General features: G+C 38.4%; 1 protein-coding gene and 2 long non-coding RNA genes across 7 annotated transcripts; 2 read left to right on the top strand and 1 right to left on the bottom strand.

Annotated features, from left to right (window-relative positions):
- Positions 1–35,601: 35,601 nt before the first annotated feature.
- KCNK2 (potassium two pore domain channel subfamily K member 2) lies at positions 35,602–165,376 on the top strand. Of its 5 annotated transcripts, none has more exons than XM_054063728.1 (8): positions 35,602–35,874; positions 58,868–59,061; positions 88,392–88,702; positions 101,454–101,571; positions 132,057–132,217; positions 135,183–135,369; positions 144,396–144,535; positions 159,730–165,376. In XM_054063728.1, exons 2-8 carry the CDS (start codon positions 59,028–59,030, stop codon positions 160,045–160,047), a joined length of 1,269 nt encoding a protein of 422 aa, XP_053919703.1. In that variant the 5' UTR covers positions 35,602–35,874; positions 58,868–59,027; the 3' UTR covers positions 160,048–165,376. The 5 variants fall into 5 exon arrangements, with proteins under 5 accessions (XP_053919703.1, XP_053919707.1, XP_053919704.1 ...); XM_054063729.1 differs by lacking the exon at positions 35,602–35,874 and adding an exon at positions 39,433–39,630; XM_054063731.1 differs by lacking the exons at positions 35,602–35,874; positions 58,868–59,061 and adding exons at positions 85,879–85,990; positions 86,456–86,513.
- On the bottom strand, positions 51,081–86,736 carry LOC128851838 (uncharacterized). Its single transcript, XR_008449342.1, has 3 exons — positions 86,642–86,736; positions 66,530–66,685; positions 51,081–51,223 (listed from the first exon to the last, which is right to left on the bottom strand). It is a non-coding gene; the product is annotated as an uncharacterized LOC128851838 (long non-coding RNA).
- Positions 165,377–210,555: 45,179 nt separating the features above from the next.
- Positions 210,556–220,951, top strand: LOC128851830 (uncharacterized). The gene is made up of 5 exons (XR_008449325.1): positions 210,556–210,686; positions 212,173–212,256; positions 212,960–213,002; positions 218,665–218,745; positions 220,293–220,951. It is a non-coding gene; the product is annotated as an uncharacterized LOC128851830 (long non-coding RNA).
- Positions 220,952–221,410: the final 459 nt, after the last annotated feature.

Here is a 221,410-nt window from a genome sequence, read left to right as displayed (position 1 = left end):
ATGAGACATCCCTCATTTTCTGATCTTGTGTCCTAGTTGAGGTGTTGATGAACTGGCTCTTCTTTATGGTTAAAACCTTAACTGGGAATAATTAATTGGAGGAGGTGTGGTGAAGGTTTCACCTATAGAAGCATATCTTGATTCAGTGTGCCACTAGGGTTTTCTTACAGGACATGACTATTTTTATTTCTGCAACAGCCAATATCTCTTGACTTCTTTTTTGCTGCTTCCTAGGGAACAGAACCATATGATAGAGCCAGTACGACAGTCATATAGGCAAATGTATTCAACAACCTTTCTGTTAAGCTAATTTATTTGCTAACTTACCATCCTTCTTGCTGTGGCAGGCATTAATTAATCAGTGCTATTGTACAATTTCACTGGTACTTGTACTGGTATCTGGTACTTGCCAATGCGACAAAAGTAGAAAAAAAAAAAGATATTTAGCTGAAAACTGGTCATTTTAAAAGCACAGGAAGATTCAGATACTGTAGCTCCCACTCTGTTTTCCTGGCAATCCTTGTTGCTTTCTAGTTAATACAAATTGTGTCTCTCCTTTGTGCTGTGTGAAAGGCCTACGTTCAAAATGAGTGGACACAAAATTACTTGAATTAGTAGAAACAGTTTAGCTGATAAAACCGAACCAATTTTTCTTTTTGTCTTTTTACATCTAGTGCCTTTCAGTTCTACTTATCTTTATCTTAACTAGTAAGAAGTGCTGGCAAACACCTTAGACTGATTCCACAGCTGCCTCCTAATACAGAAGGTTATTTTCAGTCTAAGACAGAATATTATGGCCAAGTATGAACATGGATATAAAACCGGAACAGGCTTTCCCTAAGCTGTTTACCACATGTTACAAAACTCAGTGATTATAGTTATACCTTGGCCTTCACTTTTGGCTCACAGTGGGAATTCTGATTTAATTCCTACCAAGTGTTTTAAAAGAGTTGGCTGAGTATAACTCCTGATGAGTTTTGAAAAAACAAGGAAGTTTTCAAAGGACTATGGGGAAAAAAGAAGGGCAAAAGCGATGAATGATCTTCAGGCTGGACAGGCGTATATCAGTACTAAGCATAATAACTGAATGGCTGCTACAAGACTCAGTTAAAGTAAAAAGTACAAGCAACACCAATCAAAAAGGTTAAAAAAAAATCACTGTGCTAACTTGAAGGAGATACTGATTGTGATTGAATGAGTTAAAGGTGTTGGTTTAAAAAACTTCTCTCAGCTCCCTGGCTTTGTTCTGCATAACATTTTAACTAATAAATTAGAATGCTACAAAATTAAATGTATTCACAGAATGGCTAACTGGCAGATTTGAAAATGTAATTAGAAGTGAGGAGGTGTTTCTAATGCAAGGATATTTGATATTATATTATTAAATCCTTTCTTTCAGTTATATTAATGAGTAGGGGAACTCATGGTGTGGTTTACTGTGACAAACTGCAACACTCAGTGTGTTCAATGTAGGCAAGCAAGTGTAGGCAAGCACTATACTTTTCAGCATGGATAACAGAACATCTCTGTCCAGAAAAGGTAGGCTTTTACTTAAAGGAGGTAAGTCTTATCTGGGAATCAGTGTCACTGAAAAAAATTCCTACCTTCTCCTGCACAAACAGCTGCCTGTAATTTCCCACAGGAACAGTGTAGCCAAAACTAGTGTATATTGCCTATTAAGAGTGGAAATCTCATCTGTGAGTACAGCGAGCCTTCACTGCAGCTTCCTTTGATGGGTGGATGGCTGCTACTGGAATTGCATATCCTACCCTAAAACTTTACTGCTTTAAGAAGCATTTATAAATTGGGAAGCATGCAGAGAATAAGAATGATAAAGGCTGGAAAACACTCTTCCTGGTGACTGATTTAAGGGCCTGAATGTGTTTAGTTCTTCAAAAGGATGGTTAAGAAGTAACTTTATTTCAGCTTATAAACCCCTATAGAGAGAACAGAAATTAAACAATACAATTGTCAAGCAAAGATTTACCAAAACTGGACAAATTAATCTTAAAATAAAGTCATATGTTCCTCATAGCAAGGTAAGTTAGCCTTTGGAACAGTTTAATGAGAAGTGGGATGCAAATGAATAAGGTTTGGGCACACTTTTAAACCCTTTCCACCATCTCTGTAAAACAGCGATGAATATAGAGAAAACTTAGGGAAAAAGTAGGCTTTATAACCACAAGCGTTTATGCTTGTTGTGTTTATGAAACTCTGCAGTATGTGCCAGTCATCATGGAACACCTATCAACTTTTCTGAAATTTATTTTTTCTCAATTTATGCTGCTTTTTTAAATTGATGTAATCTCAGATTTTGGGTCAATGCAATATAAAGGGATACAAAGACAGTTACTTGAGGTGTTCACATCTATGGGCCAAATGCTGCAGTCTGCACTGGTAATAGTTTGTCTGGTGTAGAAACTGCTTATCTTAGCACTTCAGACCAAGCAAGACCATTCCTTCAGCAGAATCCAGTGGTAAGTGAGGCTCAGTTGCTTAGATTTTATTTCAGATGTTCTTTGCCATGCTACTTATCATGATGAAAAGCCTATTTTGGCACATTAATTGACAGTCCACAGGTGTTTTTTTAAGCTTTTAATTTTTTGTTCTTCATTACATATGTTAACCAATATTTAAATGCTGAAGTATTACCAAGTGAGTGATTAACAATGATTTTAGAAGTCTCTGAAATACCAGATATACTCAGGAAACATTGCTAAGCGACACTGCCTGTTGTTGTTTGCCATGTTTTTTCCTAATCCCATGCCAAATTCTGCACATTTTGCTAAAGTGAGTGCTCGTGATGACAGTAACAGGAATTTCCCCAGGAGGAAGACAAGAGGGGCTTGGCTCTCCGTAGCAAACTACCAAATCCAGCAATTCTGAACTGCTTGAAATCTTTGGCTGTAAACCAGGACTGCTGCGACTCTTTCTGCATTATTAACAAATTCATGGACAACAATGGAGCTGACAGCACTCGTGACACAATTCCTTCATAGAACGCATCAAAATGAAGAAGGAACACACTCTGTTCTCTTGTTTGAGCAAAGACAAGATCTAGTGTTTGTTTTATTTATGTAGGAAAAGTAGTATATTTCTCATAATATTTTGGTAAGTATAAATGAAATATATTCAAAAGGCAGGGTTCACAGCTCTGGAACTACCACCTGCTCTTAACTACTAACTATTCACAATTTCCTGCACAAAAAAAATAAAAGCAAACTCAGGCACTTAGAGTATCTCCTATTCTTGCAGCCTGTTTCTCACGTAAAGCATGTTTCAGCACATTTCTGATACAAAAGCCAAGGTCTCCCTCCCTGCCTTATGTCAGTATAGATTTACAATGGTAATTTACACTGTGAAATGCTGGTCCAACAGAAGGATACATCCAGCATAACTGCTTTTGATTTTTTAAGATTCTGATATCTTAAATTATTAAAAATTGGTAAAACTTCTTTAGGCAAGCTACAGATTTTCATCTCTTACCTGAAGCCAACAGGCAGCAGGTGGAGGGGTGCTCATTTGTCAACTCTGTTTTATGTCAAAGAGTGATCAGGATCTTCTCCTAGAAATTCTATTACTTTGGAAAACAAAATTTCTTATAGCTAAGTCACTCATACTTGAACTTATTCTGTATTTTATGGTGAAAAGAAGTTGTTGGTAAGGCCAGAAGTGGAAGTCATAACATTTGTCTGCAGATCACTGACAGGAACCTGCAAGCCTCTAGAGGGATAAGAGCACTTTTTAATAATGATGTTGTATGGAGGTATTCAAGGAGGAAAGGAATTCTAGGAGTACAAGAGGAATGTTAAGGTGCTTTATCCCTGTTTAAAGTACTGGCTGGTTGCTCCCATATGCTGCTTTCTCCTTTGGGAGGAGAGTAGGGATGCAAAGTTAAAACAGTGTGCAACAATTATGACAGACTCCTGCTCTCTGCATCCTCCAGCAGCTCCCACTACCTGCTTCCTTCCATCATACAAATACTCCTTTTAACAGTGCTGATTCTGAAATTGATGGGAAGGATGGTTTTGTGATTAAAGTGCTGCAGTAGGACTCAGAAAATTATCATTACATTCCAAGCTTTACAACAGGCTCCAATGTGATAACAGATATGTTAATTTGTCTCTGATGTCTTAATTTCTTCCCTGTAAAAAGGAATGATAGTACACATTTACTCTGTTCTAGCTAGCACATCGCTTTTGGCACATATTCCCAGAAGATGATCTTTAAACTGCGCATTGGCTACTGTAAAAGGAACTCAGATCTCAAATGGAGCTGCTAGAATAACATAGGATTTGAAGTGTGAGAAGAACAATTTATGAACCAGAATAGTTGTTTAATCGTTGATAGTTGAATGACGCAGTGTAGTCATACATTTGATGTTCCTTTCATTGCAGGTCCCTTGTAATGGTAATGTACACATTTATTTTTTACAGACTGCAAAATTTGTTATTAAAAAACATCTCACTAACACTCCATAAACTTGCAATGATAGAAAATTGACGTTTGCATATATAAACACATTAATTTCCACTGATTGCTAAATGATCCATTCAATTGCCCGAGGTTAGTGACAACAAAGATTCTACATCTGTAAGGATAAAATTATGTTTATATAATTGACTGTATAGGTTATTCGCACAAATTGAAGATAAAATGCTGCAATTTTGTATGTCTTTTAACTGTCTGGAGAAACAACTTGATCCTTTTCACAGGTGTTACTGTTTTGAAAGTCACAACGCAACTTTGTTTTACACTGGGTAAAATCCAAATGAAAATTATTATTTTGACTAATGTCTGTCTCATGCAGGGAATTAGAAAGAGAAAAACACAGGTTATAAAAAGAACAGTGTGCCATATCTAAGCACTCGTAAGTACTCTGCTGGTACACATTAAAAATAAAATTCCTCTTAAAGAAAGTTGCTATTCCTTTTTCCAATTACTAAAGCATGTGTGTTTCTGCACACATTTGTATGTATGTTTGGCTTTCATATTTATAAAAATGAGTCACAGAATGCAGAGCAATTACATGATCAACACTCCATAAAAGATGAATGGGAAACAGTTACATGGCTTCATGTAATTACATATAAAGTTATTTGTAATTCCTTTCTGGTAAATGTATATGCTGTACTCTTAAAAGCGCAAGCAAATTGGGCAAAACATACAATATGGTCTGAATAGCTCATCTTGCCATTGTAAGTAGTTAATGTTGGCTTTGTAATCAAATTGTAGCTCAACAAAGAGGAATAGCTTTGTCTTAACTCCAAGATCATGGCAATCTAAAGGTGCGCCCAGAGAGCCAGATTTACTTTTAGTCTTCCTTCAGGAGATTCCTAACTTGGGTAGAGTGAGACTGGAGCACTTGACCACTTCCTACCACAGCTCCACCATGCTGTTGTGCTTATTTTACTGCTACCCAATGCTCCACTAATGAAAGCAGAGCAGATACTGCAAAACAATGAGAAAAACAATACATCAGAGCAGCCTTGGTGGAGTCATTCTCATTTCCGGAATGGGAGAGTAGGAAAAGAATCAGGGCAGGGTGCCCTGGACCACCATGCTTCCCTGGAGTGGTGGGCTAAGTCTGTGAAGGTGCAAAAGAGCTGAGCTTTAGTAAGGGACTTTCAGAACTGCAGGACAAACTTATGATTTGGGTGGCTTATTTCCCTGTGTGAAGTGTGGGTTACCTTTGTGGATTGCCCTGTTTAGGACTGGTTTTGATTAATCTTTCATGAGAGTCAAGTTTTTCCTAGTTTCCTGCCAGCTCATTTGGGACATTTTCCTATGCACGTCGGCCAAGGTTTCTGCTCCTCTTACGGAGCAGATCAACCTCAGGAGGTCTGACTCAAACTTGGTCTCTGCGAATCTGGAGCAGAGCACCATAGTATCATGGAAATACTGGTTGGAAGAGACTTCTAGAGCTGGCCGTGGGAACACTGTCTTATGCCTCCAAAGTCCAAGAGTATAGTTCAGCTGCTTATTATTAATCTCTAATAACTGAGAAAACTGGAGGATTTCTGTGTGCCATTGGTAAGCTTAAGTCTCAGGCTCAATGCTATATAAAGAAATAAGGTATCTGATTTTAAACAAAATTAATTCAAATTTGCTCCTTTGTTGAAATAGAAACAATGCCTTATAATGGATTTGTTTTTTCCAGAATTCTCCCATTTCCATTGCAAAATAAATTATTTTTGATTGCTAAGACACTCTTATGAAACCTTGTCACTGACATGTTCAGTAGCACACAAATGTTCTTTCTGCATGCATTAGATGATCTTTCTAGCAAATGTGTCTTCCAACAAAAGTAAGAATATAAACATTCTCCTAGTCAGACATTTTCCACACTGGGATGGCCATGGAATCACTGTTTTCATGGTGGTTTCATAAGTCATGCTGCTCTCAAGGCTTTTAAAGCATCTCTGCTTAATTTTATCTCCACAAGAACACTTACAATGATGAACAGTATCTCCAGTATTCCTTATCTCTGATGCATCTCCAGCAAATATATCTAGTCTTAAGGCAGGAGATAAATAAATGTTTCCACCCTTTGATGAGAGCTGAATAATGGACTGTGATTCTTATCATGAGAACACTAGAGGTGCAGTCTTACCGCTACAACAAAGATAACTCCACATTGGAGAGAAAAGACTGCTCAGGAAGCTTCTTGTAAGTTAACATTTGTCATAAGTTTGAACAATTTCAATAGCATTTTTAATGTTACTCTGACAGTAAAGAGACACAATTTGTATTTCACCCTCACTTACCAAGAGGGCGGTCAAACACTGGAACAGGCTTCCTTGAGAGGTGGTCAATGCCCCAAACTTGCCAGTGTTAAAAAGGTATTTGGACAATGCCCTTAATAACAAGCTTTAACTTTTGATCAGTCTGAATTGGTTAGACAGTTGGACCAGGTGATCGTTGTAGGTCCCTTCCAACTGAAATGTTCTGTTCCGTTCGGTTCCATTCCGTTCTGTTCTGTGCTATGCTATGCTATGCTATGCTATGCTGTGCTGTGCTATTCACAGAAACTGATCAAAGCTGGCACTTGCAATGTTTTATATTTAAAGGTTATTGGAAGAAGTTTTTGTATGAATGAAACTCAGCTAATTCAATGACATGCTTACTGACTGCAACATTCGTAACATCATGAAATCTGAAACGGCAAAATGCCCAGCGAAGCACATTTAAAACAGCGCCCTTCCAAACTCTAGAATTGAAAGCCCAAGATAAACCTGCCAACTTTCAAGAGAAAGTCCAATACGTTGCATGTCTCTCACTTTGTCTATACAGGTCTTAATCTGAAGTGCAATGGTACAGACAGCTTGTGAAAGGGTGCATTTTCAGATTATCAAAAGAGCTAATTATTTACAGCGTATTTATTGTCAAAATGAAACAAAGCATTGCACATTGTATTTCCTTCTGTCTTTTCAGAACTAATCTTTGTAGCTGTTTGAGGTTTCACTGTATTTTAATAGGCTTGCAAATGCCTGCATCCCTACCGAGGGACCTGAATTTTCTTCTTGCAGCCTGCCATTGAAACACATGCTATCCAACAGAGATAACACCTGTGGGAAACAAGGTTATACCTGAGTGTATGGATCGAGATCAGGTAAGAAATTATCCTGCATCCGAATGTGTATCTGTTAAAGTTCTGACGAATTTCAAGGTTATAAAAACACACCACACTTAGCAACTACTAATAGCAATAGTGGGAGATTGTTGTGGGAAAAAAAATTACATGAAAAGAAGAAAACGCTGTAATCTTGTACTAAGCAGAAAATTAGATTTGTCCTCCTATTATTCTAGTAGGCTGGCAAAACAGCCTTCATTTATTTTCTGTCTTTGAATATGCAAATGATAAATGGAAGCCTATTTTTGTAGGCATAAAGTCATTTTATGCTGCTCAAATGATTTGTACATCAACTTCATTAGCAGCAACTGTTCTTCCATTGTGCTACTGCCCTACTTGACATTTCAGGAAACATAAGTTCTAATGCACCTTTTCATTGTGACTTCTAAATTTTGAGTTTACCCTACAAGGCACAAAACCTCTTTTGTCAAGACAGAGGTGTCTGGAGCTAACCTGTCAGAAGAAGGTCTTAGTGGATACATAGTATCTTTTAGTGAAGTTAAATATTAAACAACAAAGGTGATTTGCATTTCCTCAGTGGTCTACTGACAAAAATTATACTGGGTCCTCAGTTTCCCTGACTTAGAATCTCATATTGTACTCATGCAGGTTTTTAAAATAACAGAGATGCCATGCAACAGTACCATTCTACTTAGCTATGCAAGAAGAATACCTTCTTAAGAAAGCATTGTAAGAAGCACAAATAGTGTTACCCTCTGATATATCTTCTAGGACAACTTACTACTGTAGCTAATGCAGGTAGCTGAACAAATTCTATGTCCTCTTGTTTTTCTCAAGCAGGTGAGATTCTACTCCTCAGGCACTTCTGTGTTTGGATCATCTCTCTGTCAAGACAACATTCTCAGAAAACTTTCTGTGGCAATTTTTTTCTATTACTGCAGAACGGTTTTCATAAAGTGAGTGATCAAAAATACTAATTTTAAAAATACTATATAAATGACAGCACTGAAAACACAAAATCTTACTCTTGAGCATGAGGAATTAAAAAGCAAAGAGAAGAGAATTTTGATTATGATACGTTATGATCTTGAACTTATTCTCTTGCTCTTCTGTACTGAAGATGTCATGTGATACATTTTTTCTGAATCCTTATGGGCAAGAGTTAGATTTACCTTGTTGGCTTGTGTGTATCTTGCTCAAACAACAGCATCTCACAATTGCCTTTGAGCTATCTTTACATCCAAGTACAATTATACACTACATTGCTCAGAGCAAAAGCTTATTGGAGTACTCAGATACATGGTTCCCAATGTGCATGCACCATGGAAAAATACAGGCTTTCGTTTTTCCAGCTTTTAAAACTTCATTTTAAAATGGTGTGCGTCTGTCTGTGCTGTACGTAACTCCCAAACAAAGAAGCAGCCCAAACCTCACAGCCTGGTGGAGGAAGAAAAGTAAACACACTCTGAAGTGAATGTTCTGTTTCCAGGGCAAAGGTTCGTGTATTGCTCTTCATCGATCTTCCTTTCAACACAGGAAGGGCAGGAGGAACTTTGCCTACACATTGAGTACTGCGGGCTTCAGCCAAGAGGTGGCGTTAAGATGCAGTGCTATGTTCCCTTACTGAAACCCATTCATTTCTCACAACCTGTTTTAACTGTAGTGTGCCTGATTCCCAGAGATATCACAAAGAAGTTAAGGAAATGAAAAATACAGTAGCAAATAATTCAAAGGGCCAGTGGTCTGAGTTTAGACTGGAAAACTAAAGCAAATTATGCCTCCAACAACCATATTGTAAAGTACTCATATCAGAGTCTCACAACCTGCAAGTTACCATGTATCTGTACAAACAGGAGCCAAGAGCTAGATACAGCTTTTAAGTTAGATACTGGATTAGATATTAGGTACTAGATAGTATTATCTTAACGACAATGGTGTGTATTTTTGGCATGTATATGACTCTTCAGAACACTTTTAACATAAAAAAAGACAAGTATTTCTAAATCAAGCAAATGAAGCCAGAACTATTTTGAAGAAAAAAACCAATCAAAACCCAAAAAACCCAGACCACAAAAAAAAACCTACTCACATTTAACACTGTATTGCAAACTTTTCGGTACAGATCAAGCACCAGCCGCTGTATTAACATAAAGAAAGTTCAGTCTAATAAAACATTAACATAACGAATAATCATACAGAAAGGGATAGAGATGGAACTGATCATCCTGACGTGCTGAATTTGCCGTGGGAATGTGGTACCAGCCTGCATAATATTAGCATTATTAATAATGCAGATCTACAAACCACCAAATCCTACCGTTTCCCTAGTGATGTGTACTATTTTCTTTCTGTTTCCTGCTATTATCTTTGCCAACAGTCAGCTCTCAAAACCTAGCAAACTAACTGCCATTACACTAACTGAGAATTTGACTCCTTGTCTTTATCTGGGTAAAGGCATAAGGTAAGTGCTTTGGCCGCGCTGTTGTTGGTTCGGTATCAAACCTGGGTTTGAATTTTGTGGCTTTTGCCCATCTTTGCTTAGATACAGAAATGAGAACCAGTACAGATATATTCACTATGTTGCATATATGTTATGCATATATGCAACTATGTTGCATATGTTTACAACTTCAGAAAAGCTGTACTAACTTTGTATTGGTATATACTGCTATGCAGAAAGTTTACATTTCAAGGATGAGGAGTACTACTGCTATTAGCCAAGGGAAACTGCCAAGAGATGCTCTGAGAGTGAAAGTTGAGTTGTCCCTAGGCTCAAGGTCATCAGTTCTTTCATTGTCTTTCTAGCAGTAGGAGTTATTTGATTATATAATTACATAGGTAGTTTTGTACACAGCATTTTTTGTTATTCACTTGTTTGGTTTTCATTATAAAAGTTTAAATGAAGCAAGCTTCAAAGAATCAAGCCCTGTAACTCTAGTGCTGCGCACTCTTCATTAAGTTATGTGTCCATACAGGAGATAGTATGGATGTTAATGGAGCTGTATGTCTGATTGCATGTGCCTGGATGTAACTGAGATATATGAGGAAATGCTATTTTTGACTGTGGAGGGAAAAGCAATCACCTAGGAGAAGTTCAGTATTCCAGTTTCATTTGAAGGACACCGACTCCCTTTCTATCCAAGAGACTTTCCTGATTACTGCCAAATGTCACAGCAAATTGGAGTCTGTACATGTACTCCAAACAAAGTTTCAGACATGCAGGGCTAGCTACTGTCTGGAAAGAGGCCAAATAGGTTGTATTTAGAAAAGCAGCTATATTTAAAAGAAGACTGGAGAATATTTAGAAGGATACTGGAGAAGGTCTTTAGAAAACCTGGACCAGATTTTACAGAGGCATAAAATTTTATCATCTCCTCTAAGGATGTACAGAAGAGAACCTTGATATCCTTGCAATACTGCAATTTTCAGTATGTATACAAAAGTTTACCTCTACAAGGAAAACCTGTAAGAATGATGAAGCACTACTATAACTAAACTAGGTGGTTTAATATTGAAGGTTCTTGGTCTAGTATGTTCCACAGACTTTTGAGAATTATAACTTCAGATGGTGAAATACCTAAGAATTAGGAATTTTAGCCACTGGAAATTTTGATTAGCATGTATTGTGAAAAGTTCTTCCTATCTTGACTGGATTCTGCTATAGACAAGTAAGGCTGACATTTGAAGAAAAGAAAATTGAAATCTACTTGAGAACAAAGCACTTGGGTCCTTTCATGCCAAGAATATCTTCTGTGTATTTTCTTCTGAGCTTTAGGAATATAATAAGCAAAAAGACAGCAAAACATCTTTGTTTTCTTCCTTTTATTTTTTTAACTTTGCTCACTCATTTAGGCTTCACCAGTTGAGAATATAAAAAATTTCAATTATATATGGCAGTCTTTGCTGCTTTTAATTAATCCTGATGCTTCGGTCCATTTGTGAGCAATGCACTAGGATCTGAATTTTACAGTTCTTAGAGATCACTGTTTCTGTAGCATTAGCCATAGAAAAACAAAAATCACTTAAGTACAAAAGTATACGGCAGCAATCCCGCCTCCAGCTCCCAATATAAGTGGGATGGTAATGAACCATAGCACAGTGGAGGCAATGAAACTTTTGAATCGTGGTTCAGATACCACAATAGAAAGATGCACTAGATTTGAGTTAGGTAGTTTCAGATGAAGCACTTAGCACTGCAAATTGATGACAGGACTGATTTCCTGGAAAAAAAATACAGCAGCATTCTCATCTATTGTTCAACAGCTATGTGTTATAATAAAGCTCACTGCATGTTATCAGCAAATTGTTCAGTCAGAAATCCTTGGGAGCCCAAGGACTGGGAGTCTTGCAGTAACCTAACTACGAGTAAGACTATTCAACTCCAGATGTTTTCATGTGCATCTGAAACACCAGGTAATTTACGCAGCTCCAGCCTACTGATGGAGGACATTTTTTAACTCCAAATTATTTTTGTAGTGGTTTGCAGTTGTTTACAGGAGGGAGAGCGTTTGAAGAGCCATCCCAGACACGACTGTGTGCTAATGCTACTTACCTCTAAGTTATTTAGGACTGATATTGTAGCTTTCTAAACTTCAAAAGCTGTAACCTCACTGTTACTCTTCAGTGGTTTCTCCTGATTAAACAAATACCTGTCCTAGTTCCCATTTTACCTTTCCTTTTAATCATATACATCTAAACAGAAAACATTATTAAAATAACATGGTGGAACTCAGTAATATTTCCCTTCCTATCATGAGCTTGTTATTTTGTTGAACGGTTTGACTTTGTAGACTTTACACCTCTCAACAGTTAGGATTCCTTCTCCCAAGATGAGGTTACAGTTCCAAATGAGTGTTCTACATATGTCCCTTCTTAGGGCACACCATGTTGTACTCTACACCATGTTATTCCTCTAGACTATTGAGTTAGTGTCAGGGAGAGGGGAGAAAGAAAGGGGAAGAAATACAGCAGCCACCCAAAACTAAGGGCAACCAACTAACCTTGACTAACATTTCATCTTTCAGCTGCATAGATATTGTTGTCATTAAAGACTGTATATGCCTTTGGCAGACATAATTTTTTGTAATGAACAGCCATGTGATCTTGAATGATGTACTGGTTGGAGAGCTTGCAAGGCAGTCCACAAGAAAAAGCTGCAAGAGGGAAAAACCTTAGTTCATTCAACAGAGCAAGAAATGTCTTGGGCAATAACAGCTCTGAAAACATTTTAATATTTATCGTCTTCTGCTTGCAATAAAAATCAAGTCAATATTCATGCATTTATTTTAAAAAGTAAGGGTAACTCTAAATGTAACATGAAAAAGTGGTAAAGTGTTCTCATTTTGCATATTTTTGAATACCTAAGAATTATCACTTACAGTAAGTAATATATGAGCCTTGAATATTATAGAACTCTGGAGAATAATAGAGGATCTCACTGTTTAACATCTGATATAATAAAAAAAGTTTACATTTTGAAGGATTTAATACGAGAGACTAGGACTAAATACTGTAAAAATCTACATATGAATATCTTGTCCCTTGGTAACACCAGGCCTCACTTTACCACTCTGCAGTGAGGAAAATGGACTGGATACACACAAGGAGAGAAGCAGGGCCAGAAAAAAAGTCAGGATGTAGAACAGAAATGTGTTACACACAGGCTGACTATGACAGTCCTCTGACTCTCTGACCCTAATAGTTACCATGTTAGGAAGAACTTATCTCTGTATCTGACATAAGTTCCCTAGCACAGGAAAAAAAGACAAGACATGAATAAGCATTTACTCATGCTAAATTTTAACCGGGTAGGGCAGGTGAGGTAGATCACTGAGTTTCAACCTGTTTCTGAGCAAAAATATTATTTCCGGATTCCCTCTGAAATCATCAGACAGTTTTCGTAGATGGAATGCTAGCAAGTAGTTAAAAAACAAATGCAATACTGGAGATCAGAAATCTAATGTGCCTTTTGTCTTCCATCCACGAACACAGAATAGCCCTTACACTGAGATAATCAGCCCATCCAACCTGTTCGGATTTGGCTTTCTGACACAATGAAGTAAATGATTGTTTCATTGTTCATGTTCCTGCTGCACAATTTCAGTTAATAATTTAGTTTCAAAGCTTTTAGTGCATTTTGAAAGAATATAACACTTCCGATTGAGAGTCTGGAAATCAATTCTTCTAACCTCAGCGTGGCTGCTCTCTTGCTGTGTTGCTTTTCCGTGTGTAAATATCTGCCTACCAAGTGAGACAGTGCTACAAACTGTTTTTCACTGCCAAGGAGTTTGACTACATTCAATTCGTTGTGTTTCCTTTTGGACAAGCACTGTAAGAAAGAATGGGACAAAGCACCTAAAGCCATGTTTGTTGCTTCGTTTAGTATTATGTACTAATGTGCTCCTGCAAGTGACTAAAGGCCTGCCAGAAGGAAACTGATATGAAGATTGTTTTGAACAGCCTGTCCAGAAGCAGCATCACATCCCAACACAACCAGCCACAGCAAGGTGGTGTTACTTCAGCTCCAGGACCATTCATTCTGATTGCTCACTGACCATGTAGACAGAGCAATAATTCTTACACCACGACACAAAGAAGTACAGAGACAACAAAAGAAACAATGACTCTATGCTTGCTATAAAGCAACGGAGAACTTGGTGCCAAATTATGACCAAACTGCATTTAGCTCTTGTCTCAATGAAATTTAGCATGAGTAATACAGGTACCATAATGGAATCTGATACTTGAAGCAGACAAATATAAAGCTCATAAAATTTTTAATAATGACCATTTACCCTGTGTCCAATTTCAGCTAGGGAAACCACCCATGGGGGTCAGTACTATACTAATGAAATCAAAGACTAAAATCAATACTGTTTTGTTTCAAGGCTCTTGTGCTTGAGATCAGTAGTCACCCACTTCCAAAACTTAAAAAACCTAGTCTTTTTTCATGAATTTTGCCAGTTGTGCTCTAACCTCTTGCTGGCTAAAGTAGCCAAAACAAGCTCTTCAGTAATATTCAGCATGATCCCTATCTGCTGTAAAGTGGGGCAGTTCTATTGAGTTCAAGGAACAGCAGTGTCCTAAATCACAGCAGCTAGAGGCTCTTGTCACTAAGGAAAATAGTGTTTCAAGAAATGCCCCAATTTTTTCCCTGATTGGCAATGACAGCCTAATTTCAATATATGCAGTAACAAAGACAGCATGGCATAAGAACAATGTGATAATCCAAGCAATATCTGAGTGTTACAAAGGGATGTAAAATCCATTTATAAGAACATTCTTCTCAAAATGAATTACCACCCCGAATTTGAAATGCTGAAGACATACAAGAACTAGGAATTTAATCTAATTTTTTGTCTTTCATAAAATCTAACTCTATCCTGTATCCAGAAAATTACTAACATTGTGCAATAAACAGCATCGTGGTTATTCCTGTGTAAGGAAAGAAAAAGCAAATTATTTTCTTTGCCAGAGACTTTCTGTTGAACTTTGGCAAGTAATTTTGTCTCTCTGTGACTCACTCTCTGAAAAGAGAACATGAAAAAACACATCCATTTCTCCAAGATATTTTAAAAACAAAACCAATTAGATGAGGAGATTCAGTGGGTGCCTGTGTAAATATTTCCCACACCTAGATAAGGTGATCTTATTTGAGATCAGTGGAAAGCTCACACTTCTTTAACAGTTTTTTTTGGGGTTTTTTACATCTTTGAATAACTTCAAATCAAGGGAAATGTTAAATATAAATCCTCCAAGAATTTTAAGTAGCTCTTTTATGAGGGTCTGTTGATGGGGCATACACATCACAGGTCAAATTGAAATAGCCCTTTTTAGTGCTGTAAAGACAGACAGCGTTCTCAAGCCCATGTCTGAACAGTATAAAACTTCTGCATTTTCTGCTATCTTACATAGATCTCATTTGCTTGCAAAATTTCACAAATTGCTTTATCCAATTTCTCAACATTTCAGGGTTATAGCATTTTCTACATGTCAGCACAGACCTACCTACAGGAAGTCGCCTGCTTTCAAAAATCTTTCTAACCTCCGAATACTGTTGTACTTTCAAGACATTTATAGCTTTCTTCCCTATACAAGGAAAGATGTCCAGGAAACACAGATCCAAGAACAAGCAATAAAGAACCGTGACAACTCCCTCAACACTGAGACTTTTTATTTCCTATTTTGTAATTACTTTCCCAGTAATTTATTGTAATCCTGAACATGTATTTGTACCATGACTAATTTACCTAGTTTCCACTGATTGAATTGCAAGAGATTACTTCTGCAAATCATGGCTGGAGAATATATCCTGTCCAGAGCTATAATGTCATGTCATAAATCCAGTCATAGTAGTATTAAAGTTTGACTGATACACAATGACAGTGATAAAACGTGTCTTTTCCATGTAGCTGAAAAACAAAAATGCGCTTTTGAAAAACACAAGAGGTGACTTTACTCCTCACCAGACTGCTAATTCACACTGCCACTAGTTTTTGCATCTTATAGGAGCACAAAAAAGCATATTCTCAAGAATGCATCAATTATTTTACTGCAGTGCTGCTGTACTGCAGGTAGTTCATGCCATTGCTAACTGCTAATTCCTGCAAGCGGAAATTTCACAATGTGAGGACAGAGCCTTGTAATCGACAAATAAAAACTTTTCAGTGATACTTAACCCTTTTAACTGTCAAATACTTAACTACCCTTCACACCAGTTGCAAGTGGGAGCCATCTCTGCAACATCCTTGGCTTCGCCTTTTGGATGCTGATGAAAGTATCTATCTAGCACTACAAGGAAAGAACTATCTTGAACCATAAGCTGTAGTTCACAGGTAAGGTCCTGCATCTATACCTGTCTATTTCCTCATACTATATTTAAGCCTAGATCTGGAGTGGAGAGAAAGCATCTCTTCACTGTGTTTGTCTCAGAGAGCATCTCGGAGAGTTCAGCATTTGTGCAGAGAAATGCATCGGACTGCAGTTTGAGCTTAGCTAAAGGAGGGACAAAGGGCAGAAAGGACAATATGGCAGGTGGAGGTGGTAGTAGTGATGGTGTGTTTGCAAGCACCAAATTAAAGACTGAAACTATACGGACCTGGAGAACAGCTTTTCCTAGAAGGGAAGCATCAGGCAGAACAGGTTTCTAGCAATTCTACAGGTGCTTGGCAAAGATCCTGACCAGGAAAACTGCTCGCTGAATTCGGAAGGTGAGATTTTTGTAACAGAAGATATTGAAAGTACTTAGATATTGTAAAATATGTATTTTTAATAATCTCATAATATTCAAGCTGTTAACCCAAAATTGGAGCACATAGGCACCTCTTAAGTAATGATTTGAATACTTACGGCTACATTTTGTACCAACTGGTAGGAAAGGTAAATACACTGATCACCTACAACAGAAGCATTAAGAAACATTATTATCTTTCTGCACGTCCTATGGAGATTACAAAAGAATTATCTCCTGGCCAGAATGGCCAGGTGACCCAGCTGACCCAGGTATAAAAAGGCTGGCACTTTCGAGCTTACTTTCCCCATCAGAGTACTTCTGTTTCTTTAATCCCTACCAATTATTATGACACTTTTGACCAGTTATGAGAGAAAATTCCTTGTTAAAGCAGCCATCTACAGGGCTGTTCTCTGCATGCCGCAAAAACAAACCATGACATTGTGCAAATGTCACATGTTTTGCAATCTGAAAGATCGCCTCTGCTAAACATAAATCTTCAAGGCACAAGGAGGAGCCACTCTGTATGCTACTGTACTGCTTGTGCCCAAACAACATAGTAGGGAAAAAAAACACATTAAATATTTTCTAAAGATAGTCTACAAAATAGTGCAGGCTCACATCACAGAAACCAGACCTAGAAAAACTAAGCCCAAGACAGCAAATTAAGCAAACAATCTCCTTCTCATTTCAAATTAAGGGCAAACTGCAAGAACACACATTGCAAATACACAGAATTTTGCCTGTGTTATGAAGATAACTTCTGAAAGCTGAATTAATCTCAGATGAGCTACAGGGTAAGTTTTACTGAATGCCTGAACAGGCAAAGGGGTGAAGACATAGAACCATAGAATCATAGAAAGGTTTGGTTTGGAAGGGACCTTAAAGATCATCGAGTTCCAACCCCCCCTGTCATAGGCAGGGACACATCCCACTAGATCGGACTGCTCAAGGCTCATCCAATCTGGCCTTGAACATTTCCAAGGAGGGGGCATCCACAGCTTCTCTAGGCAACCTGCTCCAGGGCCTCACCACTCTCGTGGTGAGGAATTTCTTCCTAATGCCTAATTTAAATATACCCCCTTCCAATTTAAAGCCATTCCCCCACATCCTATGACTAGATGCCCTGATAAAAAGTCCCTCCCCAGATTTTCTGTAGTCCCCTGCAGGTACTGGAAGGCCACAATAAGGTCTCCCTGGAGCCTTCTCTTCTCCAGGCCGAACAACCCCAACTCGCTCAGCCTGTCCTCATAGCAGAGGTGCTCCAGCCCTCTGATCATTTTCATGGCCCTCCTCTGGCCCTCCTCTGAAGAATTCCATAACATTCTTATGCTGGGGATTCCAGAACTGGACACAATACTCCAGGTAGGGCCTCGCAAGAGAGGAATAGAGGGGGCGAATCACCTTCCTCAACCTGCTGGACACGCTTCTTTTTTTTGCAGCCCAGGATACAGTTGGCCTTAGAGGCTATGAGCACATGTTGCTGGCTCACGTCAAGCTTCTCATCAATCAGCATGCCCAAGTACTTCTCTTTAGGGCTGGTCTCAATCATGTCATTCTCCATTCAGTATTGAAACCGCAAATTGTCCCAACCCAGGTGTAGGACCTTGCACTTGGCCTCATTGTACCTCATGAGGTTAACACAGACCCACTTCTCCAGCTTGTCCAGTCCCTCTGGAAGACATTCTGTCCTTCTGGTGTGACAACTGCACCACTCAGCTTGGTATCATCTGCAAACTTGCTGAGGGTGCACTTGATCTTGCTGTCTACATCATCAACGAAAATATTCAACAGTACTGGTCCCAGTACAGACCCCTGAGGGACACCACTTGTCATGGATATCCATCTGCATATTGAACTATTGACCACTATGTCTAAATGTCAAAAGTAACTTAGGTCTGCAGGAGTTAAATAGATACAGATCCATAGGAAATCGAGGAGATTCCAGTCCTCACCTGTCCAGTGGTAAGTTTTTCAACACAATCATGTTTCTAACTAATGCTAAATTGAGGAGAAGCGGGTACCCTAATTTGCAAGTCTGGTCATGGAGGCTCAAGTTCAGTCCTCATTTTTAATTTAACTCTAAACTTAGTTAAGAGATCTGTCTTTATGCAAAAGTTCAAGCAATAATTTGAATTATAATTTAAATAAACTTTTTCCAGTTTAAAAATTTCTTTTAGTTCAGCTTAATCCTATTCCCCATTAACTTGAAGCAAGCCAGTAACTAGTGCAAAGTCCGTACATAATCTTCTCCACCAGGTAAATCTTATCACTTTAAACCCACATTAGAAGTCCATACCTCTTAAGCAGATAAACCAACTGGCGCATAGGAGACTAAAGCTCAGTAGCTTCATACTCCAAAGGGCTGTAAACCCAAAGTGCCTTAACTGTGAACATACATTTGCCTGATTAGATTTGTGAGTTGCAAAGGAAACATCTCCTTAGAGATGATCCTGAATGTCAAAGGACATGCCAAGTGCCATCAAAACTAGAAAAATCAATGCAATTCTTTCTTTGGTTCCAAGGCAACATTGTAATTTGGGGGAGGAACCAGGAGTGCCTGATGCTTAAAGGATGAAGCCCTTACTTTTGTTCTCACACACAGTTCAGGATAATTTTTTCCTTTAAAGGCATTGCCACAACTTTGCAAACTTTGTGTCTATACATCTGTAACCAAAACCTAAGGGACTTCATAGAAAGTGATTACAGGCTTTGAATTTGGTGACACTTGACAAAAAGCCCACTTTTTCAGAAAGTGCATTCTCAGCCTGTTCTGAAATTCAAGCATCACCACTGGTAATTTAGTTTTTGGCAAAATCACCTGTCTGGGACGGCTTTCCTAAAGATAAAAGGATGAAGGCATCAGAGAGTTCTCAGATAACAAAAACTGGAAAGTTTATGAGTAGTCCTTTTTTGGATCAATTTCTGCCACCTTGCACCAGAGGCCTAAAATAAAACCACCATGAAATAAATGGGACCTGAGTAAGCGTTATTGCTTTTCCTCTGTGCTCATATTTGTAATTGTCATGAGTTCCTAACTTAATAAAATCATCAAAAGGTCAGTGGGGTTTTTTTTGTCTTCTGAAGGCAAACTTGTATAGTCACAACAGGATACAGACAAAGGAGCTTTCCAATCTCAAATCCAAGCTAACACATCAAATATCTGATTATTTTTTTAAAATTATATTTATTTAGATATATTCCTTAGGCATTTTTATTTGTTTTTTTGAAAACTAGTGCAACTTAATCATAGCTTCATGTATACTGGCTAAAGTCTTAAGAGCAAATTAGTTTCACTTCATCACACTGTATATTACTAATAAAAATTCTGATTGTTTTGAAATACAAAGTATCTCTGGGTAAATCCTCGCTTATTTTGTGTTTTTCTTTTTTATGTCAAATATTTGTGAAACGGTACTACAGAAGGTTATTATACTGCAAAGAGCTCTTAATCATGTGTAACTTTAGAACAGAGTATTTTTTTATCTTCTTGTGGTCCAATCCTGCCATTTTAGCTCAACAATTACTACATTATAATTTCAAGTGGAAAAACGTTAGGCAGAAACTGCTCAAAGTGAGGACAGATGAAAATGGAAAACACATATCAAAAATTTTAATTGTTTGACAAAAATACATTTGATTTAATACATGCATGCTATGTAAAACATATGACACAGGTACTAAACAGTTGTTATGACTGAACACACGTCACAATAATGGCAGATCTTTGTGTAACTAGTCCTTTATGTGTGCACTGACACCGGTTAACTCATGAACTGATGTTGTTGCTGTGGCCTGAACTCTGGTGACTTCCTGAAGTCTCAGTCAGATCTCTGTCCCAGCCTCTGTGCAGTCAGTCATTAGCGTACCCAAAGAGTTTACAATTGAAGTTTGCAAACCAGATAAATAGCATGTGGGGGGAAAAAGCATTGTCTTAATTTCAGAGGCTGAAAAAGTTTAAAAAAAAAAAGTTCATTGTAACAAGATCAAGACAGTTAGTGGCAGAGAAATGAAACTTGATTTCCTGAGCATGAGACCAGTGCCTAAACCTCAGGACATCTATTTTCATCTTTATCTAAATATCTAACATGTAGAATTTTCTTTCTCATGAGAAAAAATGCTACATTTTTTCCATAGCTGCAACCATTCTTGACCTACAGAGCCCTAAAATTTTCTAGGAACAGTAGGTTTGCCCAAAGAACATCATATTAAAAGGAAATTATTTTGGCAAGGGCACTTTGAAAACCAATGAGAAGATAGTATAAAATCTATTGTGTTCAAGTTATGATAATTCATTGTGGTGGTCCAATACCACACATGAAACCAGCGCATATGTAGGGTAATGCCACTAGCAATACACTCTGGTTAATTTCAAGATCATGCCTTTAATGATGAGCATCCTTTTCCAAAGCAAAGTGTCTAGAGTGAAACAAGGGAACTATTTGATGGAGTTTCTGATTCCAAAGGGTACTATCTCTTAAACCCAGTGATTTGGCAATGCTCTGTATCACAAGCTTAAGTCCTGTTGGCTCTGCAGACTTCGTAAAATCATACTTTAGTACTGTTACTAAAATAATTCAGCAGCTATGCAGATGCTATTACTTTTGTCTTTTCTTGGAATGAAGAGAAGTAGTATATAGCCTTTGAAAGAATGGTGTTAATTTTTGTGAAGCTTTTCGTTTGAGCCATAGCAAACTGAGAGAGAGCAGAGCTCTGCCTCCTCTCTGCCTGAACTCATGTATAGTAACAGAAGCTGCTGTGTTTTGGAATAACTTCAGAAAGGAGGACTTTCCTAAATATGTCATAATTTGTGATCGCCTCCATTAAAACTGTATACAACACAGTAAGGAATCTATACCACAATAGTTACTTATCCAACTATAAATTGAGCCCTGATCTTTGCAGTCACTAAATAAGTGAACAAGTCCCATATCTAGCAAAGGCTCAATTCCTATTTAATGATGTGTTTTGTTGTCAACACAGTCTCTACAGTTCCTTTGTATTTTCTGCATTTCTATAATACCTGAATCTATCTCCCTACATAAACGCTGCAGTATTTACTCTAATTTGTGCCAAACTGCTTTAATTTCACTGGATTATAACAAAACACTTTAATCGGTAAGTGTTATACTTTGCTATTTTACATCAATGCATAGTTCTTTTAATAGGAGACCCAGGGGCTAAGTTATATGGAAATCAAATCTTTCTGATGGCAGACAGATAGACACTAACATGCTTCACAGCGATTTGTTTCTATTGAATGTAAAACCTAAAAAAGCACACCTAAAAAAGGTAAAAGTGCTGAATGGAAGTTAGAGAAGAGAGATTCTTTTTTACACTTTAGCTAATAATAATAATGCACAGATAAAACATGGCATTGCTAGTGGCATTCACAGAAGACACAAGACAAACTAAATATTTTGAAGGAAGTACAATGAAATAGAGCATACAGCTAAGCAGTCACTGCTGTGAGATGATCACTCTAAAATAAACAAGGGGTTTGGTTCTGAAGCTTTCTACTTGCCTCCAGTGAGCTGCTGAGCAGCATCAGCTCCCACATTAGCAGGGCTTTGTGTTTTGCAACAATTGACTTGCAGCACAGAAGTTAGTGATAAGTGTAGGTTTTCAGAAGGCTTCAGCACCATCTTCACCCCCTGTACTATTAACCACTAGTGATTAGATATCTTGTTTCACATATTCATACTTAAGGATTTATCACTGCATACTATCATGAGTTAAAAATTAGCCACCTCTTAGGCTGTTCCCACTGATGGGAATGAGGAAAGTTTAGCACAGTTCTGACACAGAAACAGATCTGATCATACATATTAGGCACTGGAATTTATGCTTGAAAATGTTCTCAGGGTTTTCTATTGATAAAGTAAGTTTTGGTAGAAAGGAGCAGACTTTCATCCACAAGAATAGAGAACTACAGCATCTGAGAGATGTGTGTGGCATTCAGCATTCAGAACTATTAGATATGCATCCTTTGTCAGCATCCTAAAATCCACATGAATTTTCCTGTGGACTGAAATCGCTCGTGGTCCATACTTGAATACCTGGAGAAGTCCACATCCCTTGTCAGGTATCAGATATGGAAGCAGCACTCACAAACTTAATCCACAATGTTAAACCCAACTCGACTATGGTTTGTGCAGAACTTTAAATGTGTTTGAAAAATCTCCAGAAAAACAGGACTTTTGCAGGATTTGTTTGTCAGTTTGTCAAAACACAAATATTTCTCAAGTAAAAAACAGTGTTTCACTGAACTTCAGAAGAAAGGCCACCTCGCCTGTCTGGTTGAGGGAGAGCACAGGCTCCCAGGACCCACAGCCCCAAAGCAGTCCCACTGTATGGCCTCCTGACTGTTGACCATTCCACCTTGCCGTTTCCAGGCACCTCAGCTTTGTGAAATTAGCAGGGTTGTCCTCTCTTGTTTGAGAACCAAAAAGCTGCAATGTAGCATTTGGACTTCCAATTCAGCAGCAGGAAACCTGGCAACTTTGAGAACTCAGCTCATGGCCAAGCTGTGAGTCTTGAAGCCCTAGGAGATCCTCCTCTGGGCTTCTCAAGACTCACTTTGCTACAAATAGCTAAAACTGTGGAAGCCCTGGGATCTGGGAAACTACAAGATGGAACTTCCAGATTCAATGAGTTTTTAAAAATGGATTTAGAGACACTCTAATAAGACATAATTTACTTCCCTTAATTTTGGACCTTCCTGTGGAACAGGTGTTCTGCCACTTGACTGCCTCTACTGAAATCTGCCATACTTGTATCGGATGAACATGATGTTTGTATTTTGTAGTATTTAATTATCTGATATCTTAAACTGCATGATTAATTGTTAAGAGCTGGAGGCAAATTAAGCAACAGTTACAGTTATATAAGCGATACCCTAGAGAGTCCCTATGAAGATATGTATGAACCCATATGCAGGCCATCCTCCCGCTGATCAGCAGGATCCAATTTTAGCAGTGTGCTTGTCAGCTGCAAGGCCCCTCAGCAGAGCAAAGACACTCCTTTTCAAATGCCTTTGCTGTCACTGGGTGGTATCCACTTGTAGCTACAAAGAAAACATGGAGAAGTAAGGAGAGACAGATGAAAGGAAGAAAGATCAGGGCAGTCCTTCATCAAATCCCTTTGAAGTAAGAGGGAGTTGTTATAGTTTGGGTATATGTACAGGCAGAAAAATAAGAACAGAAGACAAATAATAAGAAAATAATGAAAGCATGTGGAAAAATTACAACTCGGCTCTTTATTCTCTATATCTTTTCGTTAACAGAACAGAATGTGGTTTAAAAAGCAATATATTTTAGAAGGTTGTCCTTTTTATAAGAGCTCAGACGTTTGCACTCCCTTCTTCATGTCATTTCTACATAGCTGCATACAGATCAGCTATTTCTTCTTATCTAGGACATATTCATAATTTCCAAGTAACACTTTCAAGATTCTTAAATAAATAGAAAGAGCACCATAATTATATCAGCCCTTTTATCCCAATTAAATAGCTCAGGGTTTCTCAAGTACTGATTAGTCTATACTCTTGCCTTGCAGGATAAAGAATCACTCTTACTGGGCTTTTCATGGACCAGAACTCATCTGCAAATTGTTGTCCTTAACACAGTATCCAAATGAGAGAGCTTCTTAACAGCAGGAAGTCTATTCACTAATATATAAACTCTAGTTGATGAAGAGCAAATTACTTGATTGCCTGAGAAAGCAACTGAGCTAACACTCAAGTATGCAGCCATGCTGTGGTGGCTCATGAATTTCAGAGGGCAACACAGTCAAGTAGCTATTTCAATAAAGGCAGGAACCCTTTTCCAACTTTCTAAAATAAGCACATTGTAAGTGAAGCAATTCAGTCTGCATTTATCAACAACAAATGGCCCCATCCTGGGCAGGTAAAAGCAAGATATAAGTAAATTTATGCTGTCTCTGCTGATGGATATGAACCTGCTGCTGGCACATTACTTCATTTATTATAGACTCCTTTGAAAATTCAAGCCCTAAAATCACTTGTGCTTCTATGTCTCTTCCAAGACCCTATTTTTTTCTTTTCAGCAGGAAGAAGGCTGACTTTAGCAGAATAGGTGCAATATGACCTTCTCCTGGTGCCCAAGAATCACCTCAGACACATTTATGGCTTTGAAGTATCCCTTTCCCTACTCACTGGAAGGTTCGTGGCAGCATCCATCCAAGGATGGCCAGCCTACTCCTCCAGCATACTCCACTCTCCCTCAGAGAAAGCAAACGCTTTCTCTCTGCATGCTGTGAAGAAGGTTGAATGCTGTGGCAGCGGAAACTTCCTTGAGCTTCAAATCGCTATGTAGGGTTCTGTTGCTTTGGCTCTGCAGCAACGTTCTGTCTACCAGACTGAAAATGACTTTAGGGATATATTTAAAATTAGTGCATAACTTAGAGCATCAAAGATCATGATGTGTACCTTTTCCCCTTCCAATTTATCTTGTCTAGATAAAACATAGTTTTAAGGTTTCTCAGGGCAATAGTTGTCCTTCACTCTGTGCAGACTCAAAATCAGTCATACTTAAACACTAACACAGAACAATCGGCAAATCAGAACTCATCTAAGTACAAAAAAACACTGAAACATGAGATGAGTGCTGTTAAAAAACTCTGAGGTTTATGTGTCCACCACTATGGTTAGCAAAAGATTGAAGGCCATTTTTCTCCAAAGGGTTGAGAAAGGAAAAAAGGGAGGGGAGAGAGTATTAGAGGAAAGTGTTGTATTCTTGCCCTGGTTTTATACTTTTCCAGGCAGCTACTTATGGCCAATATTGGAGACATATTTGACCAGATGAACTTCTGCTTAGATGCAGGGCAGCAATGGTAAAGTGTTTCGCCATTTTACAGCCTCATTTACTTGTAAATTATAAATCATATTGTACATTTTACATATTGTATAATATGTTATTTTAAGTTATACAACTAGAAAAAAACTTTTCAGATTCAGTTTCTTCTGTCAGTATAGCTTAGCTGATAACTCCTCTCTGTTGTTTTGGGCAAGACAAAGCCATAGGCTCCGTCAGGTCCACTGACCTACACCCAGAAGAAACCCAGTCTCTACCAGTCTTGTATGTTTTATTTACTGTTTGGACTCCTCTTGCCCCCAGAGACTGAAACTGAAACCGGGTGATCAGGCCCAGTCAACATGGGTTTACAAAAGGCAGATCTTGCCAAACTAACCTGATAGCCTTCTGTGACAAAATGACTCGACTACTGGATGGGGGAAAGGCTGTGGATGTAGTCTTCTTGGACTTCAGTAAAGCCTTTGACACAGTTTCTCACAGCATTCTGCTGCAGAAACTGTCAGCCTCTGGCCTGGACAGGCGTACACTCTCCTGGGTTGAAAACTGGTTGGATGGCCGGGCCCAGAGAGTGGTGGTCAATGGAGTTAACTCCAGCTGGAGGCCAGTCACAAGTGGGGTTCCTCAGGGCTCGATACTGGGTCCAGCCCTGTTCAATGTCTTTATCAATGACCTGGATGAAGGCATTGAGTGCACCCTCAGCAAGTTTGCGGATGACACTAAGCTGGGTGGAAGTGTGAATCTGCTGGAGGGTAGGGAGGTTCTCCAAAGGGATCTGAACAGGCTGGACCACTGAGCTGAGGCCAATAGCATGAGGTTCAACAAGGCCAAATGCCGGGTCCTGCACTTGGGGCACAACAACCCTATGCAGCGCTACAGACTGGGGGAAGAGTGGCTGGAGAGCTGCACGGAGGAGAGGGACCTGGGGGTGATGGTTGACAGCTGACTGAACATGAGCCAGCAGTGTGCCCAGGTGGCCAAGAAGGCCAATGGCATCTTGGCTTGTATCAGAAACGGTGTGACCAACAGGTCAAGGGTGGTTATTCTCCCTCTGTACTCGGCACTGGTGAGACCGCACCTTGAGTACTGTGTTCAGTTCTGGGCCCCTCACCACAAGAAGAATGTTGAGGCTCTGGAGTGTGTCCAGAGAAGAGCAACGAAGCTGGTGAAGGGGCTGGAGAACAAGTCTTACGAGGAGTGGCTGAGAGATCTGGGGTTGTTTAGCCTGGAGAAGAGGAGGCTGAGGGGAGACCTTATTACTCTCTACAACTACCTGAAAGGAGGTTGTGGAGAGGAGGGAGCTGGCCTCTTCTCCCAAGTGACAGAGGACAGGACAAGGGGGAATAGCCTGAAGCTCCACCAGGGGAGGTTCAGGTTGGATATCAGAAAAAAATTCTTCACAGAAAGAGTCATTGGGCACTGGAACAGACTGCCCAGGGAGGTGATCGAGTCATCTTCCCAGGAGATGTTCAAGGAACGGGTGGATGAAGTGCTTAGGGACATGGTTTAAGGGAGTGATAGGAACGGTTGGACTTGATGATCCAGTGGGTCCTTTCCAACCTAGTGATTCTATGATTCTATGATTCTAATGCCTAATGGAAAAGAAAAGAAAAAACGATTGAGCAAATGGACTCCGGACTAACAGGCCTTCATAAGACATATTCTGTTAATTTTATCCTAATGCCTATATGCCAAAGAATGGCAGGACAGCTGTGAGCTATATTGATTTACAAATAACAAGGTACCTTAAAAAAGAAATTACACCAAAAGGATGAAGAAGAGAACAGAAAAGAATATGTAATCAGAGCAGCTGGCAATTGCTGCCTCTTCCCCCTTGATTTTTCGATATTTTTCCCTCTACTTGACTGGATTTCCTCTGCTCATGCACATGCTTTGACTTTTTCTACACAACATGACATTGATGTGTTACAGCCTGACAAAGCAACAAATTCTGAAGCCAGCTTCGGTTCTATACAGTGAAGAATTACTGAATTTTATCTCTTTTTTGTCAAGTATAATGCATTGTCTAATATAAAGACTGTTTAGTACAGTTGTTGGACCTATAATATTATATGAATGAATTACATGAATAAGTATAATTTATATTGACAAGAAAATAAATTCATTCCATTGAATTATCATACTTTTATTATCATTCTATTATTTCTATTTTCCATTTTTCTAGCACACTGGACCATTAATCATTGCTGATGTGCCATGTGGTAGGTCAAAGGTGACCATCTTGAGCACAAGATCTTCACAACGAACTGCAGTTCACATTTGAAACCTGCTGGCTCACAGCAGTTAGCTACAAGTTTCAGCAGTTCATAGAGGTAATACAGCCTCTTTTCAGCAGCTGCAGCAGATGGAAATAACAGACTGATGGCTGGAAGAGGAGGAAAACAATTTGCGAACTTTTTCTTTTCTTTATGTCACTTCAGGGGCATGCTGTGCACTTGATGGGGCTGCCAGGAAGTTTACTACAGTACCTTTGGCACTAGTGTGGAATAATCAGTGCCAGGTGTCACAAAGCAAAGCCAAGATCAGCCACAACTGTGGCCACATCAGTGACAAGGGATGGTGAAGCGCTGGATGCTAGCAAACTGGAAACTTCTCCAGAGTAGGCAAAAAAACTCCCGGTAGCCAAAAGTCAATAAAACAGCTCAGTTCTATCTAGTCGTAAAGCCTCCAGCATAAGGACAGCAGGGACAGTAATGTGTGTGTTCCTACATGCTAAAATAAACCCCATAGGGGGATGTATAAAGCCCAGTTCAGAGAATAACTACTGAGCCAGGATACAAACAGTGTCAGATAAAGAAGATGAGCTTTCGCAACTCTTAAGTGAAATATGTCAATAAAATGATTTGGTTTTTTTTGTTAGAAATGCAGTCCATCTAGTTCAACATGCTTCCACAGGTATCCAGCCTTTCAAGTACCTGAAAAAAACTTCAGCAAGTACATACAGAAAAACTAATCTCTTTTTGTCCTCATACCACTTCTTCTAACACCCAAAGTTAGCTTCTGAAAGAAGGAAGAGATTTAGTATTTTTCTTCCTAATAAATGTATTAGAATTCATTATGGAGTAGTCATTACATCAATTTGTGCCATCTCTAAATACAATTAAAAGGATGACAAACAAGATCTTTGTATTTACCAATACTTTGTAGTATTAGCAATAACTCCAGCAGCTACCTTGAAAGCATTTCAGTTCCTCTTAATTGCTAAGTAATATTAATTCAACATGTGCAAATTTTCCAGATACTCCTCCTTTTAACTATATACTGTGACACTGACTAATGAGGCCAAATTAACAACTTCCAAATTTTAAATTATATGATTAAAGACAGTCACTGATATCTACATCTGCTGAGATAAAATTAAACCCATGATTTACAGCCAAACTCTCTCAAGTTATACTGTCACAAAGTTAATATGAAGGACAGGGAAAAATATGATATCAGATACTAATGATAAACTCAGCCACTGCTGAGACCAATAGGCTTTTGGGAGAATTTTAAGTTGTAAAGTTAGCATGACATGTTTGTGTGGTTTTGGCTTGACTAATCAGACATTACAGGATTAAAATGATATTATAATTCTTCTTTCCTGAGTGACAGGCATAAAGGCATTCAGGAAGAATTCATTTCACATAGAGAATCGGGCCAACCATTTGTAAATAATTAAAAGAGCTGAGACTTTCTCATTATCTTAATGGATCAGGCCACCAGCACTAGCCAGATCTTTAAGTCTTTATTTACCTACCTGTACTTTTATATTCCTTGGTGCTTCTTAGAAAAGATCCTAGGTCATCACACATTTGGGCAAAAGACAGCTCTTCTTACATGAATGAACATGTTTATATAACCTCAGCTATGCAACAGTTCCATTTATTTAGATGGGAATTTTTTGATTTTGCTGCAATTCCTTGATATTTTCATATTCTGCTAGTCAAGAAATCATCAAGACAGGTATTTTTGAGTATTTTTTTTCTCTGTAATTCCTTTAAAACAAAAATTGTAGGGGAAAAAAACCCATAAAATCTTTTTTACATGTTTATCCTTTACAAAATTGGCCCAGTAAAATACTTTACAAATAGTGACTCTAATAGGCAAGTACATTTTACTTTTGATTTTCAGCCATGATTGTAAATTTGCTTGCAGATTGATCCCCCACTGAAGTCCATAATAATGTTGATACTGACATCAACAAGGTCACATTTTGATCCTCTAGAAGTTCATCAGTGTTTTCAAGCAGAAGGTATGAAGACATATGGGCAGCTATGTGTGTGTTTGTGAGAGCAATAGAGAGACCATACCTCTGTCTTGTATTCTAAACCTGAATACTCAAATAGTTTCTTCAAACACCATCAAGGCTAGGCTGAAAAAGACTTTGTTGCAGCTACAGACATCATAAAATGAACCGTCCAAAATGTGTAGCAAAACTGGACTACTGCAATTAAATTTTCCATTTTCTGTAAAAAAGCTATTTTCTGCTAGCAGTTCAACAACAAAAAATGTACCTAATTACAATGAATCTTGTGAAGTGGGACTGAGAATCTTCAGATGTATGAGCACTTTTAATAGACTACTGACTATGCTGCAGCAGCAAAATGCTGTCTGTCTTCATCATGGAGACCCGACTCTTCTTTTCAGTAAAAAAAAACAACCGATATTGAAGTGGGACAGTGTTATGCTTTTTGTTTATTTGCTTTTTCTTAACTTCTCAAATGACATAAGACACAGGTTAGATCAGAATGCAAGCAAAGCATCCAGCAGGACAAACTTACATTGTTTAAAACTACAGTACCATTAAATTATCAGGTTTTACAGCCACATGATCTTTTTTTTTATATTGTGCAAGGAAGAGCATTCCTGTTACAAGGGGAAATTAGTGAACAGAGTGAGATCACACAGCATTGTAGGGAAGCCCTGCTGTGACTTGCTGAAAGAATGTTGGAACTGAAAGGAGGAGACATTAAATGTAATTCCCTGCTGCTCGCTCTCTTAAGGCACAGGCAGCTCTCTACTGGAGGCTTTCTAGCTGCTATCAAAGTCTGTGCTAAGGGACCTTCTCCACTATAAAGCTACAACCAGCAGCAGCAGACTACAAAGCTCTTGTTAAATTTAAGCACAATCCTGGAAGTCTTTAGTGAAGGATGATCCTCAGCTCTGAAATTTCTGAGTGAGGCTCTACAGGATTCCACAGAATCAGAATGGTTGAGGTGGGAAGGGACCTCTGGAGGTCAGCTGGTCCAACTCCTCTGCTTAAGCAGGGCCGCCCAGGGGTGGTTGCCCAGGGCCATGTCCAGACAGCGTTTCAATATGTCCATGGATGGACAAGGATGGACACTCCACTGGGCAACCTGTGCCAGCACTCTATCACTCTCATAGGAAAAATGGATTCCTGATGTTCGTAGAATCATAGAACCATAGAATCACTAGATTGGAAAAGACCACTGAGATCATTGAGTCCAGCCATACCTATCTGCCACTAAACCATATCCTTAGGCACCTCATCTACCTGCCTTTTAAACACATTCATGGATGGTGCCTCAACCACCTCCCTGGGCAGCCTGTTCCAGTGCCTGATGACCCTTTTGGTGAAAATTTTTTTGGAATGTCCAATCTCAACCTCCCCTGGTGTAGCTTGAGGCCATTCCCCTTTGTCCTATCACCTGTCACTTGGGAGAAGAGACCAGCACACACCTCTCTACACTCTCCTTTCAGGTAGTTGTAGGCAGTGACAAGGTCTCCCCTCAGCCTCCTCTTCTCCAGGCTAAACAACCCCAGTTCCCTCAGCCACTCCTCATAAGACTTGTTCTCCAGCCTCTTCACTAGCTTTGTTGCTCTTCTCTGGACACGCTCCAGAACCTCAACATCCTTCTTGTGGTGAGGGGCCCAGAACTGAACACAGTATTCAAGATGAGGCCTCACTAGTGCAGAGTACAAGAGTACAATTACCTCCCTCGTCCTGCTGGCCACGCTGTTTCTGATATAGCCCAAGATGCCATTTGCCTTCTTGGCCACCTGGGCACATTTCTGGCTCATGTTCAGTCAGCTATCAACCCACACCCCCAGGTCCTTCTGGTCCTTCTCCTCCAGGCAGCTCTTGAGCTACTCTTCCCCAAACCTGTAGCATTGCACAGGGTTGTTGTGTCCCAAGTGCAGGACCTGGCACTTGACCTTGTTAAGCCTCATCCCAATGGTCTTAGCCCAGTGGTCCAGCTTGTCCAGATCCCTTTGGAGAGCCTCCCTATCTTCAAGCAGACCAACACTTCCTCCCAGCTTAGTGTCGTCTGCAAACTTGCCAAAGGTACCTTCAATGCCTTCATCCAGATCATTGATAAAGGTATGGAACAGAACTGGACCCAGCACTGAGCCCTGGGGACACCACTTGTGACCAGCCTGTAGCTAGATTTAGTTCCATTTACCACAACTCTTTGGGCTGGATATCCAATCAGTTTTCCACCCAGCAGAGGGTGCACCTATCCAGGCCAGGGGCAGCCAGTTTCTTGAGCAGAATACTGTGAGAAACTGTGTCAAAGGCTTCACTGAAGTCCAAGTAGACTATGTGCACAGCCTTTCCCTCATCCAATAAGTGGGGAACCTCCTGTATTTCAGCTTGTGCCCAGGGCCTCTGGTCACCAGGCACACTGAGAAGAGCCAGGCTCCTGGCACCTGCAATGCCCACTGCCCTCCCCACGACCCTGGGGAGCCCGTCCAGCCACTCATGGTCCCCGTGCACCCCGGGGGCATCCACGGGTGCCAGGTTATCTTGCAGGCAGAGGGAAAGCAGGGGGAAGGGAGCCCGCTGAAGTCCTGTGGGGACAGCATAGCAGTGGGGATCCACCTGGCAACCACAGCTGCCCAGGCAGGGCAGGGGGGCAGAGCCCAGCTCTGTGCCCGCTGCCATCCCCACTTCCCCTCCCTTTGGGTGTCTCCAGAAAACATTGTCCCCATTGGCAGGGCGTTTTGAAAGCACCTTAAGCAACTCTGATGTACAGCACTGCCACCTCAATTTTAGAGCAAAGGCTGGGTCTCGGCAGCAAAGGCTGGCGAAGTGTGCGAGAGGTGAGTCTTTAGAGCCAGTGCATCATAAAATCATAGAATGGTTTGGGCTGGAAGGGACCATGAAGGTCACCTAGTCCACACCCCACACACCCCTTGCAGTGAGCAGGGACATCTTCAACCATATCAAGTTGCTCAAAGCCCCATCCAGCCTGACTTTGGATGCTTCCAGAGATGGGGCACTCACCACCTCTCTGAGCAACCTGTTCCAGTGTTTCACCACCTTCAATGTAAAAATTTTCTGCCTAGTATCTAGTCTAAATCTCTCTTATTTGAGTTTAAAACCATTACCCCTTGCCTTGTTGCTACTAGCTCTGCTAAAAAGTTTTTCCCCATCTTTCTTATAAGCCCCCTTCAAGTATTGAAGGGCCACAATAAGGTCTCCTCGGTGTCGTCTCTTCTTTGAGCTGAACAACCTCAACTCTCTCTGTTTCTCTTCATAGGGCAGATGTTCCAGGCCTTTGACAATTTTTGTGGCCAGCAGGACCAGGTAAGTGATTCTCACCTTGTACCCTGCGCTGGTAATGCTGCACCTTAAGTGCTGTGTTCAGTTTTGGGTCCCTCGCTATGAGAAAGATATTGAGGTTCTAGAGCGTGTCCAGAGAAGAGCAACAAAGCTGGTGAAGGGGCTGGAGAACAAGTCTTACAAGGAGCGACTGAGGGAACTGGGGTTGTTTAGCTTGGAGAAGAGCAGGCTGAGGGAGACCTTATTACTGTCTACAACTACCTGAAAGAAGGTTGCAGAGAGATGGGTGTTGGTCTCTTCTCTCAAGCGATAGGTGATAGGACAAGAAGGAATGGTGTCAAGCTGCAACAGGGGAACTTTAGGTTAGACATTAGGAAAAATTTCTTCACAGAAAGGGTTATCAAGCACTGTAACAGGCTGCCCAGGGAGGTGGTTGAGTCACCATCCCTGCAGGAGTTTAAAAGGCGAGTAGCTGAGGTGATTTGGGACAGGGTTTAGTAGTGGACAGGTATGGTTGGAGCTGATGATCTCTAAGGTCTTTTCCAACCTAATACCTCTATGATTCTATGATTCCTTGGACTCGCTCCAACAGGTCCATGTCCCAAGTGTTTTCAGAAAAACAGATGGCAAAGGGTGACCGATAAATTATGTCAGCTCATCAGATTAAATATTTAGAGCTTCAGGGCAGGGTTGGGGCTGCTTGCAAGGACTGTGTGCCCACCACAGACAGGCCCTTCTGCCACAGCTCTGTGGGTGAAGAAGGACTGATGCAATCAGAAGGGCGATACTGACCTCAGCACAACCTTCGAGGAGCATGTCTTTGAGCTCTTCTCAATGGCGTGTGGTTGTTGGAAGGTGCTAGGAAAAATAAGCTCTCAGAAGCAGTAATGCTCCCCACACATTTAATGTTAAGAGTGATATAGAATGCATTAAGAGCTGGCAGAAAAACATATTTCAGCGCTGTCAATAACATGCTATTGACTGAGATGAACAATCGATGCATATGTATCAGTCATAAAAGTGCTCAGTTATCAATACCCAACCTTCATCATTATCTTAGAAACAGAAACAGGCATTATTGTATGAGTTTATTAGTTTTTTTGAGAACATGCATTCACCCTGAAGGGTATGCCGTCCCTTTCCTTGATATGTTAAACTCACATTAAACTTAAAGGCAGCTGCGTGCACATATTGAACCAGTGTACAGTCCAGGGCATGCACATACTATCACAGGCCTCTATTATCTGCATTAAGTGACCAGAGTAAAAATCAGATTTTATGTGAGCTCTACCCTGATATTTTCTGCAGTTCTTTAAAAATTTGTTTATCCAGACCTCTGTGTGCCCTGTCTTTCAGATTATGTAGAGCTAAAAGAAGCTATTAAGAAGCTGTGTCACAGAGCAAAACTGGAACCAAAGAACCTGCAGTGGAAGAATTACAGGACACAGTATCAGGCAAAAAGGTTATACCATAGGCAAAATGACTGCATAGGCTCATGTAATATTGAAACAAATCCATCACAGGATTACTAGTAGGGATTAAATCTAGCATTTTCAGAGCCCAGAGAGTGTGTTAACACTTCACCTGAAGGATTATTTTAACTAACTGCTAGTAATTCCATATTCTGAAACTTTGTGCCATAGCCACTACTGAGGAACATCTTTGTTTTAGCTAGTGACTTCCACCTGCTGTAGAACAAGAGATAAGGAAAAGCATTCTGAGTAGAACATGCTGATCAGTTGTATGTGTGTAGTTAAAGAGATTTGAACACCAATACCATGGTCCAGAAAATAGTACAAGTTGCAGATCACAAGTTGAAGCAGTGTCTTGCCATAAGTTTTAAGTAGAGACTGACACTGCTGTTCCAGAGTCATCCAAGTGGCACCCCCTCTCAAATGTCCGTCTTGATCCTAAGTGGCATACAGGGAAAGAACATGTCTAGAATAAAACAACATTTATACAGGAGGGAGATTAAACTTTCAGCTTTAGAAAATTGTGTTCAATGTTTCCAGACACTTCAAAACAAAATATGCCCAGGTGCCAAGTGGAAGACAGACTTTCTTCCCTAGAAGTCTTTAGGTTAAATCAGGCAACTAAACATTTTAATCTTCTAGCTTCATGTCTTCTAGCAGATCACTATATGTGACAAATATTCTGAAGGGCATTTCACCTAGGCAGTTAATTTGCATAGAAATAGCTAACTAGTTCTTTAATTATCCCATAGTTCAGTTGGTGGTAGACAATAGGATAGCTCACACTCCCTCAATTATGTTGATGTAGCAAGAATAACAAGTAACTAAAAAAAAAGTATTTTTGTTACTGAAGTCAGCACATGCATCTCCGAATTCACACAGGGAACAGATGTAATAAGTAAGAAGATACCATTTATACACAGTCATTGTTTGGGGTTGAACTGTGCTTGAGAGAAAGTTGTCTAGATCATAAGACTGCAATCAAGAAAAGTTGCTTTTAATATGCTGACTCTTTCAGAGTCAAGACAAGGCTTTTACATCCTTTAAGCAACCATTTTTTTCATTATTATTGAAGAAAAGGAAAAATAAAACAAACACCTTATGCAGAAGATATAGACCTACTTTGAAGAGCTTCCTTTACAAATGCTCCTCTTGAGACCCAATCTCTCACATAGAGTGAATTTCTTGTCTGAAACATCCTTCTCTGTGAACTGGTAAGTTCTGATGGTTTTATCACCTTTTAATCCAACAGTCAGGTTTCTAGTTTGTATTTAGTTAACATATCTTATTCTGGCACACTGAAAAGGAAAACAAAAGGTTTATTGAAAGCAAACTCTTAAAGAAATTCAGAACGTTGAGGAATAAGCAAGAGATAAAGGAGGTCACACAGAAAATTTCTGGTTATCTCATACAGACAGGAAAAGCTGTCTGCTGTTCTTTCTTCCTTTGCTTTCATTAGACTTAGCAGCTTCTTTTCATGCTGGCCATGATATAGTTTTGCTTATAGCCCTACTGTTGTTTAGCTCAACTGCAAGATTTTTTGAAAACCCTGTTCTGTGGTTATAAGGCAGCCTTAGTGTATATATAGCTTCTGATTTGATACATTTCTGAGCAATGTTAGTCTCATATCTGAATAGAGAAATACAACTCTATCAATGTATGTTGATCAGAGTTATACTAAGTGTTTGTGTTTGCAAATGTCATCCAAGGTTAAGCAACTTTTTTGTTTCAATCCTCAGATGGGTAAAAAAAATATTTGAACTTTAAATTTGATTATTGTGATATTCCAGTTATGTTGTTATTTTTACTTTTTCTGTTACAACTTGGTCAGGAGACAACATATGAAGAAGTAGCAATAAAATTCTAATCTTTTCTTGAGTAGTAGTACTGAGGTTGGGGAACTGGTGCTGCTACATGGACCACGGTGGTGGGAAGTTATTTATTTCTTAAAGATTTAATTAGTAAAATACAAGGACATAGTGCAAAAATTCAGTGTTGTTGGACTTTTCAAGAGGCACAGCAACTAAACAAACAGTTGAATGATCTAGCAGCAGCAGGAGACCTGCTAATGCAAATACTTAGTGGAGTGACTCATAAAAACAAGCAGAAAGAAAAACATTAACGAGCTTGCCCTTTCTTCCTCTCTCTCTTTCTCCCTTCCCCCACCCTTCTACTTCCCTCTCCTCTGTCCTCTGTCTTAAGTAGCATAAGCAGATCAACACCAGGGAATTTTTCCCTACCTGCTTATGGTAAGGGAGAATTGGTGAGGGAGGCAGAAGAGAGATATTCCATTTTAAAACCTAAACCTATCTATGACAGTGTCCCTCTTGCTGAATCATTGAACGAGATATTCTCTAGCTGTTTTACTACACTCTTTAGTCATTGTCCTGATGGAAGTGCTAGTCCAACCATGGCGGACAACGCTGGAGCTAAAACAAACATCAAAACTAAGACTTCAAATGCAGTTGTGCTGCAAAAACTCATTAGAAGGTTTAGAGCTTAATTTTCAGAAGTATAAATATCAGAAATAACTGAATACTCCCAACCTTTAGCAATCTTAATCTGTCTGTGGGTTTTTCCATACAAATTTGTGTTATCTTTCAGTCTTCTGCTTTCTCTCCCTCTATGTGTCTTTCAGTGGATATCGTTGGAAGCTAGGTGTACCGTTATGTGTTTGTCATTTTCTCTGCAGGTTTCTGTGGCGTTACTATTATAAATTTTCTTTCCAGGAGGCAGAAGTCACATGAATTTAACCAATATTCATCTTACATTGTGAAGTGGTCGCTTTAGCAAAGAATCACATTTAAATCAATATGAGATTTAAACTATTAAGTGGAGGCTACTATAGTACAGGAATTGAAAAGTATTATTGTCTGTCATTGCCACATACAACTACCACTTAAGGAGGATTCAGTTCTCTTAAGGGACTCTCTAAGGCAGAAGTTTATCTTCTTTAGGAAACATACCAATTACCAATGCTTATACTACCCTGTGAACTTTAGTGGAGATTGTGCATCTTGCAAATTCGAGCACACCATAAAAGCTGCAGAATGAAGCTGCTGTGAGATTGTTTCCTTCATCTTCTTCTTTGGGTGTGATGTACAAAATCTGCATTCTCAGTCAAAACGGATGTGTAGTTATAAATGTATAAATCTGTTTATTTATCTCAAGAGTACTTGAGTACACTTCCAAACTACTCTTCTTGTTGCTGAAATTTTAGAAGTAAAATCTATCCTCTGTGTTTTTCATCTAATATATAAATAACCTGATTTGATTCTTGGAAACCTGTAATTTCTGGCTGCAATAAACTAGTGGAGGAACATGTTTCTAAAGTACATGTTTCCAGCCACTGGAAGGAAGTCTAGCTTACTAATATTTTCGTCATTAATTTGCAGTAATGATCCAGAAACTCTAACCAGCAGGAAGGATAAAAATATAGAGACAAGCCTTAAATAACTTGTTGACAGAGAAGCTCCAGAAATAAATTTAACCTCAATCTCAGCTACAGTGACCACTTGCCACTCTCTTTTTATATAGCATTGTATTCTTTGGTATTACTGGTTTGTCATGCATCTGTAGAGCAGACACTGTCCCTTGGTGTTTCATAGGAAACTATATGACTGCATGCAACTCCATAAGAGAAGGCAGGATTTGGGAGTTGGTGCAAGATATTTGCTCTCTAAGCCCTGTTTGGGGTACACCATCAATATTTTTACTCATGCTATGGACTTTGTAAGTGGGGCTGGTGGATTCTAGAATTCCTGAAGTCATGAAGCTAATTAGGAGTTACAATTGTAAAGTACCTCACACTGGATGAACCCATCCACCAGCCATACGGAGCACTGCAGTATTTTAGTCTCTGCAGTGGCACTTCAGATAGAATTTTGAAGTTTGATAAAGGAGACTGTCTTTAGGCCCTGTGTCAAGTTGGGCTCAGAGTGGAGGAGTTAACATCTTCACCTGAGACTCTGATGAGTATTGCTTTTCTGTGTCATTGCAGAAGACACATTTGTGCAGCTAAAGGAAGGATTAACATAGTTTCAGTCCTTTTCCAGAAAATGGCAAGATCGTCTATGGGTTTGCAGACTGAGCTTCACCTTTCCAAAATGAAACCCATGACCTAGGGATTCCAAGTCCTTCACATTCAAAGGAAAAATGACTAGCATAGATGCTTGTGGAAATCTCTGAGATTTAAATCATGGTACTGAAAGCATTTCAAATTGTAATTGTCATTGCTAGTAATGTAATCATTTCATTTAAAAGTTCAAAAATAATTAGGAGAATCTATTTTATAATATTTTCAACAAATCTTAACCCGGATGCAGAGGGATGATCCCTGTTGAACTGAAGTGCAGGAGCATCCATTGAAGTATTTGTGTTTCAAGGGCACATTCCATGGCATTGGCATGTCGTGTGTTACCTCGGCTGTATCATTATGTTGCCTAAATCACTGTGAAAGCCCTGTTCACTGCATTGTGCAAGAGGCCCGGTGATTGCTTCCCAGCAGGGATGAGAATGACTTATGAACCTCTCTGTCTCTTCCTAAAATAACAGGGAATTAATTTCATGTGGGCTAACACTTGACTCATTTTTCTTGGAACTGATAGCTTACCACACAGGACTTGGAGGCTGCTCAGTGAACCAGTCCATGGTTCACAGGAAGAAGAAGCCTCCAGAGGAGCTCAGGCAGTCAAAGAATAACATTCGTAGCCAAAAATAACCCTGAGCACTGAAAACAAATTGAAAAAAAAAATGTTAGTTTACTTGTAAATCTGTTGCAGCAACATGCACCTCCAGATATATCTGAGAGATGAATGGTACATCCATCTTTATCTTTTCAGTCTTCTGTTTCCAAGTAGAGCTTCCTCCTAATCTAGCCAGTGCTATAGATGATATACATGGCTTATGATCATGAGTCACATGAGCTATGTTAGATGCTGCTGGTGAAGATCCTGGTGCAAGATGTGAAGGTAAGAATGGCTGCCCTATGGCAATGGCAATGATACGATGATATCTGCAGAGAAACTGAGAAAAGCTGGGGATTAGAAAAGCCAGAACTATAACAATGGCAATGTGAGAGAGGGACAGTCCCACATGTGATGTTGTACAGGGAGGATGGGTAGGCATCCTTCGTGGCATGTCCCAAATGAATGTGCAAAGACTCAAAGCTGCATGTTATATCGTGGGTTTCAGTACTGGTTTGCATGTAGGCGAGTGAACATGGGGGTGTGGGTGAGATGCATTCAGGATAGTAAAAGTGATATGTCTCTCCTACCTGCTTACACAGGTGAACTGGAAATCATCTTTTCTCCCATACCCTCCACAGATGCTGTGTGTTTTTTCCTAAGTTCTCTAGCTGACTGTGGGAAAAGGCATGGCCAAGTGTGTACCATGGTTTTGAATCTATGTGTTTTGTCTTGAGTGATAGACCTTCTGCAGTCTCTTTGGCGCAAAGTAGAAAATGGCTCACTGACAGCAGAAGGAATATGTCCTTCTTGGAGATGTGAATCCTTCCTTGGATGAAGGAGCTGCTGTGTACTGCCAGCTAGCATTCTTGCTGATTACTAAATTTCCAAATTAAAAAATGATTTAACTCTACATGAGGCAATATGTGCTATGGGATGCTGCTTTGGCATGAATCTTTATGGACTATTGCATAGAGAGGGAACCAAAAACCAAACCCAAGCACACACCTTTTTCTTTCCTTCATGGTCGGTTCTCTGCCTCCTGTGCAAACCCTTCTCCCTGGTAGCCAGAAAAGTCTTTCTTTCCTCACAATTTTAAAGAGGGAGTTAAAAAGAGTGATCAGCCAGCCAAGAGCAAGGCAAAAGGTCTGGAACTGCTGGGTGGGAGTGGGAAGTAAAGGAGAGGAACTGATCACTCCCCAAAGACACTCCTTTGTCTCTCAAAATACGTAATTCTAGAACTGTTAGATGCTTATGGAAATCAGTGTGATTTAAATCATGGTATTGAAAGCAATTAAAACTGTTATCGCCATTGCTAGTAATGCAATTATTTCATTAAAAAGTTTAAATAAAGAACAATTTTTCCAATCCATGGGAAAATTTCTGAAATGCATTCTCCAAGAAGTACATTTAGCATCCTCATTTGTATGCCAACAAATCAGCCTTCATTCCAGAGATGGCATAGGACTCCAAGGAAAAAAATAATTTCCTTACCAGAGTATTAGTGGCCTGAGAATGAAGTCTGTAAACTGCCTACAACTGAGGCTTCTCTGCACTGGGAAATGACATTTGTGTTGGAACGGGAATGCAGGAAATTAATGTGGTAACAAACACAGTGCTAAACACAACTGTCTATATTTGGAGCTGGGCTCTCATTTATGCTAAACCCTGCTTACCTACACAGGAAGCTACAAAGGAGTCTTGAAGTGGATAAACTAAGTAGAATTAGAGGCTTTTAAGACATGGAACACTCCAATCCAAAAGACACATTTTAGTGGAATTTACTGGTGTAAACAGAGTGAGAAACAATATAAAGGACGCCATTGTCATTATCCTAATTGGTCATGGTAGCTTCATGCTGAAGTTTTTACTTAATAAAAGAGATAACCAAAATGAGAAACCCTATGAAGCATCTTCATAAAATAAATGATCACGTTTTTATATTAGCCTGCTAAAAGGAAAAAAAACTAGGAAACTGCTAACACAATATATGCCTTCTTGCAGATGTTCAGGAGGGATCACTTTAAAATGGCAGATCCAGATTGACACGAAAATCTCATTTGCTGAATGTCTTTAAGGAGCACACTGCCTCTGTTCTATCCATCTGCTGGTTTTGCTACGACCTGTGCATCACTAGGAATGCTTTCTGTTATAATATGTTATCTTTCAACTAAAATGAGTTGCATTTTCCTTCTCTGAGAATTGGAACATATAAGTATCTGTAATGGGTTTGAACAAATCATAATAAGATTGGAAATATAAGACAGCAGCTGCCTAATACTGCAGTTATTTTATTAATTTTTCTTTATTATTAAGGTAGTAAAAGTAATTGAAATGCTAATCTAGGATATTTGCTAAGGCATTATGGCTACTTTATATCCAATTCATGTTTCACTGCTGTGGGTTAAAGATGGATTCACTGTTAGAAAAACATGAAATTCTTGGATCTCAGCAGTTTTGATTTAAGGGATTGAGTTGTGTTAATTGTATTTGTCTGCCTGCAGGGTGTAAAGAGATGATCTAAAGGTTGGCAAGCCTTATACAAATTTTATATTGTTGCATGTTAGCAACAATAGATCTGCAAAAGCAGGAGTTTCTCCAGAAGTTAGCCTATAGGGTAACTATTTTAGCTGGAGGTATAGCACAGGTGTAATAAAACTAGTGAGGTTGTGACCTTGAGGAGTGCTATATTTGTTACTTTATGATTGCTCATTAAGCTTGGATAGAGTTACATGAAATGTATTTTAAGTGAAGGGTTTATACAAGTACAAGGTGGAAGTTTCTGATGTTATTTTAATTCTGTTTTCATGCAGTGTAGAAAGTGAGATAACGGTTTGGATATTGTCCTGAGAATAGGAGCCAGGAGGTTCTCTTTTAAAATCCTAATACTGGCATTTACACACAGCCAAAAAGAATGAGGCAGCTCCTGAGGCACAGTTATCCCACTTTTGCTAGGGGATTGCTAAATCACCCCTATTTGCCCTGTTTTCAAAATATAGTAACAACGCTTACACTATAAAGGTTAACAAGATAATGTCTGACAAATTGCTTTGAAGATTTAGCATCGAAGAAATTTCATACTTTTAAATAGGGCTCAGTATTTAATAACTTATCAGATTCCCGGCTCCTGCTCCCTCACTGCCTTGCAACAATCATTGCAATTTGTTTTAATGATGGTAGGATGACCTCCAGAGTTTCTACAATTTTCATCTATATTTTATTTGAAGACTGCAATGCCTGGTCTATATGTCTTTTTTTGTTGTCTCCAGACCCAATTCCATGTAACATTCAGAAAATTCCTAACCTAATTCAGGAGACAAAAAAGCTCTTTGGGCCCTAAGATCCTTTGGCATGATATTTTATCATGTATCTAAATTCCAGCATTGTGCTGGATGCACATTTTCTCTACTTTCATCACCCTTCATCCACTACTTAAAAGAAGAGCAGTTGTTCTGTCGGCTGAACAGTTCAGTATGCAGATGTGATCAAAGAAAAATCATGACAAATAAATGGCATAGGACCCATTTAATTGTACAGTTGTGCACAGTTTAGGAGAATAAAACATGAGCTTGCTTACTGTATTTGGACAGGAGAGAACTATTGTTTTGTAAGAATAATTTCCCAGCTACGGGAAAATAAATTTAAAATTCCTGGCATATCTCTTCATCTGAAAATTCAGGGGAATACAACAGGGTAAAACAGTGAGAAATCATCCATTTAAAATGAGGTAACTGCATTGTGGTAGATGTGTGAGGGTCTGCCAAAAGAGATGATTTTTGCTTACCCTAATCTTGTACTCTGCTCCACGTACATATGTGTGTCCATTCTCAAAGATAGTTACTGAGCTGGCTGGACCTTTAGTCTGGGCAAATGTGGAAGTTTTGGGGAGCTGCCCCCTTTCTCCTCTGCGTATAGGAATTGGCAATGCGATATGCCATTCTTTCACATCCTTGATCTGATAGCTACACATCCAGGAGTACTGGACAGTGATGGCAGTGATTCAACAGTGACCCCAGGCACTTGTTGCCTTTGCTGATGCTGAATCCCTGGCCTTCTGCTTCTGGCACTCTGGGGGAGTTGTAGTTGTCACTTTTGTCTAGACCTCAGCTTATTCCAGATTGCATAGTTGTGCTCTGTTTTTTCACTCTTGCACAAGAGCTTCTTTCACACTTCAGGTGTTGAGAAAATGGAGTATACGGGCCAGCTTTCTTCATGTGTCAGTGCCACATAAAACAGGTAGGCAGGACATTATGTGACCACACTCTTGCTGATCAACACAGGGCTCTGTAGGACGCTTCTGTTTTCCCTAGTGCAGACATGCAGATGCATTCCAGTGGGAATCCCTCACTGTTGCTGCAGAAGCATCTAGGGCTACAGGAGCTTATAGTTCAGGGATGCTCCGACCACTGGAACAGAATTTGGTATGTACCAAGTAAATTGTATTGAATTTAGAATCAGTTGTTGACTTTCATTTAAATCAACAAACAGGAAGGACAAACAATTAAATATATTGCTTTCTAAGTACACACAAGATGTATGTGTCCTATTACATTTCATTCTGTTATTTTTGTCCTTTGGTTAATAAATATAATAAACATGCCCAACCTAAATTCATTACTGCAGGATGCTAATATACTGAGGATATTGAATATAATAGTTGTCCTGGAGAAATGGTCCAACAGAACAAATAAAAAAATACATAAATAAGTTGATATGATTTGATGTAATTATTCTGTCTTACATTTCTAGGGACAAAAATTATCACTCTAATTTCTTTCTCAGAAGTCCTAAACAGCAAGAAAAAGGAAGAAAGGTTGATCATCAGACTCACAGACCAGTGACTGGCTTAGATCACCTTTAGTCAATTTTGCTTTACTGTCTTTTAAAAGATTTCTTCTTTAGAATATGGATACTTAAGAGATTCTTTCCTAAGAGAAGTGACAACAGTCAGGAGTAACATATTTGTGCTTCATAGGGGTATATATTCATGAACATAATTTGCCTGACCTTGATCAGGCTTTGATTGTCTGCGATTTGTTTAGCAGACTTCTCTCATTTTATGAAAAATGTATTTTAGGAGAAATAGGGTATTTAACTCTAAGCAAGCCTGCTATACTTACCTTTCAGTAAAACAAAATAACCCAATAAATTCAGTGAGCTTTCCAGAACACAAAAATATTGAAACAAACACTCAGCATTATTTTGTGGTTTTTGATAAAGATTTTAACACTGCAATTTAAAGCAGCAAGGTACCTGTTCAATGTGATTTTCATGGAGATTCCAACAGAGCCCTGATCTGTAGACACATATACTTCTAACAGGTTATTATTTTTGTAGTACAAGTGCTGAATGGTTGAATGAAAAAGTAAAATCAAGGTGTATGTGAAGATCTATTTTTAGTTTTGCATTTTGCATGGCCAGGTTGGTAACAAATATGGTGTGTGATCTCTAGAGTAAGAGTGGAAAAGCAGACCATAACCATGTATTTCTTTAAATAGCACACAGTTGAATAGATACTGCTGCCTTTATTTCTGCATGAACAATGCTCTGTGGATTTCTTCAGTAAATAAAATCTGGGATATTGATGATGCTTTGAGCCTTCAGAGTCTTCACACATCCTTGCAAGAGCAGCTCAACTAATCCTCTTGTTGTCTGTCATTTTTCTGTTATCAATCATATCATTTATGCCAAAGGAGTCTAATCAGGGGCTCTTATGCATATACATACAGCAGATAACTCTGTAATTAGTTGCCTTAAAATGCAAAGTTGTTCTTTGTTGGGAACAGCTCTGGTCTTGTTTGTATTGATGCTATACCCATCTGAATAGCATTTATAGTATTTCCTTAGTTTTCCTGTGGTTTTCCTTAAACTTGACAGGCTTAGTTGGATTTGGGAGTTTAGGTTGTCATTGTGTTCCATTTCCAAAATATGATTGAAAGACGTCTGTGCTCTAACCTCCATGTGATTGCTGGATTTTTATGTTCCAAACACCCACAATTGTAACAGCAATACATCTAAATAATGATCTATAGCTTTCTGCAAATTTATGCAGAAGTTCACAAATATTAGTCATGCTGAGAGATGATACTCATTTTAATGCAAACAACACTTACGCGTCAAGTAGCTTTGTGTCTCCTTACCTATACACTTGTATTGGTAAAAATTATTTGTATTGCACAGAACTGGAAAGCAGGGTATAAGAGTACTTGTATGAAGCCTCATGTCACTTTAATTTTACTGCTTGAAGGCTGTGCATCAAAGCATTTTGTGCATCATTAGCTTGTTCCTTGCCAGACAACGTAGTACCCACACAACTATTACCATCTGGTAACTTCTGCTTAAAGCAGCTGTTGTCAGAGTTTTCCAGAATTTTAATCAATATCTAGATTTCTATACGCCAAAGCCAAAATACCTTTGATCTCATTGCAAATAGAAGAGCTTCTTAGATTACAGGACTGCATTACAGCATGCTGATCTCCTACCTGAGCTGTATCCATGCACAAAAGGGCCACATTCCAGATATAAGTTCCCAGATGATAATTTACTTGCTTTAGGATGACTTTCTGTGGGAACATCTGCAAGGTAAGTACGCTTTCCAAGTTTGACTTAAATCGTATGGAGGGAAACAAGGAGTGGAGAGTGCAAGAGAAACAAGAGTTGCCCACTAAGTTGTGACGATCTGGAAGTTGATTGGTATCTTGAGTTTTAAGGCAAGATGCAACTGAAAGCATGGTAACTGTTGGGGTGTGATGCTTCTTAACAGCCCTGCATTGATAAAAGCACTTACTTTTAGGTTTTGGAATAACTGGGTTAGATCACAACTAGACACTGAAAAAACTTGGGCTAAAAAAATGAATCCTGTATACAATTTTACAAATAGTAAAATCTAAATGGACACTATGCAATGCTAATGTTTGGGGTTTTTTTAATGGGGGATTTATTTATCATTTCAAAATGGGATGGTGGTGGAAAGATATTGATCAAAAAAATGGCAGGAAAGGGTCTTCCATTGCTGACATCTATCAGATGTTTATCCTCCATTTCATTGAGTCACCACAGAGTTTAAATCTTAAACCACAGGAATGATTTAGCAGGAATTTCTTTGATACAGTAGCAAAGAGTAGTATTGTTTTAGCTACAGACTAGGGACTTGATTATTTCTTTACCAACACAAATGTGAATTTTTCTCTAGGAGACTCAGTGTCAGTACCTTGTTTTCCAGTCATTGGACTTTTGCCATCGATGCAGCACGTAATTAGTCATGAACCATAAGTTGTAACTACAGAAAAGAACTATGTGTTGCTGAAAATTACAGTTCCTTCCAGGAATTATTGGAGGAGAGAGAACTGGGGAAATTGTTGCTATAGCAGTGGGTAAAATGTAGCCCAGTACAGATGAATAACAGCGGCATGGGTTTTCTATGAAACCTATCAGAATGCATGCAAGAAATCAGAAACATTGAAAATTTAGCATAAAAGAGTTCAAACATCAATTCCTCATCATCTGATTTCTCTCATTGCCAAAACAAACAAACAGAAGCCCACTCTCCCCTCTTTCAAAATTCTATAACATTTTATTTCCTGAAACCTTAAGAACTTGTTCTTCTCTGCTGTTGTTTTTCATATCTCCTTCTCATAATGGGGAAAGTTTGTAGTTATATTTGCCATGTAGCCCTTAAAAACCACCAGTTGTGAATACTGGGGTGAGCTGCAGATGCTCATGCTGTTTCTAAGGAATGCTTTTAGGGAGTGTTTTGAAGTGTGGGCACTGATGTATACAGATATTGCAAAAAGAGAGGAGTTTTACTGCCATTCTTGTGATCTGCATATTCTCACGGCTCTCTTTCCCTGCTGAATTTGTATGATTTTTTTTTTCCACATTTGTAATGGCTTAAGTTTTGTGGGATTGACACCTGGTTGTCCCATGGAGTCCAGGAAATAGATGGGGTACTTACCTCTGCAAAGACTTTGGATTTGCAGAGGGAGCGTATGTCATTGTTGGTGTCTTCTGTCATTGGGACTACATGTTTTCTGCTACTTGTAGTAATCTCTTTGCTCACTTCTGGATCTCAGTCCTAAATTTTCACACAGCTATTGTCACTAATTTGATTCAGATCAGAACACAAGTGAATAGTGAGCCACATTCGCCCTGTGTTAAATAGCTCCAAAGAAATAGCACAAGGGATTAAGTTGGATGAATATGCTGAAACATAGTATATATATGATGGCATATACTGTCTTAGTTTTGTTTAATGTATACTATTTATTTTTCATGCTTATCAGTCCAGGCAAGAGAGTGGGTTTCTGTGAAGCAATTTGTTTTCCCTTTTCTCTGACTTCACTGAAGGCAGAGACATGCTTGAGGCACCCACGCTCTTTTGTGCGTATCTACTGCTGTTCATCAATCAGAGAGCCACAGTCAGCTCATCAAGGCACTTTGCAACCTTTGTAATGTCGGTTGCTGGTGATTTTTTTCCCCTTCCAGCATATAATTGCTCAGTTGCTACTTTATCATAGATTTAATACAGTATTTTTCTCAAGCATCCAAGTGCTCTTGCTAAAGTGCAATTATAGCGATTATATTAAGAAAGGTTATGAGCTGAAAAAATGTACAAAGACTTATTTTTAAATGAGTTAATATTAGCAACACAAATCACCTGAAGCTTGGACCTTGACCAAGATAAAACAGCTTAAAGAAGACCAATTTTTTGAAGACCAGGATATCTTTTGAAAATCATAAAGTATTGAAGGAACTGGGAGTATCACAACAGTGCTGATTTGAAGCAGACATAGGAATCAGGAATTGTTCTCACATTTGAGTAAATCAAGAGTGATTCCATTCAAGCAAATATAATTCTGCTAACAGAAAAACAAATGTAAATAGGAGAATCACACTAGAGAAACTTATCCTTTGTAAAGCTCTGTGCATAAGTCTGACATTTTCTATTTTCTGTGTTGAAAAATGCAAAACAAATATGCCTCCATTTGGTTTATTCTGTGCCCCCAACAACACAGGAAAGCATATGATATGCCAAATGTCATTTCAGTATGAATTACATATATGCATACACTCTGCTGGTACAGAAATCTTGGTGCTTTGCAGGGTATTCTGCTGCATCTTACTCCTCCAGTTTGATGGACTAGACTTCAGAAGAAATAGTCATCAGAATAAAAGTAAGCCTGCAAAGCCCTGACAATTCATCAGCACATAGCTTCTCTTAGTGAAACTCTTGATAGGCAGAACATAAACAACAAGCTGTATCTTTCAAGAACCATTTGATATGATTGAATTTATGCTTGGTGCACCAGCAGCAGTCTGCCTTGAGCATTAGAAATAGACCATGAAAGCAGCTTGATTTTATCAGGTCTACTTGTACAACATTTATATTTCTGTGGGATTTAGATGAGACAGGGACACATGACTTTCTGAATCACATTAGAGTATTGACTGATGAAGTCAAGATATCTTGGTTCTTGCAATGGTCATGATCTAATAATTCAACAGTTGCAAATAGCCACTATTGGGATGTGGCCACCTTAAAGACAGAAAGTAAGTTCTGCCTGCTCCCATCACAACTTTAATAATGTAAATAAACTATGCATATTCATTGACTGTTAGTTAACATTATCTTAAAAACATAGCTTTAAATATTGCCTAATTTTTTACACCTGTATTATTACAAAAAAAATTAAATACAATTTTATAGAAAACTCTCTTTTTGTTAAGCAAAGAGGTATCTATTGTCTTCAAACTGCAGGTTAGAAAAATGTAAGTCCTCTTCCTTCCCTCCCTTTCACAAACTAGATAATGAGATATTAACCAAGCATATCTCAAAAATGAGAGAAGAGGAAATTGCAGTCTGCTCTGCAAACACTACTGATGGAACCGTTGCTGGTACTAAATTTTATTCAGTTGTAAATCTGTGTTGGCTTGAGCCCTCAGCCACCAGCTATGGATTTAATCAAGGTTTGGAGCTGGATGAATAATTCAATTTGATCTATTCTCTTTAAGCTTGTGAAATCCATCTTCAGGTTTCAGCTCCCTCATGCATTTATCCACATACTACCTGAATCTGTTCACAGCTGTGCTTGTCTCCCTTCAGGATGATGGTTCCAATAACATGAGCAGGCTCTCTCTGTGAGGAGTTCTGCTTAAACAGAAACAAATAAAAAAGGCTATGCAAAGGCAAATGTGCAAAATTCAGCCCCAAAGTTTCAGTCTCTGGGTTAAATGGATATGTCGGTGACATTCTAAAAAAGGTGATGTGAATGGAACAGTTGGCATGGACTTGGAAAAGAGCATGGTTTCAGATTTTATCCCAATTCCTGAATGTGAAATTGTAGAATTCAGACTTGCAAATGCAGTTTTGAAATGTGTTTTCCATGTTCAGCACTACAACACGTCTCTTGTCAGTTTAAAAACAAGAGATGACTGATGTTCTTGCATTCTACATATCTGTATGAATGCTTAGTCAAACTCTTTTATATTTTTATGTAAAAATTTCAGGCAGGTCTAGTTGAAGAACAGCTTCCTACATAAAAGAGGTCAGATTAAATTTTCTGTTTTGGATGACCTCAAATGAAATGATGACAGATGTTTCACTCCACTTTCCAAGAAAGATGACTTGACTGCTTAGGTGCAATAGAAACTGGGTGGAAAATGCTGTGATTTAGTGGTGAGGATGGTCATTTGTTTGCAAGTTTGGAAAGTCTTTGCTAGAGCAGCTGTTCTGTAGCAGTGCTATCTCTGGACTAAATGAGCATCCTGCATTTGATGGTCTTTGTGTTTTGTGCTTACTTTTTCTGATTCTGTTAGACCTTCATTGCTATATGGGTTCAAGTTAATGTGCCTCTTGTCTTTTTTTCCCCATTAGACATCAGTAAAAGCCAAGGAGCAATATTCAAAGCAACCTATTTCTAAAAGCTGAGTAATGTTTCCTTTTTTTCTCCCTCTGTTTCTATGTACCTTCCATCCAGATCCCTTTCTTTTCAGTGAGCAAATTTAGCCACTGACATCAAGAAAATAAAAGTATACTTTTAAAAAACAGTCAAGGTGTGACAGTAAATGGCATTACAATGAAATAGGCATAATGTGGCTGTGATGTGAGTGGCAGATTGATGTTCTTAATTATTCATTTTCATGCTTTTAGGTGCTTGGATTTTTAATGTAATGTAATAGGTACCATTTTATCATATTGTTGCATTTAGTGCCTTCAAGTGGATTTAGGAAAATGTGTGAAGATTTTCTATTTTGTTTTGGTAATGTGGCAACATTTGGATGAAATGCAGAAAAAACATGTAAAATAACAGGCTGGTGAGAAGGAAGGCCAGATAGATGCAATTTCCACACCAGGGGGAAGGTACAGGCTAAAAGAAGTTGAAGATCATTTTTTTTTCTTGTGCCTTGTGTTGTGACAGAGCTGCTGCAAAACTCTCCAGCAACATGGAAAATAATTTTTATTTCTGTTGCAAAAGTTAGTCATTGAGGCTAAGGCTGGAATCAGGTTAACTGTTCCTTACCATAGATGGTGGCAAGAATATTTGAGTTGAATTTGTTTACATACATATACATATACATATACATATACATATACATATACATATACATATACATAATCTCAACATAGTCCCCAGCCTACCATGAGATAATCACAACTGCCTTAGCTTATAAAGGCTCTGTGTTAGACAAAAGACAGGAAAGCTTCAGCAGTTTTCCTGCCCTGCCTTCAGCTTGCTTTTCCAAGTTCCTGCGTTCCATGCAGTAGAGATGGAGTCCTCTCTTGTATTCATCTTCGTCTGTATTGTTGGTAGCCTTGAATTCTATGTTTATGTGGCACAGGAGTAGGACACCTCCATATCCTCATAAGACCTTTTCTTGACTATGTAACAAACAAACAAGACAGGATGAAGCAGGAACAAGATTTATTTTTGGCACCACTCTTCCCTTACCTGGTCAATTGGAGAAGAATAAATTCTCTCTTTCCTTCCGCAAGCATACCAGTCAGCAGCACCTTGGGGTCTTATCATAGAAAGAAATCCATGCTTTCAACAATTTATTTGTTGAAACTATGTCTATCACAGCCCAGTTGTCTGTAAACCCATGGGAATTTGAAGTACCTATCCTTTCAAGCAGTCTGGGTAGAGATTTAAGCAGATTCACCATTAAGCTGTGATTCTCTATAGTTTGTATAGAAATGACTGGAAATATTTCTCTTTACTCCTTTTCCTTCTGGGCAAAGGTTACACTACATTTTGGATTATGATCTGAAGATCTCTAATGCCCTCTGTTTAAGTGCAATGGAGAACATTTTGTTATTGATGGATACTGAATGGTAGTATGGATATAGCAGCTCAGTTCTTATTTATCTGTCAGGCCATTAAATCTGACACGTACTCCATGGGAAACAGAAATAATTTTGTTCCTCATAGTTATGAAATCATTAGAAAGACTGAGGTAAATCTGTAATGGCTGTCCATTAATATAGTAGTTATATCTTAACAATAGGCAATTTGCAGGCTTGGATTTTCTAAATGCTGTTGCTGAGAGAGCCACTAGTGTTGGTCTTTCTAAAGGACTCTGAAGCTTTTGCCTTCCTTCAGTTGAAGGCAGCTGGAGATGTTCACAGCACTCACACCATCCAGAATGTACTGCCCAGCAGCAATGAAACTGAAATGTAACTATTAGACTAGCTCCTGTTTCAACTAATTCATGTGTTGTTTATGTCTTGGTTAAGATTTCTTATCTCTCTATGATACCGAAGTAGATTTGAGCCTTATGGCATAAATACTGAGTGGGTGGTGGGGAGATGAACAACTTATGAAGCTGTTGTTGCTCCAGAGATGCTACCCGGATGGCAGTCAGAGTCATCAAAAAGGCTCATTATAATTTCCTAATGCCACATTCCCATTGTTAAGCAAACCAGCTTAATCTAATGCAAACAACAAGTGCAAGATGTTTGAGTGTCTGGTGTCACCTATTTGATATATAAATATTTAAATATTAACTTATGGGATATTGTTTTTCTAACATGCAGCCCTGTTTTTTTTTTCTCTGACACAGCAGCTATCCATCTGCCTCAAGTATACAAAATCACTCATATTTTCTAACACTTGTGTGCTGTTGCATAATTGAAAAAAGTTGTAGTAATTTTCTGAAAAGTGACAGTAAATAACTCCATTTTCATGCTAGGGATATTGAGTTATTCTGTCTCTTTCCAATGAGATTTTCTCACAGTCTTCAAATTATTCCTGTCTCTACAGACCTGTTGGGCACAGTGAGTTACTGCAGATCTAGCTGCAGACAGCATTCATCTTGTTCTGCTCATCCAGGAGGAACAGAACCTAGCTCTTATAATCCGTCTTTGGTTGGGCTGAAGTTGGCAGTTTGCAAGCATGTATGAAGGGATGAGCTGCTTAAGGAAAGGCTCTTTCTGTGTTCTTTGGAGGAGGAGGATCTTACAAGAAAAAATGAATGCAGTAAACAGCTAAGAGCTGTTGCACCAGACCAAAACAGGACAAAATGGGATTGTTGGTTTCCCAAGTTTCTCCCACTTAATGCTCTATTCTCTCCTCCAAATTGGCAGCTGTTTTCATCAACACTCATTCCTTCGCCTAAATGTTGGCTAAGAAGCCATTTATTTCTAAGACGGATGCAATATCATTCGAGATGAGAGTGCTTTTCTTACATGCACAAATTGTTGTCATACTCCTATCCTTTCCTTAAAACCCAAATACATCTGTATGCCACACTACTCTCTGTAAAATAGCCACAGTTGTTCATTTTTCCTTCTGAGACATTTTCATGGCTATAGCATAAAAGTTATTTTAACACCAACTTTATGACTGCCAATATAGTTACCTCACAGCTATGTAGATTTTCCACACAGAAAAAGGGCATCTTCTTCTCGGGGGGAAATCCAGCTTAGCAAGGTAAGACTGTGTTAAAACTGAAACTATATTAATTGTGTTATCTACTTTATTACCTTGGACCTCAACCTTCTCTAAGTCATTTGTTGTTTGCTCTTCCCTCATGAAGTAATCTATCTGTACTTTCCTTTGTTTTTCACTTAAAGTATTAATAGAACTTTTCCTGGTTACTTTTTTTTTTTTAAATCAAAGATTGCTTTTAAAACTCTATTTTCCTTTCTAGACTTTCTGACTCTTTTATTGCATTCTTGTGCTATTTATTCGTATTCATCCTTAGTCCTGTGGCTTTTTCACACTTTTTGTATTAGTCCTCATCTCAGATATTAGCAAAGAGAAATTTTATTAAGAATTGCTACAAATTATTTAATTCCTTTTGTAACTTTTATAACAAGCACATAATTCTTTTACATAAAAAATAGTCACATATATGTTTAATTGACTTTGATCTTGTACATTCTTGTCACACTGAGTGAAAAGGATTTTCTCTTCAGTTTTGCATTCGTCTTTTACTATCATTGCAATTACGGTTGAGTATCACTGCAGTATGATGTTCCTGTTGTCTAACAACATTTTCAAGCCAACACATATGTATACTTCTATGTACCTTCAAAAATATTTTTAAAAAATGTCATCAGCTCAAACACTTTAATTATACATTAAATCAATGGTGCCACTAGTACAGTTAAGCACGGGATGCTGTTGAAGGTACATATATTGAAACTCTTACCCTCCAACAGTATCAGCAGATCAGCATTTTGTAGTCCTTGCATGACTTTTCTGTAATTAATGTGTAATTCAGGGACTGAAGTATAGAACAGGAGCAGGTTTATCCCTAATTCTTCCAGTTCTGGCAGAATTAAGGTACCTTATTTTGCCCAGGTATTTGTATATGTGGAATACAAGAGAGTCAATACTACCTCAGTAAAATGGTATAATATTGAATAGAGAGGCATTATGGAACCTGTAAAGAATATAGAGGATTGGTTAGATAGGATTCTTATATCTTTGAAAATAGATGAATTTTTATTTAGAAAGATAGTTTCTATTTCTGTCTCTGAAGAGCTGTATGGGAATTTTCCAAAGTGCTGTTTTGCCTTAGATTTCAAAAGGAATGGAATTAATCTGATAAGATTTTATAAGAAAAAATACTTACTTTATATATTTTGCTAATAACATAATGATGTCACTCTTTCAATTGTGCGCTTTTTCCTTATACCTATAAATGGCACATGTGCTATGAAAATATAAAACATCACTTTTTTTATGTTTAGCAAAGTTACAACTTCACAGGACAAGGGAGTTGATGTCTTTAAATAAGGAAAATATTCAGTATTTAAATAAAGACAGCTACAGATTCAAAGAGTGCACCACCACTTTATTTACCCAAGTTCATTTAGGGTTTGCATGCTAAAATGCTAAATTTGCCTATACGTTTCATGGATTAGCAGGTTCACAGCCAATCTATAGAGCTACTTTCAGGAATTATCTCTGGCATGAGAACTTACAGCTAGAAGATAAGAGGTAGGAAACAATAGATTACTTAATGCTGATTCACTCTAAAGCAGCATGGAAGCAGTCCTCCTGCTGTTTCAGGACAGACAGACAGTTTAGTTAAAATCAATTCCAGCAATGCTTGAAGCTCATCTGCTTGATTTTGTGTTGAAGCAGAAAAAGGACATACCTTCTGGTGCAAGTGGGAGAGGCTTTAGGAAGATGTTTGAGCATTGATTTTTTTTTTTTCCCTCTGAAATGGATTGAGTGCTCATGAGGTGAAACTTTGAGTGAGCAACTTCACGTGCTCATGGGTGCTGAGCTTGAAGCCTGCAAGGGCAACCACCCCTGCCCTTGGGGCATCTTTGTCCCCGTGCACTGGCTTTGAACCTGGGCCATATTTGGAGCTGGCTCATTTTCTAATACTGGGAATTGAGGTCAGTTACTCCAGATAAGGAAGTAAAGGGATGTCTTTAGCCTGGCATTTATAGTAACTGGCTGTTGCTAACTGTCTCGCGATGTCAAAAAGGACAAGTGTTTCCTGCTTCTCTTTTTTAGTAGCTTTCCATGCCTTGGGTGTGAGACAAGCATCTGAACTTTGTTGAACTTTGTAAACAGGAAAATCTTTTATGACTTCAGAGAATGGCAATTTGAGTAATTTGTCTTATTTGCTACAAAATGTCAACAGGTTTATGTCTGACGGTACAAGACCGAAAAGGCATTTGAATATTTGACTGTTTTCTTGTGTTGTCTTCTTTCAGCTGGTATAACACAGTGAAATATTCTCTGACACATCAGGGAAAATGCTTCTGGGGTCTATTCCAAGGTTAGGCCTATATTGCTGCATATATTACTACTACGCTCAAAAGCATAGATTATTATGCATACGCATTGCATGAGAGTGAGAGATGATGTGTTTTTTGTCTTCAAAACTGACTATACCTTCTTAGTCTAAAATTCCACCAAAAAGAGAAACATTGATTAATGATGGAAAAGGGGAATAAGGTAGAATCATTTTGAGTGTTTGACAGTATTCTTGAACAAGGTCGAAAGGTACAATTCGAGATTTTTTTGGAATATGTTCACAACTGCAAACTGAAATCAACTCAGGAAAAAAACTTACAAATAAATAAAATGTGGAATTAAGCAAAAAAAAGTACAAACCATCTCATAAAGCAGATAAACACGGAACTTATTATTACTGTTCTTTTCTAATCTAAAATTGCCCTATTTGACACTAAGAACTTCTGGGCCATCTAATGTAAGTGTGTTCTACAGCAGAGACCAAAGAGGTCCTGAAAAAAACATTTTTTGCAGACAAGGTTGAAGAGAAGATGATAGGGAAAAGAAAGGAGCAAAATAAGCACTGAGGACAAAATGGCAATAATTGAAGATCTACTAGATGTAACGTTTTTTCAGTCTCTAGAAAATTCAAGTGACTATACATTGAAGATTGTGAGAGACATGATTTCAGAGTGATGGCTGCATAATATTGGACTACAAATGAGCTTGCATTACTTTATCAAAGAAAAGATAACTCGATCAGCCCTAATTCTCAGAAGACAACCCAGCAGAGTTCCCATTCCTCTAGGAATTCCATAAAAACCTGTTAATTAGTCTCTGATTCATACAGTCTGACTCTTTCCCTACTCTGGATTTGCACTTGAAGATCTTCATTAACTGAATCATATTAAGCAAATTCATTTCATACATTCCTACTTATTGTCAGTATCCAAGTGCAGACACACCAGATTTACAGAGAATTGTGGCAACTGCTCACAGAAAAAACTTACAAAACTTAAAGAAATGGGAAATGAGAACAAGCAACTTGTATGCTTGTGCAATAACCAAATAATCAAAAATGACCTAAATAAAGATAATTGATCATCTGAAAGTGTTTCCGTAGACATGCATAGCAGGACAGTGGTTTTGCCTGTAGAAAAAAATCCAAGCAATCCAATCAGAAGCAGAGCCAAAACACATGGTATGTAGAAAATCTTTATTGATAATTTATTCTTTCAGCTCACAGTGTTTGGCTAGCTTTGATAGTCTTTGCTTCCTATAGTTCTAAGAACCTCTTACTAATTTTTATCCCAAATTCCTGAGGCTTGGTTTTCTGTGTGACTGATTTTTGTTAGTTCTTAGGTGGCAGCATTCAAGCAGGGTTTGGTTGTTGGTTATTTTTTTTTTTTCACAGCGACACAGAAATCTAGATCAAAAGAAACTGTCAAGAAATTAAATGGGAGCAGAGCCGCATTATCTGTTGGAATTGTTACTGTAAGCAGTTGCTTAAAGAGTAGCTGGGATCCTGTACATAAAATGAATAAAAATAGCAAACATTCTCTAATTTAAGTAATTCTTTACACTAGTGATTTTTTAACAAATAATGCATAGTTAAGTCTTGCTGCAAGGCAGATTTTTCTTGAACTCACATCTACGTCTTCATCATAGCTGTCCAACAGCTTTGCTGTTAGGGTCATGATAAGTATAAAGTTTTAAAGTGAATAAAAATATTACTATGGTCTTATTTTATTTGGTCTTTGTCAACTACAACTCATATTTCCAGCTCCTCACTGAAAATGAAAGATCAAGAAATCAAATAAAAAATGTGATGTTCTAAAATATTTGCCTGACTTTAGATATCAGGGCTTTAAGGAAAATATTAGCCATTTTAGACCTCCTAGTATAAAGTTCTGAAAGTTAGGTAAATTATACTATTGAAGTATCTGTCAGAGGGACTCACATTCAGCACATCTCCATATTTAGAGGTTCTACAAAAATCTTAAGCAATGACACCATACGACTGGCCACAAGCACTATAATTACTTCAATGCTACCACACATGGGTCTGTTTCCAGAGTCTGGGCCCACATTATCTGTGAAATTCCTAAAAGTTTCTTTTCACTTAAACAAGAATAGGAATGAGTTCTCAGTAACACAGCCCTCAAAACCAGTTTTTTTCTTTTTGTCTACAGAGTTCTTCTATTGGCCATGAAAGAACTGGGATTATAAGTAGTGAGTTGGAAATTGAGCATAGCTACAATTTAAAGTCCCAAGGATCAAGCCAGACTGAAGATAACGTTCCTTTGATTGAGGATGGATATATTTAAAAGTGGATTACCGAATGGTTAAGAGAGATAGTTATATTCATTCTCTTAACTCCTCCCCATATTTTCAAATATTTAAATTGAAATATCAGAAATTTAAAAATAAGGTTATAAGTCTACCATGTCACAACATTACTTAAAATAATTTTGTTTACTGTGCTAAGTGACTACAGTGACTGCATTTTCACAGATATTAGAACTAATAGGCCACGTTTTCTGTGTAAGATTCCTATGTGATATGATTTTCTAGGATATAGAATAACTTTTTTTAAGGAATTCAGAAAAAATATAAACAGCATGGCTCAAATCATTGACATCTGAACTTGGCAAATCTGGGAAACTGAAGGTAGGGAACTAAACAACTCAGGCTCCTTTTTCAAAATTTATAATTGCATAATCATAGTGCTGTGGCCCAAAGAGAGGAAGAGTGTATACAGGAGACATGAAGAATTAAATTTAAAACAAAAATACAGAAAAAAATCACACCCTGTAAAGATTATATTATTCCCTTCTCACTTGTGCTTATCAATAATTATTGATACAGTTGAGAAAAGATTCTTGTTTGTGACTGCTATGTTGGAAACTCATAAATTAAAAAAGAAATCGGAGCAATGCAAATCTTCCTCCTTTAAATAATGGAGCAAATTGTATACTTTAAGGCACACCTGACTCTTTAAAGCATACTGGAAATCTTTCAGCAGCAATTACATTGCATGCTGCATATGCATGTTTCACATGAATAATGCTTAAGAAAGGAAGAATTAATAGGAACACTTATTTTTTTTCTATTCATCTATAGTAAAGAAGCTGTGGCCTCTTAAAACCTGGAACATTTGAGATACAATTATTGAATCATTTAAGGGACTCTGGGTAATTTTTGTTCAGGTTTCTAAAGTGTTCAACACTTTGTAAAGTACTATGAAGCCATAAAAAAAATGATATAAATGTCATGTATCAGAATTTGTAACTAACTAGTTTACTTTACATGTGTACATTGAGTATTTGGGACAGGAAATACAGAAAGTGGACATACGCATACTTCGGAAGAGAATCTGTAATGACGAAATGACTTGTTCAGAAGACTCCCTGAAGAGAGCCATAAAGGAAATGCTTTATCTTAGAACAAAAGCATGGTGACTTCTGAATATTACATCACCAAATGAGGAACCCACAAGCAAGACATAATTTTTACTGTAAGTACCACTACTATAGACAAATATTTAACTTAATGAAACTATAGAGTTTTAATCAGTTTCCATAACTTGAGATGGTGGACTAGAATGTAGAATTGGATTAATTGTTTAGCAGTTAGACAAGAAAAAATGCCTCAATGACATATCTGTCTGTTCTAAACAACAATGTCTTATTTTAGTTAATGACCTTTCTTTTGAAACTATGTTTTTGTAGTAAGGTCTGTTTAAACACAACGCTTGTATGTATTGAAGATTTGCTGTATCTGAATAATATAATTTAGAAAAATTGCATCAGTTATCCAGTATGCTAATACTGAGAATGCTTATTTGAGAAGTTGAAGATGTCATCAACTTTGATCTGATTGCAAATACCACTTAAATATTGTGAATATTTATTTACATATAACAATGTGATGATTAATTTGAAGCTTAGAGATTAAGAAACTATTGAATAAATGAATCTTTATTTTTTTAAAAATAACCAAAACCACCAACAAAACAAATGCTTAAAACATGGTTTCACTTAAACACATTTCTGCGAGTAGTCCCTACTGCAATCAGATACTGGAGGCCCTTATGGATTTATTTGGAAATCATCAGTAGGTATGTAAGTTTTGACTGGAAAGTTTTCTTAGGGCCTGAGGAAAATCCTGGCCAAAATCTGAGAGAAAGAAAATTACTGCTCTGGTGCTTAGACCGCATGAAAGAGGAAATGCAAATCTCTGTCAGAATAGGGATTTGCAATGTAGGTTTCTGAACTAGAGATGCATCTTTTGAGCCACCACAGAAGGAGCTGCTCTGAGTTTAGAGTGTTTCTTTTGGGTTTTGCGCATTTTTTATTATTTTTTTTTCTCCCTGCTCTCTCTGAAAAAAAAAAACCTTTAGAAAATATCTGCTTCCTTTCAGTGTGATATATGAGTGGTTTTTGTTTGTTGGCAGGAATTTTCTCCTTTTATTTGGTTGTCTGTAGTCCTCATATAAGGACTATGAGCATATGGGTAAACATAATCTTGAGTAATTGTGTCGCATTGGAGATAAACAACTTATCACCTTCATAATGTAACCTTTAGTGCCACGTAATGGAACCTTATTCTTTGATGCAATTCTGTTGTTTGCAGAGCTATGCGTCTCCTTTGGATGACTGTCTACTGTTCAACATTTCTGAAAATGAATTAGAATTTATCATTATTTTGAATACTTAAACATAACAAAATGATGCCTTCTAAAATACTTAACGCTTTTTATTGAAGAACTACTTTCCCTTTAATTAATTGAACCCTTTATCTTAGATTCCTTTTACTGCTTTAAGGTGTTTACCATGGATGTGAATCTTCAGGCTGGAGCTGCAGATTTAAAAGCCCTGTCTACAGTTTTACTTTCTTTCCTCTGGTGTCTCACAGTATCAGTGGTTACATACTTTTTCTCTAAAAGTAATGTAACAATGCTTTCTGATGCAATGTCAGAGGCTTTAGATAACCCATCAACCATTAGCATTACAGCTAAAGAATGAGTACTTTTGAATCTGTAGGAAGCTGATGAACATTTATTTTTAAATACTGAAAATAAACACCACCTCCACCATCACCAAATTATTTTCTATCTTTTTTTTTTTTAATCCCATGATTCTAAAAAGTGAGGAAAACAGATGAGTTAAGTTATACTGAGGTACCAAGACTACTACAGCATCCAAGTCCAACTGTTCTGTAGCCTGCAGCACCACTACAAACTCATGACAAATAAAGAATACATTTGCAAAGTCTAGAGGAGACCTCAGGCAGGCAGAATGTAATTACCTACCTAGAATTTAGGTAAGGCCCCAGGACGCCCTGGGAAGGAAGGAAGGTATTGCTTGCTATTCAGCTGCCAGACAGGAAATGTTCTTAGATTATTTACTACATAAAGTAGCCTATAATGATTTAAAATAATAGAATACTAAAGAGAAAAATGTGAAGTGTCAGTAATTTTCAACCAAGTAATGAAGCCATTACAGAACAGAGCCATCATGCTATATTAAGCAATCTGCACTTTATAAAATGTGTGAATGTAACTTCAGTTATTTGCTGTCTATTGGTTGAAATTGCACCAACTTGATATTTAAAAACAAAAAGTACTTCTTACAAGAAAAAAGGAAGGAATTATCCCTTGTAGCATGGAAGTTTCACATTGGAGCTTGGATCATAATCCTTTTCTGTATCTATATGTGTCATTAAATCTGAAGGGTACATTAAAATACATCTCAAAAGAAAGCTCGTGTGCACCATATATAAGAGGGATGTAGAGGTAAATACTAACCATGGGCTTTAGCACAAAACCCTTTTCATATGAAAACCAAAACACAATGCTTATGACCCAGCAAGATTAGACATGATTTTCTTTGAACGTTGTGTCTAATAGACATTTAATCTGTATATCTTTAGCGATATTGATGCTGTTTCAATATTTGCAAGACAGGTGATGCCAGAAAAGTCATAATCTAAACTGAGAGAGGTGAGCTAAGAGCAGAAATAATGAAAAATCATAAACAGCCACAAACAACACCTCGACTTCTTTCTCTGAGGATACTGAAGAAGCTGAGGTGAAAGTCTGTTAAGAAAAAAAGAGAAAATATTTCTGGTACTTCTAAACGTCTTAGAATAAGGTACTGTGTTTGAAAGCAAAGGAGAAAAAGCAGAAGGCTGTCCCAGAACTGGCACTCATTGTTTGACTAACATTTCACCTTGCAAATATTTTTTGTACATCCTAGAGCATGCTTCAGCCACATGGATGGCGTTTTACACTGGTAGCCTCTGTTCCATTACTCCATTGGTCTTCAAGCTTTCTAATTTTCTAGATTAGATACAGAGCTGCATCAATAAATACAACTAGGCATTTGTCATCCCACTACTGCTGTAAGGACTTGGTTAACAAAGATTATTTGAAATTATGTAGTTTTAGTATGTATACTTTGTGTTTCTGCTGTCCCTTAGTGAGAATTCTACAAGATTTTAAACTTGTAAGTATACCAAGTGCAGGAACATGGAAAAGTTGAAAATTGTGAGAAGATAATGAGACAGGGTTTGAAATAGAGAAAAATATAGCTGGAAATTAATTCTTAATAACTGTAAAGTATGAAGTAAAAAAGATGAGCAATTCTTTCAAAGTATGTTTGAGAAGTTGAGAGGCATCATGTTGAGATTAAGTAGATTTCTTGTACTTTAATGCAATTGACTGACATAGGTGAAATATATGGTAGTTTAATTTTCTCGTATGTATAGTCACTTCCTATTTTAACTAATCTGTAATGAAAAGAGGGGATTTACTTCCTGCATCTACTTCTGGGAGAGAAAGGAACCACGCTATGCTGGTAGGCAAATTTATAAAACATTCAACAAGGTATAATGCTGACATTATGTTGTGTTAAACCACAAAATAATACGAAGACAAATACCTTTTTTGGCCTCCTTCCACTGTTTTATTTATTACATACTTCTTTATTTTTGACTGGTGGAGGGGGGAAAAAACCTCATGAATTAAAGTAGTCATGACCACTTGTTAGCAATTTTGTGTTTTGAAACAATAGTTACTACATGAAGCATTACAGTAGATGTATAGAATTGTCCATGCATGATTTTTGAGTAAGAGAGCACATCTTTCTAAAGGGAGGTCAGACTGCACTGGGAGAGGGATTATTTTATTCATGCAGTGTTTCCTGTAGAGATAAAATGTAAGTTAGCGGTGAAATGTAATATACTATATTCTAGGATTCCATGGCAATCTAGCACAAGTTTGCTGGGTTTTTCTTCTATCATCTGTTTAACATCCCCAGTAGTTTAGGCTAAGATCTAAAAATTCCTTTCCTAACTGTTCTGTCTGCACACTTTGACTAATCAAACCCTTGAAGTTTGGGCAGGTTCTGGTCCCTGTTGATACAAGCAATCCAAAATGTTTGGGGAAAAGAGTTCAGTGTGATTTTTCTTAATACACACTGAGTAAAAATAGCCATGACTTTTCAATTTTGGCCTCCTGAAGCCTTATTGCAGTAGAACTCTTCTAAATCAAAATCTGTGGCAACAGAACACCAGCCTATCTTCCATGTTCACCTTTTGTTCCAAGTGTTTTGGAAAAAGTTGAAGATCAGCTTTCTTTGGCCACTATTTATTCTTTGAATTAGTATGACTAACACTTAGAAGATTAACTAGATGCTACGTTCTTTGTTAATTACTGAAACTGTGATAGACAAAATGCTGCTCTGCAGCTGTGCAAGGATATGATGTCAAAGTCAGGAGTTCTGGTGGTGGGACCAAGGGAGGGTTGAGTGGCCAAGAGCCAGCAGTGACGAGGCTGTGACATTCAGTGCTTAACCGCATGGACCAGGGAAGGATAGAGAAGAACCAAGTACGAACCCAGGCAAGAGAGGCCCTATTGTCAGAAAGAGGGCTTTCTGACATATAGAGCTTTTTAATTTTCACCTCTGTCAAACTAGATACAAATGACCTCAGTAGAACTCTGCAGCTTCTCATCACTGTATGCTTCAAAGAACTGAAGTCTTTTCTGTGCTTAGACTAAAGCAAGCCCTCTTCAGAAAAGAAAAGAGACAAATTGAGTTCTGGCTTCTTACTTTAATCCTTTTGCGGAAAAGCTGATAATTTACAGAGCAACAAAGTTTTTTTCTTTAGTAAAATCAGCCCCCCAAAAATAATAGCATGTCTTTTAGTTCCTGAAATAAATACATCACATTTCAGGGATGCTTAACTAAGTAATCAACACTTTTTATTTCATTTTTTTTAAAAATACTCATATTCTATATTATGAAAAAATGAGAAAAGGTTTTTAAAATTGCTGTCTAAAATATGCTTTACACACATTCTGCAAGGATCTGCACTCTCAGATCTATAAAGACATGCTGTTCTCAGATGTAAAAGCAAAATTACTTTGCCAGTCCATAATTTTAAGGAGAAAGCTATTTTAACTGCTACATTTATTTCAGAAAAATATAAAATTAAAACCAATGCTTGCTAGGCATCAACCCACATGAAACGGCAAAAACATTAAATTGCCAAGTAGTGAGCCTGAAACATCAAATTTTGTAAATTTCTCATTTAAAAAATAGAAGGTGAATCAGGACTGTTTAAAAAGAAAAAGTACATTATTTATTTGCTCCATAATATCTAAAATGCTTTAAATAATGCCTAAGGTAAAAGGAAGGCATTTTCTCCCCAATCTAGTGTGCATAATACATATAGAGCTAGATGGAGTACCTCATTTTTCTTAAATAGAAGCTGAAACTGCAGAGCTTCATTCTTTTCCTGGATGAACAGTCATCTTTTATCATGTAACTTTCCCACAAAGTAGCACTTCTAGGCAACTTTCTAGTTTTAACTTTGGAGCCACATCTTTGATTCTGTCTTACCAAGTGGATTCACTAACAAGCAAAAACTGCAAAAGTCTGCCTTGAAAGTATGCTTCCAGCAGGCAAGAAACTACATTCTAGAAATGTGTTGTCTATGTAGGGGTTTGTAGAATTGTGAGGCCACAGGGCTGGTAAGGACTGAACACAAGAGGCACCTGCATGTGATGTTTGTCCATGTGCTCTGCCTGTTTGGGGTAAAAGATACTGTTTTGATTTTTAAAAATTGATTTAATGCATTTGTAGGTCCACAAACATCACTTTTTATCTAAATGAAAAAAATATCCTAAATGTGTTAAAAATTAACTATCATGAAGAATGAAATGTTGTTTTCATTACTATAAGGTATTTGGGTTTGGAATTAATAGTCAAAAGAATAGTGATTCCTGGAACTATGGCAGTAAAGTGATAATCACTAAAATCTCCAAGTTTGACTTTTGGATCAAATTAAAGGCTACTACCACCATGTGGAGTGTCTTAAGGAGATTATCAGGGAGATCAGTACTTCCCACATTAGTTATTTAAATATCAGTCTGACCTGAAGATCTTAGATGGGCAATGTCTGTTGTTGGTTACATGTAATAAAAAAACTCACCATTTCTTTTTATTTTTGAATTTGCATATAAAACAATTTAACAACTCAAAGTGTATCCTAATAGCTCCTTGGATCTTGATTATTTTTTTTGTCTTAGTCTTGGACTCTTTACAAGATGAAACAGTCACTTATTTAAAAGATTGATGGTGAAATCAAGTGATTCAAAATACATAACTTAATTAGGAAACTATTTTATTTACTTTGGGGTCAGGATTAAGTTTATAATATAATGCTTTAAACTGATGATATGTGGTGGGAAGAGAAGCCTAGAGAACAACAACATTTTTTCCACAAAATGATTCAGTAGTTTTACAAGTTGTTGTACTGGAACAATACATTGGACATGGATACATCAGCTGGAAAGCAACTCAAGGGAGTTTATAACCTCACTTTTTCCTGCTACTTGATAAGTATGTAAGTCTCCATATATAAAATCAGTGGGATTCTATACAGGCATAGCAATGCATTCAGAATTTATTGACAAATAGAGAAACATCTGCAACCTTACGTTCTAACCCAAAATATGTTGCTTATTTCTGCATTTAAAATGGACCAAGCCTTGCAAAAACGATGAAAAAAATTTTCATGTAATATGTTTTATGTTTGTATAATACTGAACTGTTATGTGCAGATTACTTAGGGGAAAAATTATTTTAACTCATTCTTGCCCCCAAAGATCTGGAGTAATATATACTGTAGCATATTATAAACTGTGTCTGTTAATACAAGAAAAAAAATCTTTGTTGACAGTCACTTGAATGATGGAGTGGTGGTTACTGAACTGTTCATTTGAAAACTCATCAAGCTGCACAGTAATCACAGCATCTCTAGTTTTATTATTCTTTATGCCACTGAGAAATGCCTGCTGTTTTGTTGTTCCGTTTTCATTTTCAGCATGTTCCAAACCAGAAATATATCATGGTCTAAAAATGTATTGGTAGGTAATACAGAAAAGCAAGTGAAAGGTCAAATCTCTTGCAAACTGGTAAACCACATAACTTAAATTTAAATAGAAACCACATTATATGAGCAAAGATAAACAGCTTATGGGTCGTAGTAAAACTTATAAAATAAAGAACATTATCATTAAGGGAGCCTGATAGTGTAGCACTGATACGTAAGTCAAAATTCCCATTGATTTGTCTTTAGATATGTTCTGGGTTCTTGTTCAGTTGAGGCAATGGCATTTGTTTGGATTTTCTCTGCTGCATCTAATACCTCTTCTTTTTCATCTATATCTTCACAAAAACACAGGTATAAAACAAAAGCTCCTCAGTGGGAGACATGCCTACATAATGATTTTATCTTGCTAATATTGCCTGATTCTCTCAAACAGATCTTTCAATTTTCCCACCTACCATTTGCTTTATATTTGCTTAAAAAACAACTTAGTGTATTGTGTGCATTTATATACACACAAAAAAGTTAGTAGAATGCAAAAGAAAGTGCTGACACTGTGCTCTGTTTTCTTTGACCTGTAACTTTACCTCCAAAGGACTCTTAAGGGGCTGCTGCAGGATCCCTTCAAAGTCTCATTCTTCTCCAATTCCTTGGTTGATGAGGATAGCTTCAGACTTGTCACCACCACACCAGAAGTAGCAGGAGGGATGCAGAAACTGTTCCAGAGACTGTGAAGGTGACCTCTGCAACAGGGAAGACAGGAGCTTAGATCACATCCCCACTTATAAAGGCATGGCCTTAGACTGTGTGGTCTAAATAACTCTGTGATTTGAATCTTTACACCCTTTTTGTACTCCTCTCATAGTCTAAGTCAATGAGGCCATGACAGGTGTTGGCTGTACATGCTGAACCAAATGTATATCAGAAGAGATGTACATTCAACCCCACTGTTCCCTTGGCATGGAGAAAGCAGAGCCTTGAACACCTGGTTACACATTGGAATAAGAAACCGTATTTGCCTATTTCAGTGCCAGCACTGCCTGAACTCCTGCTCTTTAATTCTCCTGTAGAAAGACAGGCAGACCAGCAGAGGCCATTTGTAGTGTGTACATGTTGCAGGCTGACCCTGGTGTACATAGTCTGGTCTCTCACATGAATAAGCATTTGCTTCCAAAGAAGTCCAGGCAGGTAGAAATCAAACATTGGATTTGAGAACAACATTTTGCAAATCACAATGAACTTGTATTATATAATTTTTTTAAAGTTGTGCTACCTCCAGTATAACTTTGGCTATTGCAAAGAACCAAATCAAATACTGAAATGATATCCACTACCAATTCATATAGGAAAAGGTTTCTAAAGTTTTCTGAGGCCCTTTAGAGTGTTATGATGCATCAGATGAGAGATCAACTATTTTCAAATGTTATTGTAATTATTGTAATGAATTTTGAAAGCTCTCAGTCAAGAAGATATAGGAAAGACAGTTGCAAAAATAACGTGGTCTGGGACTGGAAATATGTATAGCCCCTGTTGCTGAAGTACACGCAGAAAGAACATGACAAAAAAAGATATGCATCATCATGAAAGCTACATGAAAGCTGGGGAGGGACTGTTTACAAAGGCTTGTAGTGACAGGAGTAGGGGCAATGGGTATAAATTGGAGAGGGGCAGATTTAGACTAGACATAAGGAGGAATTTCTTCACTATGGGAGTGGTGAGGCACTGGCACAGGTTGCCCAGAGAAATTGTGGTTGCCCCATCCCTGGAAGTGTTCAAGGCCAGGTTGGATGAGGCCTTGGGCAGCCTGGTCTAGTGGAACATGCCTTGCCCATGGCAGGGGAGTTGGAACTAGATGATCCTTAAGGTCCCTTGCAACCCAAACTATTCTATGATTCTATGATTCCATGATTCTATGATTCTATGATCATACTTCTGCTTTAATTTGGAAAACTGACATAAAGAGTAAACTATAGCACACTGGAAGTAAAATCCTGGTAAAGTATGAGTCACTGCTGCTTTGATTTGATGACCTCTGGAATGAATTTTTGATGAACAGAACAGCTACATGAAAATGGCAGAGAAGGGCCTCAATGAAGAGCTCTGCTGATGTACCTCAGCCCCAATGTTTTCAGTATTTCAGAACATAAGCTATACTTTGCCGTCTTCTGGGCCATGATCATCTCTCTTCATACTACTAGCAAACAGAGAGGCAAGACACAGAGGAGATGCTGGATCCTACAGCTTTCCTTGTGAGTGCTGCTTGTAGTTGAGTCCTTTTTGAGACTACGGCAATTAATCACCTATTGTGACAGCAATGGCTTTATGGTGGTTCTATGATTTACTGAGAACTGACCATCTCTCTGCCTGTGGAACAAAGGCCAATGAACCAACATAGAACATAACAGTACTTGTCCTCTTCAAGGTGGGACACAATTCTTGCCTTTACCAAAGTATAAGATATAAAGAAAGATTAAAACTCCATTGACATCAATACTGAAACTCATTGAAACCAATGTTTCACTGCAATTACTTAACAAAACAGTTTTTCTTCATCATTGCTGGGGTGCTGCAAGTGAACTGATAGCAAGTGTTCAGGGAGGTTTTTTTTAGCTACTTAAAGCTGCTGCAACAGTCTTGTTTCTCTTGCTACATAAATGCAACGTGATATTAAAAAAAATCCCAAAGAAGCTGATATATAACTTGTGCTTTTTTACCAAGACTAAGAAAAGTTTAATTTAATGAACTAGAAATTGTTAGCAATGGTATATTTCTGATAGTCTTAAAAAATATACAATATATATAAAAATTGCATCCGAAAAGCCTATCCTTTATGAATATAAGGAAAAAAAATGTTTTAGCATAAGTAAAATCCCCAGAGAGAAAAAAAAAAAATGTTACTGACCTTGCAAAACACACATTTTTGGTCATTTATAAGCTCAATTCCATTAATCTTGCCTTCATATAGACTGTAAGGAGGCTGAGATAATTTTATTCAAGAATTTACTTCAGATTTCTATTCAACTGAGATAAGCATCCAGCAGAAGGAGTATCACCATAAAGAGCTCATCCAGACTGCTATTGTGTGGTAAAAAGAAGGGTTGCAGATGAAGAATGAAATTCTGCTTAGAAGTTTTCTGAAAGTTACAAATCCTATTGCTTCCACAGAGAGCTGAACACTTGTGCAAGGAAGAGAACATCTTTACAATGCAAACATGTTTAGCACAAATCCAAAGTCATGGAGTAGGGAGGCTTAGAAGATCAAATTGAAAATTGGTGGATATAAAATGTCTCTCAACAAAGATGTTACAGCAGGAAAGAAAAATGCAGCTATGCCCAGGAAACACATTTATCAAGAAGCTTTGCAAAAGTATTTGGGATTTCTGGTAAACTATAACAAACACTGCAGAAATCCTGTTGGTACATATAAATACAGAACAGCTTCTTCACAAAAAAAAGATTCAAGTGTATTTAAAGCTATGAGGAGAAAGGACTGTAACAGGACAGTGATGGCAGAACTGTGGATGCCTCCAGCTGCATTACTTCAGAGTGTGTTGTAAGGCAGCCTGTATGACAGAACTCTAGACAGAAAATCAACACCTTTTATGCAAAGGTTTGTTTCTGGCACAAGTTGGCAGTCCTCAGACTTAAGAATGTCAGGGAAGCCTATGGTCTTCTTTACTAACTCCCAACCATCCTTTTGAAATTCTCCAACTAGTTAGGCATTTGTCAGGGAACCTCTTTGTTGGCTTCTCCAAAATTTATACAGTGACCCGTTGGGTACTGTGCTCTTTTCACTTTAAACTAATGTTAAAGTGTGCATCAGAGCTCCGTTTCTCATAATCTGTAGGAAAAAATGATGGGGTGGGAACTCTTACTGTGTTTATTCAATACTGCATAGTGACTTAACCATGCACAGCTTTTGTGCTTGGATGTAATTATATCATGTATTCTAGCTATGCACATGTATTGGAATTATTCCAGAGTTAGCATACAGTAATAGGCATGTACGACACTTATGAAAGGCTAATCCCTTCATCCAGGCTGGTGGCAAGACAGAACTAGGCAGCAGGTATGCACATCTGCTGTAGCGGGGACAAGACTGTGCTGCTATTCTTTGCTACCATGAATTGGAAATTGTGAGAAATTTTTTGAGGTGTAGTAAAATGTCTCTGATGACAGAAATCAGTGCTTCAAGAAAAAAAAACTTTGCTCACAGGAAAGCACTGATCTAACTGAAATTTCCCATGGCAACCTGCATTTCAGGTCCACATGGACGTAATAGTGCAACTACTCGATACTGCTAGGCTAGTTAAGGTTACTGGATCAAGCAGATTAGTACTATGTCTTGACTCTTCCAGTCTTGGTGAGGGGTCTGACCTAGACTAGCTGCTTTTGCAGGATGTGGAAGGGTCTTTTACTTAGTTCTTAACAACCGCAACAAAAAAATTTTTTAAAGTTTTCATTCTCACAGTATACGGAAGAAGGCATCCACAACTGTGGGAAGATCCAGCTTCTGACTACCTGTGCAGCCACTGCACACGCTGCCTTCTTAGTTTAGCTTCAGCAACTGCTTCACTTCTTAGATTCTGCTCAGCAGCAAATAAGTCATACCGGCCTCTGACACCCTTTAGCTGAAACAAGAAAAGGTTTTTATTTACCCAAAGTAAGAAGAGTAACCCTTAACAGCAGAGAAAACAGAGATGGAAAAATCCTGAAAAGAAAGCATTTAGATAACCAAACAACCCACAGTCAGTCCATTCTTCTGATTCACTTTCCCAGCTCTATCCACAAACATATATGTTGTTCCTTGTGACTGCCTCAGAAAGGGTTGTACTCCTATCCACTATGACATTTTTTCTATTTCATACTGGGACAAGCACAGCCTTTTCTGTAATTTTCAAACATATATTATAAACAGAAATATATTGTAGGGGAAAATTACCTTGCTAACCTATGCAAATATCAGAGAAGAGCATGGGGATTATGTTAGAAAGGGTGAAAAAGGGTTAGTAATATGAAGAAGAAGGAAAGCAGAAAAAGGGTGTTCGCACTGCTTTTTAAATCTGCCCTTAAATCATTTACTTGGCACTTTGACAGCTCATAGTTTAGTTTTTTCATTCATCTTAATATTTAATCACAAATTTTAATTATATTAGTAACTTGAGGCTACATCTTGACTCAGCAATACCTTCTTCTTCTATTAATAAATAGCACATTTCCTTGGCTTTGACACTTACTTGCTGTGAGTGTTTTGGCTTCAGTAGAACACACAGTCCAGAACACCATTATTGCCTCTTAAATCTGAAATCATCAGTACAGTATTGATGATAATGGTAACTTAGCATAAAAGTGTTCAATTTCCACTGTGGTCTTAGTGCTACTATTACTAGAAATGCAGAAGATCAGAGAAAAAGTTCTTTAAAAAAATATATTCTAAAAGCTGTTCTTACAGATGATTTTTGTTCTCCTTAGCTTGGAGAAGGAACAGCCTGGTACCTCAGAGCTGTGGGCTGGAAGAATGTTACATCCTAGTGTGTGTGACTGAAAGGGTTTGGGATGAAGGTCTTGGGTTTCTTGAGCTGCACACTAAATGAATTCCCATGCTGGGGTTACAATGTTCATATGGCTGTGGGCTGCATTGGTTTGGAGGCTGTTGGGGTACATGAGCCAATGGGCATGACTTTGTCCGGCATGTAGAGGCCATCCAGCCCAAATCCATAAGGGAACAATAAAAATTCTAGGACTTGCTGAGCTATTCTCTCTCCCCACAGCTCTCTGAAGTCTATGTGGCTCTGTGAAAACGGGAGAATGTGGCTTATGGGGTCAGGAAGATTGACCATCTCTCTGCCGAGTCTCTGAGACCAATCTCCTGTTTTTGCAGGCAGCATGTCAGATAAAACTTTTTTATAAACTGAGGAGCCTCAATTTTACAACGTTAGGTTTTTGTTCCCATCCTTCCTATTGAAAGTTTGTTCTAGAAGCTGGCTTTTCTGAAGGTTTTTTGTGATTTCCAGCCAAAATTTATTCACAGAATGGTTTTGGGTTTGTGCCAACATGGTCCATTAGCTCAAAAAAGTCTTTTTGATTGATCTACACACAGCAATCAGATGTCTTCTCAGCCTTCATTTTTACAGAATATGTGAGCTGAGCTCTTCCAGTTTCCTTTGAAAGAAATCCATGTACAAGTCTTTTCTGCTCCTCTTTGCATTATTTTTTGTGGACCACCAATGACTGGAACTAAGTACACTTTTCCTGCTGATGTTTTGCTGGGGCCCATAGGCTGTCACGCAGCACTGATAGCAACGTGCTGGCCAAACTTCACTTCCTGCATATGTTGATACTAGCAAAAATAATCAGTATAAACAAGATGGTGGATTTAACAGGACTTGTAATAAATTTGTTTAAAACAAAGGGCCCAGCTTATTATGTGGCATTTCTTGTATTTATACAGTGATAACACCAGGTTCAGGAGTCAGAATGTACTGGCCCACATGGGTAGCACTGTTTGCAGGCAGATCTGAAAGAACCAGTACCCCAAACGTGTGATATTTGGAGTTTCTGCTCAGGAGCCGGACACTTCGGGTTCCTTCCAGAAAGTGCTAACTCTCTCCATTCTCTTATAGACCTACTGCTTATAAGAATATCCTTCCTATGGCCACAAACCTTATTTTAGACTCAGGCTGAAGCAATAGTTTATGGATAATTGGACCTTGAATAGTCCTAGGCAGAAGTGCAACTTTCCCTGTAAAATGTATTGCTCTGGACCAGAAGAGATCAACAGCAAGAGGAAGAAGAAAATCATTAGCTTCCCTCCGTCCCTCCCAAGCTTCAGTGTTACATATACCTGATACATATTTTGTCAATTTACCCATTACAATTAGATTCACCACAGTTACATGATCTAACCTGGACACTTGCATTAATTATGACTAAAAGCGCTCTATGGTATCTGAATAAGAGACAGAAAAGAAACATGCATTCAAAGGCAGAAAAGTAGAAGAAAATACAGGCATGAAGGCCTGAAATAGCAGCTAAGGACTGCAGCTATTGTATCTGTGGTTCTCAAGAAAAGTGACAGGCAGAGGGATTAAAGGAGAATTTTGTCTCTTCAAAAAGAAAAGTTTCTGAGGAGAAAGATGGGCAAAAGTTAGCTACTCCTTTTTCCAGTAACCTCAGGCCAGAGGCAGTGGATATTATTTAATAACCTACAATTAAAGAGCAGTCTAATTACCAGTTTGCTCTTAAAAAAAACAGTCAAGGGAGTCACACTGTTTGAAAGAATGGAATTCACAGAATGACCTGAGTTAGAAGGGGCCCACAAGGATCATCGACTCCAACTCCTGTCCCTGCATAGGACAACCACAAAATTTACACCATGTGTCTGAGTGCATTTTCCAAATGCACTTAAACATTGCTAGGCTTGGCACCACGACTGTTTCCCTGGGGAGCCTGTTCCAATCACTCTTTGAGTGAAGAATCTTTTTCTAACATCCAACCTAAACCTGCCCGGGCACCTCGTCCTGCCATTCTCTCAGGTTCTATCATTGATCACCAGAGAAAAGAGATCAACATCTGCTCCTTCTCCTCCCCTTGTAAGGAAGCAGTAAAATGCTATGAGGTCACCTCTCAGTCTCGTCTTCTCCAGGCTGAACAGACCAAGTCACTTCAGCCCCTCCTTTTATGACTTCCCCTCTAGACCCTTCACCAGTTTTGTGGCCCTCCTCCAGACACTCTCCACTAGCTTCATTCTGAGAAGATTTATTGCAGGTGAAACATCCAGAAGATAAATTTATTTAATATCTGTAAAAAAAAAACCATGTGCTTTTTGCTGTTTATGGGATTCTAATTTTGAGATCAGATTGTAGAAGAGACCAAAGCTGAGAGAGAAACGTATGAGATTCTGACTTTAGAAGCAGCTGTGTTAGTTTGCCACAGCTGCAGAACACTCTTGGATGAGAATGCAAATTTTAGAAACAAAAGAGGTGATGGCACGGTAGATTGGGCTGACAAACTAGTCTTATTAAAAAAAAATGGACAGACAAAGTGGATAGAAACTCCACACGTGGAGTGACTTTCCAAGAAGTAATGTGAAAGTTTACACTTGAAGATAAAGCTGTTGGGGAACTAAACAATGCCAGACCTTTGGTAGAGCTTCTATTTTGGCAGGAAACAAAACCATCTGTGGGAAGCTGTACCTAAAAGGAAATTAAGTATAAGTATTCTGCACAGTGAAGAAGACTGTCCTGTGGAAATTGCTCAGATAGAGAGCTATTTCAGATGACTGAAATGCCCCCTTGAACATGAATGGAATTGTTGTTGCTGATAAACTGGATATCGATATCCAGGTCAATATGAAATCTTAAGTCAATTTGAGTACAAACGGAAAAGCCCAGGTTGCATCATGACAAACTCAGTTCCATAATAGCTGTATACAAACTAAATGTAGCTGCAAAGCAGTCTCTTGAAAACATAGAATTTTACTTATTATTCAAGGAGACAGAAGCTGGAAATGCTCATGGTACTTCAACTCACAGGGAAAATGTATAAGCTAAAAGGCCAGAAACACTTGGAGGTAGAAAGAAAAACAGACTAAAACTAGAAAAAAACCCAAACTAAATCAGTTCGGACTGCAAAGAAAAAATTATAAGGCAAATTTCACAAAGAAAAAAGAAAATTGAAATAGTCATTATAGTTGTAAGACAACACTAAGGAAAATGTTGAACAAAGATCAAAAGTGATTAAACACACATGCATGATTAAATAAATTTTCTCTCCGTGGTCATGATATCCATTATATGTTTTGGAGACTTTAGAAACAGATATCCACTACAATAGAGAAAAACGGACCACTTCTCTCAGTGCACTTTTACAATCGAGCACACAAAAAGCTAAACCACAACCTGTTAAAAATTTCTCGTGCACGAGGAACTCTATATGTAATGTCATCAAGTCACTATTTTCTAGGTACCTTCGACAATAATGGAATAAGCGCATAACAGCACTTTTCCACCTCAAAGAATTAATGACATAAAGAGAACATCACAAAGTTTAACACATATATGCTATTGTAATGAGGCCAATACACACCTTACCTGGCCAGACTGAACACTCTGTACTAGAGAGAAAAAAATATGGTAAGGACTAAAGGAATAAGTGACTTTGAATAACTGTCATGCCCTCCATTCTAAATTAACAGGTCACTGTGTTTTGGCTTGGTTCATACACTGATTTTGAATATGATAGGTAAGTGGGTTTCTATCATAATTCCACTTTATACAAAACCAAGCTCTGTACACTTTTTTTCAGGTACACTTTTTGTAGTGTTTGCCTTTTGTATTTTCCTGCAGTTAATATGTTCTGAGAGCTGTGCCCCGGTGAATGCCCATGCAAACTTTTCAAGCAGGTAGGCTACTTCTGTCTCATGTATGTGGGAGTCCTTCCCATTTCCCTGGGCTCCAAAGAACTTACAGGCTGAATGGTACTGCTGTAATGGGGCAAGACTCAAGCACATACCACCCCCTTGTCCCGGCACCTCTCAGACACAGTTCCCATGCCAAGGACAGCTCAAGCCCAAAGCCACCATATGAGCCTTGGCATGTTGTAACTGGGCGTTGGTCTGAACAGTCTGTGGAGCAGGACGCTGGGACATGCCAAGGCATGCATGGGAACATGCACACAGCCATAGGTAATGTGAGAACTGAATGCCTGTAAGTTTTTAGGCTTCCTTTGAAGTTGATGGGAATTTGCCTGAATGAGGTACATGTAAAAATGGAATAAAAGTGTTCAGTTTTGGCCTGTTAGGACATGGATGCCAATAGTAAATCCTCTTTTGCCGAAATCATAAGCAGCTGAATATTTGGGGATTAAGAATACTCTAACTAATGGCTTGCTGGTTAAAGGACGTAGAAGATTTGACCCCAATCTACTCTCCTGTCTCCTGCGTAGATGCTTCAGCTACTGAGTTGCACTGAGTGGTGCCTTTTAGCTCTTTGTTCTCTCCCTTTCCTCCCTACCTTCCCACATGTTACTTGGTCCTTGTCCACACTGGAAGCTGAAGTGTGCACAGATCCTCTCTTGAGAGATTTAAATCCCAGAGCCTGACAGGGTTTGGTACAATTCTTTATTTTCTGTAGTATCGCTCAGTGGCTAGTTGATAGCAGTTCCTGGAAGACCGTTGTGAGTTCCTCTCTTGGGTGACTGACTTTCCCCATGTGTTATGCAGGGACCTCAGGCTCTAGCTTTGGTCTGCATCTGCTGTAATTAACTAAAGATAGGTGCATCACTGCAGAGCATGGTGACTTTTAAATCATTGTGTTGACCAAGCCCAAAGTCCAATGAAAGTGAGATGAAATCACAAGAAATAATGACAAAAACTTGGCTGACTTCATTTACAGTGGTGTAATCTAAGTCAGTGAGTTCCCGTCAACACACAGTAACTGAAAAGATTTGAATCTGGACTGGAAGGAAGACTGGGTGATCCACTCTTGTCCTCCTTTATTGCGGGTAGCTAGACCACATAATGCCTTTCATAAACTGGTGAGTTTCCAGCCTCAGGCCTGATGTTATACATTCTTCAGTTTTAAATGAATATGAGTCTAAGGAACATAAAGTTACAGGCTTTACTACTTCAGCATCTTATAGGTCAGTATGTCTGTACTGAGGGGCCTTAGAGAACACTTATGGTAAGATAGAGAGTCCCATGCTGCAGGTCAGAAAGTCACACGTTTCAATGTCAGTAGTCTGTTCAGCGAAGTGATAGCTTTATCTTCGTTGCATTATAGGAATGTATAAACAAGTTCATTAAATTACTGATGTTTATTTCATTATTATAAGATGCTTACAATGCACTAATTTTAAAATATTGTAGTAATAATTAGAGCTTATAGCTACTGTATAAATGCAGTATGTGTACACAATACTGATGTATACCTATCTAAAACATTCAAGTGATACATTGAAAGATGCATTGCTGTTAGTTCATCAGTAATTTTTATATATAGCTTTAATGTTATTTACTACAAAAGAAATATAGCTGGGTGTAATGCTTTAAATATAAATGGTGTTTTTCTGTATATAGCTTACTGTTAAATATTCTACACAGCAGCTATTGTGCATATGTTCTCTATGTGGTCATTTTGAATGGCTAATAGTTCAGCAGTTACTGACAAGTTGCTTTCTTGTCTAAAAACAGAGGAATGTGTGGATCCTTGTACACAGTGGGTATTCAAGTAATAATGAAAGTGATTGATGATAAAAAGCTTTCTTTCCACTGTTCTGCCATCAACAACCTATTGGGATCAAGAGAATGCTGGGATAGAAATTAATCTTCCCTGAATTATTCCAAGCAGTCAATTGATGGGAGATTTCTTTGATCTCATTCAGTTGAAATTGATTAATTCTGTTAATTACTCTGTTTGAACTGAGTTAGCAGGAATTTTTTGTGTGTTGCAGCATCCTTGATGGTTTGTCATTTTGCATGCCAAACAAGTAAACTTGGTAAAGAATTTGAAGGGAGGTGATGTCAGTGTAGTATTTACTGACTAAGACTGATAATGACTATCAATGATAAATATCTGTAGAAGTGGTCAGATGCATTTGTTTCCACACTTGGATATTTAATTGAAACTGTCATTGGTTAGAATGCATAAACAGTCCTTGGAGCAGAAACTCATGTCTCCCTCGGCCAAGAGCATACATAACCACTAAGTTAGGAATGTTTTCGCTCTTTCTTCCTCTGTCCTTTTCCCATCTCATAAATCCTGAATTCTACATGAACAACTGGGATTGCATTAGGAGACACTTGGGATGTTTGGGACTGTAAGAATAGGTTGACATGTACTGAAGGATTTGCCCCATACTAAGGAGATGACTGCTTAACGTTTGTCAACCATCCTGAAATCCATCTTGACTCTGACTAGCTTTTAGTCAAAAATAAAATTAATTATACTAAAATGTTAAGATCAAAAAAACCCTAACCAAAACCAGAACAATGACTATTTATGGAGAGAGGTATGAGAAAGGAAACAATAAAACATGCTGTCGCTGCATCTCACTTTAGTTAGACATCAAGGTGATCTGTCTTTGCCATGTAGCTAGTAGGCACTTAAGCCAAAATAATTTCCAAAATATTTGTCAAAGCCCTCTGGTGCTGAGATCCAGCTCTCTTGTGCCATGCCTGCCATGGGTTAGTCCTTGCTCTACAAAGATGCCTTTGGAACGCTCCTCTGTGACAGTGTAGACTCAGCTGGAAGTCAGCAGCCAAATGACTCTGAAGTAAACCTTTTGTGCAGTAGGAAACCAAAACATAATGACAAGCTCAGTACTTGGTCTGAGGGTAAACAGGTCATTTACCTCTTTTCAGTAAAATTATTTCTGCTGATGGCAAGGGAGATCAGACTTCTTAAGCACTCATGTAAGTATATTAGTATTTATAACACTGAAGTGTAAACTTTATTTTGCACAAACATGCAAGTGAGAAAAAATATAGCTCAGTAATATTTCCTAGAGACCAGACACAATCACAGGACAGCACACTTGAGTCCAGTAATGTATTAGGATAGGTGATCTCTAAGCATGACTTGCTGGAACTGGGAGAGTCCCAGTGATAGACTCTCTCCAGGGAAGTGAAAGATATAGATTTAAATTCCTTTATGCAGAATTAAAATTTGAGTCCTTTACCCCTTATGCTGAGAGAGTCCTCCAATCATTGTACTATTGCATAAAATCTGGTGGAGACATTTCTTTTATTTATGTTTTAAAATAAAGTGGTAACCATCCCTACATTTCACATAAAGTTTGTTCTGTCAGTCTTCCAGAAAAGCCTACCAAATAAACTCCCCTGAGGAGATAAGTAAGGAAGGCTTATTTTCTGGATCAATTGGGCATAAGAATGCCATTAGTGTTGAGCAGCATGGTGGGAAGTGTGTTTGTGTCCAGAAACAAAAAGTTTGCTAAAGAAAACCAGTGGTGAAAACTGAGCCTCACAGAAATTAAAAGAAATAGGGGTTTTGGAATCATGATATTGCATATAGGCACCTCTGTCCACATCAGATGCCATGTCTGTTCCCTGCACAATGATATAGAAAAAACCAAAATAGCTGACATAGAAGTAACTCCAGAACTGGAGACAGCACATACATGGCATGGAAGTACTGCAACTGAGCCAGTTCGCCATGCTGGGAGGTCAGAGTTACTAAGTTTGAATGTGCTGCTGTGAAGACCATCCCTGCCCTATCTTCAGGAGCCGGCAATATTTTTGTAATATGCTCCACAATCTTATGCATGGAGCAGGTGGCTCTGAATTCTGCCATGGCTCCTTGTGCAGGGTTGTGCTGCTATGTACATGTATATATAAAATCCTCGACATCTGGATTACATGTTATTTCTGTAGATTTGCTAGCAGGATGCAGAACCTACTACTGCAGGACCCTGTGACCCTGCAAATTAGGAATAAGGGATATTTTTTCCAGAAGTCCACTTTACTAGTTACAATATTAGCTGACTTTCCAGAATATTCTAGGTGATTTTTATAAGAAAAATCATCAGATCCTCCGTCTAAAACAAAGAAAGAAATTACCAATGAGTCCCTGAGAATCTAGTACAAATCTTCAGCCTGAGGCTTTCTTTCTGACTGCTTTTGTCTTACTTCTTCCATTGAGATATTCTCACTGGATAAAGCCTTAAGTAATTTTTTTTTAGTATTAATCCCCTTAATATCTGAGGTTGTTATGAGAGAGAGAGCATGAAAATTTAGGAAAGCAATAATTTCAGGAACTGCTTTCTTTAGGGCTTTTCTATTAACTTTTTTTAGCAACTGTGCTTCTTAAATTGCTAAACTCCCATCTTTAACAAAAAAAAAAAAAATCACACAAAGTTACAGGAATTGTTACAATGGGTCACCTATGTTATTCTGTTGCCAATATATTATTTAGAAAACATAATATTTAGAAAAATAATTAAGAAAATTAATAGTTTTTATTGAAGATTACCTTTTAGAGTAATGTAATGAATTTTTTACAATCTCACTTTTCCCATTATACAATAGGGAGAGTTAACTTTTGGGCAAGTGATTATAAAAATATTAAGATGTTGAGGATTTTAGAAATAGAACGTCCTTCATGTCAAGGCTGCTAAGATGTCATGGAAATTTAATCATTTTAATTTTAGCTGTTTTATGTAAAGGGGTTATCATAAAGTAACTTTCTCACCAGTCATAGTCCTAAGTGCATCTGGTTATATTTGGAGCATTTATATCTGGAGTATATTTATATTTATTATGCAAAGAGGAAAACGGTGATCCAATCTTCCCCTACATTTTGTATCTACATTTTCCTTGGAGATGGAAACCAGCCTTAATACTCCCTGTAACAACGGAAAATAAAGCAGGAAACTCTACAAAATAGTGGATCAATTTCCTTGCATGCTTAACATTAGTGGTACAACACAAATTAAAGACCTTACTTCTAGAAAAAATGTAAAGGTAGATTAGTGGATACTTTAAAGCTGAAAAGATGAGTATGAACCTGTAGTCTGTTCTCCTGCCAGCAGTCCATAGCTGCCAGCTCAAGATTAAACCCCCAAGCCTAGAATTTCAAGGTCTACACTTGAAAGAAAATAGAGGGAAGAGTGTTCAAAGATGGAAGTGCTGAGCAATGCTAATGCACCGCGCGTCAGAATGGCAGCAATTTAATGCTTCTTGCTGTCCAAGCACCTCATGTAAACTGGGCTCTGTTCACCCAGCTTTCTACCCGCATGGTGCTAGTGGCATCTTTTTCACAGCAGAAAGATGTGATCATTGGAAGGGGTAGGTGACACTTTGCAGATAAAGCTATGAAGTTGTGACGCATTGATTTTCGAAGTCAGACTTTCAATGTGATATGAAATTACCTCTTCACCTCTGTTTAGGCACTTAACAGTGAAACTGGGAGATACTTCTTTTGCTTAGAGTTTTAAAAGGTGAAGCTCCATGCTCCTTTAAATTAACTAACCATTACAACTGCCATATTTTGAAAGGGGCATTAGTGTACAGCTTAGTTTCACACTGTGATTTGTGAGCTCTGTGCCTGGCATGGGGGCAGGAGAAAATGACAAAATAATTGAGAAGAGATAAAATTAGCTGTCTATCCTTAGAACAAGCTATCGAATTAAAAAAAAAAAACCCCACAAACTACCAAATACTGTCTTCCTATAAAAAATCTGTATCATCATTTCCAGATATATCTCCATGTAGCTGAATACAGAGAAATTGCCAGAAAATGTAGTCTTTTGTGCACATTTGAAAATAACTCTCTTCATTTTCTCTTATGGCTACTGCCACGTAGAAGTCTGCTGGTTTTAAAACACAGTTATACTTAATGTTCTCCTTTTTTATCTCCTCATTTGTATTATTTATTTCTGCAGGCAAGTTCTTTAATTATCCCTGCATGATACTTATTTAGTATTGCTTGGGCTATTTTCTCTTTTCTTTTTCTAGTTTGTTCTGTTTCTTCCAAATTTTATTTGTGGATCACTCTACAAGAAAAGCACTAATGCTATTTTAGGTGATTTCCAGTGTCCTCTGCTTTTTATTTTATTTACAGATTGTTGTGCCATAGCTCTCTGTCACTATTTCCAGAGTTCCCTGAAATGTGGACGTAGTACTTTAGAAATATAAAACTCAAATCTTCAGCTCCTCAAGATACAGTTTAAAAGCAAGCACCTGCTTACTTACTCATGGAAAACTATCTTTAGAGACAGCATGAACTTGGGCCATTCTCTTGTCAGGCCTGGTGCATGCAGTCTTATGCGCATGTTCTTTTTCTTTCAAAATACTCCATGCTCTTTTCCGCACTGCAAAGACAATACAGAGTTTAGGTTTCCATCTCATAAGTCATCCAGTAGCACCACGAAAATCCATGAGGACAGTTTCATGACTGGTACTAACGAGTGTGGACAGCCAGATACAAAATCTTGATATTCCCATTGTCAGCCTCCTATTTTGAAGAGACCACAACTAGCAAAAGTGAAGAACAAATCATAAGCCAGCTATTTTGTAGAACATTTTGGTGATTACAGAAAAACATTTTGTAATAATCCCAAAGCACCACAAGCTTTCCCTTGAGGAGATCAGTAATTCAAGGCAGTAGCAAGTTTTTCCTGTGCCTAAATAATCCATAATAGAAGTGACATATTGCAATTAACATTTAGTGTTAATGAGAATGGCATTGAAAAGTTAGTTATAATTGTTGCTTCTGAAGCTCTCCAAGCATACAAGATTTGTGAAAGCAAATATGAAAAAACAGTGGCAGAACACATGACAAATAAATCCCATTAGGGGTGGTAACATGACACAGGCAGGGAGGAAACCCAGTGGGATATTTGCAAGCCAGAAAAGAAAAATACACATTCACGATATTAATTACAACGCTGAATACTTTATGGTTTCTAATACAACTTATCACTTGCTCCACGTGGATAAATAGGTAAGAATTAGTAGTGATGGAAAGAATTAGATCCTAATTAAAACTGACAACTGAGCTGTATGAAAATAGATGGGCACATGCAAACATTTTTTCTAGTAATTGATGAGGTGAGAAACAATGGCTTTTCTGCTGAACAAATAATTCGTCACCCTGAGACAGGCACTCATGGTAGATGTAATAGCTTGCCAGTGAGGTAAAACTCATTAATACATATTCTAGTTCTACTGCATATGCTTAACTCATTTACAAATGTTAATTAAAAGTAATGACATATTTTTAAATGAGACTGCTTTAAGGCTTTGTGGTTTTCAGAGGCAGATGAGGGTTGAATATCACTTAGCTACCTGCAAGTGTCTCCTGCCTACTGCCTTCTCTTTGCCCTCCTAGCACTGGTGGTGGGCTGGGAAGGTGCAGTGCCAGCATGGTCACCAGAAGCAGCCCTGTGTCCTCATGTCTTGACTGCCTGCAAAGCACTGGCTCTGTCTGCTCCTTTGCTTGAAGGAGAAGCAGGCTGTATTCCATTAGTTTCTTCTTTAGTGTAAATTCCCATAGAAGGATATGACTAATGGTTTAATGGCAGAATACAGTAACACGGCATGGCCTTAATGTCATAATTATCCATAAAGAACTGTCAGAGATCTTTTAATGTCTCCAAAGAAGTCAAGAGACAAGTAATTTGTAAGTCCCACTGCATAAGTAAAATAAGCCCTTAAATTTGCTTACTAAATAAGTATTTCTGCTGAGCACTGCTATGATAAAACTCAATGGTAGCAAAGGTTTATCCTTGACTTTAACTTGGTATATGGTTTGACCCATTCTGAAGACTGGCTGAAGTTTCCTGCTCTCATGCCACGAGGAAGTGTAATTTCCTTTAGAGGGGAAGATGCTGTGTCCACAGTAAGGCCTGAACCCCATAGCAATACACGGTTTGATCAAAGGTGCGGGTCCCCTGCAGTGAATTAAATAGGTGACCATATGAACAGTGTGTTGAAGTCAGTGAGGGACGCGCCTTCACTGGAAGCCTGGCTATAAAAGTCCCTTGAGAATGTAGAAATCCATGTCAAATAAAAAAGAGTGAAGGCTGGAATCTGAGGTGAGGCACCTCCTCTAACACAGCTGGTTTGAGAAGGGCATTTGCTGCACCCAGAGGTGGAGGGCTGGCAAAAGCCCCTTGTTCCAGGTACAAAGCAAATGCTCTTCATGGCCTTTCAGGGAGGGAATGCCTCCTGCAACTGGACAGTGGAAAAGAAAGTGTTACTGACAGATATGGGTGCTTTTTATGTACGCTTTTAAAATTGGTCTTTCTGGGGTAATATTTTTCTGGAATAACTATTTCCTTACACGTGTTCTTCTGTCCTATCAAAACTATGTTTAGATTATCTACAGCTGCTATTTGTATGAATGTGCTATCGCTATGTTTATCATGAAACTTCGGCTTCCTCTGCATGGTGCATGCCTGTCTCTCTCAGCTGAGCTCACTTTCAACACTTCAAAGAGTAAAGCATCTTCCAGCAGCCACTGTCTGTGAGTAATGTAGTTACCCCAAACTAATGCCAATACATTTTTAGACAGCATTTGTGAGTCTTTCTCATGTTAATAGGAAATAGACAAACCTGCATGTAGTTAATGTTACAAGCTTTTTATTTTAGTTTGTTCAGATAAATCTGTTACAGCAGCAAGCCTATTTGTTTGCAAGGTTGGACCTCTGTGTTGTAGTTGCTTTTATTACCTAATCTTGTCAGTGTTGGTTGGTGGTATGTTTTGCCAGTGATACACTGCATTTGAATATGTTTGTTTAGTAAAGCTCAGGCCTGGCACGTCAAACTGGTCAAACTGATAGTTTCAAATTTGAGGGCAAAATGGTTACACACAATATTCAAACAATGTGTGGTATACATTACAATAAAAATCTTGGAGGGCAAGACTTCTCAGATTAAATACTGGTGCTATATAAAGCCTCCAGAAAATAGGAGTTGCTATACACAATAATTTTGGTTGTACACTACAAAAAGAATTACTGTTTTTCTTGCTGGATTTGAAGATGTCTGCCACTAAAGGTCCCTGCCATATGTGGAGTGTTTACATACCTGGTAAAAGTGAGAAAATGCAGCCTAAGTCCACTTTAAGTGTCCACTTTAAGTATGTGGTAAACTCTAGCTGAGGATAGCATCTGGGATCTCAGTAGGTGGAAAATATCAGTAAAACCAGACATTGGAGATATTTACTAGGTAATTAATGGAAATAATTACTTTCACAGAGACAGCTCTTCAGCTATTTAAGTTAAAGCACTAATACAGTCATTCTCGGAGTTGATCTCAAAATGGTTTCTCCGTTTTGGGTGGAATGCCTGTATTTAAGGCTTTGTGAAACCCTCCTGAAGCTATTGATAGGCTCCCCACTGAGTTCATTGTATGCAGTAAGTCTGACCCTTTTTCAGCTTTCAATAATTATTCCTCCACTCATGGAAAAACAAAATCTTATTCCAAATAATCAGATTGCTAAAGAAAGGCATATAGCACTATTTTCCACAAGACTTCAGACAGACACAGGACAGCATGGAGGAAGATGTTCATGCCTGTTTTCCCATAGGATGTCAGAAGAAAACCTCTGAACGGATTCTTTTCCATGAGATAGGAACGGAGATTGTTTATATAGGCTGCAGCCACAGGCTGCAGCTCAAACTGAACTGCAGGTCCGTATGCTGCACCTTGCGAAGACATGTGAACGCACTAGGGAAGACGGGCGTGATTGATGTTGCTGAAATCAGAGTCCTAAGGAACTCAATATTACTCTCATTTGTATTATGTCACATTGATACAGAGAAGCATTAGAATAAGTGACTTCTAAAGTGTTTGCTGATGGCGCTGCTGATTTGAGCAGGATTATAGCCCATTAAACACCCGATGTATGACTGACTTTGGCCATTTCACAGATACAGCCTCTGGCTTTAAATGCTGGTGACCTACACCGATTTGTTACATGGAGTAATTTTCTAACGTGTTTGCAGAGACTTTTAGAGAGTGGTTGTGAGAGCAGTTTTTGGATTCTCTTGGTAAATCCTGCTCTGTCTTTTAGGCGAGTTCATCACATCAGCGCGAACAGCTGACCCATGGATATTGTCACAGGTGACACATGACTGGGAAATTAGGGGAGTTAGCAAACATAATAAAAATAATTTCGGGCTCCTTAGAACCAGAAATCACAGTTGAGGCAGTATTTCTGATATAACTATCAGACTAAAATGGAAGGAGGCAGCGCGCTGTGGCAGTGCGTGTGATAGGAGAGCGGCTACTATCCCTGACTCCCAGATCCCACCTAGTTAACTCCTTGCAGCAAAACACCGGTCTGCAAAGCACACGGGTTAAAAATCAAGGCCGATCTCCGCAGCCCCGCTCCTCTCCTTGGCGAGGACCGAGGTCCCCCCGGCTTGTCCCCCTGCGGTGACATTTCCCCTAGTTCAAAAGTTCACGGGGAGGCTTTGGCGAGGCGGTGGCGTGTGGGCTGGAGGGGGACCGCCGGCAGGTCCTGCCTCTCCTCCCTCCTGCCTCTCTCTTCGCTGTTTTCCAGGAGAGATCTTGGTCTCCGCAGGTACCGCTCTGTCTCGCCCCCCTCCCTTTTTTCCCCCCCTCCCTGCGCCCCTGCAGCATCGGAGGGAAGCGGGTGCGGAGCAGCGGGTGGGGACACGCACACACACAGACACACACACGCCGCCCCACAAAAGGCATCGCCGGGCTCGGGCTGCTCCGCACGCCGCGGGGCACGCACGGACACACACACACGGCCACGCACGGACACTCACACACACACACACACGCACACACACAGACGCCGCGATGTGCGATGCGCGATGCGCGACGTGAGGCACCTCGCACGCCCCGGGGCCGGGGGGATCCGCGCTGCCAGCCCGCCCGCCCCTACCGCTCCTTCTCCTCCAGACCCATTCATCAGAGCCTCTTCCTCTCGGTCTCCTCCTTCCTTCCTTTCTTTTTTTTTTTCCCCTATTTTTTTTTTGTTTTTAATATTTTTAATGTGCTCTGACTGTATCTACCCAAGCCCAGAAAAAATGCCTGCCCGTGGAGCGAGGAGAGGGCACCGGGTCGGTAAATAAGAAGTGAGTACGAGCACAATGGCGTGCCTCCCCGCTCCCAGCCCTGTGGATGCTGCATGCGCCCCTGCTTCCCCCGCAGCCGAGGACCCCGGGATGCTCCCCGCGCCGCGGCGGCCCGAGCCCCTTTGTACCTTGCCTGGCTGTTATCCCTGCCTTCCCTTGCCTTCCCGGCCCCGTCGCTGGCCGCCTCGCCCCCCGCGCCGCTCGCCGAGACACGGAGCATCCCCGCCGGCGGAGGCTCGGGGCTCGCCCGCCGCGGCTCGCCGCGCTGGGGCTGCACCCGCTCGGGGCCGGTGGGCATCCCCCCGCTGATTGCACCCACTCGGGGCCGGTGGGCATTCCCCCGCTGATTGCACCGGGGCTGCACCCACTCGGGACCGGCGGGCAACCCCCCGCTCATTGTACCCACTAAGGACCGGCTGGCACCCCCCGGCTCATCGCACCCAGTCGGGGCCCCCAGACATCCCCCAGCTCATTGCATCGACTCGGGGCCCCCAGGCACCTCCCGGCTCATGGCACCCACGCGGGACCAGTGAGCACCCCCCAGCGCATTGCATTCACTCGGGGTCCCCAGGCACATCCCAGTTCATCGCACCGGCCGCGGGGAGGTGGCGGCGGTGCCTGGTACCCGCTTCTTTGTTCGCCGCCAGCAGCCGCGGCGGAGCGGCGCTGCCCCAGGCAGGCGGGCAGGGGGGCTGCCCGACCCCTTGCACCGTCCTTGGGGGCTCGGAGGGTCGCGGGGAGGGGGTTCCCCCGCCAAGGAGTGGGGCGCATGGGGTGGGGAGAGCCGTGCCCGTCCCCGAGTGCCCGCAGGGTGGGAGGCGTGACCGCGGCAGCCACCCCCGGGGAAGCCCCGTGTGCCACCCCGAGGGATGCTATCCCGAGGGATGCCCAGGGTCCCCGCTCGACCCGGGACCGGGCTGGCTCACTCCCCTCCTGCCCTCTTCTCCCTACTGGGGACGTGTCCCACCTCCGTCGTCCGGAGGGAGACTTTCCTCTAGGTTTAGATCTGGGTTTTTCCCACTGGCAGCTGGAAGCGGTGTCGTGCCCGTTAGAAATGTAGATGTAATTCAAAACAATTTAAATATAGCTTGTGCGGTCAACTGCTGTGGCCATCTTCCCGCAAGAGACCTTTACCTGCACTAGATGTGGTAGATTTTTTTTTAGTGCCTGGGTAGTTGCTGGTAGTCACATGAGTTATCAAGATACTCGATAACATCACCCAGCTGCTCTTTTCCTAACCCAGTGGGGGGTAGCTGTAAATAAAAATACACGCCTTAACAAATGGGTGACTTTTCCAGTGAGTACACGTATCTTTTACTGGTATTTTCTGAAAGGTGTAATCGATACTCAATTAACACTTTAAGACCGGTGTGATGAGCAATATATTGTTTTTATGGATGTGTGTGTGGAATTCGCAAGTGATCATACAACTGTTGTCAGAGAGCGTTTGTCGGAGCACAGGGCAAAATAGGTGAGCGAAAGGAGGATTTGTATTTTTCTGTTACCTCTATAATGCTGAGGTAGAACATAAACAAAAGGCTGCTTCACAGTGCTTAAGAAAGCAGTGGGTGCAAAGAATCTCTGCAACAAAATACCATTTTATACTAATTTAAATACAAGAGCATAGGGGAAATCTGCGCTCATTAAATGATCAAATAGGAGAAGGAGGCAGATGCATATAGAAACAGTTCAGATGTGTAAAGTGGATAATACTACTCAGAGCAGCAGCTTCATTGTAAAGTGGCATGAGGTTTATGTGAAAGATTCAACAGTTGAAGAATTTCAGTTGGAATCAACAGAATTTAGCTAATCTTGGCAAGAAGTTCACGAAATCTGAACAGCACTGTAAAAATTAACTTTCTTTTTCTGTTTTGCCAGTGGCGGCACCTGACTTGCTGGATCCCAAATCAGCCACTCAGAACTCCAAACCAAGATTATCATTTTCCACCAAGCCTACCGTGCTCGCTTCACGGGAGGAAAGTGATTCAGCTATTAATGTTATGAAATGGAAGACAGTCTCAACAATTTTTCTGGTGGTAGTTGTATATTTAATAATTGGAGCAACAGTATTTAAAGCCCTGGAGCAGCCTCATGAGACCTCCCAGAGAACCACCATTGTGATTCAGAAGCAGACGTTTGTATCTCAGCATTCCTGTGTGAATGCAACAGAGCTTGATGAACTGATTCAGGTAATCCAAACCCTTGTCACCATGCCTTAGAACAACAAATTATATATGGCAGCATTGCTGTGACAAATATCTTTGTTAGCAAAGCTCTATATTGGCTGAGTGCTGTAACAAGTGTTAAGACCACAAGCTGAGCAATAGCATTTTCATGCAAAGCCTCATGGTTGGAAAGCTATTGCTATTTTTAGGTCCAGTGTGCTTGGTAGACAGCCTTTGTATTGGAGGCCCCCTCTGCAGTAATTAAATGATTGTTCATCAGTGATATATACAATTAATAGTTCACAAAGGAATTGATACATTGATTGTGTCTTACCAGGTCTGTCAATATTTGAATTCCCTAATTCTGAAGAAGAAAATACACTGTCCATTGCCTTAAAGGACTTATAATTTACTGTGATTGTATCAAACTAGCTTTCCTCCCAGCTGTATGTTTCTTTTTATTGATTTTGCTTTAAGTACAGGAAAGTACCACGGAATTGCTATTTTGATCTTAAATCTCAATTTTCTCTGCTTTGTAAAGGCACATCCACAACTGATGTACATCGTTATGTTCCTGCTAACATGACTTCACCCTTGCAGGTTATCTGCCTCAGAATCATAGAAAATATTTATTTGCAGCAGCACAGAACTAGATCCAGAGCCTTATGAGGCCCTCTCCAACTTAAATCCCATGTTTCCGCATTCTTATGAATATCCAGTAGCACTGCAGGAAACAGCAAGGGGCTGCCAAATAATGTCAGTTCTGAGGATGAGACAGAGGTCACTCCATGGGGCCATCTGGGTCTGCAGAGCCTGAGATGGTACAGTGGAGGGTGGTGGGCATCCAGACCCTGGCTAGCATGAGCTCTGGAGTAGGCCAGTTGCATGGGCAGTAAAGCTTTCTGGAGGAATAGCCAACCTGGCTGTGTGTTTGGAAGTTGATTTTGCCTCTCTTGCCCAATCTGCTTTGAGTGTTAGCATGGACACCTGTTTTTTTCAGTTTTAAATGCAGAGCTCAGATGTACCAAGTTATTTTTATGGCACGCTACTTCTGAATTTTAAAGGCAAACTGGGAAAATGTCTTGCATTTTGTGATTTCTTCCCTGCCTTGTTGCTAAAATGTGTTCCAAAACTGCCACACTTTAAATGACTGTCAGACAGTTCGGGTCTCCATGTGCTGACTGGGCATGCCTGAGGAGGTGCTGTCTGTGTGAATTTCGACGCTGTGTAATAACCATGTTTCAGTGGTTTTACCAGCAGAATGTGAGATAATCTTCCGGAGAAATAAATACACACATTGATTGTTTCAATGTTTTGATTGAAACAATCTCTTGCAGGTAGTATAAATATCCCCATATGAAATTGTTAGGTCAGACATTGTACTTGTGAAGATAAAAATAGAAATTTTGAAGCAATGTTATCTTACATCATCAATGCGATCATCCTTAAGGCAAAAACTCTTGAAACTTGCTCTGGAGTACTTAGATATTTTCTGATTCCCTACCCAGAAGCACAGATTGCTAATTAAAAAACACTTCATCAGCATTCAATGCCCATTTGATGTTCTGTGTAAAACAGACAACGGTTTCAGTACAATTATCTGAGCGCAGATACCAATATCAGCATTATCTCCCATCTTTGCTAGCAATCTTGGCATGACCAGAAAGACACAGGCTTTTGAAGCGTGAGGGGGTGACACAGCCTCCCACAGCACATGGATGAAAGATAGTTGTGGGAAGAGTATGTTCTGCTTGTTGTTGAGATAAGTGGAAAACTTAACTTCTTCTTGTTCCTTTCTGATTCTCTGTGAAGAAGAACACCATGATGTGGAGGTACAAGCATTCTGTTAACAACCCTTTTATAGGAGGAGAGCTGAGGTATAGGGAGCCTGGTCCTAGAAGTGCATTTGGGCTCCTTTCTTTACACAGATAACAAGTTATATCAAGTTATTTAATGGTCAGGAATTAAGTGACTTGCTCAAAGTAAAGTAGGAAATCAGTGGTAAAGTAGAGTTTCAAATCCATTTTACCAAGTCTGGACTGCTGCCCTAAGTATGGGGTCATATTTCTTCTTTACCTACCACTTTGCCACAGAAGCTAAATTAAATGGAATACATTTTGTCTCTTTGGGTTTATGTCTGACTGCTGTTACACTATAATGCAGTGTTTCTTCAGCTGGGTGTCTATATGAATGAAAATAAATAGTGCATGGGAGGAAAAAGTAAATTGTATTTAAGAATTCACTGAAAGCTATAAAATTGAAAATTAATATGTACGAGTGCAGGAAGCTGGAATAATTAGTGTGTGTGAAGAAAATTACTGAGCTTACAGCCTGTAATGTCTTCTTTAATCAAGTATTTACCTTAAGCCAAACTATAATGAAATTCATTATAAACTTTTCCTTTTGAACTTAGTGTTCTGGGATTCCAGACAACGGTTTGGCTCTGGTTGATGGTAGTCATTGCTCAAGGTGCTTATCATGCCAGGCTTTTTCAGTCTTTACAACTTCTGATCTGCCACTTAATCCTTACTCTGAAGCAGGCTTGCCTATTCCGAGACTGCTAACTGGCAGTACAGTGTGCATTGGCTTAGTCAGGTGAGCAAATTGGGGAGACTAGTTGGAGAGCACCAATGCAGCTAAAAAAAATTGTACAAGTGGAATGAAAGTCCAGTTTGCTAGCACCCAGGGGACATCTAGTTTCCATCACCTTTGCTAAAATCTTCCCTTTGCCTTAGAGCTGATTACAACACAGAGTTATGTGCTTCTATATATGCACACAGGATAGGGAATTTTCCCTTCCTGTCTTCTCCATCCTTATTTTATCTCACCAGTTACCAAAAACCTGCCTGGCACAGCAATACATACTGTTGCCAACTTTTCAGTGCACACAGCTTTATTCCCTGGGTTTCAGATTCATGAAAGTACATATTTTCACAATGATTGTGTGGCTCCTCTAAATGTACTTAGTGAGAATTATACTTATATAGATTTCATATACTTTATATATGTGAAACATGGGTCAATGGAGAGCTGCTGTGCAGCACAGAAAAGGTGCGAAGCTGATGAAATGGAGTGCTCTGATGATTACAGCCAAATAGCCTCAGCTGCCTCAGAAGAATGACCTGGATTTCCCTCATAACTTTTCAGCCCTGTCCAGCAGCATTCTTCACATGTTGATAAAGAGGTGGTCTGCATGACCTCTGTCTCTGACTTCCATAGTCCAGTGTTACAAACCTCTTTTGGTCTAGACCACTTCACTTATTGCCTCACTATAATAAAATATACCTGCAATGAGCAACAGCAATGTATGACCCTGAGACCCGCTTCCAAATACATTTTTTTTTTGATATTTTGTGAGCCCTTCTGTTTAGTACCATACTTCAAATATGCAAAAGTCATGCAGAGCATATCTGTACACTCAAGAGGCCATTTTTTCTAGGCAGTTTCAATTCTGTTTGCTGTAGCCTCAAGCCAGTATTAACAATATTAAGTGCTGTACACAACGGCGCTGATGTGGGCAGGGCATAATAATCAGTGACGGTACATTTAGAACTACAACTAAAGAAATATCCCAGTGAACATATAAGCCCTACTTTGGTGAGTCTAACCAGGATTAAATAGACCAGCAAGCTGTGCATGGTCTCACGATAGACCTCGGTTTTCAAAGTTTCACTTGGAAGGTCTCGAAAGAATTTCATTTATTAACAAATAAGAAAGCACTGTTTTGTTGAAGGTTGTATATAATATCTAATACATGGTAAAGGTGTAGAAAGGGATGCGGCCAGACACTTTGCTACTGTTCGTTCTTCTGGAAGAAGAAGGACTCTTGACAATTCATCATGGATGGTGTTTTGATTTCTCCATCCATGCCTGCTCTCAACTTGGCCCTGACACACAATGCAAAGTAACTGCTGGGTGACAGGATAAAAGAGTAAATGTAGTTCAGGCTGTATGGATTTTATGTATATGTGACAAACTATTTAGACCTGATCTGCATTTGCACTAGTGATTTTTTACATCTGGCGTGGAACAGGTTTTCTCCCCACCACTGAGCGTTTTGTGGGTAGAAGCTGATAGAAACCTGTGTCTAATCCAGCTATATGCACACAAATAACAATGAACATGAAAGAATTAAAACAATTCTCTACTTTGAGAACTTATATCTCTACTTACTTCAGTCTAATTCTAGTTCTCTTCCAGTGTGTTAACAAGTCCCTATAGTAAGCTTGCTACTAAATATTTGAAAATGTTGGAGACAGTTTCCAAACTCAGATGCAAAAAGTGTATTGCCAAGTACCTAGAAAAATCTCCTGCTGCGCTTGTGTACCTTGCATAGTAGCAAATGGAAAGAAACCTTAGGTTACATTTCTGGTGTTCAGGTTGCACGCATGTCCTTCTGCAGTGCTGCACAGCCATAAAGTACATTAATACACCTTCATCACATCCCTTGAGGTTAAGAGTTTGTCTCTGTGGACAGGTGAGCCTGGCTGAATATGATATCAAACAACTTTGCAAAATTGTCACTATTATGGTTTCATACACCTCATTCCTCTATAGAATGGTTTGAGTTGGAAGTGATCTTAAAGATCATCTAATTATAAGGGGGAAACAAATTTGCTTTCTGTCCCCCAGAACTAATATTGTTCCTGGGAGGTAAGCTTGTGATTAGAGTGCATATTGTGGAATATCTTGGCAATGAGAGAAAAATATTTGTACCCTGCAAAAGAGAAAGCTGATTAAAAAAAACAGAAGACCTTTTTAATGTAAATGTCACCTAATTATGTATTATTGCTCAGCAGATAGTTGTTTTAGTGTTGACCTTTATAAACCAAAATGGGAAACCCTCTCCTTTTAATCTCCAAGGATCAAGTCGCTTAATGTATTGTTTTTGCATACAAAACCTGGAAATAAGAGAAATTTCAGTTATATTATTTTCAATGTCTAGAGTGTCCCAGCAAGCTGGTGTGAACTCTGTTCATTGTCTTAGTGAACTAATTCTGAAACCTAATAAAGAGTTTTCAAGTAAAGGTGCACTGAAATTTAATAACAGAACATACCTTATTTCTGTTTCCTTTAACATAAACATCCTTCCAACCCATCTATTCTGAAAACCCGAACAAGTGGAAAATAGAGTATCACACTGAACAGTACAATCTTTTAATATGCTCCAAATGGTAATTTTTGTCTCATAATGCCTTCATTTCAAAATCAGAACAAGTTTTCAGGGTGCTTCACCAAGCTGTCTCAGCAATAAAGGCCTCGGCAGTAAAAGACTTTTAAGTTCAGCCCCTTTCAGGTTATATGCATTCTTCTGCAAACTGACCGTCCACAAAAATGTGCTTGCGTTTAAAACAAAAAATGGAGTTAATGAACCACCAGGATTAGCTGAATTGACCTTGTTCCCACAAGTTGATCTTGGGTTCTGCATGGGCTTGTAGTTAACATGAGGAGAACAGCTCTCCATGCTGGGGTCCACAGTCATGTCCCATGCCTGTTTCCATCTTACATTGGCATCAGCAGCATTCTCCCTTTTCTTTCCATTCATCTGTTAGACTGTGAATGAGATCAAAATGTGTTTTCTTTTTGTCTCTCTTGAGGGAAGAATTTTTTTTTTTCTTAATCTCTCTGGAGGAAAGCCTGACACAGTTATGAATGACATAGGAGCAACATTTCTTTCATCAAACTGGCATCACCAGAGTGTCCTCGTTGCTGCTTATATGATTAATTCTTGTAAAAAATATTTTACTTTCAAATATGCATTTTCTGTAGCTTCATTTTTGTATTTCAGGGTAGCTAGCTTCCTTAAGTTGCACATCCACCAATAGCTGATTTTGTTTCTTTTTCACAGGGTATTTTAAAACTTGCATTGTAGCTCCGAGAAATTAATTTTGCTGCATCCTCATGAATATGTTGTTTTATTTCAGCTGAATAAGCTCCCTGAGTTCTCTGATTTTGTAGAAAACTGTTAAAATAAAGAAGTGTAAATATTTCTTTCTCTCCCAGAGAATAGAAGGCATTTGAGCTAGTTGTATTATTTTTTTAGATAATAAATCACAGAGATGCAAAGATCTTGTTTTCAGACAAATCTGAAATATATTTAGACAAATTTAAAATTTATTAGCTAAGCCTATTAAGCTTGAGACATATTTTGCTAATTCTTTGAATCACAACATTTATAGACATTCTCAGTCCTGTGAGTTGTAGGTTATGGGTCCTCTAAGCAGGAACTTTTTGAGAGACTTTGAATGTACCAATTTAAACCCTGAATATTCTCAGTCTTTCCTTTTCACAATTCCTTCCAGCTTCTCCAAAAGGGAACCATCCCATGTCTGGATCCTGACCTGGACGCAGCAGGTGGTTTTGCTTTGTAAACATTAAAGCCTTGACAAATTGATGCTGCAGCCTATTTTATTTATATATCTGGGGATCCAGAATACTGTTGCATCATTTTTTTTAGTGTACTGTCTGCATGTCAGACGTGAAGCTTGTGACAAATGGGACATACTAATAGCAGAGCTGCCTGTTGTTTTCAAAACAACATGAAATGAATGACTTCTAAAGTGGTTAAAACGTGAATGGTGGGAGCTGTAGTTTGTTGGTTGTTACCGTCAGCATATGGCAGTCCTCAGTAAGGTGTCTGGCCCTCAGAGCACTTGAGCTTATGCGTTCTTAAAGTATACAGGTAGTCCTAGCAGAAACAGTAAGGTTCTGTTTCTCTTTTATCTCACTGAGTCTGTAAGTCTAGTTTTCATCCCAGTATTTGCTTTCTGCTTCACTCGTCAGAAATAAATGTAAAGATGTTATTGTTTCCTTCCCCATTAAAGCCCCCCAAACTCTACCTGTATCCTCAGATCAAAGGAATGCTTATTAAATAAAAGATCTCTGTGAAAGACTTTTGATCATAACCTTACCCAGACCTGTCCTCCTCAGAGATACCCTCCTGCTATGGTTAAGTCCGGATGGGCTGCAGGAGCCCCAGGGTTGTGTGCATTCCTTGCTTAGGATTGCTCGGTTTCCTGCTGTCCTCTTGCAGACAGATCCCTTCTTCTGGCTCTGCACTTAGCACCTGTAAGGAGGGAAACCTTTGCCAAACTGTTTCCTGGCAATGTATACCCTTCAGTGACAGGACAACTCTTTTCTGTAGTTACTTTTTATATGGCAGTTAAATCAAACGGATTTTTTTTTTTTTTTAAGCACACAGTCTTTATCCTTCATGTTAGCAGTACAGTATCACTTCTTTGTTCAAACAGTTTGGTTTCTAACTCTTTTTGCTACTTCTGGTGTTGAGGCTCTTAAAGTATGCATTTACTTCAGATGAACACTTTTACAGACCGAGAACCTGGCTAGCTTGAATACATCTGAATGACAGCTTTTGTCTTAGGAAGGGTGGCAGATATGACTCATTAGTAAGTCAGCTTTGCTGAGCAGCTTTCTGCATAATTCTTCCAGTCTTTAATCTCAAGAAGGAAAGAAAAACCCTCTTCCCTGAATGTGTATGTATACAGACATATATATATGTATGCACACACACAAAGTTTATGTACGTTGTCTGTTTGTAATGCATATTTAAAAACATAAATGTATTTCAATATGTTTCTGCACAGTTTTAGTTCAAGTAGATTGTGAACATCGGGTAAAAAGAGTTCTACAATTCTTCAGCATGTTGGCTACTGGTCTCCAGTGAGAATTGCAATCATATGTTATACAAACGAGAACAAAAAAGCATTAGAATGCAAACATCATTGCAAACTCTTTCAACATCTAGGATCAAAAGCATGTGCTTTTGGAGGCTGGAGCATTGTTTGCTAAGTCTTAAGAGCATACGACTGCACCTCTGAACAAAGAACTAGGATTTCCATTCTTTGTAAACCAAAGCTGAAATAAAAACACAGGGCTCCTACAGTAGCTGAGCTGTATGAAATTCATCATTATTCTGGGGGGAGAGAGAGTGCTCTTGTCAAATGACAGCAGGACAGTGAAGGAAGAAATCCAGGCTGAGAAATGAGTTTCCAGAAACTTTGAGGCGTATATGACTTTTTGACATTGCTTGTTAAATGACTGCCAGGAAGCAGAAGCGAACTGCTGACAAGCTGGGTAACGAAAGGCTTCATGCTCTGTATTTTGTCAGAAGCACAATTTAAGGTACTTCTATTTTAATCTTTGGATAGAAAAGTGGAGAGTAATGAAGAGTTCTGTTGCATCATTTCATAAAAATGAAGTGACTGGAAGATGGTACAAAAGCATGTATTTAGAGCCTCATGTGGAGCAAGGAGATGAACATTAGGGTGGCTCTTTTGACACAGACTTATTTCTGCCTGATCTCTGTGTAAGACAGCAGTTGACTACCAGAGGCTGCCTCAGTTTATAGCCTTGTTCTATTTTCCCTCTGCCTCTGCAGACCCATGCTTAGTGGATATAGTTCTATAACCAACAGGCCGGCTTTTGTCAGTAACTTCCATTGACTCCGTACAGGGTCAGAGGACCAGAGGTTTAAATCCCTGACCTACTAGAGTTGTCTTCTGTTTTCACAAAACGACTGTGTTGTTTGAAAGGCTAGTTTCTCTCTCTTTTTGACAGAAAAATGTCACAAAAATCTGTGTCTTAATCTGCAAGGGTTCATACAGACATATTTCTGCGTGAATGCAGAGGTGTGATAATACAAACTGTGTAATGTTTTTAAAAACAGAGAGATTACATACAGAGTTTTTACGATTCAAAACATTAGAAGATTCAAAATATGTGGAGATACTACTGCTATTGTGTAAGTTGGGATAAGCTGAAGAGCTCAGGTGGCAGAAAGAAATTTTGAGGGTGACACACCAAATTTGTGAACTTGTGACAAATGAAGTGGTTGTGTTTGCTATAGTAGTAAGTCATCAGTCAAGAGAAAAGGCTGAAGACCAGAAATAAAGTGGCAGAACAGCACTGACAGTGAATACCATGCTACTTGAACACTGAGGGAGAAATCTTGTCCCTTAGTGAAGTTAGTGGAAATCAGCTGCATAAGCCCATGTTTTTATTCCAGGCTAAGGAAATTTTACTATCCAATATTCCAAGTAAGTTTGTGCAGTGGATGTAGTCAGAGAGAAGATGCTACTCTGAAATCCATGCCCTGAAATGTACGTATGTTAGGAGTCACGTTATATATTATTTGCTTTTAAGATTATGCTTGGGAATAGTCTTAGATGAGGATCTGCTTATAGGCACTGACCAAACTAAAAAGAAAAGAAGTCCTCTGATCCAAAGAACTGAAAATGCAGTTACCCCTCTTGAAAAATCTGCAGGCAACATATAAAGACTTTATGAGATCTCAGTAAACCAAGAGCCTTACCCAACTGTCATTCTTGGTAGTACAGATGACTCTTACAAAAGGCTTCAAGGGAATATATTACAGCAACTTTGTTAGTATTTCAGGCTTGCTGCTCCCAAACATGGGAACAGCACAGGAGAAAGCATAATAGTGTGTGTTTAGAAACTTAATAACTAGGTGATGAAGAAAACATCGTCTGGCCCTTTATTATTAAAACTATGTTTAAAATAATTGATAAGGTAGATCAGTAAAGGTACTATGAAGGTCAGTGAGAAATACCGGTAACAAAAAAAATACCTATATACAATATTCAACAGATTTATTTAAATAAGTAAATATATTATTTGGAAAAAAAGAGACAGTTAATAGGTCTGTAAGATTATTAATTTCTTGGAGGAGACAAATAAGAATTTGCTACTTAAGTGTTTCTCAAAAGAACTTATGAAATTAGTTTGAAGCACATAAAAATCTCAACGCGGAAATGTTTTTAAATTGTATCCACAAGTAAATTGCAGAACATACTGCCATGGTATGACTTCGCTCCCAAAATACATGTAAGCCACAAAAGCAGTTAGATAAATTCTTGGTAAAATGATCCACCCAAATCAATCTGAGCACCATTATGCAGGTGCAGCCCCCACTCAGAAAATCCCCCAAACTTTGCTCAGTTACAAGCTAGGACATGCTTAGTTGCCCCAATTCTTGTCCTAATTAGCAGCTGTCTAAAATCAGAGACAACAGTAGTGACAATTTGTGTTTGTAGTCATCTGCTGTGTTTTATTAAGTGTGACCCAGCAGAGTAGTTTGGGGATAAATTGTATCTTTTTACCTGGAACTCTGTAGGTATAGTATAGTGCAGTTAGGAAATGCATAGCTGTGATGGATCTTATGATGGAATCATAGAATGGTTTGGGTGGGAAGGGGCCATAATGATCATCTAGTTCCAATCCCCCTGCCATGGGCAGGGACACCTTCCAGTAGGTCAGGTTGCTTAAAGCCTCATCCAACGTGGCCTTGGAACACCTATAAGGTGGGGCATCCATGACTTCTCTGGGCAACCTGTTCCAGTGCCTCACCACCGTCACAACAAAAAATTTCTCTAACACCTAGATCTACCCTCTTTCATCTTAAAACCATTACCTCTTGCCCTATCACTGCATTCCCTGATAAAAAGCCCCTCCCCAGCTTTCCTGTAGGCCCCTTAAAGTACTTGAAGGCTGCTATAAGGTCTCCCCAGAGCCTTCACTTCTCTAGGCTAAACCAACCCAGCTCTCTCAGCCTGTCCTCATACAGGAGGTGCTCCAGCCCTCTGATCATCTTCGTAGCCCTCCTCTGGACTCTATATTGGCAAATCTTTCGTACAAAAGATGTTTGGATAGTATGGCTTCAAAAATGTGTAGTGTTGCTATAAGGCTCTGAAAACATTTTCCATCTGCATCCATATAAAACTAGCCTTTGCTAGACTGCCAAAACAGGTGTGTTGCTCTGGATAGTACATTCATCCAGTACAATATACTTGTAACAAAACATGACAGTCCCACAATATTATATTGATCCAGTGCTTTACCATATGATGTCCTCCCTGGAGAACTTGTTCCCATTTGCAGGTGGAAGGACTTGTATTGAAAGTTCTTAGTGCACCGAAATGAAACAGTACTCAAAATGTATTCAGTATTCTTTATAATGCAGCACACTGTGGTTTATAAGTCAAAGGAACATCTGTATTGCTTAAATTATAAAATCAATACAAGAGATTTTTTTCACATGCTATTTAGTCTGATGTACCCCTTCTTACATTAATGTAAACACGTCAGTATCAGTGCTGCTGTATTTGCTGTTGCCAAGTTGTGTGTGATGTACAAATGTAGAAGCTTTATTCTTCCAACCTAAAGGAAAATTAAACTTTCTTGCCCTGCCCTTTCCCCATCTTTCCTCCTTCATCAATAGGTTTAAAAATGCCACATCTTTGATGTCTTCCTTTCCAGTATTTTAGGAAAAAAAGTAAAAATGAGAACAGTTGATGGTGTAGGAGATAAAACCATATAAAATCTTTGTAAAAATGTTCCAGCTGCCTTTCTCTTGTCAACCCTGGGTGTTGGAAGTGGCTTAGGTGTGGTAGCAATATCCGGATGCAGCTGTGGATTTACAAATGACTACTTTGTGCATCTGAGCTTTGAAAATGTCAGACTGGAAATGCTGGATTTCAGTTGAGATCCCATAATGAAAAATTGATGACCTGGTTAATCCAGCATTGGTATTTTGTCACTTCTGTCCAGATCAACTGACTTCCATGGCCACTGTTTAGAAACAAGAACGTTTTCATTTGCAAATTATCGATGTATTTTGGGATTGAAAAATTATTGCTACTGCCCACTGTCCCTCTGCAATAGACTGCCCACACAGAAAACCATCCTGGTCTGCCCTGTTGCTGAATATCTTTATGTGCTTAGTCGTTGTTGGACAAATTGCCAAGCAGAAACCATTAATTCTCTAAAATGTTCTGTTTCACTTTGCAGTATTTTTTGTTGTGTTTTGTTGAACATCAGTTGTTATTATTAGGATCATTATTATGAAATAAGTCCTGTTTTAGAATTTCAGAATGAAATGATAACTTATATTCCTTAAAATATTTATTGCAAGTTTTAAAACACTTTCTTTTGATGTGTACTGTTTAACTCACATTGTGGTATATATCTGCAACAATGATATAATTAAACAGGAAAACTTTTCCTGATAAGAATTTACAGTAGTTGCTGAAATAGGAAATGTTTTATATTTCTCAAGACTGTGAAAATGTCACTAGTGGCAAGCTTGTTCATTTTAGCTGCTAGAACTGAAGTTTCCAAGAATGATATTTATGAAGTGTATATAAACTTAGAGATACTCGTTTGATATTTTACTCTAAATTTTGCATTAATATAGTGAAAGTTTTATAGTCACAAGTGTAATTGTTAATCTTTAATTACTGAATTATCTATTCTACAAAAGTGATTTAATTAATTGGAGTTCATTAGATCCAAAACAATGCATGGGTGTTTTTTCTTGGCGTTTTAAAATGACTGTATTTTAAGAAGAACATTTGCTTGCCCAACTCAGTAGATGAATATTTTGGGAAACTCTCATTGTAAATCTTTGTCTAACGCATATTTTTCTTCACCAGGTAGTTCCAACAGTAAAAATAATTGTGTTTGCCATCTAGCTAAGGCGATGCTGTTACTGATATTGTGGGTTTTGCATTCTCCTTAATGGTCTGGAGTTTACAGCTCTGCTGCATGCTGAAGTGCTTGGAGTGTCTGCTGAAGATTAAATCGTAGCCTGACTCAATGATAAAACTTGAGCAGAGCAATAGTGATCCTTTTCTGGTTTATTGCGTGGATTTAAAAAGTGATTCAATCAATTTACTGTGTAATGTATATTAATATAATTGTTTCATGAATATTGACAAAAATCTTTTTAAACTTACAGCAAGTAGTGGCAGCAATAAATGCAGGAATCATACCTTTAGGAAACACATCTACTCAGAACAGTCACTGGGACTTGGGAAGTTCCTTCTTCTTTGCTGGCACTGTTATTACCACCATAGGTAGGACACAGCTTATTATCTTTTCATAGTAAACAAGCTGAAACTCTTTTGATTTCCGGTGTGTATATATATTTGCTAATGGTAAATCTTCCAAATCTCTGGTTTAAAGTAGAGAGTTACTTTTAGTTGCAGGGACAGAAATCATATCTATCCATAAGGATCCCTAGCTAAGTAAGGAATTCTTCTACAAATGAAAAATGCTGCTGTATTATTACTGTGAGATGACTGGAAGAGGTTGCGGAAACATTTTTTGGGGGGGGGGCGGACGGATTTGGTCAACTGTATAATCACAGGTGTTAAATAGGGCATGATTTAAAGCACATGTGCATTAAACCTTGACTGAGATTTATGGAATTTCAGGTCTGTGTAATCCCATTCTATAGTATTGTCTCTAAATTCTGAAAAAGATGACGACATGGTAAAGATTCAGATCAGCTTAATTTCATCAGCTATAAGTGTTGTATTGATAGGCAGATTTACATACAAAGGCTTACTTTGAGGCTTATGTTGCATTCAGAGAAATCCTAAGCTTTAGAGTGATTTATCCATGCTTACAAACCCAGGGAGTTTTCTGGATCCTTTCTGCATTTGAGAGCTGCTGTCCCCCCTGAGCAGGTGTGAACAGGAGTGGTGTTTGATCTTGTAGTTTCTTCCTTTTGACTACAATATAGTGCACATGGTATAGAGTTCAAAGATGTAGTGCAGCTCAGAGATCATACAAGGGGCATCCACAAAGGTGTCTGGAAATTTGAAGGAGAAATCAAATGAGAAAAATTTTAAGACTTACATTATAAGAGTGCTATATAAAGAATTGTAACATTGATGCAATAAGTAACTCTATGGAATATTTATATGCCTACGGTGATGGAAAGGGATGTTGTTTTCAAGTGTTGCATGTACCTTTGCTCTTTTTTTTTATGTAGAAGTGCATGAGTACTATTTTTTTTGGTGTGTTTGAGTATGTACATGTCCATATATATGTATAAATATGTATATGTATAACATTTTTTTTACATCTAGAATAACTGAAGCACAGGGTTAGTGAAAACAGAGTGATACTTTTACCTCCCAGAGATTAGTAGCAAACAGTGATTTTACGGTTGTAGGTCCACAAGGTAACAAAAAAAGGTATTGAAAAATGTGATTTTAACAGCTTATAGCTAAGAAAAGCAAGAACCTTGAAGGGATAGCTTTATGATCAGTCTTATGTCATCCTCTTCTGACAACACAAAACTTTATGTTTTAAGTTAGTATCCATGGTCCTGTAGAAAGGGCTTAATATTTGTTTTGTTTCTGAACAAGGATGAAAGTTAACATATGAAAATTGTTCAAGAAATTAAATTATTCAAAAAATTACTTAAAAGCCATGGAACATTTTCTTCCACTATTTTGTTTTTTAGTAAAACTAAAGCTTTTCTAAATAAAAATGTTTCCTGATTTGATTTATTGACCTGATTCAATCGAAACATGCGTAAGTCCTGCTTAGAGGAGAGAGTGGGATCTGCAAAGGCATCCAGGCCACAGATCCACTGTCCCCAAGAGGCAAGATAACCCAATAGGAAATACATTTGAAAATTAGTATTTCAGGTCATTTCTGTAAACCAGAATCATCAGGATCAGGTCATACTAGGCAACTGTAAATATTTATTTCGTGTCCTGTGATAGAAAACTTAGAGGATCTAGGGAAAATAAATAAAATATTTTTACTTTCTTCTGGGAAGTTCCTAGTCAATTATAGATTGGAGCTTTGTTTTGTAGGATCTGAGGATAGCATGCTTACATGAAAGCCTCAGGGTGATTTGCACTGTCTTGCTCTATGAAACCTCTTCTGAGGGCTTGCAGCGTGACAGCAGCTGGAGCTGCCTTGGAAAGCCCTTGAATTTGTGACTTACCTGGGACAATTGTGACAAGCATAAAAGTTGGGTGTGCTTTCCCTTATACTTTTATTATTACGTGCGATCAAGTGATTTTATGTTCAGAGCTGTTTCTTTTCATGTATGAGTAACCTTTTGAAAATGAAGGCATTCCTTACAATTATGGGGCATATGGTTATCACGTAACTTGATATTTTAATTTCTCAAGAGATTAAACATGCAGTTTATGAACATCTCCAGAGAGTTGCCGTTAGTTTCAGCCAAAAAACTACAGATATTCTCTATGGAAAAAGACAGGACCTTATAAAGTCATAAAACAACTTTACAGAAATAATTTATAAAACTGATTTTATAAATATGAAATAAAATTTATAAATATTATGTCCTTTAGACTGTATACCTTAAGAAGTATTGAATAGAAGAAAAAAGGATTACTACCATTTAGAGAAAATGATAGCTTTTCAGTGTTGCAGTAGATTCTCTAGGCTTCCAAGCCTCTTATTACTATAATTTTATCTTATAATTTCACCCACACTACTCCTGTTGATATCTCAGAAACCAAGAAATTCAAGTGGAACCAAGAATTTATTTACGTATAGTTTTCCCCAAACCTTTCTTTAATGACTGTAGCACTTGAATCCCCCAAGTATTTGGTTTCTGTGGAGAGGGAATAATAAATAAAGCCTTTAGCATTTCCCTAAGCAATACATTATTGTTTTACAGTTACTGTTGTTATTTTATCACAGTAGTGATGAACATTTACGTGAAGAATACTGACCACGTATTTTGGTGGCTGTTGGCAGCAGTCCAGAACCATCTGTAGTTTCCTACTCGTCTTGAGCTCCTGTAGGCTGCTGAAAGGTTCTGTGAGGGGGCATGTAAATCTATTGAGCTTCAAAGCCAGCAAACAAAAGTAGAGGTAACACTGTAGAAAGCGTGGCTTGATGTTTATGTAATGGGGTTTTTTATTCTCTTATAGTACTTCATGTTATCCAACAGATGTTACAGTGCATATTCTAAAATTACTAAACTCAGTTTTAATAGAACGTCATCTGTCGTGCCGCTACTGGATCTTTCCTAAGAAGTGGATTTAGTTGAAAGGGCAGGGTAAAACAACTTCACAAGACTTTGTTTAGAAAAGATCCTTTGTAGGCTTTTTTTTTCCCGTGTCTGGATGGATTGGATTTGGCTTTGAATTTACTACTGTGGAATAGCATAAAACTTATTTCAGGAAGGGATCTTGCTCATTATAGGTTTGGCTTCATTAGTTAGGGGTTCTCTCTTGTGGATATGTTTCTAGAACAAGTACGCCTCATCTCAACAAAGAAATGTGAAACTACGTGATTACTCTGTGTGTATGGAGCAGTATCAGACAGTCCCCAAGAGGGAAAAAGGGCAGCAGGGGCAAATGGGAAGGCAAAAATTGTCTATGAGAAATACTGTTGTATTGCTCCCTGGGATACTGTGCATGCTGCAAAGTGCAAAAGTTACTCTTTTTTTCTACCTGAAAATGTCATTATCCAGTTAGTTCTGTTCTAAGACTACATGTCCAAAGAGAAGGAAAAGGAGAGTTGAAAAGAAAAGCAAGAAAGACTGTTAACTCAATCATAAAACTGGAGACAGTGCTGAGGAAGAAGGGAAAATAAACTTTACGCCACCTCTTTTTATTCTAAGACCTCATTGTTGGCACTATGCAAGGTCTGTTTTTGTCATCTAGATAATTTCCGTCCATAGATAGCTTAACTCAGAAATGGGCATACAAACAAGACCTGAGAACACTCTACTTTCCCCAAACAACTTACATTTTAGGATCTGAGAATGTTTTATACTGGCAGCGGGATGGGAAAAGAGACATCCCGTACTACAAGCCTGACACCTTTCTCTAGAAAAATGAAAAAACAAAGTAGGCACAGAATCATAGAATGGTTTGTATTGGAAGAGACCTTAAAAATCATCTAGTTCCACCCCCACTGCCATGGTCAGGGACACTTTCCAATAGATCAGGTTGCTAAAAAGCTCATCCAGCCTGGTCTTGTACACCTCCAGGGATGGGGCATCAACAATTTCCCTGGGCAACCTGTGCCAGTGCCTCACCACCCTCACAGTAAAAAATTTCTTCCTAACATGTAATCTAAGTCTCCTCTCTTTCAGTTTAAAACTGTTACCCCATATCCTCTCGCTACACACCCTGATAAAGAGCCCCTCCCCAGCTTTCTTGTGGGCCCTCTTTAAGTACTGGAAGGCTGCTAAAAGGTATCCCTGGAGCCTTCTCTAGGCTAAACATGACAACTCTCTCAGCCTTTCCTTATATCAGAAGTGCTCCAGCCCCCTGATCATCTTAGTGGCCCTTCTCCAGACTCACTCTAACAGATCCATGTCCTTCCTGTCCTTCCAGAATTGAATGCAGTACTCCAGGTGAGGTCACATAAGAGCAGAGGGGGAGAATCACCTGCTGGTCATGCTTCTTTTTAAGCAGTGCAAGATACAATTGGCTTTCTAGGCTGCAAGCACACATTGCCAGATCATGTTGAGCTTCTCACCCACCACTTGTCCCATTTTAATTTATCTCCTTTGCTTCTTTTGTTGCTCCTGTGAAAAAATGTCTGAATTTGACCCAGTTATTGGCTGCTGACAAATAGCAGTTCACTTGTGGAGAGACCTGTTAGGGTTAGACAATGAAATTTTCCAAATATTTCATGTGAACCAAGCATACTCTCTCCCAGGACAACAGCAAGTAAACAAGATTTCCTCTGTAATAATTTCTTCCAGGAATAGTGGAGTAGAGAGTGTATTACCGCTATACCTTCAATTTTTGCCTTCATTGATTCAGGCAGTGAGAAAGGGGTCTTGTTTTACTTGAATGCTGAGAAAATAACACTTGGACTGTACAAGGTTCAGAAGTAAGAATTAGGAGAAGACTGCTGGGTGCTAGGGAACCTGAAACAGTGGAGGAGAAAGGAACTTGGTGAAGAGCTGAAAGGAAATGATATTAGATGAAAAGATATTGAGGGCTTGTATGTCAGAAAAATTCAGTTAAATTGAATGAGCAAATCAAAGAAAAGAAATTGAGCCTTACTGACCAAAACAACTGAGACTAAGAGAAAAAGAGGACCCCTTTTTTTTCCTGTACATGCTAGAATACTCAACAACGCTAAGGGTCACCCTGAAATTGAACAAGTGCAAGTTTATGGGATGATATATATCTTTAATTACCCAAAGAAATGCTATTTTTTCTAACAAACAGCCCTATTTTGATACACAGGTATCTGGCGTGCAGGTAAATTGCAAGCACTTGCATGTTCTTGGGCCATATTTGTAACAGAAAGGATCTGATATTTCTGGTGATGTTGTTACCCTAAATTATTAGCTATGTTAGAAAAGTTTAGGGTGATATAGCCTCTTAGTAGTGTGAATGTCCAAAGGAGCTTTTGTTGACCTGGTAAGTTCTGAAGGCTGGACAAGAAACTTTATTTAAAGGGATGTGATGATATGAAGGGATGCTCTCTGTTTAGGGAAGATGGTGGCATCAGTAACATTTCATATCCCTTTTCGTATGTTCTTTGCACTGATGGTTTTTTTTACACATTTTTTGTCTTTTAGTCCTGGTTCAGAGCACTGCCTACTACTTACTTTTCTTATAAGACTGAGTTTCTGACTATGTTTATATTTTGGAATATTTTTTTCCCACCACCTAGAATATTTTACAAATTGGATGTGATTTCATTAAAATTTGGTTTTGTTAAAAGGGTCTTTTTTCATCTTCAAATTTCATTGATAAGCTTGCTGCTAGCAGCACTGATGGTTTAATTTTGGTGTGCTGTCTATTTATTGTTGGAATAGCAAAACAAGGTGGAGGTTGTACCATTTTTTGTAGTTTAATATGCTTGCACATTCTGATCTTTTAATCTTCCTTTTCCTGCAAACCGGCAAAAAATTATGTTTAAACAAATTGCCAGGTATGCAGCTTTCCATCATTCTTTGTACCTTCTGTAATTTCCTAGACAACAGGCTACGCTTAACACAGTTCTGCTAATGTCTCGCTGTGGATTGAAAATGTCAGTTCCTCAGTTATGACACAGTCCCCAATTTGTGCTGGAAGTGAGCACTGAAATTTTCACAGCTTACTCTGTTAATGTTAGTGTGCTAATGGAACTGGATTTTGTTTTCTTTATTCAAATTTCTCACCACTGGCTGATCAGTACAGGGTTTCTGAGCCTCCCAAGCAGATCCATTTTAATTTGCAGGTTACTCAAGTTTGTTGTTACTAATAAAGGAAGGGCTGCCAGGAACAATTGCTGAATATGGTTACACTGTTTGCAGAATGCTAGGATGAATGAAAGTATTTCCTGCTCCCAGTTTTGTTTGTTTTGGTAGTTGCATCAGGAGTGGTGCAACCAAACATGAGAACCTCAAATCCTATGAAAAAAAAAAGAGGCACAGGATCTTGGAAAATACAGGACAAAGCGAATGTTTCTACTAAACAAGAAGTAATGAAATTGGATTCACTGAGTGTGTAGGCTTTAGAGGTCAAAATAAAAGCACCTGTATGTAGTGTTTATATCACAACGGGGTGATTTGCTGGTAAGTTCCCCTTTGACCATGTTAACCTGTTTACCATTATGTGCTGCTTTATTACAGCTGTTTGCACTTACTGTTTAGTTGCGCTGCTGAACAGGACCAGCTTTTGAAAAGGGAAAAGCAGCCATAATCAATACCAGGTTACGGGTTTGTTTTTTTTTTTTTTTAAGAGGCTAACAATGTAAGAGCAGTGTGTTGGGCTGTAACCTCCTATGAAAGTGAAGCTGACCATCTCATCTGGAGGTGCTGCCTACAGATCACTTTAGAAAGCAAGGCACTTTTAGGTGCTTTTAGCACAAGGTCTGAGTTCTGAAGACTTGAAGGTCTCTTTTTGAGCAGTTTGACAAATGTGGCCAAATAGCACATAGCATAGCTTTATACCAGGTGAGAAGTTGCCTAATGTATGTCCCACTCGGTTTGCCTATCGTATTGACTTGAATATAGGATGGGTTGGGTTTTCTTCCTGGAAACTAAGATCTGCAGAAGATTACTTGTGTTGTATTGAGGCCTTACCCAATGTACACATCAACTGTACATCTGCTTGCAAGTCCTATGATTGCCTGTTGCCACTCTGGCTGTTTAGAGCAGAGCAGGAGTTAGTGTTCATGGGGAATATCTAGGCCTGGGTATTCCTGTGGTGTACTGAATTGGAGGTATGCTGAAAAAAAGGCTTGGTTTGCCTGGATAGACTCTTAGTCACCTATTCACTCAAATATTTATATGTAAACTGGTCTGTACAATCCCTGACAGCTGGAATTAAAAAAACTGATGGATTCTATTTCAATGGTATTTGAAAGACAACTACTTTATTCTATTTTTTTTCCAAAGAATGTAAAAAGGAAGTTATATTGATAGCCTAGAAAAGCTTAAGGTTTTCTTGAAAAAGTGAACTGCCAGTAGTATAAAATCTGATGTGTTGTGCCACCAGCATTATGGAGTACAATATCACTGAAGTATTGCTGCAGCTCATGAAAATATCCATTAGCATTTTATAAAAGTGGTGGTGGGGTTTTGTGCACTGAGAGTTCTCTGTATTTTATAGATTGCTCATTATTGCCAGGAGCTTGGTTCTATTAAAAAAAATAAAAAAGAAAAACCAAATGGGAATATGGGTAGAAATGCAGGCGAGGAGGAAATTAACAAAATCCATTAATTTTTTTCAGCGAATCTTTTGCTGTCTTGAATCCTCTGGTGCTTTGGAAAAATCTCACCCTCTGGTGTCATCCTGTTTTTGCAAGATCTGCATCAGTCAGTATGACTGCAAGCAAAGTTAATTCATACCAGATGAAATTCTAAGTGTGTGGCCCCATGATATACAACTGAGGCGCATAGGGACTTTCTGATCATTTATTTCTGATACTTGACACAATCATGTACTAAATCTGCTATCAAAGTTTGGAAACCATGTCACTAAATTGAATGGTGGAGTTCAAAATCTTGCTGGAGGTGGGAGGAGAATAACAACTGTATTGGACTCTCCCTGTGAATCTGAGTATTTTTGCCTACATTGCCTGTAAGCAGCAATGGAAAGGCTGGTTAAAAAATTTTAGAAATACTAAAAAATATATGTATTGCCAAGAATGATTGGACCAGAAGATTCTTGAGGTCTCTTCCAACGTGGTATTATATGGTTCTAGTTCAGATCTCAATTTAGGTTAGAAATCCCTATTTTTCAGGAGTACAAGTTTATTTCTACAGTAATATGCATATAAGCTGTGTATACAGTGCTTAAGGTAAACAGGATAAAGTGATAAAAAATTACTTGAACTGAGTACAAAAGTTATATTTTGATGGCTTTGTTTTTTTCATTTAGGAGAAGGCATATACAAAAGTCACCTGTTCCTTGCAAGTAACAGTAAGAGTAAGATAGGTTATATAAAGGACTCGTGGGATGCAAATTTGAAGTGCCAGAGTGGTAAAATCCTACATATGCACTATCCTTTCCATGACCCTTTCCTGGTCATGCTAGGTTTTACCAAAGAATAGTTAGATTTCCAGGTGTGAAGAAAATGGGATGTAAGCTAAAGGAAGGACAAGTGTCTGCTACATACTAGCTAAAAACAAATAAATATGTGTGGTGGTACAACTGTTAGCCTATAAAACATTATGAGTTGCTCTCTTTCTCATGGTGTTCTGATATTAAGTACTAATGGCTTAAAATTTTTGTCTAGACTTGCACACACAGCAGTATCAGGAAGAATAAAACCTTCTAGGTAATATACATTCTGAAAGTCACGCTATTCTAGTTAAAGCAGTCTCAGATTAATTTTTTTTTTTTTTTGAAAGAGAAGCAGTTGGAAATAAGATGTTAATAAGAGATTAGCATCTAAGCTTTTGGCTTTTTGGTTTTGTGGGGACAAATCTGCAGATAGTTTTACTTTTGTGGCTTTACTAGAGATGTGCTTTTCTCTCTATTCTGCATTTGTGTGGGATTCTGACACGTTTTGCTGGACCAGTAACCAGAGCCTAGAGAAAGCGAAATATAATTAAAGAAAAGACATTATTCCATTTGGACATCTTTACTGTGGATGTTTCATAGCAACACTGCAAACTGTATAAATTCAAGTCGTGCTTGTTGGATGGGAATTTGATGATTTGGTAATCATGGTCTCAGTTAGATTCTCTTACCTGCAGGAATCATTCCTTACTCAAAGTCAGTTGTCTACCTTTTGTTGTATGGATTTTTCATCTCACTTCCTTTCTTCAGGCATAGAATTGGAATTAAATCCAGTGGATTGGTGGTGCTCAGTGTGGGGTTAACAAACAAACTCTTTTCTGTCACTGGGATTGGTTTTACAACTTATTTTAGTTCAGATAACATTTATTTTTGGCAAAGATAAATACTTGAAGGATCAGATCACTTTTATTGCATGTTAGCATTTTTTAACCTCTGAAAAAATTTCACCATCTGAAGAGACTGCTTAGGAAGGAAATTGCCTCCTCTTGTCTACAGTTACTGTTTCTTCTTATCCAAATTCAGAATGTTTTAGTTGTCTTTTTTCCTTTTCAACCCCAAGGATTAGCCATAGTGGAGATTCACCTATTCACCTGTAATTTTTGCAGTCTTTCATCCTGAAATTATATATGATCATATAATAGAAATTACTTGCTCCATTTAGCTGCATTCTTTCAGTAGTGTGGTACAAAACAGTTATTGAGAAAAACATGGATAGATGGATGACCTTGTTTCACAGGACTTTGAGGCTTTTTGCAGTGTGATACATCACAGCAAACAAATAATATTGGAACCAGCATGGTGCTTGCCATCCACTGGTCTGATCTCTTTGCTGTTGTGTTGTTTTGTCTGTCTTGTTTATTTAGATCACAAACCCTTTGAAGCAAGTATTTTGGGTCATAATGGTAACTATGATCAAGTAGGCCAAGTGTCTTTATTTCTCAGTTTAACGGATGACACGTTAGGGAGGTACCTTACAATATACAGTTAAAATTGCTAATTTTTATTTCTTAGCTCTGCAATCAAAGAAATTCCTGTATCAAAGATCTCTCTGATAGGTATATGTACTACTTCTAATTTACTTAATCTAATTTAATGTGATATTTGTATATTACTTAAAAAAAAACCCATCACGATAGACTGACTTTAAAAATGGAAACTTTTTTCAATTTAGTGATGGATATTTCAATCTTGCTCCATAATCTTTTAGTTAAATAAGATAAAGTAATGTCACAAACTATTAGAGCCTCTAATTTTGGCTTTTAAGTGGGTAACATTCTCTATAGGAAATAACTTCAGTAATTTTGATGACTTAAAAAGGTACTTGATTATGTATTGTTGGCAGCCACTGTAAAGTCATGTTGGCAGTATGAATGTAGTCTTAGATTTGGACAGAAATATGCTGAAACACATTTGATGTCACCAAATTCTCTTAGCAATGGACTATCAATGCTGGGTTAAACCTTTTCTCCTCTTCAAACTACCCTGGAGATACCGGTTGATGCTTTTATTGCACCGCAGATCGATAAATTTCACTGTGAACAGAAAAGCACAGATTATTTGGGAAAAAAAAAAACACCCAACAACCTAACATTCAAGATTTTGATAAGTTGCCATGATTTCTGCTTGGAGAAATGGGTGCAGGTAAATAAGTTTGCTAGAATTTGGGAAGTGTAATGGCACTGACGGCTGTGACCGTGCTCCTGGTGAAGGCTGTTCTTTCCCTCACATAAAACAGGATGGTGGATGTGAAGGGAAATATTAGGGGCTGTAAAACTTTGCTCCACATTTTGGACAGTGTAATTGGAAAGTCTAATTCAACAGCTGAGAAAGCAGAAAGCAGAACTTCACTGACTGTCTACTGTCTGGTTAAGAACCAGCCAGAGGAGAAGTGCTTACCAAAATAAGAATCCATTATCTGAATCACTGTTCTGTTATAAATCATCAAGACTGTGAACTTTTTAATTTTTGTTTGTCTCTTCATGGAATTTATTGCACTTCATCTGAGCCCTGAAGCAGTATTTTCTTAGCCCACATAAAAATGTAATTTAGGTTTGCATTTCCTTGAAATACCTTATTTTGCTATGAGATGGTTTGTAGATCAGCTGCATGAAGACATCTCTATAAATTTGTAGTGACTTATGACAGATTCTTATTGGTATATTTTTTATCCTGGTAAATAGCTTTTAAATTTGTACTTGCGAGCATCTCATGCACTTGTCTGAACTTTTGACTGCTAATTAATTTTTGCTGTTAAATTTTTCCGAATTTTCGTGTCTACAAACAAATAGGAAACACAGATTTGATTGTTCAACTAAACCGATAGTCCCTTTTTTCCAGCATAGGTCAGTGGAGATTTTGAGAAGTCATTATTCAGTACTTCTTGTTCTGTGTTTTTTATCTTGCAATCTTCACGTTATGGTTTTTGTATGATTAGGTAAAACCGTGTGGTTGTACAGCAATAATTAGTGAAGGAATTAGTCAGTGCCACCAGAAATGCACACATCTTATATCTGAGCAACTGCTAGTAGCAGAATATTTATCTCAAAATAGTGTTAGATAAAAGGGAAGGTACTGAAATGCAAAGAATGAAGAATTTAATTGCTAGTTGTCTTGTTAAACATATAGATTCATAGGTACTCCTGAAGCTGCACTATTACCAACAGAGTAGTTTTGGTAGGTCTGGCATAAAAATGAAAAAAAATTGTTACCTTCTACTAAGCCAGTTGACTTTGGGTCTGTGTACGGGTAAGACACCAACATTTCCTTCTTTCTTTTTATTTTCATTGACTTACTGACAGGAGAGAAAAATGTTTGTATGGAGTGCTTCACTGGTGGAGTTAGAAACCTAAACTGCATGTCCAAGTATACATTGTCAATATGTTTGGGACTTCATGCAGCAGATATTTTTTGGTATGAAGAATATGAATGTGTTGCAGAGACCAAGGATCATGCTCCATTTTAAAGTGTGGAATTACAAGATCTGCAGATGGCAGATACCTAGTCTTGGAGCTTGACAAAATAGAGCTTATAACAAAAATGTTCATTTGATATTTTAAGTTCAGCTTTTCTGTTTCATTAAGAGAATGAATCATAGAGAAGGCAAGACTATAGTACCTTCAAGCACAGTGGGAGAGCTGTGTTATGTTATGCCATTTTCTTCCATCCTTTGAAGTTACTAACTCTTGCAATTGCCTCAATGGTAGAGAGCTTGATAAACCTACATGATAATGTAGTTTGGGAAATATTTGATCGTGTACGGTAGAGAGACTTACAGAGTTAAAAAACACCATTGGTGATCAATATCAACCATAGGGAAAAAGAGATGGGGGAGAAATTGGGAATTTTACACATTAATTCAAATTAAATTTTAAATTGTCTTTAAAATTAAAATAATTCTCAGATGAGTCTATTGAAGGCACTTCATATCCTGGGAATCGTTGTATGAAGGAATAGACTGTAGTAAGGTATAATCACTGTTTTGTAAGTAAGGGTATATAAGGTTATAATCACTATTTTTGTCCCAGTAAGAAGTATGATTTTTAGGGAAAGACGCTTATCTTTTACCAGAAGCACTCAAAACAGTTGGAAGGACATGTGAGTTTTTTGGGCATAGCTGAGGAAGGCTTCATCTACCCAAAATACTGTTGTTTTTCTGATTGTATTAGATACTCTACTCTAAGACATTTCACTTTTCTATAATTTTATCACACTTATATTCTTCTACCATTCTGATTATATAAGAAATATTATTAGGCCTCTCTATGAAATGTTTGAATCATCTTGCAAATATCAAGAGACTCGGGTCTCCACTCTCATGGTAAAACATTTTAAAATATTTATTGCTTCAACTTAATTTTTAAAATGAGATTTCCATAATGGTATGCTGCTGGATCACCATACAAATATCAAGTACAGCACTGAAAGTGGAATTGTAAAGACCCATCTGTGTTACTCATTTATTTCCCCCACCCTCCATGTTTTATGTTTGATAGATGGAGTACCTCAACCTTAGTGGTTGTCTAACATTTCTCTGTGAGTGGCAACTTACAGGGGCTAATTAAAAATAGTTATACTTTCCATAATATGGTGAAAATAAGAGAAGAGATTTAGAATAAATTAATTTAGATATATGATTCATAAAACTTAATGAAGCAGTCAAAATTATTTGTCAATCACAAAAATAATACGTTATATGTTGGCTTCCGTGTTAGAGACATCTCTTCCCCAGGTTCTGGCTGGCTGAACAAGTCCTGTCCTGTGTTCTGCATCCATGATAGGGCAATAGAGGTGGGAATCTAAGAAAGAAACGTGAGGACTTTCCCCTAGAACTAACCATAAAACAGAGATTGTGGATAGGATGGGACCCATATTCAGCTCTTATTAGCATCAAGAAATTTTGTATTTGACTTTGAGAGAAACCAACCCATCATGATTGAGTGGATAGCTTTACACTGTGGTGATTTGTGAACTCTGTGTTTGACAGATGTGTGAATGCGTGTGCATATGTATATGAATGCATAATATTATCCATCATGAAAGTAGCCTGCCAGTTTTGGGCACATGTGAATTCCCTGCTAGCCAGGATGCATGTGGCAGTGAGCACTATGCCTTTGCTGAGGATACATGCTGTGATGTGTTTCAGAAGAACAATAAATATATCATGGCAGCTTGCCACTGGTGTGTTGGATGTAAAGTTAGAACTACTTGATTCTCATCCTCATCCAGAAAGTTCAGGATTTTTCAAAAGATATTTTTTTGTGTTAAACTTAAAACACCATTGTCTAATGACGGCATAGAGGAATGAAGTATTGAAAGCTGTTGGAAGACATGAAAGATTACCAGATGCTTGTTAGAACAGCATGTTGCTAAGTATTCACACAGAGAGGATGGGAACTTCAACTTCAGTCCTCTGTGAAAATGCTCCCACAGAGATCTGCTTATTAACTAACACCAAAAAAATCATAGCAGGAGAAGCTGAAAAAGCAGCTGAGATGGTGAGTGCTTTATTGATGACCAGTGGACACAGAACAGTGCAAAGTGTGTTCTGGCTCTATGGATGTTATGCCTCTCCCTGTCATATGGCCTTTGGAGAAATTGTAAAGAGGAGATAACTACCATATGCTTTAAAGCTGGGATGTTCCTCTGAGGTGTTTGGAAGCCTAAGTGTGTTTTTTTCATCCTGTGCTGACTGCTTTCTCCGGGGCTCTCTCCATCTCTTCCTGTGTCTTTCTAATATCCTTTTAATCTCAGATTCTACTACACCCACCTTTCTTGTCTCCATCTGTCCTCCCTCTGAACTCACCTGAAAAAGTAACTGCAGAACTAGCAGAATACCTTGCCAGGGAAGGCTGCAGCCTCTATCTGAATGCTGGAGGGGCTTTGAGACAGCAAGTGGCACTGTTAGGAGTTGCTTCTTTTTATCAAGGAGCACTTTAAAAACTTGGCTTTTGGGCTAGTCCGGTTGTGAGACCCTGGTAACAAACCTGTCACATAATATATTGCATATGGCACTGTCATTAACACTATGGCTAAATACTAAATCACAGAAATTTCTAGGGAAATAAAATCTGAAGATTCCAGAGAGAAAAGCAGATTTGGCAGCATTTGAGGTTATTGATGCATACAGCTACTAAATCTATAAATGAGTCATATAGAATCATATCCAGCCCCCAACATTTAAAAATAATGCATGTGTGATGTGATGTCGCTGTAAAGCTAGATCCTGAGCCTGCAAACACACCTGTGCATATGCCTGACTCGAGAAGCATGAGGAAGTTCTCTGTGGGTCAAGACCTTGGGGAATTGTTGTGGAAAAGGGATTAATTTGGTAAGCGAAGACAAGACTTGCTTCATGTTACAGCTGGATTCAGTGTTTGTGAGTTCAGTGATGTCTAACCAAGAATTTTCCACTCTCCTGTTTTTCATCTGTGGTAGAAGCATATGCTTCTGAAGCCTTTCTGTAGTCATGGTATTTCATGCTTCCTGTAAGGCACTCTTTGATAATATTAATACAAATTAATTTAAGTACACTGAAAATAATAACATGAACAAATTTTTCTTTCAGTCTGGGGTATTCCACCAAGGTCCAATGTAAAGGTACTTTTGCTGAAACTACCTCAAGGTGACTTGGCTCTATATTCTTTAATATTTCTTCAAATCAATGACATTCTAGTTTTCTCTTTTACACATTAGATTAGTTTGTTTTGATACTGCTAAAGTCTTCTCTGCCAATCCTTGTTCTTTCATATACATATAAAAATTTCATTTTTTATAGAAATTTTATGTTTCTATCAACTTGCTGGCTTTCAGTCTCCTTAAAGCAGGTTAAGTTCAGCAGCCAGCTATTATGTACATCACCAATGGCTCAGATGCTACCCACGCTTACTGTATTTTGGACACTTTCCAGTAAGTCCCACTCAAAACTGGTGACTTAGTGTGCAGATGCTGAGTTCAGACCTTTGGGCTGCTTTGAGTGCTGCGTATACTGTCCCAGCTGACAAAGCAGGAAGGTTTCAAGTCCGGCCTAGTAACGTACTTTTGCACTGGGAGGTTTTAGAGATTTTCTCTTACCTGCTCTAACGCAATTTAGTTCCTGGTAGCTGTGTTGAAGTGCAGCCACGAGTGTTCCCGTAACTTACCTCAGTTTGCTTAGAGCTAGTGGGGGTTAAAATAACCTTACTTAAACAGTGGAGTAACTCCAGGATATGTTTTATTCTATACCCTGCGGAGAAGGACTTGGAGGTGCTGATCGATGAGAAGCTCGACATGAGCCAGCAATGAGCGCTCGCAGCCCAGAAGGCCAACCATATGCTGAGCTGCAACAAAAGAAGTGTGGCCAGCATAGAAGAAAGCTGGAGAGGGACTTTTTACAGGGTCATGTAGTGATAGAATGAGAGGGACTGGCTTTAAATTGGAAGGTGGAAGATTTAGATTTAGACATAAGGAAGAAATGTTTCACGATGAGGGGTGGTGAGGCAGTCCCAGGGAAGTTGTGGTTGCTCCATCCCTGGAGATGTTCAAGGCCAGGTTGGATGGGGCCTTGAGCAGCCTGGTCTAGTGAGAGGTGTCCCCTGCCCATGGTTGAGGGGTCGAACTAGATGATCTTTAAGGTCCCATCCAACCCAAACCATTCTATGATTCTATCATTCTATGAAGATTTCCTTGTATTTGGCTGCAATACCATGGCTCAGTCATGCAGCAGGGAGAATGGCGTGACACAATCTGTGTACAGTAAACTTCTTTGTTCTCTAACATAAATAATGTATATTTAAAGGTATGAACATATGTTCACACATATATATTAGCATTAAGGTATTTTAAGTACAAATATATGTGTTGGCCTCTCTACAAGCAGTGTATGGCTTTACCTTTTAGTGGTAACTTATTGTTCCCACTTCCAGACAAGTGACTGTAGCTTAATCACTTTTTATTCATGCAAAGATTTCTCTTCAAATTAATGGAGAGAAGAGAGAGGCTGTCCAGCTATATCTGAGAAATCAGATATCTCAAATATAAATTTTGTAACTAAGATCTCCTTCCAGATGGTGTTTTGAGTGTTATTCCACATGTAGCTGATATACCTTGGTAATTGCGGTATGATGTATTTGTCTCTGGGATACAAAGATACAAATGATCCCCTCAACTTGTATATAAATAGACAGTTTTAAAACCTTTGTTGCCTGCATTTCCAGTCTGAAATGGGGTAACCAATGGTTTCACAGCCAAATAGCTACATCGAGGCTATATGACCCCGTAGCTCGTAGTGGTGATGCGGTGACTCCTTTGATTGTCTCCTTTGCCCTGATACTTCACATGGTGGGAGGAGGTCCGCTCTGCTGTTTTGGTTTTTTTGAAGCTCCTGCCTGAAATGTCTCCTGTCTGGGGAGACTTTTACTTTGAGCAATAGCAGGAGTGATCTTGAATGGATGTTGTCACTGCCCTTGAGAACAGGGCAGTTTTATGTAACATCTCTAAGGGATTTCTTAGGAACTTTTAGAGCCCTGAGCAGGATTCTAGCTTATGCAGCTCTGATCTCTGGTGGAAAATTGAAATACTTGCAGCTTCTGTAAGGTGATGTTGCAGGAACTTTGCAGAGGACTGGTACTGCTGTCGGAGCCTCTGGCTGAGCGCTGGCTCCTGGTCTCATTCTTGGCCAGAGAGGTTTTAATGGTGCTACGTTCTGTGGGGCTAAGAGTTTGTCCTGCTATCCTTCTCTGAAAGGGATGTTGCGAAAGGAGTGTTGAGAGATCTTTGTTCTCAAATCAGCTTGAGTGTGGTAGGGGTTAAAATGAGCGAGACAGTAGAAGGGAGGAATTAGCCACTTTGAGAAATGTGCAGCTTTTCTGTCCAGTCTTAAAAGTTTAATTTGAACTTTCTTTACTCTTAGATGATTTGCTCAGTTTCTCCTAGTCTTCCACCATTGTAACAGACAGGCCTGCTTCCTAAAAGACATACGTCAAATAAAAAAAGAAATTAATTTTTTTGTTGGCTAAGTGTTGCCATGTGCAAAGATGATATACTGATTGGAGAAAACTGGTTTTGAGGATATGTTTATGTGGAATCTTGTTATTTCCTAGCCTAAATTTTTCAATTGAGTGTTCTGATTGTGTGGTAGCTTCTAGATTCTCAGTTCATGAAAATTCTGATAACTGTGCTGTAGGAAGGACTCATTGAGGACTAGATGTCTATTAGGACTCTACGGTGTTTACCAAGAGTTTGAGTACAGGGCCGTATGATACAGCTGAGGCACACAGTGTGATTTTCAGCTGAAGAGAGGGTTGCATTGAAAAGCTCTGTGCCAGCTTCTGTTAAATGTACATTGTATTTCTCCACTGCAGAGATCAGATTTATATTTTTTTTCCTTCAGCTTCACTGATTTATGAAAATGAGCATCTGGAAGCTGTTGTTCAGGGCAGAAGAGGTAGCATCAAGTGGCTTACTCATATACAGTAGTTTTTTTGTTTTTTTTTTTTTTTTAAGATGTTCATGGAAAGAACTGTGATATATAGAGCCACTTACTCTCTGTAGTATTGAATATACTCATTTCCAGTTACAAGTATGTTCTTCTCCTGGAGAAGAATTGATAAGGGCACTATTTAATCTTGAGATGGTTAAATGTAACTTTATTTTTTTGTCAATACACATCTGAAAATCTACCTTTGAAACTGAGTGTATTATTTTTCTAGACATATCTGTGAAAATGTATTGTATTATTCTTGTACTTGATTTGCATTTTTAATCAACAAAAATCTTCTCAAGGTAAGGGAACTGATTCATGTATTTCGCGATCAGTATCTTATGGTGTCCAAGTACGTAAGCATCTCATCAGAATAGATAACCTGAAATTTCACTTCCAAAACTGTGCCTGGTACATGTTTTTTGAGGACTATTATGTACCCCTGTGGAGGATTCTGATTTTTAAAATGTGTTTCCTCTTTTTCACTTCAAGAGATATGAGACTGGCTCTTTGTATGCAAACTTATGGTTTGGTCGGTTTTCATTATTGCCTGCATGCATTTCTAACCTGTACATGTGTATCGTGAAGGCAGAAGTGTTCGAAGTTTAGTCTTAGTATCTTTTTGGAAGGGCATTTCTCTACTTAAATAAAAAAACTATGGATTCATAAAAATAACTGTTACTATATTTTACTTTGATTGTATGAACTTGTGTCTGGAGCAATTTTCCTGAAGTAAGGAACAAAGAGGAAAGGCAAATCTGTTGCATCTAATTAATTTGTGTGTGTGTGTATGATACATGAATATAGAATCTTTGTATATCTTGTTTCCTGAGCATGTCTGCACATCGGTCCTATGTCTACTTATTTTCACAGTGGCTATTTCAATTAAAGACAGCTTTGGTTCTTTCAGCTATACTTCCGTGGCTTCCTCTAGAAGGCTTATAACCATTTTATTCTAGTAGAAAAATGCGTTTGGGAACAGGATTTCTTTAATTTCTTTTCAAAACTTGTTATCTATTTTGAACCTTCTGAACTGTAGAACTAAGTGTAAATGAAATTTACATAGAATTTTTTAGAAAAAAATATTTCTAGTCCAGTTTTTCATAATTTCACGTTGTCCCACCAGGATGGTATGTGAAATAAGCACAAATACCAGTTCAGAATGGAAAAGCTTACAAGCAACAATTTAGTAAATATTTGTGCGAACAAAAGCTATATATGAAAATATCATAAGTGTCTTAAAAGCCCAAAGGAATAGAAACATGCTTAAGCATGTCACCAGTTTGATCTTCAAAGACAGTTTATGAATAGTGCTGCAGGATATTTGCATGAAACTTCTAAACATTTTCAGGAAAATATTATTTTCTACGTGAAAGGGCAAAACATGATTTAAGAAAATAAGTGTAGATTTATTTCTCTACACAGGATTTTTTTTCCTGAAATTTTGCTATGTCAAATTGGAGTGACTAATATAGAATTCACAGCAGCTAAAACATTGATGAAATTTTCGCTATAATTAAGGATGAGACTGAGCTAATATTTGCTTATTTTTTCTAGTAGTGGAGTAGTACTGACCTTTAGTGAGGCTAATTAACACATGTTCTCTTCCGCAATGCATTTCACGATTCTATGACAACAGTAAAATTAATATCAATATATGCTATCCACTAAAATACTATTAAGAATATTACTCTTATTACCTCCATCTTACTCTTTAAGGCTGAATAAAGGCATGGGGTATACAGTAATTAATGTAACTGTCCTCATACCAGGAAGAGTCCAATTTAAAAGTTGTGCAAGCTGAGGTCAGTAAATCTTAATAACTGCTGCTGTCTGTACCTCTATGTGATTTCGTGTTTTATGGGAAGAGAAACAAAATTATTTTATTCAAGAAAAGGTTTTTCTTGTCTTTCAGTTCAAAGAGGTATTGTGCTTTTGATGAAAAGAGAGCTGCTGCTTTTACAAGGTGTACTGACACTTAAAGGAAAGACAGAGAAAAAAGTAAATTAATACTTCTGTGTTATAAAACTGGCATGCAGGTGAAGGTGTTTGTTCAAAGTTGGAACTAGATCAAACCTGAATCCATTAAACCTAAAACTTTTTTTTTATATTGGAAGACAGCCATATACATTCCCTAAAGGTGATATTTTTTTCTTTTCTGACTCCATTTCCCCCTTTGGCAGTGGCAATGCAACACAGAACTTGGTTAGCTTCTGGTATCTTTCCTGAGTCATTGGTTGCTTTCACGTGGGCTGTCAGACACCAAAGGATGGAAAAATCAAAGGGTTTCACCCTGCAGGGTATGAAATGCCCTCAAGTAGTTTAGATTTAAATAGGACAGGAGGCTGATAGTCTCCACAAGGATCCAAGGCTGGAGAATACCTTAAGGACTTTTGGGAAGAGACAGGTCGTACCCTGTGCTTCACAGCCAGAGTGGAGAGGAACACTACATGTTTGAGCTGATGACCTGAGCTTTTAGATGTCAAATTCTCAAGTTGTTTTCCTTTTGAATTTTTCCTTTGCTTAACAAATAAATATTTTTTTTACTATTAGTTGGTGTGTTTGGTCTAACTGAGACTGTATTTCGCTCTTGATTTCAAGACACTGTACATATCCCTTAGTCCAAGAAAGACTCAGAGCTGTGTTAATAGATTCAGATGGCTTAGTCTATGGTAACGTAGCTATTTGTATTCTAACTCAGGGCTTTGGAGGGTAGGGGAAGAAGTGAAATAATGTTTGAAAAGTATCTTTACTTGTGGATAATTTTTACATGTAAGTTAGTGTTTCTTTTCCTGCTGTGAATTGAAATGCAAGATTACATAAATTTAAGACCTATAGCTGAAAGCCTTAGTCTCTGTCTCAAAGTATTCTGTTGCATTTTGAATTATTTTCCTTGTGCAAGTGAAGCAATAAGAGATTTCTGAAAAATTCCCCTTACTTTGGAAAAGAAAAATCGTAGCCTGTGCACTTAAGGTGTGAAAGAAATAATTTCTCATGATTTTGCTGCTTGCTGAAATTCCTGTTCACTGTGAATCACATTGGCTTTTTTCAAAAGCAAGCTGAGCATGTAAACCCAATATATTTGAATGTACCTAAACCACAAACTTTGGAATTTATTTTGCACTCTTTGACAATAATCTTTTCAATGGCTTTACAACATGCACAGAGACAATGTTATATTCAATTACTACTTTGTTAGGAAATTTTGGTTAGAATCACAAACTCTTATGAGAAACTGATATTCTTTTCTATAGATCCCCATCTTTAGATTACTGTCTTTGCAAAAGAATCAGGTGAGAATCTCCAATGTGACAACTTGCCAAGTGGCTTCGATGAAGACATAGAGTTGTACTGAGGGTCAGTAGGACACTGGTGAGCCACAGGGTGCTCATTTTCCACTGCTTTCTGCTGACATATTCTCACTGCGGAGGAAAAACCCACACACCTGCATAGTTTGAAGTCACTAAAAATTGAAAACCGTGGAAGTAGAAATTAATTATTGCTCCTTTAAAGAATTTTAAAATTTTTGCAGTCTTGTAATTGCACTTTCTTCAATTACTTGGATAATGACATTGTAACAAAAGATTTTTTATATATATAATGTCAAATTCTGGGAAATTAAAAAGCTAGTGACAGCATTATTTCCAGGATTGATTTCTGCCGCATCACGACAGTGTTGGAAATGAATTGAAAATCTGTTAGGGGTTTCATTTAACAAAATATATGTTTGTTCATCTTTGCAGGTGTATATGTTTTCAGGTATTTAAGTGTTACCTGAATAGAGATAAATATAAACATTTATAATGTTAAACATGTTAATTATTTTAGTGAATCAGGGATATAACATGTAAGTAGTTAGAAGCCAAAATGCGAAGTCAGTAGACATTATTTATGTGTGATGATTCGTTTTTTTCTATTTTTAAGATACTATGGATGTCCTAATTGTAAAGATTGTAGGGGGTTGGGGGCAGGAGGGGAAGAAAAATGAGAAGTACCAGAATGGCCTCACATTTTCAGATACTTGGTGAGCCTCACTGATGAAAAATTATCTCATTGTCTTTTTAAACAATATTATACTACAAATAAAAATCTTTAGAGCTTTTTCTTTCAGAAACTTGGTAGTCGTCTTTGTTTATTTAACTTGAACTCTTTTGAGTAGATTGTGTGCTGGTATATGTTAGGACTAACTTGGTCAAGAGGCTTTTTTATTAGTAATAGAATACTCAGTTATTTGACATTATGCGCAAAGTAACCTGTGCATGTATGTATATATATGTACACGTATATATTTTCTCTTGAAAAGCCTTCCTTCCTACCTGCCTTACTCAGATAAAGCAATTATGTACTTAAATTTGTGTAGAAGAGGAGTTTATCATTCTTTGCAGTCTCCTTGCTTGTTATCCCCTGTGGACTGCTCACTCTTACCCGTATTTTCTCTGTCCATCTCTGATTCAGGGAAAAAGATCTAGATATATGGGCTCTGTATGTGTAGTTTATAAGCAAGGGTAGATAAGTGACATTCATTTTTAATTCAGTCGTTAACAGTAAAAAAATGATGAGGCAAAATATTTGTATTTTTAAACACTGACCTCGTGAAAGTTGTCTTAAGGTGAAATAGGGTGTATGAGGAACAGTTTAAAGCAACAAAGGAAGTTGTGGCTTACTTAATAGGTCAAGATACCTGCATTCATTTTGGCCAGCTGTATCAGCTTAACAGGATCCAAGAGACGAGTCTGCTCATTGTAGGATTATGGGTCTTTTAGGTTTTGTTTTAAATTTGTGACTTCATTGAAGCCACACCAATACCTATGCTGGCACAGAACATCTTTCACAAGGGAAACTGGATGTGCTCGCTTCTGGGAATAGCGCTGCTCCCAGAGAGAAAGGGCAAGTGCTGGACACCTGACCTGTTTTACCTGTTCATATCTCATTTGTTGCTGTAAGTCTGCCATAGCCTTTAGTTTGCTAACACTTTTGCTACATTTTATTATTTGTAGGGAAGACAGAAATATGTGTAGGCAGAGTATGGTTTAACTCCTCCAGAAAGCACGTGGATTGCTTTGTACTTGGGATGCAGAGGCCAGCGAGAGCTTAATTTAACCAGCACCAAGAATTGCTTTACTTGTAAAAAAAATTCAAACCCACTTCTTCAATCACTTACAGGGAACGAAAGGGAAACTTTAAAAGAAGGTGCCCCAAGTCAAGAGTAAAATTATTTCAGATCTTCATTAAAGTCACAGTGTCAGAAAAATCGTTCATAGATTGTTGTTGTCAGTAGGTCTAAAACTCACAATTCTTGTTTTTCTGTGGATAACCTGTATTAATATATTATATCTACGTATTGATATTGTCCATGACTTCGGTGCAGAATGAGTGTCACATTTGATGTGTTTACACTTGATGAGAATATGTGGGTAGTAAAAGTTTCATGATATTGTGAACTCTTAACTTTTTACTTTAAAGTACATTCTGTTTTTGCTAGCTATTAGCCAGATATCTGACTCCCATGGAGCAATCTCTCATAAAGAGAAAAAGCAAGAGGGTGTTTTTGGGTTTTGGAGCTGATTCAGTTTTGCTAGAATAAGAATTACGGGTAAAACGAATGCAGGCAGTAACAACAACAAGAAATAATTGAAAAAGGGACGGAAGTCCTGCTACTGATGAGAAGAAGATACTCTTCACAAGGCAAAGTGACAGCTAAATGAAATGGAGAACCTGTACCGGGAGGCAAAGCCATCTGAATTGATGTTTAAGCTTTTAAAAGCCTTTTAACAATTATTACCCAGTTGCTAGAAAAATTGCCTTAGCAACTGAATGTGAATTATTGCATACTCCAACAGCTTCTCTATCCATACAGAGACTTTCCTTACAATACTCCTTCAGTTCTCCAGCACAGAACTTTGACTCAAAGAAACTTATTTTCTATTAATGCTTATAGCCCTTTCTTTTAAAATAAAGTTTATTCATTTGATTATGCCCAGGATACAGATGAAAAGGAACCACTGAAAGGAGATCAGCCTCTGTCTTGTCAGTTCTTGAATATTACACATTTTATTAATGTCAGTCTAGGTTTTCCTGTTATTATTCATAGTTGAAAAGAAGTTATACCTTATGGTAATTGAGACTGTTTTCTAATAAAATATCTTTTCTCAGGCTTGAGCCATAACATGATAACATTCAGAATATATTAACATATCTGTGACATGGAATTATGGTTTATTGCTAAAACTCAGAATTTTGTAGGTTGGAGTCCAGATAATACCAAAGGGAGGACTATGCTGTGCAATGATATTAAATAAATAGCAGTACTTTGTGACAACGTTGTTAACAGACTGAAATTACTGAGAGAATTGGCTTGTAGATGCTATGGTGACTCACAGACCGCGGTTCAAAACAGAGGCAAATTCACCTCTTTGTTATTGCATGGGGCACTTTTTTTCCCCACAAGATTCATGCAGCAATTTCATTAATTGCATGTAGAGAAAATGTTTAACTTCTAAGCTGAAGAATTAACTTTGAAAGAGGGGCATTAGCTGCAGACCCATGATGGTATCCACAGGCAACAACTTATGAGCAATGGTTATGAGATATAGTATGTTCATGTGTGAAAGAATTCATGTGTATATGTAACAGAACTATTTGCTTTCACTAAAAGGCAATTCTTATTCAATTCACTCAAGTATTCAAATTTTCAAGTAGTCTTTGTACTTATTCAGCCTTCAAATTCTCTTGTACTGTGTTTAGAAATATATCTGCATGTGGATGTGCATATGCCCTGACAGAAAGGGATTTTGTAGGTTTTGTTAAGTATACACAACAGATTTCTGTGTGGCTTCAAACAAGCTTAGCTGAGGTTCTTTGAGGATTTTAGATGCTAAACTTTCCCTAGTTTAGGGTCAATGTAATGTGATTGCATTGTCCTCAGTCACAGATTTGGTGTGAGTTACAGACCTACGTGATATAGAGAAATGTGGGCTTCACTATTTTTGTTACCTATTTGTAAAAAGGAGAACAGGAATTTTACAGGTAATTTACAGCGTTGGGAGGAGAGTCATGTGGAAGACTGAATAAGGCCCTTATACTATCACTAGTGAAAGCCATAAAACACCATGAAGTGTTTATTTGTAAAAATATATGTATATGACATGAGTACATGCAAGTGTATCAAACTTCGGAGTGTTAGACAGAGTTAAGAGGAAAGAAAGGAAAGGGAATCAATGTGAAAATACAGATATTTCTACGTAGTGAAAATGAATGTGTAAGTTTTGGTATTTCTGCAGTGGATGCAGACATTTTCACAGAGCCAGTATAGCTACTTATAGTTGTTTAATGATTCTGTCCAGTCCATTATTTATGTATTAATAAGTGCATATCTCTGCTTGGCACTGATGGGCAGGCATGTATTTAAATGCTCGTCTCCTGGGCCCAAATGGCAATCCAAAGGGGAAAAGCATCTTAGCTATGAGAAGTTCAATGAGGTGCCTTTCATAAAAATTTCATCAGATAGCTCCTTGAGGCCTGGAAAAAGTATCTTTCGATCTCTTAAAATTAATTTGATATTCAATATCAAAACACACCTATACGCTTTGGAAAACGTAGTCACTGTAATTGAGCTGAATAGTCAAGGTGGAAGTGAACTTACTGCAATGGCACCAACAGTTGCTCAGTGTCTGGTGGCTGAAGGTGAGGGCATGGCAGCCGGTTCAGCTGGCTCTGGCCTTGTGGGAATTGGCAGCAAGTTAGTTACAAGTTTCTGCAATCCATTTTTGTGTAATTAAGGGTGCATGTCTTCACTGAATTTTCATCTTTCAGTATTGAACTGTTTCATCAATTGCCCACGTATCCAAGCCCACAGCTTAGAGTAGTTTCTGATATCTGAAAATATATGACATTACTTGATAATAATTTGCACTTTCCTACCTGATGAATGATGTGTAATCTGAGGTATGTCAAAAACAGTGGGAAAATATTTACTTGTGTTTGAATTTACATTTTCTTGTTTGCAAAGAAAACGCTTCAAACCTTCCCCAGACCTTTCAATCCCTCTTGAGCTATTTGATATAAATTAATCATAAGTGGTGACATTATTTTCCAGTCAATTTTGCAAGTAAAATCTAGTCCTAGAACTCTCAAAAGCAGCTATAATCTCTCACATAAGAAATACTTAATTGCAGCAAGCTAGTTTCAGTAGGTGCCCTGCTTTGTCTAGGAATTTTCTGTGAAAATATGTTAATTTCTGTTCTTCTAAATACACTTTGAAAATGTGGATCTTAAAGAGCTTTCTGAGAGACCGAGATACCAGTTAACTAGAAGACAAAGGGATCTTTTGCTCTACTTAAAACAGAAATTGGATTTTTTTTAATTAATTGCCAGCCTTCGTTTTTATGAAGGTTTGAATGCAAAGACACTCTCACGTCTCATCTGAACAGAAGTGTCTTGCCAATTATATGAGACCTTCTAGCATTTCAGACTTTTCTATATTTGCAATATAATCTATTGTTTGTCACGGCGGGGAAAACCACTACTAGATATTCAAAGTTCAAACATTGGTTTGCTCAAAAGCCATAATATATTCGTAGCTATCAAAGTAACTAATTTCTACTTAATAGCAAATCTATTTCAGATGGAAAATTACAGACACTTTCATCCTCAAAGAACTATGTCAATAAAGGGGACATGAAAATAAAAAATAGTTCCTATAGAGTCTTGGTTTGTTTGTTTGTTTTCCTTTTCATTTAGCATAACCTTGCTTCCATTTCTATTGCTGACCAAAGGGGATGAGGGTCCCTTTGAATTTGATTTGAATCTTGGAGGCTATAAGAGTTTTGGAGCTAAAACCATGCAATATGTTATTTTGTTGAATGGAGCAATTAGTTTCAATCTATTTACAATGGCCTTTTATTCTTAATTCACTCAGGGGTTACTGGAAGCTCCTTCTGAAATGCATTTCTTGTCCACAGCTGATTGTCAGAGACAACATATTCTAAATGCACAAATTCCTTAAGGTATTAAAGACATGCTAAGCATTTAGCAGGGTGTGAAAGGGATTTGGTGAAAGTAGGAGGCAAATCATGCTCCTGGTTATGAAAGTGAAGTGAGGTCTTGCACTGGGGAAGGACAGCCTAAAGATGGTGCAGATGTTACCTTGAGTGAAACTGATCCCGTACTGTAAGTTAAAGTTTGTACTTTGTGCTGTTCATTGCAGACAGTGTTGATTAAAAGCACTTTGAAGGAAACTTTCTGATAATTTTAGCAAGTTTAAATCAAGTACTTAGTTAATTTCCATGTTCCAGAGCAAGTGTAATAGTTGTAATGGGGAACCAACTGGTTCTAGGAACTCACTGCGTCGTGGAACAAGAGGAACAGAAAATTACACGGAACTGAAGGTGTGAAAAGTAACTGAGATACTGAGGCTGCTTGTACGGTTACAGTGTGCACTGTCCCCATGCCCTCTAGGTAAACAGTTGGGAGGGAAGAGCAGGCAGAGGGCATGGTATAATGTGGCTGATATCCCCCAGGTTTCTCAGAGAGCAAGACAGTCACAGACAGATTTTATGCCAGCCTCTGGAGCAGAAGTGAAAAGTCCTAAGCGACAACCCTGTGCCAGGGAGCTCCTGCAGCAGTGCTGGGTGTTTCTGCCCTGCATGTAGAGAAAAGCTGTGTGGTACCCAGAGAGATGTGGTGGCATTCCCATGGCTCTGTGCTCCTCTCCAAGCACACTGCCCAAAATGAAGTTTTCTTTTGGTCTTACCTAGCAGCAGGATTCTTCTAATACTTTTTTCTTTAAAGAGAAGAATGATACTTTTCTGAGGCAAAACCCCCAGGAATTACATCAACTTTATGAAATATAAATGTTTCCTCTCCCATTGCATAAATGATGGATTAGCTTTTCACTGGAGAAACCAAGAGTAGGATGTAAGGACAATTTGTGTAACTTGTGAAGTAGGCTGTGGTGTACAACAGCAGACTGTTATGAAACATGACACTGTAGGAAATATGATTAATGTGTGATGGAAACCGCTTGGTAGATAAGTTCACTAAAGCACATGTGCTGTCACAAGTGTGCCGTGGTTTGTGTGCAAGCATCTGCACAGAATTAAACTGCTGCCTGTTGGTGTATTATTTTATCCAGTAGCGCATGAGATATTTTTAGAAGTATAATTAATAATACAAGACCATTTTGTCACCTTTTTGTGAGAAAAGCCTTTGTCATTTCTCAGAAAGAAAAGCAGCAATTTGTGAGGGCAGAAGTCAAGTGAAGAACCATCCTTTTCTTGCTCAAGATATGATTCTGATTTAGGCAGGAGAACACACAGAGCTGAACGTGAACTTCATGTCCTCATACTGATTAGCAGCAGATGAGAAGTATGCCACAGCAGCAATTGTCTGTAATAGCTGTGGGATGCACAGAGAATGCCAGTTTGCTTTGTGAAGCTAACCGAGCAAAACTGCCTGCTTGCGTGCTTTCCTGGACTGGTATTTTGTAACCATTATGAGGCATCACTTTTGTAGAGCAAGTGAATACAGTTCTTAAATAAAAATAAATAAAAAAAAAAAAAAGGAGAGCAAGCTATTTCCAAATCCCTTAGTACGAGTTTTATAAATCTGATGTATCCAGACCCCTGATTCTGAATAGCTTTAAGACCCTGTAGGAATTACACCCTGGCAACTATTTAGGCTCCTGTTGAAGCACCAACAGGCTTGTTTATAAAACCAGAGTAGCTTGGATCTGTTTGTCCCTTAAAAAGGTTGGTGATGAGCTGATTTTATTTTAAAACTCAAGGGTCTTTTCTGCTTGGTGCATGAAGGGACAAAGTGAACTCAGTGGAGCTGAAATTTCCTGAGTTACAATAAGCAGTAATTTTAGACCTGGCTCTGCTATAAAGGGAGGATACTAGGATGGACTAAAGGTGCTGTGATTTTATTCTATTGCCAAAGTCAGACCTTTTTTTCATTATGTTAGTGCAGGGAAAATTTACAAAGTTAGAGGATTCTACAACCCGTAATTGATGATGTTTCCTGTAATTTTGTCCTTTTTGTTTAGTTTGATGGGGTTTATTAGTCATGATTTGGGGAAAAATTTATATCGTTTTTTCCCTTTTCTTATTTAACTGAACTCTGTCAACAGTCCATTTATTGTTTGCACAATTACTGTCTGGAAAGTGATATCAGGGCAAAGTATCTAGGAGTAAAATATATTCCAAATGTGATCTTTTTATATTATTTTAATAATGAGTGAGAGACAATTTGTCGCCCATGTACTGAAAGGAAAAAATAGTTTTGACAACAGAGCTTTGGTAGTTTACCTATGTGAGAGAAGAACCAAACATTAAGATAATAATTTTCACAAAGGAAATCTATATTTTTCTTAAAGCAACATGCTCAAAATAGTTAAATAAAAATTCTGATGAATAAGTAAGCTATTCATTAAATGTGCTTTGCATTGTAGAAGCTTAAAATCCACATCATGCATAAATACTAAGCTATTTTAAAAATGAAACTGACACTGCAGGCTCTCAATAGAGCTGATAAAATTTGTCTACTGACTTTTTCACCTGAAAACTGGATTTTTTAAATTAAGACATTAATTAAAAAAAAATCCATTCCTTGCTGAAGTGTTTTACTTGCAAATAAAAAGTTACTTCTTACTACAAAAAAAAGTAACTTTTAAAAAAGGCATTTGTTTAATTACTCCATGGAAAATAAGCCTGTTTCTGACAAAAGCATGCCCCCAAGACCCCCGACAAAAGTATTTTTCCTTCAAAGCTTGTATTGTGCTGGAAAGTGAAACAATGTCAAAAATGTTGAGGTGTTACTGCAACTACAGCACTGCTCTCCGAAACACTGAGTGATCCTTTGGAGGAGAAAAACTTTTGAATTACAACTGAAAATCGATGCTCATGAAACTTGTCTGTAGGGTTCTGCCGAGGATGTTTTGCAGATGCTGATGCCTGTTCTCAATTCTCTGTTTTCAGTGGGCAAGCAGCTATTGAAGTATCGCAGGTGTCAGAGTGCTCTTTTACATAAGCCAGTGAAGACTAAATTATTTCCACTTTCCAATGGGCACTGCTGTGACCTACAAAGTGTTTCTCTAAGCTTTGTTTGCTATACTGGACAAATGAAAGCCTCTGATAATGAAGACTCTAAGCGGTCTCATTTATGGTGAAAATCTCTGTTTTGCTCATTCAAATGTTTTTTTTTCAGGCTGCTTCACTTGGAAACACAGCACATCTGAAGGCAAATTATGTCTTATTTACAAGTACTGCAGCCTGCCACTTACAAGTCCAGTAATATTCATACCAATGTAGCAGAGGCTAAGGCATAGTGTAACTAATTGGGATTTACTACATGTAGTAGACGAGAAAAGCTGTCATTTATTAAAAAAAAAAAAAAATAGCGTTTCTCTGAGAGAAATAAGTCAGTGAGTTGTGCAGCAGTTTCATTTTAGTTCAAAGAGGATTTATGATCTATGCTTTCATTTGATTTTTCACAATGTTTGTCATGTCATATGGTTAACCTAGTAGGACCTGGTTTTATTTGTTCTGTTCTTGCAGTCCTTTTAAAATGTGTAATGTAATGTATGTAATTTCTGAAGCATCTAAAGTTGTTTGTAATTTAGGCTTTGGAAACATCTCCCCACGCACACAAGGTGGAAAGATATTCTGTATCATCTATGCCTTACTGGGAATTCCTCTGTTTGGTTTTCTGTTGGCTGGTGTTGGAGATCAACTAGGCACAATCTTTGGAAAAGGAATTGCCAAAGTAGAAGATACGTTTGTTGTGAGTATGCCAGCTCCCTTGTTCTTCATACTGCTCATTGTTCTGAAGTTAACAAATTAAATGAAAAGTCTGAAAAACAGGGTGTAGTTCATCATTGTATCCAGATGTCTAACAAAATGTATGAAGAACTTTGCAAAGTCTGCATATGTTATTGAACCCTTCAAATTGAGACTTTTATGAAGCCCAACATATTCTACAATAATTGTGGTTGAGAAGAGGAATAAGGTCCACATAATTTAATTTTTGTTTTGCCTTTACAATACTCCCAAGTTGGCTGTAATATTTACCTGTTTAACTTTAAAGGTTTTCATATAGATTGTGATAGGAAATTAGCGACTCAGATGGAAAAGTGAAGCTGTATTGGTAACATGAAAATTATTACTGCTACTTTGAGTTGATTCACAGAAGATGTTTGGGGTCTAAGTCTAGAATCACAGTTCTTAAAATCTTCACTCACATGCTGTCATACCTGAGGAAGTGCTTATAGTCCATAGACATGCGTATTTCCAGATTTATGGGTCTGTAGGTCACTAAAGCTTTGGGCATACACAGAAGCAGGACAGCCTAACTGGTATGGAGGCTGTTGGTGCTTCTCTGACATTGCACTCCTCTTTGTGGTCTCCTTGCTAGACTTTAGGATGTTCTACAGTTTAGGACATTTTCAACCCCTTCTGCTAAAATGCTTAGCACAGGCTAGAGGTTCATGCCCTTCGTTTTCTTTGGCTAACATCATTAATCCATGCAACTGTTCCTTCAGGAGAGGAACAGACCTGTCAAACAGATTAGAAGCTTGTGCAGATATTGATAAAATTCAGTCGTAGCCAGTCCTTGACAAACAGATGCCTTGAATTCTAGCAGGTGAACTTAATTTACTTAACTTTTTTTTCTGAGTGTGAAACAGACAGTTTTATTTTACTAATGTAGTTATTAAAAATGTATTTACTGAGGTTTTTGAAATACGATAAATGGTAACATTAGATTTTATAAAATTAATTATTTAGCTGGTTTAATAACCTTTAATAAAAGACTATAGGTTTATCTATTACCTAATGTTCAAAACATGTATGAAATACTATTTGTCTTTTGATATGTAGAATATTCGAGTGAGTACTTAGTAAGTAGCCTGACTTTGTAGCTGTTTACATCAGCATGGCAGACATTAGAAGGATTGTTTTTCTCCAGCAAGCCCTAGTCTTTCATGTGGGACAATTTCTCTATGGGAAGGATCTGCCATGGCTTTATTTTTAAACCAAGCAAACTGAAGCTGTGCTGAGTAGCCTTATGCAATGGGTAAACACAAGCTTGAAAGCTTTTTTAAGAAAAGGCAGCTATTTTGGACTTTGACAAGGTACTGGTTCACAGCATCCATTTCAATTGAGATTCGTCTAAAAGAGGCAAGAACATTCCATAAGAGTACTTTATATTTATCCTTTCTGTTTTTTTCTATGACTGAACTTTATTTTTTGCTTAAAACTACAGAAGATTTGAGACTTAATTGTGTATGTCTCAGCCTGTTCCTCGTAGGGATAACCATTTTCCTTTTTTCTTAATGGATTTATCCCCACAACGAGAATGCCCTGACATGAAAAACAGCGTCTTGCCCCTTTATGGCAATACCCAAATGAAAACTCTCATCTATATTTTGCAGCCTGGAACACTCCCTTGTTCTGTTTTCTTCTTCACTGAAAGAAGAACTGGGAGACACTGATGGGTCAGAGAAGGGAATTTCATGTTGCCATAACCCAAACTACAACTGTGATATGTGTTACAAAAGCTGGACCTTGGCCATGCTGACTGTAAAACATAGTTTCCACTGGTACTAAACTTAAATACAGGAAAACATGCATTGTGAAGATTCTGATTTATTTTTTGTTGTCATTTTGTGCAATACCTTGTTTGCTTTAAGTTGAATCAAGTTTCTTTGGATGGATGGAAAACTGTACTGAGAGGAAAATTGTCAAACTGTTAGGGCATGTCATATGTGACTTTGCAGAGGTACTGTTAAGTGTCATTAATATTTACACAAACAGATAATGGATTTTGTTCATTAAATCTACAGATTATCTCAAGATGGTGAAAAGTAAAAGTTGGAGGTCAGAATTAGAATTCAGAATTATCTTGAAAATTTTGAGAAGCAGTCCGACTATATAGGATTCAATTCAAGATGGACAAATCCAAAGTACTCTCTGAAGGAATAGTAAATATACAATTACATGTCAGGAAACAGTTGTCTAGGTGCAGTTTGTAGTAATGTCCATAGCATGGGTTTATGTCATACTGCTGTCTAAAGCATACATCATAGTTAGAAGTATAAAGAGAAAGTTTGTTGGAACAAGCAAAGTAGCAGTTTCTTTGTTTGCCTTATAGAGCACGATAAATAGTAGACTTAAACTGAAGGAGATGGGGTGCAATTTAAGCATTAGGAAAGCCTTCTGGTGACCAGAATGGTTAAGAATAATCACATTTTGCCAGTCCAGTACTATGTTTGTAGTGGCTTGAATGAGTTAGTTTTGTCTTGGAGCAGTTTTAGAAGAGATGATCTCTCCCTTCCAGCTCTAGTATTCTGTGGTTCTGTTTAGCTAGTTACTTGATTAGAGAAAACGGTATGATTAAAACTCACCTTTCTTATTCAGTTTTGTGGATGTACAAAGTAGAGACATCACAGGCGAAAGCACTACTTGAAGCTCACTCAAATGTCTAGCCCCCCCCCCCTCAAAACTTCATCATGATCAGCTGTTAGTATTGATGAATGCTACACATGTGACTCACTCAGATCACAAACCTGGCCACAGTGAAGAAAGTCTTTTCAAAATAAAAACCTCCTTTGATTTTCCTGTTTGTTTGAGAATTATAATGCACTGTCCTCTTGAGCAATGTCGTGCTCACTGAGGGCGATAGGTGCTTGTGTACAGTGATGCATTTTTATTAACAATGGGTTTCCTCTTTTTTCCCCTTCCCTTTCCAGAAATGGAATGTGAGTCAGACAAAGATTCGCATCATTTCAACAATAATATTCATACTGTTTGGCTGCGTGCTGTTTGTTGCTCTTCCTGCAGTTATATTCAAGCACATAGAAGGCTGGAGCACACTAGATGCAATTTACTTTGTGGTGATCACGTTAACTACCATTGGATTTGGTGACTATGTTGCAGGTAAGATTTTCTAAAAAAAAGATACCTCCCTGTGCAAAATATTATAGAAGAGTTACATTATGCATTTTGTATTATTTTGGGACAGAGACATCTCCTTTGTGGTGCCTCTCTCGCAATTTTACCCTTTATTGTTCTTGTGTATGTGAGATGGTCTGGCCCCATCTTGGATCATGTGGCAGGCTAGAGATGGGAGGCGGGACAATGAAGTTCGTGGTCTCTGTCTCTGCATACTCTGTTTGTTCTCCTGTACTGTTTAAAGATGCTTTACTGAATGTTTAGATAGATTTTTTTTGTTCTTACAGATTAAGTGCAAGAATTAATACAGTATTTTAGTCTGCTGAATATTTTTTTTTCAGTGACAGCCACTTAAAATGTCTTACCTTGTGAAATTATGTGACACAGTTTTTGTTTACATCTCTTACTTTAAAAGTGTTGCAGAGCTCTGTTTCTGCTGTTGAGATGTCTCTATTGCTGTTGGATGCTGCTACTGTGCTTTGTTTCTTTTGTTTGCTGTGTACACATTTGTCCATCTGTTCTGTAATGTAAGGAGAAGGTTTGGCACAACTCGTATGTAACGCATCCAGCTTTTCTGGTTCTGTTAACCTGGATTGGATTGGTTGCAAATAATTTTGTAAAACTTAGCAAAAAAAGTCTTGGGCCAGTTTTCTGCATTGATTTTTTTTCTTGGAAAGGTGTTAGAGGTGTTATACCACTTCTCAGAATAGGAATGAATAAGTTGTCTGTATTGAGGAATTCTATTGGTCCCAGTAAGTGACGTGTTGAGGTGAGGATTCGAAATTCAGAGCTTTGTGCTTTGAGTCCAAGACTGACTTTCTTCAGCCTGATCTCATGCTTCTCCTGATGCAGCACCATCATTTCTCTTTCATGAGATGCCTCTCTTTGACCTCTGAACTCTGTGCAAGCCAGAGATAGCTGTGAAATGTAACTGACAAGGACAGCAGGATAGGCTGCTGTCAGTGATTTGTCCTACTGAAGCGAAACCTTTCTAGTAGACATCCATGTGGTGTGAGCACCTCCCACATCCCATCTGCTGCCACGGCTCTTGCATGAGTCAAAGTGCACCAAGGTGAGAGTTTTAGGTTGGGTAGCTTCTCCTAGTTACTCACAGGCCTGCCTGAAGTTTGCCTTGATGGAAGGAATCTTGTCTCTGACAAAAGTTTTTCAGCCAGGTGAAGTCCCACAGAGATTGTTGTGGGACTGTCTGAACTGTTTAGCATGTTCATAAATGACTGGGGTAAAATGGGTGGAAAATTAGATAGTTGTGGAAGATACTAAGTTATGCAAGCTGTTTAAAAAAAACAGAGGCCACATGAGAACTAGACAAAAATTCTTATAAATTATAGAATTGAGCTGTAAAATGGTACATGAAAATTTTTTTTACTTTTACATAGTATTTTGCAATATTTGTGTATTTCATTGGAGTATGTCCCCCTGATTTCTCCCTTTTCCTTTTCTTTTCTCATATTGTTTCTGTTATTTCCATTTTGTTTCTGGAATTTGTGATTCTGGTCAGATTCGAACTTAGCACCCAATAAAAAATTTATGGTTTTCCAAATCAGGAGTCTGAGTGTTTTAAAATTCAGTTCCTGAGGGGTATGTGTATGTCAGGGAATAAAAATAATAGTGTATAAAGGCCTGGTTATATTTACTGTAAGGCATTATGTGAAATGGTCCACTTGGCTCTAACTGGAACACTGAGTACATTCATCATTACTCTCATTATAAATTTCTGCAGGTTTTTCTATTTGTAGACCACTTGATATCATAATTTGTTCCTACATCATGCCTGTTTTTTAATTTTACCAGGACACTCTCTTTCTGGCGAATGTCCTTGAATTATATCATTCTATAGCTTGTGGCCTTTTATGGTTCACTTCATAAATACTTTTTTACTTTAAAGTTCCACTGTAAATGCATGATGTCAAAATGTCATGAATGTCTTCTATTTTCTTTTAGAGTAACATGCACAAGACTTGTATTTGTACTGTAATATGTTATTGAATTAGGGTTTCAGTGTGTGGGAGTTGGATTTGTGCTTGCAAAGATGATGTGCAAGAGAACAGGGTTAGACGATTATATCCATCATAACTTGGAGGTTAATATTGCTGCTAGACCATATTTTGTCAGAGATTAAGTTGAAAATATCACCTTTGTGTGGACTAATATACTTAGTTCATGGCAGATGACCTGAAGGATTTTTCAAAATGCGTCATTTGTTTTCTTGTTATTCCAGTGCCCAAGTGTCTAGTTAAACCTTGCTTATTTTTCATAATTTTATTTTAATTGACTGTGCTTTGCATTGTGGAAGCTTACAGTCATTGCTGTACATAAATACTAAATATTTGAAGAAAAATGGCATTGCAAGTTCTCAATAGAGCTGATAAAATTTGTCTTAAGGGCTAGGTTTCCTTATTAATTTTGTCAAAGTATGTAGAATCTTTTGCATGCTAACAAATTAGTAAGTTGTCTTTATGTTTTCTTGTTTTGTTTTGCTACATTTTCTTTTAGTTAAGTTATAGCTACAATATGGATACTAAGTGCCATTGATATTTTGTGGTAGACTTTATCTAGAACACTCCCTCCTGAAAGTTTAGGCAACCTGAGAGCCATAAACAGATACAAAACAAACATGTAGGATTAAGACATGTAATGCTATATGAGATTGTAGGAGAAGTTTTCATGACAGAATATAGGTATTGCATCTGAAATTGCTGTGTCTCTAGACCATAATGTTCTTGGTTCTGGTTCATCACAGTGAGTCATGCTGCAAGCAGAATGCCACTTCAGTCCACTTAATGCCTAGATAGCAATGCATTTAGAAAAAAAAATAAAACCTCACACTGGCATTAAATTATTTCTTTTCCTGTTTTTTTTTGGGGTTGTTTTTTTTTTTTTTCCTGGCCAGAAAGCCATGTTTCTTAGATAATTCTTAGAGTGAAAATCACTATCTTCCACTCAGAATTACAGTCAAAACTAAAACAGAGTGGCAGGCAGAGGTACTCCGATTTGCAATTATAATAGAGTGAACTTTTTAGCAATAAAAATAAAATGGACATTCCTCATAGCATATCGGAGTTCCATGGTATATTCAATGATTATTTGTCAATTTTGGCTAATGAAGTTCCCACAAAAAATCCAAAATTCCTAAATATTTGAAAACTTGCAAATATTCCGCTAATTCTTTTCTGGAAACTGCCACCTCAGAAGGAAAATGGGTTTGCAAAGCCTACATACATTTGTGATAATGTGATCAGATTAGAAGAAACATTTCTTGTGCTGTTTTGCAGTATTCTTTTTCACTAACATGAACTTCATTGCTTTCTGGCACCACTGGAATTAAAAATTGGAAACAAGCCCTGAAGAACTTTTAGCAGGTAAAGGAAAGAGTATTTCTGAATAGCTGTACCAAAAGGGATCCAACAGAACAACTTGGGATTCAGGAACTTGATGGCTTTAAAGGCAGTGCTGCAGGTTGTCATGTTACAAATTCTTATGGAGTTCTCCAGAATTTTTCTACAAGCTTCTCATTTGTACTGGAGAACAAGTACCCTGTTCCAGGAAACTAGAATTCCAAAATATTTGGTTTTGTATTCAGAATCTAGGGGGGTATTGGTGCCTGTAGAAATTTCAGGTGAAGTTTCCATGAGCAAGAGAAGCCTTAAGGCAAAGATGAGACTGGTCACTCAAGGTGCATGCAAGGAAGGAAAAGACAGAGAGCCCTTGTATTGCATGTTCAAGAAAAGATGTGAACAGTATTAAAAAAAAAAAAGCAAAACACCCAAACCAAAGTCTCTCTATCATATTAGACTTTGATTTTGATTTTTATAATTTTATTTGCATTTTTATTTGTAATTGAAGAAAAGTTACTGTTGTAGCTTTTCACAAAATCAAAGGTAAGGAAACTGCACTACAGCCTGCAGTCTTCCAAGAATCAGGACAGATTCAAATACCCCTTCTCATGTTTTCAAGATAAACTATTTACTTTACTACAACAGAAGAAAATTAAGCTGATTTTATGCATATTCTCAGAAAGAGAAAATTGGGAGGACTTTTCATGTCAAATATGTCACTTTTTAGTATAATAAAAGATGTTACTGGGTACTAAAGTTAGCACTGAGATACGTATATTTATGTATAACAATGCTGTATTGTTCGTATGTGCAGATAAATCCTTTAACTACAGTGTGGGTTGGGAGGTGTGGTTGAATACTTCTAAAGTAGTTAAACTAGGAGGTTTCAAATCTAAATTAGATTAGATGTCCAAAACTTGACTTAATTAAGTGGAGGGCAGAAAGATAAATAGCACAGTAGTAGTCCATTTTACAGTGGGGCATAATGTTGTGATAAGGTTATGCTGGAATCAGTCCACTTCAACAGATCACAGAATTTTGCAAGTCTTCACATTAGAAATGTATTCTAAATTCTGTTGGTGGTGGTGGTTTGGGGTTTTGTTTTGTTTTGTTTTTCTTGCGTGATCACTGATTTTTTGCTTATTGCTTCTTTACTGGTTTGCTTTGTAACTGAATTTAGTGTATTGCCACTGTGATGCAGATATATGGGTCTGCACTGTATTGCTTGGCCTGAGACCCAGTTTGTAGAGTACTATGGTTATTTTAGTCTCATTTAATGTCACTGAAGTGGAACACTTCACCTGGTGGTCATAGCAGTCCAGCTGAGCTACTCTCCTGATGTGGTATTACTTACCCCGCAAGAAAGACTTCTACAGAAAGAAATTGCTGTCATGGAGACTAAGGGGTGGGTGTCAAGCATCCTGTAAGAGATCTCTGTGCTCTCCTGCAGGCTTTGTGTCTTTATGTGGCATTTGGAAGTGCTCTTTGCCACCTCAGGACTTCATGTCCAAAATAGGGGCTGAATAGTGTGAATCATTCAGCCTGCTTTAAGCTTAAGTCAGCATGCTGTGTCTTGCTTGATTTCTGTGTAGAACAGTGTGTAAGGAATGTTTTATAGTTGTGCTTTATATTCTGAAGTAGCTCTCCATTTTCCACTGACTGGCATTAAGTATGGCCTACTTATATTCTCTCTCGCAGATGGCGCAATGTTGCCCTGTCCGAAGTGTGCTGCTTTTCCATGTCTCCACATAAGCTAGCCTTTCTCTATCCCTTTTTGCAGCCCTCGGAGGCAATTTCTCTCAAGCTGCAGAGCTGAACCTCTGTATTTCTTTGGAGTGGGACAGATGATATTTCTGGTTTATGTCTGTTGGCCAGGTTTGTCACAATAGGGATGATGGATAACTGCTCATCATCCTGCGGTTAAAGCTGTGCTTGGTTTTAATTCCGTATCTATACACAGAATAACCTGTACTGCTGATACAGTAATGAAGACACATTGTTTTGAAGGGCCAATTTTAGAATAACTCATAAGTTTGTACTGGTATGGAATTAAAAACAGTCAATGCCAATATCACTTTTTATTCTATCCTTTTACTTTGGGAGCAAAAATGCAAAAAACCCTCTACATAATAACTTTACAGAAGTAATTGCATGTTTCTATTATGAGTCAGTTAGCTGTACAAAGAATGGGGAAAAGAGTGGCAACAATAAACAAAATTATTTACTTAAAATGTAATTTTCCCATGTAAATAAAATATATATTTTAAAGCCTGATCCCTTGCTTGGTAAAACAAATCTGTCATAATGCACCCCCAAAATCTTCTCTAATGCTATCCTCCGCTGAAGCACAGAGCTTTTCACCTCAGTAAGGAACGTATTTGTGCCATAAAAGAACCTGTGCCTTCCAAAGTGTCAAAATAATTTAAAAGTTGTTTGGCAGATGAAAGAACGATGGCAGTGGCAACACAATACCCTTTAATGAAAGTGAATGGGAATTTTTTTCGATTTCTCATAGATTTCAAAGGACTTTGGATCAAATCTTTACCACGAAACAGTTCAGCAATAAACTGTGTCTCCTCTTGGTAAAAGCTTATGGCAATGATACTTCTAGGTAAAGAGTAAGTGCACGCCTGTTGAGAGATATATTTCTTCTTTATGGTTGTTGTAAACTGTTTTAGGTAGAGATCAGATAAAGTTAGAAAAAAGTTTTGTCCCTTGGCCCACAAAATTGGTTTTGTCAAGCAAACAACAAAATTCAGCGTCTTGCTTTTCATCATTTTGCTTCCTAAAGGGCTATATAAAATAATATGCTTTGCAAAAGATGATACTATTATTGAATGAAAGTTATGCTATGAAAAATCCATGCAAGTGGATCAACCTGTAGTGTATTGATACACTTTTTACAATGTTACCAGTAAAATCATTAGATGAATTATCTCATATGTTTCAGTACATATATATTTACAATTTAATGGCATTTTCAGGAATCTGCATTATAGTACTCCATGAAGTTTAAGCATATCCCCTGAATGCCTCCAATAGCCAGAGAAGGCAGTAGTTATCTCAGGACAAACATCTTCAGATACATTTCTCTCCCTGCTATCCCACTATATCAAGATCTCACCCAAGGAGTCCCTGAAATACATAAACAACAGCTACTAAAAATTGTAGCTGTTGAGCCTTTTCGTAGAGCGTTGTTGACTGTTCCTATCTAACAGTAGGAAAGCTCAACTCCTTTGGGCATGGCTAGATGGAGCCATCTCCTGGCCAGAGAGTTAAGGAAACTCTTAATTGAATGTGAATGTGTCCTAGCTCCTGCCCCAGTAATTAACCTTGCTGTAAACAAATTGAGTATAAACTGTGAAAGAAATGCTCCCTTGATTGGCAGATAGGCAGTTAGGTTCCAGTTTCAGTGTATAAGCTTTATGTACCAAAAATTATAAATCAGTTAAATGGATGCATTATATCATATTTTCTTGTACATTGTACAGACAGCTGAAGAAGACGAGCCACCAAATATGGTTCATAACTAGCTCCTGATACAGCAACAATATGGTGGTAATCAACCTTATTTTTTGAATGGCAACAAATTTTGGGCAAATCATTCCATATCCTGGTGGCATCAAAATAAACATGGCCAGCAGCTTGAGGGAGATTCTTCCCTTCTACTCTGCTCTTGTGAGACCCCATCCGGAGTATTGTGTCTAGTTCTGGAGTCCCCAACACAAGGATATGGAAGTGTTGGAACAGGTCCAGAGGAGGGCTACAAAGATGATCAGAGAGCTGGAGCACCTCTGCTATGAGGACAAGCTGAGAGCATTGGGATTGTTCAGCCTTGAGAAGCAAAGACTCCAGGGAGATCTTATAGTGATCTTCCAGTACCTGAGGGGGGCCTACAAGAAAGCTCAGGAGGGACTTTTTAGAAGGGCATATAGTGATAGGACAAGGGAGGAAGGCTTTAAATTGGAGGGGGGAAGATTTAGACTAGACATTAGGAAGAAATTCCTCACAATGAGGGTGGTGAGACACTGGAACAGGCTGCTCAGAGAAGTTGTGGATACCCCATCTGTGAAAGTGTTTAAGGCCAGGCTGGATGGGGCCTTGAGCAACCTTATCGAGTGGGAGGTGTCCCTGCCCATGGCAGAGGGGACAGAACTTGATGATCCTTAAGATCCCTTCCAACCCAAACCATTCTATGGTTCCACGATCCCTAAAATCCTGTTTTACTAGATTGACATGAGCTGGATGATGTTAACAAATTGCTTCATTTCTGATACTTTCTTTGTCTTGGTGTGTGGCAAACTCAGCCTTTTGGTGGTTGACTGTTTTCTGTTCCAGACAGAGCCCTGACTTCTACCTTACTTGTGACTGTGAGGTTTTGAAGTGTTTCCAGTTTTTGCAATGTAAATTCATCTCTTTGGTAGTTGGGTAAACCCTTTTTGCTCAATAGATTTATTGACAAGAAGTCTCATGGACATGAGAACAACAAAATTTTTGTCTATGGGAGCTTGCATACAGACATAACCATCGGTAAAGTTCTTTATTTGCATGTAATCTCTGTGGTGATTAGATAATACCAGCTAGGGAAGACAATAATCTTTGGAAGCGTTAATCCTGTTACTGTAACAGGGTGTTTGATGTTTTGGGGCCAATTTTCCTTCGACTGTTTCTGTAGAGGATGCAGACTACTTTAATGTGCCTGAAAAGATTTTGCTATAGAGTGTCTTCAGTTGTGGGCAGATACGCAGATCAAACTTCAGTGCAGTGACCCAAACTAGGAGCCTGATCTTATTTGTTGTAACACAGCAGAAGTTCAAGTCTTCTGTTTTATTGTACTGCAAGGTGTGAGATGTGAGCTATTTCGTGTTGTAGAGTGCTCTGGATGAACATAACTCTTTCTGCGTGTGTGGAAATATAGCTATATTGTTCTGTATAGCTGCATTGTACCTGAAAGCTCCGTTACAGACATCTCTGAAATTTATCCTTTTTTACTTTAACACTGGAATGAAGGAAGTGACTGCAGCTTTCAGCAGTGGGATTCAAAAAAGCTGCTTTCAGCTGACATCTATTTCATCCACCCTTTTTTGAGTATGTTAAGTTTAGCTCAAGTCCCTGCACCCTGGTTTCCTCCTCTGCAAAATAGAGATGATGGTGTTTGCCTGTCCAACAGGGACACTTGTTAATGCAGGTGCTGTTCTTCTTTACTAGGGCTAAAGGATTCAGGTAAGTACTGAGATGTGTTTCAAAGTCCTTGCAAAATCAGATTTCATAGGATATGAACACTGTACATATCCCAGAACAATACTTCAAATTTGGTACAGCATTGTTATTTGGAGCAGGTGGGAAGTCCTCTCATTCAAGCTGTCCTCAATGGCCTCTGCCTTGAACAGTGATTTAGCAGAAGCTGATTCAGTTTGTGTTCATTTTTTAATTATTATGAATGATTAGCAATCGTTGTCTAAAATTTGCATGCTCCAGACTTTTCATCGTTTATTCAAATTCAACAAAATATTTTGCTATGAATTTTTGCATGGGTAAGAAAACAGAAAGTGTAAGAAATACAACTTATTTTTTTTTAAGGAAAAGAATTTCAAAACAGTTTTTCACCTAAAACTATTAAGTCTGCTTCATTATTAACTTTGTTGTTTTTTTCAGGGGGATCAGATATTGAGTACCTAGATTTTTATAAGCCAGTGGTGTGGTTTTGGATCCTTGTTGGGCTTGCTTACTTTGCAGCTGTCCTCAGCATGATTGGAGACTGGCTAAGAGTCATATCAAAAAAGACAAAGGAAGAGGTAAGAACACTTTGAAACGGGAAGAAATACTACTTTTTAAAAACTTTGATTAGAAGTCAGGTGAGCTTATAGCTGCTTTTGCTCTTGGGGCATAGGTCAAAGCTGTTAATGTATGAAATATATGCTGTGGGTCAAACCACAGCAAAATTCGTAGCAGTCTAATCAAACATAATTTTTACGTGGCTGCATATAAAATTAGATTAAATGTATTATTAAATTAATTGTATGTATACAATTTCACCTAACATGCAGAAAAAAGTCTCTGAAAGGATTTTTCTGGACTGTGAAGTGTTGTCCTTAATTTTTGAGGCAAAATTTATTCTCCTTTGATTGTTTCTATATGGGATGCAGGTATGTAAAGAAAAATACTACATCAATAAACGGTTATGGTCAAGATCAAGCTTTGATCACTTTTATAGTGGTAACAGAATGTTTCATATCATGCAAGGTATTAGAATTATTTAAATATGCCTAGGCATATTTTACCATATCACCTTCAGTGGCATGCCTAGTTGTTTGTAGTTAATGTGCATTGCTTTCAGTTCAAATATATTTTTACTTTTAAATGTGTATTTATTGTTCCAATTATGCTACAATATTTTACTTTAAATTTTGTCATTTAAGAAAATGTCCAGTTTTGGAAACATTGAAGAATAAATAAAATTTCCTTTGATCTCAGCTAGCATAGTTCAAGTTTTCGTAGAAATTTGAGAAAGAATTTAAGTTTGGTTTAAGCTACTTGTTATTTCCTTCTAATTTAACTTCAGTTCCTCTGCATGGGTCAGTTCATCTGTGTTACTCAAATACAAAGACTCTGATTCCTTTCTGATGGAATGAATATGTTGTTTACTGTGCAGTGGCCTACTACGTATATTGTTTTAAATTGCTTTCCTGGCTGTAGGGCACGACATCAATGCCTAAATGAAATCCTGGCAATCCTTAAGTTCCCAAAGACCTTGCTATAAAGGGTACCTTTCTCTTAGTTACTTCACTAGTTGCAGACCCTCAGGGTCCCTGCTTCCTCCTGACCACGGGGGCAGCAGTCATGGTGACAGCCAGGCAGAAGGATGTGAGCTGGGCACTTGGGCAAGATTGAGTCCACTTTGTGAGACATGTCAGATGTCAGGGCAGCCTTTATTCATTGTCCTTGCTATGCTCATAACTCTTTACAATTAGAGATAGCATTGTCACAGGTCTGTTTTATGTACACTTTTACCAGGCATTTCATAAGCACTTAACTCTGAAGTGGAGGACAATATTTGATCAGTTTAATTTAAAGAGTATCATCTTTTGCTCCTGTGCTGTAAATTTGAAAGGATAACTTTCCTTATAAAACAAGCTTTTCCGGTATCCTTCAGAGATACAGAGCAACAAGTATCGCACAAGTGTTCCCATTTGCAAGTTCAACAGTTTTCAGGGTCACTGTTTTGTTTTCTGAAAAAGCACTGAGGCCATCTTTAACACCCAGCCTGCATGATTTACACTGGCTGCAGGGAAATCAAGAGATCACTTCAAATGCCGTTAACCTGCATGTTTTTTCATTAATATTTTGAATTTTTTAATTTAAATATTCAGAATTACATCAGTCTAGCCCATTTTTCCCTCTGCACTAGGAAGAAGTAAGTGCTGGGCAAGCTCTAGTGGTGTCCTCCTGTGCAGTCAGCCGGTTTATAACTGTAAAAAACTAAACTGCATTTAGTTTCCCTGGGTTACTTGTTTCTGTATTCTTGAAAAAATAGGATATAACAGAGGCATTGTGACTTGGGACTGTGCAAAAATACCTTGTTCATACTTGGTTTGATGCATGTCCTCAGACACTGGTGAGACAGTTTTGTTCTTCACTCTACTTCCTAGAATTAATTTGGTCTTTAATATAACTTTTATCATACACTTCTCTCTGATCCAGACAGTAAGATCTCTGGATAAAATGCTGTCTTAACTATATAAATGTACATAGCACACTGAGGTTTTAATCTTGTGTGGAGTGTCTCATTATCCATATTATTATAATAATGGTAATACATTAAGAATGTTTGACTTCTATAATGTCCTGTTTGTATTTTATACTGAAACTATTTCAATATAGATTAGCTTTGATAAAGACTTCAAGAAACATTAATTGAACAAACTCATGGATTCCTTTAACACTTTAAATACATGTCTACTATTAGCAAGTAAAACTCCATTCACCAGGTTAGGTAGCACAGTGTTATGCCAAATTTTCCTTTCTCAGTCACCAAGAATGTATGCCCTATTTCATCTTCACATTCTTCCTCACCTTTGTGGCCTAAACAATCATATTAATTTTGTCTACAGAAAGGAAAACCTCATTCAGCAGATGTGTCCACATTTTCTTGGCTGATGCCGGTATTTGCGATTTTGCTGTGTACAAGTGTCTCACGTGGGTTATGTTAGATTAAAGACAGACATAACATAATTGGTACCATTTGTTCAATTAATCGCATCCCTTATATTCAGAAATCTCCCCCCACTTTTTAACCTATTGCTCAGCCATGTCTGAGAAAATTCGTAACAGAAAGAAAATGTTCTAGCAGTTTAAAAATGTTGCAGTTCTAAAAGTGACAGAGACTAGTTTGAGTACTGACTTATGACATAGCAAAAGTTGTGTGCTAGTTAGAAAATGGGAAAATAATTTCTTTCTGTATTCTGTCCTAATGATATTGTGTAGGAAGAAAGTTGTGTTTAGATATGTTGTGTTTTGCTTTAAGATTGGCTGCATTTGAACAGAAATGATGTACGAATATTCACTTTACAGGCAGCATTTTATGATAAAACCTGCTGCTCTTAGCCCATCCTTACTATCTGCCTAGGAAAATTTGAGTGAAGAAGTTGAGGGAGTTCAGTGGGAATGTAGTCATTAAAGTCTCCTCTGTGCCAGCAGAAGCCAGAAGATACTGTGAATTTCTTTTATTTTCTGTTTTTTTTCAGTTAAACCTAAATTTACGGTGATCTGTTCCAGCTTCTATGGATGCAGATTATAGCAGAGAACCCTACCTGGAGTTCAAATAATAGAAATTAGTGCAATGGAAAATCCTAGTTCTAAGCACGTTTAACTGTCTTTTAAGCAAACATTCCATCAGTCCTTAGGGAAGTAGCTCATTATATCTACAGGTAGCCTTTGAAATTAGAAACAAGTTGTATAGTGAAATCTACTGAGAGACAGAGGCTGTGATAAAATCAATAGGACCGCAAGTAATGCACTCTGAAAACTGAAACACTTTTAATACAGTTCCAAGGAAATAAAAGACTGAAAATCTTCCTTCACAATGCTTACTCGCTATGGGCATCAACACCTACAAGTAAACAAGATTTTGTGTAGCATTTTGTCATACCTTTCATGAAAACCACACTAGTAGGTTTTAGATACAGGAGGGAGCAGATTATTTGGTAGTGATTTGGTTGTGTTTGTTTCAGCAGTCTAAGACTGAGGGCTGATAATAACCAAGTCCAGTGAATTGTACCAGATTCCAGGATGTTTCAAGTAGAGGGGTTTCAAGTATTGGAAAGCCCCTCTCTTTACTTCCCCTCAACAATCAAAACTATTTATCAGCAGAGGTATTTGATATCTCTTTCGGTAGGCAGCTATAATAGTTTCCTTTTTGCCATTTCCTGTAGTCCAAAGCAAAAAAAAACAGTTTATCAAAGCATATTTAGGCTTTATATTATGAAAGAAAACTTGATGTCCCAGGAAGTCAGCAAGCTGATAATGGATATCACCTAATATCTATAGACCTGTTCACATTTCTCTTAATGTGTTTGCATTATTCTTAAAAGCAGTTTACATAAGACTTTGCAGTAATACTGAACATCACTGTTTCAACAAAATATTTATTTTATAAGTATACTACCAGGAAAGTTTGCCATATGCAAGTGGAACTGAGACAAAATCTGATCAGATATGCATTGATCCACATTGATCCACAATAATGATGTATTTTGATATTAAAATCCAGATAACTAGAATGTCTGTCAGTTGCTCAGGTGGCTTTTGTCTCCTGAAATACTCTTGAGGGGTTTGAATGCATCAAAAGAGGAGGGAAGTGAAAGACAAGTAGAGAGAGAAGTGGGAGTTTCAGAAGGATAGATCTGCTGGTGGAAGCAGTTCATACAGTAAGATAGATGAAGTGTCAGCGAGTCACTGGAACATGCTGTGTGCTGTAATCTTAAGTAGGCGATCTGTCTCTGAAGTTCAGCTTCAGCTGTACTAGCTTGCCTTGAACTCCCTCCTCTTCATTGTTCTCTGTACTCTGATTACTCCAAGCACTTTTAAAGTCTTCTGATTTTAGTCTGTTTGAAAAGTAAAATTTCACTAGGACCTTTTTCTTTCACCACAGAATGCAGCAACTTCTTAATTTCAGCATTTCCTGAAAAAAATGCCTGCCCAACCAACAATCTTAGTAATTTGGGGAATAAATTTTAAATTCCTGTTTTTAAAATTAAGTGCTTATGTCTCTTGGCCTTACGATACTCTCTTTGTTAAGCTCTAATCCATACTTCATCCAAGTCAGTGAAGGCAAGGTTTGTCTCCAGTGTGGATATCAATATCTGACCTAGTCATCTACATGCTACTTATAGACAGTGGCAGGAAATGAGTTTTTCTAGCATGATCCATTTGAATTTTTTGAGGCATCTACCATATGAGATTAATTGGATTATGGAAGAGCTCATTCTCTTCACTGTATATCAAGACTGTAGATGACTGATTCGTGTTAGATATCAATTCAGTTTAGACAAGTTATTTTCATGCTGTGAAGTATATGGATCAAGATTTAAAGACAAAGCCTAAAATTTAATGAGAAATAGCACATGCACTTCTTGTGGAAATTCAAGAGGCAACTTTTAATTTTTATGTTTATAAACAAATTAAACAAATTTTACTCATCTGAATCATCGTTTCTTTTAATCTTCTTGGCACCTGTGACAGAACTGTCTGTCAAAACAGAGTTAGGCTTCTCATGATGATACCGTGGAGGTTATTACACTCCCTATAATATTTGTTGTCTTTTCATTTTACTAGCTTCAGGCTAACAGTGCTCACATGCCATATGGCTCTTGGTCTTAAGAGAACTTTAACCCATCTCTCATATCCCCCACAGAAGGGTCCTAAATGTAAGCTCTATGCATAGAAAGATGGAAATATGAGTGGACTCAAGTGAGAAACAGTTTTGCAAGGTTTTAGTGAGTTGAATAGGCATACCAGGCAAATGGGTAGACCTCATAGGCTGTTCAGTGAAGGTGTGTGGCCAAGGAGCATTAAGGAGAAGTTGTTTCAGTGGCAGTGAGCTGTTAACCTCTCTATTGGTGTTTTAAGGAATTAAAAATCTGTTCACTTGGAAATGAAATTGATAAGAATAACTCTTCAGCCTGGTGATTAGAGGTTTTCTACAAAGGTGTGAGCCCCTTGCTGATTAATCACACATTGTTTTAAATGAGAAGGTTCAGCTTCTGTTGAAGAAAACTGTTTGGCTTTTCCTTTTCTTACTAAAGCAAAAATCCCCGCATTGCAATAGTTTGAAAAATTGTATATCTGCAAGTTTACTGGGTAGGTCAGACTGGCTTGATGGAAGCCTGTTCCTAGAAAGCACTTAATCAGAAATATTTGTGGGAGACATCATGGTGTGAAATCAATTGTATGTGAAGTCCTTTCACAAGGCAATGATTAATAGGGGTGACACAACTCTAGGATGTGCAGACAGGTGATCATTGAATTTCTGTAGGAAAGTGGTTTAGCTGCTGCAGATGTTATTAAAAGGTATATTACCAGAAAACAGTCCCTAGATCGATGGTCTAAACTTCAGAAAGAATGCAGAGAGCTACAATAATGACAAAAGAGCTGTCTGAAGTGAACTTCACCCATCATTGAGTTTTTTTGCAGTCCACCCAAGATGTACAGAAAAGTGTATTTGAGAAAGAATTCCCACATTCAAAAAAAGTCATTGTTTCTAATAATTTCTGTGATAGGGAAAAATGCAAGATCTTTCTAGAGTAAATGCAGCCATAGGTCTCTGGTCAAATTTGACCAGACAAATTTGGCATAGGACAAAAAAACCCGAAACACTCCAGAAATGGAAGATGGGAGTGCAGTCCCTTCATAACTTCTCTGAGTCTTGGAGATGTATAAAGAGTGGTATTGGTGCAAAGAGAAGGTAGAAATGTCTGACCTGGTTTTGAATGCAATTTAATCTCTTTCCTTCTCAAGAGACAATGAGTCTAAATCATGGTGGTGGTATTCTTGGTCCTGCCCTAGCAGGAGGCTGTAAGGCAGAGTTTCTGTATCAATCATTCTTTTACACTGTACTGTTATGTGTAACATGAGTATGAAAGAACAAGTTGTTCAGAGAGTCCCAGGAAAACTAATTTGCTGATGGATTTTGACACTTCTGAGATACCTCTCTCATAGCCTTGTGTACTTTGGACATGTGATGCCTGCTTAACTTGAAGTTCAACACGCACAAACAAAGGTAACATTGACACAGTTATTGTTTTGGTGTGGTTTATATTTATATCACACCTCTTAGCTGGGCATATTAAAACCCTTTAGAGAGGGCTGGTTTTTTATTGCATATTAATGATCAGGTCCTGAAATTATGCTGTTGTGGTGCTGATTACAAGAGACATGGCTAAATACACTTCCTAAATACACTTACAATACACTCCTAAATTCTCTTAAATATACTCCTAAACACAGTGCCTAAATACACTTCCACGAGTAGCAGGGCATGCTCTGCCTGCCAAAGGCAGGGGAGGCATTTTTGGCACTCATGCCTGGCCCTGCGCTCCCACGGTGTTTCTCCTTGCCCCACCTTACCAACTGGACAGTTCAGGGGAGATGGAAATGACTCTAATGTTGGTTGCACGCAAGCAGGCAGTGATACCGAGAGCTCTTTAAGTTTGCAGAAATAAAACTGGAGTAAGTTCATAATAAGATAAATTGATTCAAGAGAGCTCATTTATAGCAGTGACATTTCTTGGAGTTAATTACCCATAAAGATTACCCGAATATTATCATGGTTTACATTAGGAAATCTCAATTTTTGGAGACAAGATCTAGTTGATTCTTTAGGTTACTGTGACACAGTCCAAATATACAGACAAATATAGCTGTGATTTAACTCTATTGACAGTCATATTTAATCTGGAATCTGTTCAGCCCACATTTTCATGATTAACGTTCCTAAAAACTTTTGGGTTTTTAAGTTAGTCTCAGAATTTAGAGATTTTTAGGAAAAGACCAGAACATGTTAATGATGATGAGCCTGTATGCATTTGATAGCTGTCATATGGACAAGTCCCCAGACAGAGACAGTTCTGCACAATACCTTTGCCTCTTCAAGAAGCTGTGTTAACAGTGAGGAAATGGCTCTGCAGTCATGGATGAAGCTACTTAAACTATGGAATACTTTTCTTTACAGGGGATGAGCGCAGTTCTAGTACTAGTGTTGAACAACCAAAGTGGAACTTTAAAATATGATGAGTATCCTTCCAGATATTGACACTGGAGTGTTAAGAATTAAACATTTATCAAGACTTGACTATGTAGTTAAAACAGATATTCTTTTCTCTGTACCAAATCAAAACCTCCTTTAATGTTTTCTTTAGCATAACTCTATAAGCAAAAAGATCCAATGAGTTTATGAAAGTCATTGTCTTTTGCCTGTGATAGAAAGTTGAAAGTCTTTTAGCTGCTTGTGGCTTGGGTTTAATTACGCTTCTAGTATGATTCTTAAAACATTTGCTATTTCTGGCTGTAGCAAAGTCATTGGCTGTGTAGTACAGACAACAAATACATGCTGTTCTCCTGAATCACCTTAAGCTCAGCTGGAAGAGCTTTGTGTACACCTACATAGTGTCTTGTGGTTAACGCAGGTGGATGTCATTCATTCTCGTCAGGTTGAAAGAGGGGTGGGATGGCTCTCTGAGGTAGATGAAATAACTAAATAGAGCAGCTGGGTTTGATAGGAAAATGTCAGTGTCATTTTTTTTTCATCCTTGGAAGTAATTAATAAAGCAGAACATTAAGGACTGAGATAACCAGACCAATAGTTTGTGTACAGTGTTGAGACACACACATGCAGCTTTATGCAAAGAAGTGTATGCTGAGCAATATTCATAGTAGTTCTGAGGAGTTACCTAACACAAAAGTATTCATATTTCTAGAAAAGGAAGAAGTAAAATAAAATGAATCTGTCTACTATTATTACTGTATCTGGTTCTGGTTTTGTAGACACGATGGGGTTTTTTTGTTTTGTAGGCTTCCTGTTTTTGTTTTGTTGAATCAGACCATGGTAGATCAAAAAGGCCATTTCTGCATCTGCCATCTGTCACATCTCCACAAAACATATTCCCGCAGCTGCTACCATAGATGTTCCTCCACAAAAAAATAATCAAAATTCACAGGCCCTCTGCATTCTCATTGGAGAATGTGGTTTATTTCATCCAAGGCATCAGATGTGCTCATGGAATTTATGTGGGTGAAACCAAACAATCATTGCCCACCAGAATGAACTCACAAACATTACTTATTACAGGGCTGAACAATCTAATTCCCAGTGGGAGTGCATTGTTCCCAAAAAATTCTGACCACTATGGCTACAAAAATATAACTTTCTATGTAATTGAAATGTTACACCAGAACATTGCAATTTCACAACATAAAAAATTTCTCCTTTAATATTTGCCTTGAAAACAAAGGGACGTGTATACAAGTCAGTGGAACCAAAGGAGGGATCACTTACAGCTTTATTTGTGCCATTCACTTTGAAATTAGTCTGGCAGCTTAACAACCTGGTGCAGAAGAGTTCTCTGCTACAGAGCTGAGGTCCTGACAGAATGAAGGAATAGAATGTAGTGCTTGAATACCTGGGAAAGGTCAGCACAAGTATTTCACTAGTGCCTGTAATTTTCCTATGTTGCATTTTGCTGCTGTTTTCTTTTGCCTGTGAAGACAAGTAGAGCAGAATCCTCTCTTAATACCTCTTCACAGATTATAGAATAATGGAGTCTGAGTACTTATTAATAATGCTATAATTGCAGAAATACTAAAAGCCAGATAATTGGGATGAGAATTTATTTAGTTGTACTATAAAAGACACCCACTTTAACATACATGCATGGATTTCAATAAAAATGCCTGTGAAACATGTTTTTTTCCCCTTTTCTGCACTCTAATCTTCTCTGGCCAAAAGAAAACTGATGGAGTGAACGTAAATTTGCAGCCAGCAGTAGCTCAGGTGGGAAGAGTTGCCATGTGCTTGCCCAGAACTGCAGGAAAATAACATAGCAGATAGACAAACTCTCCTACTCATGCATGGAAACAACCCACCCAGCAGCTGTATTGTTAGATCAATAAACCCTGTCCATACCTACACTTTTTATATTTTCATTTTTAAGTGGGAATTTTGAGGACATTCTATGCAAACACTGCATGAGTTTCTTGAAAACTAGAAGAAAATTTTACGTATTTGACTGTGCTGCATCGTTAATGTGACATGTACATGCTCCTTCTAGTTTTGTCTATAAGTTGCATGTCATGGAGAGTTTAATTGGATGTGTTATTTTCAAGAAACAGAAAAAGTACATTGGAGAAGAAAAATGAAGCTGTGAAACTTTGCAGAAATCATTAGAGATAAGTGGTAGAAATTATGTACTGAGGAACATCTAGCGTGTTAAGAACATCTGTAAGGAAGTCTACCTTTTGTTTTCCTAAAATACAGTCAGATGGATGTCTCAAGCTTGTCTACTTGCTTTAATTCATTTTTTTTGGCTTGCACTAACACGGCCATGATAAAATATGAGCCTTGTATGCCAAAGGAAATAACATAGAGTACAGGTATGAAAGAAAAAGCTACCCACATTATTTAGAAAAATAGATTTTCATTTTCTTACTTAGTATATATAATGTTGTGGGGTTTTTTTTTCTTCTTCGGTACTTAGTTGTTTAGCTCCTACCGGATATAACTTTCATATATCTGAGTTCCATCCAAGCAAGATGTCCGTCTTCCCATTCTGTAAGTAGAAGTAGATTAACTGGTTATACTGTAGAATCTCCCAGAAAGAGGAGCAAAACTAAGCTGAAGTTAAATAAGTGTATATTCATCTTGGCCTATTTCAGAATGTCCTTAATTAGGCTTGCATTTTTTTGTTAGACCACAGATGTGGCTTAATTCAACAGTACAGATACTCCCGTAATGGCTATGGCTACATAGTTTGTGCTGTCCAGACCCCATTTAATAGGATGGGTAGTCTTCCTGCATGGTGGGGCAGTTTTGCTTGTGAAATTATTTGGATATCTGTTGTGAGCGAAGTGTCCAGAAGGATCCCCAAACTCCTCACAAGTATAAGGAATTACAATAAATGTACTGAAGAATGAAGCAGGTGCTTCAGTATCTTCAGATGTTTCTTTCCTTTTAACAGGAGCATCCCCTTGGACATATTTACGTTCTGGGCCTCCATCCAAGTGCACAGCTCAGCTAGATAGTAAGAATATTAAAACATGGTGGCAATGAAAATGAATAGAGCTTTGGTCTCAGTGGCATTGACTGAGAGCCGGTTTTAGGTCATTATTAATTTAGCTGGGTTTTGGTAGGAATAGTTGAAGAAATGTCCATGTTTTTTCCTAGTGCTGTCAAATTCATTATGTCTGTTTAAATGATATTGGTGATCACGTGTGTGCAAAGCCTAGGAACTGTTTCATCATTCATGAAGTTCTTGCAGGATTTTTTTAATGTATCATTAAAAACAGACAAAACCGAAAAAATTAAAAAATTACTTTAGCAGGGATGTGTAGACACACCTCAAAATATTCAGACTCTATTCCTCATTGTATCCTAACAGAGTTAATGTTATATTTTCGCCACAGGTAGACAGAGATAGCCTAACATAGACATTTAGAGATACTACTAGGGATGACCCATGGCATTTGAGACATCCTCGTGAGGCTGTCAGATATGATGCAGAATATATGGGATATCCAGATCTATCTTGAGTGGTAGCTGGAGACCAGTCAGCCTGTGCTGGGCAAGGAATAGAGTCAACACTCTTTATTTGATAGCTGTGTGGAATATGTAGTTGTGTTACCATTACAGTATTTATTGAGATTTTTGTCATCGAGACCTGTTTTCGCTGGACTCATAAGGCAGTAGGGTATTGCTTCATAAATACCCAGTGAAGTTACTAGCTGTTGATCTTCGAAGTACGATGTTGATAGATGGGAGTTGATACACCTTGTGAAATGTCTAGCACCTTGCAGTCTAATTTGGATTTTCATATGGAGGAAGTTAATCTTGGAGCTGAGCAAGAAACTGTGTCCCCATTACTGGTGGCATTTCTATTCCGCAAAGGCTAGGAGTGAGTAACATCACCAGATCAGTGCTGCTTATTGTATGGCTGAGTCAGGTGCCATCACTGTGACATGTTTTTCCTATTACTTATGAAATATTTTGTATCATTCAGCCGTATGTAGAGTACTTAGTTGTCAAGAATTTCTGTGACTAAGAGGCCTTGTCCTTGTGTCACATTACCCCCAACTATGACAGCTGCTGTGTTTACAGACCTGTGTGCGGTAATGAGGCAAGACAACTGGAGAAAAGTAAAGAATTGCTACGGTAAGTAGGTATGTTAAGGATTTTTTTTTGAGCAGCATAGGCAACTGGCATTTCAATCACTTTGCAGAAGACATTTTGTGGCTGCCAGTCCTCAGATGAAGCTGAGCTGTAATGCAGTAAAATAAAATGTCACACCCTAAGGACAGAAAGAACCTGAGCATATACAGAAATGTCCCTATGGATGAAGGAGGGATCAAATTATAAAAGCAAGTTTCTTATGTGCACTGGCAGTTAAAAACTGCACACTTCCTTTCCAATAACCTTTTGTGCTCGAGTCCATAAGTGCTATGGAATTAAGAGTTCTATTCTGAAGAGGTAACATTTTTGAGTGCATTTCAGTTCACACAAAAGCTAGGGACTGAAAGCAGTAATTTGGCACGCACACAGTTCACACAGTACTGAACTTCTAGTTTCTCATGCTGTGCCAATTACCTCTGGTTTACTACTAATGCATTTCAATTCTGCTTAGCAATAACTTGGCATTTTTCAATTTTTTTTCCTCTGTGATTTTAATAAAGAACTGAAATTGTGCTAAGCAGCATCGGAGATCTGGTCTATGGGCAGACAGGATTGAGTCCACCACGTTCATGTTCCACATCACCTTAATTGGAACATGACCCCATCTCCAAAGGCATATTTAATGATGTTCTTCAGCTGGCTGCATAAACTTGCTTCACAAAAGAAATCTAATTAGAATTTACTAATCAGATATCCTAATAACTACAATTTTAAATTCTTCTGTATAGCTTACATGCACAAGATTTAAAATATAGCAGCTTGCCCTGTGCAAGACAGGTCCATCACCAGTATACTGTGAGGTGGGCCAGCAAGGGAATTCTGAGCCCATCCAAGGGATTACACAGGCTTGCTTTTGTCAGAAGCATGGCCAGCTGTTTTTTCATTGCTGGGAAAACATGAGAGGAGCGGGAACAGAAACTACGAGTAGCACGAAGGTTAAAAAGCATATAGGGAGACAGTTCAAGATGCTTATAGCTTCCAGTAGGTTACCAAGACAGAATTTTAAAGCTACCAGTCTGAATATCCCTTGAATGTGACCATATGCAATGACAGAGATGTGTGGCTGAGCAAAATAACTGGCCTGGTGAATGCTTACACAGCTGGTGAGGGGTGAAAGTGTATAGGTGAAATAGAAACTTGTATACTGGTTCTTTGCTCCCCTTGACGAAAGCATGCTCCAGAGCCCCAGCAGCCTGCCTTGAGTGAAGCTTTGGAGAAGGACAAAGCTGCTTCAATGTGTGCACTGATACTGCTTGTCTTATTTTTATTATCTGTTTACTACAAATAAAAATACTGTAGCAGCTGAATTGTTTCAGCATTACAGATTTCACTATTTTCTGATCTGAAGTGCAGTGTGTCTGATCCTAATTGCACAATTTAAATACTAATAATCATTCAGCTGGGCGAGTCCTTTGTGTATTACAGATAATAATCCTTGTTTTAGAAAATATACATAATGGGTCCACATTAGTCATTTGTGTAATTCACTGAAGCTGAGACAAATGTAATAAAATGACCCCTGGGTAAAGAGGGTAAAGATATCTTTTTTTTTTTGTTTGTTTCTGGAGGGGAAAAGTTTTCCTGAAGACCTGTCACTCCTGGGTGAACTGATTATTCTTTACCTTCATTATATTCCTCTTTTCCACTGCACTGCAAAGCATGAATGAGCCCATGGCCACTTTTCTCTGATATCCCCCATATTTCTATGTGGGGTTTTTTTGGGTTATTATTTCGTGCTCACCAGGTCCAAGCATGCTCGCCAATGGTGGAAATTCTGGACTGAGCAGTACCAATTAGACTAATTTAGTTAAGTGGTTTAATTCTTCTGAAATGCTTTGCTTTGGAGTTATATTTATCAGCAGTCTATCTTCCCTGTGCTATACCTTCCAACTATTAAACTGCCAAAAAAGTAGAGATGTAAAGAGAAACAATCTATTTCCTTTGTAGTTATAATGAGATAATCTCCTCAAAAGGTGCATCCTTTCATTACCTGCATAATTTATTTAATATTGTGACAGTGGTTTGGTTGAAATACAAGAGCAAAATCATACACAGCTTATAAATTACAAAGCCATAGTTTACCTCAGACTATTGTCTGGATGAGCTACTCAGTCAGGAAAAGTAAGGATAATTTGGGATTCTGTGCCAGCAGAAGCCTTACTTCCCCTCCTCAGCCCTATCCTCAGAGCTTGGGCTTATGGTATGCTCCAGCTTTCCTACTACAGAGACACCTAAATGGTGGAAGTAAAGTTTGTAGTTTGCAGCCTGGAGAAGAGAAGGCTCCAAGGAGACCTTGTAGCGACCTTCCAGTACCTGAAGGGGCTACAAGAAAGCTGGGGAGGGACTGCTCACAAAGGCTTGTAGTGATAGGACTAGGAGGAATGGGTACAAACTGGAGAGGGGCAGATTTAGGCTAGACATAAGGAGGAATTTCTTCACCATGAGAGTGCTGAGACACTGCAACAGGTTGCCCAGGGAAGTTGTGGATACCCCATCCCTCGAGGTGTTCAAGGCCAGGTTGGATGGGACCTTGAGCAGCCTGGTCTGTTGGGACGCATCCCTGCCCATGGCAGGGGGATTGAAACTAGATGATCTTTAAGGTCCCTTCCAACCCAAACTATTCTATGATTCATGAAATTATGGTACTTTTTAGTGAAAGTGGATCAGCCTTTGCCATAAAGTCTGTGATATAAGGACGTACTGAGTTAGAGCACAGGAACCGAGAGGGCAGCAGGGACCTACACGTATTTGTGAAATGGTAGCAATGGTACAAACTATCACCTTTCTTTCCATCTGACTGGAGATCTGCATATAGCTGGGCAAATGATCACCCTCCAGCTATATGGTAATTGTACAGCAGTGGTGACCGGCAGGTTGACTTTCCTCTGGATGTAATTGCTAACAGCTCTCCAAATCCTGCTCTGCAATTGCCTTCGTGCTGCTTTTTAGTATGTCATTTTGGTGGAGTCAGGGTGGTAAGCAGACATGTTGCTGACATGACCAAGATGTTGCTGTATTGGTGCTACATTTGAGCAAGCACATAAAAGAAGGAATACAAGAAACTGACATTTTCCTTTTAAAAAAAAATATCTTTTCTGTCTAAATTTAGAAAATCGTTTACCAAGTCTCCCAGGGATCTTTCCAGAGACAGTTGAAGTGTTCATAAATAACCCTGTACCCTAGTAACAATACATAGCATGGCCTGGATTGCTGGGATTTCAGCATCCCCTGACCAGCTGGGTACTCTGCAGCTGTCAGTGCTCTGCAGCTTCCCTGTGTTGCTGACTGACTGTAATTAAAGGAAAAAAAAATTAGAAGAAAAGATTTGTATTGTGTCTTCAGAACTGTTGTTAAATCTGACTAGTGCGACATTTCTTCTAGTTTAACTGCTCTCCATAGAAGAGTGAGTCTGTGGCATGAGAAATCTGTGCTGGCAGCAGCAGCTCTTTGCCAGCCCAAAGCTGCATTGTTCTTACTGGGCTCTTGAGCCCACACAGTGTCTAAAGTCCTTGGCCTCATAATGCTTCCCTTTTTTTCTCACTTTTGCCACAGGTAGGGGAATTCAGAGCTCATGCTGCAGAGTGGACAGCCAATGTCACCGCTGAGTTCAAAGAAACTCGAAGGCGCCTGAGTGTGGAGATCTATGATAAGTTCCAGCGTGCTACCTCTATCAAAAGGAAGCTCTCTGCAGAACTTGCCGTCAACCACAATCAAGACCTGACTCCCTGCAAGAGAACCCTATCAGTCAACCATCTCACCAGTGAGAAGGACATCTTGCCAGCTCTAACAAAGACAGACAGCATTTACATGAATGGTTTGACACCACACTGTGCAGCAGAAGAGATAGCTGTTATTGAAAACATTAAGTAGCCGTGACTTTGGATCTCAGTCCTTGAGAAGCTCTTGGCTTAGACTAGCCATATACCTTTTTTCTCCACCTTGTCAATGATCAGTGCTAATAGCATTTTATATGTGTGCATGATTTCCACAGAAACTACAGTCCAGAGTTACCATTGCACCTCTACAAAGACGAATGGCACTTCTGTTAGCGAAATATGCTGGAACAAGCAACGTCTTCTGCCTTTATCTGCCCAGACTGTTTTTCACTTTTCCTAATGTGCCATATGGCCTCAAGAATGAATCACACTTGTTTATGGTAACAATGTAGCTTTGAGGGATCAGTCCTTAAAATTTCAGGGTCTACCTTACTGAGCCTAGGAATGGACTATTTCTGGACTACAACACATTTGTAAATGGCAAGAAATTCTTATGCAGCCTTTTACCTAAGAAATTTTTGTCAGTGCCTTATCTTTTGAAGAACCAGAACCTCTACAGTTCCTGTATGGTTTTTGTTTGGTTGGTTTTTGTTTTTGTTTTTGTTTTTTTTTTGCATGAGAAGTGTATTTCATTTGAGCTTTCATTCTTCTTGAAGCAATGGTGTTTTAAAGGTGTCTGTCATGAAGATACCAACCAGCATGAATGAATGCCAAAACTCAACAATCATCAAATGATGATCTTAGCTCTAAATTTAAAGGCACTGCAGTTTCAAAAGTTGCAAACATAACCCCCAGAAACATTTTATTTTACTCAGGTCCAGCTGATACTTGTCCACACTGACTTGTAGAATTTGCAGACCCTCGTCGAGTCTTATTTTTTCAAGCAGTGTTCAGCAGTTATTTTTCTCTGCATCAGATGTACCAAAAAGAAATCTGCAGTTTATCTATCACTAAATTATTTGGTAGATGACAAAAGCAAATAAAAATTACTATTTTGAGGAGAGGCAGGAGAGGCTTTTAATTCCTGTATTCTAATAACCACGTCCAGAAAACCACACAGAAATAAGCAGCAATTTTTAATAAGCGTAAATCTTCTGCCAGATATTTGCTCCATGAAAAACATTCTTAACTTCCTCTTTAAGTCAAGTCACACCAGACTCCATATGATATTTTACCCAGGAATCCTGCTGGAGTGCTTTCCTGAATGTCACACTGTACAGTGGCTGCCCGTGCCGGAGCTGTGACTAATGTGGGAATCCAATTGAAACTGGTATCACTGTGACTTTCTACATTTCAGATAGAGATGGCTCTGAATATAAGTGCAGGCATGAAGAAGATCTGATAAATAGCACAATCTGAATATCAATGATTGTTCAGACAGGATAGGCTGATGAGAAGCAGATCTAAAGGAGACTATGGGTTTTCTTTATTGGATTTAAGAAAACACATTAACTTTAATTTTATATCTTCTGTTTTGCTTATGGGTGTACATGAGATTCAGAAGAAATACAGGATGGAATGGATAATTTTGCAGTTTTTTCTTACTTTAGTCTATTGTAACCTGGCTGTACATAAAATGAACAGAACAGGCCTTAAAGAATAACTTAGGCTCTGTGTAAATTAAAAAGAATGGGACTTTGCTGATTGGGCATGATTCAAGTGGCAAATCTTACAGCATCTCTGACCATTAGATAACATGCAAGATATGAATGTTAATGTTTTTTGGATGCTTAGCTTGTTTTCTAATAAATATAAGTTAATATGTAAATTCAGTCACTTCTGTGTAAATATCAGTCAATTAACATTTACAGAGTATGCTTTTAAAACTAAGGAAGTTCCATGACACAGCACCGAGCAATGCTCTTATAACAAAGACCCTTTTCTCCCCAGCACAGTGTTCTGAATGTCCACATGGTGAGGGTTCATCTCACCATGTATAAACTGTGAATTGTAATGAAAAATAAAGTTTTTAATTAAAATAAGCTTTTCTGAATCTCCTGCTTGCTACAAATGGAATGCTTAAGAAATAATTTGTGAAACTGATTTTTGTGTTTTTATTGGTTACAGAGTATAGCAGTTTGCCACCTGCTTTAATTTAAGATGGTTTAGCAATAAAGGCTTGACTCACAAAGCACAGAAATTATTTTTTTCCTTGATGTTAAAAATAATGCTGTTTGGTTGCTGTATCTTAAAATGTGTTTCTTGCTAATTTGTTTCAAAAACTTGGTGGGCTGGAGTTTCTTCTGCCATGTGCTACACAACTGATGTAAATTTCTCCATCTTTGAACTAAGGGAGGTGTGGGGAGCCCTGATATGTTGCTTTGCCAGTTCTCCTGTGCGTGCTGGTAACCTTCAGCAGAAGTGTGTGAACAAGCAGCTCTAAGGGCAGTAGCCTTTCATGCCAGAGCAGTCATTTCTGGCATGAATATTTTACAACAGCCTCTCTAGGTCTTGGCCAAGGGAATGCTAGCCTGCAAATGTGTGCTGCTAAGTGAAGAGGACTGTCTTCTTACATTATTCCAATCTGATTTGTGTGGGATGTTTCTCAGTGCCTTTTGGATCTGGTTTTTAGAAAGGGACTAGTAAAATTTAATGGTTTTTTGTCTTTGACATTCAGAGATGTGGCATCTTAGGTTAAAGCTTTGTATCTTCTTAATCCTTTTGTTTCCACTTACCAACCTATAGAAGAAAGTGTCTCTGTGGTTTCTTTCATTGTAAAGAAACTTTTGGGCATCTTGGAACCCACTGTAAAGAGTTTTGGGACATTGTTTTGGGATCCTGTGACAACATTTGACAAACTAATATAGTTAGTTATTAAATTCATTCAGCATTTATTTACCTTTGTGTGTGAACTCTGGGAAGAGAACCTCTGTCAATTTATATATAAAAGATATTGTTTTTCACTTTTGTAATCGAACTAAATGATCCTACCTTATCAAACTAGATTTGACTGTTTGGAACAAAGCATTAACAAATAAAATACTTTATTTCTAAGTTTAATTGAAGAAGAAGAAAAGATGCCACAGTCCGGATGTTATAAGTAGGTAGAGTTATCATGATCCAAATATGTCTAGTACCATTAATGTTATTGGAAAATCTTTTTCTTCCTCTCCACATATAATGAGAGATCGCACATGCTGAGGATGACTAAGTGAATTTATAAAACTTGATGAACTCTATAAAAGTTTTTATTCCTGTAAGAGCAGAGTTTCATATTAAAAACCCGTCTTTCTTGCCTCTGGAAATTTTGCATAGCTCATTTTCCCCTTCCAAATCTGGAGCTATGAAACCATGAATTAGGACTTAATGAAAATCCATTTGTAACTTCCTTTATCTCACGCACACATGGGGACATTTCCAGACTGTTAGGATACTTGTTACTTAAGCAACTTTGTGCAAATGCTATTTCAGTTTGGTAAAGGGTTGTTTTCTTTTGTGCTGCCACTTGTATTTGGTAATAATAAAAGACTCTGGCAAAACATTTTGGATGAAAGACAAGTTTTAGCGCATAAAAATCTGTAAAGTTACACGTGCCACCTAAAAAAATAATTTATTTCTCAGTGTTAGAGGAAACATTACATTAATAAAAACTTATCTGTTGGATAAGTAGCTAATGATAATCTGTATTGTTTACTGCCTATGATAATATTGCGTTTTTTTGCATTCTGTGGTATAACTACATCTGGTAAAATGTCAGTATCTTCAAAACCTTCAAAACCTGCCCTACAAGAGAGGCAGGGATATCAAGTTGCAAAGAACTTGTTCCGTGCCTAGCTCTTGCTTGAGTACCAGGGCAAGAGCTTACTTTGGCATCCCCTCCATGTTTTGTAGCTCCAGGCTGCCTATCCTCCTTTGCTAAATATTTAGGCAGTGCCTTGCAGTGCCCCTGTTTGAACTGAGAACATCCTGGAAGGGTCAAACCCAGAAGCTTCCTGGATCCCATGAACTTCCTAAGAGTGTCTTCCTCTTCATCTCTTCCTGAAATTTTATTTTATGCAGGAGGAAGAAAGCTGGAAGGTAACACAGAAACCTGCAGAAGTGCTAAACCTCTAAAGGGACCATCCTTCAACTGGAATGGACTTTCCTTAGGTCATTAAGCAAACCCATAAGACCAGGACAGTAGATGGGAGAAAATCTAGTCCATGTGTTCGTTTTGACTTCTTGCTCCTCCTACATTTTTTTTCTACACCAGTGATCCTCTAAATAGGAATACAGTACAGCCAATGGAAGAAGAAATGGAAGGTTGCTCTACTTAGACAACCCTACAAGCACATCACAGGTCTATATATGCATATAATTTAGTTCACAAGAAGGAAATTTTCCTGCTAGGGAAACTGCATATAGTGTTGAAATACCGCGGTAATATTTCTAATAAATCGCTGTCATACATTTATGTGGTAATTACCTTTTCTTTCCTACCTTGCAGTACTGTTTGAAAGGAAAGGATTTTATATACTAAGAAAAATATACATTTTTACATGAATTTGTCAGAGCTGAAGTAATCATTTTGTCATAGAAACATGAGTAAGTTTTTTTTTGTGTTGCCTTACAGATTTAAATGAACAACATAACCTTACTGCAACCAAAGTGTTCCATTTGGGAAAAATAGAGAGATTGTTATTAGAAATAAAAAGCTGTTGAGCAATACGGAGATATTAAAAATCTTTCATTTGAGCAAGCATTCTGTGCTTTGCCAAATTATTGTTACAATTGTGAAAGGCCTGTGTGAAAATTGCTTGGAATAGATTTATTATACTTGGAAAGCTTGAACATGTCAATTTTAGGCCATTGCTTAACATGCTTTCACAAATTTTCAGAAGAATATGTTGAATATGTTTAGAAACAAGTACATTACTTATTGTAGGACAACATCATTTTACCCTTTATACAGAACAGCTGATATAGTAACTTATACAGCTTTTTATTCTGGACCCAGGTGTTTTTGTGCCTTCAATGTGTAGCAACATTGTTGTGTAATCTTAAATTGACTAAAAAACCCACTTTGATACACTGACTCTTAATTCTTGTTAATTTAGTGATTCAACACTATAGCTCAATATAAAATCCAGATCTTGGAAAACCAATGGACTTAGCTTTTTATGAATTACAGAATTATTTACACTGGATATAATAAGTAATATTTATTTCTTGTTTTAGTAATTTCTGAATGTTAAGCTAGTTTTCTAGCCTAGTTGCTGTAGACAGATAATCACAGAGAAAGCAACTCATCTCTCAGTGGTTTGTAATTAATACACTATGATCAGGCTACTGGTATTAGAGGTCTTTGTAACTAAAACTGGGGTAATACATTGTGTTCTGTCTTCATTGTTACTAGTTATGAGTAGTAGTATTCACTAAACACTCAGGGTACAATGTTTTGTTCTGGGAACGTTACAAGGGTGTTTATATAGACATCTTCAGTATAATTTTGGCAAATAAATGTTCTCAGTGAAAAACTCCTTAATAAGGATTTACTTTATTAATTCGGTTGTTAATTCTAGGTAATTCTCAAGACTAATTTTATGCAGTCAGATCTTTGTCCTCCAAAGAAAGTTATATAATATGCATATAACAGAGATCCTAATGTGAATGTACTATGTGTCATTAGTAATAAATAACAATATTCTCCAGAAGATGAACAGCAGCCTGAAATGACTTTGTAAGTAGTAATTTAGTGATAACTACTTTTTTTTTCCCTTAATTGCACTTCTAATTTGATCCTTCAAATTAAACAGAGACGTCTGATGTTTTTCTGAAGAGATCCATCTTTCACAGTAAATGTATTATAGTCTTGTTTGGCTCAGGAGACAGAGGCTAACTGCTGGATGACAAGAAATACTGAATCTTTTTGTTAAAAATTCTCTGATGAGAACATGAGAAAAATACATTGTTACACTGTTGATTCTGACTTTCATACTAGTCATTAATCTGCTCCTGTTTTTTATGGATTTTTCATTTTCTCCAAAGATTATGGTATTCAGTATTCATGCACTCAAGCATGCTAAACTACAGTGATGGAAAGCTGTTACCAAATTTTTTCCAAGGTCATGGTTTTGTCCAAAAGTTTTCCTATATTTTCCACTATGCACAAAGTTCCTGACAGTAGAGTGCCAAATCCAACAGGGGTATATGAGTAATAAAGTTAATAGTCTGAAAGGGGCAAATATTAAGATGTGCCCACACAAGGTAGAGTACATCCCTGCAGCAGACAATCCCTGATTCAAGTCCAATAGCACAGTTGGTATACATGATAAAGACAGGCTGTGCTTTAACTAGCGCAGCCGTACTTAGCATACCCCTCTCTGTAATTTATAGAGCATTTAGAATAATTTGTCACCTTGGCTTGATCTGTAGCAGTGGAGAGGGAATTTCACAGATATAAAGTCACTGTATTGCACATTTGGACGGTGTAATAAGAGTTGCAGTCTAGGCCCTTCTCAACAACGGAGTAAAAAGTCACAAAGTCTGAATGCTTTTTTTTTTAATAGAGAATAACATAGTGGTTTGTAGCAAAAAGAAGGATTAAAAAAGGCTCCACTGTGAAAAGTGAAAGTGGGAGTAACATGTCATGTACTATTGTGCGCTGCATAAAGTGGAGGTGGTACAGGCACAAAGACCTTTTTATTTCGCAGAGACCTTAGAGACTGTCAGAAGAGATTCAGAGTGTAGCCTGCATTATATCAGTCTACTCTTGCTCTTTTGCAATGCTTTTGCAAGCTCTGAATGTGACCCAGCTGTAAATGTATTACACCTTTCTGGGTGCCAGGTGAATAATAATGGTGGGATAGCTTGAAAGGGAAGAAAACTTTTCCTTGCTCATACAGCACAAGTGCAGTAAGAAGAGATGGTTTTGGCTTTTGTAGGACAGAAGCAGCTTTTGGGAATAGGCACTCCATAGCTGAATGCTAGATGAAATTCTTTTTTTCCAATATTCAGCCCTTAATATACCATTTTACATAGAGAACGGGTTTTGAAAAACATGGGTTCCTATTTGCTGTATCAAGATCAGAGCAAATGTTGCGGTTACTTTATCACTGCTCATGCATGCTGCTCTTGAGATCGGCCTGTGTTTTCATGAGCAAGACTTCAGTACATATTCAGCACTAGAAGCTTGTTCTGCTTGTGTGGATTGAAAATACAAGAAAACAATTCCTTGAAAATTAGTAAAGAGAAAATTCCTCTAAATTCTTGCTGCTGGGAGGTGATCATGGAAATCAGGTTTAGAACTGCACTTAACTCTAATTGTCAGCACAGAAGAAGCTGGTTTTGCACATCCATTTAACTCTGCTGACCTCAATAAAGTTGTTCCGTACTTACTGTCCTTTAACAGAGCCTACTGTTTCAAGAGCAAAGGATTACATCGGAGAATATGTAGAGCCCTTAAATTCAGACCATACCATAAATCTTTCAAACTTTTCATTACAAATGGAAAGCCAGTCACTCAGTACAGAAAAACAGAATGCAGAACTAGCTTCAAAGAGAAGTCACTATATCTTCCTTTCATTGGTTTTTTTTCCATTTCTGTTTATGTCTCCAGATTATAGTCAAATGACTTTATACATTTTAATGTTTTTAGCAGCATCTTGCAAAACAAATGTAACTCACTGCAGCAAATTTCTGTGCTGTATGCCACTCGTTTGCACATTTCTGGTCCTATTAGAAATGAGTAGAACAATCTCCAGTGCAGGTGGAAAGGATTATTTGTGAAAAAACCCATACATGAGAAATGGTAAAGATAGTCTAAGTATCTTATTAGTGTTTTCCCAATCAATATGCCAGTTTTGAAAACAATATGTTACTGTGGAGATTGTGGCATCACATGGTCTATGAAGAGGAAAACACAATCACGTACAGACCTTGATGGGTTGCTGTTTCCTGCAGTCGCCAAGACAGCTGCTGGAACCAAAATAATGCAACCAAAATAAAGCTGGTTTCCTATCTCTTCCAACCTGCCTGCCTATCGTTTTTCTACTTTTGCCACAAAAGATAGTTAAAGCCATCTGGATAAACAGGGGACGCTGACCTGAAAGGATATGGGGGCAGCGGTGGTGATTACATCAAGTTCTCAAGTGTTTTTACCTCCACATTAGCTATTTGGGAGCTGTGCTAGAAATATACCTTGACAACTGAAATGCTATGTCATCGCTTCAGATATATAGCTGGGGTTTGAAACTGCCTGTGAGCCTCCACTAAATCTTATCCTGAGATAAATAAACTAAAAATCATTTTAAAGAAGCACCAGCAATTCTTAGGGCAGTAGTTATCTCAAGAGTTTTTGGTTGCCATTTGGTATTTGAGCTACATCTGAAGAAAGTCATCCTTAATGCAAGTCCTGAGCACTACAAATCAGAGACCTCTGAAGTTAGGCCGTTTATACCTGACTTCATATTCCTCTGACATGCCACAGATGATGATAAAAGCCAGGACTAAAAATCATTAGCCTGAAAAAATCATTACAAACAAATTCAATCCAAGAGGTCTATAGAATTCCTTCTTTCCTCAGAGTTCTCCAGCAATATCCCACCACTACGATATGGCCATTTTTCTTTTTTTTTTTTTTAATTAATTTTATTTTACTTTTATTTATATTGTACATCAGTTAGAGAGAAGTTTGGAAGTTATGTTTACGTTCTCTATTCCAGTCTGTGTCTGATTTAGAGAGCAGAAAGAACCTCTTTAGTATAGTTAACAGTTGCATTAAAATGTGTCTGCAAAAAGGAAATAAAAAAATATTTCAAACACCTAAGACAGAAAGAATTCTAGAACTGCGTTTTGTTTTCTTTTTATCACTGCAGGTTAGTCACAGCACATGCTTCCCTTCGTGCTTGAGAGAAGCTCTCTGAAACTCTTTTATCTCCTTTTCTTCAATCACTCTGAAGGAATTCTCTTTTGCTGTGATAAAAAGACAGAGCTTGGCTACAGTTTTACTGAGAACAAATTTATTGTGGTCACTCATTTTGCTTCCATTTTGCTGAAATGTTCCACATCTGTCCGTATCCCTGTACTTTCTCTTGTCCTGGGATTATCAAATTTGGAGACGAGGATCTCATCTTTGCTGTGTGCTATATTCTCTGCCATCTGCAGCAGGACTCTCTGTTGTGTTGGTATTAAAGCAATGCAGATTCACGATCTGTCACTGTGCTGGATATCAAAATGCCTGACTCCTTGAGGCAAGGAAAATAAGTTGTCTCAACCATGCAGACTACCAGGAACTTCTCATAATTCCTAGTTATCTCTGCCACCAGCAATTAGTTTATTGCCTTGGCTATCTAGTGAAGTGCAGGGTGATGCTAACAAAAGGAAAAAATATTGTGCACAGAAGAAATATTTAAATCAGGTTGTTAAAAAATTGCTGTGTGTTTGTGCAATTAGGGTGATGCTTTAATTCTTATCCAATGCAATTTACTGGGAGTGATTTGTGGCCATGTAATAAATCAATAGGATCCCCATAGTGAAAAATATAGGAACCACAGATAATATTTAAATTCTGTTTGTCATGTTTATTTGAGAGCACTCTAAACATCTGGCAAGTCAGTATAATGACAGCCTGTAAAATCAAAGCCAGCACTAGGGCTCTAGCCTTCTCTCCAGAACAGAACTGCTGGCTCACTGAAACTTCATAGTCTTTGGCTTTAAATCACTATTCATTAAATGTCACAGTTTTTCTAAAAATAGGCAGCCCTGAGAGTACAGACTTTTGGAAGGCATGTAAAGAAGAACAGAGTTTGGACCTACACTTGAAGCTGGAACAATAGTTACCTCCATATTCCCTTTCATGGGAGCTGACAGCAATTATTAATTTACTAAAAGCTGTGCTGCCAAATCACAGTAAAATACTAGATGTGAAGCTGTTTTGATAAATGAAGTATCCAGATTGCTGCAGCATTTCAGAGGTGCTACTCATGAAAAATGTGAATCCAGTGGCAAGTACATGAAATGAAAAATATACAAGAGAAAATATAAAAGGAGAGCTTTGCTTTGAGTAGTGATACCAAAAATCAAAAGCCCAGGAGGGAGAGTCCTGGGGTTTATGTCAAATAAGCTTGCTAAAGGCAATATACATAACATTGCTTCCTATGAGAAAGCCATTAAAGATACATATTTCCATCTGGGCAGAATATCAGGCCGTAGTCGCCCGTCTTTAGTTCTTTAACTAACTCTGTCCCCTGGTTGTCTCTTGGAATATAGTAAGAGGGTAGTTTCTAGCCAAAGGAACTGAAGGATTAGGCAAGAAAATAGTAACACGGTGTTTGTGGAGATAATGTCAATGTTGTCTGCCTCTCTAGGGTTCTAAAATTTGCATGGAGTGTGTTGTTAAGGTGCCTTTCCAACCATATTTTGGACCATGTTCTTGAAATTATGCTTTGTCTAGTTTCTGAATAGGGGCAACAACAGTCTTTTCTTGTAGTTTCTTATTTGCTTGTACAGTTGAACCTCACATATAAATATCACAATTGCTTCTGCTCTAATAACCCACAGTGCAATTTTGTCTTTAGAAAAAAGTCAGAGGGCAAAGATGTTGCAGGAAAGGGTTTGCTTTAAGTCAACCCAAAGTCTTAGTACTAAGTCCTATGCAGAAGTCTTAAGCAGTGAGTAGATGCTTAGTACAAGGGCAATTAACTATAACAATATTGCTAATATGCCTGAATATTCATTCATCTTAGCACTTGAAGCTACAAAGTCAAGTCACTTTTGAGTCTGTTGAGGTCTGCAGCCCCCTTGGCTCACTGTCGGTGTAGATGAATGGCAGAAGGGGGAAAAGCTGCTGTAGGCACCATACAGCTGATCCTAGGGTGACAAGGTGCACTGAACTACAGCTGCTTGTGACTGTCCTAGGCTGTGCAACCTGTACTCCCTTCAGATTTCTTTTGCTGGCACTTCATTGGAAAGATGTCCTACGTATTGTAGCAACAAATGCTGACTCAATTTGGAAGCAGAATGATGACACCACTGTGGCACTTCAAGCTATCTAAGCTTTTGGGAGAGTTCCTTGGTGTTTAGAAACTTGCCAGCTTAGCAATTTTGCTCTCTGAACAAGTGCTAATGTGTGTGCTTGGCGCCACGTGTCCTTACCTGCGGGGAGGTGAGGGAAGAGGTGTCTCAACAGTCGCTTTGACAGTCCCCATTCTGCAGGGCAACCAAACCTTCTGAAGATGGTTTTCCACCCAGGGGAATACTTGTCCTATCTTTGTCATTCTTGGTTTATTCCATTTGTAGGAGAAGAGCTAGGCTGACAGATGAGGTTACAACTGGATTTTTTTTTTTTTTTTGTGGACGAAGAGGGGGAACTCTATCTTCATTTTCATCTTCACCTTTCTGCAATGTTACTCCTCAGGTTGTCTGAAGATCTTGTCACAGCCTTCAAACCACCAGAGGAAAGAAAAGGCCATGGCATTGTTTATCTAAAAGGAAAAAGAAAACACCAAAAGAACATTTTCCAAGGCAATTTTTACGCACCTAAGATCCATAAAGGAGAGGGCACAATATGTCTAAATTTTGCTTTGCAAATCACATGGAGATGACACAAGCACAAGAGATGAGGCTGGAGTATCATGTGGTGGGATTGATGCATTTTTTCTTGCCCCATTTTTGAGTGTTCACCACAAAAATGAATTCTTACAAAGTGTAAGAACGCCTATCAACTGCTATTTTTTTGGTAGAATAAAATACAGAGATAATTAACTTGCATTAGAATAACTTCTACCCCTCACTTTTATGATATTTTCCTTCTAATTCATAAGCCCTCAAGTTTAAAAGATCAGGCTTAACATAAAAGTATCTGAAATGACAGAAATTTAGAACAAGAGACAGGGACCTCTGATCAAATGAGGGAATGCTAAGCTTTTCAGCTAACATGAAAGACTAATTACAGAGGTGATACTTAATAATTGATGCCTTCATTCAGTATAGCTCTGAGATTTAGGTCCAATAAAGAATTTATGTACCTAAAAATAGTCAATACAGAACCTGATTTTCCAGCATTTTGTTCTCAGACGGGGACCCAGAAGCCATGGAATGTTATTGATGCCCTAGAGCAACAAAGCGGCCAAGAGAACTTCTCAGATGATCAGGGAGAGACTAAGGTTAGTGCCCTCAGCCTGCTCACAATTACTAGGCTAGATATGACTCTGCTAATGATGCAGAGGATGGGGGGGGGAGGGGGTGGTGGTGAGGAGCAACACAGCTCTCTTCTGCTATCTGATAGAAAGGACCAGGGTCTGCAGTTTGTGTGAGTTGCAGTTTGCTTCAAGTCCCCATTGAATCCTCATATCTAGATCCAGTTTAAAAAAAGAAAATGCTGAAACAGAGGCAAGTTAAAAATTTATTTTAGGTATTGAGATATGCTTCTTCCCACTTCTTGATCTAATCTATAACTGAGGGGCTTTTTCCTCAGAAAGCACTCAGCGGGACCTTTGAATGTGCAGTTAGAGAAGGCCAAAATGGAGTTTTCTACTGCCCCTTTTTTACACAATAGGTCTTACCCAGCAGCATTCTGGAATACTGAATGTCTTTAGCTGGGGAAGATGAGTTCATACATTCCTGAAGAGCAGATGAACCTGTCAAAGTAGGACTTTCATTTCTCCTGCTTGAAACTCAAGTGGTATGTGGCAAATCATGGAGGGAGATGAACGTCTTGCAGATGAGGCATCAGCTAGTCAATCCTACACAGGTGAGCTCTATTCTGACCCACTGTCCACATAGCACAAGGTAAACTAACTCTAGTTGCAGACCCAGACAGCTACAGTCTCCGGTCTAGGAGAGGTCCCTAGATGCTAGTCTGAGGAGGAAGTAATTCCAAAAATCCAGTGGTTTGGGACTGAAAGGATGCATGGAGGGCCTGCTGAGGACAGTAAGCTGTGTGTTGAGGACTTGTGACTCCTTTGGAGGATGACTGGTGCATCTAGACAAAGCCTGGTGAGCGGGTTAAAACAAGGGAGGAGCATACTATGGTCACTTGTCTCCACTTCGCGGGGGGCATTGAGTTCAGGCCATGCTGCAATAGGGGGATTGAAGGGCTGTCTTAACTATTGCAGTTTTACTTTGATTCTCTACTCCTTCTCCCCCTCCTCCCCACCTTGTTGGTTTTTTTTTTTTTTAATGATGGGTAAGGGTTTTGCTGCTCTTCTGCTTCCCACCAAGACTGTCTGGGACTAGAGGAATTACAAGCCTATGCATGTGGCTGCCAAGTAGTGGAGCGTTTGTCCAGAGATGGACTCAATCCAGATGGGGAATCAATGGGGTAGTTATACAGTTTCACAGTTAAAGAAACTAATATTTTTTAATATACCATGTTGCTTCTTTTCTCTCAATCCAGAAGTAAGGCTTTTGTTAGGTCTGAGGTTGTCTTGTACTTGAACCAAGATAATGATGCAAGCTTGTAGAAAATATTATGACTGGTGATGGCAAATTAATATTCATCTACGGTTGTGCCACTCCTGGAGAGCTGTAGGAAATGTCCCAGTGTTGTTAAGTAAGCAGGATGATAAGGAATCCAGAAGCAATCATCCTGCAGAGAGAAATAAAGCAGTAGCAGCACATAAATCAAATGCATATGAGGAAACAAAAATGCACTGTGTGAAATCAGATGAATTGCCTGTTAACACTGCTTCACTTTTTTTGTAATAATAGTTCACTGCAAAACTGCTTTGTCAGTTTATTGCCAAAGGTTACTTAGTGAATGTGGGATTTTGCCAGATATAACTAAAAGGATAAAGCAGTTGCCAGTATGTGCAATTGGCTTTCAGAGGAGGAGTCAAGCAAGTCCACATTTTAGCACAGAAGGAAGAAAAGTGAGTGAGCTAGGTTTTCTTCAAGTTCCCTTTTTGGCCTTTAGTTTTCTGTTACTTTTGTCTTTCACTCAAATTCCTGTGTCCTGATGTAGTATGAGGAATGATATCTAAAAATACACTATTCCTCTCTTATTTAAGTGCTTCTGTTTGCATAGTTTGTTTTGTGTGTGTGTGCGTTTGATTCATTGCTGTTTTAAGTAAAGCAAAACTTAGGGCTGAATTTGTCTAATTGGGAGTTCCTAAATATGTTTTTGAAGAAGCGTCACTAGGTTTGGATATATAGGAAGATTAGCGAAACAATCCAGGGGAGGCTATCACAAAACAACAAAAAAATTAAGAGGCTTTGTGACTCTAGCTCTTAATTAACAAATGTGTGCGTTTAGTGTCTATAACCTCCTCTTAAACAAATTATCACTTTGTTCTTCTGTGTTGACTTAATCACTTGGTTTGGTCTTGCATCACTCTGGGAGAGGCTGTTCTCCTTCCTAATCTCACCCTGAGTGATGACAATGGCACCAAGCTATGCTAACAGGCCACAGAAAGCCATCTGCAGGAGACAACAGTGCCTGAAATTCAGGGTTTTTTGATAGCCATCCAGAGATGTCACTTACAGTACTGTGGGCAAATAGAATTAGAAATATTTTATTTGCTCTTCCTGCAGAGAAATGGATTAAAAAGCAAGCATTGCAAGGTTCTGGTTTGTATCCGACAGATTCTTAATTATTATATCTCCCTTTTTGCATCCAAGAGGTATAGATACTCCTTCCTTTCTTTATTTTAGCCTGCCTCAGCCTGCTTCTACTCTGGTGCTCTCTTTGCACCAACTACACAGTAGTTCCTTGTTGCTTTGGGAGCTGCAAATGCACCTCTCTAGCCCAAGGCAGATCTCTCCAAGAAAGTCTTACTCAGTACAAAGCTGTCTGTGTGGGCACATGGGCTACCAATTCTATCCATCTTTATCCCTGGCACAAGTTGAGATAGCCATGAGTTGTGGGACTACACTTGCAGAGACTGTGAAAATGCTTGTGTGTGTAATTAACTGGTTCCTTTCAAATTTCAGTTAATATGCAAGTCACTCTTTACTGATTTTCTGACCACGTTCTTAGCTCTAGCTGTAGAAATTTGTTAGAAATATTAAATTTGGCATGAACTGAAATGTGTTTATGAAAGCACTGGGGGAAGCATCAAACCAGGGGTTAAAATAATGGCCCGTGCTCAAGATGAAGGATGTTGCTGCTAGATTGCTCTTCCCAGAAATATACAAGACTCTTTAAAATACTTAAAATTGTAAGTTGTGTATATTGTTCTCCTGTTGCATGTTTATTATATATTAGCCTTAATATATAGTCAAACTACTTGCAAACAGGACCTTAAAATTAAATTAAGGTTGTTTAGGAAAGGAGATGTGGAGTTGCACTCTGTAAAGAAATTATACTGTGCTAATTCTGTCCTTCTGCAGCAAAGACACAAGGAAATCGCCACCTTCAGTTCCCTGATATCCACAGGGCTGCTTCTTTCTTGCCCCCATATGAGGTAGTTAATTATTTTAGACTGCGTGGTCATATTGAGCTTAGTTGTGGAGTTCCATGAATTTAAATCCTGCATATTACTTGCTTTTCTCATTAGCATTTTTTTCAATAGGGTCAGTTTAAACAACAAAAACTGAATTTTGGAAATTGATGTCTCTGACTGGTAATGATTTTCTTAGTGATTCCAAGAAACAGGCAACGTTATAGCGCTAAAAAGTGTAAGCGTAAAAGCAGGCAAACCTGTATGGTGAACCAAGCTTCAGGCCTGCTCTGAAGAGTGTTAGCACACTGAAGATAAATTATTTTGTCAAGAAGAGAGGAAAGAGGAAAAGAGGAAACACCATCAGCATAATGGCCATATGTTCTCAATAATAGTACAGCTCCACAAGGAACTACAGCTGCTTAAAGTGTATACGCTATAGACAAACACTAAAGTCAATTAGAAATTAATGTAATTGAGCCATGGAAAGAGAGTGATTGTAGTTTAATATGCAGAATGCAACAATATGATAACAGAATTTGAAGGAACTATCAGATTTTCAGCAACCAACCAGTCTCCATAAATGCAGCTTTATGTAGTTCTGTTCCTACCAATTGCAAAGAGGGTATCAGAGAATGAAGTTGTTGAAGCTTCCAGTAAACAGCATCCTCTTTGGTCTGTACACTTCCTAAACTATAACCATATTAATTTTTATTTGTTTAATGTAAAGCTTGGCAAACTTTATCCGAACCTCAGTGACTCTTTTAGACTCTGGAGTAATTATCATATTAAACTCTCTACAAGTCAAAATAAAGACTGCAAATCTACTCAGCTTGCTGCTGTCCTGGCACGATGAGTCTGGTTTCCAATTTTGTTTTTACTAGCTTAGGCAGACAAGTTGCAGGAATTAAATGTGAGATCAGTTACATACTGCATTTTTTTGTATTCAAAAGTGCTGATGAAATCCATTATGGATTGTGCGGATCAAATGTCATTGGATCCAGACATCTTTCACATCTATGACCTTTACATTGGGCTATTGGCCAATGCCTTTGCGAAATCTATACCTTCATTTGGAGCTACCTCTAGGCTAATCAGTACCAGAAGGGGACTCTCTTGAAAAGAGGAAATCCATTTGTATATGAGTCTTGCCTTTATTCAACCACTTTCCTCAAAATGAAACGGCATGTGAACACTTGAATAGAATGCTAACAAAAGAAGTACCCGATCATTTCATCCTACCATTACAGATCAGATAATATGAAGTAAGATTGAAAATGATCACTTCTTTCTTCACCTCGTATTGATCTTTTTGTTCCTGAATGATGTAGAAATATATAGATACCCTAGTTGGTATTTATCAGGCAAAATCTGGGGGGCACTAAATTTTGCTGACCTCCAGATCTCTGCTTTACCTAGTCAGAGCTAGAAACTCTTGGAGCTAGAAAAGAGAACAACTCTGTTCATGTGATAACCACAGCTGAATCAAGTGACTAAAGAGTCAGCTAAACTGTGCTCCTTCGTTTTCTTGGACCCATTTTCTACAAATAATGAAATATTTCTGAATAGTGAAATACAGCACAGTGATCACAGTAATGTAACTCTTGTGCTCTTTTCATCAAAGCATTGCTTCCTAGTTTTTAAAAATCAAGGGTCGTGCAGGAAAAGGGAAGTCTTACAGTACAGTGGTTTTGAAGATTCCAGGTGTTTAGGCAAAGATTTTATACCCCGGAAACACTCACCAAAATTTCTCAGTCTATCTTGCTCAGTCACTTTTTTTTATCTGAGAACAGATCTTCAAGACAGAAAAGACAAAGACGTTGATGTTCGGGAACTATAGTTCCATGATTTACTACTGTCAATGGTGCTTTGGAAATGAAAGATACTTCATTAATATTATTTGGGATGTTAAATTGGGTGCTCAAGCTCTATTGATGAGCTGAGAAAATGGAGTTGGAATATATTTGAATTAATAAGCAATGTGAATTTGTTCAATAATGTTTGTTGATTTTGTATTTTCTGAGGGGTAGGACAACAACAAAAGCTTCCAGTACTGCAGTTTGCGTGGTTCTTGCCCTCTGGATGTCTGATAGTGGTGGATTCCTGTTTCTAGTGCTTCTGGATGTAGTGAGGCTGACTGTGCCTAAATCCCCTCTTTGCAAAATCTGAGTTTATATGAAACAACACTAAAAAATCATAAAATAGAAAATAAATTCTGATTTCAAAAAACAAAAAACAGAAACAAAAATGTTTCTAATTAATGATCACTACTCATGGATGCTTTCACAGTCCTATCTTCACACTGGCAGCATCCCAGTCATTTGTTGCAGGATTTCAGTTTACTATTGTAGTAGTGAAGAATCTGAGAGTCATCAACGCTCATCCTGTGTTGCAAAAAGAGGTATCTTTTTGTAGTTTGTTCTCAGCCAGCCATACTTGTCTTAGCTGAAAATCATGCTGAATTGACTGTAGGGTTTTGGTGGTGATGTTGACCATTTTTGCTTTTATAATTCAGTGATTAATGTCAAGTTGTTGTCCTTTGAACCAAAGAGTTAGAACTTCAGCTGAGCATATTTACTTTACTCTGGAGCATGTATGACATGTCTGCTTTAATCAAGGCTAAAACTTGGAACATACATAGTTCTTTGGAAACCATAAGTAAGAGACCTTCATGCCTGGATTTTTTTCTTTTTGCTAATTTGGGATATTTTCCCCAGCAATTTAAAAAAAAATGAAGTTTGCAAAATGTATTTCTGTTTCTATTGAGATGGGAACTAAATTGCTGCCTCCTGATGATCATCTCTGACTAAACTTGGGGACTATATGTTGATGTCATTGGATTTACTAATTCAATGTCTGATTCTGCATTTAATTTAGCTGCAGGGACAAGCAGTGCAATAGTACTTCTTGGTTTTATTTTTATATTTATAGTTGATAATATGAACAGCTGGACTCTCCAAGGTTATGCGAGGTTTTTCTTCAAGCTTTGAAGTTTAAATTTAATTACTGTGCACATAACTCTTGAATGGGTATTGATAATTTGATAAGAATGACTTTTTAATGATGTCTTTTGTAAGTAGCCAGTAGAGTGATTTATATTTGTTTGTTAAAAAATTATTTTGAGTTATAGTAGTGTGCCCTGGAGATACATTTCAACCAAAGTAAATATCCTTTTTTTTTTTTTTATTTCCAAATAAGGAAGGAGTCTATTCACCTCACAAAGAAATCAAGTTATTGCAGTCATTTTGGGGGTGATACATAGTAAAAACCTCCTAAATCAGTGGTATGGAGCCCAGATACAGGACTTAGTTCTTGCTGAAAATCAGTTGCATACAGTAATGACGTGGGGAAGTCTCTAATTACCTGTAAATGAATGATTCTCAAAAGTACCTTTAGTAGGATCTAGGGAGTCTGCATCCTTGGCACAAAATCCATAAAATGATTAGGGTTTTAGACTAGCTGAAAGTAGAGTCTTGGGAAAGTTCCCTGATGCCTTCCATTATAACAGACAGAGCTATGCAATTCTATGAGCAACCTGGGCGAGAAGCCTTGCAAAAGTTGAGTGTGGTACGAGAGACTCTGAAAATGAATTTTTTTGAAGAAGTTGAAATGTATGATGCTCTGAAAGGCTTTTGTTTTGGTGCATGTGGTTTTGGTTTCTTTTTTAGTTAAGACCTACTTGAGGAAATGGTCAGTCCTTTGTCTTGCTGGTAAATTCTCCTTTAAAATAGCAAGCCATGAAGTACCTTGAATATTTTGATAAACAGTGCTACAAAGTGAAGAACATCTCACAGTTCTCAATTCTCAATTTGACAAAATGTACAGAAAGAGAGGTAAAAAAAAAAAAAGGAAGGAAAAAAGCATACACACAAGTTGAGTAGGATTAAGGATTGATGGTGAAAACCGTCACTCTGCTTAGGTGCTGGAGGTGACAGGCCAATGAGATGTCAGTGAGTAACTTCTGTGTGCTCATTTTTGCTGCACCACTTGCTTCACTGCTACCCAGAGAAGACAACAGCAATGGCTGATACTGGGGAGGGATGGGAGCAAGGCCTTGAGGCTGGGCTGGGCTGGAGCTGTTGCCTTCAAAAGACCCAATTCATTCCAGTCTCACCTCATCTTTGAGCAACATCTAAGGCACTGATGGAGAGCTGAGCTCCGTTTCCCACCTTGTATCAAATTGCACTTCACATTACAATGATGTGTGAAACACAAGCTGTGAACTACTGCTCAAAAGCATTATTGTATTCTGTGTATTTTACATTACATTTAAAATAATAGTCACTGATAGAGTATTTAAATTGCAAGTAGCTTAATACAAAATTACTTCCAAATAAATACAGTTTCTTCCCAGCTATTAATGCTCCTTGCTAGGAAAGTACTTCTTTTTGCATCTGTAGGAGGAAAATACAACTGAATCTACTACTCTCTGAATATAGGAAAGGTAATATCTTTTAGCTGGAAGAGATTTGATTACTCGGGGCTACAGTAATGATCATTTAAAAGAAAAAAAATCAGGTTTCTGGCCCTTTTCTGTGTCCTATTTTAAAGTGGAGGAATGTTTGCAAGGTATTTGCTGTAGACTACAAAATTTAGATATTTCATATGGAGCCTCAGTGCACAGTCATTGCATCAACCTTGCTGTTATTCTGATCATATGGATATTGAACCTGACCATCTCAAGACCCAGGCTGACATGACTGTCAGTCATCATATTAACTTGGTAGCTAAGGCTGCCTGTTCCTTGTGTCATTCATGCAGGCTGGTGGCAGTATCAGAATCTGGTTGAACAGAATAAAGACTGTGTTATTTTCCTTGTGTGGGGGTTTGTTGTTGTCGTTTTTTTTTAATGCAAATCTCTTTCTGCCCTTCAAACAATAAACTGACTTAAGTGGAAAGGCATAAAGTAAAGGCACAGGTGCTTTACATAGTCCTAAATATCCACATACACAACAACCCATGTTCAGTTGAATGAGCACTGAAACTGATATTTAAGCTCCTTCCCGTGTCTCCTGTCCCAAATTAATATTATCTGTCCACTGTAAGCTTAGAGATCCCTTCTCTGAGGCAATATTAGGGCAACGTTACCCGTTGGGATAACAGTGACTTCAGAAGAAGCTGGTTTGGTCCCTTGGTGTAATTTCTAAATTGGAGATGGGATAACTAAAATAAAACACACACAAAAAAAACCCAGCACCTCCTTTCCTAACTGATTTTTTTGATGCGTTAAACAGATGAGAGGAAAACATCAAAAACTTACTTAACTAAGAAAAGGGAAAGATCAAGCTTCAACTCTGAAGCAGCCAGAGGAAAAAGGTGCAAAACATGTTTGCACGTTACCCAGACTTTTATAATATTTAGATGTGTGTGATGGCCCTATTGACGTCAGCTAGCAAGGCATTCTTCCAGAGCACTTGTTTTTTTTCTCATTAGCAAGGAAGAACTATCAACCTTTTTTCCAATATTATGTCTAATTGAAGCCGCAGCTTCTGCACCGTGTTTTCATTTCCAGAAACCCAAAAGGATCAAGGACAAGCCAAAGGGCCTCCTGTGACTTGCAGAACATTAAAGCTTATAACCTCTGGGACTGATTTTAGAACTTGATTGGGTTTGGTGGGGTATTTTTTTTTCCCTCTCCAAATATCTTAATGCTTTACAGAAAAGTGTTTCAGGACGTAAGCTGATGTGCCATGTCTCCTTTCCTTTTTTTATTTTCTTTTGGCTTTTTTTCTGCTCAAAGCGTCTCGGCAGAATCTCTTTGATGTACCGCTAGTTCCAGCTGTATCATAAGCAGTTTGACACACTAAAAAGGAAAAAGGCATTTGTGCAAAAAATAGTTTTCCAAATGAGACTATTTTTCACTCGAGCAACAACGCAGCATACAGGGCAAAGTCTTATACAATCAGTGTTGTTTTGATTCCATGCTCAGCCTTCAAGGGAAGGGAGCACTTAACAGATATTTTCTGGTTTTATTCCTGCTGCCTTTTTTTCTGAAGATTCTTTTACACCACGTCTCAGGGCTTCCCCTTGCACTGACTGCAGAAAGACTGCTTATTCCATCCCAATCCAGACTTAAACAAGCATGAAGCTTATTGTGAGCAAGAGGAAAATCAGGCCAAGTGTGTTTATATTGTGAGTTGTTAATAACAACAACAGCTCTTGACTTTTTTAAAGTACATATCATGCAAGGAATGCAAAGTGCTTTTAAAACAGGCGTTAATGCAGACAACCTCCACCCTCTACTCTTGCCATGAAGTTAGTAATGAGATAGGAATGTTGACTGGCTTTTAATCTCCCTACACAAACAGTGACCTGCTCCTTGAATGGTGCAGGGGGTGTACCAGGACAGGACAAGAGAAGAGATGGGGCCTTTCCATGCATGTGAGGATGGCACAATCCTTTCCAGAAGGGGCGTCTGGCACCAAAATCATACACAACCTGAGAAATAAATTGTCTTTGGGGGAAGGATGTCTGAAGTGTGTTTTGACCTGTCTCTAGAAATGGCTGCTGTTCTTTAAAAGTTAGAGTTGTGACCTGCTTAGTCACTCCATGGCAGGTAAAAATGGATTCTTCAGAAGGTAACTGGGGTATGGTGATATGAACCGTTCAGTTGGGAAGCTACTCTTCACTGGATTTTACCATCTATCCAAGATAGAGCCAGAATAAAAAAAAAACCAAACCACCACAAACAAAATAAAAGAGAATATTCCCTTTTTAGACTAGAATTACTTTCTTCTTCTTCTCAGCCTTCACAAGCTACTTGCTTCACAGCTCCAGGAAAAAGTAGAGGTAGCCCTGCTCCATCTGCACAGTTGCAACAGCAGAATTAATTTGGTAACTATTAAAGTAGTGTGGTTAGCAGTACTAGGGAAGTGATTGTCCCCCTTTTACTAGGTGCTGGTGAGACTGCACTCCGACTACTCTGTTCAGTTTTGGGCCCTCATTACAAGAAGGACGTTGAAGTGCTAGAGAGTGTCCAGAGAAGGACAGTGAAGCTGTTTGAGAGGTCAAGAGCACAAGTCTCACGAGGAGACGCTGAGGGAAGTGGTATTGTTTTAGTCTGGAGAAGAGATTGCTAAGGGGAAACCTTATTATTTTTTGCAACTACCTGAAAGGAGGTTGTAGCAAGGCAGGTGTTGGTCTCCTCGCCAAAGTAGCAAGTGATAGGACAAGAGGAAGCAGCCTCAGTTTCAGCAGGGGAGGTTTAGACCAGGTGTTAGGAAAAGTGTCTTCACCAAAAGGGTTGTCAATCATTGGAACAGGCTGCCCAGTGAAGTGGTTGAGTCATCACCCCTGGGTGTATTTAGAAGATGTGTAGATGTGATGCTTAGGGGCATGGCTTAGCAGTGAACTTGGCAGTATTAGGTTAATGGTTGGACTTGATGATCTAAAGGTCTTTTCCGATCTAAATGATTCTATGTTTCTAAACTGGATACCCTAGTACCAGATATTTGAGTTGTGCCTATAGCACACTAAGCAGCTGTATGGATAGTTCTTCACAATGGCAAGAAGTGAAAGTAAAAAAGCTGCCAAAGACCATAACAAAGGAAGACTATGCATTGCATATGAAAGAGAATATGTTTTTACTGTTTGCACTTAGGTTAATACTTCGTTATCTTATTACCTGTAAGGAATCATTTTTGGCCAATGTTTTTATGGCATATTTGTATGTATTTTGTTATCCAAAAGTGTGAATTGTTTGGTTAAAAATACTAACAAAAGCTAGCTGAAAACCATTCACTCTATTTACTGTACATGTTTTTTGTGACTGTAGAGGAAACTTCGGTCAGGCACACCTTGGCCTCTTTGGTCAAGTTATGTATTGATGCAAGCCCTGTGAATATGGTTCTCTATTGCATCTCTGATGCAATACTAGGATGAAGTTATCAGTAGACTCCCATCATCTTCAGCAGGGTTTGGATTGGACTGAGATTTCACAAACTGACCTAAGAACTCTTCTCCCCATGCATGTATCCATGCATGATTTTATATGGACCCGAGTCTTTCCTTGAGCTACTAGCCCAAGCTTAACTACCTGAAAATTCCAGCAGAAAACAATAGGCTGCTTTGCCTGATCATTTTTCTGCAGAAAACATGAGCTGAACTGACTTTTGAGTAGGGCCTTGAGAACCTATATTTTTGTGTATAAACTTTAAAGAGCAGAGCTTCTAACTTGTTTACCAAACAGAGGGCCCTTTGAAGTCTGGTGGCATTTACCAAAGTGTTTGCAGTTCTGTGTGCTTCCAGTTTTTATATATTTTCACATTGCTTCTGTTAGACTCTCTCTTCTCTTCTTTACTCACCAGCTGTTCCTTCACATAAATCAGCTAGTTGAAGAATATGTAATTTAAAACCTGCTTTGGAAGCTTGCCTAGTGAAACTTCAGTACATGGAGGGTGTTAAGAGTTTCTCAAACAGTAGATAATCTTCTGAAAGATGTTTTTTCATAGGGGTTGAGTTACACAATAGTAAAAGTTACTTTGTAAGTAGCTAAAAATATTTGCCTAGAAATAAATTCAAATCCCTGGGTTAATTATGTTAAATCCTTCACTGGGAAGTCTTACTGAATTGAAAAAAAATATGAAGTATGGTATAGGAATATAAAATACACTAAATTAAATTTCATCTTCATCAAGAAGTTCTTTGCTAAACAGCCTTGTAAATATTTTGACTGGAGCAGTCTAACACAGCAGAAAGGCCTCCTTCTTTTTTCTTTTTTTCCCCTTTTTCTTTTTTCTGTGCCATGAGCATAGATAACATGCTACAACTCGTAGCTTAAACTCCAGAATCTAATTTTACATTTTTGCTCACCTCATCTAACTCATAGGGAATCTGACTGAATAATATCAAGGTTATAAACTATAGGCTTTCTAGCTGCCTACCTTTAAAAAGATACAAAAGTATCTTCAAATATCCTTTTAGCATCTCTACATCCAAAAGGTCTTTTAAAGTATCTTTAAAAGGCCTAATGTAAAATTATTGCTATATAAGCCTCCAGATTAATTCAGATGTTCTAATATGTCAATTATTTTAACCCTGAAAATACAGGGTTCAATGGCATGAACATTAACTCACTGTTTTAATGAAGCTAATGTTTATATAAAAGGAAAAAATAAATGAGAACTATATTTGAGAAAAACAGACTGACGTAAAGATCTAGGTGGTATATTTTTAATGTAGCTGAGCACGTCCTGGCCATCTCTTATAATAGAGTCCATGTTACATTTTTTTGCATGTATGTAACTATATGGGGAGCAAACTCATGGTCCATTTGGTCCTGCATACTGCCCCTACAAGAGGCCATCACTTCTTGCTTCAAAGGAGAGTATTCCAATGTACGAAAGATTTTTCTCCTGCATTAGAATTTTCCCTTTAAAAGTTTTAATTTTTCACCACCCTGAGGGATTGGGTTCCAAGCTTCTGTGGCTATGACCGGTATAACTTTAGGTAGAAATAGTTGATCCTTTCTAGTGCAGCTGTATTATAGTATTTGTGTAAACATGTTTCTATTATTAGTTATCTGAACTGTCATAATGCCTATAGAAACTAGTTATGGACCAACTCTTTACTGTGTTAGGAGCTTTGTAAACGTAGAATAAAGAGATTTCCTGAGCCCCAGAATGTCGCTGAGTAGAGGCAGCAATGAGACAGATTTTATGATACGGAGACAGCCCAACATATGAGGCTTAACTTCTGCTAAGTGTATCACGGTATGTAGTTTGAGTTTTAAGGAGCAGCAAAGTAACTGAAGGAAGATCACTGAGGTAACTTTGTGGGTATCAGTGAGGAATTCCTTTCCAGCATAATAGACAGCATGGGAGAAAGCAAGAAACTATATCACAACAGAAAGAGGGGGAGGCTATAGAGGAGGTAACTTCCAGTCCATCCGTACAGATGAGTTATGAGAAAAAGATGTAAGTATAATGTGAGAGGACTGGTGATCTGGAACAGCATCAAGTGGTTCTTGGAGAATGGGAGCATTTCAATATGATTTCCACTTACTGGTTAATAATATTTCGAAGCAAAAATGCAGAAATAAACACTCCAAACAGAAATTATGTTGGTAAAATGAGGATATAGTCTGTGTTTGGTTTTGTACACCTCAGAGCATGTTGCCACAGCCAACTGATAGCTAATATGCAGCCCACTGGTTTGGCAAAATCAGTGTCCCAGTTGGACAGCTCAGCACACGAAATGCATGTTAGATATGCCTTAAAGCTGCAATTTCAGACACATTTATTGTGCTCCTCTCTAACGAATATATAGTTGGCCTATATAGACAAATAGACGAGCATTATGACTCAGCATGGCCCAGCAGTATCTGTAAGGGTTGTATTTTGACTTAAAGGAGTAACTTTTCTCAATTAGGAAAAAAATCTGTTTTTCACCCTTGACCAGGGATCAAAATCAGGATTTGGAAAAAAGTAATTAAAATATGCAAAGAAGTTGCATATGAATAGAGTAGGAATACAATGACTTGATTGAGGAAGGCATACTTAGAGCGGACTTTCAATGACTTGATTTATTTCCATGCAGTTCTTCCCTTCAATGTAACTTAAGAGCGTAACTGCCTACTCTGAAGCCACTCAAGCGTTCTCCCCATTTTATATTTCCTATATGTGGCACCAGAGAAATCTGAATTTATATTGGACTGTCAAGAATAGCAATCACACTAACAGTGAAAGATGAAGTCCCTGTGGTTTATTTTATGCTATTTACTGAGTAGTGAGTTACAATTCATAAAACCATTTCTCTACTCTCACTGCACAGTGCCCCATATTGCTAAAATTATTTGGTTTCACAAATCTGATTATGTTCATAATATTTCTGAAACAAGACATTTCCCTTTCTGTTATCTCAGATAATACAATTTCCAGTGTGCATTTAGAAGATCAGAGAACATCAATGACTACAGCTGCTCCTATTTTTATGGTGCATATTGTTCATGGTTCTCCACAGCTAGAGATGACTTAGTTATGTGCTTCTGATTATTAAACCTTATAATAACATAAGGCATGCTATACAATCAATTACAATAAATGACTTTATTGCCAATATCTAGCAATTTCCTGTTATTCTTATCTCAATTATTTTCAACAGAACAAATTGTGTAAGGACAATTATGGGTGTCTCATAAGCAGATCGGCATGACCTTAAAGCTGCAAGGGCAATGCATGAAAAAGAGTAGAGAGAGTTTTGAAGAGTCTTGGTCATACTTGCTCATTATCACATCTCACTAGGGAAAGTGTAAAGGTCCCCACCTTGATTGTGCGCATCATATTTCTGAGCCTCTCTGGCACTATACATGCTATTTCACTAGCAGCCTAGGGCGATCAAGGGGAAAAGATGAAGGTGGTGGTTATGGTAATGTCTAATAGCTAAATGCCTATAGGCTGACTTAAATTATTATGTGAAGAAAAATATTCGATATTCAACCATTTTACCATTCTTCCAAGCCTTTGACTATTCCTCCGTAGTGATAGGAACTAGAACAGTCCTTGAGAGAGGACCGAGTCTCCTGCAACCTCTCTGTGAAACAGCAAGTACACAAGATCACAGGGACGGCACCAAAATGATACTGGCGCTTGGCAACACGTCTCACATTGCTGGCTATGAAGAAGCAGGCTGGAATCACAGGAGTGTGCTGTGAAGGGCCATCTTGTAAATGCAGGGAGAGGTGCTTGCAAATTTGTGAAATCTGAATTATAAGACTGTCAAACATTAACTTCATTTTATAAGAGAAATAGAAGTGCAAAATATTAGAAAAAAAAGTTGGTCCAAATCCTGTATGTAACAGGAATTACAGAGTAACCCAGAGGTCCCTCTTTCAAGGTCAGAGAATTAACTAGAAAATCCCCTTTTGTTTCAGTATGTGCATAGTAGAGCTCAAGAACACCGAGAATGTAGAAAAAACAGGGATCTCCCAGGTGCTTGCAAATCCACCCTGGTTTGTGACTTGCATGAGCTCTAGTACCCAGGCAAAGCTTTTTTATGCCCTCTCTGCCTGTATCCCCCCTGTTCTCACATCACTTCAGTATTCATGTGTTGCTACTGTAATCTTCAGTTCAGCAGAGAGCACTCGGTTCCCTGTGAGCAATTCATAAGTGTTCTCTACCTCCTGCATGTTATCAGCTTCCATTAAGTCCTTCCTGTACTTCAAGTGGGCCCACAGGAAAGATGAGGAGGGGCTTTTTATCAGGGAGTGCAGGGATAGGATGAGAGGTAATGGGTTTAACCTGAAAGAGGGGGGATTTAGATTAGTATTAAGAAGAAATCTTTTACTGAGAGGGTGGTGAGGTACTGGCACAGGTTGCCCAGAGAAATCATGGATGCCTCATCCCTGGAGGTGTTCAAAACCAGGTTGGATGATGCCTCCAGCAGCCTGCTGTAATTGAAGGTGTCTCTACCCCTGGCAGGGAGATTGGAACTAGATGAACCTTAAGGTCCCTTCTGACCCAAACCACTCTATAATTAGTATGGGATGTAGCCAGTGAGTTTAGATCCTAGATACTCTTCCAATAAGACATCAACCCAGTCTGAGTACTAGAAATGCATTCAGACAAGATTCTTAGATGCGTATCCAAAGAAGGTAACACTTGTGACTATTACCCGATACTTGTTCCTTGCCATAAAGAGCAACAATAATATCAGTACGTTATATGCAGCCAAAAAAGTGAGCACTTGGGAAACAATTTATTGTGCTAGGATGAACATACCATTCACTATGGATGAAAATAAAAAAATGCGCAGAGAATGTCTTTGAAGCAGATCAACCTTCAACTTATTGTAAAAAACAGGACACGTAATCAATGAATTGTTGTTATAAGAGAGAGATTCAGGCTTCCTTGTTCATTATTAGAATACTTCACTTGGATCTTGTGCTAGAAAAAAATAATTAATTTTAATGTAATAGGTCTAATTGTAGTAATTTCTTAAGTATTCAGGTAGTGATAACTTAGGCTTGAAAATACAGTACAAAAATGGGTTTGGTCAGGTTTGAAAAAGCTTGGAAAATATGTTACAAGGAAAGAAAGAAAGCTAACTAGAAAGTGAAAGGGAAATTGTTTGCTCTTCTTTTACAAAGATGAAAAATTTATGATTCCACTGGTGCAAAATGGAGGAAAAAGAATTATAAAACAAAGCAGGAGAAAGTAATGCAGTTTTAAAGTAAGCAATTTCTATGACAAAAAGAAGATTACTGTTTGCTTTCAGTTTTCTGATTTATTTTGAAAATGGAATTGAAAGCCCAGTCATTGGGAGCTTTTTCTCAATAAGAGGCTAGTTAAATGATTGAAGAATTTAAGTTCAGGGGTAGTTTTTTTTTGTTGTGGCTTTTAAACTTATTTTAAAATGTTATTTCCTTCTATAAATAAAGTTTCTGCCATATTACAGCATTCAGTGTGGTGGAAATTGAGGAAGAGAGGGAACAGGTCTGTTAAAAACACTTTACTAACAGATCATAATGAAAATGCTATTAAAATATTATTTGCCAATTTGAAGGCTGCAGAAGTCATGATTCATGACCAGGGCTGTGTATTGGGTTCAAAATTCATTCTACTGACCTGAGGGCCTAATTAAAGAGCCCAGGTTCTTTGAGCTGCGTTTGGCAGAGAGATGCTGGCTGGAACACATTGCCCCCAGCAGACTTTCCCATTGACTCTGGAAGGAATCCAGACTGATGAGTTTTAGGTATCAGGGGGCTGAGCCCTGAGATTCTGGAGACTGAAGATCAGATCAGATCCAGACATGTGCATTTCGCAGATTGTATTTAGATGGGTGGTTTCTGTGTTTTCAAATTCTAAAATAGCTTTAAAAAGTAATGCATCCATATTTAAAGGTGTCTGACTTGCTTCAAATCAGAATAGTTTCTGAAGCTTTGACTTTCTGGAAGTATTAGGCTAGTTCTGGTGTTCACAGGTGGCGAGTTAATAAAGTGCTTGTAAAAAAAGCATTTTTTCAGGCTTTCTCCTTTTCCTTTAGAGATTCCTATATCCTGTCTGCAAGTCATCAGGGGAGTGGATGTTCTTGCAAAGAACATTACTATTTTAGTCTAAATGAGCTCAAGTTCTGCAGCTCTGCATTGCAATGGGCCTCTCAATTGTTCAGAGAAGCATTTCTTTTTATACATCTCTTAACCTTTCTGCCTTTTAAGCAATGATCAAAAAAAAATTCAACTTGTCAGCAACTCTCTCTGAGATCAAAGAGGGAGGAAAAGTGGATTGCTAACAAAAATACCATCCTCTATCTGAATAGGTTTAAATTATGATGAGGTATGAGGTAGCAACACATTTTCAATGCATAGTTCTGTACCAGAGCTTAAGCATTTTGAAGCTTTATCACGAGCCCTTGAAGATATTTCTGTGTATGAATAGGAAGAAAGCTTTGCCTTAATGAAAAACATATTATTTAGTCCTGTATTAATCCTGACAATATTCTGAAACAGTAAAAACCCATTAATTTATTAATTTTTCAACATACACTGATTTAGCAATGAATTTAACCACTTGCTTAATACTTAATCTAAAACAAGGCTTATTACTTTGCTTAAAATTAATTGCTTTCAAATGTTTTGTTCTTTTTGGATCTAAATTTTTTTATTATGCTTGAGCATAGAAAAAGCTCTGTTAGGGGAATATTGATTTCAGAGTTTCTTGATATAGCCTGTCCTTGGGAGACCCTACTTCCTTGAAATAGGTTATCTGTGCATAGTTTTTGGAGAATATTGCCTAGCTGAGAATCCAGGACAACTATTTAATTAGTTGTTTTCCTCAACTATGCCAGATAAGGACAACACATTAAGTGTTTACAAAGCAGATGGATCAGCCTCTAGCCTGTGAAAACCTTTAGGAGTCAGTCTTCCATGTTCTTCCATGAAAATCTCCAAGAGGATCTCAGGAAGACTTTTTTAATGCACTCCATTGGAATAATTGAATAGGCTGTTTGACTCATAATACCTTCAGGGTTTAAAACTGCTGATACTGTTTGTGAGAGAATGCAGTGGAAAATGTTGTTTTACCAACACTTACTTCACTGGGAGGAAATTTAATCCATGGCTCTCTGGTCTTTAGCTTGATGGGTCCAGGATATGAATGTTTTATCAGAAATTTTCCAAACAGGAAGGGACTTGTTAACCATTATCAAGCTCCTCAGTGACAGAGCAGAAGAACGTGGGAGTATTTGATTTTGTGTCTCGCACGTGAACTTTGAGAGCTCATAAACAGATGGAGTTTTTTCCTATTTTGGAATCGGCAGTCCTTATGAATCCAGGTTAGACATCCTGAACACCTGACATGGAAATAACAGAAGTGCCAGGTTAATGGACTTGGACATATCAGGACACTTATATTTCTTCTTGGCAAGTCAGACTTTTTATAATATTTTTAGCTATCCAATTCTTTTTTAATGTTTTGCTCCACTCTGTTCAAAAATACATATGAAAAACTCATATGTGTTCAAGTAATTTTGCATTTCTGGGAAAGCAGAAATCCCAGTGTTAATATATCTGGACAGTTCAGAGTTAGATCTGTATCAGTTATAAGAGCAGTGAAAGTATAATCATATGAGTTGAGAAGCAATTTTGTTACTTTACTTCTAACTCAGTTATCTCATAAAGATCTTATGAGAGAGAATTTACTCAGGTTTTGCTGAAGTTAATATCCACCCAGTTCCTCGGTATTCTTTATGGCACTGTTGTGTTTTCATATTCTTATAATCTTAGTTCTTTATAATCACGACAATGGGGACACCTTTTGAAAACACTTAAGAAAACTGGGGTCTGTCTCTGTTAGGAAATAGCAAACACACTGTGATAAAGCATGCTTCTTCTGGTCTACATGGAAACAAATTGTGAATTTTACAATTAAAGGATGCTCTAAGTACTTAGCTGACAACACTGTATCTGTTAAAATTATGGTATAGATATATCTGTGCCAAAAAAAAAAAAAAATCCAATCCTTCTCAACCTCTAATTCGTCATCCTATTTTCTTAACTACTCTCAGTGCTCTAAAACGTACATTGCTTAATTCTTGGCTGTGATTGTGTTGGTAATTCTTTACAATCAATGAAATGTAAATCATAACAACCATTGGATGTGTCCTGTGAAGATGACACCTTGCAATCCAACATGTTTTAGAGATACTGAGTATGTGTCGTTACCAGGAACACCGCTACGATTTTAGTTTCTGTTTCAGCAAATATTGTGCACTACCTGGGTTTAGCTGTTTAATTGGTGTTTCAATACTTAGACCATTGTGTTAATGGTCCTCTATGAACAAAATCAGTGCTAATCATGAAATATAAAGGCAGCTGTCAGCACAGGAAAAGCCCCCAGCTCCACGAGATAATTTCAGTAGAGATATATTTGAAATTATGAACCCTATGCTCTATGTTGGCAGGAGCCAACTATTTTCACATGCACTACAACACTGAAATCACATGGTGATTTAATATATATTAATAAATACATGTACATGTGTAATATTTATGCACACTATATATATAGTATGTATATTTTTATATATACATATAATACGTAAGTATATATGTGTAGTATATTATATGTGCAATTCTTATCCAAAAGGTTAATGTGTTTGACCAATTTTTATGAGTTTAAGAAAGGTCTGCTAGAATAGAAATCAGTATTTCATTGTGGTACCCAGCAATGATAGATAGCTTTAAGAATATTCCGTTCTTGTAAAACATACCAAGGGAAATCTTTCCCTTTGTGAGGCCATTGCAATTTTTGCAGTCGATCACAGTGATTCATCTACCAATCTGCATGAAACCCTATAATGAAGTATGTTTCATTAATAACTTCTGGGTCTAGAACTATATTAAAAGGCCATGCTCCGCAGTTTTCAAAATTAAGTTATTCAACAACAGGAACTAATATATTTCTGTTGGAATAAGATCAGAGGTGAAAGTGGCTTCTTTGGATCTTAGATACTTTTTAAGGAGTCAAAACATTTTGCCAATTTGCAATAAACATCCTGACTTTCAAATCAGTAGAAGCCATTGAGATCTTTTAAAATGGTGTTACAAGGCAGTCTGAAGACCTTACCTAGCTTACACACCCAGAGGCTGAAAGCTGGAAAATTTGCAGCCTATGAAAATATATCTGGAGGATCAATAATCTGTAGACAAAAATCTCAGAGGATGCTTGTATAGGGAAAACATAGAACATGCCTTTTTCTTAAGTGAAAGAAGATTCTTGGCAGCAGGACTGCATTTGTCCCAGATTCTGTACAGGGAAAAAAAAAAGGGGCTGATGGAGGGAAGCACTGCAGCAGAGTTGTTGTAAGGTTTTTGTAATGGAAACTGAAAATCTAGGTGAAATAGTACAGTTTTCCTAGTATTATGTAAGAGAAAAACTGATTACTCAGTCACTAGTAGATGGTAAACTTCCATGTCTCTTGCATAAAGTTTTGCATTGCTCACAAAAGCATTTCAGTATGAATGGTTTCAAAATAAACAGTAGACCATGAAGTTAATGCTGTAATACTATAAATATCTCTCACCATCTTCCTCTGTGTTTCTGTGGTGAACTTTCATCCTTAGAGTCATCATGGAGGTTTCTCAAGAAAGTTTTTGTGGCTCGGTATCAGCCTTCAGGATCACATGAGAGGAGTCTTCCTGTGCTTTCTGCTGTTTTCTGTGGTGAGCTGTACCTCTCTACCTCCATCTCAGCCACACACAACCTGTTTTGAGACAGGAGAGACATGAGAAGACCAACTCTGAAAATCCCATGCTATTCAGATCTTGAAGGTGGCACTAAAACCTTAACAAACGTTATCTATTGTTAGGGTATCATTACAGCCCTCAATGAGGCTTGATGAATTCAGGACAAAGACTACTTTGTGGAAAGTGTGAAGGATGTAAATTTAATCACATTGTTGTGTGGGTGCAAGCTCACTGGGAATTAGGAAGAGACCTCCAGTTAACACGGGACAGTAACAAGCTCAGCTCATGGGCTATAGGTAAAACAGTCCTTCCTGCTCGTCTCCAGCACACTAAGACACTCAGAGTGTCAGCAGGACAAGACAAAACAGATACAAAGCCAATTTTGTATTTACATGTCCATCAGATAGCCCTGGTGAATTTGGTGGCAAATGTGAGCAAATTAAAATGTCTGTCTTAAGGGAAAATCCTCCGCCCATTAAATGTGAAGGAGAATAAAACCATCATAATATAATTTTTAGAATGTGAATGGGATTAAAATAAAATGGTGTTGCTTTTGTAATCCTTGAAATGAAATCCAGAGTACTCCAAGGCAAATCTGGAGAAACACAGGTCAGAAACAATCTGGGGAAAAATGGTATGATACTAGTAATAAGGCAATGTTTCTGATATTGCATTCACTTTCACCTGAAGTAGGATTTGCTACTCTAATATATGTGTGCCCCTTTTAGATTATTGCTCTGAGATTAGGTATGTTGATTAGAAGTCAGCTGGTCCAACACTAGCCTTGTTGCAGATGATATGCAGAATGATTATTACTCATTCAAATATTTACTCTATATTTATAGATGCACAATTGAGTACAGCGTTGGGACCGCCTACTGTACAGGTAAATAAGAAACAAACCAATACATAACCAGGTTTTAGTGAGTCAATGTACCTGTCACAAATAACAGGAATGCTGTAACAGTTTTCTTGGCAGAGAAGCTGAATGAAATCAGACTGGTAGAAGTCTGTACCAGGTCTTTTCTATCCAGTGTGATTAATTAGACTTCTTTCACATGAACTTAAAACAAAAAGGAGTAAGATCTTCAGAGGCAAGTGAGTCAATAAGTTGTCAGCAGTAATTTGCATTGCTGATGTACGGTATCTCAAAGAAAATGATGCATGAGAGGCTGACCATGGGCTAGAAGGAACATCAGGACATAACGATAATTTATTTGAAGGAAGGAGAATAACCGTAACTAAAATACAACACCACCCCCTCTACAACCTGAAAACAGCAGTAATAACAGCCCAAGAGGTGAAAGGACCTGCAGAATATGAGAGTTTTAATGTGATAAATTCAGGACTTTTAGCCATAACCTTAAATGTGCTGCTTTCAAATTCCAATCCTCTTGATTGCTAGGAGAACCTTGAAGCATTGAACATGAATGAGTGATGTCTCTTCAACTTAGCTACTCCAAATCGAAACCAAAAGAGCAGCAATACAATTCCAAGTACCGATCAAGCAGTAATCTCAATGAGAGGAAGAGTTAGACACTTTTCAGAGCCCCAGGCTAGCTGCTATTTCATGTTTAAAGGGCCAAAGGCTGATTAATCTTGGCAGAGGTACCACAATGCATAGCGGGGGGAAGGGATGTTTGGAACCCCTCATTTGGTCTTTTCTGTCTTTCTGTACTAGAGCATATTAAAAATTTATCAATTCCAACTCGTAATGCTTGATTGTCTTTACCTTTTAAGGGAAATAAAAATGACAATGTAGAGTAAATGAGGATCAGTTCTGTCAATGTTTGCAATTAAGATTTTTAAGCGTAATCAGAATATAAATCAAGAGTCCCACTCTTGTGGGACTGTCAAGATAGTCAGAAGAATACTTTTTGTATAATGCCAGCCTGAAAGAAAAGTGTGTCACAAATACAGGTTCTTCTTGAATGTTTCTCATCACTAATGTTTTCCTTGAAAAAACTAGCATTTTATTTGTTCAGTTTCCAAATGGATTCTTCTCTCTCCCCAGGTAGCAGAGAACAACTTAGAGCGAAATTCACTTGTATGTGAAGATGCACGCATCAGCTATAGCAACCATTGAAAGCTTATGCAGGACCAGGTGCAAGAAATGAAGTGTCTCAGAGCTGATAGCAAGGATACTGTCCATAAAGCACGGCTCAGAAGTCCACAGTCAATTCTAAACATGCAGTTATTGTACAGATATATGTATGTACACTTTGTCCAACTGAGTTCTGAGTATCTGCAGGGATGGACATGCTCAGTCTCTATGGACACCTTATTTCAGAGTTTAACCAAAACTTTTTTCTTATGTCCATCTGGAATTTTCGTTGCTGCAATGTTTAAAAATTGCCTTTCATTCTTTCTCTTTGTACCACCAAGGGGACCCTAGCTCTGTTTTCTTGATAGCCTCTGTTTAGCAGCAGATTTCTGCACCTGTATCCTCCTTAACACATCCCTAAGGCAAAGTACAGATTATGTAAGTGTATAGTTATATGCTTATTTGGTCTATTTAATTCAACATAAGTTGTAATGAATTTATAAAATACACCTAAAATTATGTATAATTTGTGCATATTATTAAGCATGCCAGTATAAACAGGATACAAAAAGTACAGTTCTATGGCAGATCAGTTGTTTAGCTTGGATTTTATAATTTTGATCTTTAAAGTTTAAATGCCTATCTCCAAGAAAGAGGCGATACTACATACAAAAGACTAACCTATCTTTTGAAAATGTAAGTGAAAATGCACACCATTGAGATGACAGTCTGAAATACATATGAATAAGTGATAAAAATATGCAATGCAATCACTCCATGCCTTATGACTTGAATTTTGGAGAGATTCTGACCTCTATATAGAGTGTGATTGCAGTTTTCCTTCAGTTCCGTAGACCTCAATGTGAGTCCCAAATTATGAAAAAATGCCCCATAGTGGCAAAAAAAATCTCCCTTTCTTCCTCTCCAAGTGGAGTATTATATAAAATTACAGTTCAAAAACATATTTCATATTTAGTTGCTTTGGCTTCTCAGGCAGCAAACAGAACCTGTGATGCATGCACTGCATGTTTTTCATGGGGTATTACAATTTAGTGAGTAGTCTGCTATAGCCAGTTGGCAGAAGCCAGGTGGAGGATGCCCAAGTGCCCAAGGATGTATCAGATTATGTGCTGATATAGAGCCTGGTCATTTTCTGCATGCGCCACAGCTCTGTGTGTACTGGTCTGCTGCTGATTAGCATAGGAGTCTTGGGGACAAAAAGACTGCCTCCCTTGCTTTCGTCTGCACTCTGCTCTTTCTGGTCCCTTTGCTTAGGGACACAGTCAGGGAGTGAAGTAGTGTAGGAAGGTCAATCAGGAAGCATTGAGGGAAAGTGGCCATGCTCAGTGCCATGAGATTGGAAGAGATGCATTCATGGCACGCCATGGGCAATGCCCATTGTCATTGTGAGGCCACCACCATCATCCTAGACAGGTTGTGGCAGTCAGGGGTGGTTCCCTGTCACTGGAGACATCATCACAGCCGTGCTCAAAAAGAGGAAGAAGGAGCAAATTCTCCTAGAAGCTATTCTTCTAGGGAGAAGGCAAATGGGAGCTGCCCATATGGATTTGCTAAGAACAAATGTTGTTTGTCAAAACTCATTGCCTTCTATGATGAAGTGACTGATTCAGTGTATGAGGGGAAAGCAACGGGTATAGCTTCACTTTAACACGGCTTGCAGCATGGTCTCCCATAATATCTTTGCAATTGGGCTGGAGACAAACAGACTGGACGGGGGAACTATTAGGTGGGTGTCAAACTGGCTGGACTGCTGGGCTTTGAAAGTAACGGGCAGTAGTTAAAAGCTGACTGATGTCTGGTTACTAGCTATATTCTTTAAGTTTCAATGGAGGTGGCAGCAATGTTTAATGTTTTTGTTCCAGGATGATGGGACAAATGCAAGCTCATCAATGACACCAAGCTCGGGAGCTGGACAGGAAGACTTTTAGAATGTGAAGGTGTTCAGAACTTGACTAGCCAAGGAACTGAGCAATCTGATCGAACTCTGGACCTGTTAATACTGGTATGAGCAGAAGCTGGACCACAGAGGCCCCTTAGAATCATGGGATAGTATAAATCCTACATACAACATGTGTGCAAGAAGTACACATTGTATATACACAATAAATCTTTTTGTTGTTGTTGAGGAATGTGCAGCTTCGTGATAGGAACAGAGGTGCACAAGCCCCTTCACCCACTGAAACTGTTCCTATGTGAGCAGGTGTGTAAAACTTATAATTTTAAAAATGCTTATTTTATTGGTAATATTGCTCTCATCTTTAGATTTCAAAGTCATTTTGTTCCTCACAAAAATAATGAACCACAAGAGCTGCCATTAATAATGTACCCTTCTAGGCGTTCTAGATTTAGAAATGCTATGCTCAACCAATATTTTTATCTAGCGATCAATCTTTGAGCAAGAATTTGTCATACCTTTACAAACAGTTTCTTTTTGTCTCTGCAACTCTTTCTGATATAAAGGTGCTGCCTCTGTCAGCTTCTCTGCAGTACAATTTACTTTTATTGCATGCCAATTTGGGCCATGGAGATAGTAAAAGTTTAAAGCGGTTTGATAGAGCTTGTGCTAGTCTAGAAAACTGAAAATGCTGCTGGGTAAATTTTTCCTTGGCCCAAACAAGTGCAAGAGAATTTGGAGGAGATTTAAGTGTGGTATAACCAAAACTAGCACTCAGTTGCTGAGCTGAGCGGCTCTGAACAGGAAAAAATTACATGAAAACAATAACACAGGAAAAAAGCTACCAAAGAAGTCTCTCTCAACTGCTTTCTGAGCATTGTTGATGGAAAGTATATAGAAACTGAGAAAACACAGATCCTGGGGGACCCATTGGAAATTATGAGTAGAAAGTCAAGCACTTATTACTTCTGTGAATGTCTGAAACAAGGACAGAAACATGAGGCCTCCATGTAAACAGAGAGGTGAGACTTTATTTGGCTAGTGTTTTGGATGAGGTTTTCTTTGGTTGCTGCATTTCTCTCTCCAGAAGGTATAAGCTGAATCCATCCTATCCTGTCTTTGAGTAGTATGGCAGAAGAACAGCAGTCAGGAGCCTGTTCACGTGCCCGCAGCGCCCTTTTGTGACCACAGCTATAGACCAGGGACCTCCTGAAGTGTTGGACAAGAGATGGGATCTTCTTCTTTGTCTGCCCAGGGTAAAAGCAGCCCCAGGATGCTGACAGCAGTTTCTACTAGTGATCCATGGCCGATTGAGAGTGGAGGAGAGAGACAGAGGGCTCTCTTCCCCCCTCCTCTTCTGCTCACTCTAGGCAGCCAGCAGTTCTGTGGTTGTGTTAGGTCCTGCAAAGTTCTTCATACTTTCTGGAGGCAGGAATGAGAAAAGGATCAAAAATAAGACAGGTGGTGAAGCTACCTGGCATGGAATCACAACAAATGTGAGCTGTGAGGATGTATGCTACCACAGGGGTCCACACTGTTGGTTACTGTAGGTCATCTGACAAGGAAGATCTGGATAATCTGTTGCGTTTTGATTACTACTAATTAGGTATCCATACTCTGATTCATTTGGTGCCATTTTTGTTCCTTAATTCCTATAAAAATAAAATAAATTCTAAACCAAATTATTTTATTATAACATAATTAGTAGTAATGAACAGCTGCCAAAAAGAAAATTTTGTATAAACAATGTAGTAACAACTTGCCAGTGGACAGCAGTGTAAATGAGCTGTGCATCATGTGGCACTTTCTTAAATTAGAAACAAAAAAGTCTTCTCCTGTTTTTTCTTGCATAAATTGAACTGAATAGGCAGTAATAAGAGTCACTGTGAGCTTAAACACAAGATTGTGACTGATACATGACCCTGGAAGTGAGCCAGAAATCAGAGAATGTAACTGCTCAAAACTATCTACGTGCATTATGCTGTCAACCAAGAGTAAATGAGGTGATGAGGCAGCTCTCCACAGGAATGAGTGCACAAAGTTTGAAGCTTGAGTGTCTTCTCAAAAATGCATGTAAACCTGTGCCAGAGGAAAGAATGGATACTCAAGCCAACATCAACCTTGCAAGCAGACGCACTGTGTTGCTTACTGCTGGAAGCCAGTCCTTCTCAACTAGCAACGAAATGTCTAAATTCTTACCCTTAAGGCCAAGCACAGTATACAGGTAATTTGCCTCAAAATCTTGATTGGTAAAGCACTGTGTTTCAGACGTTTCATGCCTTAAAATTTATTTAATCTGAAAAGGGAGTCTTCTGTTCAACTAGACCTGCGTGCAATGCTGATTTTACTTTTTCCACATGCTTCTTTTTCTGCTTCAAATGCATCAGCTGTACTGCTAGAATGCTTGCCTTCCTATTCTGCTGGAAATTTGCATTTGAGAATGTCTCAGTAACAGCCCATAAACCACCAGAGAAGAAACTAGTTCTTCACAAGACGGTTCCTTCTGCATCCTGCCCCTACTCAGCTGTCATGTTCAAAATGGGGGACCACAAGGCTTGGAGATGGAATGGAGCGGAGAGAATTTGAAATGATAGATAAAAGTCCTTTAAAAAAAAAAAAAAAAAAAAAAGAAGGAGGAATGAGAAAAAGAAAACCAAAACAAACAAAACAAACCCTGTGAGTTATTTGAACATCATTAGCTTAACCCAGGAATTTCTATGTGGGGGGATGGTTTTTAGCTTCAGTTAATATCTGGAGAGGTGGTGCTTTCCTGTGTGTTGGCAGTGTGTGCGCCCAGCCTGTCTGATGCCAGGGTCCCCTTACAGCACACTGCTTATCCACCTTGCACTGCACAACTTGCAGCCTTATGGGGCCAGATCTTACGGGCAGCTTCCACTTGTTGTCTGTCCTTCATTATTTTAGGTGGAACAGCACAGAAACAGCGTGCTTTTGTTCATCCCAGTATCTGCAGCACCAGCACGATGTCCAGATAAACATTTTTATCCCTGTGGGAGTTTGGCAGTTGGCTTGCTCCTGCCTTCTCTTAGAGGAAATCCAAGATTCCTTTCTCAGAGCAGGCAGTAGCAGACATTGTAGCAATGCAAGGAACCGGATTTATGTGATTGCAAAGGAGAAATTGCAAAGAAAGGAGTACTTTGAAAAGAAAGAGAAGTAGGGGTGTGTGTAGGTTTGTTGTCACTGTGATTTCTGCACAGAAGGATTCAAACAACAGTCAGAGCAAGCAGTGTGGCAGAAGGCAGGGACACAGCAGAATGGGGCTGAGGGGTGACTTCTGCTTGTGAAACAGTGCTGAGTGCTGGTACACGGCTAACGCCAGTTTATAAGGCTATTTAATTCAGCATGTTAGCAGCAGGACTCTTCTTTACATGCAGGTCTTTTTAATAATGTCCAATATATGACAATTTTCACTTTCTAACAGAGATCAGACAGTGCTCTACGTATACCGGCTGCTGTTTTAATGTAATAACATTTTGCAGTTATTGATTTACCAAACCAGCTTTTAAAGGAGACAAAATGCTTACCCGTTTTAAAATCTTTAGTTCAAATAAACTAGACAGCAAATGCTTTTTCTTGGTAGCCCATATTGCCATCAGCTGCAAATTGCCACATGGTCCTTGGTTTTGGTCATGTCCTGAAATCTATCTTGGAGTAACCAGGAGTAACAACAAAAGGTTGTGAAGTGGGATGTAGGACAACAGAAGATGACTGTGCATTTTAAGGGTTCCTTGTTCTATTTTTACATAATGTGGATGACGAAATTCATCTGATGCCGTGTTATTTTAATTCTACCAAATAATCTTTTCCCCCTCTCTTTGAAGAAAATAGAGGCTTATGAGACCCTGCTGTGCAGGACTGATGTGTTTGCCGGGGTGCCCGTTAGGGTGCTTCATTAGGGAGCTCTGTCAGCAGAGGCCGCTCAGAATGGCCCCCTGGTGGCAAAGCTTTAGTCAGAACTTGTTCCTGAGACTGCCAGCAGGAGACAGAAATCAACAGGAAAACTGGCTTCTATACCACCCCTGCTTCTACAGCTGTTCGTTTTTTCTTTACAGGTTGCATAAAGGCTTGTTTACACCACTGTTTTTTAGCAAGCCTTCACTTCTCCTTGGCCTCGTTTTGTCTCTTTTTTAATACATTCTATAAAGGGTTCTTTCTCCTCCACTATTCACTCCAACTCCCATTTATTTCCTTGTCTGCTGAAGTGTTTTGTAACTTGCACCTCATTATAAACCCAACGCTGATTATGATGTGGCACACATAAGCAATTTATTTTCTGTGTATATTAGTTAAGCCAATTTCCAGCACTTAAAGAAAAGTTCCCTCAGACAGGCAGTGAGAAAGAAGAAAGCAGCCTTGAAAAGCGGGCAGACATCAGAGACATGCAAGACAAATGGCCCTGACTTTGTTCATATGCTGTGTGGGATTTGAGGGAAGGCAGATTAATTTTATCCTGATTTAGTCAAGGGTTCTCACTGACAGCAACAGGAGTGTTTTCCTTCTCAAGTAAGGAATGAGTGAAAACTCAAGAAAAAATGAATTTGCAGTTTTTTAAGTTTTTGGCTAGCAAGATACTTTAGCATTGTCTGTTATTTGCCCTATAGGCTTAAATTATAGATAATTTCAGGCAGAGAATATTCCTTCTTCCATTCGCACAGTGCACAGCACCATATGATGCTGATCCTTGGCTTGTGCGTTGCACACATGCAAAATGAGGCTAATAAAGACAGCAGAAAACACAAAGTTTTTTATTTTACTTCCTTCTTCTTCATGAAACAAATTATGTGTTAGGAGGTGTGCATGCGTGCACACACAAGAGTCTGGGTGCTGAAACATATTAGCTTGCAAAAACAGGAAAGCAGCGTTAGTGTCAGTGGTTCTGCAGTGCAGTGCTCTTTTCTTTGTTGCTATTCCTTTAGAAATAGGAATTTCCAGTTTAAGACACCATCATGTGATAAACTCTACAGCATGGAAAATATATCTCATATCAGCCAGGAAATATGTCCCTAGATAGTTGTTAGTGTAGTAACCATACAAAAAGGTGAGGTGTTTGTCCTTATATTTGGCCTGGGAAGGTTTTTCACATGTGAGTCACCCTAACACTACTTTCTGCATGAGCATTTATCATGTAAAGGCCTTAAGAGGGTTCAAGAAAACAATGCAAACGTGCTTGGTGCATTTCTTATAGGTAATCCCAAAGCTAGGGTTGGCTGAAATTTTTTAGAAGAAGCAACAGTATCGCAGTGCCTGTGTGGTGCTGTGTCCAAAAGAATTAGCTTTCCTCATTGGAGGGACACTAGATTACTTTCTTTTCACTATTTTTTTATTGTTTTAATTCTCTGCTTACATCTTCTGTTTGGGGGAAGGGCAAGAATGATTGAGACATGAAGAACCTTTTCCGCTCAGTTCAATGTTCACCTCACTTTTTGTGAACTGTTGCAGACTGGCCACAAATGAAACAAGATAAGTGTTCCCATGCTCCTATGGTACCATGTGGTATTTTTCGCTTATATGTCCGTGGTTGAACTGATTTAAGGCCAAGACCAAATTTTCTCCCCATGCATGCCTACAGTGTGAGCAAGAGTTGCTAAAAGATCTTTGTGGGTTTTAACCTGTCTTAAGATCACAGTGTCATCTATGTCCAAGGTCATTTTGATGTTGTACTTGGGAAATCTGAGGGGGGGTTGAAATACGCAGTGCCCTTGGCAGCAGTTCCTAATGGTTCCTAATATCTCTGCACAATGCTATCGTCACATATGTAAATGTATATGATTGTTTAGAGCTAGCTTCGGGATATTTAAAATAGAGTTTAATTCCATTCTGTGAATAGACTCTAAGTTTAGAATAGTTTTATTTAGCGGTGTTTTGTTTTGCAAATTGATTTCTTTTTTCTCCTGAAGTGGAAACAATTCAGCAACCCTCAAGTTTTACAAGCAGATTGTGCTGACTGTGAGGATAAGTTTGTGGACTGAGTTTTGTATCTGCTGAAACTTTATCAAAACCTCAGTGTAAACTGCAAGCTAAGATGATGCTGTTACTCATTTTTCTTTAATTAAAAGTGCCTGCAAAAAAATCAGACTAATTAAAACTGTCTCCAAGGACCTAAAAAATGCACAATCTTGATCTTTTCAGGTAGAAGTGCAGCAAAAGTTTATGCTTAGATTTTCCAACCCAGAACCAGCTGCCTTAGAGACCTGGTAAGGAAAATTGCAGGTGATTCTAGTGGATGAACACAGGAGTTTAAGCTGGAGCCGTGGTTCAGCCTGAACCTCAGCTCCCAAAAAACTACCGGTATAAATATCCACTGTCTCTCTTGTTGAAAGCACTCCACTTTGTATTAGTAACAGCTTTTGCAATATTTTCCCAAACAGCTTTTATATATTTTCCAAACATCCCAGAAGAATGTAGTACATACTGCTCTGTACAGAGAGCCACGGAGTAACTGAGGTTGGCTAGGATCTCTGCAGGTCCAGCCCCTGCTCCTTTCAGAGTTTGATTGGGTTACTAAGTGCTTTGATTATTCAAGTTCTCATCATCTCCAGGCTGCAGATCCCACAGCCTCTCTGGGCAGCTCATTCTGTTGTCTGATCTCCCTGATCAAATAATTTGAAGATTATTTTCTTCCTTCTGTTCAGATGGCATCTCCTTTCCTGCAGCTGGTGTCTGCGGCCTCCTGGCTTGGCTGTGCAGCTCAGAGAAGAGTCTGGCTGGGTGTTGACTGCAAATACTCACAAAGTAATGGAAAAGCCCACCAACTTCCCTGTTTAGCCTTACTTACTGCAGGCAAGGGAAGGCCAGCTCCAACAACCTCTCCTGGTGCACCATGGGCCCCAGTTCCTAGCCAATTTTGGTGGCCCTTCCTCTGCTGCACTCCCTCCAGTATGGCAGCAACACCTCTCCTGGTCTGGGGTGCCCAGAGCTACTACTCAAGAGTAAATCTCTTGCTTTCGTTTTCCAATGAATATTTAAATTCTTCCAGCACAGAATTTATTGCTACCTTCAGTCTGCATTTCTAAGTGATTTCTATCCTTATAATGAGGTCAGTAGTATTTTTTTTTCCATCTCACAAGTATGCATTTACTAACAATATAAGTGAAACTATTTTTTCAACCCTTACTCTGGGTTTGATGCCTGGGAAAAGAGACAAAAACTTGTTCTTCTCTGGTCTTGTGTGATCACATACAATTTGGGCCCAACTAACTCCTGCAAGGGAATCCTGCACTGATTCCTCAACAGTCATTGCCAGCTGAAAATAACAATATTTATGAACAGCTCTCAACGCAAAATGTGGGCTGCTTCTTTGTGTTTCAGTTCCCAGTCCCTCCCTAATCTGAGATCCAAGCAGCTGTGACCACATTGTTTTCTAAAACTGGGAGATTCAGAAGATATGCATGACATCGTTTAGAGGTGAGAAAAAGCAGTTAACAAAATGGCCCAATAATCTTTAAGAATAATCCCCATTATTCTGACACTTTGCAAATATATTTTGGCAATTCAGCTCTCAAATTTATATTGAACTAACAAAAATTAATTTGGTCTTCTTTCAGAACAGTATAATAAAACAGAGAAAATCTATTTCTCTTTTGATGGGCCCAGGTATCTTCTAAAACATAAAAGAACTCCACCCTTTTACTGTTACTTTCCATATGTTCTTTAAGAAAAAGGTCAAACATGAGGGGGAAAGGGAAGAATTAGGAGAACTCCAGCCAATTAGGGAGATTTGATTTTAGTGGTGTTTGGTTAGGCTTTCCCTGCGATACGGATTAATTAAAATAACAATGATGGGAGACTGACATGGCAGCTGATAACGTGAGCCTGGGGGAGCACCAGAGCTGGGCAGCTCAGCCTGCAAAGCTAGAGAGCAGACATGCTTCTAGGGAGGCTCTGTTTCTACAGCTCTTACTGAAGTCTGGTGAAATTCGATATTTCTCTTCAATGAAACTTCGGAGAAATAAAGAAAATAAATTTATCTCTGCTAAATGACCTGCTCTTAGAGGATTAGGGGGCTGCAGTTTAAACATTATCAGTACTCTCAGGCTACTAGAAACAAAGACAGTATCACTTTGTCTGTCTTAGATGATCTCAGATGAGGAAAGGTAAAAATACAATAAGTACCGAAAATAATTTGTTCAACAGTGATTATTCCTGAAATTATCTACTCTTCGGCTTTGTCATTCCAGAAATTGTATTCCTATTCTCAGGCTTCAAAATGGTGTAGTATACTGATTCAGAAATGACATTGATGAACCACGTATCAAAGCTGTAGATCTCTTCTCTGATGTGTACCATTCTTCAATTATTTAATAATAAAAGGGAACTATTGAAGCTCTGCTCTCTCGTGTTTTTCTCTGCACAACACTTGTCTAATTAGAAATCTTCCTTTCCATGGCTGTGTTTAGTTTCCACAGTGGTTAAGGCTTGAAAGTGATCACAATTTTTCCTTAATCTTAAGACAAATTTCTCTTGGGAACCAGTCACGGATTTCCAAACCTGGAATAGAAATTAATGTATCTGAACATTACCTAGTGCAGTGGTAGTAAGAATGGTGCTATGCAGGCATGGATTGTCTATCCAGAACCTCATTGCTAGCTGTATTTATAGGTTTTTTAGCATCTTCTAACACACTCAGCAACTGGTGCAAATACTGATTAAACACAAGGGATTAATGGTGTTGCTTCCATGCCTGTCCTGAGAGACTGTGCCTGTATCTCCATGGTAGCTTTGCCTGCTCTTCAGCTCCAGAAAGTACCTTAAATTTCATGTGTTAGCATGAAAAAATATCCTTTGTTGTTTTAAAATGTTAACCTAGTTTTGGCCATCCAGAAATACTAAAAAAATACACCTGGGCAGAGTGCTGGTCCTGCACGTAGAAATTTAGCCAGGGCTTGTAGCAGCAAGGTATCATCTCCTGAGCATGAGATGCTCATAAGACTGCTGGGCAAATTTTGCTACTGGGTGTGTAGCACCTGTAAACATTTTACCATGCTAATTACTGCATTAATATGTAAATACACTAGGGTTGGTCAAAGCAATCAGTAGCCTGTAGCTTCCACAGGAAGGATTCCTGGAATGCCTGCTGATACCACAGTTAGATGTCAGCATTAAAATTCAGGAGACTCTAGTTCTCTCTGGGCGCAGACTTCTGCCAGGGTTAGAAAGTTACTCTGATGTCTTGGACCTTCTTGGAAGTGGTTTTAGGAATGACCAAGACTAAAGCAGCGTGAGGGTCTGAAGCACTGCAAATAAAGGTCTACCCAGAGGTGTGTGACTGAACTGAATGAAAATGGATGCTTCCTGAGGCCTCTGCAGTCTTACATAAGTTAGGGTTACTATACAGGATTTTGTCCTCCAGAGGCTGACAAAACTGAAGGCTTATTTTCAGAAAGATCACAAGGCTGAATGGAGAATTATCTCCAAAGGGTTGCTAAATTTTGCATCTAAGTGGACTCTCAGCATTAATGAAACCACTAAGATAGGACTGGATCAGAGGAAGGCCAGATTTAGGATTGCATTAAACTAGCTGACAGAGAAATACCACTGTTTCAGTCAGGAAGTTCAGACAGCTCATCTTCAGACTGTTTGAGTTATGATATTTTTGGTCTTTATTTTAGTGCATGACTTCTAGCATTTCAAGGTGATGCATTGTTTTTTAATCTAGTAGAGAAAAGAATAAATTAAAATCAATCTGGCCTATCTTTGGATCTGGAAATTGCAGTAATGAAATGCATTAAGACGTTTCTGCTTTCTTATTAGAAAATACTACTGGCCCCTAAAGAAAGTGGGAAGCGGAATTTTGCAAAACTGGTTTACTCAGAAGCTATAAATTTTCATGTATATTTTTTTTTAGCTACAGAAAGATTTGCATAAGTAATAATATAAAGTGAAACAACAATATGCTTTCCATTGAAAGTCAGTAGGAAAAAACCGAGTACTTTTTGGCCTCATTAAAGGAAAAAATAATGCTGATGGTAGACTTGCGTGGGTGAAATCGGAGACAGGGAAGAGAAGTCACACATAAAAACTGCAGATTTTGTCTGTTGTTTTATCTTCAGTTTCTTTGTTATGCCACTAAAAACAGCAGTACATATTAAGGGAGGATAATGGTGTTTTCTCAGCAACATAGCCGTTAAGGTTAAATACCAGCAGAACGTTTATCCAAGACATTCTTATTCCTTGCAAACTTGAAATAATTTAATAGATCCATGGCAGACCTGTCTGTACTTAGTGTTACAGCAACACAGAGCTAAAGCAGGAATTTAGCCTATAAAAATGAAGAACATGCAAACCATTAGCACTCTGAGTAAGCAATTCACAAGGTTATTATGAAGGCTGTATTTTCCTATTTGTAAGAGAAACAGTAATGTTTTTAGGAGTATTGAAAACAGAGGCAAATGTAATTTTGATTTAAGCATTTAACTAAATAACTGGTGTAAGTGGGAAGCAGTATTCTTCAAATACTCTTATCATCATTTATACCAAATAGAATTTAGTAAAGCATTTTCTGACAACAGTCTGTTTTTTCAAGTCTTCTGGTTAACTAGATAGTATTTGAAGGTACATTGTAAAAGTAAAAGGAAAATACCTAGAATATGTGCTTTCTATTTCCATTATTTGCATGCTAAATGACATTTAGTATCAGTAAGACTATTCTTTGGACTAGAGAGAAAACTCGTATAATTCAGATATAAAAAATACATTGTTTATGCCCTTGGGATGACTTCACTAAACAACCTTATTACTAAAATAGTTCAGAATATTTAATTTCTATTTGACAGTAATTTTAGTCCATCTGTCTCACCTAAAGTAAAACTGCAAGCACTTGCCAATAGGTGAGTATGGACTGACAGCCAAATTGCCAAAATGCCACCTGCTATGATTTAAACATATAAAAGAGGCAGTGATGTGTTGATTGTAAACAGAAGTGAAAATGGCTGAACAGGGAATTTTTTTCAACAGAGTGAATGTTTTCCAGAGTGACCAGACATCCAAAGAAATAAATAGTAAGGCCTTGCATGAAGGACAGGAGCTCCTGTTTGTTTCATGATGTGAGGTCCGCTGCCCTGGCAAGAAAAGTGGGCTCTTTCTCCCAGGAAAAAAAGGCCTTCAAAGCCCCATTCGAAAGCTCTGCTGTGCAGCCAGGCAGGCGACGTGTCATGTATTATAATAAAACCTGTCTTCCCTGGAACATGGTCTGCACAGAAGATGTTTTAAAAATTAAATCAATCTGGATGGTTCAGGCACTTGAACTATATATTTACTAGATAAACATTCAAGATGGATTAGGACACAAAGTATTTTATTTCTTGTTATTTCTTTCAGCCCTGTTTGTTGTTTTACTGCTCTTACAAAAAACTATGCTCCGTGGGAAGGCATGCCTTGCATTTATGCTGACTTCACCCAGGAACCCTTACTGGCTTGTGTGTTTACCTCGCACACAAATAAAGCACATCCAGATTTGAACTCTGCCACTTGGATACTGCTGGAAAGAAAAAAACAAGTCACTTTGGCCCAGTCTTCCTCAGAGCTTTGTCTTATTTAGGCTCTTGAGCTGCATGCGTTGTGTGTTCTGGAACACAGAGCCTGGTTATATCAATCATAAAAAGCACAGGAGGACACTTGTAATGCTGTTTGTCTACCTTGCAGCCTGGGAATCGTCACCCATGCTTGTTGCTCCTCTTTCCTCTTGTCTCACATTTTCTCCTGTTTTTTCCTGAGATTTGGTTTCTCATCCTCTGGTGCAAGAAGCAGACAGCATCCAAGTAGCAGGCTCATAATGGAAGGATGCACATCACATAACAGATAACAGTGGAATTCATTAACACGGGTTATTGTAGAGGTCAGACATCTAAATGGATTAATAAGATTACAGAGGTTATGTCCACTGGGGGCTATTAAATGCAGCAACTTGGTGTCACTTTGCCTCATAGGTCCCTGTATCTATGTACGTGCAGAAATGTATACAGGGAAGAATCTTTTTGTGCCATTTCTTTATGCTTTTCTGAACATCTATTACTTGTCATTGAGAGAGAAAAAAAGGATGTGCTTGGATCAATCTCTGCTGTGTTCCCGTAAGCCTCTTCCTCTTGTGTAAGGTCTAGGAGAGCTAATTCTGAACTTCTACAAGAAGACCTACTTTTTTTTGTGTGTGTGAGTCTTTTCCTAATCATTCCCTGTGGTCTGCATAGGACAGCTTCTAACTGAACATGCTGCTTAGGGTAAGTGCTTTCCTTAAGTGCTCAGTTCTTAGGTCAAAGCTAAGGTTTTGCTAGGAGGAAAGATACCCAGTGTCAGCAAGAGCAGAATTGTTCTGAGAGGATGAGCTAGGAGCCAAAGGTGACAGAGCAGTGCAGTCACCCCAGCAAGCAGGACACAATCACAGAATATCAGGGGACACAGCTGGGTTGCTTTTAGGGTCTACTGACAGTCCCACATGTGGTGAGGTAACTAAATAAACCCAGTGCCCACCGAACGATAACAGTTAGGAGCAGCAGGAGTTGGGGCTCAGGACATGACTACGACGTAGGGCTGAGGTTCATCCAGGAAAACTAGTCAGCAAGTCAGGACGGTAAAAGACAAAGCCAAGTATGACTGCACCTTCAACACGACTCAAAGGCCTGAGCTTAAGCAAGCCATGAGAAGAATCTGCATGGGAGGAAAACCAAGGTGAATGTGGTCATAATAATGAAGGTCAGCGGGTGGTCCAGGTTCATTTGCAGACTTAGCCCATTGTCTCAGCTATTGTATTGTGAGCTAGATTTTTTTTTTCATTTTCCTGATCATTAGTAGGTTACTAATATAACTTGGAGGGATAGATGAATCTCTGGTAAGATTAAATGAAATAGATCACCATCTGAGTAAAAACAATGTGGGCGCTTGTGACAATTGGTAGATGAATTCAAGCTCCCCGTGCCATTTTAACAGACAGAACTATTACTGTCTCACTAATCAGTAAAAGTTACCATAACAATGTGTGTTACCAGTCAGAAGGAGGTCTAGTCTGCAATAATGAAATAATTTTACTCTCTGGGACTTCTAAGTCAATATCTGCAGCAATAATTGACAAATAGTAACAATTAAAATAAATGGAAAAAAAAAAAAAACAATGAAAAGTGTGACCAATGTGGAGGGAATGTCTTAAACCAAGTTCTACACTTATCTGTATTCAAAGGATTTTCAGGCATGTGCATTAGCTCAAATGAGAGTAAATTTGGTTTGTGCTTCAAAATAGAACACTACAGCATATTTTGACATAAATTTTAACAATGCACTTAACATTTAATAGAAGAAGATAAACTTCTTTGTAATATCTAGAGTGGTTTCTACATCTGTTGTAAATAAAAAGAAAATAACATAAATAGCTTTTGTCAGGTCCACTACATGATGACTGTTTTTTTAATATTAGTTTTAAAAACTAATTTGCAATTTCATGACAGTTTCAGAGTCTTGGTAATTGCTTAATTTTAAATCTTAATTGATTAAGTAGTTTTCACTGCATCTGGACCTTTTAAATGTCTTGTTGCATATAAATAAGGATTTGGTCCTGTAGTGTGGCTGTAGCTCCTGCAGAGGGAGATGGTGATTTAGGGGATTTAGACACTTACAAGACCGGGATCTTTCTCTGGACCAGATTACTTTAATAACTGTCTGCTGCTTCATAAAATGCCTCTGCTAAAGTGGATTAAATCAAGAAGTCCAGTAATATAGAAAGGCAAAATTGTGATTCTGATGTTCATCCAGGAAATCTGAAAATCTTCTGATCTGGAAATACTGCAAATCTTGGGTTAGTGTTTTTGTAAATTGCCTGTTTGTTTTTATAGGAATTGATATTGATATTTCACATTTCAGCCTGGAGAAGAGGAGGCTTTAGGGAGACCTAATAGCAGCCTTCAAGTACTTAAAGGGGGCCTACAGGAGGAAAGACGGGGAGGGACTCCTTATCAGGGAGTGTAGCGATAGGACAAGGGGGAATGGTTTTAAACTAAGGTAAGGTAGATTTAGACTGAATTTTTTTACAATGAGGGTGGTGAAACATGGGAATAAGTTGCCCAGGGAAGCAGTGGAAGTCCCATACTTGGAAACATTCAAGGTCAGATTGGACGGGGCTCTAAGCAGCCTGATCTAGTTAAAGATGTCCCGGCTTCTGCAGGGGCTTGGACTCAATGACCTGTAAAGGTCCCTTCCGCCCAAAGCATTCTATTAGTCTTTGATTCAATGATATGATACTTTTAAGTCATATTGGACTCTTGGTTGTACCATACAAGGGTTTGATAGTACCCCTTAGCTAAAGATGATTTCTGAGAATGGGCTTAAGATTAAGCATCCTTTATGTCAGTGAAGCTGGTATTTCCGTGGGTAGTATTAAGCAGCATCAGTTTTTGTGTGCTTTAAAGTTTATTTACAGACTTTTCTCTGATTTTTTTCTTTATAATATGCGGTTTAATCCTGACTTTTCATGATGCTTAGGCAAAAGTGCAGGTACCATAGCACCAGTAAAATGAAGGAAGGCATAAAAAGAGCAGTGGTATCCTGAAATGCATCTCTTGCACGATATATAGAATAATAGGAAACCAACAGTAAACTGACTTGAAGAGATGGATTAGAACTGTCATTGTAAAGCCCTGGCCCCAATGCTGACACGAGGGTTAGTTCCATTACCGGCAGCCGGGCAGAGAGGATGAACAGGCAGAGAATGAAGCTTAGATTTTTTTTTTTTTTGAGGGATTGGTGACAGAAAAGGGAACAGAAACTGGGTTTATACAGTGTTAGCTTATCAAAGTTAGCATCTCTGTTTTAAATATATTGTGTATCTAATTGTATCAGAGAAGGCTAGTAAACTTGACTTGCTTGTCATAATCTTTCTTAGAAGCTCTGAATAATGTGTCAAATGTATATTTTATGAAAAAGCCCAGATGCAATTTTGTTTCATATAGCATCCTTCAATTTCTTGTGCCATTTGAGTTTAAAAATGATAGATTTCAAAGCATTTTCATATGTTTTTGATAATATCATGATCAAAATTGTCTTAAAAGATGTCTGGCAGAGAAAAATGAGGGGGAAACCCCCAAAGCTGGTATTGCATATCTGCAATATCTCTATTGCAGATTTTTGAACTTGCAAGAATAGTAACAATTAACTGTTACCTATGCCAAGGGAAAGCATATATTACCAGTTTATACAACATTCTAAATTCTGGTTGATCTAAGTGGCTTTAAATTTTTCCATCTATAGCTGTTCTCTGATCCCCTTTGTCATTCACACACATACAGCCTCCTTTGTCTGGCATCGTTCTGAAAGCAGCACAAGCAAGTTGTGCAAATGGAAGCTGGCACTTCATGTCTAAAAGAAAAAAAGTAAGCATGATCCAAAATATTCTTCGAGAACTGATAAACTGAAAATTGAACAGTATAATTTGACTTTGTTGGGGAAAAAAAAGAAGAAAATACTATTTAATAAGGCATACATTTTCTGATTAAACTGTTGTTGAACAAATCAATTGTTGAAAACTTTCAGTAGAATTTTTTTTGATGGGTGATGATAAGGTACAAAAGATTTCTTTTTTCATTGCAAAGTTGCAGCTTCCCCTGAAACTTCCCCACCCCAAAATTGTTTTCCTGAAGTCCTTTAGCTTCTGGCATGTTAGTCTTATATTTTACAAACAACAGAGTAAATAATATTTAACTTACAGGAAGAACAAGTATATATAGATGGCCAGACAGCCATACTCACTGAATATCCTATTTTTTTGCCAGTATGGCTGCTGAGAAATTCTGTACATGTGGCACTTAATATGCAAAGAATATCTTCCCATTTTAACAACCTTTCTGAGTAACTTATAGCTCAACACATAACATTAAAAATAGGGATCAATGTTCTCATTATATTCCTGTAGGATTAGGTGCTGAAACATCTCTGGAGACCTGGTCTCTCTTGCCAATTTCTGCCAGCCTTTGAACATGTCCTTGAGTGAATCTATGAACTAAAAGTATACAAAATGTTTGAGGAATTGTAGCATTTCAAATTCCCAGTACTGACTTATTGTTCTCTCACCCTCAGGTTGAACCAGCACTTCTGAGCTCGGTATTTAAGTCTCTGCAAGGTATATTAAAAAAAAATAGGCAGTAAAGACAGTATATTTGTAAAAGCCATTATGTCAGCAATCACTTAAACTAATCAAAAGAAAATGCTGAAGCAAAGTACATCTTTAGTCACGTAAAATGCCATGTGTTCATCTGGAAATGATCGGTTCTTCTCCTTTTCATTCCTGACTTCTAAATGTATAGATTTCTTTTCCTAATATTGCCTCCTTCTCCCTTTTATACATGCAGATGCATTATTATCCCTTCTCTTCTGTTTCTGCCCCACTTGCTGGTCCTGTCAGTCACCACAGCCTCCTCTGAAGAACATATAAACGAAGGGGGAACACCCAGTTGCAGTCCTGATCTGCATAGCGGTTTGATACTTTATCAGTAATTATGGCTGAGCATGGCGATCCTTAAAGAGCTTAGTAGTTTCTGGTTTTGTTTCTCCTTAGCTGGAAAGATTGCATGTGTGCTCACCAATAGGAATGTTTGTGTCCTAAAGACAGTTCCTTAACGTCAGGAAATGGGGCACGTTCCTTGTAGGGACCATGGCTTCAGGAAATTTTAGAACTGCTTAAGTGAAACACTTTCCTCACCCAATGGGAAAATGTTGACTGTAATTGAACAGCTTGAGATGATGAGAGTCTAGTTCTATTCAGAAATGTGGATTTTAACAATTTCTGATCAAAACATTTTGTTTGAACAGTCTTATTTTGTTTCAAGCTATGGGCATTATTTTAAAAATCAAACATACTAAGCTGCAAAGACCTTGTTTTCTGATTTTTACTTAGTTTAAGAATAATCAAGGCTTCCCAAAAACTTAAAAGCAGAACTGAGATCCAGGCAGGTAGCTGGCATTTGGATGTCTCTGACACTAAGCGCAAGGACATCGGCAAAAGCATCAACAAGAAAAGGGACAGTGGCAGCACTGATAATTTAATCTGTAGAAATACATATTTTTAATTAGATATCTCAGCCTTTACATTAAAAAAAAAAAAAAAGAGAGAGAAAAACGAGGCAGAGCTGAGCTGATACTTTTTTTTTTAAACAAAGGTACCCTGATAGTGGAAAAGATAACAGCAGAAGACTGTCATCTTGTTTCTTTAACACCTGCTACAAAGAACTTGTCTATCGTCTCCTACTCATATTTAGAAAGAAGAAATCCTTCTCAGGAATTTCTATACTATCGTGTCTACTCTCTAAATTTGCTAAAAGACTTCTGAATCTCTGTAAAGCTTTACCCAAAACTTCACTCATTCAACAATTCTTGTTCAGAGAAACTCATGAAAAAAAAAAATCTGTGGCATTTTCTGCTGACAACAACTACAAGAAATATGCAATGGCTTCTGCAAAAAAACCTTTCCTTCTGAAAGCAAATCAAATGTTGGCAGCTCAACCTCAGACTTGTGTATTTAAATCAGGTTTGAAAGACTAACTTCAGTAATAACATTTAGCTTTGGAACCTGATTTGAAGAAAAGCATAGCTCTACAATGAGTGGGAGAAGCAATCAATTCCATTATGTTATTATCCATCGAATGAAGTACATAAACAGTTCTTGCAGTGAGGTCTAGAAATTCAATTCCTTTTCCATTGGTCTTATTGCCTTGCTCCCCCCAAAAAGTGGTGTCACTCTATTTTTTCACACGCACAACCTTGTTAATACCTCCTTTGATTTCAGAGTACGTGTGTGTGTGTTGAAAGAATAGTGGTGGCAAATGAAAACTGGAAAAACTATTGAAGGACCTGTTACTTCTCAGTTTTTATAAACTGTACAGAGAAATATACACTGCAGTAATGTTCCTTAACTTCATCCTTTCCCATCCTGTCTAAAGACAAGTCAATCAATTAATATTATAGAAATGAACCTTGCAAAGTGGGTGCTATTGATACATTTTGTAGGTCTGAAAGTGAATTCTTTCTTTAATTTTCCTTGCCAAGAGTATTGTATTGTGAATTGGGTCCACTGTAAGATGATCAAACCCATCAATTCACTTCATTTCTCGTTAACACACTTGCTGTCTAACGCATAAAATAAAGGCTTGGCCATCAGCCGGTGTGCTCTTCTTACAGGGCTGGAATGTGTAGTCAGCACTATAAGATGAGCACTCCTCATTACCATTCCTCTCACTCCTCTGCTAGAGATTCAGCTGGGTCGGCAAGCTCTGCCACTGAAATCCTCAGAGCTTTTGCTTTCCTATATGGAGAATGTGGACTTGGCCATCAGCAGCACAGAAAGGGTGCGAAGTGGCTGCTATAGCCCATTTGCCCCGTGGGACAAAAGATGCAATTTTCTGAGTCTATATTATGTCCATAGCGTAACACCCCTCCCCAGCAAGGATCAACAGATTAGGATTTCAGTCCACCCTTAGTGAGCAGTTTAAGGACAAGCCCTTAAACTTAAGGACAAGGCCTTAAACTGTGTTGTCACACAAAAGTCTCTTGTATGTTCACAAATTGTGTCCAAACATAGTCTTGATTTTGGTTTTGGAAATCACTGGGCCTGAACTCAAGACCAAAATTAGCTCCAGGACAAGCAATGCCTTTCCCCAGCATCTAAAAAAGGAGGTGGAGGAAAGAAGAGGCACGTGCAGGAAGAATTATATTTTTCATTCACTGCCTGGGAGAAACTTAGCAGGCAAGCTGTGTGCCATGTTGATGTACTTTTCAGTGACAGTGACGGCTTGCACACAGCATGTCCTCTTGGATATATTTACTCCTAGCTCCCCCTCTAATTCCTTTGCAGAGCCCAAGAGCAGGTGGAAATGAAAATACTTGCAATAAACAGGCACATACAGCTTGAATGCATGTCCTGCAGTAATGCCATCAATCCTTCATTCTTTCCTAAGGATGCATCCTACAAAATTTGCTGGCGTCTATTTACCGTCTTTCATTTGTACAGGACAGTTAAAGAGACATGACAGCACATACTGTGGAGAGACAAGTAGGAGCACTTTTTTTGGCATACTGGTAGTGTGTACTATCAGCTACCATGTAGACAGTTTAACCCACAGTCAGCTATAAGGCTTGGATGCAGATATGAATTGCTCAGTCCCAAGCCACGATGGACTTTGTCTTCCATTACTAAAAGGTATGTCTGTGTAGATGTAGCAGACAGCTTTGAAAGGAATCTAGGACAAAGCAAAGAAGCTCAGCAGATTCCTAGGCTTGTGCTGCTATCTGGTGGAACCAGCTTGGGAAGAAGACACTTCAGAAGAGGCAGGAACTAAGGAGCTGATGAGGAACTGTTCACTGGAGGCTTTTTAGAACCAAATGTTAGGATTGGAAGTCATGTCAACACAAACGGTTCACAAGTATCACAAGACAGCAGGCTGCAAGCAGGGACTTACAATCCTCCCCAGTGCAGTAGGTCTGCTCTTTCCTGCTGTTCCAAAGGCATCGGTAGCATCCATCATAATAGGAACAGATGATATCTGGCCCTTGATTAAATGGATAGCAGCCCAGAGGGTAAGATGTGAACTTTGAACTCAGAAGTGTAGACTTTTCTCCTTGCTACAGGGCAGTATTAAGAGGACAAACTCCTTGCTAAGTAGAGGACCCAAAAGCCATATCAGAAATGTATTCCTTCCTGCCTCCCCCTGTCCTCTCCATCTAGCATGGGATGAGTGCGGGGAAGAGGCGTAAAGTTGTGCACTAGTCCCTGTTCCTCACTGGTCAGCACAAATACCTTCTTTGTGTGTCTGGCTGCTCTTAGCTGTGCTACTTACGGCAGCTTTCGGCCTGGCTGCGTGGAAAACCTTGACATGGCCCCAGGTTTGGCATTTCCTCTCCTCAGACTTGCTCATGTCAAAGTGGCTGGGAAAGAAATATCGGTTGTGGCAGCAATCTCTTTACTAGAACCATGAGAGAAGGAAATAAATAGAGCGTTTTGAAAGAAAATTCTCAGGTCATTGTACACCACAGACCTAAGAATCATGGGGAGGTAGGAAGGGGAGTCGGGGGTCTAAAAATCATCAAGCAGATATCCTGAGAAGCAAGGAGGACAGTGGGATGATAAAAATCCCACTAGATCCCCCAAATATCTCACATAAAGTTATGTTTTTGTTATTAAACTTCACTCACACTTAAAAGCTGCTGGTAAATTCAGAAAGAATGGTTTCTCTTCCTTGTTGTGTTAAATTTAGTTAGATCTAAATGTGAGAGCCACAATAAAAACTAAATATGTTACTTTAATTACAAATTTCTGAGAGTATGCTCTCATGGTTTGAGTTATGAATTCACCACATACATCACATTCCTTGACACCTTTTGGTGGAATGGCTACTTCAACAGGAAAAAGCTCAGATAGCAATTGAATATCCAGCAATGGGGAACAATATTGTCAAAAATAGCCAATAATTGACAACCATTAACAGTCTTACATGGTCAAGCAGATGTTTCACAATATCCTCTTGTAACAAATGTTGTGGGGCGCACAGATGAATATATGAAAATAAGAGCTCTTTCCGAGCCTGCTGAATTGCCCGGAAGCATTCACGTGCCTTCAGCAGCTGCTGAAGCAGCTGATAGCTGAGGCACTTCATCAGAACAGACACTACATTTGTTTTTTCTGCTACAGACAGACATTTGTGTCTGTCCTTTCTCCCTCTCTTTTTGTGTTGTGCAGCTGCCTTATTGCAACAGGACTTCAGCTTGCTGGGCATTAATTATTAAATGTGTCAGGATTGATCAAATACTAATTTATTCTCTATTATGTAAAAGTGCAATCCTCTCTTTACTCAGATTGAACAAATGTTTGAGCTTTACTCTTCAGTCTATTTTGAATGAAAATTCTTACAAAGTGACTTGTTGAGGAATCTGGCTCCCAAATAGGTATGAATGCATATGTATTTGGTAAGGAGTTTTGGACCAGCAAACTCATTGAGGTGTTATGGTTTTTTGTTAATGTAAAAAAAAATATATCTGTTGTTTTAAACTAAAAGGCATCACAGCAATCTGTGTAGGATAATCAAGACAGGCTTGGTATTAAATAACAGAGGGTAATATATTTATTGTTGTAGCATCTAATGATTAATTTTGCAATTGCATTCTTTCCTACTAGAATTCACTGGCAGAAGTGTTTAAAAATATATTTAACTTCATCTGATGTATATCTAAGTAGAACCTAGCCTTTATTTAAATATTCATGTTAGGAGTGTCATCCATATCTATTGCAATTTGCTTTAATTTCTATTTGCTTTCAAATTTGTTTTCCCAATGACAGTACTTTCATTAAAAGGTATTTCAGCACTTCCTTCTCATCGACTCGAAAAGAGGAAAGTAGGCAGGGACGCTGGAGGAATCGGCCTGGAGTCCTGTACTAATGTACAGAAAAAAATACTTAGAAAAGTAGAGACAATAGCACTTCTCCAATTCTTCCCCTGGCTGTGCTAACGCAATAAGTCTCTTTTGAAGAGAACATGTGTTTTGTGTTTTTTTCATAAAGGTAGTTCCACCCACACATTAGTTCTGTATTTGGCTTTAATTACTGTTTTGGATTGATTGCACAAGTAAGAACCAAGAACACAGATTTATTTGAGGATTCAGAAGACCATTCAGTAGAAATGAGATGCAGGCATATTCAGTAAATCATATACACTCATCATCAAGACTGATATGGCTTTCAGGATAAAGCTGCAGTTGTTCTTAATTTGTGAAATATGTCTCTTTCTTTTTTACAGTAGGATAAACCTGACGGTTCAATGGATCAGCCTTTGAGAATCTTCTGTCTAAAAGCTGACTTAGAAAAAACGTGACATGTAGTAAGTACAAAGTGCCACCTGAATCATTTATGTAACATTCCTCCTACTGCACTGCTCATAATTTCTTAAAAATGGAGCTGCAGAGATACAACAAAAGTGATAATGTAGGGGAGAAGCCTGAGATGGGAAACAACAGCACAAGAGGCAAGGTTTATACTTTACCCTATGAAAATCTTAAGACCAAGGCATTTCTAGGTCATAAAGACACCAGAAACCTTGGTGTGAGAAAAACAGCATCTCTATGCTTTTAGAATGTAGTGAGTATGCGTTTACATCGTGATAAACATATGTGTATTAGTCAAATAACCACAATGTTTGCCCACAAATCAGTAGCGGACAAACCCAAAATATATTGAGGTTCATGAGATTTTGGTTGATCAAGTTTTGTATCAAAATGACGGCAGCTGGAAAAAGTGAAATATGTTGTATGTGCCAACTTCACAGAACAGAATATCTGCATTAGAGATCTGTTTTCAATGTTATGGTCACCACCTCAACATTGGTTGGAGTGTCACTGGGTCTGATAAGATTTTCTGAGCAAGGAGCTAAAACTGTAGGCCCCCTTCATCATGCCACTCATTCTTTCTTCCTTAGTCGATGCCCGAGGGCCCTAACAGGCAGGGACCCTCCATCCATACCCTCTGCGCACAGGTCCACGACCTTCACTTAATCCCAACACTGAGCTGTTGGTCTGTCTCTCGGTTCAGGTGATTGTTGTGCTTATTTTCAGCCCTGTCTCTTGCTGCCCTTGGCTGGGGCGAACTACAGGTCCCAGGGGCTCCCTGGGTAGTCCCTTTTGTGCTTTGTGAAAACGTTCCTTGACTTTCTCTGGGAAATGTAGTCGGGACTTTACAACCAGCAGGTTTTGCCATTATCTTCTGATTTTGCAGTTCTGCTCTGGTATCGTAAAAGCAGGAAATAGCTTGAAGCAAAACTGCACTTCTTTATAAGCCACGTACTAAATCAATTTGTGACATTAATAGCAAAATGGATTTGAATGGTTTCCCACATAAATAAGAACTATTCACCCAAGTAAGTGTTTTCAAGATCTTATCCATAGAGTTTAGGTATAAAAATGTTTTTCATAAACTTCTACCACCAAACAGAGAATCCAGGGTGTCTGGACAAGATTGACCGCCAAAGGAAATAAACGCAGCCTGCTGAACAACATGGCTATAGGGGAATTGCACAAGGCATGAGTCTTTTGCATTGAAGAGACAGCTGTTTGTCAGCAAGAGGCATTGTGCAGCTTGTGGCATTACCTTCCTTCCCACTATTCACCTCACAGTTTACACAACACCGACAATCGCATGTTTTCTACCTACTGCTATGTTGCTACTGAAAATTATGTCTGCACATCAGAGCAGTTATTCAATGCAAAGTATGCAAGTAGGGCAGTACCTGCACTGCTAACCATACCTGATCCTTATGGGGAATAGGGTTGAGCCTCGATGACTTCCTTGCAATCCTTTCTAGTCTCGTGATTTATATGTAGTATGATACACTCCACAAAATCATTCATTGACACAGTCTTGTTTTTCCAACAGATGAATCATTAATATCTACAGATGCTGATGCCTAACTAATCCTTTAGGAGACAGACACCTATGACAGCAAAAATCCAGTCTAAGGGAGAACTGCACAATATATCAAAAAAGTCTGAGCTGGTGGTCAAATTTTCATTAAGACATTAGAACCCCAGCGGATGCAAGTGTGTTTTCTTGGTGCAAAGCCTGACTTCTTTACTGTATTTGTTGTGTCTCAAACACTGTCAGGGTGCCAGACTGTGTGCACCCAAGGGCCTTTTCTGTGGCTCCTGGTTAACAATGAGATGGGGAGGTGTAGAAGCAGACACCGTTCCACCCCTCCCCAGGCTAATAGGGCCCTATGAGTAGTGCCTGCCAAGAAGACACAGCGTGTGCACCCAACACCCCGTAAGAGTAACCTGAGGAAGGACTATCCTGAAGAAGAACTACCGGACCACACGTTACTGAAGAATTGCTGCTGGAGGAGTTGCTGCCAAGGTGGACCATGTTTTCCTGAGGAACCACTGTGCCCCACTGGAGTGGGGATGATTTTTCTTTCCCCCCTGCTACTTCTTTCTCTCTTTCTTACTTACATTATTGTACCATTTTTCTTGGCACTATGGTGTATTGGATTGAATCAGAGTTACGGTGTAGTTTGTTTACTGACCATGACTGTGTTCAAGGTATCACACTGTGATCTGAACAGATTAGAATCTGGTTTTGCAACTCTGAGAAGTTGTGACTCAATTGTGCACTCGAGTATCTCTTCTGTGATTTTGGATGTGGCCATAATAAATGTTGCATTTGAATTTACCTTGGGAGTGTTGTTGTTTTCTGATTTGCCACACATATATATCAAAAGAACTCTTTTCAGCCTTCCTTTTCCACTATGCAGGTCGAGGTAGGCTCTAACACTGCTGGTTGCAGAGGGGGTCATAACACATGGTTTATCAGAAAACAAGCAAGCCCTTCTTTTTTCATACTGAGGCTTTGCCATGGTTATCAATGTGTGTTATTATAGAGAAATCCACTTCAGTAACGATTTCAACTTTAAAAACTGAAACTAACACAAACTTTGGCTGCCTAGCATATAACAAAATGCTTCCTTAAGCTATGTAACAGAATAATCTGAACTAGGA

This window comes from Cuculus canorus, chromosome 3 (genome assembly GCF_017976375.1).
Source record: "Cuculus canorus isolate bCucCan1 chromosome 3, bCucCan1.pri, whole genome shotgun sequence".
Lineage (NCBI taxonomy): Eukaryota > Metazoa > Chordata > Aves > Cuculiformes > Cuculidae > Cuculus > Cuculus canorus.
The sequence above is the reverse complement of the archived record's forward strand: the minus strand, read 5'-3'. Positions and strand labels throughout refer to the sequence as shown.

Bases quoted from the DNA above. Each gene is read 5' to 3' on its own strand.
- KCNK2 (XM_054063728.1), top strand. From the start codon at position 59,028: ATGAGGAACCCACAAGCAAGACATAATTTTTACT. The intron at 101,572-132,056 runs GTAGGACACAGC...TTTGTAATTTAG, and splicing joins CACTGTTATTACCACCATAG to GCTTTGGAAACATCTCCCCA. The intron at 135,370-144,395 runs GTAAGATTTTCT...TGTTTTTTTCAG, and splicing joins ATTTGGTGACTATGTTGCAG to GGGGATCAGATATTGAGTAC.